The sequence below is a fragment of the Corella eumyota genome, chromosome 5 (genome assembly GCF_963082875.1).
Source record: "Corella eumyota chromosome 5, kaCorEumy4.1, whole genome shotgun sequence".
NCBI lineage: Eukaryota > Metazoa > Chordata > Ascidiacea > Phlebobranchia > Corellidae > Corella > Corella eumyota.
The window spans coordinates 9,985,240-10,245,473 of NC_137494.1; the positions used below are offsets into that span (position 1 = coordinate 9,985,240).

The 260,234-nt window shown below is 30.3% G+C and overlaps 22 protein-coding genes and 22 non-coding genes across 57 annotated transcripts; 31 read left to right on the plus strand and 13 right to left on the minus strand.

Moving 5' to 3' along the window:
- Positions 1 to 7,197: 7,197 nt before the first annotated feature.
- LOC145753467 (glycoprotein 3-alpha-L-fucosyltransferase A-like) lies at positions 7,198 to 8,610 on the plus strand. Its single transcript, XM_082569877.1, has 3 exons — positions 7,198 to 7,334; positions 7,486 to 7,674; positions 7,824 to 8,610. Exons 1-3 carry the CDS (start codon positions 7,198 to 7,200, stop codon positions 8,608 to 8,610), a joined length of 1,113 nt encoding a protein of 370 aa, XP_082426003.1.
- A 13,909-nt stretch (positions 8,611 to 22,519) lies between these two features.
- Positions 22,520 to 25,044, minus strand: LOC145752825 (FERM and PDZ domain-containing protein 2-like). The gene has a single exon (XM_082569174.1). The coding sequence runs from the start codon at positions 24,990 to 24,992 to the stop codon at positions 22,866 to 22,868; it is 2,127 nt and encodes a 708-aa protein (XP_082425300.1). The 5' UTR covers positions 24,993 to 25,044; the 3' UTR covers positions 22,520 to 22,865.
- Positions 25,045 to 26,199: 1,155 nt separating this feature from the next.
- LOC145753047 (uncharacterized) lies at positions 26,200 to 27,060 on the minus strand. The gene is made up of 2 exons (XM_082569432.1): positions 26,827 to 27,060; positions 26,200 to 26,722 (listed from the first exon to the last, which is right to left on the minus strand). Exons 1-2 carry the CDS (start codon positions 26,952 to 26,954, stop codon positions 26,545 to 26,547), a joined length of 306 nt encoding a protein of 101 aa, XP_082425558.1. The 5' UTR covers positions 26,955 to 27,060; the 3' UTR covers positions 26,200 to 26,544.
- A 1,207-nt stretch (positions 27,061 to 28,267) lies between these two features.
- On the plus strand, positions 28,268 to 33,911 carry LOC145751872 (uncharacterized). The gene is made up of 15 exons (XM_082568000.1): positions 28,268 to 28,458; positions 28,568 to 28,638; positions 28,750 to 28,856; positions 29,076 to 29,353; positions 29,547 to 29,669; positions 29,922 to 30,208; positions 30,296 to 30,701; positions 30,842 to 30,991; positions 31,178 to 31,289; positions 31,452 to 31,528; positions 31,602 to 31,777; positions 31,956 to 32,074; positions 32,180 to 32,273; positions 32,851 to 32,997; positions 33,623 to 33,911. The coding sequence occupies exons 1-15, from the start codon at positions 28,299 to 28,301 to the stop codon at positions 33,635 to 33,637; spliced, it is 2,322 nt and encodes a 773-aa protein (XP_082424126.1). The 5' UTR covers positions 28,268 to 28,298; the 3' UTR covers positions 33,638 to 33,911.
- On the minus strand, positions 33,760 to 38,697 carry LOC145751873 (inositol oxygenase-like). Of its 2 annotated transcripts, none has more exons than XM_082568001.1 (9): positions 38,632 to 38,697; positions 38,441 to 38,527; positions 36,880 to 36,960; positions 36,677 to 36,769; positions 36,546 to 36,615; positions 36,008 to 36,185; positions 35,638 to 35,705; positions 35,273 to 35,435; positions 33,760 to 34,328 (listed from the first exon to the last, which is right to left on the minus strand). In XM_082568001.1, exons 1-9 carry the CDS (start codon positions 38,635 to 38,637, stop codon positions 34,220 to 34,222), a joined length of 855 nt encoding a protein of 284 aa, XP_082424127.1. In that variant the 5' UTR covers positions 38,638 to 38,697; the 3' UTR covers positions 33,760 to 34,219. The 2 variants fall into 2 exon arrangements, with proteins under 2 accessions (XP_082424127.1, XP_082424128.1); XM_082568002.1 differs by lacking the exon at positions 38,632 to 38,697 and adding an exon at positions 37,950 to 38,094 and having other exon boundaries at positions 38,441 to 38,492.
- A 2,317-nt stretch (positions 38,698 to 41,014) lies between these two features.
- LOC145752158 (MAM and LDL-receptor class A domain-containing protein 1-like) lies at positions 41,015 to 54,518 on the minus strand. 3 transcript variants are annotated; one of them, XM_082568382.1, is made up of 23 exons: positions 53,705 to 54,518; positions 52,842 to 52,988; positions 51,892 to 52,154; positions 51,606 to 51,699; positions 51,177 to 51,407; positions 50,299 to 50,505; positions 49,657 to 49,827; positions 49,178 to 49,289; positions 48,543 to 48,705; positions 47,515 to 47,602; positions 47,047 to 47,163; positions 46,498 to 46,677; positions 46,070 to 46,265; positions 45,722 to 45,853; positions 45,083 to 45,204; positions 44,840 to 44,912; positions 43,743 to 43,900; positions 43,025 to 43,246; positions 42,763 to 42,906; positions 42,278 to 42,451; positions 41,947 to 42,126; positions 41,627 to 41,854; positions 41,015 to 41,361 (listed from the first exon to the last, which is right to left on the minus strand). In XM_082568382.1, the coding sequence occupies exons 3-23, from the start codon at positions 52,138 to 52,140 to the stop codon at positions 41,228 to 41,230; spliced, it is 3,375 nt and encodes a 1,124-aa protein (XP_082424508.1). In that variant the 5' UTR covers positions 52,141 to 52,154; positions 52,842 to 52,988; positions 53,705 to 54,518; the 3' UTR covers positions 41,015 to 41,227. The 3 variants fall into 3 exon arrangements, with proteins under 3 accessions (XP_082424508.1, XP_082424506.1, XP_082424507.1); XM_082568380.1 differs by having other exon boundaries at positions 41,015 to 41,470; XM_082568381.1 differs by lacking the exon at positions 53,705 to 54,518 and having other exon boundaries at positions 41,015 to 41,470; positions 52,842 to 53,294.
- Positions 54,519 to 61,391: 6,873 nt separating this feature from the next.
- On the minus strand, positions 61,392 to 70,420 carry LOC145752000 (armadillo repeat-containing protein 6-like). Its single transcript, XM_082568182.1, has 11 exons — positions 69,799 to 70,420; positions 69,605 to 69,719; positions 69,328 to 69,474; positions 69,064 to 69,153; positions 68,075 to 68,212; positions 67,555 to 67,704; positions 66,881 to 67,026; positions 62,492 to 62,623; positions 62,220 to 62,357; positions 61,683 to 61,800; positions 61,392 to 61,578 (listed from the first exon to the last, which is right to left on the minus strand). The coding sequence occupies exons 1-11, from the start codon at positions 69,916 to 69,918 to the stop codon at positions 61,481 to 61,483; spliced, it is 1,392 nt and encodes a 463-aa protein (XP_082424308.1). The 5' UTR covers positions 69,919 to 70,420; the 3' UTR covers positions 61,392 to 61,480.
- Positions 64,443 to 66,562, plus strand: LOC145752002 (uncharacterized). The gene is made up of 4 exons (XM_082568183.1): positions 64,443 to 64,617; positions 64,924 to 65,109; positions 65,199 to 65,297; positions 65,716 to 66,562. Exons 1-4 carry the CDS (start codon positions 64,507 to 64,509, stop codon positions 66,244 to 66,246), a joined length of 927 nt encoding a protein of 308 aa, XP_082424309.1. The 5' UTR covers positions 64,443 to 64,506; the 3' UTR covers positions 66,247 to 66,562.
- A 403-nt stretch (positions 70,421 to 70,823) lies between the features above and the next one.
- LOC145751816 (IQ domain-containing protein H-like) lies at positions 70,824 to 81,954 on the plus strand. Of its 4 annotated transcripts, XM_082567925.1 has the most exons (22): positions 70,824 to 70,964; positions 71,479 to 71,595; positions 71,999 to 72,155; positions 72,452 to 72,483; positions 72,993 to 73,112; positions 73,413 to 73,520; positions 73,593 to 73,755; positions 74,126 to 74,264; positions 74,436 to 74,556; positions 74,892 to 75,124; positions 75,505 to 75,723; positions 76,172 to 76,440; positions 76,948 to 77,123; positions 77,285 to 77,455; positions 77,828 to 78,042; positions 78,628 to 78,703; positions 78,937 to 79,056; positions 79,408 to 79,727; positions 80,184 to 80,325; positions 80,579 to 80,668; positions 80,991 to 81,088; positions 81,742 to 81,954. In XM_082567925.1, the coding sequence occupies exons 1-22, from the start codon at positions 70,914 to 70,916 to the stop codon at positions 81,914 to 81,916; spliced, it is 3,312 nt and encodes a 1,103-aa protein (XP_082424051.1). In that variant the 5' UTR covers positions 70,824 to 70,913; the 3' UTR covers positions 81,917 to 81,954. The 4 variants fall into 4 exon arrangements, 3 of the variants coding, with proteins under 3 accessions (XP_082424051.1, XP_082424053.1, XP_082424054.1); XR_014283767.1 differs by lacking the exon at positions 81,742 to 81,954 and having other exon boundaries at positions 80,543 to 80,668; positions 80,991 to 81,003; XM_082567927.1 differs by lacking the exon at positions 72,452 to 72,483 and having other exon boundaries at positions 71,999 to 72,151.
- A 1,501-nt stretch (positions 81,955 to 83,455) lies between these two features.
- LOC145753771 (stress-induced-phosphoprotein 1-like) lies at positions 83,456 to 93,639 on the minus strand. The gene is made up of 12 exons (XM_082570218.1): positions 93,446 to 93,639; positions 92,321 to 92,398; positions 91,773 to 91,904; positions 90,620 to 90,761; positions 89,982 to 90,126; positions 89,238 to 89,415; positions 88,619 to 88,848; positions 88,280 to 88,497; positions 87,696 to 87,857; positions 87,118 to 87,254; positions 86,246 to 86,385; positions 83,456 to 83,896 (listed from the first exon to the last, which is right to left on the minus strand). The coding sequence occupies exons 1-12, from the start codon at positions 93,446 to 93,448 to the stop codon at positions 83,824 to 83,826; spliced, it is 1,638 nt and encodes a 545-aa protein (XP_082426344.1). The 5' UTR covers positions 93,449 to 93,639; the 3' UTR covers positions 83,456 to 83,823.
- A 617-nt stretch (positions 93,640 to 94,256) lies between these two features.
- Positions 94,257 to 101,599, plus strand: LOC145751929 (protein-glutamine gamma-glutamyltransferase K-like). Of its 4 annotated transcripts, none has more exons than XM_082568086.1 (16): positions 94,257 to 94,463; positions 94,963 to 95,035; positions 95,629 to 95,817; positions 96,265 to 96,421; positions 96,492 to 96,598; positions 96,724 to 96,842; positions 96,998 to 97,126; positions 97,256 to 97,439; positions 98,082 to 98,202; positions 98,549 to 98,697; positions 98,800 to 98,907; positions 99,046 to 99,261; positions 99,510 to 99,704; positions 99,936 to 100,093; positions 100,166 to 100,305; positions 100,462 to 101,599. In XM_082568086.1, the coding sequence occupies exons 2-16, from the start codon at positions 94,984 to 94,986 to the stop codon at positions 100,610 to 100,612; spliced, it is 2,175 nt and encodes a 724-aa protein (XP_082424212.1). In that variant the 5' UTR covers positions 94,257 to 94,463; positions 94,963 to 94,983; the 3' UTR covers positions 100,613 to 101,599. The 4 variants fall into 4 exon arrangements, with proteins under 4 accessions (XP_082424212.1, XP_082424213.1, XP_082424211.1 ...); XM_082568087.1 differs by lacking the exon at positions 94,257 to 94,463 and adding an exon at positions 94,629 to 94,646; XM_082568085.1 differs by lacking the exons at positions 94,257 to 94,463; positions 94,963 to 95,035 and adding an exon at positions 95,175 to 95,296.
- Positions 101,569 to 108,116, minus strand: LOC145751930 (calcium/calmodulin-dependent protein kinase type IV-like). The gene is made up of 10 exons (XM_082568089.1): positions 107,995 to 108,116; positions 107,640 to 107,718; positions 107,432 to 107,494; positions 106,586 to 106,668; positions 106,385 to 106,457; positions 105,290 to 105,376; positions 104,771 to 104,922; positions 103,572 to 103,698; positions 102,717 to 102,869; positions 101,569 to 102,034 (listed from the first exon to the last, which is right to left on the minus strand). The coding sequence occupies exons 1-10, from the start codon at positions 108,075 to 108,077 to the stop codon at positions 101,948 to 101,950; spliced, it is 987 nt and encodes a 328-aa protein (XP_082424215.1). The 5' UTR covers positions 108,078 to 108,116; the 3' UTR covers positions 101,569 to 101,947.
- Positions 108,117 to 113,050: 4,934 nt separating this feature from the next.
- Positions 113,051 to 127,350, minus strand: LOC145752168 (serine/threonine-protein kinase ULK2-like). Its single transcript, XM_082568393.1, has 24 exons — positions 127,200 to 127,350; positions 127,011 to 127,103; positions 126,802 to 126,843; positions 126,604 to 126,636; positions 126,480 to 126,516; positions 126,006 to 126,176; positions 124,519 to 124,592; positions 123,502 to 123,603; positions 123,270 to 123,328; positions 121,347 to 121,480; positions 121,144 to 121,244; positions 120,901 to 121,021; positions 119,756 to 120,069; positions 119,217 to 119,619; positions 118,769 to 118,892; positions 118,426 to 118,530; positions 118,083 to 118,141; positions 117,684 to 117,827; positions 117,474 to 117,568; positions 117,035 to 117,255; positions 115,756 to 115,874; positions 115,048 to 115,187; positions 114,525 to 114,663; positions 113,051 to 113,283 (listed from the first exon to the last, which is right to left on the minus strand). The coding sequence occupies exons 1-24, from the start codon at positions 127,287 to 127,289 to the stop codon at positions 113,228 to 113,230; spliced, it is 2,976 nt and encodes a 991-aa protein (XP_082424519.1). The 5' UTR covers positions 127,290 to 127,350; the 3' UTR covers positions 113,051 to 113,227.
- Positions 127,351 to 128,443: 1,093 nt separating this feature from the next.
- On the minus strand, positions 128,444 to 133,488 carry LOC145753627 (dual specificity protein kinase CLK2-like). Of its 2 annotated transcripts, none has more exons than XM_082570036.1 (12): positions 133,282 to 133,488; positions 132,760 to 132,949; positions 132,451 to 132,622; positions 131,969 to 132,065; positions 131,581 to 131,647; positions 131,345 to 131,461; positions 130,905 to 130,995; positions 130,571 to 130,646; positions 130,021 to 130,245; positions 129,539 to 129,683; positions 129,274 to 129,382; positions 128,444 to 129,000 (listed from the first exon to the last, which is right to left on the minus strand). In XM_082570036.1, the coding sequence occupies exons 2-12, from the start codon at positions 132,933 to 132,935 to the stop codon at positions 128,746 to 128,748; spliced, it is 1,530 nt and encodes a 509-aa protein (XP_082426162.1). In that variant the 5' UTR covers positions 132,936 to 132,949; positions 133,282 to 133,488; the 3' UTR covers positions 128,444 to 128,745. The 2 variants fall into 2 exon arrangements, with proteins under 2 accessions (XP_082426162.1, XP_082426159.1); XM_082570033.1 differs by having other exon boundaries at positions 132,451 to 132,625.
- A 1,635-nt stretch (positions 133,489 to 135,123) lies between these two features.
- Positions 135,124 to 139,597, minus strand: LOC145752822 (solute carrier organic anion transporter family member 4C1-like). The gene is made up of 12 exons (XM_082569170.1): positions 139,442 to 139,597; positions 139,166 to 139,259; positions 138,764 to 138,933; positions 138,476 to 138,655; positions 138,225 to 138,321; positions 137,888 to 138,006; positions 137,483 to 137,743; positions 137,056 to 137,245; positions 136,813 to 136,981; positions 136,286 to 136,470; positions 135,839 to 136,044; positions 135,124 to 135,531 (listed from the first exon to the last, which is right to left on the minus strand). The coding sequence occupies exons 1-12, from the start codon at positions 139,566 to 139,568 to the stop codon at positions 135,374 to 135,376; spliced, it is 1,956 nt and encodes a 651-aa protein (XP_082425296.1). The 5' UTR covers positions 139,569 to 139,597; the 3' UTR covers positions 135,124 to 135,373.
- Positions 139,598 to 141,182: 1,585 nt separating this feature from the next.
- On the minus strand, positions 141,183 to 146,689 carry LOC145753038 (solute carrier organic anion transporter family member 4C1-like). The gene is made up of 12 exons (XM_082569422.1): positions 146,578 to 146,689; positions 146,029 to 146,122; positions 145,696 to 145,868; positions 145,390 to 145,569; positions 145,171 to 145,276; positions 144,950 to 145,071; positions 144,628 to 144,897; positions 143,261 to 143,450; positions 143,009 to 143,171; positions 142,163 to 142,338; positions 141,834 to 142,039; positions 141,183 to 141,464 (listed from the first exon to the last, which is right to left on the minus strand). The coding sequence occupies exons 1-12, from the start codon at positions 146,687 to 146,689 to the stop codon at positions 141,289 to 141,291; spliced, it is 1,968 nt and encodes a 655-aa protein (XP_082425548.1). The 3' UTR covers positions 141,183 to 141,288.
- A 1,746-nt stretch (positions 146,690 to 148,435) lies between these two features.
- Positions 148,436 to 162,438, minus strand: LOC145751989 (hepatocyte growth factor-regulated tyrosine kinase substrate-like). Its single transcript, XM_082568170.1, has 20 exons — positions 162,355 to 162,438; positions 160,704 to 160,867; positions 160,245 to 160,337; positions 159,950 to 160,073; positions 156,537 to 156,589; positions 156,203 to 156,271; positions 155,722 to 155,846; positions 154,997 to 155,075; positions 154,380 to 154,571; positions 152,779 to 152,868; positions 152,575 to 152,667; positions 152,102 to 152,309; positions 151,453 to 151,625; positions 150,680 to 150,826; positions 149,980 to 150,135; positions 149,795 to 149,869; positions 149,484 to 149,535; positions 149,105 to 149,160; positions 148,872 to 149,009; positions 148,436 to 148,735 (listed from the first exon to the last, which is right to left on the minus strand). Exons 1-20 carry the CDS (start codon positions 162,389 to 162,391, stop codon positions 148,670 to 148,672), a joined length of 2,190 nt encoding a protein of 729 aa, XP_082424296.1. The 5' UTR covers positions 162,392 to 162,438; the 3' UTR covers positions 148,436 to 148,669.
- A 1,552-nt stretch (positions 162,439 to 163,990) lies between these two features.
- Positions 163,991 to 169,777, plus strand: LOC145753468 (fibrinogen-like protein 1). The gene is made up of 9 exons (XM_082569878.1): positions 163,991 to 164,072; positions 166,673 to 166,686; positions 166,792 to 166,978; positions 167,103 to 167,333; positions 167,736 to 167,830; positions 168,279 to 168,493; positions 168,914 to 169,116; positions 169,440 to 169,533; positions 169,639 to 169,777. The coding sequence occupies exons 1-9, from the start codon at positions 163,991 to 163,993 to the stop codon at positions 169,775 to 169,777; spliced, it is 1,260 nt and encodes a 419-aa protein (XP_082426004.1).
- Positions 169,778 to 170,530: 753 nt separating this feature from the next.
- On the plus strand, positions 170,531 to 171,263 carry LOC145753764 (histone H3.3A). The gene has a single exon (XM_082570212.1). It carries the CDS (start codon positions 170,574 to 170,576, stop codon positions 170,982 to 170,984), a length of 411 nt encoding a protein of 136 aa, XP_082426338.1. The 5' UTR covers positions 170,531 to 170,573; the 3' UTR covers positions 170,985 to 171,263.
- A 61-nt stretch (positions 171,264 to 171,324) lies between these two features.
- LOC145753763 (rac GTPase-activating protein 1-like) lies at positions 171,325 to 183,466 on the plus strand. Of its 3 annotated transcripts, XM_082570209.1 has the most exons (18): positions 171,325 to 171,462; positions 171,566 to 171,660; positions 171,777 to 171,884; positions 172,038 to 172,141; positions 172,263 to 172,330; positions 172,608 to 172,717; positions 172,987 to 173,040; positions 173,290 to 173,364; positions 173,884 to 174,022; positions 174,386 to 174,471; positions 175,149 to 175,226; positions 175,906 to 176,043; positions 176,422 to 176,610; positions 176,958 to 177,071; positions 177,455 to 177,652; positions 178,003 to 178,159; positions 180,993 to 181,089; positions 181,366 to 182,696. In XM_082570209.1, exons 1-18 carry the CDS (start codon positions 171,351 to 171,353, stop codon positions 181,439 to 181,441), a joined length of 1,998 nt encoding a protein of 665 aa, XP_082426335.1. In that variant the 5' UTR covers positions 171,325 to 171,350; the 3' UTR covers positions 181,442 to 182,696. The 3 variants fall into 3 exon arrangements, with proteins under 3 accessions (XP_082426335.1, XP_082426336.1, XP_082426337.1); XM_082570210.1 differs by lacking the exons at positions 173,290 to 173,364; positions 181,366 to 182,696 and adding an exon at positions 182,980 to 183,466; XM_082570211.1 differs by lacking the exon at positions 173,290 to 173,364.
- Positions 183,467 to 185,915: 2,449 nt separating this feature from the next.
- Positions 185,916 to 194,102, plus strand: LOC145752865 (zinc finger and BTB domain-containing protein 41-like). 2 transcript variants are annotated; one of them, XM_082569224.1, is made up of 8 exons: positions 185,916 to 186,032; positions 191,504 to 191,593; positions 191,682 to 191,804; positions 191,881 to 191,981; positions 192,490 to 192,646; positions 192,798 to 193,040; positions 193,554 to 193,691; positions 193,767 to 194,102. In XM_082569224.1, the coding sequence occupies exons 1-8, from the start codon at positions 185,940 to 185,942 to the stop codon at positions 193,854 to 193,856; spliced, it is 1,035 nt and encodes a 344-aa protein (XP_082425350.1). In that variant the 5' UTR covers positions 185,916 to 185,939; the 3' UTR covers positions 193,857 to 194,102. The 2 variants fall into 2 exon arrangements, with proteins under 2 accessions (XP_082425350.1, XP_082425351.1); XM_082569225.1 differs by lacking the exon at positions 191,682 to 191,804.
- A 970-nt stretch (positions 194,103 to 195,072) lies between these two features.
- LOC145753469 (uncharacterized) lies at positions 195,073 to 199,101 on the minus strand. The gene is made up of 4 exons (XM_082569879.1): positions 198,889 to 199,101; positions 198,143 to 198,826; positions 197,372 to 197,980; positions 195,073 to 196,986 (listed from the first exon to the last, which is right to left on the minus strand). The coding sequence occupies exons 1-4, from the start codon at positions 199,099 to 199,101 to the stop codon at positions 195,073 to 195,075; spliced, it is 3,420 nt and encodes a 1,139-aa protein (XP_082426005.1).
- Positions 199,102 to 248,288: 49,187 nt separating this feature from the next.
- Positions 248,289 to 248,398, plus strand: LOC145754102 (U6 spliceosomal RNA). Its single transcript, XR_014284010.1, has one exon. It is a non-coding gene; the product is annotated as a U6 spliceosomal RNA (small nuclear RNA).
- A 445-nt stretch (positions 248,399 to 248,843) lies between these two features.
- LOC145754100 (U6 spliceosomal RNA) lies at positions 248,844 to 248,952 on the plus strand. The gene has a single exon (XR_014284008.1). It is a non-coding gene; the product is annotated as a U6 spliceosomal RNA (small nuclear RNA).
- Positions 248,953 to 249,392: 440 nt separating this feature from the next.
- LOC145754103 (U6 spliceosomal RNA) lies at positions 249,393 to 249,502 on the plus strand. The gene has a single exon (XR_014284011.1). It is a non-coding gene; the product is annotated as a U6 spliceosomal RNA (small nuclear RNA).
- Positions 249,503 to 249,947: 445 nt separating this feature from the next.
- On the plus strand, positions 249,948 to 250,056 carry LOC145754101 (U6 spliceosomal RNA). Its single transcript, XR_014284009.1, has one exon. It is a non-coding gene; the product is annotated as a U6 spliceosomal RNA (small nuclear RNA).
- A 440-nt stretch (positions 250,057 to 250,496) lies between these two features.
- Positions 250,497 to 250,606, plus strand: LOC145754105 (U6 spliceosomal RNA). Its single transcript, XR_014284013.1, has one exon. It is a non-coding gene; the product is annotated as a U6 spliceosomal RNA (small nuclear RNA).
- A 444-nt stretch (positions 250,607 to 251,050) lies between these two features.
- Positions 251,051 to 251,159, plus strand: LOC145753984 (U6 spliceosomal RNA). The gene has a single exon (XR_014283899.1). It is a non-coding gene; the product is annotated as a U6 spliceosomal RNA (small nuclear RNA).
- A 438-nt stretch (positions 251,160 to 251,597) lies between these two features.
- LOC145754206 (U6 spliceosomal RNA) lies at positions 251,598 to 251,706 on the plus strand. Its single transcript, XR_014284103.1, has one exon. It is a non-coding gene; the product is annotated as a U6 spliceosomal RNA (small nuclear RNA).
- A 429-nt stretch (positions 251,707 to 252,135) lies between these two features.
- Positions 252,136 to 252,244, plus strand: LOC145754042 (U6 spliceosomal RNA). Its single transcript, XR_014283952.1, has one exon. It is a non-coding gene; the product is annotated as a U6 spliceosomal RNA (small nuclear RNA).
- A 442-nt stretch (positions 252,245 to 252,686) lies between these two features.
- On the plus strand, positions 252,687 to 252,795 carry LOC145753985 (U6 spliceosomal RNA). Its single transcript, XR_014283900.1, has one exon. It is a non-coding gene; the product is annotated as a U6 spliceosomal RNA (small nuclear RNA).
- Positions 252,796 to 253,231: 436 nt separating this feature from the next.
- Positions 253,232 to 253,341, plus strand: LOC145754172 (U6 spliceosomal RNA). Its single transcript, XR_014284076.1, has one exon. It is a non-coding gene; the product is annotated as a U6 spliceosomal RNA (small nuclear RNA).
- Positions 253,342 to 253,784: 443 nt separating this feature from the next.
- Positions 253,785 to 253,893, plus strand: LOC145753986 (U6 spliceosomal RNA). The gene has a single exon (XR_014283901.1). It is a non-coding gene; the product is annotated as a U6 spliceosomal RNA (small nuclear RNA).
- Positions 253,894 to 254,329: 436 nt separating this feature from the next.
- LOC145754106 (U6 spliceosomal RNA) lies at positions 254,330 to 254,439 on the plus strand. Its single transcript, XR_014284014.1, has one exon. It is a non-coding gene; the product is annotated as a U6 spliceosomal RNA (small nuclear RNA).
- Positions 254,440 to 254,882: 443 nt separating this feature from the next.
- On the plus strand, positions 254,883 to 254,991 carry LOC145753988 (U6 spliceosomal RNA). Its single transcript, XR_014283903.1, has one exon. It is a non-coding gene; the product is annotated as a U6 spliceosomal RNA (small nuclear RNA).
- A 436-nt stretch (positions 254,992 to 255,427) lies between these two features.
- LOC145754107 (U6 spliceosomal RNA) lies at positions 255,428 to 255,537 on the plus strand. The gene has a single exon (XR_014284015.1). It is a non-coding gene; the product is annotated as a U6 spliceosomal RNA (small nuclear RNA).
- Positions 255,538 to 255,980: 443 nt separating this feature from the next.
- LOC145753989 (U6 spliceosomal RNA) lies at positions 255,981 to 256,089 on the plus strand. Its single transcript, XR_014283904.1, has one exon. It is a non-coding gene; the product is annotated as a U6 spliceosomal RNA (small nuclear RNA).
- Positions 256,090 to 256,525: 436 nt separating this feature from the next.
- LOC145754117 (U6 spliceosomal RNA) lies at positions 256,526 to 256,635 on the plus strand. The gene has a single exon (XR_014284025.1). It is a non-coding gene; the product is annotated as a U6 spliceosomal RNA (small nuclear RNA).
- Positions 256,636 to 257,078: 443 nt separating this feature from the next.
- LOC145754055 (U6 spliceosomal RNA) lies at positions 257,079 to 257,187 on the plus strand. Its single transcript, XR_014283965.1, has one exon. It is a non-coding gene; the product is annotated as a U6 spliceosomal RNA (small nuclear RNA).
- A 436-nt stretch (positions 257,188 to 257,623) lies between these two features.
- LOC145754108 (U6 spliceosomal RNA) lies at positions 257,624 to 257,733 on the plus strand. The gene has a single exon (XR_014284016.1). It is a non-coding gene; the product is annotated as a U6 spliceosomal RNA (small nuclear RNA).
- A 443-nt stretch (positions 257,734 to 258,176) lies between these two features.
- On the plus strand, positions 258,177 to 258,285 carry LOC145753990 (U6 spliceosomal RNA). The gene has a single exon (XR_014283905.1). It is a non-coding gene; the product is annotated as a U6 spliceosomal RNA (small nuclear RNA).
- Positions 258,286 to 258,721: 436 nt separating this feature from the next.
- LOC145754119 (U6 spliceosomal RNA) lies at positions 258,722 to 258,831 on the plus strand. The gene has a single exon (XR_014284026.1). It is a non-coding gene; the product is annotated as a U6 spliceosomal RNA (small nuclear RNA).
- A 443-nt stretch (positions 258,832 to 259,274) lies between these two features.
- Positions 259,275 to 259,383, plus strand: LOC145754056 (U6 spliceosomal RNA). Its single transcript, XR_014283966.1, has one exon. It is a non-coding gene; the product is annotated as a U6 spliceosomal RNA (small nuclear RNA).
- Positions 259,384 to 259,819: 436 nt separating this feature from the next.
- Positions 259,820 to 259,928, plus strand: LOC145754170 (U6 spliceosomal RNA). The gene has a single exon (XR_014284074.1). It is a non-coding gene; the product is annotated as a U6 spliceosomal RNA (small nuclear RNA).
- The last annotated feature ends 306 nt before the right edge of the window (positions 259,929 to 260,234 follow it).

Here is a 260,234-nt window from a genome sequence, read left to right on the forward strand (position 1 = left end):
GAATTAGACTTAATAAATTTAGTATCAAAGAAGAAGACTTCACCTACAGCAATCACCCATCAAATCTTCTTTATCGCCCTCTGGCGGAAAATATAAAAGCTTTTAACACTAACCAATGATCATACGTTGTATGATCATTGCACTATCCGATATTTACTAATATACAAAAAATGCTTAAATTGAATTAATAGTTAAAAACGAGAGGAACCACGTCACAATTGGGTCTTGTTGTCTTTTTTACTAAAATCTCTTAAATCATTTAATTGCGTAATACTTTATTAAATTGCACGTGAAAAAAAACATTTCAAAGAATATGTCAGACGAGGTGGCCAGACATTTAAACCCCTTTATCTGAACCCCTTCATCTGAACCCCTTACACTTAAACCCCTTACACATGAACCCCTTAAATTTGAACCCCTTCATCTGAACTCCTCACACTTAAACCCCTTACACTTGAACCCTTCACATTTGGACCCCTTACACTTAAACCCCACATACTTGAACCTCTCACACTTGAACCCCTTACATATGAACCCCTTACACTTGAACCCTTCACATTTGACCCCCTTAGATTTAAACCCCTTACACTTGAATCCCTCACACTTGAACCCCTTACACTTGAACCCCTTACATTTGAACCTCTTACATTTGAACACCCTACACATGAACCCCTTACATTTAAACCCCATACACTTGAACCCCATACATTTGAACCCCTTACACTTGAACCCCTTACATTTGAGACGCTGTTTTTAGTAAATCTGAAATTGTTAGTATCGCATTTTTTGGACTTAGTATGATGTTTTTTGTGGTTAGTGAAGTTTTAACTATTAGGTTGGTTTTACTTGTTATTTCAATATTGGTTATTAAAGGGGAACTCAACTGAAAAATACAGGTAGCTAATATATTTATTTAAACTGTACTAAGGCTGTGTTTACACATAGGCACAGAGCTTGGTTTTCGGCACCAGGAACAGAACTCAGCCCAGTGTAAACGATAAAATCGGGTTTCAAACCAGGTTTCACAACACGTAAAATGAGCGGTTTTCATGCCTGGTTTTGGGTATGAAAACCGAGTGTGAACGTTTAAGTTATGAAAACATACTAATCGTAAGTGTAAACGAAAAAATAATTTTAACGACGCCTTATTGCGGTTGTATATGTCATAACCAGTCTTTTAAATTTTATAATATTCGTAAAAAGAGTTATTAAAACCTTCATAAAATTCATTGCTGCGTTATCACGCAGCATAACTTATTTTATTAATTTATTGCAAGTTTGGCTAGACTACATTTAAAATGGCTGACAGTAGGGGAGTGCTGTGGAAAGCAGAGGAAATCTCGTTTTTAATTAAAGCCTGGGGGGCGGAGACAATTCAAAATATGATTTCATTTTTTTAGTTTTGTACACATACGCATTTTATGTTTTCCAGAAAGGTTCAGATAAAGGGGTTCAAATGTAAGGGGTTCAAATGTAAGAGGTTCAAATGTAAGGGGTTTAGATGAAGGGGTTCAAATGAAAGTGGTTTAAGTGTAAGGGGTTCAGATAAAGGGGTTCAAATGAAGGGGTTCAGATGTAACGGGTTCAGTTAAAAGGGGTTTCAATAACCAGGGTTCAAATGAAGGGGTTCAGTTGTAAGGTGTTCAAATGTAAGGGGTTTAAATGTCTTGGAACCGTCAGACGAGATTAAGTACAAAGATTTAGCGGTATTGGGCATTTTTCATTACCCTAAAAAAGCTTTTGAGTATGCCCAGCACATGGGGTTGTTGGCTTCAAGCCAAATTTGTGATAAATGTCACATCCCCATGACTCTGGGTAACTCCAGCCGTACGCTGGAAAATAAACGATGGAATTGTCCCAATCGCGTAAGTTATGTTTATACTGTAACGGTTTTGCCTGATATTCTTTTGTATAAAAAGCCGTATTTATATTTTATAGTATTTTATTGCGTAAGATTACAAACAACCGTCCACAAACTCGTAACACGAATACTATCCAATACATTACAATTCAGCAGTTAAACCAACAAGTCACGTGATACGGTACACGTGATAATGATAAGGTGTAAAGACGAGACTACAGGTGTAAACACGTGACATAGAATAGATAAGACTTAAGAGTAAACAACAATATGGTGGATTTGTTACATTCTTCCCCTTCCAATAGTAAGAAAACATGTAATAAAAAGAAATAACGAATACGCGATATATTAACAAAGTTTACGCAAACGTGATCTGCTCACAACCATCGATATGTATTGACACTTTGGTTTTCTAATACGATATGTATGTAGGAAAAGCACTTAGCATCGCAATCAATTACGCTGCAAAGGCTTTCCTAGCCTCAAAACAGCTGTGATGCTGGTTCACAAAAAACGGCAAGAAATGGCCAAAATCACCTGCATTGACAGCCGAGATGTAATTTCCGCCGCAAAACTGGGGGTATCAAAAACAAAAATATTTACAAACTTTATCAACACTATCAACCAGAACCAACCCATTATGAAGTACAAAAAAGAATATGAAAGAACCCCTTCTCAGGCAAAATAATAACTTTCGTTCTGTGAACCCAAATAACTGTGCAAACTCGCTGCCATTCTATGCGGTTAAAAGCCGTGCAAATTTATTAACAATAAGAGAATTACAAAGAAACAATATTCATATGTATTGGTTACTTAAAAGGGTATAAAAACTAAGAAATACCTTTTTATTCAAGGACAGATCTAATTACCCATAAGGTAATTAGAATTACCAAATTTATTGCGTCATTATATTGAGATAGTTAAAAATTGTATAGACGCTATGTATGTACATATCATCGCCCCAATTTTGGATTTAGGTTATATCTCGATAACATTTCCAGTTGTTGTTCAGTTTTTACTATATAGTAAAAACCTAAAAAAAAAACATTATCAATAGTGACATAGTTTTTCTATGTATGCGTCAGATTTTTACTGAATATATTTTTCCTTAATCTTGTGATAATTAATTAATTTGATATAGAATTATCATCCATTTTTAATTGACAGTGAAACGTACAGCCATGTAATGTAGTTTTGTATTATTAAACCCAGTATATTATTTATTTTCGCATCGCAGAATAATTTAGTTTGTGTCTATTATGTACCTTTTGATTAATGTGTCGCTTTACGTGGAAGGCGAAGTTGTGAGTGTGTTGTATTTTTTTGATAATTGTGATTGTGGAGAAAGAAGTTAGTGTATTTTATATAATAATGATGTTAGTTTAGAAACGATTTAGCGTAGTGTAATATTATCGCCCCTATTTTTGTATATATATTGTTACCAATAAAGTATGTTAGCCAGAATTCTATTTGAATAAGGTTTTACCTAGGAATATATTTAAGTATTTTAATACATTGCTGGACCTTTCTGTCACTTTCCTAACCCAATTCCCTACAGTAATTAAGTTTTTTTGTAATAACAAAGGCATTACAAGTATCTCTTTGTGATTGTTTAACCTCATTGACTTTGCGAAGACAAACCCTCTCTCCTGGAACTAAATGCCTTAATTCTTCATTATTTTTGTTTCTTTTTTCTTTGCAACCCATACATACATCTTTTACTGAGTTTAATGACGTCAGATTTTAAAGATATCCAATAAAAACGGCGTCTTAATATCTTAAGTGTAGACATAACACCTTTTTGGCCTTTGTGTACATCCGTTAAAATGGTTTCCTGCAAAAATGTTGGAACCACTATTTGTAAGTGGAACTTAGAACCGGAAGCTGTTTCCCATTTTTTGAACAGTATGTCATTCTCGATCACCAACGAAGACAGTTGTCCATCATATTTTGTTAAACCTACTTTAAGGTTTTGATCAGAACAAAGAAAACGTATCACCTGTACTATTTCAGGGTCTTTTAATTGAGCCTGGGCAATTTTCTCTTCAATATAAACATCGTTCTTTGACTCTGCCAACGAACAAACATGGACCATTTCTTTATCTTTAACAAGATTCTTTTTAGGAGTGATAGTTTTAGGCTGTTGAGTTGCGTTTAAATCAGCAGAAAAATTGGGTTTTGTTGGACTGGGAAAGGGAATTGGATCAAAAGCGCAAGGCAATTTAGAAAGACCTGCGCTTGAAATATCGTTCGATAACTTGTTCATGCTTATTTCCACTCGGTACAATTGTTTATAAAGTTGTCCCGTTTCCTACGCTTTTTCGATTGTTGTTGGGAGCGTGTGAAAGATTGCAGAATGCAATTCATCGTCGTATTTAATTGCATTTAGAAAAAAAATTAATTTAAGTTTTTTAAGTTCTTCAATACTAGAGTTGTAATATATTGGACATTGTCAAATCATATTGGAAATGTCGCTTGCGAGTGCTTCTAAGGACTCGCTATCTTTTCTTTTTCTGCTGTGTAGCTCCGTTAATCGGTTTAACTTTGGGGCAGAAAACCTTTTTCGCAACTTGTCTTTTAATACTACCACCGATGTACGATCGCTTCCAGATAAATTGGTTACAATGCTTGCAGCTTTACCGTACAAACTAAGTGCAAGTCTATATCCGCTTTCTCTGGCATTCCAATTATTGGCCTTGGATATAAGATCAAATTTTATAAAAAATTATAAAACATTTTTACAAGCAGTCTTGTAAAGCCACGGCGAATGTAAGGAAGGGAAGTTTTTTTTGAAAAGTTCCACTTTCCGCTGGCACAGCTACTTGAACTGATAATGTTGTGGTCCCTTTATCTCCCAAATGCAACGGTTCGTCTCATGTCAGGGATATCATTGGTTTTTCTTCAATAGAGATGTAGGTTTAACATTAAATAATGTAAAATAGTTATTATCAAATGCATTTGTTATTTGTGAATTGTTGTTTTTATTGTAGATTTGCAGCCACGTGCTGCTGTCTACTCCGCACATAATTAGTTGGCCTGGGCATGTCGCCGCCCTCGACGAAACCCCTTATTGCGAGGCGTAAGCCCGGGAACAGGCAGGGCCGCACAGTAATTTTTGGAGGCATCGAAACCACAACCAAGTATGTTACATACACGTTAAAGTAGTTTGGAAGGTCTTAATCCAATCCTACTAGATTAAGTTTACAGAAATCCTTATTTTTCTTCGTCGTTAAGCACAATTTTAACAACCTAAAACAGCTTAAACCGAACCATCTCTTTAGATAATGAACGTGTTGCGTTAAATTTACATTGATTAAATATTTTAAAGCCTAGTTATTAAATTAAACACTAATTACCACTATTTGAATTTTTATTTTAATTAGCAACCTGCAAACAAATAATAGCAACGGCATATACTAAATTTTTAAATATGTAATTAATTAGAACAAATGTTATTGTGATTTTCAAAAAATGTTTGTAATAAAACTAACGATAACGTTTCGAAATCGATATAGATTTACATTGTTACAAGTAAAATTAAAATGCAGTGGTTCTCTTTTTCTTGCTGATCTACCAACAACAGTTTAAGTTTGTTAGAAATAGCATAATGAGCAAGCACCAACTTAGTTATCACCATAAAAGTTGGTCAACCAAATTTAATTCTAGAATTTTCTTGCTGCTAATTAAAAAAAATTCTTTTAATCTTTATTAATGTCAACCCTAACTTTGTATTTTAAGGCTATTAACTACCAGAAATCAAAACTACAACAAAATCGGTTAAGTTAACTTTTTACATTTTCATCTAAAAAATTAAAATCCTTTTCATTATTATACTAAAAGTCACATTCCTTATTTGATGCTAATGAACTTTTAAATTGTGATTCGTTTTTTTAAAGCAATTTTTAGCTTCAGCACTAAAAAACGTTAGCTAAATATATAAAATCATAAATAGGATCTAATAAACTCCTACTATGGCTTAAACAGTTATGACACCCCAATAGAGTACGCTGTTAAGATGAGCATCGATAAGAAGAACATACTTGATTAAAAAACACAAGATAGTCGAGTTAATCAAACTAGCTAACTTATAACCAAAATCTGCGCAAGGATGATTTAATCTACCAAAAGTGTTCTGTACAAGCGCCCTTAATCAGAATTAAAATTTCATGAGATGCAAAATAAATGCGACACAAAATAAGATACAAAACACAAACTACAAAGTATACAGCCTAATGAAAAAAATAAGCATAAAAGCAAAAATTGTAATTCTATGTAAAATTTTATTGTAACCTTACTTCGGCCACACTTATTCATGTGTTACCATGTTGAGTTGGCGAAAGTTCTTACTGTCTATAGGAGCTTAGCGTTAGCCTATCATTAACGTCCGTAAAACGAAAATTTTCAAAAGGTAAGTTTTCCAGTCTGGCGTTCAGTTATTTTGAGTCGAATAAAACGTAGGAAGAATTGTTAAAAAAATTAATAAAATATGAATTTCAAACAGCTACCATAGTAGATTGATAGATTAAATATATTTGTTTGCCATGTATAGCATTTTGCTAACCAAATTAATTCTATAAAAAGGTATAAATAGGTTGTTAAAACATTCGATTTACTTAAACGTAAAACGATATTTTAGGCAATGGCCATTAAAATTTGTTACATTAAATGAATAAAACTGAAAGTTTAACACTTATTTTAGAAGTTATATATAACAGTGTTTTTTAAAATGAATACAAAAAAGTTTAGGGCTTTAATTCGTTTGTCAATAGTTATTTTGGCAACGATTATAATATATATGTGGTATATAGAAAAAAAGGTAGGATTTCTTAATGCTTTTTTAATACCTTTTGATTCTAAGCGATGCACATTATACAATTAAAAAAATGTCTAAATTTTACTTATAGATGGAATACAAAAGGCATTTTTTTATATATAACAAACCGACTAAAACCAAAATTCGCTCTGGTAAGTTGATTTAATATACTAGTTTTAAAATTGTTATACAATAAGGAAATCCAATAAAACAGTTATAGCACAAATCTCGAATGACTATAAGATTTTACTTTAGCAATACATTATTAGTATAAATATAAATAATAAGTAAAATTTGCTAAATTTTACGTAAATAAACGTAACGTTTTAATAACTTTATTTTATATTTATATATTGGATTAATTTTCTTTGCTGCGTACAATGAACAAACTATTTAAATCAAAGTGTATATTATCTGTATAGATTTAACGACAACACGGCCAATTAAAAAACAAATTTCAATTTTAATTTGGAACCCGTTTGTTATTCCTGGAGTAATTTCAAGCCACCCTTTATGTGGCGGGATGGCAATAACTCCAAATGGCACGATAGGACCAAGTTGCACAATCACAACTGATAGAACACACTTTAATCGGTCTGACGGCGTTGTTTTTATGATGAAAAACGCAAACATTAAAGACATTCCAAATCCAAATTGGAGGTAAAATTTTGCCAATATTACTTTATTACTAAATAATTTTAACAATGTTATTTCAATAAATAAAAAATGTTTTTATTGTTTTATCATTGCGTTATTAATACTTTTATTATAATTTATCATCTAGATTAGTTGACAAATATATCGTTTTTAGAAAACCTGATCAAGCCTACGTTTGGTGGTGCAGAGAAAGCACTTGGTCAACAAAACATATATGGAATCAAGATTTACTTCAATTTGATAATTTTTTTAACTGGACCATGACCCATAGAAGGGATGCTGATGTTAATGGAATGATGCTGCCTTTTACAGGCCGAAAATACGTAGAAGCACATTTAAAAAAGTAAATAAGACTATTCCTAACAAAACAATAGTTTTCTAGTTATATTAGGCATATTTTTTACTTTTTAAAGATTTTCTAAATAAAAGTAACATAACATAAAAGTAACAAAATTTTTTAGTATACTTTTGCTTCAAATTATTGTATTCAAGGCAAAGTAAGAAAATTGATAATTTAGTACGTGATTCAAAATTTGTTGAGCTTTCAAGGAAAGTGGATTATTTGGAAGCAAAATCTAAAAAAGAAATACTACATCATGTTGTAAATAAACTAATCCGCGGAAAATCGAAATCTGTCGCTTGGGTGGCCAGCAACTGCAACGTAATGGCCGGTTCTAAAAAAAGGAGAATGATTGCTAATTCTTTACAAAGCAAAGGTTTAAAAATAGACATTTATGGAGACTGTGGACCTCTTAAATTTCCTGAGATGAAATCAAGTATTAAATCTGTGTTTTACAGCGTGATAGCAACATATAAGTTTTATCTTGCATTTCCGAATGGATTTCGGTGCCGAGATTATACAACTGAAAAGTTTTGGTTTAATTCCTTATACTCAGGCACAGTTCCAATTGTTTGGGGAACAACTCGTCAAGACGTAGAAACAGTTGCTCCCCCGCACTCTTTTATTCATTACGATGATTACAACACTGAGGAGGAGTTGATACAATATTTAAAATACTTGGAAAACAACAATACAGCTTACACAGAATATTTTGCATGGCGCTGGGAGTCGAATGAGCATTTTCCTTTGTTGGATTTTAACGATCAAGATGAAATCGAATTTAATACGTTTAAAGCTCCTTTTTCTAATGCTTTTTGCAGTTTGTGTAAAGCTCTAAATGATAAAATAAATTTTAAATATCATAAAACTATACCGTCTTTACACAAACACTGGTTTGAAAAAGACACTAACACTTGCTGGACTTATTCTTTTCAATAGAATATCGAAATATATTATTAATCCAAAAAACAAATAAAGTTAAGCTTAATTATATTCATTTAAGTAAGTAAATTGTTTCATGTTTTATACTGTTTTTAAATAAAAATTTTGATACCGATATTAATGTTTTTACGTTATTAATGTTTTATTAGGTTTTCCCGTTAATTTGTTTTTTAAAATCCTGTACATGATAAACAGAAACAAAAACAAGTGTCAGTTTGTAAAAGAAATTTTTTTAGCCCTCTTGAAAATTATATTCTTGATAAGTTTAGCATTTATTTCAAAAGTGTACATTAAATAAGTTTTATTTCGATTTTGTAGCGTAATCGACTTTATTTTATTTATATTTGCTGCTGCAAGATTTTCTTCTACGCATTTTTTTTAAAAATACGTTGAGACAAAACAATAGAGTGTGTTTCGTCAAAATTAAATCTTTATGACAAAGGCGAAGTAAAATGGATTAATGTCTATATCGCAGTTTATTTTTAGTTGTTTGGTTACCATATGCAATTCTAACTTTATAAATTCTAAGTTTACACTTATTACAAAATTAATTCTGTAACATAAATGTTGTATTACAAATTGCTATCTTATAGTTATTTAGTGATTTTTTTTAGAGTTTCGCTTAAGAAAAGTAGGTCTGACTTGGGTGCGATAAGGTGCAGACGTGTACTTTTTAACTGTACTAATTATTTGTTCGTATGTTTTATCTAGTTTTGCATTTGTAGTTTTTAATTTTTTATTAAAGCAAGTTATCCGCCCACTGTGCATATCAACATAAATAACAAAGCTTATATGGTTTCTACGGTGAGCTGGTAAAGCAAAATACTTAGGATTTTACTAAATGAGTAAGATCGTCTCGTCTTAATAAACAATCTAAGATGAGGTTGATATACAATTAGATTCTATTTTATAAAACGATTGGCTAAATTACAAGACGATCAAACTTTTTTTTGTAATAATTTTGTATAATGAATTTTAATTAGCATTAAAAAAAAAATTAAAAACAACATACTAAAATTTCCTTTAAATCTACTAAAACATGGCATCGGACTACAGGCTAAAAGGTTTTGGGTTCGAGTCTCACCATTGCCACACTATACCGCCTTAAGCCCGGAGTTTACGAAGAGCTCAATCACGTCCCAACTAAACATTCTTCCTCAATAAAAAAGTACAGAAATCTATCGCATATGGATATTAAAAAATAAAATAAAAAATAATGAAAACATTGACAATATCAATATATTTTGAAATCTAAGATTCCAAACCATAATGATTTTTCGTTTGCGTATAACATTTTATGGCACCTACTACCTACTGATATTAAGATCAAATGTGCAGGCTTGTTGTAATAATTTTAATATTTTACCTTTTCTGTTTTTATTAACAGCCTTATCTAATAACTAGAGAGGACAAAAGTTAAGTCACTTTTTGTGATAATAACTGATTTTTTGTTTTCTTAAAAAATTTCAATAAACAAACAAGTAATAAAAAATACAAAAAATAATTTTTTGACTTGCTTTCGAATCGTTGATAAGAGAATATGCATTTAACCAAACTTAAAATGGCTAAAAATGATCTTCGATTTTTAATGAATCAACAAGCAATTAAATATGATAAACATACAAAAAAATATTATCAAATATGTTTTTTAATTATTAATATCATAAATAACATTAAAACCAATTTTAAACCCCTAACGTCAATCTTAAATTTTGAATAACTAAACAACTATTAAAATATAAGAAACACACAAAAATTCAATTTTGAACTCGTTTTTTAAGTAATTTTTATTATGATATACAATTGACCAAGATTTGAAAAATTTATAACAACCTTTAAATTTTAATAAACAAATACTTATCAATTAGTAATTAGTGATAATTAAATGCCGTAAATAGGATTTTTACGACACATTAGGATATTAACAAACATACTAAAAATTTAGAATTTTGAATTATAAAGAACAGAAGTTATCGTCTCTCAAAATTCGATCAAATAAGAATAAAAACAACTACATTTATTTAATAAAATATGGTTTGAAATTAGTTGATTATTTTTAACATAAATTTTCATAAATAAATAAAGATATGCATAAACATTAACTAAGAATATTACATATCTTTGATTTTTAATACACAAACAAGCATTTATATATATTATACAAACAAAAATTAATATTTTAACTCAGTTTTTAGATGTTAATATTATGATATACATTATACTAAATTTTAAATTCCTTAATTTGAATTTATTAAATAAACAAGCATTTAAATATAATAAATAAACGATAATTATTTTCAAATATGTTTTTTAACTTCTTATATTATAAAATACATTATACCAAACTTTTTATGCTTAATATCGAACTGTAATTTTTAATAAACAAACATGCATTTAAATATAACAAACAAACAAGAATTAATTTTTAATTCATTTTCGAGATTCAAATATTATAATATATAACTGACCAAAATTTAAAAACCTTATAACAATCTTTAAATTTCAATAAACAAACATCTATTAATAAGTAATTAGTAACAAAAATTAAAATTTTAATTTATTTTTGAGTTACTAATATTATGATATACCATTGACAAAAATTTGAAAAATTAAAAACAACCTGAGTTACTAATATCATAATATAGAATTGACAAACATTTGAAAAATTAACAACAACGTATTTGAAAAATTAACAACAACGTAAAAATTAACAACAACGTTTTGACGAAACACACTCTATTTTAATGAACAAACACCTATTAATTAGTAATTAGTGACAAAAATTAAAATTTTAATTCATTTTTGAGTTACTAATATCATGATATACAATTGGCCAAAATTTAAAAAATTAACAACAATCTTTGAATTTTAATAAACAAACACTTACTAATTAGTAATTAGTGATAAAAATTAAAATTCTATTTTATTTTTGAGTTACTAATATCATGATATACAAATGGCTAAGATTTAAAAAATAAATAACAAACTTTAAATTTTAATAAATAAACACCTATTAATTAGTAATTATTGAAAAAAATTAAAATTTAAATTCATTTTTGAGTTACTAATATTATGATATACAAATGTCCAACATTTAAAAAATAAATAACAATCTTTAAATTTTATTAAATAAACACCTATTAATTAGTAATTAGTGATAAAAATTAAAATTTTAATTCATTTTTGAGTTACCAATATCATGATATACAAATGGCCTTTCGAACCATAACTAGATTTATTTAATAAATAAAATATGGTTCGAAATTATTTAATTATTTTTAAAATTAATTTTTTCTGATAAACGAAGTTATGCATAAAATTAACTTAATGAAGAATATTAACTATCCTATTAAATCAAACATTGATATCTTAAAATTAGACTAAAAATGTATTAACTTACTGAACTAAGAAAATCAATCTGTAATTTTTCAATTAACAAACAAGTAATTTCATATACTTATCAAACAAAAATTAATTTTTTAACCCAGTTTTAAGTTGTTGATATCACAATGTACATTAGGCAAAGTTTTGAATGCCTTAAATTAAATTTTGATTTTCGATTAATAAACAACTATATATATATATATATATATAATAAACAAACAAAAATTATTTTTTAAATATGTATTTTAATTACTTTTATTATAAAATACATTATACTCAATTTTGAATGCTTAATATCGAACTTCAAATTTTAATAAATAAACAAGAATTTACTTAAAATAAACAAACAAAAATTAACTTTTTAATTCATTTTCGAGTTAATAATATTATGATATATAACTGACCCAAATTTAAAAACCCAATAACGATCTTTAAATTTTAATAAATAAACAAGCAGTTAGTAATTAGTAATAATTAAATTATAAAAAGAGGAGGATTAGAACACAATATTATTATAAACAACATACTAAAATTTCAGAACTTTTTTAAAAACACATGTTCAAAAGTTATTTTGAATCAAAATTCGGATGAGGAAGAAAAATAAAAATAACTAGATTTATTTGATAAATAAAATATGGTTCGAAATTATTTGATTATGTTTAACATAAATTTTTAAAACTAAAAAAGGTACACATAAACATTAACTAAGAATATTACATATATTTGATTTTTAATAAACAAACAAGCATTTAAATATTATATACATACAAAAATTAATATTTTAACCGAGTTTTAAGTTGTTAATATAAGGATATACATTAGACTAAATTTTAAATTCCTAAAGTTAATTTTTGATTTTTATTAAATAAACAAGCATTTACAAATGATAAATAAACAAAAATTATTTTTTAAATATGTTTTTTAACCACCTATATTATAAAATACATTATATTAAATTTTGAATATCTAATGTCAAACTTTAATTTTAAATAAATGAACAATAATTTAAATATAATAAACAAACAAAAATTAAATTTTTTATCTATTTTTGAGCTACTGCTATCATGATATACAATAGATCAAGATTTAAAAAAGTAAAAACAATCTTTAAATTTTAATAAATAAACACCCATAAATTATTAATTAGTGATAAAAATTGAAATTTTAACTCATTTTTAAGTTACTAATATTATGATATACAAATGGCCAACATTTAAAAAATAAATAACAATCTTTAAATTTTATAAAATAAACACCTTTTAATTAGTAATTAGTAAAAAAAATTAAAATTTTAATTTATTTTTAAGTTACTAATATTATGATATACAAAAGGCCAACATTTTAAAAATAAATAACAATCTTTAAATTTTATAAAATAAACACCTTTTAATTAGTAATTAGTGATAAAAATTAAAATTTTAATTCATTTTTGAGTTACCAATATCATGATATACAAATGGCTAAGATTTAAAAAATAAATAACAAACTTTAAATTTTAATAAATAAACACCTATTAATTAGTAATTTGTGAAAAAAATTAAAATTTTAATTTATTTTTGAGTTACTAATATCATGATATACAAATGGCCAAGATTTAAAAAATAAATAACAATTTTAAGATTTTATTAAATAAACACCTATTATTAGTAATTAGTAAAAAAAAATTAAAATTTTAATTCATTTTTGAGTTACTTATATTATGATATACAAATGACCAACATTTAAAAAATAAATAACAATCTTTAAATTTTATTAAATAAACACCTATTAATTAGTAATAGTGATAAAAATTAAAATTTTAATTCATTTTTGAGTTACCAATATCATGATATACAAATGGCCAACATTTAAAAAATAAATAACAAACTTTAAATTTTAATAAATAACACCTATTAATTAGTAATTAGTGAAAAAAATCAAAATTTTAATTCAATTTTGAGTTACCAATATCATGATATACAAATGGCTAGGACACCTATTAATTAGTAATTAGTGAAAAAAATCAAAATTTTAATTCAATTTTGAGTTACCAATATCATGATATACAAATGGCTAGGATTTAAAAAATAAATAACAAACTTTAAATTTTAATAAATAAACACCTATTAATCAGTAATTAGTAATAATTAAATGTTGTAAATAAGAGAATGAAAACACAATCTGATAATAAACAACATACTAAAATTTTAAAACTGTAAATGTTCACAAACAAAAGTTATTTTAACTCAAAATTTACAGCTTATAAGACACTGGAAAAGATTAACAATAATAATAATAATAACTAGATTTATTTGATAAATAAAATATAGTTCAAAATTATTTGATTATTTTTAACATAAGTTTTTAAAATTAAAAAACGTTTACATAAAAATTAACTAAAAATATTACATATATTTGATTTTTAATAAACAAACAAGCATTTATATATTGTATACATACAAAAATTAATATTTTAACCGAGTTTTAAGTTGTTTTAATATCAGGATACACATTAGACTAAATTTTAAATTCCTAAAATTGATTTTTGATTTTTAATAAATAAACAAGCATTTACCTATGATAAATAAACAAAAATTATTTTTTAAATATGTTTTTTAACTCCTTATATTATAAAATACATTATATCAAATTTTAAATACTTAATGTCGAACTTTAATTTTAAATTAATAAACAATAATTTAAATATAATAAACAAACAAAAATTAAATTTTTTATCTATTTTTGAGTTACTGCTATCATGATATACAATAGATCAAGATTTAAAAAGGCAATAACAATCTTTAAATTTTAATAAATAAACATCTATTAATAAGTAATTAGTGATAAAAATTAAAATTTTAATTCATTTTTGAGTTACTAATATCATGATATACAAATGGCCAAGATTTAAAAAATAAATAACAATCTTTAAATTTTAATAAATAAACACCTATTAATTAGTAATTAGTGATCAAAATTAAAATTTTAATTCATTTTTGAGTTACCAATATCATGATATACAAATTGGCCAAGATTTTAAAAATAAATAACAATCTTTAAATTTTAATAAATAAACACCTATTAATTAGTAATTAGTGATAAAAATCAAAATTTTATTTCATTTTTGAGTTACCGATATCATGATATACAAATGGCCAAGATTTAAAAAATTAATAACAAATTTTAAATTTTAATAAATAAACACCTATTAATTAGTAATTAGTGATAATAAAATGTTGTAAATAGGAGAATGAAAACACAATCTGATAATAAACAACATACTAAAATTTCAAAACTGTAAATGTTCACAAACAAAAGTTTTGTTAACTCAAAATTTACACGTTATAAGACACTGGAAAAGATTAATAATAATATTAATAATAATAATAATAATGACAATAACAATACGTTTCGAAATCTAAAATTTCGAACCATATCTAGATTTATTTGATAAATAAAATATGGTTCGAAATTATTTTATTATTTAACATAAATTTTTATAAATAAAAAAAGATGTGCACAAACATTAACTAAGAATAGTTCATATCTTCAATTTTTAATAAACAAACAAGCATTTATATATATTATACAAACAAAAACTAATATTTAACCCTGTTTTAAGTTGGTAATATTAGGATATAAATTGTAGTAAATTTTAAATTCCTTAAATTGATTTTTGATTTTTCTTAAATAAACAAGCATTTAAATATGATTAATAAACAAAAATTATTTTTTAAAAATGTGTTTTACCTACCTATATTATAAAATACATCATACCAAATTTTTAATGCTTAATATCGAACTTTAGTTTTTAATGAACAAACCAGCATTTAAATATAACAAACAAACAAGAATTATTTTTTAATTCATTTTTCGAATTATAAATATTATAAGATATAACCAACCAAAATTTAAAAACCTAATAACAATCTTTAAATTTGAATAAAAAAACACTTATTAATTAGTAATTAGTAACAAAAATTAAAATTTTAATTCATTTTTGAGTTACTAATATTACGATATACAATTGACAAAAATTAAAAAAATTAACAACAACTTTTGAATTTTAATAAACAAACACTTATTAATTAGTAATTAGTGATAAAAATTAAAATTATATTTTATTTTTAAGTTACTAATATCATGATATACAATTGACCAAGATTTAAAAAATTAACAACTACATTTAAATTTAAAAAAACAAACACCTATTAACTAGTAATTAGTAAAAAAATTAAAATTTTAATTCATTTTTGAGTTAGTAATATCATGATATACAATTGACCAAGATTTGAAAACTTAATAACGATCTTTAAATTTTAATAAATAAACAAGCAATTAGTAATTAGTAATAATTAAATTTTAAGAATAGGAGGATTGAAACACAATATTATTTTAAACAACATACTAAAATTTCAGAACTTTATATAAACCAGATCAAAAGTTATTTTGAACCAAAATTCGGATGAGTAAGAAAAATAAAAATAAAACTGACAATAACAATATGTTTCGAAATGTAAGATTGCGAACCATAATAACTAGATTTATTTGATAAATAAAAGATGATTCGAAATCATTTGATTAATTTTAAAATTAATTATTATTAATAAATAAAGTTATGCATAAAATAAACTTAATAAAGAATAATAATAACTTATTAAATCAAACATTAGTATTAAAATAGCGGGCTAAAAATGTATTAAATTATTGAACTAAGAAAATTTCAGAACAAAATTATTTTAAAAGTTTTAAAATATCAATCTTTAATTTTTTAATCAACAAACAAGTAATTTAATACACTTAACAAACAAAAATTGATTTTTTTACCCAGTTTTAAGTTGTTGATATCACAATATACATTAGACGAAGTTTTGAATGCCTAAAATTGAGTTTTGATTTTTATTAAATAAACAAGCATTTAAATATAATAAACAAACAAAAATTATTTTTGGATATGTATTGTAATTACTAATATTAAAAAATACATTATACTAAATTTTGAATACTTAATATCGATATTAAATTTTTAATAAACAAACAAGAATTTAAATATAATAAACAAACAAAAATTAAATTTTTAATTCATTTTCAAGTTATTAATATTATGATATATAACTGACCAAAATTTGAAAACCCAATAACGATCTTTAAATTTTAATAAATAAACAAGCAATTAGTAATTAGTAATATTTAAATTATTAAAATAGGAGGATTAAAACACAATATTATTATAAACAACATACTAAAATTTTAAAACTTTATATACAAAAAATCAAAATTTATTTTGAATCAAAATTCGGATGAGTAAGAAAAATAAAAACTAGATTTATTTGATAAATAAAATAAGGTTCGGAATTATTTGATTATTTTTAACATAAATTTTTCTAAATAAAAAAAGACATGCATAAACATTAACTAAGAATAATACATACCTTTGATTTTTAATAAACAAAAAAGGATTTATATATATTATACAAACAAAAACTAATAATTAACCTAGTTTTAAGTCTGTAATATTAGGATATAAATTATAGTAAATTTTAAATTCCTAAAATTGATTTTTGATTTTTATTAAATAAACAAGCAATTAAATATGATAAATAAACAAAAATTATTTTTGAAATATGTTTTTTAACTACCTATATTATAAAATACATCATACCAAATATTTAATGCTTAATATCAAACTTTAATTTTTAATGAACAAACCAGCATTTAAATATAACAAACAAGAATTATTTTTTAATTCATTTTCGAATTATAAATATTATAAGATATAACCGACCAAAATTTAAAAACCTAATAACAATCTTTAAATTTGAATAAACAAACACCTATTAATTAGTGATTAGTGACAAAAATTAAAATTTTAATTCATTTTTGAGTTACTATTATCATGATAGACAATTGACAAAAATTTAAAAAATTAACAACAATCTTTGAATTTTAATAAACAAACACTTACTAATTAGTAATTAGTGATAAAAATTAAAATTCTATTTTATTTTTGAGTTACTAATATCATGATATACAAATGGCTAAGATTTAAAAAATAAATAACAAACTTTAAATTTTAATAAATAAACACCTATTAATTAGTAATTAGTGATAAAAATTAAAATTTTAATTTATTTTTGAGTTACCAATATCATGATATACAAATGGCCAAGATTTAAAAAATAAATAACAATCTTTAAATTTTAATAAATAAACACCTATTAATTAGTAATTAGTGAAAAAAATTAAAATTTTAATTCATTTTTGCGTTACTAATATCATGATATACAAATGGTCAACATTTAAAAAATAAATAACAATCTTTAAATTTTATTAAATAAACACCTATTAATTAGTAATTAGTGATAAAAATCAAAATTTTAATTTATTTTTGAGTTACCAATATCATGATATACAAATGGCTAAGACTTAAAAAATAAATAACAAACTTTAAATTTTAATAAATAAACACCTATTAATTAGTAATTAGTGATAATTAAATGTTGTAAATAGAAGAATGAAAACACAATCTGATAATAAACAACATATTAAAATTTCAAAACTGTAAATATTCACAAACAAAAGTTATGTTAACTCAAAATTTACAGCTTATAAGACACTGGAAAAAATAAATAATAATAATAATGACAATAACAATATGTTTCAAAATCTAAGATTTCGAACCATAATAATAAAACTGACGATAACAATATATTTCGAAATCTAAGATTTCGTACCATAATTATAACATTTTATTAAATTAAAGGCAACTAAGAATAAATATGTGAAATGTAGTCACAGAAAAAAAAAGAAATTAAAACACGTAACTAGTAGATTCAGCCTTTAAACCTAAACTATCAATACTTTCAGGTTGGCATAGAAGTTAAGTTTACTTTTTACTTTATGGTAGTTAATTGGTTTACAATTAAACAGTTTCTTGTCGCAAACACGCAATAAATAAACCGCTTTTTGCTATACAACTCCGTTCTAGATATATGTTTTTGTACGAGTTTATCAGCAAGTTACCTTTTCAATTGTGATTTATTTTAGTTTACATTGTATAGTTTTGTTATTTACTTATCTTAAAATTAGACTTATTGTCATTTTTCTCTATAACTTTTGAAAATTTATTTTAAACTTGCAAATAAATTTTTTAAGTTCGTATTCTCTAAAATCTAAAGAAGCACAACAATTTTTACATTTGTTCTTATTTTCCTAGTTTTTGTTTTGCAAATGTAACTTAATATATAAATTAAATATATTATATGTACTGTACGGTCCTTCAAACATTTTGAAACTGTTAAAGTAAATAAAACAATAAGTATTATTTGGGTTACATCTAATAAAGGTTATATGAAATTTTAAACAAATACCGTCTTGATGGGGCAGCTGAGAATGTTGCGATAAAGTTACTTCTAAAAATATATAAAATTAGGTAAAAAAATTTAAAAATCATTGGTATAAATTTGTTTACAGAATTAAAAAAAAATGTAAGTTACAAAACAAAAAAAAAATCACTTATACCATTTTGCTTTTAAAATAAAAACTTCTTTCTAAAATTTAACAAAACCCTTTTATATATAAATACCTGTTTTAATATTTACACCCTACTGAAATTTTTATTTATAAATTAAAGTCTAGAAGATATTTAACTTTTTATTAGTGGTTAGATAAGAAAAAAAATATATTTCACATTACCTTGAGGGCAACAAAATCGTATTTCATAATCTTAACAAGTTTGTCCAATGATTTCACAAATAAAACCATTGTTTGTGTTGATATAAACTTTTTGTCCAGCACTTAAGTAAGATTGACCTGTCCCAACAACTCTTGCATCTAAAGAGATCGAAAATTCACAAATCCGCCACTCATAGTCCTCTCGGAGACTCTTTAAAGTCTCCCAATCCCCAAATCCATCTGGATCATCTCCATCAAAATAACGATTTCAATATCCTCCATAACAAATTGATTCTTTGGCTAAACAAAGAACAATTGTTTTAAATTAATAACAATATAAAAATCACATAATTAAGGTGTAAATTATATTTTATGAAAAAAATATACATTTTAATTTTTACTATTGTAACGAATCCGCCATCTTGTTGTTTACGCCAAGGTCTTATCTATTCTGCAGATCACGTGTTTACACCTATTGCCAATCTGTTACTCCTTATCTCTATCACGTGGCTTAATCACGTGATGTATTAGTTTAACTGTTTCGGATGTATTTGTATTTAGTATTCGTGGTACAAGCTTGTGAACGGTTGTATGTGTATCTTTCCGCAATAATAAACTATAAATTATAATACGGCTTTTCTTACGAAAGAATAAAAGACTCGATTGTTACACTATGAACAAACAAAAAATTTAACTGTTTAAAATTTATAAAATATTCTAAAACTAGAGTACAGCATTTAAACCAAAATAAGAAAACTCACGTTTAGGACAACAAAACCTGACTTCATAATCGAAACACCTTTGTTGTTCAATATTTAAACAAACCATGATCGAGTGAAACTGTCACCTTTTGACTAGTTGTTGTGTAATGTTCCAGTGTTGTTGAAACACGAGCGTCAACAGCAGTCAGATTTTGGCAAATTTATTCGGGAAATTAATGTCGTAAAAGTGGTAAAGTTTCACAGTCACATTCCTTGTCTGGTTGATCACAGTTCAACTAATGATTCCATTCACCATACTTGCATTCATTAAATGGCTCCAAAGTTTGTAAGATGTAGTAGGTAGCATTACTTTTTTCAAGAAGTTATGAAGTTAAAAGTAGCAAACATGAAAATGTTTAATAAAAAAGGGAAATAAATGTTATACTACTTTTTATTATATTAATAAAGAATAAAACAAATATAATATTAAAAAACTAAATGTACTTGGAGGACAGCAAAATTGAACTTCATAATATGCACAATTTTCTTCTTGAGTGTTTGGGCAAGAAAAAGCATGTTTTAAGCTTATTTCAGTTAAACCTAAATCATCAGCCTGAGCAAAATTTTGTGTATCTATCTGCCTTGCCCTAACACCTTGTGGATTTTCACAAACTTCTTCAGGGTAATCTCTAAGATAATGTTGTCTCAAAATCACCCAACTGAGTTGGATTGTCTTGTCATAATAATCTGTCCACTCACATTCTTTAATTGGTTCTAAATTTAAATATCATTATTTTCTATTTTAGAATTTTAAGGATAAAAGACCAAAAAAGGGCTTAACAAATTTTAATTTAGTAAAGTAATTTAAGAAACTTTGGCAGATTCTGCTAGCATTTTAACTTTAATCTCCTATTAATAAAAACTTTAGATATAACAACAGTTTTATTATATTTTATGTTAACAGATCGGAATAAGGTAATTATTTAAAATTTGAAAAGCATACAATAATTTCAGATTAATAAAAAAAAATGTAAATTATAAAACAAAATTGATGTACCTGAACTAATTTTACTAATGCATATATTCATACAAAACGACAATGCTAAAACCTTCTTAACTTAATTTAGCCTAAATATTAATTATACAACATAAATTTAAAAAAATTAAGGTTTTTTTAAAATTTTTTGTTAATTATATACACAGTATATATAATTAAATTTAAAAAAATTTTAAACAGATCCTTAATTAAATTATGTTGTATGAGCCTAAAAAGACTAGAGTATACATTTTTGAAAATGCATTAACAGTATTTAGGCATACGCATTTACAAAGAATGCCAGCAGTTCCTTGTAAAAGCAGGCATCAATTGTATTCCAATGATTCATATTGCAAAAATACATTTGTTTAGTATAAAAGAAACATTGTATTTAATCATCTGTTTAAATAAAATAACTGTCAAAAGGGCAAATAAAAATTAAAAAAAAACTAGATTAAAGCAATGGTGGTTTCTAATGTTAATATTCATAGAATTGTTTTTCTCTGTTAATTTACTTTAGTCTTTATTTTTTAAATATTTTACTGTGTAAAAAAAACTAGCTACTATAGCGGAACTAAACCAAAACTTAAGTAAAATAAAAAAGGGTAAAGCAAAGACAAAGATTATCCATAAAAAAGTGTAAAATTTACCTTGTATCAACAAAATATTAATCTTGTCAAGCTGTACAGTTGATGCAATGTATCTCTTACCTAACACTGTCTTACTCTAAATGTTTGATTAAATTTAGTTATGTAAAAATTAACAGTTAATCTACAACAAATCTAGGTTATATATATTTCCAATATTTTTATTTATTAAATTGTTTAGCAAAAAGCAGTAAATAGATAGTGTTATTTTTATGTAAAACTAAAAAATACCTAATTTTTTTTGATAAATAAAATTTGAATTAAAATCGTTAATTACTTTTAATGATATTTTTAAAAATGTTAAAAGTTATTATAAATAGAACTGTTAAGTCAAATATAAACATTTAAAATTACACTAACATTTAATAAACATGCATTGATTTATTTTAAACAAACATAAATTACACTTTTAATTTAATATAATTTTTATTTTAGGCTTAAGATTAATATATGTAAAACTTAATATTAATCAAAAATGTTCACTAGTCAATCAAGGATAGAATCATAATAAAAAATTAAATTTATTTTTATATATGCCTTTACTTAATACGGTATTAATATAAAAACAAAAAATTGATTAAAACTAAAAAGCAATTTTTTTAAGATTTAATTTTTGATAAACAAACAAAAATTAAATTATAAGAAACAAACCAAAACCATGCATTTGGAAATAAATAAATACAGGTAAAACTTACACAATACCTACTACCTAGAATATTGTGTAGAGAAAAAAATCATTTTTATGTATAGATAGAAAAAGTCAAAATACAGTCATTTTTATTTAATCGTTTGGGTTAACAAATGTCATGGCCATTTCATTTAACACATAGTCTATTTAATATAAATTTCTCTTTCCAAAAGCAATTTTGAAATATTACTTGAGCTTCTCAGAATTGCAACCGCCTGTTCATGACTTTTATCACATAATGAAATATGATTAATTGAAACCAAAATGTCATTCACATCAATTTTTCCATCCAACACTGCACTACCACCTTCAATTAATTCACAAATTCTTATTTTTTCTCCGTCTTTACATCCCTTTCCTCCCACAATTTTGATGCCAAAGCTCTCATCAATTTTCTTAAGTTCAACTTCAAATATTTGAGTTTTAAGGGACCTTTGGCTGTAAATTAATTTGTTATCAACATCGCTAACAGACTCATAAATAAAGGATCCCTCAGTGTTACATAAGTTTAAAGATGTTTTTACTTCTGGATAAGTATTTGGGTTCGAAATTTTCTCTGCAGAGTCTAAAGATTGTTGACTGTGATTCGATGAAACTGAAAGGTTTGTGATGTCATCAAACAAAGCTATTGGCGAGAAAATATCAGGTAAATTTCTGCGTGCATAAAACTTGTGAAGTTTTTCCACCACTGATACAATATAACTTGATTTTTGTTCATTGATTTGGTAGAATTTAAACTTAATTTTCGGATAAAGTTTTGATAAAATAACACTGTTCTTTTTGAATGAAATAGTTTTTAATTCATTCCATTTAAAAACATGTTTTCGAACTCTAATATTCTCATTACAAATATCAAATAAAGTAATTCCTCGTGGGCCAACCCCCAACCAAGTTACATCTTTAACTAAACACTCAGATTTGTGATAAAGTTTGTGAAAATGCATTCCATATTCATGCAATTGTTGACATCTTCGTAAAAACATCAATCTTGACTGAATTTGATCAATTCCTGCTAGTTGTTTATGCAACAATATAAGCTCAGAGTTAATTTTATCTAAACCAATTTCATTAATTACCCGAGTACATAAAAATTCTTCAAGATTAAAATAATCTTTTCCGAATTTTTGCTTATAATCTCCCAACTCACACTGCAAAGCTAGAGCTGATATAGAGAGGGCTTCTTGGCTTAAACAAATTAGTCGATCCTGCAAAAGATCCAGTCTTAATTGTAGGTACATTGTTCTTAATAAACTTTTTCCCAAAGTTTGTGTCCCAGGCGGAAAGAATAAAATTCTTAAATGCAACTTGGCCAAATTGTTTGGAAATCCTGGTAAGCTTTCAACTTTCTGGTTATTGTCTATAAATCGAAATTCACTATCAATCCAAGTTGCAAGTCCAAAGAAGTTGTCATCCATGTCAGTTGATACAGTTGCCACGACAACTTTTGTTATTTCTATGACCTTTAAACTTTCAATCCCCCCACAACAAACTTTAACCTTGGAAAAATTGTTCAGATAAACTAAAATGTTACAACTTTGACCTGAACATGTTGCGTTTAATGGAATGGTTTTTAAAGTTTCTGGCCCACTAAGAAGACTTTTTCGAAACAATTTAAAACTTATATTTTTTTCTTGCTTTGAGATGTTATTTAAAGTTATTTGCTGATTTGTTGGGTTTGATAATGTCTGTTTCTCTAAATAACCTGATTCCAGTTCTTGTGGTTTATTAGCTGTTTTTAAACACATATTTCCTAAAATAGAGGCACATAGGGAAGAAGCAATTAACTTTGATTGATCAGGTTTTGAATAATTTGAACAAATTAAATGCAGTTTCTCTAAGTTAAGTTTTAATTCGCTTATATCATCAAGTAAGGATTGAAGTTCACTTGAAATTGTTGGAATTTGATTTCTCTTAACACCATAATCTGCACACCATAAAATGGTTAAACTTAGACTATACAACAAAAGTTGGTCTTTTACACCATCAGGTTGGTTAATATATTGCTGAACCATATTTGGAGTGCAAAACAATATATGATTTGGATCACCCTCACCATGATTAATAACAATTATACCAGATGGTAAAATAACCACTTTATTTGGAGTTATGACATAGTAGAGTGCTGATTGAACTGGTATATTTTCTGTTGAATTTTTTTGTATTAAGAGGTTTGAAATGAGTTGTAATATTGACCATAATTGTTCTTCAGTAAGAGGATGGCCGTAAACCTCACATATTTCATTCAAGCTAGCTCCAACACTGTAACTCATTTATAATCACTTTTTTAAGGATGTTTTAATAATCATTTTGTCAAAAAGTTAAAAAAATAATTTATTATAATCATCTAAAATTTTGATAAATATGCAAATTTAATTATCAAATTATACCCTTATTTTAAACAGATGTTATTCTATGCTTGAAGTAGACATTTTTTATCTTATATCATTACAGTTAAATTCATCTATTTTAGAACTCACATTTTTTAAATTTATTGTACCAAAAATTAAAATGCATTTTTTAGAATTGGGTTTGGTCTGTTGGTGTCAGGTGCACTTCTGGTAAAAAAATAATAATAGAAATATATTTTTGTAAGTAAAATGGTTTTCAGTAATATGGTTTTCGTTAAACGTGCATTCGGTAAATTTTTTTTTTTTTTATACGGTAATAAACCCATTTAAACGTTTATTTGTCTGTTTGTCTGTTAGTTTTAATTAAAAGAACATTTGATTGTTTACAGTGACAACCGGTAGATGGAACTATATTTTTATTTTATTCTTTATGACGTAACAACAACTTTTTAAAAACTTCGCAAAAATAAAAACGTAAACAAATTTCATTTAAATTGAAATAAAAATGGTCGTTGAATTGATTTCAAGTTTGTTAAGTAGATTATTTCAATGGTTTAATATTGATATGACATATGGATTATCCGGATGCGAAGATTATGAATGTGTTAGAAATAGTTTATTCGCTAATCTTTACAAAAAACAATCAAGTATTAGGGTAATGGGAACACTATTTGAAAGTTTTGGAATTTTCGGTTCAAATTCAACTGCTTTATTTTTGAATATTTTTTTCATCTTGTTGACATCAATTATAATATTTCAAATTTTTCTAAGGTGGGTTTTTAATACATTACAAAAAACTAAACGTGAATTTATTAACTACGGGTTTTCTGTTAAGTATAAATTTAAGTTACTGATAAGCCAAAATAAACAGCATTTTACGAAATTTTAGTAACGAAACAAAGATGTACGTGTATTTGGTGATTGCTTGGCTTTTTTTCGTGTAATTCCCAAAAAAAACGAAAATACACAACGAAACTAGCCTTACCGTTTTAAAGGACCAGGAAATAGCTTGAAGCAAATAAAAATTTTTTTCCATAAAAATCTCGCTACAAAATTTACGTTGTGAGTGAAAACAACTTTTTCGAATATTTAAGCTATTTTTAACCGCGTTTTGGTTTCGTATTTTTATTTTTTATTTTGGTTTTTCACGCAATGATAAAAGTAAATAATAAATACGATATACAATTTATATTACAACAATGCAACGGGAAAAATGACAAAATCAATTTAATGATTTAAAACATAACAAAAGTAATAATGTTTATACAAAGATTTTTTAGTACATTATGGCATGGACACCAAACCCAGGATATACAATACAATACCTTAAAATTGCAACTTTCTACAACCAAAGTTTTAAAACCAATGGAGAAATTTCAAAGAATTAATACATGTTTAAATTTAAAAAGTAAAAAAAGAAATTTTAAATTTTTTTGAAACAAATAAAAAATGCAACGAAGTCGTTTATCCTCAGTTAATTGTAGCCTTTCCACGCGTAACTATTAACAACGCCCATTTGTTTAATTCGTCCAACTGCTACTCGTTTACAATCTGTAGCTTTATCCTTGGAGTCTTTTGTCAATCTGCCCACAGTTGTTAAAATTGAATTCTCGTCACCTTTTTTGTGCTTGTAGCTGTCTGTCCACCATTTTCTAAAATTTTTTTTAACTTTTACCTTTTTGCACTTAAAATTACATAAAATATATAGTCTTAAATTCTCTAACTATGAGCAATAAATCCTTATTTATTTTTTTACCTGACTTTCTTTGGTTGATTTTTAGTGAGTTTCTCGACAGATTGCTGAAGCTCAAAATTAGTCAGTCTTTGATGGCCGAGTTCAAATCGACATTTTGTAATTGTCCCCCATTTCTCAGTAGGAGCCATGAAAACTTTCCTTGTTTAAACAATTTCACAAAATTTAAAAATTCTAAACTTTTTAACGCGAAATCTTTATAAACGCGACGTAAGTGGTAATTGTCGTGCTTATTGAGTTTCAATTGTTTGTGTGGCTAACGCTATTGTAGGGTTACTGTGATTGTCTTCGGCATAACAAAGCTTTTGTGTATAGATATCACTTCATAATAAATTTTTTTATCGTGTAAATTATAAGCAACGTTATATATAAATAACTTTTTTATAACCATAATAAAAATATCACAGTTATTTTTTCGTTATTTTAATCATTGAGAACATACAAATCGCAAGGAAATGTTGATATTGTAAAAAATATAAAAAATAAACAGTAATGTAATTGGTGAAAAGTCCACTTTTGGAAAAAGTTTTTATTTTAATCCAAAACGTGATAGTTTGTAACATCAGAAAACACGACACAAAAAATTACGCGCCAGCGGCCCTGCCACGAGTGACGTCATTAGCATAATGTTCTACAAGGAAGCGTCACACTCATATACCATTTCTGCCAAAAAAAAAAAATTTGGTCCTAATAAAAATTTATAAATGTGAACCTGTAAACTACTGACTTTAATTAATAAAAACGTTAAACATTTTGCTCTTTAAATTATAAACCGAGTAAGACTAAGTGACACTTACAAAAATAACAATTTCAATAGAATTTTCGAAACAACCAGCCAAAACTGGCAAGTTTTAAATAATTATTCAACAAATTAAAATTTAATTTTCTAATTGTTATGTATTATGTAATTTATCATGTAAATTTAATTGCTGTGTAAGTGAAAAATGATATAATTAAGTCAGTCGGAAAGATATCATTAAGTTAAATTTAAAAACATTTCTTGTGTAAGTATTAATAAGATTTCTATAAAATTTTAAAATATTAACATCAGATTGTTTTAATGACTTATTTATTTATATTTCAACTATAAGAACTAAAGTTTAAACAAAATAAAAATTAAATTATCAAAATTCGGAAGCAAAGATAGCTATTTTTCAGGCCACAAAACAAATTTGTTTTTACCAAAAGTTAAGTTTAGCGCCCTCGGCATAATCTCAAGTTTATCTTAAATTTCCATCATAATAAATGCTCAAGTTAAAATTAATTTTAGCCATTTGCATAAGATTTTGCTAGAAAATAATGGGGTTTTGGTAACGAAAATAGAAAATAAATGAGTGTTTTGGTGGTTGCTAGAAAATAAAGGGGTTTTGGTAAAATGTGTCAGTGATACTACCAATTTTTATCTAGCAAAAGGACTAAAGCATTATTTATTTTTATCAAGAATTGGTATTTGAACAAAAATTGTTTAATGCAAAATGATTTTTGTTTACTTAACTTCGTTGTTATATTTTTTAACAAATTTAAATTTAAGCAGTGGTCACGTGGCTTTAACATTCCCACCTGCCCGATATTTACCCTCTGACTATTTGGTACGCGGAAGGGGAAAGGGTCCTTGTGGCTACTTACCCGAATCAGGTACTAAGTTACATTTTGATTTGCCATAAATAAATTTTGTATGTTTGGGTATTTTAATTTAAAATAAAAAAAAAGATAATCATTTTTTTTATTTTAATTTATTTTTTAGATGCACCGCGAACAACGTTTATCCAAGGAAGTACGATCGAGGTCACGTGGTTTCTTTCTTACGTGCATCAGGTCAGTGACGTCACAAACCATATCTTAAAAATAAAAAACATGCATTAAATTTACAATTATAACTTTGTCCTTATAATATAGAAAAGTAAAATAAATCTTATATATCTAAAGGGTGGAGTTCAAATTGAACTAATACGAGAAAACAAGCAAAACCCTTATAATATGCAAGTTTTGGCGAGATTAACTGGTCAAACAAGTTTGTTTAAAAATGATACCACGTAAGCTTCATAGTATTATATTTAATAACAATTATTTGCAAACATCTGTAGTTGTAAGATATTGTTTTACAATTATACTAAAATTTTTTTTAACATATTTTACAAATTTAAATTTATAAAGTTATTTTACTGAAATCAAATAAGCTAATTTTATTTTTCGACTTGCAATTCACTTTTATTAAAACTAAATATAATTTATTAACAAATTTCTTATTACAGACTACAATCGATTACTGTCTCTTTGCCACGTGACCTGACTTGTGACGATTGTGCGCTGAGACTTAAAAGGCAAGGAGCTGAATACTCGCAAACCTATTTTTTCTATAGTTGCGCTGACGTCACGATTTTGCCGATGACGTCATTACAGCCTACTTCTAGAGGTGGACGCGATGTTGGCTGTTTTCCGGGTAAATGCTTGAATGAAGGTGAGTGTGACGAGACAACCGGAGAATGTTCCTGCAGGAGGTTGTTCAGTGGATTAAGGTGTCAGAATGAAGGTAAAAAAAACGATGATAATTTGCAAAAAAAATTTTTTTTAAATCTGAAATTTATTTAGAAAAGTAATTAATTCGTACTTTTGTGATTCTCAAACTGAAATAAAACATTCCACGGTTTATGTACCGTAAGCAGGTTATGAGTACAATTTATTACAATACAGGTTATAGTAAATATAAATAACTTGATGTTCAGATCAATGTTGGAACGATGGTGACTGTTCAAACAACGGTGAATGTATTGATACAAGAAACGCTAATTATCCAAGACAAGTTTGTTACTGCAGAGTTGGTTGGTTTGGTTCACAATGTCATAAAGGTTTGTTAATTTCGTATTTTTAATATTTCTGTTGTACAGTTTGAGATCATATTGACGATATATTTAAACATAAATAGAAAATATAATTATTAAAAATGGTATTATCAAAAATGTGAGTCATCAGTTTTTCCAAAATTTTGTTGTTCATGAATAATTTCGATAAAACGTTGGTACGACTAATATCGTACAGTCATCATTTTATTACCTTGTAATTAAAAATGTTACACTAACAAACAAATTATAACGTCACAGAGTCAATGCTGACAGAGATAAGGAGCGATTATGACGAAGATTCTAGTTACGGGCGAATGAACTTATATGGTAGAGGTGACGAAGCCCGGGTTTTCTGGAAGTTTTTTGCGGACGAAATTGAGATTGTCGTCCGCGCACCAACCTCGAGTTGGCTTGGGGTTGGGTGGAGACCCTCAGGTCGAGGTACTTGTCACGATTTAGAAGATGCATCAAAAGTTGATAAAAAGATGAAGTTTAGAAGAGATGATATTTATGATATTATTGCTCCATACTTAAATGGAACTGATGTAAGATTTTGATAAAAAAGAAAAGTTTTTTTTATTTGTAAAGAGAATCCTAAAAATTGTGATTTATCTCTTTTTTGTTTATTGCAGCGAACAGTCCATCAAGACCCCGAAGCGCAAATTGAATATAACATCGGAAGTAACAACGAGAGGAGGTGTGGTGTTACCCCTCCGCCTCCTCCAAGCGGTATGGGCACACAAAGAGTTACCACCACCACTCCACCACCTATAACAACAACAGCATCTAGACGAAGAAAATATCCATATACCCTCGAGCAATGGTTTGACATTCTAGATTGGGCAGATGGCCAAGGCGGTCTAGTACAGCAACAGGTCTACGAGATTTTTTACGATGACTGGCCAGAGTATCGAGAACGTAAGAGAAGATCGGCGAAAAGTGAGGAGAATTTATCTCGCCAGAAACGAGGAGCTTCCCGAGATGGGCAATGGTATCACCCGATGGGATGTGTGGATATTATTGTTGGGTCGGTTAAAGGTAGGATTTAAGTCCTATAGAAATTCAATAAAAATACAAAACAAAAATTTAAATCTATTAAAAATTATATAACAATAATATTTTATTTTTTCCTAATTATTTGAAAATTATTTTTATTTTGTTTCGTTTTTTGTCTATAGACGACTTATACCGAGTTAATGATATGTTTTCATGGGAGGGAAGCGCTCCTCACGACGACTACATCTACGGAGGCACTGATGACATCACCGCTGCTATGGGAACGCAGGTTAACGGAATCACAACAATTGCGTTTAGGAAGAAAGTAACAGGTAACATTTAAAGGTAGAAGGTCGATAACTTGACAAATTTAAACCATTCTAAGTTTAATAAGCAATATAAAATTTAATACCTATTTAAAAAATATATATATAGATAAAAACAACAAAACTGTTTTTTGATCTTTTAAATTCTTTAAGATTTTGTCTTCTTTTAATAAAAAAGTTTTCTTGTTGCAGCTACTCATTTTTCCGACCACACAGTGGAAAGAGAGCGCATGCATTTTATTTGGGCTAAAGGTCAAGAAATTAATGCAAATATTCATTATGGTTGCAGGACTTCAGACCACAGGTGTTTGTTTGTTCAATCAAAACGTTTATTTATTTATTTTATTTCAAAATAAAAAAAATAAGATTGTTGTATAACATCATACACCTTTTATAAAAAAAAACAATAAAAAAAGTGTTATCAAGTTAATGGCAAATAGTGTAATAAAAACTCGTGACTTCACAGGTTCTACAAACACGATCAGTTGAAGTACCATGGATACGGAAGATACCAACACGGAAGATTAAACATCGACTTTTCGCGTGAGTAAATGACGTCACATTGTTAGGTAAATGACGACAATTAAAAAAAATTCAATGAGAAACATTTTTTTAGTACCAAGCCCCACTCGACCGCCAACCACCCGACCCTCAAGAACGCGTCGACCTCGACCCACCCAAAGTTGCGTAGAAAGTGCGTCATATAGTTCCCCGCAAGGATGTGTGGACAACTGTGAATATTCGGTGACAATTATAGATTCTGGCAGCAATTCAGTGTTGATTCTTGTCGAGGTTCGTGTTGGAAACTTTTTTATTTTAGAAGTAATAAAAGTCAATTTTATTAAAAAATTTATCAAACTGAAACTAAAGTAATAAAACATGTATTTTCATTACTGTATTGGTAAACATATAATTTAAAGATTTACTTTATTTGCGACTCATTAGCGAACCCTTGCGGGTTATTATTTAGGCACGAATAGAGCGAAACGATTACGCAGCTGTCGGTATTAGTAATGATCGGTTTATGCCCTCTACGGATATTTATACTATAACAATAAATGGAGCTAACGAAATCATTATTATCGACAGGTACCTTATTTTTTTAATTTTTGTGTAACAACTTTTTTTTTTCGATTTTTTAATTTAACTTAAAGAAATATTTTTGCACTAAAAGCTAAATCGAATGACTTACAGGTGGGCAGAAGGATACTTTTTACCAAACGCGGATGAGACTAACAACGTGAGTAACATTGCTGGATCTTATGAGGACGGTTATTTAAGAGTTCAAGTAAGTTGAATGTTTTTCTCCAAACTTTTTTATTTCTGATAACACAAAATTATTATCCTTATTTTATTTTGGCACACATTGTCAAAAAGGTTTAAAAATGTGATCATGCTACTACGACTTCTTAAAATACATATATTTCGACCTTATGTATACCCTTAATCTATACCTAATTTGTGATCACTATATATCTAATAATAAGCATAATTTGTAATTACGATAATTAATGCGAATTGTTTATATTTCTTTTGTGGTTCTCACATTTTATTATATTTAATGTCCCACATTTTTTATAAATGACCGTGAGGTACACATAATTAAAAAATAATATCTTATAAAAATAAATAACAATGCAGGATAGGAAAACAATTTTGTCAAAAAAATGAAATGCTCATTAAATGTTTCTTAATTAAATATAACATTTATTCAAAAAAATATAGTACGTACAAAATTAAAAAAAAATGTTTAAAAGATTTTTATTTAGGGAATTTTTATTTTATTGTCTAAAAAATAATACAAAACAACTTCATAGTTTTTAATACATATACGTAGTTATCTTAACTAATACCCCTGCATGCAGTTCAACAGACCACGTGACACGGGAAATAGCGAGGATGATTTGTCTTTGAATGAATGTCGTCACGTGTTCTATGCAACTGGACCAATCACCGGCGGAAACGGAATTGCGAAACACACGGCTAAATATGTCATCACTAACCAGCAGAAGGTATTTTTACATTTTAAACTTATTCTTAACATAAATAAAAATCTCATATAGCATAATCTGTTTTTTTTTATATTCCTTTTAAGGAAATAGAATTTTGAAATGGGTTTATATTTTTGATATTTTTAATCAGATAAGGGTGTGATATTAGGACGTATTTAAGCTATTCGTTAACGCCAGGGCTAATAGTGTGAAATTGGTGTGGCTTGAACCCAAAACCCTTTGGCATGACCGGTATACTACACTACCGGAACATAAGTTATCCTTTTTTTAACCTCCTTAAGTATATTTTATCGAATAAGACTTGCTATTGAGAAGTGTTTGAGCTATTCGTTAATGCCTGGCTTAAGGGCGGATAGTGTGGCATTGGAGCGGCTCAAACCAAAAGCCTTTTGTCTCGTTGACCGATGCCATGACCCGTATAAAGCATAGTAGACAACATCAACAAACGTTTATGATGTGTATGTAGGTCCAATGTGTGGACTTTAAAATAAAAAAAACTGCCATTTGTGGTGCCTTTCGTTGTAAGGGCAATCGTCTAGTAAAGTAAAATATTTAAAACAAATCTTTACTATAAAAAAATGAAAAGTTTACTTATAATTTTTCATTAATATTTTTTTGATTTTAGCTATGTTTATGCTAAGAAGCTCTTTAGCCTCACCTGACGGACGAATATATTTGTATATACCGGTGATTTTCAATTATTACATGGCCGATATTTCAATAAATTTTTCATTGTATAATACACACCTTCACATTGTGGTTTATACAAATTATATTTTACATATTTAACATCATTTTTTTGGCACAAATAATTTAAGCGCATTGTTAAAATTAAAGCACAAATAAAAAAAACTTTTCACAACGTAATTGCATCCCATGTACATAACAAAATTATCGAAGTATAAAAATTAATAAACTAATGAGATATCTAATTATTATTAAATACCTTTTATAAAATAGAAGAACCGGGTAGAACAAGCAATAAAACAGGCCAAAAAGTAAGTTAATGCTAACCTTGGGTTTAAATAACATTAAAACTAAATAAAATAAGTGTATAGCAGTTAAATGACATAAAATAATTAAATTGTTTATCATTTACCCATAAATAACATAAAATATTTAAAGCATATATTATTATTAAACAAAGTGCGTTTGTAATTGCCGATAACACAACGATTAATTTACACAGCAGCAAATATACAAAGCTATTTTGAAAGTTATTTTACCAATTTAATTTTCCCGGCATGTATTTATCAATGAGTGATTGATAATAAGGTTTCAAACTTTCTATGTCCGGCAAATTGGGTGACTTCGTGTAAAGATCATGCTCACTAAAAAGAGTTTAATTAAATATTATATCGGTTTGTTGCTTTGTAAGCCAAAAATGTAACATTTATTAACTTTACGGTCCTCCAAAAGTTTAGGACCGTAAAGTGAAAGGAGAATCGGCAAAACCGTAAAGTAAAAAAGGATTTGGTAAGAACTGTAATCTAAAAAAAGATATAAGGTAAGACCGTAAAGTACAAAAGTTCGTTCGACGACCTAAAAACAAGTAAACCTAAGCATGTTGCCGAAACATTTCCAATAAACAAAATAATAAATGTATTACCTACTGACCCCATTGTTTAAATACATCTTCATAAGATCAAATATTACGCCATTAAGGAAAGTTTAAGAGTCACGCATACATGACAGACAATATCTTATCAGGAAAAAGCAAAGTTCAAAATATCATAAATAAATGTTTTTCTTTGGCAAACATTGCCTTAAAGTCAAATGTTCTTAACTTGACTTGTAGCATTATACTGAATAAATTTTAATTTTATGTGGACGAAACAATTCAAAAAATATTGCATTTATTTAGGCACAGCTTTTGATTACAACACAGTATTTGTAAAAATTTAAAGTAAAAAAATTATTTTAATAGAATTAAAGATTTAACATTTTCATAAACCTAAACTTTATTAATATAAGATCAATAATAATAACTTCCATTCGGCTACTGTCATATTACCAAAGACCATTTTACAAAATTGACTTTTAATTAAACACCAAATCTAAAAAACAGTCATTTTACCAACAATAAAATATTTTTATTAACGGCTTTTTATTCCAGCCCTTTTTGGAAAAATTCAATTGACTTTACCTATTTTGGTGAAATAATGTTTTTAAAATTTTGGTTTGAGAGATTATGTCTAATTGATTAAATAGTTCTCGGTAATGTTTGCCAATACCTTCCAACGTCAACTAATTGTTTTTAAACCTAAAAACTTACTTGAACTTTTTGATCCAATCCATCATTTTTCGGTCTTTATCATTACATAAATAATCGTAATCCCCTCCTGCATGCCAGGGATAAAATGAATGATATCTAATACAATACATTCCTATCTCGGGTAGGGTGGCATTGTTGTGCTTTAACACTTGGTACATGTACTCTTAAAAAGGGTTGTTTATATTTTTTTTAGTATAAAAGTTTTCAAGTTGAAATCTTGCGACACTTTTTTCAGGGACTCGAGTATTGATGAAAAGTAAATAGAACAAAATTAAGCCAAACAAATTTGTATAAAATAAATCTTGGTTAAATCTCTTATAAGAACAATTAAAAAAAAATTAAAACGAAATTTAATAAGTGCCTACCGTCGTGCCCCCAAGACAAATGCAAATTATCCAATCCACAGTTGGGCTTGTAAATTCCATATTTTGTACTTAATATTAAAAATTTAGGTAAAATGAATTTAAACATACAATAGACCTGTGGTCTTACTTTCTACATTAAAAAAATCATAAAAAATCCAAAGAAAATGCATAAATATATATATAAATAACTATTTGATTGCAAGCCGTATACGATCTATAATATGGTTAAAACAAAAATAAGTCCGTGATTTGTTCGCCGCTACAAACAGCAATTTTTTGTCTATAAGGACATATACATACTTTTAATCTTAACGTTTTGGACGTAAAAAAAGTGTCAAAAAAATATAAATAAAACATTCTTTTAACTTACTTATATCTTGGATCGTTAATATCGGGATTCTCGTTAAAGGTGGTTTCCCTATAAACGATCGACTTTGCGAATTGAGCCCCAACTACGTAGGTGTCGCCCCCATTGCAGTAATGCTCCTCGCCCCAGACACCCATAACTTTACCCAGGTCGTGAACCAACCCACACAAATGAAGCCAATCTAAAGTAATTTTAGCATCAATTTTGTGCTTTGTTACAGCATACTTTAATTTCCATTGCTGTATTTTTATAACAGTTGAATAATTTTTCGTATAAAACGGTAAGTTAATAAACAAACAAACATGTGTGTAATTTAGGTGCTAATTCCATAACAATTTGTTTAAAAATTAAAAGGGGGTTGGTGTTAATAGAAAGTGTCTCGATATTTGTAAAATGGCGTTTTTATGCTTATCGTTATCGGCCAAAAGAAATGGTTAATTAAATGGAAAACTTTATAACAAAACTCTATACTACAAATCCTGTTATATATTAAACAATGTGTTTAAATGTAAAACAAACCACCCCAAATTAGGTTTTTTACCTTGGTCGGGGTATTGGGCACGTAAACCTTCTGCAGTTTGGAAAGCATGAAAAGAGTTTGGAAAGTCAACCTTAAAATAAAAAAGTTAATCAAGTCATGCGATTTAAGTATAATTTTTATTAAAAACTCACATCTGGGTCGGCCTCATCGACTAACTGATCCAACAAGTGAACGACTTCCATAATTGTATGTTTACCATGATTAAACTTTAACCAATATTCTTTCTGTAATAAATAAAGCAAAAAACTTTAAAATCGTTAGATATAACTACGCACGCATAAATAAAAAAAATATTTTTAAATTCAAGCTTAAGATAAGGTAAACGTTTAAAAACCTTCTTTTGGACGAAGTCAAAACCCTGGAGACTGTGCATTTTCATGTAAGTTTGATAAACCCTATCGAAATTTTTGTTTGCCTGTGACGTAATAAAAAAACGATTACAAAATAGAAAAAATACGTCAAAAAATACGCACTACGTTAATCTTAAAAAATCTATATCTATAAGCCTTTTTACATGGGCGTTTAAGCGAGCTCCGAGCTCGCTTCTAAGTTCGCTTCACGAATCGTTATAGCGATTTTTTGAAAGAATCAACGAGGCGTAACGAGCGCGTTTCGTAACGTATTTACATGGGCTTCTGTGAGCTCGCTTTATTTAGTGTCTGACAGATTTCGAGAATGTCTTGTTTTGAAGATTTACTTTTAAATAGTTTAGCGTTGCAATACAGGTTTCTCAAACGTAGTAAAAAGAGAAGATGTAAGGTGCTACTTATTGCTGCTGCTTATAAAAAAAAAAAAAAAAAAAAAGAAAGTTTAATTTTAATGCATCAGCAACATCTTTAAAAATTTGGTCATTCCTCTTTCCTCTACCATCCATCAATTCCAAAACATTCATTTCTATCATAATGTCCAGCATGCTGTCCACCATTTCAAAGCTCCACTGAGCAGGAGATTTTCTTTTTTTATTACTTTCCATATTGCTGTATTGTCTGTTTGTAAACTTGTCTTAGTATTTAAAAAATTCTGTGCAGTTAAATAATATATTATACTACAGTTGTCTGGTCTGCTGGTATATATATTTAGAGCCTTATGCTGCTTAGTTTATAATTAATAAAATTTATGCTTTCGTTTTTTTTTCTAATCCAAAAATATTATCTACAGCCATACCCTACACTTAACTAAAACAGAAAATAAGTCCTTTACAGGCAAACAGATAGCCTAATAGGAATAAGCAGCAGGCGACTGCCAGTCTGCCGCCTACCATTGCAAAACTCTACGATATTTTGACACTTTGCCAGCTTTCCCAACAGGGAGGCCATTAAAGTAATAAAATTTTATTAAAAACGACTTAGAAGTGCCGAACTTCCAAATCGACCGTTTAGTTTAGCTCGCTTCGTGGTCGCTTACCTAGCCATTACGACTGGGTTCCCCGAGCGCGCTTTAAGCGAGCTAAATTCTCTTCTCTCGCTTAGTCAGCAAAAATAGGAGAGAAGCGCATTCCGAAGCGAGCTCGGAGCTCGCTTAAACGCCCATGTAAAAAGGCTTGTCAAATCTGAGAAAAATTACGAAAAACTATTACGTTTGCAATAAATAAACCACATAGAATTTTTTCAAAAACGACTTTATACCGGAAATCGCCATTTTACTTATAATGACACATTTTTTATTAACAGCGTCTAACCCAAACGTTTTCTCAAAAATTCTCATTTATTTTTAAAAAAATTTTAAATTTATGTTGGTAAATGTCGTTTTCGAAACTTAGGTTTTCGAAAAAATGTCCATTTGGTTAAATGGTTTTTTGTCATATGAGCAAATACTCATCAAAATGCATTAAGTTTTTTGAATCAAAAGACAACTTAATTTAAAAAAAAAATTGTTTTAAAAAAGTCATATTTTACCTTCGAGAAATCTCTGAAGCCAGGTTTTTCGCAATCTTGATTGTATTCCGAAAAATCTTCATTCTGCTTTTTCTGTACTGCAGCAGCCTTAAAATAAAATATTTAAGATAAAAAAAGAACGTATATTTTTTTGAAATTAATAATAAACATTTTTTAAAAGTAAAAAAAAATTGTAGTCGATTATTACTTACCGCCATAGCTATACTCTTTTTTATGTCAAAATATTCAGCCTAAATAATTGTGTTAACTATAAATCTACAAAAGTAAACAATAACAAAACAAGACATTTTAACAGCTGGTTACGTTACAAATTATTTGGGTCATATATGCGACCATATTAAAACGATATATTTCTATATTACCATGGTTTACTTGTAACAAAATTAAATCAACGAACTTATTTTAACGGAAGCACAATTTAACTAAAGTTAGGTCCGAAAACGATTTTTAAAGATAACTTAAAAGTTAAATTTTAACAAAAATTTTAGCTTAGTTAATTAACGGTTTGGTGCCAACCTTTGTATGCCTAACAAAAATTTAGATTTTAATCAAATTAGCAAAATTACAAACATTAAAATATAAGATTAGGTTAAAAGTTAGTACACTTAAAAACCTTAAAAATATAATATATTGTTGTATTTGATTATACTTTCTTTGCCTACGAATTCGCACTTGTGTTTATAAAAAAAATGTAATACTTTATACGCTTTGTGTGCTTCAACACAGAGAGAAATATGCCAGTAAAACACTACAAGTTGACCTAAAATTAACCTTAACATTCTTTCTAAAACTAAAGTATTTTTAGTGACATATTACTAAATAAATTACAAGTTTTAGCTATCGTTTTTATTACACACTTCTATCTCAATTTTAATTTAATTTTGTTATAATAAATGGTTTTTAAAACGCCCTAACTTAAATTTGCTTAAAACTTAAATTTCGTCGAAAAAGGTCAAATTTACTGAGCCAACAAAAAATCGAAAACACCTTTTGCTGGTTGTCTCGTAACTCAAAGAAAATAAGCCCACATTTACTTGTGACGTCACAGACTAAATCATTAGACCGAAACTTGTAAACAAAGAAATAAAGTGTGCTGCGTCTTATAGTAAAAAATCTATGTTTTAAAACTATACAGTAATATTTTGCAACACATGCTATAGTAAATTTTTATTATCGATTGTTATTGTTACATAATTTAAATATGCACTTTTAGTTTTAAAAATAATTTTCAAAATTAAATGTTTTTTACTTATACGATTTCTAATCTAGCCCAAGGGCACGTTAAATTTAAAGCAGCATAGATTTACAAACTATAGTCTTAAATTGTTCTGAAAAATTTTAGGTTACCCAAAATTAGTTTTTTATTTCTAAGAGGTTTTAAATATTGTTTATTTACTTAAAATGCTATATGTATGGCTATGTCTGATTATTTCTATTTTAAATGCGAACAGTGAAGGTAAGATATGTTTTTACAATCTATTAAGCCCAGTGTCTGTTAATACATCAAAAAACGGGTTTATGTTAAAATTCTAATTTTTTATTATAATTTATTTTTTAGTTCGAACTAATTTATTTTTTAGTTCGAACACATAGCTTTACTGGATGAAGTCCTTGGTTTGATCCCCACTGTTGTTATTCTGTAACACCTATGAGTAAGGTGCTATAAAATGTTAGGCAATCTACCAAACTATAGTATAAACCAATCGGCAAGTGAATTATCACATATTCCAAAATGCTTAAGTCAACTCAAAACTGGGTAAACCAAAGTTTAATATTTTTAGATTTTAACTTCAAAGTAATGCGCGGATCGACATTTAACGGAACTAACTTGCGAAGAAGCACCTTTAGAGGAGCAGACTTCAGGGGTTCAAACTTCATTAACACAAATCTTATTCTTTGTGACTTCACGGGCGCCGACTTTCGCGGTTCAAATTTCTATGACGTCATAGGTAGAGTATCGACTTTCACCAGTGCTAAGTTCGCGGGGAGTTATTTTCAAAATGTGCAGTTGCGAAGGTCCCGATTCCAAGGCTCGGACTTTAGCGGGTCCAATTTTAACGGAAGCAATTTTGCGCGGTCCGAATTTCAAGAAAGTGATTTTTCGGGTTCTGCATTTCTGAACTCAAATTTTCGCGAATCGAATTACACAAAAGCCGATTTTACAGGCGGGCACTTTATGACGTCAGATTTTGCGCCTTCCTGTTTCACAGACGCCGACTTCGGAGGAGGGGAGTTTCGAAAGAGTAATTTTAAAGGCAAGGATTGGCAAAATATTCGTAGACCAATCCGTTTAACGTAAATTTGTATCTTACCTGCAAGTTGTTAAGCAGACATCGTAATATTTTATCATGTTTGGTGACCACCACGCCCATGTTATATTTTAAATCATATTAAAAATTTAATACATGTGGTTGTTATTTTTTTCCACCACATAAATATCAAATATGAAATTGTATATTTCTTTCTTGTTACTTTCATTAATGCACTAAAAATTTAAATAAAAAAACTTACATACTGCGATAATAAAAATATCTAATATAAATTTATTTTTTATTTAATTTCTATTATTTATTAGAACAATATGACAACAATAATAGTGAATCATAATAAATTAACCCATTTGATTCAAAACAACAATAAAAAAATCCACCAATGCTGAAAATGATATTTAACCTGAAAGTTTTATAACGTTGCTATAAAGATGACGCTTTTTTCATAAATAATATTAATAATTATCGTAAAGGATGACATCAAAAAATGTATTGAGGTCAGAAAATTACATGACGTCTACTGGATAACTGCATTAAAGTTCATAGCTGGGATTACTGTAGCCTGGTTTCGAACTTGAGGGTTTTGTTGTAATCCCGAAATCGGTTGACATGGGCAATCTTTCGGCATCATTATTCGGAACCCAGGACAATCTAAGAACAATTCCAACTATTAGAGCAACACTCACCAAAATTCCAATCACTATTCCTGCGATTGCCCCACCACTTAATTCTTCATCAGCAGAAGGCAGTTCTGCTCCAACTAAATTAAATTATTTCTTTACCATAATTTATATTATTGTTTTTGTTTAACAACGCTGAATAATTGGAAATTTAATCAAGGCTTAAGTTAAACCTAGCATACTAATTGGAATTTTTTTTAAATCTAAACCGATATTATTTTGTTTAAAAATTTTACCACTTGATGTAAAAATTGAAACTGAAGTAGTTGTAGTTTTTGTGGTTGTTTTATCTGGTGCTTTTGTTGTTTTCTCAGTCTCTGGTGTTTTGGTTGTTTTATCTGTTTCTGGTGTTTTAGTTGTTTTATCTGTAACTGGTGCCGTGGTTGTTTTTTTGGTAGTAGCTGGTGGTTGAGTGGTTATTTTAGTGGTTGGAATGGTTGTTGGTGGAGTGGTAGTCACTGGTTCTAAACAATAGTTTAGTTAAAAAAGCTCTACAGAACAATTTAAATAATTAAAGATTTAAATTAAAACAAATTAAAAAAAAATTTCTGCAAACCAATAACTGAGAATTTCATATCATCGATGGCTATATCTCCTAACAACAAAAGGGTTTGGACAACTTCATGTTCCACAATAATTCTCCAGTCATTTTTCACTGCGATGTCATAACCGAAATATAACCAATTATCCTGTTGGTCTCCTGTTTGCTCAAATATTTTTGTCTCCAATCCGTTTTCTAAAATATTTAATTTTTACCAGTAAAAACATATATGAGGTTTTATTAGCTTTGGTTGTTTTAAATAAATTTTTAGACAAAAAATATTTTTAATTAAAATTGAAACCATTCCACATAGAAAAGAAACAATATAGTACAACAAAAAATTGACCTTCCATGTAGATTCTGAAAACACCAATTCCACTTCCTGACATGTGATAATAAAGCTCAAAGTGGATGTTTGGACCAAATTGATCAAAACTGATCAGTGGAGATCGAATTCTGTAAATTTGACCATCGGTTGGATTGTGTCTATAAAGTGGCGTGTATGTGTAATATCCTTTATCTAAAATATATAATACAAGTTTGCAATTGTTGTCAGTGATGTACTAATTTTTTTCATGAGATTTTAAAACATAAAATCCTAATAGACTAGATCAGGATAACAAATTTTTACATGGGGAATAAATAAAATACCCAAAATATAAATTAAATTATTAAGTTTTTTATAAATGTGTATTGTATTTTAATTTTTAAGGATTACAAAAAAAATTAACAAAGCTTAGTCCAACTAAAATAGGGCTAAAATTATTTTCTATATATTATTAACCTAATATTTATTTAAAATCTTAATAGTTTCTTAAATTATATGTTTACCCCTATTTTGATAAGTATGGTCAGTTCGGGGTCCACTTAAAGGGTAATTCCATCCTGCCCCAGACCTTCGATCCCATGAAAACTCACTTTTAGGGTAATTTTCCCACCCACATAAACCAGTTTCAAGATCACAACTTGATGGAACTAAACATGATTTTTTTTTTTTTTTTAATAATAATTTTAAGAACAACTAAGTTTTGAACACCTAAACTTTAAAGCAATAAAAAATATCGTTATATTTATATGATCAGTTACAGCTTACGTTTTGTACAATCTTTTCCAAAATAAGGCTCTAGACAGTCGCATGTAAAATCATCAAGTCCGTCAGTGCATGAACCCCCATTTTTACAAGGTTTATCAGCACAGTCATCAGGGTTTACATCACAATATAACCCTTCATATCCAATGGGACAAGCACATTCAAACTGTGTTGAAGATGTACAAGTTGCTCCATTTAGACAAGGGTTTGATGCGCAAAAGTTGTCTAAAAAATATCTTGTCACATTGATTTTTAACTGGCTTAGACTAGATAAAGACATTTTTTCAATTTATTTATACTTGATGTAAAAGCACCTTTAGAGTTATATTTTACCATTATTGCAGTTTTATTTGTTACCCCAACCCAGTCTCGGGTTGTCCCTGGTAGTTTTGGCCATTATTGAGTAATTTACTTGATAATTGATCTGCGACTTTTTTTTGACTTGGCAGGGGTTTGTACCCATAACAAGCCTTGCTTAAGGGTTATGTTGCATAAAACAGTAAGAGTCAAACAAAGGACCTAATGTAGTAAAGCCAAGTGTTTTACCCACTAAACCATGGCGCCGGTATAAAAACCTAATCATGCACATTACCTTACAGTTTAGCACAGCAGAGGTGGTTAACATATATTTTTATTATATTTTATGTTTGGGATGTTGGTTGGGCTTTTTTACATTAAGTACAAATAAAATATATAGCACAAATTAAAGTAAAACACTTACACATTTGACAGGTATTTCCTAACCACTGAGGATCACACAGGCACTCAAAATTACCATCTCCTCCAATTACACAAACCCCATTATTTTTACAGGGGTTAGGGTCACACTGCTTGTAATGATCACAATTCCCCCCACTCCAATTTGGGGTACAAATGCAACTAAACAAATATAATTTTAAGTGACAATATGTCTATGCCAATACTTTCATTTTCAACAAAGTTTATAAAAAATATTAAATCTATTTATATAAATTTTAACTTATGTTTTAAAATTTAACTTAGGTAAGTATTGAATAACATTTATATTCTATCTATAAAATACCAACACTATTTATGAAACAAACTAATTTCTAGATATAACACATTGAAGCATAAAGTTTGTTTAGTATATAAGTACAAACAAACACTTAATTTAATTTTGCTTGCCACAAACTGGTAAAACTTTTAATTAACCTTTGAACCATTAAACTTTGTTCTCGCTTGTTTTTGGCAAATTCAGTTTTGTGTGCTTTATTGAAAAAGTATTTTTTAATGCTACATTAAAGAAATAGTTTTTTATTTTTTGTTAAAAAGAGTGTGCTGTTGTAACATAGTTTATTGCCATGACTGATATATTATATTTTAATAATTTAAAACAAAGTTTTTTTTTTTGTATATATTTTTATCCTTGATGTGGGAGTAACATAAGTTACTCCGACATAGAGTAACATAAGTAACTCCAAACATAGAGTAACATAAGTTACTCCGACCCAGTCTAGAGTTGCCGGTGGCAGTTTAGGATATTATAGAGACTATAATTGCCCGGTAATTATGCTGCTGATTAAGTGCTGGCTTAGCAGGAGTTCATACCATTTATAACGCCTTACTCAAGGGCGCTACAGCATGAGATCAGTGGTGATTGAACCCACGACCTCATGTGTGGTGTAGCAAGAGTTCTTACCACTACACCATCCTGCCGGTTTATAAATTATATAAATTAACAAATATAATTTAACAAGATTATCAAAAAAAAATATACCCAAAGAAACAATATAAATTTTTATGTTGATCAAATTAAGTTTAAAAATGAGGACACACAAAAATCCATAATCTACATACCCGTAATCAGTTTCACTTTCAGCTACACAAGTTCCTCCATTTAAACAAGGTTGTGTAAAACAAATGTCATAATCTAAATTAAAACCACTTAAGTTTAAAATTTAAAATGCAGAAATAAATATACTTTGTTCACCGTTAATCAGTAAAAAAATATACTTGATATTTGGAAAATCATTATTAAGTTTTTTTAAGTAAGAAATATTAAAATTGTGTTGCCAAATGAAAAAGCAATCAATAACTTACCACACTGTACATTAGGTGTAACAACTATATCATCGATAGCAATATCCCCCTGGTTATCAACTGTTATAATAGATTGGGCTTCCATCACTGCTTCAAATACGATTGCATAGTCCCGTGGAATGCTTAAAAGTTTTATTTATTTTTAAATTTTTTTCTAGGTTTATACAATGGGCATAACATTTATGGGACAAAAATAGAAAATAAAATTTACGATTTAAAACTTGCCATAAATGAGTGTAGTGTGTATGTATAAAGATTTTGAAGTAAATTATAGCACGAGGTGATGCATTAGTAGAAGTTTTAGAGTTAAATATTGAAACTTTATTAGAGTTAAATATTGAAACAAAGCACAAACAGTAGTTTAACAGATTTTATTTACAAAAGTATTGTTTAAATATGACCAGCAAGCATTTAGATTTACCACGTGAGAATAAACATTTTGTAAAAATAAAAACACTCAAAACTTCATAGATTGCAACAATAAAACAACAACACTTTTTACTATGTTTTTTTTTTTGTAAAAAAATAAATTAATATTTATTAATAAAAACACAATGTAAAAAAAGTTGAAAGGTGTGGTAATAATTTTAAAGTAATAATATTTTTGTCTGCTTCTTTAAACCATTAATTTAAACAAACCTTATGTTTAGAACAGCGTTAACCCATTGATTTCTTCCCCCCCTCTCATCACTCCAAACTGGGTTTGTCAAAATTTCTCCATAATCCAAATATAATGCCAGTTGACCAATTGAGTTGCCGAACATATGATACCTGCAACATTTTTACTGTTAACTAGACTTTAGGGCTGCTTTGACTACAAACAATAAAAAATAGCAAATATTTATTAATTATACAGAAAAAAAACTTTTATCATTGTCTAATGTTTATAAGCTATAATAAAAAACTGCAAAAATTGGAAATATATAAAAAAACTTATTTTTTTTGTTTGATAAAATGATTTGAACAAGTTAAGTTTGCTATTCTTACCAAAAACTTAATTGTGAGCAACTACCCCCACTTCCTAGGACAAGAGGAGATTTAACTCTTGCTTTTTGACCCTTAATAGTGTCGGTGGCTTCAGAATAGAGATAGAAACCCATTACAGTACCAGTTGTGTGGTCAAAAGTTGGACCAGTTCCAAAGGTAGGCGTGCTTCCATTTAACCTAGTCCAAGAAAAATCAGCTGTAAAAGCAAAAAACATTTGTTTTGTTTGACCTTTTTAGCTTAAATATAATAATTTATGTGATTTAAATAAATTTGAAACTATTCGGTGTTTATGTTATTTTTATTTGCTATGAAAAATTCTTTTTTCAAGATATAAAACATTAAAACAGATAAACACAAAAAATAAGCATAAATTTTTAAATAATTATCAAATTTGTAATAAAATAAGAAAGAAATAACAAAAACTAACCAGTGGGATCATTAACATATAAACACAAGGGATTTTGTAAGTCTTCGAAATCACATCCACCGGGATAATATTCACAGTAACGTCCCTGATAACCATTTACACAAGTACAAGTGAAACTTTGATATCCATCAACACATTGTCCATTGTTTTGGCATGGGTCACTTAAACATTGGTCTATGTCTAATATGTTGAAATTAAAGGTATTTATGTGTTGTGTAACTACTTGTTTATATTTAATAACAAATTGATTTCCTTTTTTAATGACATTTTTTGTAATTAAAAAAAGTTTAATTATGTAGACCAACTTTTGGTATACCAATTTATGATTTTAGTTATTATATAAATGTGGTTGTTTAATAACTTGCAAAATAGTTGTGGGCTTAACAATCAAAAGTAAACATTTTCAACAGCTTATTTGAAGATCAAACAAAATGCCAGTAGTGCAAATTAAACTTTGAACCTTCTTTTATACAAAGCCAAAATGTTCAGCAATTTTACCATGGTACGACATGCTTTAAAATATTTTACAATAAATATTAATTTTTTTACCAACAGTACAAGTGGTCCCAGTCCACTGGTCAGTACAAACACAAATAAAATTTTGCTCCTCATCCTCTACACAAAATCCACCATTTTTGCAAGGGTTAACATTGCAATGATTATATTCTAAAGAAAAAAAAAATAAACACACAACCTTACAGCATAAAAGTGGTGGTTAGATTTCCAATTTTATGTTGTAGTACTATAGAGTAAGTCAACATAAGAAAATCAAAACTCGTGGCGAGCCCAAAAATAAATTGGCAGATTAATTATTAGGAAATATTAATCAATTGCCATCACAACACCGGTACAACGATCTAATAATACTCAGTGGTAAGGCTGTGAAAACAGCTTTTTAACATCAAAAAAAAATTAAGAAACATTAACTTAATGCCAATATTTAAGAAACCAGAAAAAAAATTGTAAAAAATTTTGTTTAAAAAAATGTGTGGCTTTTAACATTAACAATTTACATACTACAAGAATCAGGGGAAACAGTGATGTCATCAACTGCTATATCTCCATTGTAGATAATAGTAGTAACAGCTGTAACTTCAAAGATCAACTAAAAATTTGTATATTAGTAAGTTGATTGCGTTATTAAGTTAAACTGGCTGCATGTCATGTTGAAAAAAAAACACTTTAATTTTTGACATAAGGGCTCTGGTTTGATCCTTTTTGCTTCCAGGTTCTAGCATCTTTTAATAAGGCAATTCTTAGATATAACCTTTAGCAAAGCCCGAAACCAATTATTAGGTTAATTGTTGGCAATAAGATCAAAAATATCCAAAACTGGAAAATGCAACTTAAGACTGAACAATGTAACATATGTAACTTTATATTTAGGTTGTGAAGATGTTCTTTCATCAACAAAAAGAAACATAACAAATCCAGTATTTTTAAAAATAATAAGGCCAGCTAAGTTCGGCAGTGTAGTGCAGTGATAAAAATACTTGACTTCATTACATAAAGTTCTGGGTTCAATCCCTACTACTCTCTTTTTGTGGCACCCTTAAGTAGGGTGCTGTAAACGATAAAAACTCCTGCTAAGCCAATAATTAATCAGCAGCTTAATTATCTTGAAATTATTATCTACAAAAATTCAAATTGTAAAAGACAACTTAAGACTGGGTGGGGTCAATTGATGTTACTTCATGTATAAAGGCCTGTACACACGACAAGGTAACGTTGCGATGCATTCGTTACGAAACTTTGTGAGTTCTAGGGATTTTTTAAAAATTTTACTAAAAAATATCTAATAAAAGTATACCGCTTACGAAATCTTGCGTAAATTTCACTTTAGCTACAAAACTTTATGAAATCTTCTGTAACTTTCGTACGTGTGAAAGACTGTGTTCATTTTAAATGGTTGTGAAATCTTACATTACATTACATTGCGTACACCATGTGAACAGGCGTTAAATTGGGAAGCCAACATTTCCACATCAACATAAATAAATATCAAAAAAATAAATAAATGCAATAAATAAAAATGTCCTATTTACTGAATATGTATCTTCTGCACTGATGTTCACTTGAGCTTGTTGCCAGCCAGTGCCTTGTGGACCTTTCTTAGACCACATTGGGATACTACCACTGTTGTGATTCCCTGTTGTACTGATGTAAAGACTCAAGGTTCCAATTGAACTATCACCTTCCATCCAATACCTAAATAATTTAATCATTAAGATTTCTTTAAAAATGGTTCAAATAGGAGTTCTTGAATTTAAAAAAAACTGGGCCTAATACTGTTGAAATTTAACTTAACATTTTTAACATTAGTTGTCAATCTGGTTACCTTTATACAAGCTGTATTTTAATTGTCATAATGTGGTTAAAACTTTAAATAATATTTTTTTCTTTAATTTATGCACACACCACAAACAACATTTTTTTTATTATAAAGCTAAAAAGACCTATATGACATAATAATACATTTTAAAATAAATGAAAGAATGTGCAAAAACAAATATAATCATAATTTTAATAAAGTCAAATTATAGTGTTGAGATATGATCTAGAATAATGTGTAAACTGCACAAACATGACACTTAGTACACCAAAAAAAATGTTTAACTCCTAAAATTAAGAAGAACTTTAAAGTTGTTTTTTAAAAAAACCTGTTTATTTTAAAACTTACCAGAATGTTACAATTGTGCAACTTTTTTGGGCTGTATCAGGTAACATTGGTGAATACATAACAGCAACCTCACCTCTAATACGGAAAATTGCATCAGCAAACATGTAGTTACCTGGATAAAAAGTTTTTGTGCTGAATAAGTTAAGTTAAAAAACATAATATTAAAAAAAATTTGGCTATACTATTTGTATTTTTTAATTTAAACCTGTTTATCTTTATTAATTCTTTATTTTTATATTTGAAAAAAGTTAAAATGTAACAAACTCCTATTTATTTTGCATATTAATATAAGAGAACAGATTACAAAAAATGGGCAACATCTTGATTTAAAATTTAAAAAATTATAATAAGATACGAAGTTAAACACCAACTTAAAACAAAAAGTACACTAACTTAAAACAAAAAGTATTTTAAGCAATTACTATTGCGCATCATTAAGGAATAAAAATAACAAAGCAAAACTCAAAATGTTTCATTACCTTCTCCAGTTGTATGATCTTGATTTGGGCCAGTATTAAAATTAGGGGTTGTCCCTGATTGTAACATCCATAAGAAATCAACGGTTTTGTCAACTACATATCCACAAACTTCATTTCCATCATCAAAATCACATCCCCCGACTACAAACTCACATTGCTTGCCAACATACTCTAAATAAAAAAATACTCGTATTTGTTTCTCCAAGGTTGGGTTAAAAAATAATAAACTTACTTAAACATAAAATCTTTATTGCTTTGGAAATAAGAAACAAGTAAATTAAATCTTTACAAAACTTTTGAAAAATCTTTTTTCATTTTATTTTTTGTAACATTTGTTGCCCCGCCCAGCCTTGATTTACCTTTGTTGTTTTTGACATTATTGACCATTTTTTCAGACAACTAATCTATTGATTGGTTTGGGGCACATAGATTTGTACTAATTTAATTGCTTTACTCAAGAGGTAGCACCATAGAAACAATGGGCTTTAAACTAATAACCTTATGTTATAAAGTCAAGTTTTCTAAACACTACATTATGTCACCTGTTATTTTTTAAATAATAAAAAATGATTACATTTAAAATTGTCAAAAAATACTTTTTTATGTATGTAAAAAAATTTTTATACATAATATTCAACTAACCTGCTGGGCAATCACATTTGAAATCATCCACAAGGTCTGAACAAACTCCGTTATTTACACAGGTGCCAGGAAGACAGTCATTAATATTAGTTTCGCAAAACTGACCACTGAATCCACTTAGACAAGTGCAGTTAAAATCATTCTCATAAGCATTACAAATTCCTCCATCTCCACATCTATCAAGGTCATTACTAACGCATTGATTTACTGCAAGAATAATTTCATAGAAAAAAATTAATTTAAAAAAGGCACCAAAAAAAATTACCAAAAAATGTTGGATTTATAAAGTTTATAGTAAACACATAATTTAATAGCAATATTTATTTGAGAATTAAATATGCCAGCAGGTATTTGGTGTTACTATTAACCATTAACTAAATAATTAAAATGTAGTGGTTTTAGATCATAAATCAAACATTTTATAAACTTATTGTTTGTTTAAATACCCAACAAATATTGACATAAATACAGTACAAGGTTTTATTACACGAAATTTTCTTGTAACAAATAAAATTGATTGGCACACTGTCATAAAGCAATAAAAACTTTTAAAACAAACATTTTATTACGAATAATCCAAAAAAAAATGTAATAAAGTTTTGCAATAAATAAAAAAGTTATGACAGTAAAATGTGCAATACTGCAAAGAAATTAAAGTCAACACATAAATTTAGTGTGGTATACCACCTTAATGACATCAGACTTATACCTAAAAAAATGCAAGAGGCAAACCAACAGCACTCTCTTTACCCTTAAGCGAAATGTTAACAGAGAGCTCAAACACGTCACAACTACATACCCTTTCCCAAAAAAATTATATAAACCCTGTCACCTCAAATTAAAAATCCAAAAAAATTCAAAAAAAATTTCAAACTTACTGAATTCACAGTTAACTCCATGATAACCAGTAAAACAGAAACACTGATAAGAGTTAAGTCCGTGCATACAACTTCCATTATTGCAAGGTGAGCTTGCACACTCATCTACATCTAACTCACAGTGAGGTCCATGCCAGCCTGGAGTGCACTCACAAATATAAGTTGAGTTGTCAGTGAAACAAAATCCACCATTTTGACACCAATTAGCTTGAGGGTCACAGTGTTGATAATCTGTGAAAAGAAATATTTTTTACAGAAACAAGTTACTTTTAAACAAAAAAAATTAATAAAATATTATTCATTAGTGTTTGGTCATCATACTCAATTATTTATTTACTTTTAAAAATATTAAGTAGTCTATAAGTGTCAATAACAAAAAAAAAATTTTGTTTTCTGTTTTGATAAAACAAAAACTAAGAATAACGGTACCACAAGTTCCCAAACTGACAGTAACGTTATCGATTCCTAAATCTCCTTTATTGTCTATTGAGATAGCAAACCTAGCTTCACCTTCAAATGTTAACTACAAAAACATTGTAAACAAAAATGTCCTCTTAAAATCCATTATAACTTATCATTAACATGCTTTTAAAATAACAATAAACAGCAAAAAATAAATTACACATCTACACTTTATCTGCATAAGCGAAAAATAACCTCATCATGTGTAATAACAAAATTATATTTAACCAACAAAGTTACACTTGAAACTTACAGTAAAATTGGTTGGAAAACTTATTTCAAATTCAGTAAATTTCCATTCTGCATCCTGGTTACCACTTAAACTCCAAATTGTATTATCAGAGTAATACGGAGCTGAAGTTTGAGTCAAGTAAACATTTATCCCTCCAATGTCCTCTCCGTACATATAATAATAAAAGCTTACAGTTGAACAGTTACCGCCTGGTAACTCTGGTGTTGTACTTCTGGCAACATCACCATTACTTGAAAAATCAGCATCCATAAACCAAAAATATCCTGCAATATTAAATTTATTTTAAAACTGTGTTTTTCATCAGCAAGAATTCATTCTAGCAGTTGCTCTTCCTTAAGTCTCCCCCCTGATTAGTCAGTTTCTCTCCCTTAAGGCTGCATTTAAAATGTAGTAATATGGCCCCAACTCACTACTTTTATACCTCTGTGATAATTTACATAGGCACCACAGTTTTTTGTATACGTTTAAATACTATAAATGTAATATTAATAAATGCTAATATAGAGCCAATACCTAAACAAAGACTCAAAGCATTGTCATACAAGTAATAATACCAATACAAGATTAAGATCTAACAATCATATTAAAATAATCTTTTGAAACAAAAACACAATTTACTGTGACTTTGCACAGCTACCATAACAAGCAATCAAATGATATATATATACAAAAATAAACGAAAAAAAATTATTAAATTAAAGGAATAAAATAAAAATTTATAATATAAGATTAAAAATAATTAAGTAAGACCAAACTGTACAAAAAAGAAACAAATTAATATCAAAATTACTAGAATTAATTTAAAGCAAATTTGACAAAAATTAGACAAAGATTTTGATTTTACTTAGAAATTTTGATCTTATTCCAGTAAATTAACCCATGTAGATTAAACAGAATTTGTTTTTTTTTAATCTGATTTTATTCATTATTTTTTAAACAAAAACTTTTACCATTTCCAGTAAGATCAGCATCAGGTCCGGTATTAAGCCCTTGTCTAGCATTTTCCCTCTCCCAATCTAATGGAACTGAATAATCGCGAACGAACCCACATTGATCAACATCAAAATCGCACGAAAATGTTGCACCATTGTTTTTTGCTGTAAAATAAAATTACTTATTTAAGTTGCTGTAATTTAATCTGACTTTTAATATTAATAATTCATAATAGATTACTTTTGTTTAACCAAAAACCATTTGACCGAAACAAACAAGCCCAAAAATACCATCCTATCGACAATAAGATTTTTTTATTAGCCCTAGCTTACCCCAACTTTTATCTGAAAAATTCAGTACAATAGTATTTTAAATATTGGTTTCTAGAGAAATATCCATTTAGTTAAATATTTTTCAAACATGTAAGCAACTCCTTTTTGAAATATTCTTTATCGCAAAAACATTGTACAATAACCTGTCAACCAGTTTTATACATAAAATATTTTTTGTATACTTATTTATTTTTGATAAAGAAAGTCTGGGCTTATTGCCTATAAAGTTATAAATTTAGCAATACACGAACACTTATAAATTTACTACAAAAAACAAAATTTAAAACAATATTGTTAAATTTAAATTGCAAAATAAAATAAAATTTTATCACCTAACAAGCTTTTCTCACAAAACAATAAATTTAAAAAAAAACATTAAATTTAATAATACTGTTTCAACATCATATTAAAAGCAAATTACACACTTGACTTACCTAATAAATGCAAAACCAATAAAATACAGAATTGAAATTTCATTTTTAACAATTATTTTAAACTTATAGAGTACAAATGACAGGTTAATACAAAATCTATGTTAAAATACTAACTAGTTGTTTGTTTTGGTGATGAGGCTTAAACATGCAAAGATGTTGCAATATTTGTGTTGGAAAATCATACAGGTTTAATATTTGTTTGGTGATGTTGATCTAATTTATGACAAATATTTCTATGCTTTGTTTTTAAGATTTTTCTGCAAACAATTCTTATGCAGTGCTGTGTTGCAAATATAAAAAAATCGAAATAATATTTGTTTTTCAATTTAAAAAAAAGACAAATATATTTTAAAATTTGACTTTCACAAATAGAAAAAAATACATAAACCATCTTAACATTTACACAAATTAAACATTGCAGTATTATTGAAACAAAAGTTTAAATTTTGTAAATAACAAACTTTACTTTCTATAGGTTGCAATCGGTTGCCAAAACACCAAACCAATGAAAATACAAAAGTGTGTTTGATGAGTTTAAATTAAGGTTTCAAAAAAATGCGTAATTTTTTAAATATGTGGTGCTATAATACTTTTATTTCATATTTTATTGATAATATACAATAAACAGATAAATTTTGAGCTAATTCATTATTAACTTGAGTTTTTATTTGATATCTTCTTTTATGTAAAATACACTTTCCAGTTATTAAAGTAAACATTGTCGAATATTTACTAATGATTTTAAATCTTTACATAAACATTAATACTTTTGGCATTAGGCATGTTTTAAGTCATGAAATTGATATTGTTATTTTTTATCGTCGCGTTAATGTATTATTTATTGTTTATTTTTGTATTTATTTTCATTAATGCGCAACAACCTAAATAAAAAATAAAAATAGATAGTCTGACAGTTCGGTTTAAGCAGTGAAAAGATACTTTGAAGGATTAAGAGTAAAAGTTTAACATACATTACTTATATATATGGTAGAAATTATAACATCACTCTGAAATGTCGAACAATAGTAACTGTTGCGTCACAATGGTAACTGTTTTGTGATGATGTCGATTATTCCGTTACAAAATTTTTTAGGCGCCAAACTGTTATAAAAAAAACCGCCAAGCTTTTCAGCGCGAAAACCGGCATCTATTTTACCTAGTCTAAAAAGTCAGACATTAGTCGCAGAAATATTGTTAGCGTTTTAAACTATAGCATAAGTCAGCATGAGATGTATAACAAAATGTGATTTTTTTAGGTTTAAGCTATTTTAAACCCCAAATATCTAAAATTAAGACTTTATCTTAATTAGTTTGTATTTAGCAAATCAAAAAGTCCTTTTCAGGGCTACTTAGACTTTGTCTTGATTGTTTGTATCCAGCAAATCAAAAAGTCCTTTTCAGGGCTACTTTATTTTCAGGGCTATCTTGAGTTATTTTTGGTATATATATTTTAATTTCTTTTTAAAAGCAGGTAATTTGTTAAAAACATTTTGTCTTGCTTTTTTATATTGTAGTTAATTAATAAGTCCTATACAAGGCTACTTTTTTCGTATATACCTTAAGTCATTCATTTCTAAATTTATTTAGAAATATAACAATTTTTCAAGAATATTTTTCAGAACGTACAATCATAGTGATCAACATTTACCAGTTTATACTGTTAGAAAAAGAGCAAAATGTACACCAATGATGCCAACCAGAATTCTAGGCCAAGGAGCATGGTACGCTGTTATAAATTTTGTTAATTTTATAAAGACCCTCAATGCAATAATATATATTGTTTCAAGTTTGTTTCAACGCTTGCTGCAGCTGCTGAAGAAGTTATTCGCTTTGAAACTTTTACGATGACAAAGTTTATAGAACGAAAAAAGGATGATCATAGATGTGTGGCTTGTTAAATATTATTTTACCTCAACTAGTAGTTATATATTGAAATATTTAACCACACTTATTAAAGTTTTAACCACTTAAATTGTGTTTTAGCGAGTGATATGGTTTATTGGGATGAAGAAAATATTCCTTTTAAGCAAATAGAAACTATTCGGAGGAAGTGTCAACATTCGAAAGATCGAAATAAAGCGAGAAACCTTCGTGCCCAACATGGTCATGTAGTTCCCCAGGTTTGTGGGTTAGAGTTTAATACAACTGTCCTTTATTTAAAATTGCTACCAATGGTTTATTAATAAGGTTAAGGCAGGCAGAATTTTGTAATGCTTAAATATAAAGTTTGGGCAAAATCGGGTGCCAGTTTATAGTTGAAGAGTCAATCAGTCAAACTGTAGTAATGTAGTATATTTCTTACTGAGTTGATTGGTAATTTTAATTTTTAGTTAGCAGATCACTTTGAAAAAAAAAGCAACTTGTGCCTTCAGGGAACAAAAAAGTTTAACTGTACTGCTAGGCTTACCATATCAAAAATAGTCAGATTTCCAGAATATCAGGTTTTATTAATAATTAAGATAAGTTAACTATTTAAAATAGTTCTGATCGCAATTTTAGAGTTTAAGATAGGGTTTATGATTTAATGTTTTTAAAGTATGTATATACTATACATTTGCCATTTTATTTATTTATTAACACTTTTTAAGATCAAATTAAGCCTTAATGAAACTGATTCTAAAAATAAAAAAAGAGCTGCCAGTGTAGATATCAGGAAAAAGTTAAAGTTACAGAATTACTTTGGCATGGTAGTTTACAAAATTAAGTTTCCACAAGACGAGGACCATAGTGGACATGTTATTGGAAAGGTTATTATTTTGTCTTAATCAATGTATTGTGTAAAACTTTTAAATTAAATATTTAAATTATATATGTATATTTATATATTATTATATTACTTAGTTTTTCCAAATTTTAATAGCACACCCATTTATAATGCCACATAATATTGTAAATAGCATAAACCCTTAGTAAATAAGTTTAATTTATAATAGTTGTATTTTCATTTAAGGCACATTCTCTTGCATTATAACTTCTAATTTTTTTACAGGACGCAGGATATATGCAAATGGTGGACAAACAAATTATTGCTAAAATTGGAAAATTGGTTGATGACGGTGTAAGCAATGTAAGAGAATTACAAAGAGCGGTTAATTTATATGTGAAGCATGACCTATTTAAAGATAAAGAAGTTCCCAATCGCCGATTTTTCCCGACCACAAGAGATTTAGCAAATCATTTTTATAAAGCATTTGTACAAAGAAAGCTCTCAAAATTTGATCAAACAAATGTAAAACTTTTAATTGATGAATGGAAAAAGTCATATGGTACTGATGACAATGTTTTGTATCGACCCTATGTCGCAGATGGAAGGGGACCAACTAGTGAAAAAAATGATGTTGAATTGGATAAAATCCCTATTATCAAAAGTAGGCAGTCACTACTATTTGTTCACCAATTTTCATGGCAAAAACGACTGCTTGAACGATATGGTCAAGAGATGTGTCTTTTAGATGCTACTTACAAAACTTCAAAATATGCTCTTCCCTTATTTTTTCTTTGTGTTAAGACTAACGTTAACTATCAGGTTGTTGGATCATTCATTATACAAAATGAAACAGCTGATGATATTCAAGAGGCTCTTAAAGTTTTGCAAAAATGGTGTCCCAAGTGGAATCCTTCTTTTTTTATGACAAATAAGTGCGATGCTGAAATAAATGCAATTGAAGCTACATTTAAAGGTGTATATTTTATAAATAATTAAAATGTTAGATACCAAGATTATTTCGTAAGTTTAAAAAAAATATTTATTTGGTTGTTAGTTTATTTATTTTTTTTCATATATATTTTTAAACAGGCTGCCGGGTTCTTATATGTGATTTTCACCGTGAACATGTTTAAGTTGTAATAACAAATTAACATGGATTTTGTTAATGACAAATATTTAACTTATGTGTATTTGTAGCGTTGGGCTTGGTTGTTCAGGAAAGGAAAGCTTCATGTTATAATTAACACCAATAATGGAGTAGAACAACAAAATAGAACTTTAAAGGAGTGTCATATTCGGTTCCGCGCTGACAAATCTTTGTCCAGTGTTATAACAGTATTACATGAGGAATTTTTGCCAGAAAATCTAAAACGGTGGAAATAGTTTTTTAATCTAGTTCTAAATTATACTTATATATTTTTTAGTCATTTTAATGTTTAATTTCATTGGAGCTAAAGTAAATTGACAAATTTTTTTTAGGGCCAATAAGACCTGTTTTTTGCTTTAAATACTAATTTAAATAAGTTAAATAAAAACAATCCTTTTTAAGGCATCTAGGACTATTTTAAATTAAAAACACAGTTTTATTTTCTTTTTATTTTAGATACAAAAACGGCAATATTGCTGCATCCAGCAACTACATGCAATACAATGATATTGTGCCAACCTATTTGCGAGACAGACCGCATGATGTTATTAGATTAAAAAGTGGATGCCCGCAGTATTATCTCTGCCACAAAGTATAATTTAGTCAATATTATATAATTAACTATGACTAAAGATAATCACGATCATTTTTTTGCTTAACTGTTAAAATCTTATGCAAGTAATTTAAACTTCTAATGTAGATATTTTACAGAGAACAAAAAAGTGCTAGCCTGGAGCCAAACAGCTCCATCCTCTCCATTAGATCAGAGAGGTTCCAGGCTAGCCAACCTCTTCGGTCGGTATCAAGGGTCTCCCTTCGTCGCGGCGGAACAATAACATCTTCCCGCGACGGAGAGAAGTCCCTGGCCGGAGAGGCAGCGGCAGAGGCGGGCATCCACCAGGAAGGCGTGCCTTCTTTTTCGACCCCAAAGCCCATTCGGACACCACCTAAAAATAACAATAAAATTATTTCGGCCCCAAATAAACTAAAGTTATACCGATAATTACGAATAAAAACGACTTTTTAACTTTGTTCAACAGTTAAATCTAGCTATTAAGGGTCTTAAAGCTTTCAGTTTTGCTTATACATCTTTTATCCATCAAAACACGCTATTTTTTTTTACGCAAATTCCATAGTAAAATTTCATCGATTTTTATTGTTACGTAACATTTTCTTGTTTACAAAACAGTTACCATTGTGACGCAACAGTTACTATTGTTCGACATTTCAGAGTGATGTTATAATTTCTACCTATATATATATGGCTTAAAGTCGTTTACGTTGTTTACACTAATCGCACATGTGAGTCAGTGGTAACCTGGTAGGATTATTTAAAAATAAAAAATTAATTTTTTGCAAATTTAAAAATCGATACGAGTAAAACAAAAAATTTTGAACTCTATCAAACAATATTAAAAAAAATCATTTGATAAAATTGTTTAAATTCTTATTCAAGTAAAATTTAGACAAATCATGTTTAATTTAACAAATCATGTTAAAAACCAATTAAATTTAAAACTATAATTTAACAAATCATGTTTAAAAAACAACTTTTGCAAAAAAGTAGGAAGTGCATAGGGACTTTCCGTATTTACAATATTTTAACTGCAAATTTCGATATCTAGAAAACTACCTGACCAAATTTTAAAATAATGGTATCCTTGTGCAAGTTGAAAAAATTACAACATAATTAAAAAAAGAACTCTTCGCCCGAACCATCTTTTTAAAGTTTATATGTTAAAACTTTTTTCAAGCAAATGTGTAACATAAATGTTTTGTCATGCGTCGGTAACTTCTAACACTTTATAGTCCGTTATGTGCCCTACGTGTACCTAAGTGTAAACAGATAACCTCATCGTGACTTGTTGCCCTAAACCTGATTGTACCTTTGAATGTTGTATGTGGCGGATGAATAAGTAGTTCTGATTTGGGTGTGATAACGTACAGTTGTATTGCTTTTATATACCATTTTGTGGTTACGGTGAGCCGTTAAAGCGGAGTACCTAGGCTTTTACTAAATTAGGGAGATCGTCTTGTTCTAATAAACAGTTCCGGGTGAGGGTAAATTAGAATTTGAACCTTTATTATATCGCCACCTAAACGTTAGGCTAAATTACGAAACGATCGAACTTTTCTTCTAACAAATTAAAAAAATGCACAGATGTTGCAATATTTATGTTGGAACATCATACCGGGTTAATATTTGTTTGGTAATGTTGATCTAATTTATGAAAAAAAAATTTATGCAGTGCTGTGTTGCAAAATATAAAACACGTTGCAAATTTAAAAAAATCGGAATAATATTTGTTTTTCAATTTAAAAAAAAGAGACAAATATATTTTTAAATTTGAATTTCACAAATAGAAAAAAATATATAAATTATCTTAACATTATACAAATTAAACATTGCAGTATTATTGAAACAACAGTTTAAATTTTGTAAAAAAACAAACCTTACTTTCTATAGGTTGCAATCGGTTGCCAATCACCAAACCAATGAAAATACAAAAGTGTGTTCGATGAGTTTAAATTAAGGTTTCAAAAAAATGCGTAGTTTTTTAAATATTTGGTGCTATAAAACTTCTATTTCATATTTTATTGATAATATACAATAAACAGATAAATTTTATGAGCTAATTTATTATTAACTTGAGTTTTTATTTGATATCTTCTTTTATGTAAAATACACTTTCCCCGTTATTAAAGTAAACATTGTCGAAATATTACTAATGATTTTAAATCTTTATATAAACATTAATACTTTTGGCATTAGGTATGTTTTAAGTCATGAAATTGATATTGTTATTTTTTATCGTCGCGTTTATGTATTATTTATTGTTTATCTTTGTATTTATTTTTATTAATGCGCAAAAACCTAAAAAAATTGAAATAGATAGTCTGACAGTTCGATTTAAGCAGTGAAAAAAAACTTTGAAGGATTAAGAGTAAAAGTTTAACGTACATTACGTATATATATATGGCTTAAAGTCGTTTACGTTGTTTACACTAATCGCACATGTAAGTCAGTGGTAACCTGGTAGGATTATTCAAAAATAAAAAATTAATTTTTTGCAAATTTAAAAATCGATACGAGTAAAACAAAAAAATTTTAAACTCTATCAAACAATATTAAAAAAATCATTTGATAAAATTGTTTAAATTCTTATTCCAGTAAAATTTAGACAAATCATGTTTAATTTAACAAATCATGTTAAAAACCAATTAATTTTAAAACTATAATTTAACAAATCATGTTTAAAAAATAACTTTTGCAAAAAAGTACAAAGTGTTAATAATTTAGTTTGCCCGGGGAGAGCTTAATTGGTATTAAAATAATGTGACATTAAACGCTTCATTTATATATTAAATATTTAAAGCGTGCTCTGCCTTTCCTTCTGTGCATTTTTATATTAAAATACGTTTAATTGTCTCCGGAACAATATGTATGTTTAAATTTGGAAAAAGGGTGTCTATAGGAAAAAATGATTTAACTGTGTGTTTAAGCAATCCGTGAACTCTTGGATCTTTGCTCAAAAGCAAATATTGTAGTAAAGGTTCAGCTTAAACCTGAAGACTTTCAGCTTGTAATCTAATGCCATGACGGCATTGCCCTCTCGGACATAAAAAGAATAAAATAATATGCTATCACATTATTGGACTTGTTTTATTATAATGAAAAATAAATTAACACTAAAAGAGTGCCAAAAACTTGTTATTACAATTTTACGGAGTTCGCGGGGAATTGACGATGACGATTTCTTAATAACTTAAAGTTAATATGTTAAAACAATATTGAAGCAAATGCAAAAATTTAATAAGTAACTTTATTAAATATTTTTATTTTGTGCATATTTTTGTGCTTAATATTATCTTATTATTGAATATTTTTATTTTGTGCTTAATATTATCTTTTTTAATGGCTTATCTAATTTAAATAAATATTTTGAATTCACGTCCAACTTTATTCACGTTACAAAACATGAAAGACCTATAAAATAAATAATCTGATAACACATTTCAAAACAAGTAATATTGATTATGACGTCACACCAAGGTTTTTGCCAAGCCATTGCTCCTTAAGTTCCACTTGGACGTCTAAATCCCTCAGAGCTGCTTTGCTTTCGTCTTCTAAAACTAAAAAATAAAAACAAGTAAATAAGGCAACACTTAAAATTAAAAAAAGGGGAATAAAATGTAAATCTAAATACAACAAAAAATGGCTTCAGCGAGATTCGAACCTGAATTATGTCGTTTTCTTGCTTCCCTAATTAACTTTTCGGCCCCGGACTCGATAAATACACCGGAATATTGCCTTGTGTGAGCCACCAAGTTTCTGATCGCCATGCACGCTTGCTTCTGTTGTGACGTCATAATAAAAGTATTGTGTATGATTAAGATTTTAAAATAGTGATACAAATAAAATAAAAGTTATATTTTTTATATTTATTTATCTTCGATGAGGGAAAGTTGACTTCACAGCCTAAATGTAGAGTAATTTGTAACCCCGACCCAGTCTTTAATTGACTTTGGGAGTTCGGAATATATTTAGTTACAATTATTCGATAATCAAACTGCTGATTGGTTTTTGGCCTAACAGAAGTTAAAACTGGCTCCTTACTCATTAGCGCTACAGCATAGAAGCGGTGGTGATCGAACCCAAGAACTAATACAGCAAAGGCAAGTGTTTTAAACACTACGCCACACCACCAGTTACGGTAAAAGCCATTTTATTGGAATTGCAAAGATTTTTAATAATGAATAATTTTTCTTTAAACCTGAACAGCTGAATTATCGGCATGAATTTCCATTGCTTTTGTCATTATGGTCGCAGACTTTTTGGCCATAATGATGTCACAGTGAGCAGGATTACGTAAGGCTAACATTGTTATTGCTCCAAAACAAACCAGACAAACCTAAAAAAAATAAAAATTTATACAAAATTGCAAAAATATTAAGATCTGGGAATAAGGGTTAAAATTTAGCATGACGTCATTATTTTAAATCTGAAATTATTATTTTTAAAAATTCCGCTGTATAAAGAGTTCACCTGTGGGCTGTCCTGGTGAAGAGTAAAGACTTCCATAATGAGATCAACAGCGCCAGCTCTGACCACGGCAACTTTGACGTCATCATTTCCACTTATTGCTTTAATCAACGAGACGCATTGGCGCATAAGTACCTAAAAAATAGTTTGAATATAAAATTATTAACATATGCTGGATCACTTAGAATCTACGGTCCTTGAGCGAACTCTTTAACTTTACGGAACTCATCAAACTTCTTGTGAATAACTTCAACTATATATACCCCCTAAATATATATTCCTTAACCCTAACTTTAAATAGTTTATTGTCATTTTATAATCGAAATATTTGAGGCATATCCTTCTTGTTACTTTAAATATTTGTTTTTAGTTTACATTAAGCTACTGCCAACAAATTAAAATGATTAACTAAACAAATTACAAAGTTGTTCTTTAAAACAAAAACATCATTCTTTTGAGCTTGCAGCAGATGAAAAAGGCAATGCATTAAAAACAAGATACCTTATTAATAATGCATCTCTATAATTTTACGGAATAAAAAGCTAGTTATATTAAGCGATCAGAAGTGTACGTGTCAGGCAAATGAATCTTAATTAAATAAAAAACTTAAAGTTTTAACAAACATTATTACGCGCCTATGACTAGAGTAGTATGTAAGTAGGTCAGTCTGTAGTATAAAATGTTTAAAATGTCGAAGTGTTGACTGACATTTAGTAGGTACATGTTAAATTTAAAGCCAGAACTTAGTTTTAACATGTAAAATTTTAAAACCAGAGTTAAGTAAATTAGGCGGTTTGTAAAAAATCAAAACTAAAATAAAATAGTTTTTGTTAAAAATTAAATTATAGAAAAATTTTAAATTTAAAATAATAATATTTTATGGCAAATTTTTACCATAAGCAAAATAGTGACTATACATGATTTTATTGTATTTCATTATGACGTAACGGTCGTAAATCTAAACAAACCATTGATCTAGAGTGTTTAAGTAGCGGTTTTTGGAATTTAAATAATGGCTTTATTGTTATACCACTGTTTATTCGCGAATGACTGAATTGAAATAAGATACAAAGCATTGTTAACAAAAAGGAGACCACAAATTAACTTTTTATTTGTATTAGAATGTATTTAAGTTTTTATCTTAGCCCACCTTTAGTTTTTGCTTTTATGCGCCTTTTAATATTGTGATAACAGTAATATAAGATAATTAAAAAAAACGTTGAGTTCTTTTTCTGTTATTCAGAAATCGAATTTTGAATTTCATTTTTCGATGAATTTTAATTTATTTCGATAACTTTAAATAGCCCGGGGGGATTAAGTTACAGAATGATAATAAGCAGATCCGAACATTCTTTAGTTATAACGTTACAAAATATATCAAAGCGTAAACGATTAACAGAAATAGTAAGTAAAACAACAAACCGACGTAGTTAGTATAATTTAAGTTAACGAAATGACAAGATTTCAGTTTTTAGAAATCGCTCAACTGAACCGAAGCATTAAAAAATAACTTGACGCCAGGAAATTGACAAATAAGCGGCGAAAATGAAATGCTGTAGTTTGCGGATTTTAAAATTGCATTTTGCGCATTGACCGTGTTTTTTTCGGTTTAAACTTTTCCCAAAAATTTAAGGTAGAATAAGTTTTAATAAGTTTGAATAGTTTTTTTTAAAGGGGAATCACGTACTTAGCAGATATACATTGAATTAACATATATAAAAAAATTAAACAGTCGTTATGTTACATATTTTGTAACAGGTGTTACGTGTTTAATTAGGTGACGTCAACATTTATAAGTGACGTCATAAACTTACTGACGAAAGACAAAGTGGGAAACCGCATGATGTTATGACGTCACATTCGAACTTAATTCTAGCATTAGTCTGTTACGTTAAAATTATAGGAAATTAAAATCATCCAAATTACATTTGATATTTTTATTCATTACAGATTAAGGAAATCACGTGACACATGTTTTACTTAAAAGCGAATTATATAGGTAAAAAATAAAAGAAAACATGAAAGAAAAAGGTTTTCGAATTCACTTGGTTGGATATAGAGATACTGTCAAAAGAATGATTGCCTCTCTTTATCTCGTTAACTCAAAACAAAAGCAGCAAATTTTGAAGGTTTGATTTTAATTTGTCGATTTTTAATAGGTGTCCAATTATATTATCAAAAGTTCATTTTCCGAAAATACATATTTCCAAATACAAAAACGACATTTTACCAAAATTTGGGTGTATCTTTTTTTAAATTTAAAAGCGTTTTTAAAAAGTGGGGTGGGTGAACGAGGTTTAACAGAAAAGGGCCCGCTGTCATTAAAATTGGGTTTTCAGCAAACGTCGTATTGGTAAAATGTCAGTAATCCAGTAATCCGTAAAATCAGCCTATTTAGTATTTTCGTTATTTTAATGTTATATATGACGTTAAAGGTTTGCATTTGTGACGATCTGCCCCACGTGATCAACCAGGTCGAAACACAACAAAGGGCATCAAAATCTCACGAGTTGCTAGAAGGGGGCTTACATCTGCAGGTCTCGCACGGGCGAAGCCTAACCGTGGCTGTCAACCTACTAAACGAGGCTGATAACCTATGTGCGGTTACTCCACAGAAAGAGGTAGGCTGGCGGTAAAATTGTCATAAATCTTTTTTTATTGCTATGAATTTTTTTTTTATTTTTTAAATCACTTTCGTTTTTTTTTTCAGGTGATTATCCCCGAACACGCAGTTTGGGAGCCGAATGCAGCGCTTGCAACCGACTTTCATCTTAGTTTAAACCGACCGCAAGAGGACGCAGCTGTGCAGGTGAAATTTATCAAATTTCCATTCTTAGCCATAAAAAAATTTCGTAGCGTATATTAAAAAATGTATCACCTTATAATGCAATATGGGCATGGTAAATTTTCAAAGGATTGATCTTATTTAAATATATATTTTTTAAACCGGCAGCGTGGTGTAGTGGTAAAAACACTTGCTACACCACACATGGGGTCGTGGGTTCAATCCCCACTGACCTCATGCTGTAGCGATCCTGCTGAGCCAGCACTTAATCAGCAGTATAATTGTCGGGCAATTACAAACTATAATATCCCAAACTGCCACAGGCAACTGAGACTGGGTCGGAGTAACTGATGTTACTCTATGTTTAAGTCGCGCATTCAACTTTCCCACATTGAAAATAAAGAAATATACATGAAGTTTAAACATTTTTTTCTATACGAAGGTTTCTATTACGTCACATGATGAACACGGAAGTGAAATCCCCCTCTCAGTTCCACCACGTGTTAGGGTGTCATGGCAACCTAGTGATGTCATTGGAGTTCAAAGAATCCGAAAAGCTTGGGAGCTAAATGAGGAAAAGATGAACTCGTTGCCACGACAACAAAACCCCAGTGTTAACAAAAAATCAAACTCCTTGCCCAGATTTCAACAACCAATGTACCAAGGGATCGAGGATGTTTTAAGGGACCGGGTCTCACCCAGGGTCAGGGGGAAAACCCTTCCTGTACAGGATAACAACTGGAACAATGTTGTGACATCACCAGTGCCAAACAAACCAAAAAACAATGAAATATACACAAGTGAAAGAGGTTTTAACCAAAAAAACAATCCCAACTATGATTATAACACCTCGGCTTATAATAGAAATCGTGAGATTAACAATGGAAACAATGAGTCGGATAATGAGGAATTACCGACATGGGCAAAAGGTTTAGGTGATGAGTTCGATTACGAAGATGTTGTTGTTGTATGAGTTTTGTGGTACCAGAAAGAACATTGAAACATAATCTGATATAGTTGTGAATTTAATTTAGACAACTAGGTTATATAATGTGGTTAAGTGGACGATGTAGGTTTAATTTAGAAGCCTACAAAAAAATTAAAACTGCTTTTTGTGGTGCGTGGGTAAATCAAGGGAAAAATTGTTGAGAAGTGAGTTCACATTACCAACTAGTAAAAAAAATTACAACTAAAATGACATCATCATGTTTTTAATAAAAAAACTTTAATAGAAAATTTAAATTATTTCTTGAGCCCATAATAAAATTCTAATTGTTTTTGTTCCCTAATTTTTGTGTAGTTGCATTTTTAACATTGATTTAGTGTTTTATAAACGTAGTAAGAGTTTTAAATCACTTGTACTTTACGATGCTCACAAACAGTTAGGACGTAAAGCATCAGAAAAAAACGACTGAAGTAAAATAGTTTGTTCGAGGACCGTAAACTACTAATGATTTAAAGTTTTTTTTAATTAAAACTTGTATATTCCTGGTCACAAATTGTTTCTTTATCAATAAAAATACTGATCATAAATAATCTAAATTATTTTTATATTTAAAAATAACAAAAAAATGAGGTAACCAAAAAATAAACCTTGAACCACTTACTTCATATTCCATATGAGTTTTCATCATGTTTAAAATAATATCTAAGCCTCCAAGATCAACAAGTTGTTGACAAAATTCATTTCTTACCATCAGTTTACTTAAGGTTAAACATAACTCACTCGACAAAGACGGGTCCCTTTCATGCTCTAAAATTTAAATGTAGTAAAAGAACTTATTTTAAAATTAGTGATAAAATACAAAATAATATGATAGACATGTTATAAGTGCAAAAAGTTTTACACTTTTTTACACAATAAGAGTTTTACACTTTTTTACACAATAAAAAGTTTTACACTTTTTTACACAATTAAAAGTTTTACACTTTTTTACACAATAAAAAGTTTTACACAATAAGATTTGCCATAACCAAAATCAAACAACAAGCCTGATAAAAAAAAGGGAAATTAAATAAAATTGCTAATACCACCTAAACCAGGATTGTGGTATTTTGGTAAGGGCACTTGGCTTTAATATATGAAATTTTGTGTTCGACCCCCCCAAGAATTACTAGAGAGCCAAATGCCGTTCACAGACGAATCAATTAAGGAGAAATTTAATCATTAAAAAATCAAAACTATTAAACTTAATATAAAACTGCTCATTAAAACAGATGTTGCTGTATGCCATGACAACAACCTTTGCACAAAAAATAAAACAAAAAATTCTAATCTTACCTTTCATAGCTTTGAAAAGTCTTTCCATTCCATTTTGAGCAACAATTAATTTTGTGTGATCATGAGCCTTACCAAAAGGAACTCTTACATCATCGTCCAAAGTTAGAGACCTTAAAGCTCCACATGCTTCTTTTATAACCAATTTGCTTTCTGTAATAAGACAATTGTTGTAAGTTAGTGGAAATAATAAAAATATCAAGTCAATTGCTAGCGTCTAACATGCATTTTAATTGTTATAATATCTTGCAACTATTATATGGCTAGGATAATTTTTCAACACACCACAACTGGCTGTTTTCTTATTGTTTTATTAGGTTTTTTTTTAAATTTAACATATAAATTAAACGTAAATTATCCAGCAAGCTTTATTATATATAAATTGTATGTAACCATTATTTTTTATTAACCAAGTATAAAATATTTGACGAAATTATTGAAGCATAAAAATATTACTAAAACTGTAGTTTATATTTGTTTTTACTTTGTAAGAAGTAAAATATTGAATTAAGATCAAAATTACCTGAAAATTGCTCCACTGATTTTAGAATAACTTCAATCCCATTAAGCTTAACAAGAAATATTCTATTTCCCTCATGTTTTGTGCAACTTTGTTTGATTATTTTTAACAGATTTGAACACTGATTTGAATCAGTAGATCCTAAAAAATAAAATTTTTTTTTTTAAATTTTATAATAATGTTAAGAAATATAATAGGTTTAAAATCTTTAATTTCGAAATATATTGTTATTGTCCCCATATTTATTTATTTTTATTCTTACTAAAAAGTAGAAAATAAAATAAAAATTTTACCCATTTTTTGTTTATTACAATTAGATTCCTAATTAATTAATAAAATTAAAGAAATGCTTTTATATAAATTTTATTTTATAGTAACATCATTGTTAGAAATACAATTAGGCAAAGGTAATATTTTATTTAGCAATTTATTTGATATTCCTAATAAGGTAAAACTTATGCTTTAATTTATTAACCATATTTCATTTATCCAATAAATCTAGTTAATATTATTATTCACTACTAGTGAAAAAAACTGCCGTTAAAGTGCACAGGTAAATTTTTCAAAATATATAATAGTTAAAAGATATTACAACAGGTATAAACCTCATATTATTTGTTGTAATATAGCTGTAACTTGCAACTAATATATGTCTATAATAATTAACTTGTGCACCACATAAAGCAGTTAACTATGTTTTAAAAGCCTTCAAATTGGACACACGAACAGTATCTATCATTTACTTAAATCTATATTAAATAGATGATAAAAATATATAAAAAAAAGTTCAATAGTGTGGTATATCAGTCATGACTGTGGACATTAAGCCGAAGGTTTAAGGTTTCAAGCAGCCTGAAGTTTACAGTTAGCTCAATCTCCCTTAACAGCATAAACTTTCTTAAAAAAATACAAACCACTAACTCTTTCACCTAAGTTGTAAGAAAAAGGTAATAAATAAAAAAATATCTATGAAAAATTTAAATAAAAGTTACCTTCTAGTAAATGCAAAAAAAAGGTGAAAGCTTCATTAGTAATCAAATCAGGTTGGCCTTCTATCATTGATGAGTACGTTTTTAAGATAACTAAAATAATTAAAAAGCCACCATATTAAAATAATTAAAAAGCCACCAACCACCATATTATCAAAAAAGTTTATAACATACCTCATTATTTAAAACAATAGCACATTTTAATTGTTAGCACAAGCATTCAGCTTGAACAAACTGAATTTAAAAAAATAAAACAATGTTTCAAACCTGAAAACAGTTCCTGATTTTCTTCATTTACTTTACAAATTTCAAACAAAATTTCATGGCCGTTTATAATCTTATTGGCTTGATAACGGTTTGCAAGATCCATTTTAAAATTTATTGATAATTCGGCTAAGATTTTTTCAACTTTTTCTAAATTGAATTAAAACAAAATTGAACTAAAAATTAAAAGTGAGTTAACTTGGGGACAAAAATTTTGGTGCTTTTTAGAGATAATTTTTTTGTATTTATACACAAAAAATTCAAAACTTAAAATACTTACCTTTATTGGGAGATTCACTGTTTGAACACAGGGTTTTTAAAGAATTCAATAAACTAATGACCCTGTGATTTCCGTCTACTTTTTCCGCTTTAATGATCATGTTTAGGTTTACCCCCTAAATTAAAGTTTTTTAATACAAAAACAACAAAACCTTAACATTTTATTAACAAATAAACTTTTATCATTTGTTATACCTGGGAAACAAATTGCTCAATAGCGTCCTCCAGTGCCTCGTTACTTTCCATTCCAAAATCCCCAACATTTTCTGCAACAACTAAATCAAAGGTTTCTTGTGTGATAGCTTTTACTGCCATTTTTTTTAAATAATCTTGATTGGAATAAAAACAAATAAAACAATATTATCAATAGCCCAAATAAAAATTTTTAGTTACAAAAAAGTAATTTTTTTCATACTCTTTTTAAAAAGGTAAATAAACTTAACCCAAATTAAAAAACATTGGTTTATTAGTAAATATTATAAAGGTAACATTTTTTTGTAAAAATTTGTAAATTAATTTTTCTTCAACCAATATTGCAACGAATACCATTATCAGACACATAAAATAAGGGCGGCAGCTCTTATATGTAATTGAAACTTATATCACTGGAGTTACAGTTACACAATGATGGTTAGCCCTTCTAACATACTAGTGCACGCTCTTCGTTTCGAGTAAGATAAAAAAGAGACAAAATTACCTCTTTGCACTTATGCTGATTGGACAAATTAGCACTATTAAAAAAGGACGCATTTAAAAAAACGACTATATGTGTATATATTATGGTTTTGTTTTAAATATAAATATGTGTTTAACTTGCTTGATTTTTTAAGATTTATCTTCTAGTTTAAGAATATCGAATTAACAAAAATTAATTTATGCATTTTTAACCCATAAACATATTATTAAAATTTACTGAACATGAAGCTATGACAAGTTAAAAAATATTTAAAAAAAATTAATAGGGGGTTTTCTTAAAAATACTTTTAAATGTAGCGGTTACTTTCGAGCTTTATTATTTTAATTATTTTGTTATAACTTCAATGCATAATAAAACAAAATATGTATTGTGATTTTAAAATTTGAATAATGTGTTTAACTGTTGCCTTGAACTTTAAAAAAGTCTATCCATTGTTTGTTTTAGCAGCTCTAAATTCTGTCGCTAGTGGAAAATTAAAAAAGATGGTTGCGTAGCGACAAAAGCTTCCTACGTAAAGCACAACAAAATGGCAAAATTAATCTTATCTTAACAAATTAGGAATTAATAATTGAACAAAATAAATAAAGGATAGTTAAGTCAGTAGACATTTAAGATGACCGAGGTCCAAAGTAACCCACAAAATGTCGGTCGAATTCTTGTTCAGGTAATTTTCTAATTTATCTGTTTATTAAACTTGTCAAAAAAGGAGTGCTTACCTCAGATTTTTTTGGGGTTTTAATTACAATAAATTACAAAAAAATAAATTACAATTACTTTTTGCTATTTCATTTATTATAATTAGTATTTTGATTGACTGTAATGTTTATATTAGTATGAAAAATTTATTATTTTTCTAAAATGCCAGGGTATGATGTGGACAAACTTTGATTCCCACTGATTTTATGTTAGAGCTGCCCAAAGTAAGGCTTATAAACAATACCACTTGCTGCTGCGACCAAAACCAATTCACAGATTAATTATTTATAATATTATTAATCGATATATCAATCTGCCCAAGGCAAAAAACTTAAGACAGTGTTGGGTTAACAAATGTAACCCTATGTTTAGTCCAAAAAGTTGGTTATGCCAAAAATAAAAAAGTAAACACTACTCCAACTCCAATATTTGGTAAATTATAAGGTGTTGTATTTTAAATAAAATCCATAAAAATAATTTAGGTCCAAGAAAACTTGCAGCAAGTCAAGGAACAAATAAGCAAACTACAAACCTCTGGAAATGAAGTTGATTTTAAGTTACTGGACGAAGCATTAAGTAGAACTGAAAAGGGAATAAAGGTTTTAATGTTTTTTTATTATTATTTTCGCTGTTTAATACAGGTTTTGCTTGGTAATAAAAGCATTTTCTGTTTAAATTTTATAAAATAATTCTGGAAGGACAATTTTTTTTCGTATGTTTATTTAAACCATATACAGTATAAAAATTTTAATTGGGGGTGCATCATCACCACAAGCAGACAATATGACTACAATAATACTCAGATCAAACTACCTTAGATTATCGTTTAAATAATATAAATGACTTACTAAACACCATAGGTTACCACAATAAAATAATATCAAAAAAGTCGACAAAACGAGAATAAAATAGACTTTTTGTTTCTTTGATGATCTTATTATTTATTTTTTACGCGATATTTGAAAAAACACTTTCTAGTAAAAAGCAATTTTTAAATTGTAGCAAAACACTGAAATGGTGGTTTCAATGGTGAACAATCAAGTAACAACTTTGCCTACAATTGACGAAAGAAAAAGTCCCCAATTTGCCCCAGTATCTGATCAGGGGAGGCCTCTTTTACACTCTTCTGTATACCATGACTCTCCTGGGGAAAATGCAAGTTAAAAAAATTAAATTTTAATGTCATGTTTTTTTTCTATGTTAAAAAAAAAACTCATTTATAATTAGATGACTTAGGGTTTATTCAGTATAAAATAATTTAAAGCTGATTTGTACTTTACGGTACTTGCAAAATTGTTAAAAACCTTCAAACAGTTTCTAATTTGTTCTTTAACAATAAAAAGTGCTAATAAAAGAAAAAGAAATTGTATGTAGAATTCAAAGATTACCAACTAATTAGTGTGTATAAAGATTCAGTTTCCAAAATTGACAAAAGTTGTGATTATTTTTAGCCAGATTCAATGTCAATGCCAATAGAATTTATTGAGGTAATTATTTAGCTTACAAAATAGGTTTATACATTTTAAGTAAGGTACAGAGGTAAAACATTCTTACAGCAACAACTAGTCATAAAATTATTTATTTAGTAATCTTAATTTAGTAATTACATATATTTAAATTATAATTTTTGATCTGTTTTTGTTTTGCAGTTTGAATTTTTAAATTGTAATTAAATAATGTGTTGGCTTTATAACATGTGGTCATTAGTTTATCCCCACTGCTTCTATGTTTGACACCTTAGATTATGGTGCTATAAATGGTACGAACTTCTGCCGGCATATTAATCATTGGTCCTGCCCGTTTATTAAACTGCCTTGAGTAACTCAAAACTGGGTCAGAGTAAAAAAAGGCACCCAATGATTAGGTTGTTAATTCAAACTTTTTACGTCCAGAGTAATAATCTACAAAAAAAAAATTTCATGTTAAATGTATATTTTTTAGGTTTTGCCTTTTCTATTTTTGGTAAATGTTTAATAAATTTTATTTTTAAATTTAGTTTCATCGAGACCTTACAATGAAGGCTTTATTAAATCCCGAAAGTATGTACAATAGAAATGCTCTCAATAAAAGTTATGGATTAGTTTTGCCTGCAATAAAAGGTTCAAGACAAGCTAAGGTAAGACTTTTTGTTATTTTTAAGTTATAATAAAATTTGTGCTGTTACATCAAAATTAAATCAAATGTTAATAAAATGTCAAAGAAAAGTAGAGCTCATTGCATTCGGCAGTTTATCTGCCCACCAAAATCGACAGTTTTTAATTTTAAAGATCTTTAAATTGGGCATACATATATATTTATCACCCACTGAACTTTATTGTTACAAGAAAACAGCATGTAGGCTGAGCACAACTAGTTTAATTAGTACAATATAATTTATTTAACAAAATTAGTTTAAAAATATTTTTAATCATTTTAGATGTTAGATCAAACTGTTTCCAAAGGTTCAACAATTATTCCCCTTTCGGTTCTTCCCCGGGCAAACAGAATTGACCCCTCCATGACCCCACCTCCTATCCAGGAAAAAGTAAGAAATAACATTTAGTTTCAATTTGCAAAAAATGTGAATTAAATTATAAAAGTATAAATATTTAACCAGGATGCACGGAAAGGGATTTTAAGTTTAATTGAACGTGGATTGATACCCCCAGCTGCCGAGTTAACCCTTGACCCCTCTCCAGTTCGCCACAAAAGGGCTTCTTTGCATCGTCCTGAGATGCAAAATCGTAAACAACTTCAATCTGAGTGTAGTTCTAGAGGAGGTAAGTTAAATGGTTTACGATGGGGCTAGGTTAGTAACTGATGGTGGACTTATTTAAAATTTGGATTAAGTTTTTAAAAAATATGAAAAATTATTTTATTTAAATTAAATGTGTGTTGCATGATGTACTATTTGGAATACATTGATTGATCACATATGGTCTTGGGCTTTATGCCCACTACACATGAAGTAGTGCTCTTGAGTTACATGTTATAAACATACTGATATAAACTTTTTAGCAGTTTAATGATGGAGCAATTATTAATATATTATCTTAGACTATCAAAGTCAACCCAAAATAGGACATGTCAATTATTGTTGCTTATCCAGGTAGTCAGCTATAAATAAATAACTCAGATTTTTTGTAACAGAAAATAGTCATCATATGGCCTCAGTTAAACTTGATCTTTCACATGAAAACCAACCTCTAGGTGCCAGTCTAACCTCCCAAAGACTTTCCGAGCCACCTTCCAGTGCCAACTATTCACTTGCCCGCTCAACTGGAACAAGGTTTTTTTAATGGAAACCTCTTTTGCTAAACTATTTTTTTATTTTAATCTATTTTTCTGCTGAACTACTTTTACTTATAAAATTTTATTTTTTTAGGCTGCTTTATATTTAACGATTTACAAATTAAAAAGTAGACAAACAAATTATTTTTAAATATCTAAATATTCACAGATCCCCCCAACTCCGCTCTGTAATGATCCAATCTCCTGTCTCACGGAAAAGGTCTGGGGCTTCTTTCACCCCCAAAACTCAGGTTTTAACCACTGTGTTTGATCCCCCACTGCAGCCTTTGGTAAGAATAAATGGTAGTTAGTATGGTAAAAAATATTTTTTTTGTATATCTTCATCTTTGATGTGGAAAGGTAGACTTCATGGCCTAAACATGAAGTAACGTGTGTTATCCCAACCCAGGCTCAAATGGTTTTTAGCAGTTTTGAATTTATTTGAGAATGTTGCAAGATATTTAACCTACCAATTGGTTTTGGATTCAACAGGAGTTCGTACCTTCTTAACAAGAGCTTTTGAGGGAATCAAACTAATTCTTCATCAAACTAAATTTTTCATGTGTTTTAAACTCGTAACATAATTCTTGGCACAAACAAAGGTTGTAACTTAATTATGTTGCAGCCTCCACCAGCAACCCCGGCACAGAAAGAAGATCAACACAATGTAATTGCTGCAAGTCAAGGATACAGTTTTTTTATTAAAAACTCAGTTTTACCTCAAGATAATGAACCTGAATATAACGCATTCCATCAACGGTATTTACTTCAGTGGGGCTCCATTGTTTCAATGTTAAGTTACTTGCAGAAACTTTTAAAGGACTATGCTGTACCAACGGCTCTTGTCAATGGAGACAGGTAAGTGCATTTTAAATTGAAAAGTTTGTGTGGCTATTAATGTGTCAATGATTCAAAAGACAGTTGCAATTTTTCTTATATTAAACGAACTAAATTTTGCAAATATATAAACTTAATACTATTTTATTTATATTAAATATCTTACTAGATATTAACCTTGTTATTAAGCAAAATTTTAGGTTTTCTTTTTTCATTTTTATTCAATGAAGAACAAATAATTAATAATTATTATTTTGTGAATAATCAGTTTGCTAATTAGTTTTGGGCTGGCAGTAATTCTGCAGTTTATGTTGGTTTACTTTCGAGCACTATGACCAATGACCTTATGTTGTGAAGTCAAGTATGCAAGTATGTCCCAACAGTATTTTATTTTATCATAGGTTGGCTGAAAGCTCATCCCATTTTGAACTTGAACAAAAACCATATTTGGAAGACTTGACTCACATTCTTGATAATGGGGGTGAGGTGCTTTCCCTAATCAAGACTCCAGGACGGAGGTACCAGGGCCAGGATGGAAGATTTGTTGCGGCAAGTAAAATTCAAGCCACTTGGAGGCGTTATATTGAAAGGAAAAAATATCTTCAATATCGCAAACAAAGGTTAAGCTTTACAATAAATGTTATGCAAAAAGGCACTTTCGATAAATCCAATAACGGTACTACACTTTACGATCTACACTGAAGTGCTAGTATAGTTAGGGTATATATTTTTCTCTTAAACGTTACCATCCGACGAATTCTTTCTTGTACTTTATGGCCCTTGTCTAGTTTTTCTTTTATATTAATTCACTTTTCAACCTTACAGTCTTTTCAGTAGTGACCTTAGGTTTAGGGTATATTTATTTATTTAAAAAGTTAGGACTTTGCATGGTTATGTCTGCATTCAAGACAATGTACATTGGTTAATAAAACGGCTATTTATACTTAACCTTTTTTAAGTATTTAATAAAAAAAAATAATCAAAAAATTATCAATTTAATTATTTTTTTGATTTACAACAAAATTTTATTTATGTTTTATCCCACTAAATAAATTTATTATTCACCAGGTGGGCTGCAGGTGTAATTGCAATCTCGTGGATTCTTCATGTACGGATGTCGCGCATGAGAAAGCAGCTGCGCGTCATTAGAAAACAACACCTTGACAACTTTCGTGCTCGAGCTAAAACACTTGCTGTTGATTGGTTGAGATTTACCCAATCACGAAGAGTGATTGTTCATGTTCCGTCACTCGGTTACCATAGTGACCTGAGATTTGGGGTTTCTGGGTTTGATCGAAAGCAAAATGCTCAAATGGCAAGACTTTGCGATTTAAGAGGTAAGATTAAAGTTTAAAAACTTTCTGGTTACAAACCAAATATCAAAATTAATTTTATATTGATTCTATTTATTGTTAAACTGTATTATATAAACTTTTTTTGTAATAAACTGTAATATAGTGACTGTATTTATTTATTGTTTATGGTTTTCTCTATCATGTTTTTATAGTTTTTGGTGAAATTTGGTTAATACTATGGTCATACTAAAATAGGCCAGGGGGGCTGGCGTAAGTCCAGTGGGCCCTGGTTCGTGCTAGGACTTAGGGCTTTGGGGGTATTTATATGTAGACTGTGATGTTTATATAGGGCTGGTGTCTTTATAAAAAGCCTGAGATGTTTATATTAAACTCTCTGTGTTTTATATAAGGTCGGGGTCTTTATATAAGGCCCGAAATGTTTATATTAAACTCAGGGTGATCTCTAGTGATTCTATTTTGAATTTGTTTGCAGTATGATATAGTTATTATAGTACTTCAATATATTATGGTTTTTAAATTAATTTATAGATCCAAATGTTGATGTAATTTATATATCTCCTGTCGAAGTATTAGACGAACTAAAGCAATATTATTGCAAATTGTTGGGATTAAGGTCAGCTGTTGATGCTGGAGATCCAGAAAATATTGGAGATTTAAGCGAAAGATTTACAATTGTTGTGCCAGAGGCTCTTAATAAGTTTCCTGTATGGATTGTTTAAAGTCAATTTAAACTCAAAATATGTTTAAAAAAAATTATGTTATTCTATTTATTATTTAAGTAAAATAATATAATAAAAAATTAAGTTTTTAATTTTAATAAAGTAATAAACATTTTTAACAGTATTAACTTTTTTTAAATATGCAGACTCATCAATTATGTTTGGCATCGTTGTTGAAATACAGTCCATGTGCTTTGGCTCGTATTCGAATGCTAATTGGTGGAAGGGATGCTGTTTATATTTCTGGAGTTATACATCGTGATGATCTGGCTGTTGCCGACTCTCTTGGAATTCCTATACTGGGATGCGAACCTGAGGTTTTTGGTTGAAGAATTTTATATAATTAAAAGTTAAAAAACTATTTTGCAGCTTAAAATTATAAATATTTAAATCCAGTTTTAAAACATATTTTATCCTTTAAAGAAACTAAATGATTTTTAAATGGCAGTATCAATTGTTATAATGTGGTTACAAATCGCAATTGATATATGACTGTGATAATTTAAATTCTATCACATAGAACAGTTTTTTTTAACTTAACTCAGATAACTGACAACAAGTCTTTTATTTTTTTTAAACAAATGATTAAGTCTATTTTGTCTTTTGTTTTACCTACAAAATATGGCTTTTTGTTACAACAGCAATAATTAATTAAACAATTTTTTTTTTAAATTGAAATACTTTTTCAGATATGCCATCTATACAGCAGCAAATCAGGTTCAAAACGGATTTTCATGGCGGCCAATATTTTGGTTCCGCCAGGTGAACATGATGTCTATTCAGCCAATCAGCTTCAAGAATCTCTTGCACGACTTATATGTGAGAACCCCCAGGTCAAGCGATGGTTGTTGAAAGTCGACTCTGGGTTCGGAGGTCGCAACATTGCTTATATTGATATCGACAAGTAGGTGGTTTATTTTTGTTATGGTTAACATCCTTAAATGATTAATAAATTTTTGGTTGAAGCAGTGTTATAGTGGTTTAAACACTTGACTTCACAACATTAAGTCATTTGTTTAATTGCCACATCCATGTCGTAGCAGACTTAAGTAAGGTGGTAAAAACAGTGCAAACTTCTGCTAAGCCCAAAACCAATTGGTAATTATTGTGTAAGAATAAAAAGCTATTATTCCAATCTGCCAAAGATAACTTAACACTGGGTCAGGGTATTAAATTGTACGAAAAAAAATGCTAGATTGTAACATAAAACTAGAATAAAGTTTATAAAAATGTATTCTTGTTACAAAAAGAAAAAAGATTGTTATAAACAATGATTATTTTAACTTAAAGTTACACAATTTAACACTTTTTAAACAAGATTTTATAACTTGATATAGAAAATGCGATATTTAATTTAAAATTGTTAATTATTTAATTGATATTTAATTTAATTTAATAGTTAATGTTAGACAAAAACTTACATATAATTAAAAAAAATATTGGTTGAAAAATTTTTAAATTAATTTAAATAAAAAGATTTGTTGTTTAGGCACCTACCCTGTTATTACTGGATGGTGAGGGAAAGTGTTCGGTATGGTGATAAATGGAAACAAAAGTGGGCCCAGGTAACAAAACAATTTATTTTAGGAAAGTATTTAATAAAAGAAATCTTTAAACTGTTTTTTGGTAATTAATAATGATGTTCTGATCACATTTTTTATAAACGAAATCTGATTTTTAAGCAAAAATCAGCGATATCAAGATATTCTATAAAATCGGCGATTTTTAATCTCACGTTGTAATTGGCACATCATCAATAATAAGTAAAGGTTGTTCTACTAACACACACAAATTTTAGGATGCATCGTATACAAAAATATTATGTGAATTACCCGATACGTTGGATAGTTTTGCTATTCCTGCAAACTTAAATGTTTTTCCAACTTGGGTGGATTTTCTTGACGCGTTTCTAAGTCAGGTTTGTTTTTTGAATTTTTTCTGTATTTCTTATTCTCAGTGTGGAACTCTTGACCTAAACAACGTGTAACATATGTAAACCTAATCTCAGGTTTCCTTAAACAGTTCAGGCTTTTATTAAAAATGTTTTTGATAATAGCGCCTTACTCCAGGTTGCAACAACGTTGAAGCAATAAAAATTGAACCAAATTTCTTACGTAGTAAAGTCAAACTACTGTAACACGGTGCCAGTCATTAAAAAGAAAATAAATAAAAAAAAATTTTATTATAAAAAAGGCAGTAATAAAAAAAGAACGTAATAAATTACGGGATAAGTAATTGACAACTTTCTTCTTAAATGATATTACTATAGGGTGGAATTATTGAAGCATGTCCACCCTCGGAAAGTGTCACCTGTGTCACGGTTGACTTGTTAATTGACCCCACCGGTGATATTCACATGACTTCATGTGGAGACCAAATACATGCAGATAATCCCTATAAATCATGGGGAACTTCTCTTCCTCAATCTTCAATCGACCCCTCACAACTTGCTGAGTCGTGCAACAGAATTGCTGAAGCGTGCAGGTCACGCGGGGTTATAGGTTACTTTACTGTCGATTTTGTGACCTTTATTGACCTTAAGTCCATGAAACAAGTTGTTTGGGCAACTGACCTAACTCTAGCCTACAGGTATTTAAAAAAATTTATTTTCTTTATAACCTAACCTGCGTTTAATTTTTTTGATTTTTGTTCCTAAACCCCCCAAAAAATTGTTTTTAAAATTTTTTCAAGCAAGTTAGATAAGAGTGTGTGTGGTTTTTTTAAGTTGTGCAAAACGTTTACAAAAAACGTCCAGGGGTAAAATATGTTTTTATAAGGGTGACTTATATTTGGTTGGTTTGCGCATTGGGGCGATATTTTCACGTTATGGGGTTGATTTCGACGTATACACAACGCAAAATTTTAGCTGCTAGGTAAAAAAATCACCGAAATGAAATTGCTGCTTCTCCCTTCCTTTTATTGTAATAATCATTAATTAAAGATTTTAATAATTTTGGGCTATTTTAAATTTTACGTTTTTTTATTAATTGGTTAACTCGAACCAAGTCATGATGTAACAGGAAAATTATATAAAATTATATTTAGTGATCAAATGGCGATGACCCAATTAATGTTGTTTGTAACTGGAGGTGATCTTGACTCTAAAAATTGTCGATTCAAAGTTCCGATAAGGGAAACCCCCAACACCCAAAGGTTTAGAAAAAGGGACGAGAATAAAAAAGTTAAGGTAAATAAATAGTTTTTCAAATGTGACAATTTTAAAGTGTCCAGTTTTTTTATTTAGTTTTTTTTTTTCAAAACCTAACTTACTTGGACCTAGTCTAAAGAATACTTTATTTTATTACGTCACCGGCCCTTCATTACAACAAGTGTCTACTGTAAAGTGTAAATTGTTTACCATAAGCAATTGTATGAAATTTTTAACATTTAAGTGTCTTATTTAGGTTATTTTTATACTAAAAACTCCAAACACTTTTTAGCCCCCTCCGAATTTAAATCGTTTCTGTGTTATGAGCACAAATTTGAAGCACTCAAACATGGCAGTTGTTCATTACAGTGTATTTTTTCAGGTAGGACTCTTATTTTATTTGTAAATTTTTTAATGTGAAAAATTAACTTAGATTTTTATTTTTAAGTTGCCCGTTCTTATTATTTTTTAACTTTTCGTCTATCCGTACTAGAAATTACGAGAATTTTACCTGGGACTTGAACTTTCTCTAAGGCCAAATTGTTTTAAAAGATTTTTCTGATATAAAAAGGTTACTTCGCAACTTGTACTTTTAAGTTGTCATTAGTTTGAAATGTTATTGAACTTATAAAATTAAAAGTTGTGTCATTTTGACAAAGTTTATGACCACACAACCTATGTTTTACTGGGGTTTTTATTTATAGATGTGTAGAGCCCACGGTATAGGATTTGATATTAAGGAACGTCAAGGAACTGTTTTCACACTGATTGATTCTTCAAAAAGAGAAGAATTCGGAATGTTGTAAGAGCTGTGTTTTATATCTTTTAGTTACCATAATGTTTTTGTTATAATACCTTGCTTTACTGCGTAAGATACTTGATTCGCCTCCGTTGTTTCCATGCAAAAATCCCCTTAAGTACGCAATATAAACAGTATAAACTTCTGATTCAAAAACCAATCGGATGATTAGTTTTGGGCAACTATATTCTATAATTTTCTAAATTTTTAAAGTGAACTTAAAAAAAAAACAGGGTCGGTGTAACAATAGTTACTCTATGTTTAGGCTGTAAAGGCGACCCCTCACGTTAAGGAAAAAAAAAATTAAAAAAACGTTATCTAATTTTTTTAACATTTGTACTTTACGGTCCTCAAATAAACTTTTGATTTACGATTGTCTTTTAAATTTTACAATTCTTTTATTTTTGGTTTGTATGGGCTTGGTTTTCTGGTTTTAATTAACAAAAAATATTAGGCCACTTTTACGGTACGGCCCTGAAACAAACTCTCGTACTTTACGTTCCTTGCTAATTCCTCTAGTACTTTACGGCCCTATTTTTTAAGGACATGAACATTCCAATGATCCAAAATATCGATTTGCAAAGGTTATTTCGACTATTTTATACTGGTAATTAATTTTGTTCCAGTATTTAAAATTAACCTTTTTTATTATAAAGAACTATTGGAGACGAGCTTCCTGGAGCCTTATCCGCATTTGCGAGAAATTTATCGATTATTCACCAGGAAATTTCTGCTCCAAATATGCAAGGAAAGACTAATTTTAAGGCAGCAATTGACGACATTGAAACAATTTTGTCAACCACGTCACAGAATGAGAACGAACAATCTTAATTTACCTTTTATGCTTTGCCATTGCTAAAAAAAAGTATTGCAACTTATTTAAAATATATTTTTTGGTAAAATAAACTAATGTCTTGTAAAACATTTTTTTATTTTAGGTAAATTAAATTGTATAGTGCAAACTTATTATTTTATTGGATAGCCGGTAAGTAAGATTCCGTTGTAATATTTTCTAAACAGGATAGGATAAATCTTTTTAAAATCTACATTATTATGGAAATAGATTTCGATAAATCATTTATGGTCCTGTTAAAAATCTAAAGAAATGTGTCCTTAAACGTATTGTCCAAAACTAACGACAATGCTGTGTAGAGTTTATATAATGGTTTTTGGGTTGCTATTCTTGTAGGGTCACCATTTATATAGTTAATTGTTATTTTAGTTTGATTGACAGAGTTTATTTTTGCTGTTGATTTATTTAAGCTACTTCGTTGAACCTTACTAATTGATTAGCTAATTTAGACTACTTGATTGTATGTTAACAGTCACACTTTTATTAGTGAAACGGCGTAAACTTGGCGATACATGATTACCAATGCGAATAATCGCAACGATAACTATAGGTTTAACACATAATCTTTATCTCACTGAATATTAAGCAAAACAAATCAAATATATATAGGCGATTCAATGACTCAAATTAGGGAAACAAGTGACGTGACACGCGATATAAAATGATAATTGATTGACAGCACATTTCGGAGTTTGTCCATAAACACATTATTCGTGTTCTCGTGAAGCTTAATGCTTCCTGGTGCTCCTTTGCTAACCCCTGATACAGCTGTATATCTTCGGGTTAATTAGGTTCTAACAGATATCGTGATTTCCGCACCAAGCATTGCAAAACAGAGTATAGTTTGTTTTCAGTTATTAGCCACGCTGGTATTTTGTTTGCAGTGGCTAGCTTCACATTGTCCACACCCATAACATAAAACGTCTTTAAATGTGCCATCTCTCATATCACCCCGTATCACGTAAAGGAAATGGTTGCACAAGCAATCAATTCCACAGCTGAAAAAGGTAAGGCATTGAAAAAAGTTTATATTAGTTACATTTTCCACACAAAATCGCGTGTTTGCTTTAACAGTTTTCGAGCAATTCTCAAAACTAAATAAAATCATTACAAATTCTTAAAGCACGACAGAAATCACTACCAAACGGTATCTTAATGCAGCGCCTGTACTATTGTTACGTCGTCTATAATTCTTGTATAGGCTTCACGCCAATCACATCACAATACAAAGTTTATTAAACGATTGACAAACATATATTATTTTAAAGGTCATGCTTACTAATACGACGCCTGATATTCTATATAGACTAACGTTGTTTAATTTTCCAAATCCGACGGTCGTAGGCTAGTTATCCTTGCAGCGTAAAGAAATTATATAAATTTGTTGAAATTTTATTAATCTTAAACTAACAAACAAGTTTTTCCTTGATATTCTATATAGGATAACGTTGTTTAATTTTCCAAATCCGACGGTCGTAGGCTAGTTATCCTTGCAGCGTAAAGAAATTATATAAGTTTGTTGAAATTTTATTAATCTTAAACTAACAAACAAGTTTTTCCTTGATATGAGTTAAATAAATCCAAAAACTATTTAAACTTAATGAAGAAACAAATGAACAATTTTAAAAAGCCAAAATAGGTTTTATATTTTAAACTTGTAAAAAAATTATTTAATTATTTATTCAGACGGAACACAGTTGAAAAAAATTAAATTAAAATTTTATTAAATTTTTAATAATATCAACAATTTCAGTGGTTCTAGAATTTGTTTAAAAAACAATTTAAATTAAATTTTGTCTTCATTGGCATTGTTGAGAATCACACGAATTGTTAACCAGCATTATTTCTTATTGTAGGATTATATACAAAGATAAAGTCATAGTAATCAACGCACGGAAAGAATTCCGACATCTAAAAGTTTTTTGATATTTTTGGCTACTTCGGGATTTTGAAGATGTCTAAAAAAAAATTAAACTGTTGAAAATTTTAAGCTTAATCGATTATTAAGCCGCAGTTTTACTATCTGGCAGTAATACTTAAAGAGATGGTTCGGTCGCAGGGTTTATTTTTCAAATATGTTGGAATTTTTCCAACTTGCAATGTTTTGCTATATTATTAAGGCTGTTTCTATTTTTAAAGTATTTTTAATTAGTTAGACTGTTTTTGAAAAATTGTAACAAAGCAAGGTTATGTTGTTAATTTTGCAAGTCTGCCTGTCAGACACGGTTGATATTGGCTTAAAAACACTTGCAAGAAACAGACAGGTTAACTAAGAGTTATTAAAGTAAAGTGGCCTGTTAAGACAGTGTTAGTTATGTCTATAACTTAATTTATCTGGTATTTGTGCTGGTTATATTATACTAAAATAGACGAATCAATATATATTACAAGTTAAGACACAATTTGACAAAATGTATATACTGAAAGAAATTGCAATTTGTTTTACACTTATGTTTCTCTATTTTACACAGTTTTCTTTATGATTGATCCAACTTACTAAAATTCAAATATTTTTTGATCTACAACTGCAGTAATTGATACCTACAGCAGAAACATGATAAGAAACGAAAGCGACAGTGAAGAGGAAATAATATTAACTGAAGTTATACCATATCAATTTGAGCCACATTATACCGAAGAAGAAATAAAAACAGCAGCCATACCTGTCGAATCACATAGTGTTGCATTTTCCAATAGGAATCAAGACAACTTAAGTTCCTGGTATTTTATTTTTTGGAGTTGTTGGTACTTTAGTTTTCTTTTTTAGTTAGTCATGTTAATACAACTATAGTATACTTGTTTTTTAACAGGTGTACTTGCGGAAAATGTCAACTGGTAGCCAACTCTCCGCTTAAATGTTGCAATGAAACATATAAAACTTGTTGCAAGAGGACCTTTCCATTTTCTTTTTTGATTGACAAATTGTGTCCATTTTGTCTTTAATTTATTATTTTTAGGAAAGTAAAAAAATTGATGTTGCTTGTTATTTTCATACTTGTGGTCACAGCCATATACACTACATAGTCTGGTTGACATATTCTTAAAGGTTTTTTAATCTATAATTTCCAACAAATTTTATTTCAGTGTACATCATACATAGGTACCTTTACCTGTACTCTTTCCAATATAAAGTAGTCTTTGCTGCATTTTCTTAACATTAGTTTGAGTTTTACACTTGTAATAATATAACCAAGTTATTTTCACAGAGTTTATACTATAAGTAAGGCTATATATATATATGCTAACTTGCACAACCTGACCATGGATAAGTTAGTAATGTTAAAGTAGTTTTATTTGAGACCAAACTAACACTGTTTTAACAGGTCACTTTGCTTTAATAACTCTTAGTTAACCTGTCTGTTTCTTGCAAGTGATTTTAAGCCAATATCAACCGTGTCTGACAGGCAGACTTGCAAAATTAACAACTTAACCTTGCTTTGTTACAATTTTTCAAAAACAGTCAAACTAATTAAAAATACTTTAAAAATAGAAACAGCCTTAATAATATAGCAAAACATTGCTTTTTATGCAAAGTTTTCTTTGTGCAAAAAAAAATTCTAAAAAACTATGACAAACGGCTCAAAAAAGGGCAAAATAGGGTTGTTTTCCTATGTCTGCCAGCATATGAACTTACGACGATGACGTAAGCGCGTCACGTGACTCGCGTGCGTAGGGATTTTCCCTATTTGGATTTTTTTAGCTTCAAAACCCGATTTCTCGAAAACTACTAGACCAATTTTTAAAATTTTGGTATCTCCAGGCAAGTTGGAAAAATTCCAACATATTTGAAAAATAAACCCTGCGACCGAACCATCTCTTTAATAATTTAACCGGCAGCGTGGTGTAGTGGTAAGAACACTTGGGTTCAATCCCAACTGATCTAATGCTGTAGCGCCCTTGAGTAAGGCGCTATAAACGATATGAACTCTTGCTGAGCCAGTACTTAAACAGCAGCATAATTATCGGGCAATTATAATCTATAATATCCCAAACTGCCACAGGCAACTGAGACTGGGTCGGAGTAACTGATGTTACTCTCAGTTTTAGTCGCGCATTCGACTTTCCCACATCAAAGATAAAGATATAAACAAAAAATATATATTTTAAACTGCATAAATCAATCTAGGATAAAGTGGTAACAAATGCGACTTTATGTTAAGCCTGAACACCTTATCTTTCCATCGAGAATAAATGAATACAAAAAAAACAATTATAAATGCCTATATATTGGACATGTAACCTATAATATACGACACTAAGCTTTATTATATATTTAATAACATCATGTGATGTTGCAACAAACTTACTCCTGGAGAGCCTTTGGATCTCTTTGTATCTGATCAAGAATCATCTTCATGGCCGGATCTCGCATGATTCTTCCAACCTCTGGATCATTCATTGCTCGTTTCTGGACTTCCTCCGGATTGTTTCGATTTTGATAATCGCTCTGGATAATTTTTTATTTATTTTGGAGAAGAAATATTTTTTTATAATAAATAAAATTAAGAGATAACAACTAAAGAATTTTAATGTTTTATGGTTATATATTTTAGGAATTTATATATTCCAACTAAACAAATTGAAATATTTAAAAGTGTCAGCTCAAATATTAACAAAAATCATTTGACAGAAAAACATTTCCCTTAAAACCTAATTTTTAAAAACACATCCACCAAAATTTGACATTTTTTTTCAGAAATTTAGGGGCATTTTTTTTAAGGAAGTTGGGTTAAGCTATAAAAAATGTCTTATTATTGGTAAAATGAAGGTTGTTGGTAATATAACAGTTATTTATTTAAAAATTTTTTTTTGTATATATCTTTATCCTCGATGTGGGAAAGTCGAATGCGCGACTTAAACATAGAGTAACATCAGTTACTCCGACCCAGTCTCGAGTTGCCTGTGGCAGTTTGGAATATTATAGAGACTATAATTGCCCGGTAATTATGCTGCTGATTAAGTGCTGGCTCAGCAGGAGTTCATACCGTTTATAGCACCTTACTCAAGGGCGCTACAGCTTGAGATCAGTGGGGATTGAACCCACGACCTCATGGTAGTGTAGCAAGAGTTCTTATCACTACACCACGCTGCCGGTTCAATTAATGCCATTTGTAACATTCAACATAAAAAATAATAGGAATATGTTAATATTTCTAATACAAAACTTATCTTAACTTACATGTAAACAACGCTTGCAACCTTCCGATGCTTCATTATTGTTTGGATCAAGGTCTAAAGCTTTTTGGTAAGCATCTAGAGCTTTGGTAAAGTCCTTCATGGCCTCTAGTGCCCCACCTTTGCGTACATGTCCTTTGACTATAAAAGAAATATAAAAAATGTCTTTTTTTTTAATTTTTTTCACTAACAATAGCTATGTAAATGTAAAAACCCACAAAATAATAACACAATATAAAATAAGGCAATAATATCATGCAAATTATATTTTTGTTAAATTTAAAACATCCCTTTAAATTTTTTTTTAACACAGACATGAAAGAAAAATTTATTAACATTTAAAAAAAATGCTGGGTAGCTTAAATTATAATAATATTTATCTTGTATGCAGTTTGTTAAAGAAAATGACATTTATCCTTGAGAATATAAAAAAAAATTAATGATATCAGAATGTGTAAAAACTACCTAAACTTTTCTTTGTGACATTTATGAACAATAACTATATATTTGATTCTAAAAACTAAATAAGTCATTACACATTGCCTTATATTTTAAGATTTTATACCAACAACTTGAACCTACTAAAAGTCGGATCCTTTTGAATACAAATCTCACAATCTTTTAAAGCCAAATTAAATTCCAACAGCTTCATGTAACAAGCAGCCTTGTTTGAGTACAGCGTTGCATTGTCTGGGTTACGATTGATCGCTTCTGTGTAATGCTTTAGTGCTTCCGGATATTTTCCTAAAAATTGAAAGAACAAAATTATGCAGAAATATTTCGAGATGCCCCAAAAAACAGTATATACATGTTTAGAAGTCAACAAAACATATTTATTTGGCTTAAGTTTTCATTTAATTTAAAATAAATAATTAAATTAGTGGTTTGGTGCAGTGGTTGAAACACTGGGTTGAAACACACACTATAGAATTATTAAGTAAAAGGCCAAAAAAAGAATTAGCAGACTAAGTTCGAAAAATATAATCAATAATATCCCAAACTGCCAAAGGTCAACTTACGATTTAATTAGGGTAACAAATGCCTCTCTATGTTTGGGCTGCCATAAAATTGCCCCACATTAAGGATAAATACAAACGAAAAAAATGTTATTACATGTCAATCTATCAAACAAAAAATATTTAATCCAATTTTAAAGTTTCTGTTACCTTCCTTGTAAGCATTATTTCCTTTTTCTTTTTCTTTAAGAGAAATCTCAGGATCAATGTAAGCCAACCTCCTGCTCTCTTCAATAGCTTTTTCACATTGCTGAAGTTTGGCGAGAACATTTTTGTTTCGATCCTCTGTTAAAGATTTGTTGAAGAAAGTTTTTGCATTTTCGTGATCTTTTTCCTTCAAATAAGAGTTTCCAATTCTTAAAAATGCTCTAAATAAAAACATTTGTTAACAACCTAAGCTTATAGATGTTTATAATAATCGAAAAAGTTATCCGATTATTGTAATTCAAGCAGTAAAATCAACCAAATTTTACCAAAAAAAAAACTTACTTTGCAATTAGTTTGTATTCGGCTTTCCTTTCTCTTCCGACTTCCACAGCTTTCAGGCAAACCTCCCTACATTTCTCCATCTCATTTTGTTCGAAGAATACAGCTGCTTTGTTTGTCAAGATTGCGATATTAGTCGGATCAAGTTCGAATGCTTGATCGTAAAAAGTCAGCGCTGATGCAAAGTCCTTTTTCTTGTAAGCAGCGTTTCCGCTTTCTTTTGCTTTTAATGACTGAAAAATAATATAGTTTAACAAAGTGCATTGTTTTAAACATAATTTTTCACTTTTTGAAATAGAAAAATTTGTATACACTGTTCATGAACTTCAACAAACTTTTTAAATTGATTTATTTTTAATGTGGAAGGGCTCACTTTACAGTCTTGTCTAAATAAACAGAGAATAACATTTGTTAAACTGACACAATCTCGAGTTGACTTAGGCAGTTTGGAAAATGATTGTTTACACTCACCCGATAATTAAACTGCCACTTGATTTGGGAGAAGTTTTCACACAACTTAATATTTTACTTAAGGGTGCTACAGCACACAAGCAGTAAAAATCCATTTGCAAACCAAAAACTTTATCTGCAGGCAACTACAACCAAAAAAAAAACTTTTAACCTCCTGAACATTACTGGAAACCTCGGGTTTAGTGGGAGTTTCTTTCGGAGTTGGTTTTAGATCAGGTTTTGTTTGCTCAGTTTCCATGGGTTCCCCATTACCCATATTATTTCCCATTTGAAGATCAATCCCTAGCATCACGCTTAAAGTATTTTGAATTCTTGGGTCCCCAATTTTACTAGAAATTTTTTTTTTTTATTTTAGGTACAGTAACTTGATTGGTATCCATTAGTAAAATTCCAATCAATTAGGTAAACATTCTTTAAAAAAACAATAAGATTTATTTAATCTAATTGTTAGTAATTTAAAATGGAATTAGAATTAAATACAGAAAAATGGCATTATTCCCTTTTATATTACCTCTAAAAAAATGATTAAATATATATAAGATGGATTATTTAGTTTTATTACCTTTGTATTATTACATAAAAATAATTTAAAAAAGTTACACAATGTAAGGCAATAAACGTTGCTATGGGAACTAAAAGAAAACATGCCCACACAAGTTGATGTTTCAAAAAAAAAAAAAAAAAGTTTATACCATGCCCCTTAAATATCTATAATTAGTTTAATAGTGCATTTATGCGTATATACAAGACTTGGTCAACTAATATCAAAAAATACTCAAAAACATAGATTAATCTTTGTCCTAAATTGCGTATGTATCAATAAAGTACTCGGACTTAGCCCAATTTATACCCATAAAATTTCAAATTATATTATGACAACACCATAAAAAACAACCTTGCCAAGGCTTTTGGGTTTGATGTTAATTCTTCAAGCAACTTGACATAACTTGGATCGTTGAAATAATCGCGAGTCTTTGGGCTTGCTTTAAGTTTTATCATCATTTCGTTCAAGTTACCAAATGGATTGGGCATTTCCCCTCCTTGAGAAAACACACCAAAATAAATTAAAAATGCAAATTAGGATAATTTGTGTTGAAGCTTAAGTTCAAAAGTATATTATAATTAATATTCTGTAACAAATTTTTTTTAAACTAAGTAAATTTTTTATATATTTGCTGTAACAGGGTCTGAACCAGGGGTTCTAAACTGGGGGTAAAATTTACCTACTGAGGGGGTAAATAGTTATGAAGGACCTTCGAGTAGACGTTATTTTACACAGAAACCCGTCAAGAACAATTGTTTTTTTGACAACTAAAAAAACTTTTTGTGATATTTGCTGTAGTAAACAAGACAAAAAAAATGTTTTACATTTTTTCTTCAAGGGCCACCAAGAGGATAGGGTAAATTTTACCTTTTTTATTTGGCAAGGGGTAAACAAGACAAAAAAGGTTAAGAACCTCTGGTCTAAACTTTGAACTACACACATGAAAATATCTGGAAAATAGTTTTATTAAAAATTTAAAAAAAATTTACCATCCAATTTTTTAGAGCACTCCATAAACCCCTTTTTAAGTTGAGGATTTTCCGGTTCAATTTTTAAACCTGCCTCGTAGGTTTCCATGGCTTCGTCAAATTTATTTAAAAACTCCAAAGCTGATCCTTTTCGTGAGTACCCCTAAAAAAATTATAAAAATGTTGTTGAAAAATGTTGAAATTATCATAAAAAAAAAAGTATTTGCATATAATAGAAAATAATATAAATATGTATGCAATTTATTGGCCTACAAAATCTTTAAAACTTTTGTTTGTGATACGTGAGTAAATTAGTAAATTAGCAGACAAAATTAGTTGCAACCATATTACAACAACTGGCAGCGTGGTGTAGTGGTAAGATTACTTGCTACACCACCGTGAGGTTGTGGGTTTAATCCCTACTGCTCTCATGCTGTAGCGCCTTTAAGTAAGGTGGATAAACGATATAAACTCCTGCTGGGCCAGCACTTAATCAGCAGCATAATTACCGGGCAATTATAATCTATAATATCCCAAATTCCTAAAGATAACTCGAGACTGGGTTGTTGTAACTGATGTTACTCTATGTTTAGGTCGCGCGTTTGACCTTTTCACATCAAGATTAAATGTATATATATATATACAAAAAAAAAAATTAAAACAGCAACCAGTGACAGGGTTTTGAGTATACAAATATCTGTAATGTGCAACTAGAATGTCAGGGATGACAGTTTAAAGTGTTAAAATATTGTTAATTAAAGAAATAGGTTAGTAAAAAAGTGTTATATTTTTTTTTAAGTTCTTACCTTGGAAAACAATGACTACAGCCTAAACCCAGAGTATCATTTGTTACCCAACTCAGTCTTTAATTGACTTTGGCAGTTTAAATATTATTAATTATAATTGATACGTTTTGCAGATTAGTTTTAGCTTTGCAGAAGTTGTAACAATAAAATCGCCTTACTGAAGAGTGCTACAGCATACAAGCAACAAAAATTAAAAAAATAACCCTATGTAGTCAAGTCCAGTGTTTTAACCACCACATTACGTTAAAAATATATAGAGTAGGTTGGCTATAATGTTTTTTCACACAGTCTATATGTGTAACGCAAATTGATTTGTCAAATAATAAATAATTTACTAGATTTTAATTAAAATATAAAAGAAAAATTACTTTAGGCCAGTCTGGTTTAATTTCGATCACTTTTTCAGCATCTTTCAGGGCTTCCATAAAACTTTCCTTTTTTGCATAAGCAGCTGAGCGATTGCTATAAAGAACGTGATTGGTCGGGGATAATTCTATTGCCTAAAATTATAAAAAAAAAATTAATTTTATTACAAAAATTCCCTTAAAAATATTTATAAAAATTAAAAAAATACTAAAATTAAAACGGTTAAGTAAATTTGGCCTTGTGAAATAAGTATCACAAGAAAGTACAGTAAATTGACCAGATGACCAGACCCATGTGGGTAAAACCTTAAAACGTATGGTGTAGTGCTTAGAACACATGGTTTGGATTGGTCTCCAATGCTTTTATCTTGTAGTGCCATAAAGTAAATGGTAAAAATTCCTGCTGATCAAAAACCAGCAGATAAAATTGTCTGCTAAATAATTTATAAAACTACCAAAGGCATCATAAGATTGGGTTGGGGTATAAAACCACTGTATTTAGGGTGTGAAGATAATCTTTCTAATTTAAACATTATTTAAAATTAAAGTACCTGGGTATAAAACTTAATTGCTTCATCCGTATTTCCAGCACTTAAAGCTTCATTTCCCTTTCTTTTTAGATCATCAGCCTAAAAAAATGTTTATTGTAGTTATGTTGGTAATAGAAAAATAGGAAAAATCATGCATATCACACACAGACATTTTTAAAACACCCCAATAAAACACAAAAACGCTTTATATAAGTATGTTTATATTACAACAGAAAGTTAAAAACCAAGATAGTGCATTTCCATGATTAATTTTTAAACATTCTAAACAGAATTTAAATTTTAAATTATTGAAATAAAAAAAATTAAACAATTTTTAAATTTTTTGTGGTTTATGGTCCTTAAACTAACTTTATAATTTTTTTATATTTATTTATCCTTGACAGGAGGAGGTCTTCTTCATGACCTTAACATTAACATCAGTTACCCCAACCCAGTTGCAAGTTGCCTTTGGCAGTTTGGGATAATATAGATTATAATTGCCCAGTACCTATTACTATAAGCTGCTAAACAAGTGTTGGCTTAGCAGGAGTTTATACCGATTGTAGCACCATACTTAAAGGCACTACAGCAAAACGACAATGGGAATTAAACCCAGGACTTTGTGTAGTGAAGCCAAGTGTTCTATTCCCTACACCACACTGACCCTCTTGCCAAATTTCTCTTCACTTTAGTGTTTCTTATATAATATATATTTATCTGTTAATTAACTCTTACTTTATATATAATCCAAAGCTATGTGCAATAAGTGCAATGTGTGCATTCAGTACAATAAGTCTAATAAGGGTAATAAATATAACTTATTATATATATTTAATTTTCTTTTTTGTAATCTGACATTTTGAGCAGAAAAAGCTGCAATGAAGATGCCAATACAAACTCTTAACAGTTAAAACTTAAGTAGCTGTCATTGCCACATGACAATGCACAAAACTTCACTAACAACCTTAATGTTTATTTTACTTTTCAGCTTTCACTTTAGATTTTTTGCATGTTTTGCATCGTTTAACTTTTACAGTCCTAAATTTTTTTGGATTGCATACCACAAGCTGACAAGCAACCCTAGTTTTGTAGATATATAAATAAACAAAAATGCAACAATATTAAAACTAGCAAAAAAAAACTTACCATTTTTTATTTTAATTTGAAACTAACAGACTAAGAAACTCGAAAATTGGTAATAACAATAAAATTCCGCTGCCAATTTAAAAATCACGGGTTCACCTTTTCCTAACTTATCACAAATTTAAAATTATTCTTTTATTTTTAATAAACGAACGAAAAATTAATATATATAAATATTATAGTGGAGTTGTAAAAGATTTTTCTAGAATTTTTTTTAAATTAAAAAAATTCCCTAGGCATGTGTTTGAGTAGACATGTTGCCTTTATGTGACGAAACAAAATTGTATTCTATGTTTGATTTAATTTATTATAACGCACCAAATAAAATATATATATATTTTAAAAAAAAATTATCACTGATTTTATATTAAAAAAAAAATATATATCCTTGATTTATATTTAAGTTTAAAAAATTATAACTGATTTTATATCTATTTACTTTGTAAGAAAAACTAATTTATTCAACTAAACACAAATTACCATCTAAAAAGTAATTTATTATCAAAAAATGATTTAATTTCCCAATGTTATAAGAAAGCGATGAACTGTAGCATATAAGTTAGTTAGGTTAATGTTTATAAACATAACACTTAGACTATGTTGTTATTTAATGCGTTAAACGTTCTGTTAATGTTGGGCCTGTTGTCAACCTAAAATTTTCTTAACTTACACTTGTTGAATTTAGAAATTCTTGCCGCGAAGCGTATCGTTCTGTGACGTCATAGTCGTATATAACCGAGGTATGCAGTTAAACGATTTACCAGACCTGAAAATCTCAAAGCGTATAGTTGCTGTTTTTTAATGTAGGCGACCTACATTTTTACGTTTTGTAAGCTACATAGATGTAAGCTACAGATCAAATTTGTATAAAAATAGATAAGGGATACAATTTTTTATCTAAAAAAGCTTTTTTTTATACGTAAAATAGAAAAGATATTAAATCACAAAAATGTTACCATATTATGTTCTTTAGATACGTCAACTTACTCATAAAAAGCCCAGTCACATTTTTGAAGTGAAGGTAGTTAAACTTAAAAATATTTATGAATTGTGAAACTTAACGATATTTATAAATTAATCAGTATATCAGTATAAAATACTTTTAGTACTTGGTTGGTCATTAGTAGTACGAACTTTATGTAAATAATATTGTTTGCTATTAACTGGACTCTTTTAACAAGACTTAAAACGGCCCAGGGCAAAGGTAAACAAAAACTTTACCTGCAAATAACCTTTACAGTAAAAAAGTTAAAATATGTTAAATGTTTAACTTTTAAAACTAAAAGGCTATAAAATTTAATTTTATTTTTTACGATTATTAAACGGTCAGTAGTCTTACACAAGCTCTTATTAATATCGTTATTACTAAAATGAGAAAATTTCTTTGCGTTAATAATTGATTTTTTTAGTATACGAGATTGCATTTTATTTAAGGCGCGTAGTTAATTCAAAATTAAGACTTTCTGAACCAAATTTACTTTTGGGCGTTTAACTTGAACTTTTATACTGTTTTATTACAGCAGATAAGCTTAATTGATAAAATGCCTTTTTGGGACAAATTTCAGTGTTTAAGAAGTGAGGAACCTAAACCAGGTAAAATTAATATTATTTTTGTTCTACTTGACCAACTTTTGTTGTGGTATAGCATTATGTTACGTAGACAATGTCCTTTGTTTCCTAACAATAGATTTGGCCTTACCAACCTAAAAGTACTTATATTTTTAAAACCTTACTTTATTGTGGAATTTAAAATGTAAAAATCTTTAGTAACAGGTAATAAAAAAATGAGTGATAAATTTATTAAAAATTCCATATTTAATTGGTCAAAATGTTGTTCAGTAACTGCAGTCAAAGGTAAAATTATTATAAATTTAGTTGAAAGTTCCTAAAAAAGGACAGTCTTTGTTTATTAATTAAAATCGCATTATTAATAAAACCATTAAAAAATTAATCAAGTTACGAAACGTGTCATGTACTGTGTGATCAGTGGGCATTACGCAAATACATAAATTCGTATCCAGCGCAGTTTTATAGGAATTTATGATCCTTTATAAATTTACGCCCTACTAGGCTACCAATTTTTATTAATAACAGGTTTGTAACAAAGCGACTTATTTTTAGTGCAAATTAATACTATACGTTTTGTAACATGATATGTAATTATTTGTATTTGTCTATCTTTTTAGTTGAGCCTCTTGTTCTTAAAAACGTGGACTGTAACTGGCTAAAATCGACCAATGGGGACGCTCACCACACCTCCGAATATGAGACTCCTAATGTTGTACTTCGCCGTGGACAAAGTTTTAATTTAAAGTTCGCGTTAAAAAGGAAACTGCATCGAACAGCCGACAAAATTGTGGTTGAATTTAATCTAGGTAATTCACCTTTTATTTATAGAAAATAGATTTAACACATGCATTGTTTTTGCTGTTGATTGACCTCCATGTTTAATATATTTATTTAATCCTTCTGATGAAATACCGTACAATAAATACGATATACTGTTTGTTAGATTTTTTTTAACATACATAAGGGTTCTTTGTGTAACTTAAGTAAATTTATAAAATCCGACTCGTTCTCGAGTTTCCTTTTAAAGTTATTATTGATTATAATTGCCTGATAATAAACCTGTATATTGGGTTTTGGCTCAGCAGAAAATGTAAAATCAAACCAACTACCTCACGCTGTAAAGCCAAGTGTCTTAGCATTACACTTTTGTTAGTGTAATCAGTCAAATTTGCCGTATTATAATTTATAATACCGTTAAAGTTTGTATTAATCGTATATATGACGCCACTATATACAATTTTGATAAATGTTAGGTGCAAATCCTCAGCTAATGAACGGGTCAAAGGTTCGATGTAAAATGTTAGCTGTATTGGACGGAAAAAAATGGGGGATGAAAATGACCGATTGTGACGACGAGAAATTCATTGTGACGTGTCAAATTAACATTCCCCCAAACGCCTTGGTGGGAAGGTAAACACTTCACTTTTAGTTTACGTTTTATTTATTTTATCCTTCAACATTTTGGGAATCTTTATTTTAGGTATAAACCAATTATTGAATTCACGAGCGAATTGCAAGATGGAAAAACGGAGGTGACACGTGACAAGGAGTCTGATATCATTATTTTGTTTAATCCTTGGTGTAAAGGTAATCCGTAAACAAAATGCCAAACTATTCTATTCATGTTGGCGTCAAATACAAATGATTTAGCATTTACATATTTTTTTGTTTCTTTACAAAAATATATTCTATAACGTCACACGTTGTTGTAGATGACGCAGTGTTTCTCGAGGATGATGCTCTGAGGCAGGAATATGTTCTCTCCGATCTCGGATCGATTTACAGAGGATCCCAGAGCCGAATTTCGCCAAAGAAGTGGAATTTCGGACAGGCAAATTATAAGGCTTTATGTTGTCAAGTGACTGTTTAACGTAACATTATTCTTGCTTGTTTAGTTAAAACTGTATTGTCAAGTGACTCATCATCATTTAGATTTATTTGGATCTTTTCTAAGTCACGTAATGTTAACTTACAGTTGTTTTTTAGTTTGAAGAAAATATTTTAAATGTTTCTCTCCTGTTGCTTGACCGAGATAAAAGAGTGGCAAAGAAAGAAGGCAAGTGGATTCAGAAAAAGGGCGATCCAGTCTGGGTCTCTCGTATTATTTCTTCAATGGTAAGTGACGTCACAAGAAAAAATTACTACATAAATTTTAAACCTTAATTATGTTTAAACGACCCTTTTTATTTTACATTAAACTTATATGATGTATTTCTGCGATAACATGACGTCATGATTACGCAGGTGAACGACGACAGCGGAGTGCTTGTTGGTAACTGGTCGGGCGAATATTCTGGCGGTGTTTCCCCGACGAAATGGAACGGAAGTGTGGAGATATTACAACAATATTTTACAACAGGAAAGCCTGTAATGTTTGGACAGTGTTGGGTATTTTCCGGACTTGTTACAACAATTTTAAGAAGTTTGGGTAAGTTTAAGGTGATATACAGTTTAACATATATATAAACACAAATAAACTATGTATGATACGTCATTTATGGCGTCATTTATCAAAATGTGTAATAACATGTTTTACAGTAGAGTTATAGGCGAATATAGGCATCCAGCCATATTCCCAAAAACAACCGACCAAATGAATATTTGCCAAAAAACTAAAATTTAACAAAACGTCATTTTACTGAAATTCGGTTTAACATCTTTTTATAAAATTAAAAGGAATTTCCCACTAAAGAGGTTAATACTTATTTTCTTATTAAAGGTAAAATGTCATTTTTGATCAAATGTCTTTTGGTTAAATTGGTTTTTGTTCAAGCAAAAGTATATTAAACACGAATATTTAGAATTACGATTTTTTTTCCTACATAAAAATCCCAAAATTTAATCGGAATTTTATTTTACTAATATTACATTTTTAGCATTTAAATCATTCGTTTTTTCCAGTCTGTAATGCATTTCCAAAGCCCCTATATATTTCTTATTTTAGTATATTTTAGGTGAACGAATTAAAATAATATTCGTTTAAATTGTTTTTAGGCTTTTTGAATAGATTTTAAAACCTAGAATACTAACAAAATTTTTCCTTACATACGCATGAATGAATATTTTTTAGGCATTCCGACGCGGAGTGTTACTAATTTTGCATCTGCGCATGACACCGAAAGCTCGATGACAATCGACAGTTTCGTCGATGAAAGTGGGGAGGAAGTTGATATCGGAGGCGATAGTGTCTGGTGATGTCACTCACAAAATTAAATAATTTGTTTTTTTTAAAGTTATATTGAAACTGACAACAATTACATAATTTAATTTAGTCCGAGTAACACTGTTTTCATTGCTGTTTTGTAGCAAGCTTGTGTACCTTTAAAAGCCATTCGGCCAATAAACACACGTATATCTTATTTACTTTTGTCGACTCAATTACACCTAAAAATATAGTACCAAGATTAAGACAAGAGTATTTAAGGCTTTATAAACAATTGCAACTTTAAATATAACTTAAAATTTTTTTTTGTCATCAGGGGGAATTAAACCATAGATTTTTAGTTAATCCTGACCGTTAAAATTTTCCGATTTCAGGAACTTTCACGTGTGGAACGAGGCTTGGATGAAGCGGGGTGACCTCCCAGAAGGTTATGATGGGTGGCAAGCTGTAGACTCGACCCCCCAAGAAGTGAGTCTTGGACTTTACCAAACTGGGCCCGCGCCCCTTACCGCAATTAAACGAGGTATGACGTCATTGTTGATTGTGCAAAATTTTTTTTTGTCAAAACCGGTGTTTTTTGGTGATTTATTAAGACGTTTCTCGTATTCTTATTATAACCTAACAGGTGAAGTGTACATGGGGTTTGAAACTGGGTTTGTGTTCGCCGAGGTCAACTCCGATCGGGTCACGTGGATCGTAAAACAAGATGAAGATGGAAATTACGCAATAACAAGTAAGCATTGTTACGTCACAACCACATTGTTTATTTAATTTTATATATAAGACTAAATTCATTCTACCCAAGTTTGTTTCCACGTTTTGTTTCCACGTTTTATATAAGTTTATGATGCCACAATGTTTTTCATAATAGGTTTGGGGGCGCGTTACCCCAAAGCGGTTGGAAAGCACATCAGCACAAAAAAAGTGGGTGTTGATGAAAGACTTGACGTCACAGATCTTTACAAACATCCGGAAGGAAGCGAGGAGGAGAGGCAGGCTTTCAAGAAAGCTTACGGCTTCGGGGAAGTTCCCGAGTATCAGAAGGGATTTTTGGATATAGAGGAAGAGGGAAAAAAGATCTCGCTAGGTTGGTGAATATGTAAACTTGCTTAAAAGATTTTGTAATAGGCTTTTTTTAATCACAAAACAACTACTATTTTATATTATATCAAGGTGTGATTTATTGAAAACAAGTGTAGTTTTGTGACGCCGAACTTTAAGTCGAATAGTATGGTATAGGGGCTTCAAACCCAAAACATTTCAGCTACTAGTCCGATACTACTACAGGTATCCCCCTTTTTTTAGCTGTGCTTTTTCAGAATGTCATTTTTTTAGAATTCACGACGTCACCCAACGACAACCTTCGAAACGGCGACGGATTTTCCATCGCGATTAAAGTAATAAATCACTCTGATGTAAACCAGAACGTCGACATATCCGCCGTTCTTCATTCTACATTGTATACCGGGGAGAAGAAAAATTTTATCAAACGTCAGCGATTTTCCGCCATTCCGACCCAAGCCAATGGAAGTAAGTTATGACGTCATAATAGGCTTGAATTGTGATGCCATAATAGCTGGTCAGATTGCGACATCATAATAGCTGATTAGACTATGACGTCATTAACTTAGTATAATTGACGTTGTTTGCAGCGTCGTTGGTTTTAGGTAAACCCAGTTGGTGCGTTTAAGTTTTTAAATGGTATTTGGAGAATTCATTTTTGTATTGTGCAAATTTTAAGTAAATTGTGACGTCACACAGGCGCTACGCGGGAGTTCGCAGTCTTGTTCAGCGACTACGACGGAAAGTTGGTGGATCTGAACTCGATGAGGTTTTGTGCAGTGGTGAGCTCCGAGGGGAAGATGGTCAGTGACCAACTCGATCTTCAACTTGACAACAAGGACGTTATTGAAATCGAGGTGACGTCATTACAGTTTACGTCAACGATAAATGTGACGTCACAAATTTAATTTTTTGAATAAATGACGCAGGTCGCTGGGACACAGTTGGTTGTTAATCAAGATTATGAAGTCACAGTCAATGTTACCAATCCTCTTCCAGTGCGAATGACAGGGGTAACTGTGACGTTAGAGGGTCCTGGGGTCAGCGAACCGATTACTAAGAAGATCGGGTATGACGTCACAATAAACACTGTTTAAAAATATCTTATGTAAAAAATTCGCTGTTGTGATAATCATAAATTACTTTGTTTTTTTTAAAAAAGGTTGTATTTTTGTTTTTGTCGAAAGCATAATGATGTATATGACGTCACAAAATTGTATTTTAGCAAACCATTATTAGCGGGCGGAGCGACAACATTAAAGTTCACGATCAAACCGAAAAAGATCGGCAAAAAAACGATCCTCGTCGATGTTGATTCTAAACAAGTTAAGGACCTCAGCTCGTACCGCGATATTGACGTCATCAAAAACAAATAACGCGCCCAATCTTTTTTAGTGATGATGTCACATGCATCATGGCGTCATGTTTAATTTTCTTCAGTTGCTAAGTTGCGTCAACATCTAAACTTAATATCTTAAACATCAACATTTAATAATAACCTTTTATACTTGAATATTCAAAGTTACAAGTTTCATTCTAATCCTTTTTATTATAGTACATATAAAATAAATAGATATCTACTATATTACCAAAAACCATCACATTAACTTGGCATTTGAGCAAAAGTGATATTTACGGCAAATTACCCTGTTTACATGAACAAATTTTGCGTTTAACACCGCTAAAATAATGACTTAGTGACATAATATATAGTTTGTTAAATATAATTTAAAAAACGAAATTCTAAGCTGTAAATGGACTCGTGCTGCAATGCTGCACTCGTGCTCTTATTACCAATTGTCATTGTTTCGTTAACCAGCTACTACTAAAAAAATTGACTATTTTAGCATGATTAAAATGTTTATGTTAACAGGAAAAATAGGACATTTTCTATTTACCCTCCTTTCACCCCAACCCTTCTGTAAGAAATTTACTTTTTAGTTTTCAAAAAAATGTCGATCGAAATGGCGAATTTTAAAATTTGGGTTTTCGGGAAAATTTGGTCGAATAATTCTTTGGTAATATGGGCAAATATCATAACATATAAAAAAAAAAACTGACAAGCCTGTATGGTTTTGCAACACATAAAAACATTAACTTCACTTATAATAATTTGCATTAATTTTAAAATGATTTTATTTTTGTATAATTTAAATAAATAAAATTCTTAACTTTTCAACTTTATTGTTTATGTTTTTTTTATAGGTTTTTCCTATTAATATTTTATCGTTTTAAAAAAGTTTTTTTAATATTGGCAAATCTAATTGATCAATTTTATATAACTAACATTTATTTATAAGTTTAACCACAAATTCGTACGCACAAATAACATGTATTGCTAATGATATTAAAATTTGAGTTAATTTAAACTTTATTGTAATTTATAGAACTTAAAATTTTGAACACTTAATATAGTGTTATTTGAGGTAAAAAATTCTGGAATCTTAAATAAAATTATAGCTTCCGTACTACAATAATTAAATAAAAATAAACAGAGTTGTTTAAACAAAAAAAAATTAACCATAATTATGTAAAAAACTAAAAATTAATTTTAAGTAATTAAAAAAAATTTAATTTGGTAAAACAAAAACGCATGCAAATAAAATATAAACATAAACAGAAAAAAAAAAAAGATAAAATCATTAAATCAAACATCTTAAAAATCCTTACAAGACAAAAATAAAGTTAACCAAAAAAACGCGGAAAAAATCTCACTCTTTTTCGTTTTCCTCTTCGTTTGATCCATTTGGTGAAGATTTACCTAATTTGGTTGACATGGAAACCATTTGAAACACAGCCTAAAACATAAATTACATTATTATGGATATAAGTTATTTATTATTAAAAAAATGAAACAATAAACATATTCCCAGACAAAAAACATTTCATTTGCCCGAAATGACCAACAAAAATATTGGCAATTTGCTTGCAACTTGTTTTACTACAGCTTATAACTTAGACAAAGGGCATACATAACGCAACGGTAGGCAAAGGCTGCCTTTTAAAAAAGTGAATTTTATGTTTTTAACTTGTCATTTATGGTAAGTATAACACGCTCCGGTACTTTTTTAGAGGCCCACGATGTCCACTAGTGTTTAAAATAAAAAAAAAACATATACAATTGGATCACTTAGACTGAGCGGTTATCGGAAAAGTTTAGGGTGGTAAAAGGCGAGAGAGAATTTGCGAGAACAGTATAACACAAGAGAAGATTGGCGAAGACCGTAAAATGCGAGAGAGAACTGGCGAGGATCGTAAAGTATGAGAGAGAATCACGGAGGATTGCAAAGTTCAATAGATTGTTTAGTTAAAAAAATAGATTAATTTTTTTTTAATTTAATACACATAAATGTATACTGTAACCCTGACTGTTGAAGTACAGGAGTTTTATTGTTGAATGTTAAAGTACAAGAGTTATATTTAGAATTGTAAAATACAAGGGATCCAAAATATTTACTTGTAAAAAAAATCACAATTTACCTTAATTTTTCTTCTTGCATTAAATGCCTTCATCTTGTCCATAGTTTTGTCCATGTGAACAAAGTTGGTGGCCATTCCCTTTACCCAGGGATGCTGTAAAGCTTGCTTGGCACTAAGTCGCTTCTTTGGGTCAAGCACCAACATTTTCCGAACCTTAAACAATTAAAACATCAAACACAATATATAGTCCTTTGTTGACTATTTTTTGTATTATTTTATTATTGATGTGAAAAGGCCGACTTTACAGCCTAAACATCTGGTAAGTTTTATTGTCTGACCATCTGACCCTGTCTTGAGTTGAAAGTTGACCTTTTTTAAATCTTAATCAAGGGCACCACAGCAATAAAGCAGTAGGGATCAAACAAATGACTTTATGCTGTGAAATCGGTTGTTTTAACTATACACTAACTATGTATATTTTAACTATGTATCAGCTAATAGGTGTGGTGTAGTAGTAAGAACACTTGCTACACCACACATGGGGAGGTGGGTTCAATCCTCACTACCTCATGCTGTAGCGCTCTTGAGTAAGGTGCTATAAACGGTACGATCTCCTGCTGAGCTAGCACTTAATCAGCAGTATAATAATCGGGCAATCATAATCTATAATATTACAAACTACCACAGGCAACTCGAAACTGGGTCGGAGTAACTGATGATACTCTATGTTTAAGTCGCGCATTCGACTTTTCCACATCGAGGATAAATTTATATACAAAAAAAAAGTATTTGGTCATAAGTGATTAAAATAAATATACCACTTAAAAAGCAAAGGTAAGCCGCAACTTGCAAGCATACTACAACATTTAAAAAATGTAGCTCATGGGGCAAGCAATTGGGTAGTTAAGTACTTACCATGTCCTTGGCATTGCTAGAGACATCATCCCAATAAGGTGAAGGAAAGTCATAATCACATTTTAGGATTTTTCGAAACATTTCTCGATCTCCCCTCTCATCATAAAAAGGCTCAAACCCACAAATTCTAAATAAAATTTTTTTTTAATTTTAAAAATAGTACATGTTTTTTTTTAAATCTTACAAGATCTTTAGTTAAAAAAATAATTCGACCGTAATGCGAAGCATACCTTGAACAATTTTATATTCAACATAATATTTTATTAGAGTAATTTTACCTTAATTAGTTTATTAAAAGTTGTGTTTATGTTATATAAAAAGGATTTTTATTAAAAACATATTTTTTAATGTCACAAATTTTCATGTATATATATAATTTGTTTAACAAACCAAATTACATTTAAAAAAATCTGCTAAGCGCTATTTTTGTTTGTTAAAAATATTGACCTGGAATCAATACAAAGTAAATTTTAAACAAAGGTTATTGATTTTTAGCTCATTATAACAAAATAAAAGTAATTTTATTGCAAATGAATATAATGTTCATAATGTTAATACTTCTGTTTCAATTTATTTAAAAGTTACTATGTAAAATTTATTTTAAACACTGACTATAAAAAATCTTTCAAATGTTTTATTTAAAATAAATCAACTACAAATAACTTAATTATTAGTTTTTTCTTTAATAATTTATGGATTGCCTTTTTAAATTGCTTCATAAATATTAACAATTTAGCAAATTTAAACTAAATTGTATTGCATAATTACATGCCATTTAAAATCGAAATCGCATTTTATTTTTTTTAAATAATGGGGTTTACATTTGCACAAATTATAATTTAGTTCTGTAAAAGCTAGAAGTTATGTTATAATTAAAAGATTAAACTAAAATATTTAATTACAGTATTTCATATATCCATCTCAAAAAAGATATGTACAAGTAAGAAATTAACATTGCTTACTGCATATGAAATAAAATTTACTACAAATAAAATGAAATTTAAAAAACTTTAAAATGTAAAACAAGCTCTTAAAATAAAACATGCAAAACATAGGTTACAATCTTTGCTCTTTTATAGTAACAAAATATAGGTTAAAATTTCTATTTAATCTCATACTTTTCAATATAGGTAACTCCTTTTAGTTAATTAAATACTTACAAATAATAGGTTAGAACATTTACACATTTAAATACTTACAAAATATAAGTTATGACTCCTACTCCCCAAATGTCAACAGATTCATCATATTCCTTGCCCTTTAAAACTTCGGGAGCAACATAACCCGGGGTTCCACAAATTGTTTTCATTGATTCTTTGTTGTTTATTCTTGATAAACCAAAGTCTGCCACCTAGTAGTAACGTTTAAAATGTTTTATAAATCGAAATTATTACAAAAATTAGCCTAGTTAAACTTTAAGTAAAAGATTTAAAATATTTTCAAAATATAGGTTCTATTAAAATTTTTAAATTAATGTTGAATCTACTTTTGTATTTTGTTTTAATTTGAATTGGTTTAAACATAATACCATGTGCCATAAGTTTATTAACTAATCAATTTACTATATACCATTAACTGCTATTTAACAGCTTGTAATCCTATTAAATTGGGTTTTTAAACAATCAATATTTTACAAAATATAAGTATAAGTAATCTAAGAAAAAGTAAGTACAAAATAAAACAATTACAATTATTCATAAACAAAGTCTTTAAAAAACCTTTAGTTTCGCAGCGTCCGAATTATCTGAATAAAGAAGATTTTCAGGTTTTAAATCCCGGTGGACGATATTTTTAGAGTGGAGGTACTAAAAAAAATAATTGTATTTTTGGTTTAACTACAACTGAAAAAAAAAGTTAAACAACTGAAAAAATATTTATTTAAAAAAATTTAACATTTAAAGCTAATAAAAATATTGCAAATTTTAGGTTTACGGATAAATAAATAACACTGAAAAATTATTAGAAATTGCTACATCCACACCATTTATTTCTAAGTATCAAAAAAATTGTATGTTTGAGAATAGAAAAAAGGTTTTCTAGAAAAAATATTCGCAAGAATTTCCCTAAAAATAGGCAAGTTTATTAAAATAGTAACAAAAAAAAAATTATCCTTTTATAAGTTTACATATATAAGCAAACTTCTATCTTTCATAGTTATCCTTTCAATGTCAATATAACATTATTCAAAGAGATGTGAACAGAAAAAGTAACAATGGAGCAATCATTAACATATATCTATGTCACAAAGCTTTAAAATTATCTTATTAAATTCCTCTTAATAATTAATGTAATGGATACTTAAATGTCCCATAACATATATTATTAATGAATGCGTTAAGATTTCTTTAACTAAAAGCCACATAAATGTTTAAAAATATATTCTAATTTTAGCAATCTGAAGAATTTACTTTAGTAATGAAATAAAAACTGCACTTTTTTTTAACATATTATAAATTAAGTTTTAAAAAGTCAGGGTAAAATGTTGGATTTCTAAGTATGAGTGTTAAAAAATAATTAAATTACTAAATAGAGAATAACAAATAAAATGTTCCCAAAAGCTTTTAAAGGTATCATTCAACATTTTGAAATCAAAGACCAAGGTTGTTATTATATACCACGCAATTTAACTCATGAAATGTCTAAAAAATTTATATTAAAAAATAACAATTATTACCCAATCAACAAAAGGAATAAAATTTAAAACAAAAACGAAAATAATGTGAACAAGTATAATTTAAAACATAAATTTTAAAAATAATTTTTAGACCTAGATATCACATGCGAAAAATTTATAATAAAACAAATTGACTTACTGCTACTGCTTCAAGAATTTGTTGAACGGCATTGGCTGCATCTCTTTCACTGTAATATCCCTTTTCAACAATTCTGTTTTAATGTATATAAAGGGAATTAGTTTAAAATATTTAAATAAATTTATTATGCTTTATTTAAGAGAGTGTTAAGAACTTTGTCTAAGGAAAATTGTCAATCCCCTGTCAAAATAGTTCACAAACCTGTCAAATAGTTCTCCCCCAGTTACAAATTCCAAAACAAGGTTAACATGGCTATCAGATTCAAAAACATCTCGCATTTTAATCTAAAAATAATGAAAAAAATATGTATGACAATAGTAGCAAAAAAAATTTTAGGTAGGATTTTTAATTTTTTTTTGAAAAAAGAAAAAAATTTGTTTGCGCCCTCTTACACAGAATGTAAATGTAAACAAAAGATTGTTTATACAGTAAGATTTAGAAATCAATATTGTTTGAACATTAAAAATTGTGTTCACCTTTTTATCAGAATATATTGTTCTAAAAACAAAAAAGCTAAATAACATAATGTTAACAAAATTTTAAATAACATAATACTTAACAAAATTTTCATTAATGTAATCTTATTAAGAAGCACTGTTTTTTTTAAATGACATGCACATATTTTGTCAGTTTTAAAATTAAGAATAATTAAACAACACAACTAAATTTTAACATACATTAGAATGGTTTGTTTTAGCTTAATTTAAATAACTGCTGCCTAATTAAAATTCGTTAGTTAATCGGTTAATTCAGGAATATATTTTTTCGAGCTAAAAAGTTGGGTAATTTAAAAAAAATATATACAGATGACTGTTCCATTAAATGAAAACTTAAGATTAACTTTTTTACCAAACTATTTAAAAAAAAATAAACAATAAAAGAAGAGTTTGGAAATTTTTAAATAGGTCATTTGTCAGTTTTTTTTTTAAATACAAAATTGGAGATGGAAAAACAAACAAAAAGACACAAATATCATCACTTAAGTTTTAATTAATTGTTAACTACTAAAAATAGGTTGATCATTACCTAAACTACAGTTTTACTTACAATATTTGGATGTTTTAAAGTCAGTAGTATTCCAATCTCTGTTTGTGCCAATTTCGATTCTCCCTGACCAATTAAAAAAACAGTTAAAGATAATTTAAAATTTTTTTTAAAAGCTTTAAAGTTTAAATTATAAATCTAATGATCTTTATCTTTTATAGTGCATTAATAAAGATATAATTGTATATATATTAAACAGAGTAAAAATTACATTTTTGCTAATAATTTTGACAGCGAATTTTTCTCCTGTTCCCTTTTTCTCAATCAATTTAACAACCGAGCTTGCTCCTCTAAAACAATTTGATTTTTAAATAAAAAAAAAATTTAAAAACTTGTAAAATGAGATTGCCTACCATAAAATAAAAGTTATTAGTCACAAAATATGTTACACAAATTTCAACTTTAGGTTTTTAGATTTTAATTTTTAATAATAATTTTTTAACACAACAAATGAAAAACACTAAAACCAAGTAAACATGATCCAAAATACTAATCGACAAAAATCACTATTTTTAATGCGATTTTTAAAAGCATAATTTTATTTTACTTAACAAATAAAAAAATACCTTCCAAGTTCTTCTTTTACTATGTATAAATCCTCCAGTGATCCTTTACTTGCATAATCAAACCAAGGTTTCACACAATTCATTATGATATTATATGATTTTACAGTTTATAAACTAAATCTAAGAAAAAGTTAAATTGGTGTTCGTGGATAAAATCAAGCAATAAAAAGAGCTTTTTCCAAGTAAAATTTGTTTAAACTCAGTAACAGTAAATAACCAATTTACCTAGATGCTGTTTCTTTTTAAGACAATAAAGTAATATATTGACAATCTGGTTATGTTATTAAAACAATTGGGCTAACAATTCAGTATATTTTATGTTATCCTTGTTAAGGGTCTTTTATGCTTTCCTTTTAACCTTTTATGTTATAATATCTTAAACTGCAATGGTAACAGTCTACAGTCTAGACTGGTTCGCAATAACAAATGTAACCCAAAGTTTATAACATAAAACCAAATTAGCTGGCCCAGATTCAAGAATTTTTTTTTAAATGATTTTTAAATTATGTTTATTTTTTTTTTAAATTAAGCTAAAATAAAATATGCTTTTTCAAATATGGAAATTTTTTTAATATAAAAAAACGTAAAACCAAAGTTCAAGTAATAATTTACTTAATATATATTGTGCACGGTTAAATTAAATTTTTGTCCACAAAAATGTATAACCTTCACATAAAATGGCTAATAAAAAACTTTACTACTTTACTATTAATCATGTATTTGAACAAACTGCAAATAGCAAATAAAAATTGAAAGCGTCAGTAGTTGTCCAGACAGCAACGAAAAAATTTTACCACTTGAGGTCATACAAGGACCCGTTTTGTCAAAATTATAAAGATAGTATAAGAAAGATCATACAATAAAAATACATAAAATATCAATAAGATAAATAATATTATTATATAACTTTCAGTTAAAAAACGTTTTGTTTATTTTACTTTAAGATAGTTTTTTATTTAATGCTATGCAAATTGAAATACTAGAATTAAAATATATGATTCATATTTAGTCAATTTAACCATTCTTATTTCTTTTTTTTGAAATCCTGCAAACGTTAAACTCTTAAAATTTTGAAATTTTGTAAATGTTAACTTTGTGTGTTTTATCAACGTTGCAATAACCGTATTTATTTTTTTTTCATCTATATCAAATACAAATTCGTTAAAATCATCATTTATAATCGATTACATCATTTTAATTTGATAAAGTCACTAACAATATATGCAAGATAATACATATACAATAAATTAACAACAGATAGCATTGTGTAGATTGGACTTGAAGGGTAAATATAATTAATATAGTGAGTGATATTATTTATATAGTTCATTTTTAACATCAATAAGTATCTCCATTCGCAATGCGATGTTGTCTTTAAAAGCTAACGGGTATATTCGAATATATCTTGCCAATATCGGTTCGGCAAAAATATTGAACTTGTAACTGGTATGATCCACGTTTCCTTCAAATACCTTTAAAAATATTTTACATTAGATAACTTGTTAAAGTTAATTGAAATAAAGTGCCTTATTAAATGCTGAACTTGTGACGTGTTGTAATGCTTAACACACCTAGCTTTAAATGATATGGTCATTGGTTTATTTTCATTGCTTACTTATTATCGTACCGCCCTTAAGAATGGCGCAATAAACGGTTCTCACGTCTGACTACAACCAAACAGCAAATTAATTGTTTTGCGAGATGTCAAATGATATTAAAAACTGCTAGGTGCTAAAGACCGGGTTTAAGTCACATTATCTTATACAAAGGTCGAAAAGTCGTCCTTCTCACATCAAAATTTAAGCCTTTATTGGTTTATTGGTTATACCAAATTTTTGATTAATTATCTTTTTGATTATGTATAAGTTTTTAATTGCATATAATACAAATTCATAAGCTATGACTTTTCATTACACAAAATCAAGAATAGTAAACTTACTACTCTTGTTTGACCCTCTTCAATAAATTGCAAACTTGTGGTCGAATTTCCGTAAGCTATTTGAAAAGTTTTAATATAATCTGTAAAAGTGGTGGATGGTCGCCCTTGACTAACAACTCCTGTTATTCTGATTGCAGAACTGAGATCAACTTGTATCCATTCCCCAAACCTATCTTCAAAAAAATAGTATCAGATATATATATATATATATAAATATATATTTATTTTTATTCATTTAGACATGTGGTGTTCATTAAATTAATCGTAATAATTTATATTTGTGTTGTTCTACATTCTTTAATTGCACGTTTCTAATTTTCCAATTAACGACGTCAAACGCACCACAGGTGCTTCAAGTAAAAAAGCGTTAATTACTAAACCAAACACATTTCTTTCATTTCTAGTTGTAGAAAACACGTGCTCTCATTCTCTGTTGTAGAACTTACAGTAAAGTTAATATTGTTTTCTTTATTTAACATTTTAACTAACTACTTATTATTTAACAATTCTATTTGAATAAGGCAATAAATTTGACAAACAAATTGTGTAATTATTGGCATCCTTTAGACACATAGAAATTTATTCAGAAAAATGATATTATAAAGAAAGCAAAAATGTTGCCAACAAAAAAGTTGGTGTTTGCCCACATTACCGAAAACCATTTGACCAAATGGACATTTTCTTAAAAACCTATATTTTAAAAATGACCTTTTACCATGAATAAATTAAAAGTTTTTTTGAAAACTAAAAAGCTTTAAAAAAATGTTATGATACGCAGGGGTTATTATAAATGAAGTTTTTGTTGGTAAAATTGTGTTTTTGGGCACATGACGTTTATTTAAAATATTTACATCTCGTAAGGCTGGGACTCAGCGATACGAACACTACTTGATGACATTAAGTTATTCGGAAGTTTGCTGTTTCTTATTCCAAAATTGCAATAATCAACTTTATTAATAAAAAAGATTGTGTTATTTATTTAAATAATAAAAACTTTTTTTTATAATTAGATAAAGTTTTAATTTATCTGTGTAGTACACTTAAAAAACAGAATTTGTACTTACGCTTTAGAGGGTTGGAAAAGAACGTTCATTGATTTTATCTAAAATGCAAAAAAATATTTAACGTAGTTCTTAATTGTTTAAAAAAATTACAAAAATGTAATTTAAAAGATAACCTAAAAATACAAAAAATATTACTATTGCCTTAAACATAAACTAAAACTGTCATACGCATATAAGAATCATAAAATTGCTAAACAATAAGCAAAAACTTGCCATTTAATTCCAAAATTTTTTTCTGTAACCCGGCGACAATTTCTTTATCACAAGAGCAATTTCCCTGAATTCCGGGTAATCCCCTGGGGCCCTCCGGGCGAATAGGCCCACGCTTATCCGGATGACCTTGCTGCCCCTTTTCCAATTGGGACTGTGTTGTATTTGTCCCCAGATTAATCGTAAAACAAACTTGGTTATCATAGGTTAAAATAATTTTAATGAAACATGTTGTAATGAACAAAATTTTTAAACTCATTTTTGCAGTTATAAAATATTAAAAAAATAAAATATTAAAAAAATAAAAAACATTTGAAAAAAAGTATTAATAAAAACAAACAAAAAACTTTAAAATAACAGTGTTTATAAAAAAAATTAGTGAAATAATATGACGATAACCACTTTTAGTTAGTTTCTATTTGTTTATAATTCTTTTTTAATTTTTTGTATTTATAGGTTTTTTTAATTAATTTTTAGGAGTAAATTAATTAATATTTTTTAATTGCATAAATTTTAGCATAGGGCCTAGGCTAATCTATTTCTTACTTGTTTAAACGTGTTTTTTTAATTTTAATGTAAGAGTCGTAGAATATATTTTTTTCTAGAAAAAGACATTTTTTAAGTTAAAATTACTAAATGTTTTCATATAATTCAAATTTGTCTTTCCACTTATTTTGTGGGCAAATTCGTCTACATTATTTTTCCTTATTTTTTTTATCAGTTTTAATTTAAAATAACCCAATATATTATGAAATATTTTTTATAATAAACAATATTAACTGTCTATGTCAACTTAAAAATATGTTGTTTTGAAAAAACAATTTTGATGATGTTTAGTTTTTTAAATGAATAACAATGTGGTATGACAGATTTCCTTTTTGGTTTGTAAAGACTGCAAGTAAGAAAAGAATTTTTATAACATCATAAAATGTTTTAAAAGAATAATCAACAAAGGGTTTTAAAATATTTTTATGATTGTCAAAAGTGCAGGACTGTTTATTTGTCAAAAAATCCAAATGTTACCAGTGCTTGTATAAGTCACTTTAACAAAATGTGTTAACATAGTGTAATGTATTTTAACGACACGTGGGTTCTTATCTAAATTTTGTGTGGTTGCGACGTGGTGTTAGTCTTGTAGCCTTGCTTTTTACTTGTGTTTTATAATTAAGTTGTTTACCATCTCCTTTTATTTAGTTAAGTACTTGATTTGACTGTGTAGACTGATTTATCACCTATTTTATTATTTATTTCCTTTTTATTATATATGTAATGTGACGATTCTATTTAAATAAGATTACAACTTTTTTAAAACTGATTAAACAAAACTCTAAGTAAAACTTAAAAATGTCTAGCAAACGGGCGCATACTTGCACTATATTAATATGCTGTTACGTTTACTAAGGTTTAACGATACAGTAAACAACTACACAACAGACAGAAAACAAAATTGTGTTTTTACACCAAATTAAAATTAATAAAAAAATTTAACACGCATAGGATTAACAAAAAGCCCAACTATTCTTAATAAAACAGAAAACCAAAATTTTTGCAATTCTGATTGCTTTATGCTAATTAGTTCTGTCCTTAAAAAAAAGGCATTTCTTAGTTTTTGATACTCTTTTGCGTAACTAATATATTCAGATTTATACATCTATCTGTATTACCGTTATTGTTAGATGCTTTTAAACTTCTACTCAAGTTTGTCCGGTTTGCCCAAAAAGGAGTTCTTACGTATTTTTTTGTCATATTTTGTTAGTCCTAATTGATGATGTTTGTTAATACTTTTTTGTTGATCGTTTTTAAACAAAATCGTTTATTTTTACAAAGGTTTTTATTTTTTTTATTGAAGAAAAATTAAGTAGGTTTACAAATGAAATGGAGAAAAATAGAAACAATACTAATAAAAACACCCTTTTTATAAAGTTTTTACAAAAGTAATGACGTCAATTTTTTTTTTTAACTTTTTTTAGTGCAAATACAAACATATATTGCACAAAGTTGAGCAGAAAAGGCAATCATACTATTTGGTCCACATTTTTTCTAAATGCTTTAAACGATGTCCAATACAATTCTTATCTAAAAATATATAAAATAATAAATGTTTACTCAAAATAATGTTTAACCTAAAGAAAACCATATGTTAAAAAATATTATTCAAAAAAAAAAATATATATATATTATTTAAAAAAAAAATTTAAATAATAATACAAATAAATTGTTTGATCTTTTTAATATTATTTGTTATAAATAAAAATGATATTCATAAACAGCAATTAATTAAAGAATATTAAATAGCTTAATAGCAAATATTAAAGTTTTTAAATATTAGACAAAACAATCATACACACTAGACAAAATTTTCAACGATTGAAATTAATCTTTAATTTTTTCAAATAAACAAACATGATTTTAAACATATTAAACAAACAAAAATATTTTTTAACCCAGTTTCGAGTTGTTGATATCAGAATTTACATTAAACTAAGTTTTAAATGCTTATATTTTTTTTAAATTTTTAATAGATAAACAAGTATTTAATTATAATTAACAAACAAAAATTAATTTTTAAATAAAATTTTACATTACTAATATCATGATATACAATAAAATAACTTTTGTAATGCTTAAAAGCATAAACAAACAAAAACTAATTTTTTAACTCATTTTCAAGTTTTGTTTAATAAACAAATACCCATTAATTAGTAATATGTGATATTTAAATGTCATAAACAGAGGACCAGGAACGCATTATGATGTGGTACAACATAATAAGGTAACAAAAGTTAATTTTTTTTCAAAATTGGGTCTAGTAAAAAAAAAAGCAGAGGGGATTTAATACCCTTTTACCGTTTGCTTAAGATAAAAATATTATAAACAAACAAATATTATTTAAAAACCGTTTTTGAGGTATTAAAATCATGATATACATTAGACTAAATTTTGAATAATTTATATCAATCATTGATTTTTAAAGAACAAACGACATTTTAAATATAAAAAACAAACAAATATGATTATTTAACCCAGTTTTAAGTTTTTAATATCATGATATTAGAGTAATTAAAATTTGAACACTTTATACAAGTATTTAAATTTTAATCAACAATAAGCATTTAAAAATAATAAACAAATAATTTGAAAAATTTTAATGTACAAGAACAATAGTTTTTGCAAATTAAAATTTTCAGATTATATAACACTGGAATATAAAAATAATACTGACTATACAATATGTTTCGAAATGGAAGATTTTAAACTTTATTTAAATAAAGTTTTAAAATTCTTTAAAAAATAAAACAAACTTTTATTTTCGTTACATTTTTGTAATCTTTTTTTATCCAGTTGGTCATGAGCAGAAAGGGAAATTCCCTGAAGTAGCACCATCGAGGTCTGGTATCTAATCACACATCGTTGCACGCTTCCTTCAAACATTTCGTTTAACGCTGCACTTTGACACTATAGGTAGATATTAAAGTTAAACATTTGCTCTAAAATAACTAGTAGATTTAAAGTCTGATGTCTGGTATGGTGGTCATGGTATCAGATTATAAGCCAAGAGTTAAAAGTTAAAAATGCACAAATGCCCCCTTTTTATCCATAAACCGCTTCTTTATAAATGCCTCAAAAGCTAATTTCCATTTAAAATTTGAAACCTATCACCCGAAGGGAATATAAAAAGTATTCTATCATCTTTTACTTAAATCAATATTTTAAAATTTTTTGTTATCCATCTTAATTCCTAATAAAAAAATTATTTTAATTAAAAAATGCAATAAATTAAAAAAAACTATAACAAAAATAAATAAAAAAATTTTAAATCCGTTAAGATTTAAATTTTACCTCTTGAACAGCATAGTAATATAGAAGCCGATCTGCGGTTTTCAAATTGAATTTTTTAAATGATTTTATGTTGTATTCTGACTTGGCTTCTTTGCATTTTTGACAACATTGTTTGTAGCAGTTGTTTAGTTCAATTACCACTAAAAAAAATTAATTACACATATTTATTTTACATTTTATCTATTTATAATGAAGCTTAATAAACAAAATGTGTGATTATTGTATGTATGTAAAAAATTTTGGCGAAAAATTAAAAAATGTCATTCGTGGTGCAAAATAAAAAAAAATGTGGTGTGAGATGATTAACTGTGAGCATATATAAATTGTGAGTTGTAACCATATTATAAGATTTAAAATACAGCCTGTAGAAAAGGGTCTACAGGCTGTACAAGGCTCTCGACAAATATGTATAATTGATGCTTAAATTTTTTTACTAATTTAAAAATTTCTTAAAATTTTTTACTAATTTAAAAATTTAAATTTTTTTAACCAATACTATAGTATAACATTTAAGTTAATATGAGTTAGTATTAACTTTATAAATTTTTATCTTTTTCATTTTCAGCAATCTTTTTTTAATTTTTTATTTTTATTAAGCTTTTTAGTTATAATTGCAAATAATGAAAACCTTAAGTTTCTACAAATATATATAATAAAATTTATATTAACAAACATTGAAAACGAACTTAAACTTACAATTAAACTTACATTTTTTCATGTTATTGTAAAGTTTAAGTTCTCCTGCATTAACTTTATTACGAACTGTGTGAAGCAAAGTGGCAAGAATTTGTAACGCTCGAACATACAATAAAATTTGTTCCGCTTTTCTACAAAAATAAATTATTAAATTTTAATTTTGGCATTTTTTTTTTTATATATTCTGCAGGTATTTACATTGTCATCTAATTAAGGGATATTATTAAAACTTAATACAAATTAAATTTAAGTTGAGAGTTAAGTAAAAAAACAAGACTTCCAAAAACAAAATAAAAAAAAATTCCACTGTTGAATTATTTAAACGTTAAATTGTTATTATTAAAAAATGGTTAATCCATTAAAAGTTATACATAAATGGCTCATTTTTTCTCCTTTTTTGTATTTTGACATAAATGGCTAATTTTTTCCCCTTTTCTGTATTTAATAAAAATAAACTGACAAGAGAAAAATATTTACCAAATAAATTTTCTAAGTACTTTATGCTGTCATATCACTGAAAACTATTGTAGCAAACAAAAATATAACAAAAAACCATTCAATTGTAGTTACCATAAAATAAACACCCCTAATACCAACCCCCTTTTTCTGGAAAATGCCCTTCAATTTCAAAAAAAGTATCACTCAAAGATTGTTTTTAAAACCTTGTTTAAGGGGAAATGTTCAGTTAGTCAAAAAGTTTATTGTGATAAAAAAAGTTACTTAAAATTTAATAAAATCAACAGCCCCAATTAAAAACAAACAATATACTAAATTTTTGGTTGCTTGAGTTTTATGGTTCTCAAAAAACCCTATAAGTCTGATAATGCTATTTTATTTTATTAACCCTAGCTTTAAAAATATATTTCTAAAAAAAATGCTGTATAAGTTTTAGGAAGATGTTGTTTTAAAACTTTAGTACTCGGGCAAATGGTAAATAAAAAAACAATAGGCATGTTTCGGTCATTCAAGCGATGCCATATTAGCTATAGAGCCAAGTTTAAGGCATATATTTATTGAGTTAAAATCATTTATTTTTAAGTCTGCTATGTAAAATATTGTACAGTTGTCCTTGCATTTAGTCCTGTACACTTCTATTTTAGAAGTAAAATGAACTTAAAAAAGTCGAACAAATTGTTATACATTGTGCGCTGGTTTTCTCTTATATTTTACAGTACTTGCTAATTCTCTTTTGTACCCTATAGTGCTCGCTAATTTTCTCTGATACTTAATGGTCCTATTCTAAGTTTTACCTAAAGTCGTAAATTACTAGTGACTTATATTTTTACTTTACCTTTGTTCACTAGAAATATTGTGGAGTGGATCATTAATAAAAGCTTCATTTTGTTTTTTAGCAACTGATTGAGTAAGATAACCAAACTGGTTGCTACCAGCAACATGGTCTTCAGCAACTAACAAGATTGCATCACATAATCGATGGTAGAACAAGAGAGCATTCTCTGTAATTTCAGGAATTTCAGGAAAACACTGGGATAATGTTGAACTTTTGTGGGACTTTAAAAATAAAGTAAAAGTTTTACAATTATTTTTTGCTTATAAAAAAGTATTTTGCAAAGGGGTTGCATCTTTATTTAAAAGGTGAAAGGTAGTATACCCATTACCTTTAACTATTACAGGAAATTTAACCAAGCCGTTAATTAGAAACAGCATTTAACCATAAAAAAATCATTAAAAATATTTGAGTTGCATAGAAACAAAAATGTTTTAGTAACCCTGTCAATTTGTGTGTAACTTTGATTTGGAATGTCAACATTTGAAGATTTTTCTTCAGGAGTGCTTCCAATACTGAAAGTAGGTTTCGTGCCAGCTAAAAAGTATTAATTTATAGTTTTTTTTAAATTTTTTTTCTTCTAATCTATATAAAGTTGTAAATTGCACTTATATTAAGACAACTAAAAAACTGCTTTTATTATTTAACTCACAAGGTGGGGAAGTTGCAAGAAACTGTTTGGCTTGCTCCATTAAAGTTGGTTTGTCAGAGTTGCCAAGTAAATTCTTGTTCATGTTGTAGATAAGAAGTTGTTTGGAATCACTGGGAGAATTAGGTGGCGTACTGTTGTTGGATCCTATATTAAATTTTTTAATTCATTTCAGTAAAAATTGGAAAAAAAAAAATTGGTCATTGACAGTAAAAAACAATTCAGTTTCAGTAAAAAACAATTCAGTAAAAATTGGTCATTGACGTCAAAAATATGGTTAAAATATAAATATTTCAACATACGGATCAAATTTTCATAATGCTTGCTTAAATTTTTTTTGCTTTAGTTTGTATTTATTTTTGATAGCTTAGCAATTTAAAAAATTCATTAACGAGGACTTACTATTTAAACTATTTTCCTTAAATGCATCAATGTCCGCTTCCGTTAAACATCGTCCAAGCCTAATGTTAATAATATTATTTTGGTATATAATTCTATTGTATAAATTTTTTGTTTCAATTAAAACTCATAGTAAAACATGTAGTATGTTACAAAACCAATACTACAGGGCAGCAGTAAAGATAATTTTTTTTAAATAATTTTAAGGTAAAGTTTTTTTAAGTCTTTTAAAGTTAAACTTAAATATTTCAAAAATGCTATATATTAACAACTGGGCCATGGTATTTTTTTTTTTTAATTTTTTGCTTAAAAAATTAATTAATAAAAAATTCAAACAAGGTCGAACCTTGTCTGTATAGTTGATTTTGCTGAAGCACCAAACAAAACATTCTGTTTGTTGTTGAACAACATTCTCATAACCTGCTCAGACAACTTTCCTGAACTATTGCGTCTATAAAAAAAATAATAATCGAAAATTAAACTTAAATTACAGCAACAAATAACATATCTTGTTAGAAAATAATACAAAAAATATTTTATTACAGTCATATTGAATTTAAGGTTTTTTGTAAAAAAAAAAATTGTAAAAATATAGAAAAAATTTTTAAAGTGTGTTAATGAAAAAAATAGAAAGTTAAAAATGTTAACATTTTAAATAAAAAACATTTATAATCAAGCTAACATTTAACCTTAACAAGGCATTGGCATTATGTAATTTTTCATACTGGACAAGATCAGGAACGGTTTGGGCCTTACTCATAACACTAGAGGGCAGGGTTGGTTCCTCCAATTTTGAGGATAAACAACTTGATTCTACAAAAACAAAACAACAAAAATTTAAAAAAACTTAAAGACAAAAAAACAAATAAAAAATTTAAAAAATATTAAATTTAAAGTAAATATATAAAATATAGTAAAAATATGGCCAATTTTTAAGTTCTAAAATGAAAAAAAAAGATTTTTAGTGCACAGGTAAATTTTTTTTGCAACCTTTTTACCAAAAGAGAATATTGATAGTAACCAACCACAAAAATAAAATTACAACCCCTAGGGCTGGCTTTTAACTTGTATGTACTAATTTAACATTTAATTTACAAAATAATAAAAACTAATTATTAAAAAAAAAATAAAACCCACCATTTTTATCATGTGGATGTTCATGAATTGTTGAAAACTCTCGACTCACTCCTGACAGCCTCCTTGTCCTCCTAGTGGTCAGATCTGCTTGTTGCCGGGGTGATATTATCGTCGCTGTTGGTTGCTGAGGAGAATTGTCTGGTTGCTTTGGTGATGATGTCATGATTTGTTGCTGTGACAATAATGATGTCACTGCTTTTTGCTTTGGTAAGGTTCTTGAGGAAAAAGTGGGTTGCTTAGAAAAATTACTTTGGGTTTTTTCTCCCTGATATCTTGAAGTTGATGGAACAAAAGTAGTTGTTGGCGAAGAAGTGGGGTTTTTAGGAGAGGGAAGATTGGGTGATGTTGTTCGGAAACTCCCTGACTGCGAATGCTGGCGCTCCATTCGGGCAAAATTTTCCACCTTTTGTATAAAAAAATATATGTGTCAAAGTTCTAAATTTTAACACTTTAAAAGTTTAAAAAAACAAGCAACAACACAAAGTTTTGCCTCTTTTCTTAAATTTGGTTTAAGGGTAAAGACTTAAACAAATGCATACCTGGGTGGGAACGGGAATAGGTTGTTGCAGAGATCGTTCATTTTTTTGTCGCAACAATTTATTCTCACTCGGGGAACTCGAATACCTTACTCTGCCCCCTTCAGATGACCTTCTTGTAGAAAAGGTCACCTGACTTAACCTTCGCAAAGTCGGCGATTCGGAAAGTGGTGGTGGTGTTGCCAGAGAGCGGCGTTGGCCATAAGACAAAACTGGGGAGTTACAAGAGGGCTTTGGACTATTTCGGCCTTTTTGGCCACTAGGGGTGCGTTGAGTCAAGTTTTTGTTGTTGTTGATTTCATTTCCACAACTTTCATCTTAATAAATTAAGTTTTATAAATAAAAATAAAGTGAAATAAAAAAATGAACTTCATATTCATTTTAATCATTTAGTTTTCTTAATTAATATTTATATATTTAACTATGATCTAGTATATATTAAAACCGGTGGATTATATATCTTATATGTATAACGTGAATGTCCAACTTAATGGCTCTTTATATAAAAAAAACTTTAGTTTGTGGTGTGGTGGTAAATAATTACAGGCGTTTATTAGTTGCAACCATATTATAAAAAGGAAAGTGCTGCCCATAGGAAGGGCAATCGAATACAAATAAAATTACATTTTCTATTTTAGTTTTAAATTTTTTTATTATTTACCTATAATGTAATTGGTGAAACATATATAAACTTAAAAAACTAACTGACTCAATTAATTCATTTCTAATTCAAGTTAACAAATAAAAACCTTAATTTACGAATAACCAAAACGGTAAGCAAAAAAAATCTTAAAATACTAAAAAAAGATAAAAAATACTTTGTTTTACAAAGTTACATCTGCAGGTTAAAAAAAAAATATATATGTGCCAATACCATAACTAACAAAACTATGTATTAGCTATCGTATCACAAAGTAATAATAACTTATCATTAGAAATATGGTGCTTATAGAGTTTGGGTATATGTTAAAAGTAAATCGAAAAAAAAATATGATTTTACAAGAAAAACCTTAATGAAAGTAAATCTTAATAAAGGACCATCCTAATTAAAAAGATAAAATACCAATTAAACATATGCCAAAAAGTTAATAACAAAAGTGACAAAAATGTAAATATTTATAACTTAAAAAAATTTTTAATTAACTTACTGGAAGAGCCAAGTGGATGCGAGACAATAACAAAATCTTCAGAATCTTTGGAGGAAGTTGGAGAACTCGTGATGCTCATTGTAAGAAGGCAACCATCAACATCTACAGATCCTCTTCCAACCTGAAAAGTTAAAATGAACAAAATAATTAATTCAAAAATAAAAACTTAAATAAATTTTCAAAAAAAGATTTAAAAACTAAAAAAAAAAATTTTTAGCCGAAAACAAAACTTTTTTATATTACCTTGGGGGAGGCGGGGATTATACTTCTGGGATCAGAGTTATTGCTCGAAATTGGGCTCAGGTCATAACTCGCATGCCGCAAAGGCACTGGCACTGGGGAGGCTGCAATAAAAAGCCCTTTTCTAGTTTTAAGGGGTCATAACTTACTTTCAATAACCGTAAAAAAATTAAAAAAAACATTATGTAATTTTATTTTTTTCTTACAAGATTTTGCTTTGGAGTTCATTTCCAGAAAAGGATGGTTAAAAAACTCCTTAAAATTAATTCTTTCTCGAATATTTTGCTTTAATAGTTTTAATAAAAGATCCCTTAATTCTGGAGATGTGCCGGATGGAATGCTGTAACAAATTTTTTCTGCTTATTTTTTTATCACTTTAAAATTTCATATTTTCTTAAAATATAAATTTTTAATTAAACAAAAAATTAACAAGGTAAAATTTTTTTTATCACGTCTAGTTGACAAATTCGGCTAATTTATACGCAAAAAGTTTTAAAATAAAATTATTAAGCCTAATTACATATGCAACTCTTGCATAAAATTATATATGATACTTTTTCTAAAAAATTAAAACAATGCCTAATTAAACAAACACAAAAAAACTTGTTGCTCTCCTTTCTTTGTCTTATATATAACTTTTTATATAAAATAAAATTAAACAAGGCAGTTACTTAAAGCCTTCACGGGGAAAGTCCCAAAATTAATTCCACCTAAAAGGTTGCAACTCAGGATATGCATGTGATCAATACATGACGAAATATTAAATAATAGTAATTTGGCAGTATGTTGCAACATTTAACTAATTTATGGCAAAATATTTCGGGTTTTAATTTAAATGAAAATGTTAAATAAGTGGCTAGATAGATGTGGATAGATAGATTATTATATAAAAAGTATATATCAAAGTTTAATTAATATACAAATGTAAGGTATAAATATGGTTTTGAGTTGATGTCTAAGAATCATTAGAGGAACTTTTAGTTGAGATTATAAAGATAACAAGACGTTTTAGAACCAAACAAGTAATTGGTAAATTTAAAACTGTTCAGTATACATGATTTAAATAAAATGCATATATGGTAATTGAGTTTAGTTTTTAAAATTTATAAGTTAAAACCATTAGAAAAAAGCTGAAATAATTCCTGATTTAAAAAAAAAATAATAAATTTAATTCTGATAAATGATGAATTGCAGACATTGAGGAAAAAACTGCAGCCATTAAATAAATTTAATAACAAAAAATAAAGCCCTTGCAGCCCTTTAGGCTATTTTTTATGAGTCTATTAACCAGTTACCAACAAGATTATTACAGAAGTTTGTAAAAAGAATTTTATTTATATAAAAATTTATATTTTGTTATTTTTTTTTTAGAAATTATTTAAACAAGATGCCTAAACAATAAATAAGTTTAACAAAAAACAAAAATACAACACTTAGAACATAGGTGACAATGGTGTTTATGATGTCATAATATTTTTTTAAGTTAATTTGACCTTGTATGGTACAGCCAACGTTTTTTTAACAAAGTTTTTTTGTTAAAAAATTTTATACATAGGTGGGCACAGTTAACCGAAAAAGTAACTTCGTTAATTGATAATTTGTAACACAATACGTTGGCTTCGTTAACAGTAGTTGGTTATATTAAATGAAATGTAACGAAATGTTAAAATTTAATTAAAACAAGCAAAGAAAATACCTCTTTTTTTAAAAAAACAATAGTTTTTATCTTAATTGATATTTTACCTGAACGAACAAAAGTTTAAAGAACGTTGTCAAAACTGGCATAATGCCCAAATAAAAATAGTAGTTACATACACCATTAAAAAATTGCAATGTTTAAACCCGATAAACGGCAAAATTAAACAAATATATCCCCATAATACTACAATTTTCTTGTAAAAATAATGAGTTAACGAACTTAATTTAACAGAAGCACAATTTAAAGAAAGTTAACATGTTCGATAATGATTTTTAAGTTAAATTTTACCTAAAAATTCAACTTCGTTAACTAACAATTAACGCATTAACGGTTTGGTGCCACCCTTTCATATATATGCAAACTAAAAAAAACTATTTATCCAATATTCAAACTGAATAGGCTATAAACTTTTAAATTTATAAAAACTTACTTTGGGATCATCTTTCTGTTTCTTTCGTACATGTTTCGTAGTTCTTGCGGTGTACTAGCCTAAAATATATATATATTTAACAAAAATGAAATACCATTTTGCAGAATAAAAAATAACAATCATTTTGCAACAATTCTAAAAAAGTTACAAAAAATATTTAATTTGCTAAGTTTTTAAACGATTTTATAATTTTATTTTAATAATCGTTAACAATATTTATGTAACAATTTACCTGATAAGGAGCTTTACCAACTAAACATTGAAACAGAATTGTTCCGATGCTCCATAGGTCAGCTTTTGCATCGTAATGCTTTGATGTTATTACTTCAGGTGCCTTGAACATAAAATTAAATATTAATTATGCAGTTTATTTTATAACAGTTTAAAAAAGTTTGTTTAATAAAAAAAATTGACTTAATTGTTGTAGGGTACCTAAAGTAATGTAGTCCTAATTTTAAAAATTACCGTAAATTGATTACCAGTATCATTTTATTTTTTTGTGTTGGTTAAAAACAGCAATATATTATAATCGTCTATTACTCAACAAAACAAAGTTTTTAAATCCGACAAAACAGATAACAAAGTCAGTAGGTTTAACTGAAAATTTATAGATCTTTAAAATCTAATCAATATCTCAGTTTGAGAGTAACCTAATTTTAAAATCTTTTAAATGTAGTTAATAATGGGTTTATAATCTTTTATTGTCTTTTATTAATTAAAAAAAAAATTACAACAATTTAAGTGCCACCAAGTTGTATTTAGAACATCTCCCAGTGTGTTTCATGAGATAATTGTTTAAATTGAACCAATAAAAACAAAAGCTATCCATTTTGGTTTGTTTATATAGTCATTTAGTTCAGTACAATAAATTTTATACTTTTATTACAAATAAGGATAACTTGTAGTTTCTAATCCTTGCCATTTTTTTTTTACTTTTAGGGCTTATTACTTTATATAATGATAGGTTATTACTATTTATAATTGCAATAATAAACACATATTATTTTTGTTAATTTTACAATTCTTGCATATAATTACTTGTCGGTCCCTACATTTTTGAAGGACCGCAAACTACAAGTGATACAAATATCTATTTAACAATTAATATTCAACAAACTTATGCTTTATCCACATGGTCTTAAATTAAAGCTTAAATCACTGAAAAAAATGATGAGTAACGGTAAAAAATAATCCCATAAATTTTAGTATGCTTAATTGATAAAAAGAATATTTGATAATATAAACATACCATGTACATGGGTGAACCACATAACGTAGCTGCCATCATATCCCCCTGCAGATGACGGGCAAAGCCAAAATCAGCTGTAAAATAAAATTGAATTACTTTTTATCAATTAAGTTTTCATGAGAAAAAATAATCTAGTGATAAAAAAAAATTTACAAGTTTTGTGTAAAAAAAATTAAGTATTTTTAATTTTGAAAATATGTGTTATCCCAGTTTATTAAATCCAAGTTATACCAAAAAAATAAATTAAATATTTACAAGTCATTGCCTATTTAAACAACAATAAACTACAACCAATTGAACAAAATTTATAGTAACATAAAAATGGGTTATATTTATTTAAAAGTATTATATACAATTTAAAATACTAGCAATTGACCTACTTATTTATAAATGCAATATTTAATAAATTAAAAGATTATTTTACATATGTATCAAAATATAATTTATAAAATAAATCAGCATTTAAATTTTTCAATTCTTTCAAATATTTTAAAATTTTTGATTGGTATTAAATGTTTTAATTATAATAGAATAAAGAGAAAAAAATGTGATGCTGGCTCAAGAATTAAGTAGTAATACTTCAACAGGATTTCCTTTAGAATGTAAGCAGAAGAAATATTGGGCAATTTCCACTTAAACAGATGTTTAAAACCTATTTATTATACTACCAAATTAAATATTTACAAAAAAATTATATAACTTAAATATTATTTAACTTTAATTAATATTAAAATATTAAATTTCAATCAACTAAAATATCATTTTTGCTTGAATTTATATAATTACACCAATATCTTATCAGCACATTCGAGAAAAAACTTTAAAACAACAACATTGATAACTAAACAAATAAAAACCATGATGTCACAACAAAATTGTTGTTTATGAATAACAGTTAATAGTCTATTTAATGCTTCGCAATCGATTATGCTATGTTATTGCTTAATAAAATAATTTTGTGCTGGTAATGATTTGCCATCATTTATCAAAAGCTTAACTAACCATTTTTTAAACAAAAAAAACAATAAATAAGACATATACTTAATTAACTAAAAAAGATTAAGAAAAAAAATACTAGATTATGACTAATACAAAATATTTTGCTAATTACCATTTAAGGAAATGGAAGTAAATAATCACAGTAATATTAATAAGTATGCTATACATAATATAAATTTTGTTTAACATATTGCCAAATCTATTAATTGAAACCCATACAAATAAAACCCATTTAAATACAATAAAAAACAGCTTAAATTAAAAAGCATATTATAAAGGATGGTAGCTTAATCAATAAATGCCCAAAACTATAAAATAAGTCCCTTAAAAAACATACATAATCCACTTACTAGACCATATCAATATAATGTTTGTCTAAATACACGAATAAAACAACACAGACCCTGCACTACAAATCAATAGTTTAAGGCACAACAATGCAATGTAGGCCTACTTAGATATAATTTAAATACAACAACAAAACTTACCAATTTTCACAATGATTTCGTGCGGTTTTGGATTCAGGTTTTTATGAGAAAGTAGCAGGTTTTGGGGTTTAAGATCTCGATGTAAAATACCCTTAGAATGTAAGATGTTCATAGCTGAACAAATCTGCTGGAGAAAACTATGAATCGTGTCTTCACTTAAGGTCCCTTTTGCTGTTAAAACAATTTTTTTTTAATTTTTTTTATACAAAAAGCTAACAAATTATAAAAATATTTTGGGGAATTTAATTTGTCTTTAAGAAAAATATTAAGCACCTGCTCTCCAAGCTGCATTTTTACTTTTTTTGCCTGCACACTAAACAGCAGTTTTTTTATTTTAAAGGGTTTTAATTAAACGTAATCTATGTTTTATTATTTAAAATTTGCTAACTTCTTGTACAAAACAAAAAAAAAAACAGTTTTTTAATAAATAACAGTAAGCCAAGTTTAACTTTAAAACAATTACAAGAAAACTACCTTGAAGATAATCTGCCAAATCTCCTCCATTACAATACTAAAAAGAAATCATATATCATTAAGATTTATTTAAAATAATAATTTAAAAATAGGATAATTAAATATGTAAAATTCAATACTTTACCTCCATCACTAAATAAACATGTTGAGCTGATTCCTAAAAAAAGAAAAATATCAAACAATTATTCTAAGTAACTAACTCAAAAGTGAATAAGCAATAGGATTTGTCATTTCTTACTTTTGTAATATCATTTTATTAAAAAGTTATGCACAAGAAAATCTAGTTCAAATTTAAATAAACATTATTATATATTGAACACACCTTGCATTCAAACAACTGAACAATATTTGGGTGGTGCAACTCCTAAAAATAGAAATAAAGTTTCGTTGTAAAACAAATCAAAAAAAATATTTTTTTATGAATATTATATTACCATGTACAAAACACAAATAATACCATCTTTTTTAAAATTCTTATAACTAAAAATTAACTTTATTAAAATAGTATAAAATAAACAATTAAAATCTTACTTTTAATATCTTGATTTCTTTCTGAAGAACAGTTTGAGCTCTTCCAACTTTCTTTTTATTGATGCACTTAACAGCAACAAATTGATCTCGGCGCTGAACAAGTAAAAACCAATATTTGAAATGTGCAATGTATAAAATTTGTCTCGACTAGCAAGTTAAAAATATATTAATTTTTTTGAAGTTACTTACTGCTTTGTGTCTTCCTTTATATACAAGTGCAAAGGCTCCATGACCAATAAGATCCGACTTGCTATATTGATAATCACCTACTGACTCCATTTTGCCCTTAGACTGGGTTTTACATCAAAAAAATAATTTATAATTCATGTAATCTCTAATATCTTTATTCTATTGAAAATAAATACTTTTTTTAATCTGACATTTGCTTTAGCAGTCTAGCACAACTGATAAATTTAACCACCTTAAAAGATAATTTAAGCAGTATACAACTAACAAACTCAGGCCTATTAAATGCTAATTAAACTATTTTGTTGTCTCACTTTCTGACATTGCTTTACTCTGCGGTTTTGTAGCAGGCCAAATCTTCTGGCGACTTTCTTAACCAGCTTATAAGTTTTCTATTGTTCGAAATTTGAACAAATCTGACTTATTATTACAGCTTTATAAGCTAGGTCACTCACTTGCTGAATGACCTCGTAACGAAACTAAACAAAAAAGAACGATTTTATGACAGCAACAAATTTTCTTTTATACCAACTAGCTACGCTCGAGTGATTATGTGCACAACAAAGACGGGACAAACAGCTGATCAATGTTGATTTTCGAGTTACTTAAGCGAATCGTTCTTTTCTTATTATTATAAAAGTTGATTTTTATAGATTCAAAAAGCAAAATATTGTATTTCTCCGAATTTTTCATGTTCTAAATAAGCTGTTGAGTGACTGGTTTAAAAATATGCTTCTCCCAAGTAGAACTTGTTTATGAACAATGAATTGAAATATTGCATCATCGAAATATACCTAACAATTTAATTTTAACCTTAGATAAATGCTTACGTAGTTGTTTGTTATTCAGATTTAGATAAACCTTATACCAAACTAATTTAGGTAAAAGGGGCTGAAATAATGCTTGCTTGTTTTATTTACACAACAATATTGTAGATATAGTCGTGTATTTAGCTTTTTTTGCTTAAGTGATATGCAATCTGTATAAATAAAAACGTTTTATTTTTTTTTAACTTTTTGTTATATGTATTTAGATTATAAGAAGGAAATAATCGACAAGACTTTTTTTATCATGTTGTTGTCTTTTTAAAGAATAACCTATGACGGGTTTGGTAAGATTTTAGTAGCATACGATTTTAACTGCAACGAACTTTATGACAAAGGGTTTAAAACTCTCTATTTCCAAAACCTGACGATTTCCATCAATGCGAAATTACTTTTGGCAATTTATATCAAATATCATTAAAACCTTAATAATAAATTTTATTAACAAGAATTAGTGGAAGTACAGAAGTTCAGGTATAAGCGTACACAAAATATAACGTGCTTATGATTGAATTTGGTGTTTATTAAAATTCAATTTTTCAGCAATTGGTAAGAAAAAAACGACTAACATGCATTAACTTGAAATACCTACCATTAAAATTTTGGACAAGAGTTAAACAATGTTAAATCTGCAGCAAAAACATACAACATAAACAAGCTAAAATTAAAAAAAACTTGTTATCTTAAGTTGAGGCAAGCGGTCACATTACAAGTGTTCACACTTGTCATCTAATCATTTGCATGGACCTTGTTACTCGTTTACATTCATAGGCAGGAGAATCAAAAACTCGACTGTTACATGAAGGTGAATAGTTGTTTTTGGGTGGCAAGAACTTTTTCTCAGGGGGAAGAAGATTAAAGAAAGGGTGATTTATCGCTTCAGCCAAGGAAACTCGCTTAGAGGGATCATATTCCAGCATTCGAGCAATTAAATCAATTAATTTTAAATGTTCTGGATGGTCTTTGCGCTGAATGTATCTCTGTTAAAATAAATATTTGTTAAAAAATAAGTATATTTTTTTTGCAAAATGTAAGTGCAACCCTTAACTATTAACACAAAGTTTACAAAAAAAAAATATATATATATATATACTAGGCAACCTTGAGTTTAAAATTTATTATTTTTTTTATTAAAATTATTTTTTATACCCTTTAACATAAAAATAATTTTAAATTAAAAAACATTAAATTTACAAATTTTTAAAATAAAGTTATGCTATTAAACAATATTAACACAAGTAACAAGAACTTACCATTAGTGGTTTACAGTTTTCTCGGACATATTTTCCAGCTGAAGAATGTTCGTCCCAATCTAACCGCCCGTGATAGAAATATTTGTGCTTTCTTGATTTCTTTATCATTCTAAAAACATTTAAATTAAACAGTGAGGCTTATTTATTATATATACACCAACAAAACATAATAAATAGAGACAAGCAAAAATAAAATATTTACTAAATAAACTTTTAATGCAAAGTGTTTATATAGCATAATCTGGCAAAGAAAAAAAATTTTTACCGGGAAGGAATAGGGCCAAGAATGCGTTCCATCATGGCAAGATGTTCCCTGTTATCGTGGGTTTGAAACATTGTTAAACCCATGTAAAACTCAAATATGATACAACCTATCGACCATACATCACATGATTGATTCCAACCCAACTCTGTCAAAACGAAAATCACTTATTTAAAAGCCAGTATGACATTATAAAAAATGTAATATAAATAACTATGTGCTCTAATGCCATTAGACCCTTGCATTTCTAATGACATTGTTATGGCATTAGGCTTTGTGCAATATAAACAACTAGATAGCAACAACAAAGCTAAAAATTTGTGGATATTTAGATAGTTAAGCACAAAAGAAATGTAATATGCCCTTAAAGAAAAAAATAGATATATTTACCTTTTTTTATATAAAGAACTTTTTGCGTGTTTTTTTTTTAAATTTTTGCACAAAATACAATTTTTTTATCTTGTAAAAAATTGCAACCAGCTTACCTAAAACGACTTCAGGAGCTCTATAATGTCTTGTTGAAACCACCGAGCTGTGATGTTCAGAATCAAAAGTAGCTGAACCGAAATCAATCAGCCGAATATCAGAGCTTAATAATGTTCGCTCATCCCTCCTCTTGTTGGGATTATATTTAATGTCACTAACACAGTTACATAAGAGAATATTTTCGGGTTTAAGGTCGGTGTGGGTAATATGGTTGTCATGTAAAACTAAACCGAAAAAGGTTACATTAGTTAAAAAAATAAATAGGCTAAAAACCATTTGTAAAAACAAAAAAGTACGACACCTGATACACAATGTTTATGAAAGTAAAAAAAAAAAATCTTTAAAAAAACAGTCATTTGTGGTGAGGGGGTAAATAATCACAGATTTGTAGTTGACACAATTAAAATTCAGCTTGCATGGGGATCAACAAGTTTAATTACTCTTAGAAATATTACAATGCACTAGAAAAATTTCATTTTAAGATAAATCAAAGTTATGTTCATGTAATTAGGTCACAAAGCAATTATAAATACGAAATAGGTCACTTACATTTGCAAGCCCAAACAAGTTGAAATGCCATGTGTCTGACTTGCTCTATTGGATAAGGAATATAGTGGTTGTCTTTCTGTTAAACAAATCAATTAAATTTAACAAAACTCTCTTTTTTTTATATATATATATAGTCTTGTGGACAATATACACATAAGTCCAATTTATATCCCACGAGTTAAAAACAACACAGTCGTTTTTGGTGCGGGATAAACTACCATGGACAAATATTAGTTAAGAATTGCACCCACATTACAAAATTCAAATTTAAACTTAAAGATGAGCAATTGACTAGAGGTGTTTAATGCTGTTTAAATAATATAAAAAAACCAACCTGAAAATCGTATGTACTACGACCAAGTAGTTCAAAAGCAATACAAACATGACCATGGTAGTTAAACCAATCCAACATGGTTACACACAAGCTAAAATTAAAAAACTTTTTTTTATTAAGTTTAGGTAGGAAAAGTGGGCTTTCCACTTAAAAAAAAAAATTTTTTTTTATCTGTATTTATGACAAATGTAAAACTTTTTTTATATGTAAAAGTTGTATTAAATATTATAACAAATAAATGATATTGGCTCATATTTCTCAATATTCCCGAAAACCAATATTTTTAAATCAGCATTTTTATAAAATTTAGGAAAAATGTTTGGAAAAATGTTTCATTGTCTAAAAATGTTTCATTGTCTGGAAAATGTTTCATTGTCTAAAATATAAAGTTTTCAAGCACATGGTTTCGGTAACATGTCAGTAGTCAAACAAAAACCTACTATTTTCCACTTTCATCCTTTTCCTGGAGTTTCTTAAGAACATTTATTTCCAGAGCTGCAGCATCGCGATACTTCTCAATATTTTTGATAACTTTTAAAGCAATCTTGTGCCCATTCCTAATAAACATCCAATAAATAACAATTTTGGTTTAACCTATCTTTGTTTTGAATTGTTAAATATTAGACCCAATTGAAATATTGCATAAGAGAAAAAAATAGCAACCATTTTAGCTTACCTTAAATGATCGATACAGAGCAAAACTTTTCCAAACGTACCCTCCCCAAGGGTCGATACAATTTCATCTAAAACAAAAAAGTAAGGTTATGAAAATTTGAGCATGTTAAAAAATGACAATACATGGCTCAAAATGAAAAAATGTTTCAAATGGGGCTTTGGTAAGAATGTAAAAGTAATCTCAGTTGAAACATGCAAAACTAATTAGTAAAAATTGGGGGGGTTCTATCCTAGTATAAAATCACCAGAAACAATTCACTTAAAACGCAGTTATTGTGCAAAATTTTACACCAAGCTCTTACTTGGATATTAAGACAAAATTTTAATTAAAAGTAAATTATTTCTGGTAGCACTGAGGGGTTACTGAAACTATAACATCTTGTTAATACATCTCGCTTGAAGCCAATCGCCATGACGATATATCAAATGCCCTTCTTCGTCGTCCTTAATTTCTTGCACCAGGTTCTTTGATCTGTGGCGCTCTCTCTGTTTGCGTAACAACATTTGTGACAGCATAGATCAATTGTGACATCATAGATCGAACCAAATTGATCAGCGGAGAGAATAATATGTGGAATAATAACCACAGTATTGTAGCGATTGTTTAGGTTACGACGGATTAAAACTACACATTTTTGTTTATGCATTAACAAAACACAACCCAGACTAATTTCCCCCATAAAAATAAATAGAAAAATTACTTACCTGAAAAATTGTCAAGATAATTAGAAGATAATAAATGATTACAGTATTTCCCAAAAATAATTTAACACGACCAACATTATTCCAAGAAAATATTCAATTTTTTAATTTCGAACCTGAGCAAAACAAACCCAACGAAAATTAGCGCCACCAAACTTTGTACACTTACCGAGCTAGACACTGTCTTAGATTTTCTTTGCCTTCGTTGCCGACGGTAGTGACGATTATTGTCAGAGTATTCACGCCTTTCTTTGGTGACATTACGACAGCTGCGACTGGAGTCTCGGCTGTAGTAACCATCATTGTTCCGACTTCGTTGAATATACTTGCCACTTTGAGTACTGCTGAAATAAACATAAATATGCCATATTTTGTATACATTTGTTGTAGATGTAATAAGGCTGGATTCACTGTTTATAATGAGAAACTTTAGTTACCCCGTCACAGTTTTGGTAAATAAATAAAATTTAAACTTTACCTGTAACTGTGTTTATCGTATGAATGAGAATTAAAACAACTTCGTTTCGATCCATGGCTGTCCTCATAATATTCTTCGTATTTATCATTTCTTTTTCGTTTGTGGTTTATTGTGTAATCTTCATTTTCCCGACTTCTGTATCTCCGGTTCGATTTACCCATCTTCGTCACAGTCATAGCCGAGAAAAAAACTAAATTTATAAATAGAAACAAAATAGTTCAGATAGATCTAAGAAGTTTGAACACAAATTATTATAAACATAAATAAAAACAACTTAAAAATTCGTGTATCAGTTTGTATGTCTGTTGAGTTGGGTAATATTGTTTTTTATCTTTCAGTCCGTCAGTCCATTAACAAGTCAAATTTATACGAATTATAACATCTAAATAGGTAAAATAACTATCCTTTAGTTCTTAAATTTGGGTTTGAACTTTTAGCGTAATACTAACGTTGTCACAAATAAAAACTGCCATATAGCAAAGTTATGAAAGTATTATGACAAAAATAAAATTTTATACAAACCTTGTTTAGCGAGTAAAAATCGTACAGTTTTTTTTAAGGTTTTCTCACACTATCAGACTAAACTAATTAAATTATAAAAAATGCGATTTTTTTGTTTGCTTGCTTTAAGAATGACTCAATCAATTTATTAATTACAATTTACCGTCCCTTATAACATTCGATTAATGCCTAAAACTTGCGAACCCATACAAAATTTCGCAACTTTTTCTTTAGACTTTTGTTATCATCAAAAGAGAGATTTTGATTGGTTCGTGAAAAAAGCCCCGGATGTTTCGCAACAATTGTGCATTATGGGTATCAATTTTCGCCGTCTATCGAACGGTTTTAGCGCGGTAAACGTTTTTTTAATCTTATGTTTTTATTTACATTTTAAAAAATATGTTAAAATTATCAAAATCAACTTTTCTCAATAAACATTACGAGTTACAATTTAAAACATTTGTTTTTTTTAGATAAATAATATCTTAACTAACTATGGTTACAGCTGCTGGTTAAGTGTTGGCTCAGCAGGAGTTTATACCGTTTAAATCGTCTTACTTAAGAACGCTACAGTATGAGACCACTGGGGATATACGAAAAAAGACCGAACGCATTAACTACAACTAAAACATTTTTTTTAAGATTGTGCAGTTACAAAGATTCTAAGGATGCCAATAATTACACAATTTGTTTGTCAAATTTATTGCCTTATTCAAATAGAATTGTTAAATATTAAGTAGTCAGTTAAAAATGTTAAATATAGAAAACAATATTAACTTTACTGTAAGTTCTACAACAGAGAATGAAAGCGTGTTTTCTACAACTAAGAAATGAAAGAAACGTGTTTGGTTTACAAATTAACGCTTTTTTTACTTGAAGCACCTGTGGTGCGTTTGACGTCATTAATTGGAAAATTAGAAACGTGAAATAAAGAATTTTAACTCAACGTTTTAGTGTATGTAAAACAACACAAATGAATATATATTATTGCGATTAATTAATGAACACCACAATTCTAAAAATTTTTTTACGGTAAGCCCGTTGACGTGGCACTTAAAACGTGTTACAAACCGTGTTGGAGTTTGGTTCTTTAGTTTTCGTTACGCGAAAAAAAGGCGAACCGTATTTGTAGTCACTTTTTGAAATGCGCTGTAAGGACTAAAGAGATGTGGTTTTGAAACTTAAATAAGGTTCTGAAATAAAAATTTGGTATTTTTTATATATTGACCATAACTTGTGATATATATTTAATATATTAAAGCTCACAAGTTCAGGTCATATCATTTTTCATAAAATATCATTTTATTTTGTTTTTTCTGCATTTGAGCGCAGAGAATTTTTGTAGCAATGTATCCGAATTTTGAATTGTGTCTGACCCAGTTAATCAACTCGACAAAATACTCACGTTTCTATATTTGCAAACAAATGTACGCACCGCTGATTTGCTTGTCACATTTTTGCACGGTTTGCTGCTCACAAATTAAAACGTAATTGGATGGTGTCAAAAGAAGACAACTTTTTATATAACTGCGATACGCCGCTATCTAAGCCAGAATAAACGGAATAAAAATAGACTTTTTTTTAATCAGCATTTACGGGACACTTTATCCGTTACCAAGGCAATTGGCCGTTTTGCTTATAATGTTTAAACTTACAAACTATTTTAAATAACACAAACCTCAAGATTTAAATTTGGTTAAATTATCGATAAACTTTGTTTTAAAGAAGTTAAATAAACAGAAATATATACTCAATTTTACACACTGACTATTATACATTTTTTATAATAACATTAAACTGAAATTCGTTTTAATAGAGAAAAATACAAATCCTGTAAACATATTAAGGCGCACACAATTTAAACCTCGCTTTAATATCTTAATCAATTCAAAAGAAATTCAATTTATGCTTGACATCGCTTTTATATTAAAATTCTGTACAAAACTTTAAGAAATACACTCGTGCAATAACAAGTAATTAGTAAATAAACATTAATAACAAGCCATCTTCGTAAAATACACAACAACAATTATAAATATAATACAAAACAAAAGTTTTTGGTTACAAGAAAACGAAAATTGTCTTTGTTAAGACTTAAAAAGAAGCCTCAAGTTTAAAGTTTTTCTTCGTTCGAATAAACGGAATTTGAATTCCCGCTTATAGTTTTAGGCTTTTGATCTTCATCTTTGTAAGTTTCTTCAAGCGTAATTGGTTTGTAAAACATTAGGCCCATAAAGTAAAGAAAAGCAGCCAAAAGGTTAAAAACAAAGGCTAAAAAATAAAAAAATATATAAAAATTAGGGGCTTAGACTTATTGACTATGCAGTTTATGTATTGATTTATTCTCGGTGAGCGGACAACAACTTAGCGGCCAAAAAGGAAGTAATGTTTGTTATCTCAAACCAATCTCGAGTTTCCTTTTGCAGTTTTTGCAGTGTTATAAATTATAAATGGCTTTTCATCGTTCGTACTAAAAGATTCTTACCATTACCCATCTTTAGGTAAGTTACATTTTAATGGTAAAACACACTGTTTTTACTAAGAAACTTTATTTAAAAATTAAAACCAGTAAACATACATGCTATCATGAAGTTTATTGCCATCTGAGCATTATCATACAACCAGCAAAACCCACGACTTCCGTCACATTGACGCTTCTGCCAAAAAGTGCAAGTTGCATCGATAAAGGCTCCGTAGATCAAAGGGCCAGGAACAGTGCCCACAATTCTGATAACCGTGAAGTTTAGGCCAATAGCAAAGGAACGTAGGTTATCCGGAACAACTCTAAAATAACAAAATTTCGTATTTGCAAACAACAGGAAAAGATAAATTATTTAATTTAACACCCAAGTAGTTAGCGGTTAATCAATCGTGGTGTTACTAATCGTTTCAAAATAAGCTGGTAGATATACTTTGTCTTTCGTTTTACATATAATAATATTTTTTCTTGTTGAAAAAATGTTCATAATAATTGATTTTTAAATAATTAAATATTCTCAATTTTTTGTAGTAGCTAAATTCAAACCTAAACATAACTACAAGAGCAGGTGTTGAAACTGAAAACGATAAAAAAATCATAAAAAATGAAATTGCCAACGCCGCGTTCAATCCACTGCAATCTGTAAAGCAAGGTTTTCCAAATGCGTCCCTCGCTGTTTCAAACGTGTACGTGTTACTAATGCAAGTGCATGCTATTGCGCCAGTGGGCACCTGAATAATTATAAAGACATTTTTCCTTTACTTTAAAGGTCTTATTTATAACGTAAAATTTTGTTAAAAAATAACACGTTAATAAAAAAAACAATACACAGTTGTTAAGCCTTAGTTGGCAATAGTGGGACATCACGACCGCAAAAAAGACGCCATATCGGATATTTTAATAATATAACGCCATATATAAATATGTTATTAATGCCATTCTTAATTATCATTATACATGCAGTGGATATTCTAAATCCTTTTTTATGTTAACTGCGATTGGATTTTAATAAATCTTATTCCGTTGCTTATTATCTTATTGATATTTTTCAAAATTTATTAATTTTAGCTTACCGGTGGTGACACTGTAAAGTTAAGAACGGGACTACATCCAGCATGACAAGGCGAAAAGTAATTTATTTCATCATTTCCACATATTGGAACATAATATTCCTCCTGACATTCACATAACGATGATTTACATAAACCTGTTAAGTTTTCTCCAACAAAAAACGAACCGTCGCTGAAAAAAATGTTGTTGTTTAGAATTAACCGCTTGCCAGTCATACCAATTGCAAATATATAAGTATTGTATACCTGTACGGGACGTTAATTCCGGCTACTTTGGCGCTGTTACATCTAAGCAAAAACTGAGGAGAGAGAAGACCAACAATAGTCAAACAAATTACATTAAACTTTAACATCGCGGGCACCTCCCACTTTAACTTTGAAATTAATATTCCCGAAACCACTATTCCTGCTACACCAGCGGGAACTAATACAACGCCTAAATAGAATAAAAAAATTAAATAAATTCAGTTTAGTGATTTACGGTTAGGTATTTTATAATCTTTTTGTACATGGAATTATGCTAAATATATAAACTTTAGGCCAATATTTAGCCACTAAAATAAATGAAATATCCTAAATCACAAATAGTTTTCAATTTTGTTTTACTTAGTCTATTAAAAAGTTGGTTAAAATATAAATACAAGAGAAAAATAATAAATAAAATTAATTAAACCTGCATAGATAGCAGACTGTCCTGCAGAAACATGAAAAGCTTGTTCAATAAACTTTGCCATGAAGGCTGAAACTCCGTTGACTAAAACAGCTAACGAAGTGCCTCCAAACATAACCAAAACGAACGTCGGGTTCCTTAACAAAGTTGAAATAACTTTCGGAAAATCTCTGATGGTTAACTCAGTTTTGTTAATTGTAAGTTGAGCTGTTGAATTTGACCGATGAACTTCAGATTTTCGGCTCTCTCGATTTTTTTGTGTTCCTAAAGTTTAGTAAACATTTTGTACATATAAGGTTTTATTAACAAATTAAATTTTATTTAATATGTTGTTACTCAGGAAAATTATCAAAAAACTATGTTATACGAAAAACAAAACTGACGTCACCATGATGTTACGTAACTCACCCGGTAAATGTTTAGGAAACCCAGCTAAAGGAATGACAGTCAGCCATGATAACCCCATGCAGATAAGAGGGCATACCCACCATGCCCCAACCCATTTAAATATGTCAAATTCAGGCGGCCTTTAAAATATAAAAGTGTGGTTTAACAGCTATTGTAACAAAAAAAACTTTTTTATGTAGACCCAATTGCCATTAAATTTAGTTAAAAAATTTTGGTAAAAGGGAAAATATTAGAAAATTTGTTAATTACAAAAAATTTTCATGGGAATATTTTACAAAAGAGTATTTTTAAAAAAAAATTATTTTACAGCAACAAAAAAACAAACAAAAATGTTTACTGTATTGAATCAAAATCGACATAAACATCTTTTAAAAAAACTCCTCCAACTGAAAACCCAATTATCGGACCCAAAATACTTGCTGCGTTCGCGATACCTGCGTCATAATATATATTTGTGACGTCACACTCGCACACAAAAACACTTTAAATTGCTTTCAAAATTAAAAAAATTAAATAAAAAACAATTGTTTACGAGTTTTACATTGCACAAAACAAAAGATTAGTGTAGTCACGATTACGTCAACTTACCTAAATAAACGCCAGAAACGTGCTTTGACACGCTGTCTTCAATGTAGGCCAGCCCAAGCGTAAATATTGGGGTCGTTCCTAGTCCCATTAATAGTTGGCCAACGAAAAATACACCCATGTACCGACTGTTGTCCCCGTTACCTTGGTTACAAGTGCCTTGCGCCCCGGGAAGACAGAGAACTAAAATTATTATTTTAACTAAATAAAAAGAATACACTAACAACAGCGATGCAAGCCTAAATCATTAAATTTTAAAATATTATTCTTTTTTAACAATTTTTTTTTTACCATTGACGTCATCACCCAGGACAAAATTCGGGGTTGTGTAATGTGGCAGTGCGTAGATAAGAGCCCCTAGCCCATAAACTGCTGCCCCAAAAGCAACAATTCGGGGTCTATTGCGATGACCCCCAAAGTAAGTGACAACCGAAGCCATAAGACCGAACGAAATATCGTAACTAAAGAGAGCAAAAACAATATTTGAACCGAAGTTCTTTTAGAGCCCTGTTTAAACTATGAACCAGTTACTACTTATATTTTATACCTACTAAAATAATCTTTATGATTTTTAATAAGCAAACAGTTCTCTAAAACGAGAAGTTTAAAAAGACAGGCTTTAGCACTTAAATAAAAGCATTCTGCCAAAGCTATAAAAATTAATAAGCCCAATATGAAGTTTAAAAAGTTTACCCGACTAAAATAACTGCAGATTGGGAGCTATCGAAGCCAAATCTTCGCTCGAGAGTGCTAACATTTATGTTACTGACCCCGGACGACATTATACCTAAAGATAAAACAACGTGACGTCATGTAACCCGAAAAGAACGACATTATTATACAATATTTTGAGACAACACTAAATGTTTCAAAGCAATCGACTTTGTTCACAATTAAATAGTTTAAACTTTCTGCAGTGGTAAATGCGTCTCGTTTTGTATTGTGAAGTCATAAAGAATAATATACTACCTGTCGTAACTGCGAAGACACAATACCATATTAAGAATCCAACAGGATTGTTGCAGCACTTTAAAAGCTTTAGTTTGTAGCCTAAGAAATTATAGTCGCCCTCTTTAATGGGCTCGGATGACCTCATTTTGTGTTTTTATTATAATTATCCCACAAAAACTCTAGAAAAAATTTAAGTTAAAATTTTTGTTATTAAAAAAATATTTTATTTTTTAACAATTCTGTTATAGGAACTCACATTATTCTTTTTTTAGATAAATATTTATATACCAAACTAATTAAATAATTACTTAAAGTATAACTTTTAAATAGTTATAATTTTTAATAACTTAAATTTAAAATAATATAAAAACAAATTCCTTTGTATAGAACAGCGCAAAAACTCTTATGTAAAAAGACCCGAAAAGACCATATTCAAACCCTAGAATTTATTTTTTTATTTTTTTTATTTACTTTTCGTTGAAGCGAACCGAAGCGTTGAATGAGCGAAAACATTTTTTCAAATATTATAACCCCACAGAAAAGTTGACTCGACGATTTTAAAATTTATTTTGTAAAGTTTGCAAGACTAGTTTTCGGTGGATCGCTTTAATTTAAATATTTTTTTTAATTATTAGCAAAATAAATCACAGTTTTAAATTACTGACTCTATGTAACCTTTTTTATCTTATTATCTCTGCTTTATCGTAGTATTTGGCACTTGAAAGTTTTACATTGTATTATTGCAATAAAGCTATAGCTAAATATACATATGTATGTCCAACTCACAGCCTTTTAAATTAAAAAAATGCTGTTTGTGGTGCTATGTTAAATTTAATATTAATACAATTAAAATAAAGCATGCAAGATGGCCAATTGACCACTTTTACAATTTAACACATCATCAGGTAATTGTTAATTCCGAAAGATGCTTTACTAAAACCTTGGTAGTCACAAATTTCAATTAAACGCTCTTAAATATAAAAATATCTTAAACTATACGATTTTTATTTTTTATTGGGATATAACTTATTTATAACATTATTAAACTAAATATTAAGATTCCACCGTGCTTAACACTCTTATTTTTTTCAAGTTTTTCTAAATTAAATCAAATTTGTTTTTTTTAACAATCTTAATTTTTTTAAATTTATAATTATTTAAATAAAAAGTCAATGTGCAATATGTTACCATCTATGGCATTACACTGCCAGCCGAAGGCCAGCCACACTGATTTACATGATTTAAAAGCATTTATAAGCACACTTTTTTTCATTGAAATACAAAAACCCACCACCTTAAATTGAAAAAATATATATATTGTCTTAAATAAAAAAAAAAGTTTTTCAACTTGTAATTGCCTATATGTAAAAAGGTTATTATTTTACCTTATACTTGATGTAATACACCCACGTTTTTTAAACTTACACTAAATGTCGTTTTTGTGATTTTTACTTAGATTCTTTGCCACTTTATTAGCTTTTTAAATTGGTGTAAGTATATACTATACTGCTGTACAGCATTTTATAGATTGTTTTATGGACATTTTTAAATAAAATATTTTACAAATCGTTTTTTTGTTTATTTTAATTTAATTATTTGATTGAGTAGTGCATAGATAAAAAAGAAGTTCAAGACAAGACAGAAAATAAAATATATCAGGTAAGTAGAAGAAAAACAAAAAAAGTTAAATAAAAAGCTTAGTAAATCAATTTTTCCAACAGTAAGGAACATTATTTTTTTACACTAAAAAAGACCTACACTAAAAATTAATTAACATAAAATGACGTAACAATTTTGCAAGGCGTCATTTACATGTTCTCTTGACTTCAAGAATATGACATCAATCGACCGCTATTATGCTATCATTAAATAAAATCTTCAGATACTTCAAAAGCAAGGTTGTTGTTGCCGGATATAGTGATGACGTCACTTGCGGCAGTAGAGGGAGGATGGGGTAAGGTTTCAACCCCCTTTGAATTGGGTTTGTAAACCAAACCTGCAAAAGCGTATAATGCTGCAGTAAGAAGACATCCCGAAATCACTAAAAAAATGAATTAAAGACTTTTGTTAATTCTCCGTCTTCTGGGATCTTAAATGTTTTTAATTGTTGTGATATAGTTGCACCTTGCAACTAATATTTGCCAATTTGCCAGCAGCAGTTTTATCTATTTTAAAAGTTTTTAAAATGAATGCACACGTCAACTAATTTCCGTTATAATATAAATGGAATCGGGTTTAAAGCAAAAATCTTTTTTTAAACTCTACATAAACAAATTTTACTAATTAAAATTCGAAAGTTAAAAAAATAATCGTTTTTAGTTAGTTTACCCAAAAACCTAATCACAATCGATCATGAAAACCCTTTTCTTTAAATAAAAATTGCGAAAATTATTTATTAGAAAGAACTCACGTAAAATCATAAAGTTAATTGACATCGTTTCATTATCGTAAACATAACAAGAACCCTGTTTATCCTCGCATTCTAGAACTTGCCAGAGTATACAAGTAACGTCAATAAACTTGCCAAACAGTAGCGGACCCGGGATTGTACCAAATCCGCGAAGAAATAACCATTCCAATCCCACAGAAAATGACCTCATCGACTCAGGTACAATTCTTATTCAAAAAGCAAAAAACAAAAAAATACTGGTTTAGAATTAAATACATTAAACAACGAACCAAAATTGTTTACATCTGCTATACTACAGAATCGAACCTTAAACCTTGAAGACAACTCACCTGAACGTTGCGGCCAGAGCCGGTGTATTTGAAACAAATATAAAAAACACAGCAAAAAATACGATAGCAAGAACAATTGGTAATCGATCACAATTTGAATCGCACAAACCTAAAGTCGCCGTTCCTGACTCCACCGCGCCACCTTGCGATGGGATGCAGCTACAATTCGAGTAAATCTAAAATCACAGCGTTGAAGTATAGAAAAAAATGATTTAAAATAAGCAAGAAATATAGTTTAACAAAAAACACATATTAAAAAAATGTAAAACGCATTTTCATTATTTGATTATTAAATTTACCTTCGAATACAAAAATGTATTTCAACTGGAAAGACTTATGCTATACGAAATAAATAAAAATTAAAAAAACGTTGCGATATATTGTATATTAAATACTATTTTAATCAGCTATGTTAATATTACCTAGATATTGTTAAAATAATTTTCTTATTAATTTTAACCTATTTTTACAGCATAACGATATGACAAAATAATCTTAAAGCCCCTAGGCTAAAATCTTATATAAAAAGTAATACAGATTGACAAGCCTAATAAAGTTTTTGCAGATTATTAAACCTAGATTAAAACAAAGATTAAATAATTTTGCGGTTAAATCTTAAGGTTTGTTTGTAAGCTATTCAATCCATAGCTGAGAATCGCAAAATTCTAAAATTTACATTGAAACGTGCAGTTTCTTTAATGTTTAATACATATGAAATCATATAAAATTTTTTTTTAATTAATTTGTATAAATAATTTTAACCTAAAAAATACAATATATTTTAATTAAAATGATTTATATATTAAAAATAATCAAATCATCCCCTTCGGAATTTAATTCACCTACCTCGGCCATTGAATTAAAGTTTTTGCAGCCTGCATGACAAGGCGAAAAGAACGTGACGTCACCACCACAGACGGGTCGGTAAAACTCCTGGTCACATGGACATCCCTCGTTGCAACTCGAAGTTAAATTTGATAACGTCACAATCGACATCGAGGTTTCCGTCCTACGTCATGGATTATATTTTTTTAATAAACATGTAAATCAAAAAGATATCATGACGTCATTAGGACAAAACATTGTTTAGTCATTTACCGGTACGGGACATTTACGCCGGCGAGGTCGATATTGTCACAATAAAGTAGAATGGAAGGTGATAGGGCTGCAGCAACAAGAAAAGCAATTGAACAGAATCTTAAAATTTTTTTCGTGTTCCATTTAAACTTTGAAACTAGAAATCCCCCCACTAGACGGCCTCCTACCGCAGGAGGAACTAAAACGGCTCCTGAAATACAGTTAAAAATTGTTCTCTGAGTTTCATTAAGCCGGAAAACAAAAAATCGGAAAACAAGCCAAAAAATTTTGTGTAAGGCGCATCAACCAAACATTTAGGTCCATCGTAGAAGTTACAAATACACACCCTTTTCCACAAAAAATATAAAATTAATTTTTGATTAAAGGAAACGTATAAAAAAACTAAATAAAAAAAAAATTTTATTGTCCTGTCTATTTATTTTTTGCAAAAGTTATTTTTGTTTTAGAAAATATTTAACAGTATTACTTAAGATATTATTTAAATCTTAATTAAAAAATATATATTAATTGTTTTAATAAACAATTTTCAAAACTAATCCAGAATAATGAAATAAATAATTTAATCAATTTACACCATATTTGCACGAAATGTTTAGTAACATATTTGCATAATAAGCCACACCTTATTACCACACGTCGTTAAAATCAAAAAACATTTTTCTTTATAACTTAAATGTTAATTAAAGTTAAACAATCCATAAATTAAATAAATTTCAAGAAATTTTAAATTAAGAAAAAAATAATAAAATAAAATGTTAAAAAAGAAGATAAAGTTCTTAAACAGTTTATGACTGCATCATAACGCAGAGCTAACGATTTTTTCGTATATTTCGCGTACAACTCAGCGACGTCATAACGAGTTTGCCGTCAAATTATCAAATCAGGCCTATTACAGAGCCAAAAATGTTTTTAATTACATTTTTTAAAACTTGTACAATTTAAAAAAATTATTTAAAAAAAAAAATTAACCTAATTCGTACTTCAAATATTTTGTGGGGTAAGGTTAGTTCGAGGTGAAGTTGTGTACTTTTTGTCTGCATTTTTTTATTGTCTCTGTGTTTTTATTGAAAAGTAGTGTAATATTAATTTTTAATGTTTGGTTAAACAAAGTTTCCGCACCCACTGTACGTATTAATATAAATAACAGAGTTAGCTTGATTTTTACGGGCGCAATCTCTAAAAAGCTGTAATTAAAACCATGCTTACTAAATCTTTATAATATAACCTTGATTGTTCTAACCTTCTAGTATAAATAGAAGTGTAAATGGTGTTAATAGAGCTAATTGATGGCAGAAATAATAAAAATGACAGGAAAGTGGTAATATGCTAATTAAGGGAGCAGTTAAAATTATGTTTACACAACTAACCTGTTAGTAAAGCTGCATCCCCAGCCGAAGTATGAAAAGCATTTTGTATAATTTTCGCCAAAAAAGACCCCGATCCGCTGATAAGCAACCCCACTGCACACCCTGCAAGGGTCATGATGGTGTAAGTGGGGTTACGTAAAAGGATCAACACAGCTTTTGGAAAGTTCCGTAGAGTGTTGTCCAGTTCCGAGTGGTCTGACGTAGTCGTGACGTCACTGGAGGCTACAACGTGGATCTCGGATCTTTTTTGATCTCGATATTTTCGGGTTCCTAAAAAAAGTTACGTAAAACAACTTTTTTTTAATAAATATTTAATTCCTACCTGGAAGATACTGAGGAAATCCCCACAAAGGAATTACTAAGAGCGTGCAAACAAAAAAGACGAATACGCCCCCAATCCACCAAGCCCCCACCCACTGGGGGGCACTAGAGTCGAACCCTATCCTATAAAAATATATTTTGCTTTTAAAGATTCACCAGAATTTGTATTTTGTCTGTAGATTGACCAATTAAAAAAAGAAGTGATTGTGTCGTCACACTAACGTGCTCTCGTCCACGTCCATAAAATCAACAAAAATCGACTTTACAAAAAATCCCCCGACTGCGAACCCAAATGCAGTCCCTAGTAAACTGGCAGCATTCGCAATTCCTAAATTATTAAATATTTTGTTAAAAAAGTATAGTCACATTTCAAATAAGTTCTATATGTAATTTACAAAAAAATGTAATTTAGAAAATACCCACGGCGGGTTTCGGACTTACCTAAATACAATGATGCAGAGTGTTTTGGAACGCTGTCCTCAACGTAAGAAAAGCCGAGAGTATACAGTGGAGTTGCACCAATTCCCATAAGCAACTGGCTAGCTAGAAACACCCATAAAGTGTAACTAAGATCACCACCATATAAAGAGCAGTCTACAGTTGATGTAGTAGTGCATAAATCTTTTAAACAAAGGAAACTTTTCGTAAGTCGTATTAAAATATGTGGTCTTATAAAATAAAGACTTAAACAATTTTTTTTAAATAATAGAAGGTAATTGTTTGTTTTTAAAAACATTAAAATAATACCAGAATTTATTTCGCCTCCGAACTGATACGCAGGGGTTATGAAATGTGGAATGGAATAAAGCAGAGCCCCAGCCCCAAACATTCCGGACCCCACCGCCAAAATCCGAGCACGGTTCCGGGTTCCCCCGAAATACGTCACAAATACAGTAAGGACACAGAACGCAATATCGTATCTGGAATTTTTTTTAAGCTTTTGTACTTATCGTCTAGTAAGAATTGAACTACACAACTCATACATTAATTTTATTTTTTATCTAATTGAAGAAATACAAGCATTAAGCAGTTTTCAGTGATTGTTAATAAACAGAGAAAATCTAAATAGTAAATAATTACCCAATAACGTAGGTAGCTGATTGCGAGCTCGTTAAACCATATCGACGTTCTAAAGTTGCTATATTAGTGTTCGTGAAGCCTCCAATCATTGCACCTGAAAAAATAACATTTTAACGTCACAAACAAAATAATACAACTAAATTATGGCGACCTAGCATAACATTTTTAAATTTATAATAAATAAATAAACCTAAGGTTTGGTAACAACGTTATAATGTACAATAAAATCATGTATAAAAATAACTATGAAGTGTACAAATCCATGATAGGATTTTTTTTGTTATTGTGTTGTATTGGTTACTCTAAATTTTGCTGTTGCGTGTGTATAAAAATACCTATTGTTATTTATGACAACTTCGCTACACAGATATTAATTTTAAATAGAATATACAAACCTATGCAACATTAAAACGAAATCTAACATTAGTTTTTTAAAACGTTTTATTTTTACCAAAAAAATTGTTTAGTGTAATTTTTAACGTTAACAAAAACAATGTATATACTTCAAAAAGTAAATCGGGTTATTACTAAAAGTATTTTTTCTCCAACCTGCCATTAAAACAAAAACGGCAAAAATTGCTAAAAATCCCTTGGCATTATTCATCCTCTGTAAACATTGTGGTTCCCAAATAAATAAACGATATTTACCCTCCAAAATCATATTGTCATTAGTTTTTTACGTCATCACAGATTAAAAATGTTTGAAAATAAGCTATTTATAATACCTAACTTGAAAATAAGCTATTTATAATATAATACTTCTATTTTTATATTTTTAAGTTTATCAAAGCACAATAACTACATATAATTAAGTAGAAAAGGTGTTTAAAAATAGTCTGTTAACAAATAAATTTAGCCAAAGCTTGTTGTACTAAAACACAAAGACTGCGTGCAACCCCAACAAATTATCTGCGTGCAACCCTGGCAAATTATCTGCGTGCAATCCTGACAAATTAAATTATTTGCAAAAATTCTTAATTAAACAAATAATTTACTAACAATAAAGTTTCTACATTCTAGCATTTAAACAAATAAAAACAATCCGTACGCTACTGCAAATAGTTTCTGATTTTATCGAGTGCCTAGGTCTCGTTTTTTCTTGTAAGCCTGATATGCTTAACTTACCAAGAAAAAAAAAATTGCGAATTCCCCGAATTTTTAGTGCTCACTTTTATTATGACGCCATACGACCACACCGTCTTTCTTTTACACTTAAAAGGTCGTTTTTTAAACTAAGATCAGTTGATTAATATGGGTTAAGTAAGTTTTTTTAACCATAACTTGTTGATAGCGTTTGTCTAAATTTTGAACATGTTGGTTTTTTAACACATTAAAGAATTTTATTCCAACCCTATGGCTGCGTGAGATTCGGAATATAATGTCACAAAATATTTACTACAACAAACAATATACACAACAAACTACTTGTCCAAATAAATTAAATGTAATTTAAATGCCGTTTCGTTGCAAATTGACATTTAAAAGTGAGTCTAAACCAGGTTATAAACACTTACTGCGCTTTAGAAAGCGTTTATTATAGTAACAGTAAATCAAAGTACGTTTGTGACTTCGGTTCTTCTTAGTTCGTAAAATTGATAGTAGAAAAAAATGAAAAACACAAATTTTCCATCCCTAAAAAACATTTTACCAATTTCTTATTATAAACAAACTCCACGTTGGTACACGATGTTTGTGTAAAAACAAACCTTTGTGATGTCACTATTATGACTCGACTAAAATGTAATAACTCATGGCTTGACTTCGACTCCTTATTTAAAAAATAATAAACTATGTAATAAATGGAAAATATAAATTCAAAATCAACCATTTACAACGTCCTTAAAAATCAGCGTTTTAAAGCATAAGTATTTTTTATAACACTGTTTATAGCTAAATAAATGCAATAGCAACAGCTACCTTACACTAATACAAAACTATGAACTAGCTAACTAGAAGTTAGTTAAAATATTTTCGACTAGTCCTTTTATAGAGCTACAGTTATCACGTTTTCTGGTTTAAGACTTACTGTTACATCCGGCGGCAAAATGCGTTTTTCTGGTCGAGCTTATGTTACCAGTATCTGCGCTATAGGCATGCAAAGTATAATATTTTTAGACGACAATTTACTCATTGCAGTTATTTAATATTAACACTTGCCTGCACTCTAAATTTTAGTCATTAACAATTTTTTTTTAATTATGGTCCTAAACATTCTAACCTTTTAATCTTAAAAGTAAAGAAATGTTCTCCATTGCGTGAATATTAGTAAAAGATAATATTAAATATGTATTATTTACTAATTTTTAAATTTTAGGCATACATGTATACTAATATTTGATATTTATATTTGAAACTTGCAAGTAGAATACCAAGTTTTAAAAAATTAATTATCAATTATAAATTATAATATTTATTTTTCACTGTTTATTTACTTGCAAAAAAGTGGCGTTATAATTTAGCGTCATGTTATATTTTCCGTTTTTGTAAATACACAAATTTAAACAATTAAAGCATACCAAAATTAATCAGAAATATATAAATTGTCTTTAGCTATGTAAAACATCAAAAAAAAAAAATTTACTAAAATATTTCTTCCTTAGAATGAAAACGCAAAAAATGATCACCAAAGTTTCACCAAAGTTTAATCAAAAGAAATTAAAAGATTTTGATTTTGCTCCGAAGAAATTTGTTGCTGATTTTGCATTTCCTAAAAAGAATATTCTTTTCACTCAAATTTTTAAACTTTAAAAACCAAAAAATAAATTAAAAATATTCTATATTCTTTTTTTTATTCTTTATTTGTATAAAAAAAATTTTTACAAACAATTACAATAATACCATACCTGCGGTGCATGTTGTTGATAATATTGCTGTTGTTGTTGCTGGTTGTATAGGTTGGGATCAATATGTTGAATGGGAGATGTTTGTTGTTGTGGGGTTGGTGTTGGTTGGGGGGTGGGAGGAGGTGCAGTGGCCATCACCTTATAAATAATAAATTTTTTTTTTAGTTTTTTTTAATTTAATTTTTAATCATTTAATGACAAAATGTTTATGGAAATAATTAAATGAGAATGACCTGTTGTGGCTGTTGTTGGGGCAAGTTGTTTGCCATTCCTCCCATGTTATAAGTATCTAAATTTAATAACACTTTTTTAAAGTCTTTAAGAAATAAAAATGCTATAGATTTTTTATTAAACAAAGATGTTGGAAAGCTAACTTAACAGGTTAAACTTAGTAAGTCCTGTCCTAACCAATGTCCTTGTTAACTTAAAACATATTAAATTAGTGATATTATTGGTCTTGTGAAGTTATTTTTTTGGCTTTTACTGCTAATGAAAATAAATTGAAGCCAATTCAAGTCTTCCAAGCCTTAATAAGTAATATACAATTATTTATCATTTAAAATAACAAAAAAGCTAACAATTTATTTTCACAACACAAGCAAGAGCGCTTACCCATATTTGATGACATCATCATCGGTTGTCCAACAGTTTGACCAGTATTACCCTAAATTTTTTTTAATTACAATTTACAATAGTTTTTACTTTATTTCAAATCTTAAGATAAAAATTAAGTCACCAAACATATTTTTAATAAAATTAAGAAAATATTAATAATTATTGAATTCAAAGATTTTAAAAATTAACCACAGATGCCATTGCAACAACAAATCTTAACATAATTTAAATTAAATTAGTATTTAACAAATTAATAAGTTTAATCCTTATTTAAATAAGTTTAAACAATATAAAATTAAAATCTTAACCTGGGAAAAATTTTGATCATATCCCTGCATTCCATAGTTACTGGGTTGGCCATAATTGTTAGGTTGTGTGTAATTCTGTTATTAATTTAATTGGTTATTTTTCTAGATTTCAAGATTGCTCAAAAGCTGACAATCAAATTAATTTTAAGCCAAATTTAGTACAATCACGTAAAAAAATGTTGCACCATATTTTGTTGTTGTGGTTGTTGTTGTGACTGTTGTTGAACTTGGGGTGGCCCCATGTTTTGTTGATAATTATATTGTTGAAACTGTTGTGGTTGTTGTTGCTGTTTTTGTTGTTGTCCCATTGTTGCATCACCAGGCTGCTGGTTTGCCATGTACTTAAACAAAAAACACATAAAAAACTTCACCATTTGTTTTCACATGCCTTTAAACCTTTAATGAATATATTAAACTACTACCATAAATATGTTATATTTTGTATCACTTTAAAGTAATAAGTTTTTTTATTTTTATCAGGGAAGGATGTGATATTGTGACGTGTTTAAAATATACGTAAACGCCAGACTCAAGGACAAATAGCAGGTTATTGGTATAGCTGTAACCAATACTTTCGGCTTGTAGCCCACTGCCATGACCGGTATATTACACTAATATGTTATTTTCATATAATCTTCCATATCAGATAAAATTAACATCTGTAATAAGCCTCCAATACAAAAAAATGTGGTTTGCTGTGCATGGGTAAATTATCAAGAGCAAATATTGCAAGCTGCGACCATTAACAACAACCAAAATGCAGCTCTTAGGGCAAGCAACTGACTAGTTCTATTAAATAAATTAAAAATTGAACAATAACTGTTTGAAAAAACAAAAACAACTGTAACAATTCGAAAATACTTTATCTTCATAAATAAAAACTACCTGGGTGTTGTAGCCAGCAATAAGCATAGAAGGTTGCATTGCACGTTGTTGAATAAATTGTTTTTGTTGTTCTAACCTTGCTTGTCGAGCTGATTCTTGCTCAGCCATTCGTTGCAATGCCATTTGTCGCTGATAAGCCAAATATTCCTACACAAGAGATATATATTGATATTCTTGATATTACTAGTTAGTTTAATTGATGAAAAAATTACAACTTTAAGCTAAGCAATGCTATTATAAGACAGCTCGGACAAAGCCGAAGGTTATTGTTTTGATAAGTGTTGGTACAATAAGCACCTTTACCAAGTCTGATGTAACATGGTAGCAGTGGGTTTCAAACTAAGGTCCAAACATATGGACATATGATGTTTAGTGCCCTTTTTAAATGTTCACCAAATGGGTTATTTATATACTACTGAAAATCATTTTGCTGAATGGACTTTTGATAAAAAACCACTTGCCTGCCTGTAAATGGCATATATCAAGAACGTTTTTTATCAACCTTAAAAAATGCTATCTAATTTCTAAAAATAATGTTGACCTAAATTTAAATAAAATGTTGATACTTTGGTTTTCCGAAAAGTGTGCAATTGACAAAATAAATTTCGAGAATATGGGCGGATACATTGGTATTTTGGTTTTCCGAAAAATCTCCAATTGACATGGATACAGAAAATGGGTAGATAAACGTGAATACAGAAAATAGGTAGATAAATAATCGTAAACACATTCAAATTTATTAGACACAAAAATATATTTGACCAAAAACAAACCTGTTTTTTCTGTCGCATGACTTCAAGTTTTTGAGCCATTTGAATTTGGCGTTGCCGTTCAGCTTCTTCTGCTTGTCGTTGAAGTTTAAGTTGATGTTCTGTTCTTAGGGCATCCAACGCAGCCCTTGCATCTTTAATTTGTGCCAGTTTATCCTGTAGAGCTTCCTGGTGCACTGTGGAAAAAAAACTATATAAATAAATTTGATTTTTTATTTTTTTATTTATTTTATATATATAGTAATTTAAACAATACCTAATCGGTTATCTTAAGATTATACATGTTATTTTTTAAACAAACTATTTTTTAAATAAACCTAAGCAGTATTTTCATTTTATATTTTTAAGTCAAGGGTATGTTAAAGAAAATAGAACCTTCGGCTTTACAACTTGATGTCATTTATTTTATCACAACTGTTTTAAAGCCCTATTAACTTTTGCTAAGTCTAAAACCAATCTGCAGTTTCATTATCCCAAACTGTCAAATTCAACTAGAGATTAGGTTGGGGAGACAAGTGTTTCTTGAAGTTCAGGCTATAAAGTCAACCTCTTACATCAAGGATTAGGATATTCAAAGTTTCATAAAATATTTATAAAATTGCCATAAATTCTTTATATATATTATTTTTGTAAGAAAAATTTTGTTGCTTACATCTTTTCTCCTCCAACTCATTCATCAACTTAATTAACTCCGGATGAGTATTATTGATGCTTTGGAACAATGACTGGACTGCAGAGTCATTTGCAATCGATCTTCCCCTCATTTGATCTGACCGCATCCGGTTTGTAAAGATCTCCACGCTGGTCCTGAGGTTCTGAAGAAGTTCCTCATGATTTGGCATGTCACTTGTTTGCAGTTGCTATAAAAATAGAAAGACTGTCTTAAAATATTGGCTTTCAACATTTTCCTCAAACTATAAGTGCAAATAAAATTTTGATACTAAAACAAATTTAAATTACCAATTTTTTGTATATAAAAACCAGTTAGCTTAATAATAATAATAAAGCATTAGGTTTTGTTAAATATTTAAAAAAAAAATTTTCAGAATAAAATATCTATCAGATCTAAACAAACAGTTTAGTTTTAAGAAAAAGATAAAATGTGATACAAATAAAATAAACTACCTCCTCTTCCTTATTATTTTCTTGAACTTGAGGATCAACTTTCTCCTGAACCTCCACTTCTTCACTATTCATCTTTTTCTTACTTGATTTCTCCTAAAAATATTAAAAATGTTATAAATATAATTTTTTTACTCCTATTTTAATTAGTAAGCAGAGAAATTTTAAAAGCAGAGAGTTGTAAATTATAAAAAAATTTTCTAAGACCTTATTAGATTGTTGATCCTGATTTTCCTTCTTTTTATCCCAATAAGATCGATTCAAATATCTCGCAAGATCGGGGTCCTGCTCAGGATCCTAAATAATATTATTAACGTAAGCAACATTTTAGACAAAAAACTAAACCCCCGAACAGAAGTAAGGGATGGGTAGGGGGGGATAAATAAGGGTAATTTTTGGCAGTTTTTTAATTTGGTGTAGGTTTTTTTTTTAATTTACCAATGTCTATTTTCTAAAAGCTTAGGGTGGTTTAACGATTACACCAGTATTATTGATAACTTGACATTAGTAATTGCCACGTTGACTACTTACCTAAAATACCCAAAACATAAAAGCTCGTAAAATCACACTAACTACAATTCAAGTCTTTAGGTTTATTAAAATATTCACTTATTATGTTTGTAACAATTTATACAAAGTTTGGGTCATATTAAAATTTAGTAAAAATAAAATGATTTAAACAATAAAATATATAATACTAATGAAAGATTCTTAAATTTAAGTCATTAAAACCTTGGAATAGTAATATTGATAATTTTGCTTTTATATTAAGTCACGTTATTTAAAACTATACAGCAAATTTAAAAAAAAATACTTTAACTTACATACATAATTATTACAAATTAAAGCTAAATTTAGTATAATATATTCAACTTACTATAATATTATTTTAACTTACAAATTAAAGCTATATTTAGTATAATATATATATATAAGCCCTATGCAAGGTAAAACCTAATATTATTCATAATTTAACTTACCTTACTTACGTTATAACATTACATTAAAATTAATATATTTTTCAGTTATAAATCCACCCTAAACTAAATTGTATATCTTTATACATATATATTTAAAATATTATTTTATCTATACAATTATATTAAAATGTACATCTACCATTTAAAACTTAAAACAAGTACTAACAAATCTTATAACTTAAACTTCAGTATAATAACTTCCAATTAGTATTTTTTTATTCACCATATGAAGGATAAGCTTCAAGGCACAAACAATCTACTTTGTTTAAACAATCACTCAAGTGTGATATCACAGCAGGGCAAAAAAACTTAACACAGGGTTAGAAATAAGAATTACATGTCTTAAAAGATATTAAATTTTTAAAATATAACTTTTAAAAAACATTTTAAAGTTTATCATTTTTATATTAATTTGGATAATTTTTCTTTTTTAACCAATTTTATTAGGTTTTAAGTGATTCAAATTATTTCTTTTTAACACATTAACTGTTAATTACTGTAATCTACATATTCTATCTATCTATAAATATATATATATGCCCAACTTCTTTAATTCTAAAATAAAAAGTGTCATCTGCAAAAAATAAGAGGCACCCATTTAACTAATTTAACTAGAATACAACTTAATGAATGATGACCAAAATAAAAAACCTTTAAAATCAAAAACTTACATTTGTAGTGGTTAAGTGAATGCAAAAGTTAGTTACAACCTTATTACAACAAGTAAATTGCAGCCACTGGGGCAACCAATCATTGAGTTGATTTTAATTTTAAAAATTCGAAAAAATCATTAAATTAATTTAATGTAAAAAATGTAAATTAACTTACAACTTCATGAACTTGTTGTTGCTGCTGCTGCTGCTGCTGTTGTTGTTGCGGCTGAACTTTAGTGACCTTGTTCACTGAAGCATACTCATTTCTAATTCGATGTTTGTTTTCCTGTTCATCCAATGAAAGTGCAAGAGCAAGTTGAAGCTCCTCCTCTTCTTTTAGTTGAGCTTCATCATGTTTTGGAGGCTCCTAGAAGAAAGATTACAAAAAAATTGGTATGTCTAAAACAATTTTTAAACATTTAAATAAGGGGCTTTGTCATTTTTAAATAGTTAAAAAACAGTATGTGCCCATATTATCAAAAAACCATTTAACCGAAAACCAAAATTTAGGTTAAAATTTTTATGAAATTTTAAGGACATTTCTTAGATAATAGGGTTATTGGTTTAATAAAAAATGTCTCATTGTACATAAAATGACGTTTCAATTAAAAGATTTTTATCAAGTGACAGTTATTAAAAAAGGTGCAATGTGCATGCAGGAAATAAAAACAATAACAAAAATTCTAAATCTTAATAACACAATTTTTTTAGAACAACAATATTTACCTTTAATTTTGACAAAATAAGTGTTTTAATATTAAATATATAATTTCACAAAAATTTTAATCCAACCTGGCTTTGTTTTGAAAGTGAACTGTTCAAATATTCAGCTGGAAGATCACTCTCTGATGATCCAGTTGTCTTGCTTTTTCTGAATATTTTTATTTATTACAACACACAAACTATACCGACAACTTAAAACAGTTGTTGAGGCAATATATTTTACTTAATGTTAAAAATCTGAGCTTCGCTCTTGACATGTTACAGCATGTCTAAGTAATAAGCCATCAGCCAATATATATTCACTGACACTTATCAAACCAAAAATTACAGACTATGTGTCAAAACTAGGTTAATAAATTTAAAAATAGCAATTTAACACTAATTGTGGGTAACAAAAGTTACTTCCATCATTGGGATGTAAAAAAAATTCTTAAAGTGGTGACATGGGTTAGTGGTTCGAATACTTGGCTTCACAATATAAGATCGTGGGTTTAATTCCCACTGCTTCCATAGCACCTTTGAGTAAAATGATATAGCTAGTACAAGCTTTTGTTAAGATAAACCCCAATCAGCAGGTTTGTTAAGGATAATTGATATTCCAAACTGTCCAAACCAACACAGGATTGGTACAGCTTGTAACCAAATCCACAGTACTAAAAATCACCAAATAAATCTGTCTATAACGTAGCTTAAAACATAAAAAACTGCTATTTGTGGTCTGCAAGTAAATTATAACAATTAAAATGCGGCCTAGAAAGTGGGCAATTAAAAAGTACAATTTAGGCAAGAATTACTTAGTAAGGTCATGATAGCAGGAATCACAAACTCTAACTTCCTTTTCGATTCCAAACTTTGGAATAATAGCTTGCTTGCTTGTGCATTTGTTACAAAATATTCCACCACAAGCTCTACAGTGATGCTGTAAAAAAAGTTAAAAATTAACTTTATTTTGTCACATTATTTTTATTTGAACAAACTTAAAAAAATTGGCCAAGGATTATAAAACAAGGGACCTGTTAAGTTAATACAACAGCACTTATAGTGTTTCATCAAACAAAAACGTTCTAAAAAACATTTAGGAAGTGGTTTGTGGTGTAAAAATAAAACCATTTTTGGCCTTATATTTTTTGCAGTTTAGTTTAGAGTTATAACTGCAATTTAATCCGCTAATATAAGTAACATAATATACAGGTAACTACACTTAACTCTGTTAAACTGTGTGTATGTTGTAAATACATTAAAAGTTTATGTCTTAAAATGTCACATGGAAAATACCTTTCTTTGCACAATACCAAACTCAGTTTTACATTTCTGACATTCGTCCCCTTCACTCCAAGTTGGTGCCTGTAACAAAAATTAATTACCTAGTAAAAATGTTTTATTAATTATTTTACAATTTGGACAAGTAAAACAAAAGTTTTAATTTTTTTTGTGGTACAAAAAGATATGGGTTTAATTCCAATTGTTGTTGCAAATTAACAAAGGTAAAAAAATATATGTAACTAGTGACAAGTAAACAAAATAATTTATTTGTTTACAACATGTAACAGTTGTTATAACAGATTGAAAATAAATTACAAACAATAAGAAATGTATAATTTATACCAACCTTCTCAGACTTAAACATATCAGGTGTATTAGATATGGCAGGAAATGAGTAACCTAAAAAAATAAAAACGCTAAATTATATAAATAAAAAGCTAAATTATATATATTGAATTGAAGATTTTTTGAGTTAGTTATACTTCTAGGAGGCAAACTTTTAAGACTAGAATAGGGCGACATCAATTACATCGTACAAGCATTTAGCTGTTTTAATTTTGACCATTATAAAACTCAGGGGCGCCGACTTCTAGGGGGGCAGAGGGGCACCGCCCCCCATGTTTTTTAGGCTAAAGGGGCTTTCCCTGACTAAAAACGGAAAATACGTAATTTAAACTACCAAAAAGCGTTAATATATTAATTCCCGTTGTTTATTATTGTTTTTAAAAATTCGTGCGTAACTTATAAATGCCATTTAAAATATCGAAAGATTAATGGAAATGCGTAATTATGCACAGCGTGAGAAGCCAAGCCGAGCAGCGGGGTTTCTGAATATAATGACCAAACGCAATTGTCCACTTTTAAAATTTAATATAAAACTTAGTCATTTTATACCAGTATTATGCAAAGAAAGCATGTCTAAAAAACAATCTAGCAAGCGTATTGATTCTTTTTTTACACCTTTGCCAAAAAAATTGAAACAAAATGTAGTAGATTCAGAAATACAAATAGACGAGTCGCAAGATTTAATAGAAGAAACTGGTAGTACTGCACCTTCGACTTCATCAAACCTCGGTAAAAGTGTTGATCATAGAAAATTTCAAAGTAGTTGGAAAAAAGATCATCCTTGGATTTTATACGACGAGCTTCTGGATGTAGCAAAATGCGAAATATGTACGTGGGCATTTCAAACTGGGAAGGTATCTCAAAATACGAAGCGAATACTTCAGGCTAAGGGTGGCATATGGATTACCGGGTACAGAAACTGGAAAAAGGGAAAATATGCATTTGACAAACATGCTACTAGTACATACCACAAAGATTGTCACACTTCAAAAATATTTAACTCAGGAAAAAGCGGCACTGATTTAATTGGCAAAATGCGTTTAATCACAAACAAAACTAATGCAGAAAATAGAAAGGCGCTTGATGCAATTTTCGATGTTATTTTAAATTTAGCACGCCAAGGACAAGCATTAAGAGGCCACACAGATGAAAGTTCAAATCTTCAAGTTTTTATGAATGTTTTAAAAGGCCACAGTTCGCATGTCAAAACCTGGCTTGATAGACATTATAGGTATAAATGGATGAGCCACGACATACAAAATGAAATTTTGGAAATGTGCGCCCATAAAGTATTGCGTGTGATAGTGCAAAGGGTTAAAAATGCAAAATTCTTTAGCCTGATTGCTGATGAAACGACCGATTTGTCGTGCAAAGAACAACTTTCTATTTGTGTTCGCTATGTGGATTCGTCCTACAACATCTACGAAGATTTTTTAGGAATGCACTGTGTCGTTAAGACCAATGCAAAATCATTGTTTATTGTAATTAAGTCCGCATTGCTCTCGTTGGGGATTGATATTCGTGATTGTAGAGGACAAGCCTATGACGGCGCAGCTAATATGAGAGGCCATTTGCGGGGTTTGCAGGCCTTGTTTAAGGAGGAAAACCCACTGGCTTCCTATGTTTATTGCGCAGGTCACCAACTTAACTTGGTAGTGCAAGATGCTTTTAACGCAAGTCATGATGGCATGAACGCATTAAATGCCTTAAATGCCACTGTAAAATTTATTAAAGGCTCGCCCAAACGACTTGCAATGTTTGAGGAATTTGTGTTGGGTAACGAAGAGCATACTTTAACACTGCGACCCCTTTGCCCAACTCGTTGGGTTTTGCGCCTTCCTGCTGTTAATGCCTTCTTGCAAAATTATGAAGGAATACTTGATTGGCTGCATGAAGTGTCAAAAACCAACGACGCTGATATATTGACAAAAAATAAGGCCAGGTCACTACTATCGTTGTTAGAAACTTTTTCTACATATTTTATGATTCGTTTATTCCAACGTTTACTAATTTCTTTTAATCTTGTACATGTCGTTATACAAAAAAGGGTATTTCGATTGGAAAATGCAAGTCGTTACTGGGGAATTTGATTGATGTTATATCTGCCGACGCTGGTTCTATCGTAAACGCAAGTGAGTTTTTTAATAGTGTCAAAGAAGCTGCAGTGTGTTTAAAAATAAATCTACCTTCTATTAGAATAAGTCGCTGCCGATCTTCCAATGATACAACCACTGTTGAAGACTATTACAAAAAAATATATGTAGACATTTTAACTTGCGCTTCTTCTTCCCTTTTAACTCGGTACGAAGCCGACAGTTTACAAACAGTAGAAACTATGGAAAATCTACTGTCGGGCAACTTACAAATTTCTAAAGAAGAAGTGGAAAAAGGATTTCCTGATTTACAATATGACGCCCTTGCTACGGAAATTACCCAATTTAAATCTTACAAAATACACAAAGGTTTGGACGATGTGGTTACACCTGAAAATTTAACAAAGTTGTTTCGTGATACTGACTCTCTTCAAGCATTTTTTCCAAGCATTGCCACTATTTTAAAACTTTATTTAACTTTGCCCTGCACATCATGTGAAGCTGAACGTTCGTTTAGTACTTTGCGTAGAGTGAAAACCTATCTACGAACAACAATGACGCAAAAACGTCTTAATCATGCATGTGTTTTATCTTCACATAAAGAAATTGTGGACAAATTAAACAAAACTGAACTAATAAATGAATTTATTTCAAAAAATGACATTCGAAAAAACGCGTTTGCATGAAGCAAACCTGCTTATCGTTAATGTGTTTTTGTTTGTTTTAAGTGTTTTTTGAGTATAAAATGTACCATTTTTTTAATTTTTTGTTGTTTTTTTAGTTTTGAAAAAATAAAAAGTAATTAGTAAAAACAGCCGAATAAAACTATATTTCTTAGCGAGTATTATACATCTGTTTTTAAAATGACGCGCATAGATTCTTGATACTTTTTTAATCTCTAATTTACACACAAGGCTTTTTATTTCGCTATAATTCCTTTTATTTATACGCTGTCTAATGACGTCATAAAAATCCCCCGCCCCCCGTAAATTTATACGAAGTCGGCGCTTATGAAAAACTAATGGTAATTTGGAAACAAAATACCAACTAAGTTATGGATATTTTTAGTTAACCTTATTATTAGTAAGAATAAAATAAATCATGTTATTTTTACAAGAACATTGATTACAGTCTGGTAGTATCAGTGTCAAATATAGTACCAGTCACAACATCATACTCAAAGTTTTTGCATCGATGCCACATTATCCACCCTCAGACCAGGCCTTTATAAATGGCTATAACAACACAACACATCCTTTCCAAAGTAAACATAAAATAAATCACCTTGGGTCGGACACAAAATAAAAAAAATATTGACTACCTTCGGCCTTCATAACATTGTAAAGGTTGACAGCAACTTTGTAGTCTGATTTGTTTTTAAATCCGACTCCCCAAGCTTGGATAATTTCTAGCAGCAAGTTTTTTACATTATCAGCTTTCGTGTTCTTTAAAGTAAAAAAATATCGAAAAGTAACTAAATGTTAGCACGCTTAATATTGAAATATTTTTTACTAAACCAAGTTTTTTTTTTTTGGGTAAATACATAAAGCTTTTAACAAAAGATTTAAATTAATTTAAAGATAACAAATAAAATTTTAAAGTGGAAAAGTACTTACCCTAACAAGATCCTTAACTTGTTCCATGAAAGATTCAGTTATTACTTCAGAGTGAATTGATTCTCCACAATTTTTCATAACTGTGTCTAAAACCTGTTACAAATTGTTATTAAAATTGTAATATTGTTAAATCTATTTATTCTAGATGTAAAAAAGGTGAGTTCTTATGTCTAAACATGAGGTAGCATTTGTTACACCTATTCATTTTGGGCTTTGCAGGGTTGACAATATTTATAGGTTGAGAGTTAACACCATTTACACCTGTGTCATTAAAAATTATATATATACTATAATTATATTATTATAATGGTATTGGAATTTTCTAGTTACTTTAAAGTTAAAAAAATAAATAAAATTAAGTATCACCATTAGGAAAAATATGACTAAAAATAGTTTGAACGAAACTAACTTATAAGTTTACTTGAATCGAAAATTTAATTTATAATATATGTAACTCACACTAATAACAAAGAATTGAACATGAGGATTTTTCTCCTCCAGGACTCTTGTTTTAATCAAGGATGCTGCCTCCCTAGGCTTCACATCTCCTCCTCTAATCATGTCACACATCTGCAACATCCCATCGAGGTCCGGCTCCAGAAGAAGATTGGAAGTCGATTTATCTTGAAATTTTGTTTTATTTTATTTAATGTTGGTGAAAAAACAATAATTTTTTGCTTTAATCTTTTAAATAAACTTCAATTATGGCAATTAGACAGTTTTCATTTCTGATAACAAACCAAATTTTGCAGTATATAAGGTTTGTTTATAAAATTTTTGATTCTTTAACAAAAACTTTCAGCAGTAACAAATTAACAAACTAGATTTATTTGACAATTAAAATATGATTTAAAATCATATGATTACTTTTAACATAAATCTTTACAGGTAAATCAGTTTAAGCATGAGCAGTGCTTAATTAAAAAAAGAAAATAAATTATTAGATTAAATATTAGGTTTTTCATTATTAGCTTAAATAGTAGGGTTTTGCCCTACTACCATTTGTCTTATTGTAACTGAACAACAAAATATACCTAAAAATTTAATAACACTATTTCTTAAATTTCACTAATCAATTAGAAATTTTATTGTTACAAACAAAAAGAAAATTGAAATTTTAACTCATTTATCCTTTATTGGTATTACATATACATTACACCAAATTTTAAATGCTGAAAATAATCTTTAATTTTAAATAAACAAACAAGTTTTTAAATGTTGATAATAAACAAAACAAATAATTATTTTTTGTCCCAGTTTTAAGTTGATATTAAAAGGATAACCATCGGATCAAATTTTATTGGCCTAAAAGTAATACCCCTATATACCTTTTATTAAATAATTAAGCATTTGAATTAATAAACAATCAAAAATTATTTTTTATTATTATATGTTTTTAAATTACAATTATCATAATAGACAGACAAAATGTTAAATAGAGATATTCATTATTGAATAAACAAACAATTACTAAATATAAGTAATAAACTAATAATAATTAATTCTTAAACCGTTCTTAAGTTATTGATACCATGATATATATTTTTTTGTATATATCTTTATCCTTAATGTGGAAAAGTCTAATGTGCGACTTAAACATAGTTTAACATTAGTTACTCTAACCCAGTCTCGAGTTGCCTATGGCAGTTTGAGATATTATAGATTATAATTGCCTGATAATTATACTGCTGATTAAGTGCTGGCTCAGCAGGAGCTTTTACCGTTTATAGTGCCTTAATCAAGGGCGCTACAGCATGAGATCAGTGGGGATTAAACCCACAACATCATGTGTGGTGTAGCAAGTGTTCTTACCACTACATCACGCTGCCGAGTATGATTGACTAAAATTTAAAAAACTTAATGATGACCTTTAAATTTTATTAAACAAACACTCATTAATTAGTAATAAATAAATTTGCAAAATAGAACAATTGTATAACAATATGATAGTCGATAGTGAATGACATACTTAAATTTTAAAGAAACAAGTAAAATTTTTATAAACAGATAAAAAAGGACTGTTTGGAGGCTTAGAAATAATTTGATTCCTTTTAAACCTTTAAATATTAAATTTTTAAATCTCAATTGAATCAATCGTATTTAAAATTACCTAAAACTTTTTCGAAGGCTGATTTCGAACGAAACATTTTCAGATTTCTTTGTTTTTGTGTTTATTTTTTAACAAAAATTAACTAAAAAACAGTTTAATGTTATAATGTAATCTATGATTTTAAATTTTAACTAAAACTTGCTATCTTAGTCAAAACTATGCGCCATTCATGTAATTAAGCTTTTTGTTTTATAACGAAGAATAAATTTCAGATTATTAATGTGATCAGCTGACTTAAAATAGGAAAGGTTACTTTTTGTGTTCTGTTTCATGCAATGATAAACACTAGATGGCTGACTTGCAAAAATTAAATTAAATTCTTAAACGGAAAACAGAAATTAAGCCCCAAAAGCCATTATCGAGAAAAAAACGCGTTTTTTTAGTTAAATGGCGATTTTTAATTAATAATTTAAAAAAAATTCAAATATTTCTTATTTACAAACACTTTAAAATTATGACATTTTGTTGTTATAAAATTAGACTTTTTTAAATTTTTTTAGACTAGAATTTTTTTGAGGCTTAACTTTTAAATCTCTAAAGTTACCAATAGACCTAAGCAACTAACTATTATTACTCTAATATGTAAATTAACTTAAAAAACGTTTATTGTAGATATCTGGCTGTCAGCTTGTAAACTTAGCAAACTTTAGCAATTTGAGTGCTCATGTCTACCAACACACATAGAAGAAAACAATTTAAATATATTTAATTTTTTTAATTGTTTACATAAACTTTTCAACTTAAAAAAAAGCTTATATATAGTTTTATATAAGATGTTTGTTTCAAGTTTGATTAATATTATGCATTGTTGTAAAATTAGATAAAAAAATTCTAATAATTTTTATGTAAAATTGCAAATTTATCTAATTAGTATTATAATGAATTTATATCATCAATATATTATAATTATTCTTTGGTTTATTTAACAATAAAAAGCTAAAATATTAACTTGTGCAGCGTCTATAATTCCAATTATCAAATAAAAAAGTGTAAAGTTAATTTTTACAATTTTTTTCTAAATAAAAAACTATTTGAAAAATGAGTCACTGCAACGAAACGAGCAAAATTGCCAAAACAATTTTTGACCAGTTGTTTAACATTTTAAATTTTAAAAATCCCCTTGGAAAGGGCTTTAAGCAACCTTTTAAACTATATAAAAAGGGCTGGAGATCTTCTCTTTTTTTGTTTACTAAGTACCCTTAAGAAAAATTAATTATAAAAAGTACAAGAAATACATTTCTTATTAGACTATTAATAGCATCGGACAGCATAAACAATTGCTGACAATATTTTAAATAGTGTACCAATTATAAATCATCGTTGTCTGTTAAAGTGCTTACGTGTTTACACCTTTACTTCTTTATTTTAAAAAAGTTGTGTTTGTTTTGTGTTGTGGCTAATTTAGAACAAAAAATTTTCTGTATATTTTTTGTGTTTTTCGATTTTATTTAAATAAGATATTGTAAAAAAATAAGCATTGGACTTTAAATTGAATATGTTATAACTGGAGGTCCTGTCAAGATATCATAGAGCTACCTGATGATAATATTCTGAAAGAAACATATATCTAAGTTCATGAAATTTAAAACGTTTTTAACACACGTTTACCAATGACTTTTCTGTGGTGAAAATTAAAATGGCTAAAGTCGTGCACCAAAAGATTTTTGAGTTAAACAACGAAGTTAACGAATCCATCAATAACGCTGTAATCGTTATGCGTAAAATATATAATAAAGTGGAGGCCACAGTAAAATCTTGTAGTTTAATAGCAACCGTTTTATTGGTAACTAGACATTTTGGCTCAATTTTTTTTTCACCCGACTAGTTAGCCATTAATCGCTTCGAAGCAGGTTAAATAATGAGCTTTGTCTGCTGGGGTATTTTTATTATTATGATTAAAAAAACTGTATATCATACCATTAACAACTTAAAAACCAACCAAAAACTTATTTTTGTTTGTTTATTAAAAATTAAAGATTAATATTAAGCTTTTAAATTATGCTAAATTTTGTATGATAATATCAATAACACAAAAAAAAGAAACAAAAAATTAATTTAAAAAAAAAATTTAATGGCTTATTTGTTTATTAAAATTTGTATAACGATAAAAGTCATTCAAAATTTAATTTAATGTTTATCATAATATAAATAATTTTAAAAATTTAATTTTGTCTAGTGTAAAATGTTACCTAATTACAAAAAGGCAAATGGAGAAAAAAGTTATATTTAACTAACTAGATGTTATTAAATAATGTTTAATGCATTTCTCTTATTTTATATATATATATTGATGTTTTTAAAATAATCGAAGGATTTTCGATAATATTTATTTATTGAGCTTTGTCTGCTGGGGTATTTTTATTAAAGCTTAAAGCAACTAATGGAGCAACCCATTAGTCGCTGCAGGTCTTTTAGGTGGTGCTTTAGTGTTTATTTTTAAATCGACAGCGTGTTGTCGTCAAAACACTACATTAGGTTCTAAAAGCACTTGATTAGCAGCTAAATTATCGAGCAATTATAATTAATACCATCCCAAACTACCAAAAAAACGTCGCCAGGAGAGATGACAGAGTAGCAGAGAAATTTGCTTGGCCGGATAATCATAAAAAATAAGAATTCCAATTATTTTAAAATACGCTTTATAAGTGACGTCACAAACTTGGGGTTTTGACGACTTACCTATCATGGCACTCCAATTTATTTTACATATTTTGTAAACAACAACGTTCCCAACAACAACATATCTTTAGAAAAGTGAAAAAAAATGTGAGAAAGTGGTCAAATGCAGGTGTAAACTTTGTATTTTCGTAATATACGCTATATAAGTGACGTCACAAATTAAGGGGTTTTGACATTTTACCTATCATGGCACTGCAATTTAATTTACATATTTTGTAAACAACAACGTATCCAACCACGACATATTATCAAAAAAGTGAACAAAATATGGGAAAGTGGTCAAATGCAGGTGTAAATTTTTTATTTTTGTAATTATACGCTATCTAAGTGACGTCACAAATTAAGGATTTTAACAATTTTTCTATCATGGCGGTTTAATTTTGTTTACATATTATGTGGATAACAAACATGCCCAATAACGACATACTTTCAAAAAAGTGAACAAAATATTAGAAAGTGATGTTAGTTTTTTTATTATATTTCAGTGTCTTACAAACCGTAATCTTTAAGTTGTAATAACTTTTGTTCTTGTAATTTAAGGTTTTCAACATTTTAGTATGTTGTTTATCATAATAAAGTGACGTGATGAAATATATTTTTTTATACTTTAATTATTACCAATACCTAATAACTAAGTGTTTGTTAATTAAAATTTAAACATTGGTATAAAGTATTTAAATTTAATAAAACTGTATATCATACCATTAACAACTTAAAAACAAACCAAAAACTTATTTTTGTTTGTTTATTAAAAATTAAAGATTAATATTAAGCTTTTAAATTATGCTAAATTTTGTATGATAATATCAATAACACAAAAAAAAGAAACAAAAAATTAATTTAAAAAAAAAATTTAATGGCTTATTTGTTTATTAAAATTTATATAACGATAAAAGTCATTCAAAATTTAATTTAATGTTTATCATAATATAAATAATTTTAAAAATTTAATTTTGTCTAGTGTAAAATGTTACCTAATTACAAAAAGGCAAATGGAGAAAAAAGTTATATTTAACTAACTAGATGTTATTAGGTAATGTTTAATGCATTTCTCTTATTTTATATATATTGATGTTTTTAAAATAATCGAAGGATTTTCGATAATATTTATTTATTAAATAAATTTAGATATAATTTTTTTATTAGAACTTTCATCGGACTGTTTTTTAAAAATTTATTATAAATTGGATATCAATAAAATCATCTAAAATTTAATTTAAATTTTATTATAAAATCAATGATTTGAAAACGGGTTAAAAACTATTTTTGTTTGTTTATTACAATTCAATTTTTGTTTGTTTTACGAATTTTTTTATATAGATTTATGTTTTTAAAAAATTCGAACGATTTTAAATCTTATATTATTTATCAAATAAACGGGGTTGTATTAAATAATCGTCGTATTGTGCAAAACAAATGCTCCATTGATAAGGTTTCTGACTTTAAGTACTTCAGTAAACAATTAGTTATGTGGTTACTGATAACTATCAAATTGTTAAACAAGGCCTGTTATAGAGTTTTTAAGTTAAGAGTGCATTTTTTTAGATAAGCAAAAGGGGTGATTATGTTAATATAATAAGAATTAAGATGCAGAAAATTATACTTTATTTTTTTCTTATTTTTTTTACAAAATTATCAGGACAACAAGATGAGGTAAAACTATTAATTTTATTTTTAATTATTTTATTATTTTATTTGAAATAAAAAAAACTCAGCTACATTAAGGGTTTTTGCTAAGCTCAGAATATTTTTATGTAGATGACATCATGTTGTCCTACGTCATGTCAAGTTGTTCACGAATTCGAAAAAGCAGAAATTAAAACGAACACGTTAATTTCTTATGTAACTGAAAATGCGACTTTAATTTGTGACATCACAAATCAACTTATACGTCGCAATCATGCATACGTTACAGCATTTGACGAAAAAATATCTGAATTAAGAAGTAACTTGTTAAGGTTTTAGTCTATTGTGTAAAACATCTCATGAGTAACTTTGATAACTTTTTTAAAATTTTTACAATACAAATTAAAAATTTACAATACAAATAAAAAATATTTAAAACTCAGGTAAAAAACAGTGGTTAAAAGATAAGGTAATACAACTAAAAAATGAAAAAAGAAATTTAAACCAAACAATGGCACGTAACCAAATCAAATACGAAACCCTTAGAATGAGTAAAGATATTAACAACAATCAAATTGCGGTGGCACGCAACAAACTGATTGCTTTAAAACAAAATTGTACAAATACAATAAAGCAACATATGCAATCTTGTCCTTATAACATCACTGGAAACGGTAAAGTTTATTTTCAGTAATTTAACCGACTGCTTGGTGTGGTGTAGTGTTTAACACACTTGGCTTCACTATCGGGTTCTGGGTTCGATCCATAGTACTACCATACCGACGATAAGCCAAGCACCATAAACAGTATAAACTTATTCTAAATCAATCACCTATCAGCAGATTAGTTTTTGTGCAATTATAGTAACATTTAAAGCTGCTACAGTCAACTTTAAGATTGGGTTAGCGTAACAAATGTTATTGTTTGGGCAAGGTCAGGGGGTCCGAGGAAAAATAAATACGAAAACTAAATAACTTTTTTTGTGTGTGTAAGTTAAGACAATAACAGACGTGTATTTAAATGTGTATTTAAAGCGACTTTTTGTTAGCAACTTAAAAAGTAGCATATGAATTTAGATTGTGCTGACATCTACTATAGAGGTGGAAACATAAGTGGAGTATACGTCATAAATATTGGAAGAATTTACAAACTAGTTTATTGTGACCAAGAGGTTGTTATGTTTTAATTCCGCGTTATGTTGTAGTGGGCAAATAATACCAGTAAATTAAAACTGACTAAGAAAACACGTGACACGGTCAGGGTAACGACTGATACTCTATGTAAAAGCTTTACACTAAATATTAAAACATAAATAATAAATAATATTTTACATCAACTATAGAGAATGAATAATAAAAAAATATGGTTTAAAATCGTTAAATTCTTTAAAATTTCCGTGATCTTTAAGTACAATTTACCACACTACATGATGTTCTGGGTTTAAATCCCACTGCTTTTATTATCAAATTAGTAGTAGGGCAACTATAATCAATAAAATTTCAAACTGCTAGCAATATTAATTCGAGACTGGGTAAAAGTATAACAAATATCACTCTATGTTTATACCGTGCATTGGACTTTCCACATAAAAAATAAATAAACAAACAATGTTAATTTAGACTGATGGTGGTGGTTGGACTTATATTCACCAGCACCACAACAACAAAGTTGACTTCAACAAGAACTGGACAGAATACCAATTGGGATTCGGCTTAGTGGATTGTAATCATTATCATGAAAATTTCTGGCTTGGCAACGAAGCAATTTACTTGCTAACTTCTGGTTCCCATTACCACATGAGGGTTGATGTAGAAGACTGGGAAAATACTAAAAGGTATAGAAATTTTTTTTTTGCCAAATAAAATCCTGTCGACAATTTGTTTGTGATATAAGTTTTTTTACATTCACTCTTAATGATGTAATCCTGTTGCGTGGGGCGCTTTGTTTAATTCATTGTTGGTTAAATAGTTTTTGGTAATATGATAAAAAGGTAATATAACAGATTACTGTCATATTACCAAAAACTATTTAACCAACAATGAATTAATTTTTAAACTTATACTTACTATACTTCTTTTCTAGAAAATTCTTTTTTATATTTCAATTTTCGACTTAAGTTGTAGTGAAAAGATGTTTTAAAAAATTTAATCATACTTTTGTAAGCAGCTTTTAGTTAGTCGGATACAATAAAATAAAACAGCATTTTAATTTTTTTTTAATAAATAAACTAAAATGCAAATTTAAATACATACAGGTATGCAAAATACACGCATTTTCGGGTTGGGTCTGCAGCGACATTTTACACTTTAACATTAAATGGGTATCATTCGGACCCATCCGGGGACATCGGAGACGGGTTTAGCGGATACAACTTTGGTGATCCGGGAGATGTTTTGATTACCAAACATAAAGGAATGCCGTTTTCGACATTTGATCAAGACAACGACAACTATCAAGGTTAAAAAAATAAAGTTATCTGTATTAAAAAAATTGACCATTTATTCTTTGTTCCTACAACAGTCTTGAGTTTCCCTTTTTTCTTTAATTTTTAAAAGTAAAACTGTTTTATCACCGAACACCGTTTTTTCAAATATACATTTAATAGAAAAAAATATTCCAAAAACGCCATTTTAACAACAATAAGACATCTAATAACCTCATTTTAACCTTAATTTCAGTAAAATGTGGTTTCAAAATTTTGGTTTATGGGTATTGTTTATTTGGTCAAAAAGTTTTCGGTAGTATGGCTTTCACAACAGTAAAACTAGCACATTTTGTAGGAAATTGTGCAAGTCACGCTGGAGGTGGTTGGTGGTATAATATTTGTTCTGCAATAAACTTGAACGGAGTAGTTTACAAGGGAGGATCATACGTGTAAGTTTTTACATTTATCCTCAATAAGTTACACTATTATAATACTTGTAAAGTTTTATATAAGAATATGTTTTTGCTACATATTAACTTAAAATACCATTTAAGGTCTGCGGATACACCACTTGGTATTGATAACGGGATGATTTGGGGCCCTTGGAAAGGTCTTTGGTACTCATTAAAAAAATCAAGCATGAAAATTCGCCCAGCTTTTTTTCTTGAGGAAAAGCGACGCCTTACTAGTTAAACTTTTAATTTTAATTTTAACGAAATTTTTTAAAGTGATTTTTTGTTTAATATATTATTTAATTAATTTGGACTAATCTGACAAAATTTGTTTGTTCATAGAAATCAAAAATATGCATTTTTTGTCTCTGACGTCACTAAAAAAGGCGCTCAAATCAATTTTTATAACGCCGACAATAAAATATAGTAAGCGCGCGCTACGTTTTTACGTGTTCGTATTTATTCGGGCATTATTGTAAAGGTTTGACAGTTTGAAGAGATTTTGTGTCGCTTTTTTTGATTATTAAAACAGTACACGTGGAGAAAAATTGTAAGTTGACGCAGCTTTAACTTAAGGTAAAAAAAATATTTTGATTTGACTAATTTTGTCGATTTTTCAGTTTATTTGTTATCAACGTCAGAAGTCTCCAAGTATTTGTAACTTTTTTAGACAGACTGACAGATGGCAATAGCCTTTTTTGGCGCCGCATCTTATCTGTCTCGTAATGAAATGCAGATGCTGAGATAAAATTTATATTATAAAGTTGTTTAGAAATATAAAAACAAGGGTTTTTGGGTTTTTACTGACAGGCTGATATTTAGACAATCATACATTTCAAACTGACAAATTGTTTGGTCTATCTGTCTGTCTGTCAGTCATGACAGTCACTACTGTTTGATTATTTTAAAGTTTGCATGCTTTTTTAAACATTTTTAAAAATTATATAATTATATTCCTTAAAAACCAACACTTTTAACTTATAACTGTCAGAAGCTGTCAAGTGTTAAGGTAAGTTTTAATTGAAGAATTTAAAAAAATGGCTCGAACAAAACAAACTGCTCGAAAATCAACTGGGGGTAAGGCTCCGAGAAAACAACTTGCCACTAAAGCAGCAAGAAAAAGTGCTCCTTCTACTGGTGGAGTAAAGAAACCTCATCGCTATCGACCTGGAACCGTTGCTCTTCGGGAAATTCGTCGTTACCAAAAATCCACTGAGCTTTTAATCAGAAAATTGCCATTTCAACGTTTGGTCAGAGAAATTGCTCAGGATTTTAAGACTGATTTACGCTTTCAAAGTGCAGCTATAGGTGCTTTGCAAGAGGCAAGTGAGGCATATTTAGTCGGGTTGTTTGAGGACACCAACTTGTGTGCTATTCATGCAAAAAGAGTCACTATCATGCCAAAAGATATTCAACTTGCTCGAAGAATACGTGGAGAACGTGCTTAAAACTTTAAAAAGTTGATTTTAAAACCAAGGTTTTATCAATTTTAGTGATTTAAATTTTGACTACCAGGCTATTGTTATTGTAAAAATGACTACGTATTGTTTAAAGATAGACTATAATACCACTCTAACCTTATTTCTTATAAATACATAAAATGAACTTTACTGAACTAAAAAATTCATTTAAAAGGCGATATTATAATAATTTTTGTAAAGTTTATATTTTATTGTTTTTAATGAAGTTTACTTTTATTTACTCCGGACTTAAGGTTTTATCTTTTTATGTTGTCGCTGATTCTATATTTCTTAAAATTTTAAACTGTACATAAATTATATATACAAATTTAGGTTTAGAAAATTTTTTTAAAAATGCCGCTGAGTGAAAATGATAAAAGATCATTTAACAAATTACCTCTAGTTACACAATTGGATGAATTGTTGAGGAGTTATAATATTCTGTTGGACACAGGCTGTGAAAAAGGTAATTTCATTTGGTTATTTTAGTTTAAATTATTTAAATTTACTTTTTCAATTACATTATACTTTTCAGTAACATTTTTAAAATTTTTTAATATTTTTTTAAGAGTTTCTGCAATTTGCAAAACATTTTGAAGATTGTCGTAAAAAGTGGAGTTTTTCGGAATCTGTATGTCGAGAATATTCTGAAAAATTAACAAAAGTAAAAGCTAACTAACATTGTTTAATTCTAAATTGGTATTAAAATAAATATGTTATATTGTTTGTTAAGCTTCTTTATTTGTAAGACTTTTTATTTTAAATTATTTTTTCGTTTAGTGTGAAGCGGAAAAGAATGCATTACTAATTAAACTAAAACATGCACGTCGGCAAATTGAAGTTGAGATGCAAGGCAGACACCAGGCCGAACAGGATCGCGATGAAATGGTAAACAATTTTATGTAACCTAACACTTTATATATACAAGTTTAAAATAAGAAATGTTATTCTTATTAGAGTGTACTATTTACAAAACTTTTTTATGGATGGTTGGTTATACATTTAAACTGTAATTTATATATATACCGTTTTTTAATTTAGGACCAGCAACTAATGTTAGTTCGTGAGCTTTTATTTAGTGACAACTCGCAGGCTGCCACACTTAGTGAGGAACAACAAAAAAAACTTGATTTTCTTAACGCAAGGTAACATTACATTTATAAAGACAAATATATATATACAATTAAAAAATCTTTTTATTATTTTAAAAATATTTGACTATTTGAGCAACAAAACAACCTTTTAATTTAAGAATTTTTTTTTTAGTCGATTTCAATCTCCAAGGCACGGAGCTCGCTGTGTACAAAGAAGATTGGATAGAATTGATGAAACAGGTTTGTTTTGGGTTATATTTTTGCAAAAAAGGCAACTTTACACTAGATGCAAACATGGCAGTTTTGCGTTTATTAATTAACTATGGCTTGGTGTATATACATCTTAATGCTGCTACAATAAAAAGCAGAATAGATTGAACTAATGACAAAATGTATTTTTAGTGTTTAGACATATACTTAAGAATAAATCGATTATATATTTAAACTGTCTGCATTAAACCAGTTGTCCGTTTATGATTTGTCTGATTGCAATAATTTTACCAATTAAACTTGCCAGGCTCAATGTTGTCTGACTACTCAGACATCTCATTTGATGTAACAGAGGATGATTTAGATGGATCGCTTCTCCGAAACGGAAAAAAGTGGAAGCGGGGAAGAGCTGCAAGGGTAAAAATGATTATGATAATCCAATATTGCGTCAAAATAGTACCTAATACTCCAAACTTATCCAAATTGACCTTTTTAAATTGCTTTCTCACTTGTGTCTACAAACAAACTCTTTTACTTTACATCTCTTTGACTTAAGGCTGAATGATTTAAAGGATTGTAAAGTACAAGTAATTCAAAATTATAAAACAGAATGTGTAAAAATAATGCAGCTTTTTATGTTTTTTGTTTAGGCCTATATAACTAATAAACTAAACTTTTATGTTTAGAGGGCATTTGGAGAACAGGATGAAATATTATCGAAACGATCAAGAAATGAAGTTGTAAGTTTTTTGCTTGCTTTTTAACATATTTTTTAATATTAAACAAGATTCCTTATTTTTAAATATCTTTGTTGTTGCTTGCGAGCTTGATTATAATTTTTAAACTACTTTTATATTATATTAACCTTTTCTATACATTTAAACAAAAACTAAAAAAAAAATTGCAATTTTTTTGGCATGCTTTAATGACATCACTACTTTATAACGTTATTGATAAATGACATCACAAACCAACACTCTTACATTTAGCCTGATGCAAGGGGGTTTCCTCATAACAGTGACAGTTACCATAATGCATTAGATGAAGATTGCAATTTTCAATTGGTTTGTTTTAAACTTTTTTATTCCAGCCACCTGGATTGCTATTCTTGCTTGTTGTTTAGTATTAACCACATTAACTTAAACTAGTTGATATTCAGTGCTACCATTTTATTTATCATAATATGACCACAGCTCTTAGCTAATATTTGCCTGCGATAATTTACATGCTTGCTACAGTTGGCACTTTTTGTTTATTTTAAAGGTCTATTAATTGAATATATATTCACATAGAATGTCCACTAAGCTTCATTATACAAATTAATAATGTAGCAATTTTCATGTTAAATCGAAAACCTATCTTTAAACTATAATAAACCTATTTAGCTTTTCCTATAAAAAAATTGTAATAAGGCTCTATAAGTCTTAATTTGGTAGTGTATTTAAAATAGTAATTTTAACTCACTTAGTAATAATTTCTATATGATAATAAAAATTCTTATAAGGTAATAAAAAAAAAAAATATATTTAAGTTGTTAAAAAATTTAAATTTTTAATACAATAAATATTTTCACATTTAAATAGGGAGCAAATGAATCGCTAAGATGCACAGTCCAAGGTCCAACAGTAATGTGCATTGAGAAATTGGATAGGAGTTTTAATCGGCCAAATCCCCATCAGGGAAGAAGAAGGCCATCCAGGGAACACAGAAGAAAGAGTGCTGGTAAGAAGAAATATTTTTTAGTTAATTTTTTTATTCTTGATATGGGAAGTCTAACTTCACTTTAAAGCAAAAAATAGATCTAGTTAGCTGTATTTTTTTCTAAATTTGGTTAAAAAAGCAGGAATTGCAGGGGTTGTAGTTCATAAGTTATTGGGGATTACATTTCTTTTTTACAAAATGGGAAGTATACCTGCATGACGTGAAAAAATTGAAAGAGCAGAATACTTTTTTCTTAGTCAAGAGCTGTTATCTAAACTAGATGAACAAAAAACAGTTTAACACAGCTTTGTTATCAGTCTATTGGCCTTTCTTTCAGTAAATTAATTTATTAGAAATGCTGACAGTTTTACAATAATTTATTAGCAACATCTGAATCTGAAAGTCAGAGTGAAGTGGAAAAATTTTGGCCACATCATCCCCCTACCTCCCAGCCACTAAAACAACCACAAGTAAGAACTATGAACATTGTTAATATATTATATTAAATTAAACATCATATTTTTCTAATGTTAAAAATAAATATGTAGTCTCACAATTTTGATTTTCCAGCTTGAGTTATAATTTGGTTTATACTTTGGCTAACTTGTAAGTAAATACCTAGTTAGTCTGTTTACGATAGTTAGTCTGTTTGATTTGTTTAGTTTTTCGAAGGGATACATATACATAGCTTATGTACCTTATTCAAATAGAATAAAAGTTAGTTATCATAAATGGTAAATAAAATGACCTAGTACACATAACTGTAAAGAAATAACACTTACCATATATACATAATGCACTTATTCTTATTACCATAAAACTTAGTTTATTGGGATCTCAAATCTATACAAAAACACTAAAAATAACTAAAAAAATCAAAAAACATAAAAAAATACAACAACATGTAATAAGCACATTCAGTACATTAAAATAAAAAAACTTTATGTTAGATTTGTTTGTAACAGATAATTTCGGTATGAATTTTATCATATTATGAATAACCATTTTGCAGAATAAGGATTTGACTAGAAAACCATATGCATAATGAAAGTTGTAGCGTAATTTATTTATTTAAATACTGACTTTAGATGGCTTACCATTCTAAATTTTATAATACTTTTATTTGTTAAATATTATTTTGTTTTAGACGCCGAATCGACCAATAGGAAAGCGACATAATTTACAGACGAAGCAATGTGTGATAATAAAAGAATATTGTAAACCTGTAAGTAAAGTATGCAAAAAATATTTTTACGAAGAATTTATTACTGTGCTTGCAAATATGTGAGAGCTATTAATAATATTTAATATTAATTATTAGTAATATCCCTAATACAAAATTTGCTAAACAGTTAATCAGGATTGGGGTATTTTTTTACCATACTAAAATATCTGGTAAACAGATTATATAGATTATAAAAGTTATGTAAATTATGAATATCGAAAAATGGAAGAATAAAATAAGGTTATATAAGTAATACTGATATTTTAGTAAACTGTTTTTATTTTAATAATCACTAGTTAATTGGCATTTTCCTTGTCATAATATGGTCACAGCTCCCAGCTAACTTTTGTCTGATGTTAATTTACCCATGTATATCTCTAAATCGACATTCAAATTTAAATATCGTTGTCAAATAGGCTTCATCATATATAAATTAATTTGGTTGTTAGGAATAGAGGTTGTTAGGTAATCATATTGGACTCGACATTGTTTGCCCCTGAGAATGGCGTTTATGATTAGCTTAAAAACATGTCACAACAACACACTGTTTTTTTCTAAATAAGATAAAAAAAACCTTACATCTTAGGGTGATACGATAAAAAATCATTAAACTAATGAACAGATGTAAAATATGACATTAACTTAAAAATTTTAACTTTAAAAACTATTTTATTTGAAGTGTGGAAAGCGAATTAATTTTGGCAAAAAAGCTTTGAAATGTCTAGATTGTGGAATTATTTTTCACCCTGAATGTGAAAATGAAGTAAAAAATTCTTCATGTGATCCTAAATCCCCATCTACTTCTAACAATGAAAAGGTTGGTTATTGCATCCATGAAATAATTTTAGTTAGTAGGGTACTTTTGATTTTTAATATTTAAGGACTCTCTAAAATTTTACTATTAGTTTGTTACTAAAAAATTGTAAAATTTAATCTAAACTATTTTTTTAATCTTTGTTAACACTTGTCTATTGCCAGCTTCACAGGCTGCATTTTAATTGTCGTAATATGGTAACATTCCAACTAATATGCTCATAATAGTTTACCAATGTTCCCCAATGGCCATTTTTTAAAAGCCTAAAAATTAGACAACCATTTTATAAATATTATTTGCTAGTATTATTAATATTTTTTACTAGGGGTTTACAGTTTATTTTTTTAAATGTTTTTATTTAAAAATTAAACTTTTTCGCAGAACACCATTCGTGATTTTCTTGCTTCGGATGAGTCACCCCAGATTCCCCCGATCATTTACCACACCGTGCAAGAGATAGAACGGAGAGGATTAAATGAGGCGGGATTATACAGGATTCCTGGAATGCTGAGAATCATAAAGGAACTGCGTGAGAAATTCAAGGGAAAAAATATCCCCAAACTGACAGAGGTGACATGGTTTAATATTTTGTTAAATCATCTATCATTTTTTAAATCTTGTTTATTTTTTGCCCAATTTTCTAAAAACTTTTATTGGCCGAATAGACATATACCTGTAAAACAACATTTGTTCAAAAATTTAACAGCATTTATCAAAGAAGAATTAAAAAAAAAAAAGGGTAGGGTTAATAAAAAGTGTCACAAAGTAAGCAAAAATTAAATTTTCAGGTATCTTTCAGTGAAACAGCCAATCTGTTAAATGGTTTTCATTCAGTTATATGTCAAAAATTACAAATCTAAGCTTAATGATTTAAACGCAATACAATTCTTTTTTTACTAATTTTATTTATTTTTAAGGTAACTGACATACATGCTTTATGTTCTCTTGTGAAAGACTTTTTAAGAGTGACTCTCACGGAACCGATTCTTACATTTAACCTCAGACCCTCCTTTATAGAAGCTGCTAAACAAGTAAAGTTTTTGCTAAATCTAATTAAAATATAAAAATTTTTGCTCTAAAAGTATGACTTACATAGCAAACTAGTCTAACTCTTAAAAATCTGTAAACACAACAAAACTTTGCAAACAAATTTGCTTACACCCTGATGAAGTCATACGGATGCAAGAACATTTTAATTACATTTTTATTTTTAATTAGTCACCCATTTAAATAGCCATACAATTTAAATAAATATACAAGAAAAAAATTTGCAGTTTTCTGGTTACACTAAGAACATTTCAAATAAATACATCAGATATCTACAAATTTTGTTGAGCTTTTTTTAAACTCAGTACAGTTAAATAAATATATTAAAAGGTCATTTTTTTAGTTCAAATAATTATTTTAAATCTAGGATGACGACTCAATGATGTACCGAGTATTGAGTGAACTGGAAGAACCCAACCGAGACACACTCATGTTTTTAATCCTTCACTTCCAGAGAGTTGTGGAGACCAAAGAGACAAGAATGACTGTAGAAGGTTTAAGTAAGGCGGTGGGGCCTTCCATTGTGGGGTTCGGGGCAATTGAGCCTTCGTTAAGTGACATGCAGGTTAGTAAAAATCGTATAAAAATTAAAAAAAAAATTTGATCACACAAAACAATAGGTGGTATTTATTGATGTTACTAAAAATAATTTCACCGAATGAACATGTTCTCAAAAATCAAAATTTTTTCAAAACATTTAACCAAAATTTATATTTATTTTTTTAAAATTAAATGGGATTTTCGAAAGGTAGGTCAGGGTATAAGGAAGTTAATAGAAATTGTGTTATCGTCAGAAAAAAATCTTTTTTATAGATCTAAATATTGCAAAATGTCAATTTAGAATAACGATTCAGTAACATAACAGTAATCTTTAAAACATCAAGAGACAAATATAAAAAAGTTTATTTTTATTAGAATGTAACTGGAGATCAGGAAATTGTTCTCACTAAACTTCTTCAACTTCCTTCCGGCTATTATGCTAAAAAGTTGACTAGTGCGACCAACAATAACCCACTGAATGTTCATTATAATGAAAATACTGCCATACCAGGGACCCCAGAATATAACCAACGTAAGTGTAAAATTTTCGTAAGTGTAAAAAGAGTTAAAAATATCTTTTGGTAAGGTGTTTAAAAAGTTTTTATTTATTTATTTTTTTTTTATCTTGACATTGCTTTGAAAATTTAAAAAATATTTAAATACAATTTGAATTAAATTATATAAGATTTAAAAAAAAAATCGATAAACCAAAAGGGAAGTTCACAACCTGTAGTCAATCATGCATTATTATGGTTCGAAATCTTAGATTTCGAAACATATTGTTATTGTCAGTATTATTTTTATTTTTCTTACTCATCCGAATTTTGATTCAAAATAACTTTTGATCTTGTGTATATAAAGTTCTGAAATTTTAGTATGTTGTTTATAAAAATATTGTGTTCTAATTCTCCTTTTTTTATAATGTAATTATTACTAATTACTAATTGCTTGTTTATTTATTAAAATTTAAAGATCGTTATTGGGTTTTCAAATTTTGGTTAGTTATATATCATAATATTATTAACTCAAAAAGGAAATAAAAATTTAATTTTTGTTTGTTTATTATAAGTAAATTCTTGTTTGTTTATGAAAAATTAAAGTTCGATATTAAGCATTCAAAATTTAGTATAATGTATTTTATAATATTAGTAATTGAAGTACATATTTAAAAGATAATTTTTGTTTGTTTATTATATTTAAATGCTTGTTTATTTATTAAAAATCAATAATCAATTTTAGGCATTCAAAACTTTGTCTAATGTATATTGTGATATCAACAACTTAAAACTGAGTTAAAAAATTACTTTTTGTTTGTTAAGTATATTTAATTACTTGTTTGTTGATTAAAAAATTAAAGATCGATATTTTAAAACTTTTAAAATAATTTTGTTATGAAATTTTCTTTTTATTAAGTTCATTTTATGCATAACTTTATTTATCACTTAAAATTTTGAAAATAATCAAATGATTTCGAACCATATTTCATTTATCAAATAAATCTAGTTGTACTTTTTTTTTATTATTGATATCTTGTTAGGGCAATTGTATTTAAAAACTCTCATCAGGGAACAAAATAACTGGTCGCTCCTTGCTGTAAACTTATTTTTTTTTAGCAAATTGATTTAACTAATATAAAACACCTGTGTATATTTATGTAATTTTTACGAACGATTGCGTGTAAGTTAACTTAACGGTTCCAAATTAATTTATTGCATCGGCATAATTCTGCATGTGTGAATGTAAGTTACCAAAGACCATAGGTGGGCACCGTTTCTTGAAAAATCAACTTCTATAATGGGTGTTCAGTTAATTAAATCGTGAACTTCTATAAAACTAAACCGTTACCTAACTATGAATGTATCGGAAGTTACCAAGAGCACTATAAGGACTATTGTCAGACTGTCGACTGTACTATCAAACTTTAAAGTTTTATTAATTAGGTATACTATTATGGCGCAATAAGAAGCAAATAAAATTAAACCAAATTGCGCCACATTCGTCACATTTTTAATTTGTTACGCCACTGTTTACGATGTAAATATACGAGTTATCTTTAAAAGGTTGTAACAATAGATACAATTTATAAAATTAACATGTCTATCTGCTTATTAAAGTCAAGTTTTAAGTAAACTTCTATATTATAACGACTAATTCGTTTTTGTAACGCATTTTTGTTCCAAAAGAAGGTTTTTTAAATCGTAAGATGTCAATGAACCACACAAAATTCGTATATTTAAGATATTTTGGTACTTACGTACTTTATCTAACGGAAGCACATCAATGTAACGAAAGTTAAAAGATCGTTTATGATTTTCAAAGTTAACTTAAAAGTTAAATTTTAACAAAAAAGTCAACTTCGGTAATCAACGATTAACGCATTAACGGTTTGTACCCACCCTTGTTACTAAAGGTGGTTTGTACCCACCTTTAATAACATTAACTTTCTATGATCGTAAACTTCATTCTCCAGTTTATTTAGTTATCGCCAATAAAGATTAGTTTAGTAAGCTTAGTATTATACTGTTTATAATGTCCCCAGTATCAGCAAAGTTATTTTCAGTTTTAAAATGAAAAAGGCAGTTTGATTTCACTTTTATTAAAACAATCATTGCGAAAAAGTAGATAAATTCAGCGTAATATAAAATGCATAAACAATCAAACCTTTCGTAGGTAGGAAAGTGATAGAGTCAAACAAAGTAGTGTGAAAAAGCATTGCAATTCCTTTTAGCACTAGGCAGCAAAGAAACTAAATACGCAATATACGTAGGGCCCTGTTGGATATTCTACTCTAATAAACTTATCACCAATAGCTAAATGATATATTTCGAAATATAACAAAAATGGAAAACTTTAAATAGCTATCAAATTTAAATGTGCATACTTTTTGGCAAAAAAGGAACTGCCCTTTAGTTTGTTTTCATCCTTATCGAACTTACACTTAGTCTTGGACTTTCTATGTTCTTTGAATAGCAAAATAGTTACTGAGATGTTACTGCAAATCTTTTTAACGAAATCCGAATTCCTAAAAATGCCATTTTACGACAGTAAGACACTCTCTATTAAGTACCTCTTGCTCTAACCTTGGGAAAAGTCCGCTTACTTCTAAAAAAAATCGTTTTTTTTTTTTGTGTTAGCATATAATTGTTCTGTTTAAAAATGCTTATTTTTCTATTTAAATTTCATAATTTGAGTATATCTAAAATAATATTTCTTATGGTTAATTCTTTTATCATAAATAGCAATTTTTTTTGACATCTACAGAAATTTTTAAAAAGTAACCTAATTTTTGCCAATGAAATATTTTTTTGTTATTTTATATAATTTTTCACATTTGTCTTTATAAAATGATCACTTTTTCATTTCAGCTTCGGATAGTTTGTTTGCACCAATTAGTTCTCCACGAAAAACTCCTTCAAGCAGTTCTTTAGCGGAACGTGCAAAGAAATATCTCGGTGGAACTCCGTAAGTTGAATTGTTTAATTTTTTAATATGATATTGCTTTTTAATCACCACTGCTCAATTGTAACGCTCATAACCTCTAAACACTTACATTGCCATAAGTAAATAATAAATAGCCCACCTGTATCTCCGAAGAGCCATAGTGCACCAAGTGGTTAATGGACACAACAAAGCGTAAATTCCGCTGGCCTTTAATAATATGTCCATATTATTTTTTAAATTGCAAAACACGAGTTAGTTATGTATTCTCATTAAACGATTTTGTTAAAAACTTGTTAGAAAGGCTGCAAGTACGAGCAAGAAGACTAAGGTTCGGCGCTCGCCAATGACAACACTTTTTGGCCCAGTTGTTTAATGTGAAATTTTATATCAAAACATGCAAAATTTTATGCCAAAAAAAATCACCAAAATTTATGATTCAAATCTTTATATTTCGTCGATAATTTAAGTTTAAAAATCAATTTTTAAAAGATTTTTTTAAACGCGAAATGACGTTACTCTAGAAGATTATGACGTAACAATTGTAAAAACGCTGCTTGAACATACGCTTTGGCAATGTTTTTTTTCGCGCTTTGTAGTTTTGTAATAAATTTATTTTGATATAAAGTTTATTTTAGTTTAATTTGAATTTTTTTTTTTGATAAAACAAATGTAAGCAGTACGTTAGAATTGCTAAAAAAGAAATCGGATTGTTAAATCTTAAGCTAGTGAGCGCATACGCGACTTTGTTTTTTTGGGTAGGCCAAGCAGTACGGATGAAAGGCAAAATTAAGCAGTAAATAAACTAAATGTATAACTTTTAAATGTTTTTTTCGTCATGTAAGTACTCTTATCAGTATTATAACTCGTAGACGGTAGTAACTTAAACTCTTGAAATGCCGGTTAGTCCGCAACCTTTCTTTGGCTATTTAAGTGAAATTGTAAAATCGTCTCAGGGAACGAAATAACGGGTCGCTATTCGCAAAAAGCGAATCGTTTTTTAAAATTAGCGAATCATTTTTCACAAATATATTAGAATTAGCGAATCAACCAAAAAAGTTCAACCGACATTAAAACTTTCGTGTATATTTGTGTATTTTTTCAATTTATTTTTACCGGTTCCACACATTTATAATTACGTCAATATAATTCTGCGTAAATGTAGGTTACTACAGGGATCTCACAATGCGTATTTTTCACTCTCGCATTTTGTTTAGTTAAGTAGTTGCCCAATTTTTTATATACATAACAGTCTTGATGTGTTGTTTTTTGTGCAAAAAATAATTAACGATTGTTTAACAATACGTTACATTTTAAAAATGCCACGCAACGCGTCAAGCTTTATTAAAAAACAAAGATTATGACTTGGACCTAACTATTGCTCTAAAAATGCGACCTTCTTTTTAGCGAATCGTTTTTTAATCGTTAATTCGTACCCTGCGTCTAATTTTACTTTAAAACAGTCAGAAACTTAACGTCATTTGGCCTATTTAGGACAATTTATGAACAATTAGATAATAGAACCCGTAAATATTTTTAAACCTTAATACTATTACTAATCTCACTTTTGATAAAATTTAAAACATTATGTAATTTGATTGTGACGTCATAATCTACTAGAGTAACGTCAATTCGCGTTTTTATGAAAATAAAGTTTCAAATAAAGATTGTAGACTGAAAATACTACTAAAATTAATAAAATTTAAAATATAATCTTACAACAACAAAATATATATATATTAATTAAAGTTTTTTTTTTCTTCTTACCTTTAATATTTTAATATTATTTTATTGCAAATTTGCAAAAAAAAGTCTTTAAACTAGAAAATGTTTTCTTAATTTTTAGATGGTGTTTACATTCTATTTTGCATGATCTAACTTTTAACTTTTACTAACACTTTATTGCATGTTTAGCTTTGGACGAGGAAAACAGAGAAAGGATTCCTATTTTGCTTCACCCAGTCTTAATTAATCTTAGTGCATAATTTTAGGTCAAAGTCATTTTTTGTTTTAAATATACATAAATAATTTATGTTTCTTATAGCTTTTTGATAATTTGTTAAATTTTTTTTGTTAAGTATAAAATTTAAAGGAAAACTACCTTAACAACTTGCATGTAATATTTTACCAAATTTTTTATTTAAAGCAAAAGCTAAATATTTTGTATCGTTTATGGTAGGTTTAAATAATCTGAAGGTAACGTAAAATATTTTTATCTTATTGTATATAATTAAATATTAACAATTCTTGTTATTTAGTTGTTGTATTTTTATTATGCTTTAATGTTAAATGTAGGTTTTTATTAGCTGCCAATAAGTGTAAGTAAAAATGTCATTTATTGTCTTAAATTGAACTTTTGGCTTTTCGTTTAAGCCAAGTTGTTTGCTTGTGTGGAAATAAAAGTGTGACCATTGCTACAAGTTTGATTTTGGTCGATTTCGTATTTTTTTGTAAATCTTAATTCTTGATGATGGAAAGGCCTACTTCTAAAGTAACATTTGTTAGCCGATTTGGGCTCAAGTTGCGATAAGAATTTTATTACTTAAATTGCCCCCTAATTGGTTTTGGGCTTGGCAAAGGTTTGTCTTATTTATATTACCTGGGACGTAACGATATAACTATAAATTAGTCCTATAAATGTAGTTCAAAATAAAATAATTTTTGTCGAATAAACCAAAATTAGACAGGTCACTTTGTAGAGATCATTAACAAAGTCTTTTTGAGAATAAACGTCCTAAAAACAACATTTTTTTTCAGAAATTTTTTTATTAACGCCCTCTCTACATCAGTTTTACTGAGTACTAAAAACAATGAGCCTTTTTTTTGTTAAATATTATTTTAGAAATTTAGTCCTGGAAGGAAATATCACTTTACGACCATGCATTAAGTAAAATAAGAACAAATGCCGTTTTATAGAGTATTTTGACGCAACTTTGTTACATTTTTGTCTAGCACTCAACTTCGGTCCTACTAAAATACGCCCGGGAGGCCCGGGCCGGGGTAGGTCCGGGAGGCCCGGGGTATGCACGGGAATCCCGGGGTGAGTCCAATAGCTTCGGTGGTATTTATTTAAGTCCCATTGTGTTTATATGGCTCGGGCTATTAATATAAGTCCAGATCGGTTTATACGAGTTTATATGAGTCCTGGGAGTGTTTAAATAAGGCCTGGGGTGTTTTATACGTGTTTTTATGTGGCCCAGGGTGTTAAAAAGTGGCGCGGGGTGTTTTATACAAGGCCCGGGGCGTTTTATCAAGTTTATATGAGGCCCGGGGTGTTTATATGAGGCCCGAAGTGTTTATGTGAGGCCCGAGGCGTTTTACCGAGTTTATATGAGGCCCGTGGTGTTTATATGAGGCCCGGGGTGTTTAAATAATGCCCGGGGTGCTTAAATAAGGCCAGGATCCCCGGGGTGTGTTACACGAGTTTTTATAAGGCCCGGGATATTTTATACGAATTTTTATGAGGCCCGGGGTGTTTTATACAAGTTTATATGAGGCCCAAGGTGTTGATATGGCGGACGGGGTTTTAATATAAGGCCCGGGGTGATTTAGATAAGTTTATATAAAGGCCCGCGTTTATATGAGGCTCTAGTTGTTGGTTTTAACATCGAAAAAAATTTCAATTTTCCACTTTTATTGAATTAAATTGACAATCGAATTTTTTTTGGTCAACAAACTTTATGCTTAAAATATATAGGCTATTAAAAGCAACAAATTACCATATTTTCAATATTGTATAAAAAAACCACAGAAAAAGAGTTAAACAATAGACCTGAAAAAACTATTTTAGCAAGATTGTCGTTTTTCCGTTGCGACAACATTTTTGTGTCGTTTTTTTTTTCTTCTAGTAACGTGTTCTGAATAAATCTCGCAATAATGCAAACCTTATATGGCACACTTTACATGTAAAAACTACAATTCTACTTTTAATTAGCTGATAATTTTATTACGTGATTTAGTGCTATACATGATTTATTTGTCCAATTTCAGAATTTGACTGTAAATTTGATTTGCAAGCCTTTAAGTTGTGCCAATAATATAAGCGATATATCACAGACATTTTGGAATCTTATTAAGATTTTTAAGTTTTTTTTACAAATAGTGCAATACTTTGTGTTATAGGATGTTCTTTTTTTATAAAGCAGGCCTCATATTAACACATCGGGCTTTATATAAAAACCCCGGGCCCCATATAAACACCCCGGGCCTCATATATACACCCAGGGCCTTATATAAACTTGTATAAAACACACCGGGCCTCATATAAACACCTCAGGCTTCATATAAACACCCCGGGCCTCATATAAGCACCCCGGGCCCCATATAAACACTCCGGGCCTCATATATACACCCAGGGCCTCATATAAACTTGTATAAAGCACCCGGGCCTCATTTAAACCTGTATAGAACACCTCGGGCCGCACATAAACACCCCTGTCCTTATTCAAACACCCGGGCCCCATATAAACTCGATAAAACGCCTCGGGCTTTGTATAAAAGACCCCGGGGCTTATTTTAACACCCCGGGCCTTATAAAAACACGTATAAATCACCATGGGCCTCATTTAATCACCCCGAGTCTCATAAAAACTTGTATAAAACACCTCGCTCCTTATTTAAACGCCCCCGGACCGCATAAAAACTCGTATAAACCGATCTGGATTTATATTAATAGCCCGGGCATTATATAAACACCCAGAGACTTAAATAAATACCACCGAAGCTCTTGGACTAACCCCTCGCCTTCAGCACATACCCCGGGCCCCCCGGGGCCTCCCGGGCGTATTTTAGTACGAGCCCTCAACTTGGTTACGTTTTTAATTTTTTTTGTGAACCACGTGTAACTTAATTTAGAGTTTCAAAACAATCAGACAATGGAATTCGTTTGTGATATTTGCGATAAAACTTTTATCAGACGTCAACATTTTAAATTACATTTTGCTAGAAATCACACTGATAAAAGCAAAGTAAGTTTTTTATGTAAAAGTTGTATCAAAACGCTTATTTGTCTTGTCTGCGTACTAAGAAAAATGGGCTGTTGGTAAAACCCGGATCCTTATGGATATTGCCGGATATTTTTTTATAGGCAATTACGCTTAAAATTAAATGTCCTGAATACTTTTAAACTGTTTATTATAGTAAAACTTTTCTATAATTTATGTTTTGGTACAAATTACTATATTAAAACCTGCAAAAAACATTTATTTTGGTAGGTCTATTAAAATATTTGCATCATGAATATTTTTGCATTGGTCTGTTGATTGTTACGTCGCAATATGTTTATCACGGATATTTTTTATATTGCCTACTATCTGACTATATAGTTTCAACTGTATCACGGATATTTTTATATTGGTTAAGGATATTTTTATATCAGTTAATATAAAGTTAAAACTGTATCATGGATATTTTTATATTGCCTACAATATAATTAAAACTGTTTCGCGGATAGTTTTATATTGCCTACTATATAGTTTAAACTGTATCACGGATATTTTTATATTGCGGTTAAGGATATTTTTATATCGGTTAATATAGCCTAGAGTTTAAACTGTATCACGATATTTTTATATTGCCTACTATATAGTTAAACTGTGCAGATATTTTTATATCGGTTAATATACAGTAAAACCTACTATTTTGTTAAGGATTTTTTGTTTGTTTTTAGTTTAAATAGATTAGGTGTTTTCGGTTTGCTTTTTGGCACCAAATTTAAAATGTAAATAAAGCTGGTATAAGCTGAATTTTTAAACTGTTCTAAATAATAAACTAAAGTTTTAAACTAGGGGTTATTAATAAACTAATGTTTATAGCTAGGGGTAATTAATAAACTATAGTTTGAATCCGGGGTTAAATATTGCTTTGTATTTTAAATCTTGGGCTGTATGTTAAAAATAATAATCTAAAAATTAACATTTATCTTAACAAACGGTTAAAACTTTTTAACTTTTGTACTTTTTGCCAAATTTTATTTTAAATACTGGTAAAACATGGTCTTGCATCAAAGGTATACGCTGGCTTTATGCCACAGACTTCCCGCAGTTAGGTAAAAAATTTCGCAGGCCGAAAGTTAGTTTTGCAGGCCAAAGCCCATGTTTTTAATTCGTTTTAAAATTTCGTTTTTGAGACAGAATTAAAAAAAAAATTCTAAAAAATAACATGTTTATTCATCGCATCAAATGATTAATATTTTTTTATGAATTGTATAGTCAATGGAGGTAATTATTGGACAGTTAAAATTTGGAGGTAATTAGTGGACACCATTTCAAATTTTTTTAGGGTTAACCCTTTTTACCTATAATTTGCCTTAATCTTGTCTATATCAAAAGGTTTAAATAAATGTCACTTTTTTTAATCTAAATTGCCTGAAAACAAAATACGCGCTTTTGAAATTTCAAAACAGAAATTTCCAAAAACAAACAGTCTATACTAAATGCATCCAATTTTTACCTCCATCCTATTATTGTAAATGGGGTTATTATTGGACGCTTATGAATACATTTTATTTGGTTTTAAATGCCCAAAAATAGGCCTTGTAGTTAATTTTAATTACAGTTATTATAAATACATAAACATATTTTAACCTCTTTGATTTTTTCAATAAAGTGTATTAATAATTTAGAGTTGAAATAAATTAAAAATAAAAATGCCAAGAAAATATATACCCCTCCCCAATAGGCTTAGAAAAAGGTGCAATGCAGGAAGTATTAAAAGAACCCAAAGGCACAAGTGTTAGAAATTTATCCAAAGAATATGACATACCAAAATCAACAGTTCAATTGTATTTTAGTAATGAAGGTACAGATTCCCCAGAACATGGTGTAAAGCCTGTATTTAACACGATTCAATGAAAACAATTAAAAGAGTGTATAGAAGATTGTGCGTCTGCTAAATTTGCTTTAACTTTAAGTTTAGTTTGCAGGTATATCTTTTGGATAATTGTAGACTAAGCTCTTTGTAGACAGTTCTTTAAAAAAAGGAAATCTTAACTAGGGTAAAGTAACTAAGCAGTTTCTTAAAGATTCTGATAGTCCTACAAAAAGTTTGCGCCTGAAGCCTAAAATTATCCAAAAGATCCCTTTTATTGCAAAGATTTTTTAAGAATGTGGCAATTGTTAACACTGTCCAATAAGAAAAAATACTATTTAAATCTCCATCTATACATGTTTGCCTAAAATTCTAGATTAAAAATGTCCAATAATTACCCACACAAATGGAGTAATTAATGGGAGGTAAAAAAATGTCGTTCAATAATTACCTCCATTGACTATACTGTTTATGGCAGCAGAAGCAAAAGCACTGTCTTTGTATAAATTTAAAGGGGGCGTATCATTTATGATGTCATATGATGTCATCAAACAGCGTATTAATAAAAAAATAAAAATAAAGATTTAAAAGTTTGTCATGATTTTGCAAATTATTTTAAAAAACACGAACCACGCAAAACAAAAATAAGCTTATAGTATTGTAACAATCAAGTCTGATTGTCTTTCGTAAGAAAAGCCGTATTATAATTTATAGTTTATTATTGCGGAAAGATACACATACAACCGTTCACAAGCTTGTACCACGAATACTAAAAACAAATACATCCGAAACAGTTAAACTAATACATCACGTGATTAAGCCACGTGATAGAGATAAGGAGTAACAGATTGGCAATAGGTGTAAACACGTGATCTGCAGAATAGATAGGACTTTGGCGTAAACAACAAGATGGCGGATACGTTACAGTATGAAATCCAAAATTGAATATTTTTTTCTCCCCTACTTAAATTTTCTATGATCCAAAACAACGCTCATGTTTGTTGTTGAAGGTACTGCATAATTACCTCTGTTAGACCTTGGATTTGGTCAGTTTGTGTTTTAAATCAGGCAGTTGTGTTCGGATATTTGTATGAAAAAACTCCGCTGCAAGCATTTGCTTTTTTCGATTTGCATAATTGTGTGCAAGTTTATTATTCTTTTGGTGTTTGTAATCGCTTGTAGAAGGTTTTAACAATTTTTTAAAAATAATTAACAATAACACACATTAATATAACAATGGTTGTTGCCAAATTTTATGTAATGTGTAAGCATAAAAACAAACTACGTTTTTTTACGATTTAATGTTTCGTCGTTGTATTAAAGTTTTTGTTTTTTTTCAAGTAGGGAAAGGCCCTTTTAGGCATAAAAACATGGGTGCAATGCCCCTTTGTATTCGCAAAGTAGGCGCTTCTGAACAAAAGTGAATGTGGTATGATAGGGCATACTTTGCAAAATAGTGTTGTTTTTTTAAAAAATATTTTAAAAAATTAATCAGAATGTAACTATTTTTTGCTACATAATAAGAAATGTTGGTAGCCTATTTATTTCCAATGTCGACTTTTTGGATTGATGTCACAAAATTCATAAAAAATACTTTAAAGAAGTGCAAAAGAAAGTAAAAAAACAACGCAAATTTTGATTCGTTATAATATTATATATATAACTTAAAAAAAGTTTAGTGCCAAATGCTATCTTTTTAACTTGATATAAAGAATCGGTCGGTATAATACCTGTTAATAGTAACGTTTTGGCAGTAAGACTTTGATGTTGTCCAAGTGAGCAAACAGTCCAATTATACCACCAAAAATAAGTCACCGAAATAAGTCTTGATTAACAGAAAAATCCGTTGTATGGAAAATAAAAATAAACAGGCCGCTTCAAAGTTCATTAATATAACTAAATTGTTGAATTTTAACACACAAATTTTAAAAGTTGACACAGGAAAAAATATCAACATTATTATTTTTAAATAATAATGAGTCCAAAAATATATAAATTTATGTTTTATTTGCTTTAAAAATTACCTTAATTTAAAAATTTTTTTCTCAAAATACTATTATTCAAATATTTCACTTTTTAAGTTTAGGTGTGTAAATAAAAAAGTTAACACAGTAACTATTAAAAAAAAATTGCTGTTTGCTTATTTTACTTAAAAAAATCGACTAACAAAAATAAATTTATTAGAACAAATGTGGGGCCAAAGAACTTGCAATTTTAAATATACATATTTAATCGATAGCAACAGATGTGTTGCTTTTGAATATCGTCAAAAATCTCAACATTTTATTAAATACTTCAATTCAAATGAAGTCCCCCTTGTACCCTTGCTCACTAAATTTAGCCAACATGATAATAATTTAATAAGACTTTGTGCATGTTGGTTCTTTAGAACCTTGTTTTTTCTGTTTAATAACTGTTTATCGGAAAAGTGGTTATCCTAATTAAAACTTTTTTTATTGCTGGTTTTGCGTTAACAGAACTCTTCCTTTTTCTTGGTAATAACTGTTTTACTATCCAAAATGTTCTGCATAAACACATTGAATATGTATATGCTTGCTTAAAATAATTTTTGCTAAAATATATACCAGGTATGTGCTGAGTCATGTTCTGAGTCGGAGTAGTCGATCCAAGTATTGCCAAATCTTAAGCATATACTTTTGAATGCTGAATCTAGAGCATATACTTTTAAATGCTGAATCTTGAGCGTATACTTATAAATGCTGAGTCTTGAGCATATACTTTTGAATGCTGAATCTTGAGCAAATACTTTTACATGCTGAATCTTGAGCACATACTTTTAAATGCTTTATTTTAAGCATATATTTTTAAATGCTTTATCTTAAGCATATACTGATAAATGCTGAGTCTTAAGCATATACTTTTGAATTCTGAATCTTGAGCATATACTGATAAATGCCGAGTCTTGAGCGTATACTGATAAATGCTGAATCTTGAGCGTATACTTTTAATTCTAAATCTTGAGCAAATACTTTTGAATGCTGAATCTTGAGTGTATACTTTTAATTGCTAAATCTTGAGCATAAACTTTTGAATGCTAAATCTTGAGCATATACTTTTAATTGCTAAATCTTGAGCAAATACTTTTGAATGCTGAATCTTGAGTGTATACTTTTAATTGCTAAATCTTGAGCATAAACTTTTGAATGCTGAATCTTGAGCGTATACTTTTAATTGCTAAATCTTGAGCAAATACTTTTGAATGCTGAATCTTGAGTGTATTTCTTGAATTTATTTTTGTACATAATTCTTGCCCGATTTTTTTCGCCTAATTGATTTGGTACAGTCTGCTGACACTCACTGTTAAATTTCAATCGGAAAATACATTCTTTGTGCTTAACCTGAAATGTTATTCAGAATAATGCTTAATTGTATTTGGATGCTGTACAAGCTTTACTTAAAAATCAAAAAAATAATCTTTAAAATTTCTAATATGCAGTAATCAGGTAGACCTAAAATAATTTCAATTTATTGAAAAGTTTTAATTTATATTTGTCTACAATCTTGTCACTGTATTTTTTATCTGTTAATAATTTTTCATAATAAAATTAACTACAACATCTATTTTTTAATTGTTTTATTTCAATATTAATTATATAAATAAATTTTACAGTGGGAACATCAATGCACAACTTGTAAAAAGACATTTGCTGCCAGGGAAATTTTGGAGCGTCATAAATTAAATCATAATAAAACTTTTCAAGTAAATTTATTTTATACATTTATCCTCAATGTCGGAAGGTTAACTTAACATAGTTTAAAAACTTGACTTTAGGCGATTTTTGCTTTAGCAGGACGTCATACCAGTTATAGGACTTTACTTAGGGCGCTGCCGCGTAAGAGCAGTGGGGATCAGACCCAAACCTTCATATAGTGAAGCCAAATGTTCTAACTTTAACATGCCATTTGAACAAGTGAATTTTTCGATTAAAAACTAATTTACCTTGATGTGTTTAACATTTATTTATTTTTTATTTTCTAAAATTTTAGTTAAATTGTGGATTTCAAGGATGTTCAAAAGTATTTCATAGTTCTTCAGCTTTAAACAAACATCGGAGAACTGTTCATATTATATCAAACAAACCAACAAAGTAAAACCTTTAGCTTTTTATATTTTTGTGTAACCTTTTTGAATTACTTGTTAATGGAAATTTTGCAATTTTTTTTATTTTAAAAGCGACATGGTGTATTGGCTAGAACACTTGACTTTACAACATGGGTGATTGGTTTAATTGCTATTTCTTTTATTTTTAGTTGCCCTAAGCTAAGGCAACCAATTGGCAGCTTAATTATTGGGCAATAAGAATTATCATTAGCCAAATCTGCTAATAGCAACTTAGGACTGGTTTGAGGTGACATAAGTTTCTCTTTTCTTTAAATATTGATGGGGGCAACTTAATTAAGATACCTAACAATAAACCTTATAAAAGTAGCCAATCATGTAAAGATTAGTGCTAGCCATAATAGCTGTAAAGTAACAACATTAAAATAGATATAATTTAATATGGTTAAAATTAAACCCATGCTTCCGAATTGAATTATAACATAAAATTTGACTTCTTCCAGAATTTTTATCATTAGTGTATTTATTTTTTTCAGACAGTATGAATGTGAAGTAATAGGTTGCAGTGCCTCATTTAATAAACATCATATCCTCAAACAACATAGTTTTATTCACACTGGTATTCCACCATTTAAATGTGAAAAATGTGACAAAAGATTTAAGACAGCAACTCATAAAACCAGGCATGAAAAGGTAACAAAAGTGAATTATTTTTCAGAAAAAAATTTAAAAAAGTAGTGTAAATGCGAAAGATTTAAATGCCATCACTCATCTAGGTTTCTTTTTTAAAATTAATTTGCAATAACAAACATTTTTAAGATGTAAACTTTATACATTGTTTAAGGTCCATGATGGTTACCCTTGTTTTAAGTGTTCAATTATTCTCAAAACTTGGTCAAAATTGCGTGAACATATGGTCACAGACCATACCAAGATACATAAATGTCTACAATGTGACAAAATTTTTCCTATGGAGTGTAGGTTAAAAGAACATATGCTGGTACATAAAAGTATAAGAAAAGTGTTCAAATGTAAGGATTGCAATGTTACCTTCGTAAAAAAAGGAAATTTTAAAGTTCATGTAAAGGTGGGTTGGAAAGTTGTCATTATGTAAACTCCAAAAAAATGTACAGATGTGCAAAACCCAAAAAATGTGGAATGTGATACTTTGTTTAAACTTAAGTATTCAAAATTCATAACAATGTCAAAAAGATTTTAAATTTGTTTTGATATCTTAAGCTTTTCTTTATCCCCAATGGGATATCTGACTTAACAACGGGATTAAGTTTTCCTTATAATTGGCAAGGGATATAAATAAGCATAACTAGGCTCGTTATCTTTAAAAACAAACTTTTACTGCCCATATGTGGTTTAATAAAACATAATAAAGACAGACAGCATAAAAGTAACGTTTCTTACTGGTTATATTTTACGGTTCTTGCTAATTTTCTCCACTTTACAGTTTTTGATAATTTTTTCCCTACCTTACAAACCCTAATAATACTTTACAAACCTTCTTATTTTACTGGCTTAAATTTTTCCCAGAACCGTAATGTAGGCTTATAAGTGATTAAAAATTATTTATCATTTTTAATTACAGACCGTTCATCTTGGAGAAAAGTCTTATAACTGCTGCCAATGCAATAAAAATTTTGCATATCAATGCAGTTTGCAAAAACATAAAGAAACCCATAACAATAATACAAAAACTCAGCCATCTACATCTAAAAAATTGAGGGTACGATTTTTTCTAATTATATATTTAGGTTTAAAACAAAGTCTTGATTTTTATTTAACAAAATTTTGTTTATAGAAACAACGTAAGGACAAATTAAGTTTAATTTCAAGAATAACTGGATTTGATCCGAACAAATCAATAATTTCATTAGCGACACTTTCTTAATTTTGTTGAAGTTTTGTTAAAGGCAACTTATTTAAGATTTTGTCGTCAAAGCTAAATTGTTAACTTTCTTTAGGTTAAAAACCTTTTTTAAATTGATTTTGTTTCATAAACAGTGTAACTAAAATGTAAATACAATAAACATAACATTTCAATGTATTTGTGGTTAAAGCAGTCTTTTTCGTCGGTTGTAACTTATTTTTTGACTTATCATGTCGCTGCAATTTATTTTTACTATTTTGTGTAAGATCGTCGTACCAAACCACGAAATATTTTTAAAAAAGTTAACAAAATATAAGTTAATAGTCAAATATAGGTGTGAACTTTATATTTTCGTCTTATGCAGTATATAAGTGAAGTCACAAATTGTAAACTTTGTATTTTCTTAATATACGCAATATAAGTTGTAGGGTTTGTCTAACTTTACCCCACGTGACCAACAATAGGTTGATCGGAGAATAAAATACGCCCCTTGATCACAGATTGATCTCAGTTAATATAAAAATAATACCGATAATGGGCCCAGAATTGCAACTGTCTAACTCGACTGATACAACAATTGAAATACTCCACAATGTATTCAATATTCAGTACACAAGAAAAACAATTAACAAAAAACAATACTGGCTTAACACTTACAAATCAATATTACTTTTAACAAAAACTAACTAAAGACCATTTATGAATTGTTAGAACAGGGCGAATCGTATTCTAAATATATGACGTACTAAAAGTAGAATTCCAAAATTATTCCAAGTTACGATACAAATAAAGACAAAAAAGGCGAAACACAAATCACGTGACTAAGAACGCTGGAAAAAAGGGAAAAACTTGAAATGACCAGGCGATAAAGCGATCCAAAAAGAAGCGCACAATAGCGGCTAATGGTGTCCAACCGAGTGTGAAATTGTATTTAAAATTAATAAGAAAATATAAATCAGTTTTCATATAAATGGACTTAACATTCCGGCCCCAAATGACCGAGTACACAACAAAATATACGAAGTCATTTCACAATAAACAAAGTACATTATATCAAAAACGAAACCAATATACACTGTAAGTGAGATAATCGTCAAAAAAGAAAACATTACATTATAATAATATACGATAATCGTACACATCAAAGGGTAAGAAAATACGAAAGTTCACACAAGTGACATGAGGTGAAATGATAACGATACATTCAATAATGAATAAAAGAAAAACGCGTTTTAAGTTATTGCTGCGCTTCGAGAAGGCACAGCTTTCTAATATCCCGCCAAAGGACCGTTGTGGCGGTTTTTACACGCACGCGTCGTACAAGTCCGTTACAGTCACTTTCACATTGTTCTATAATTCCCTTCGGCCAGTATCCTCTTTTATTTGTGTCATCCACAATCAACACTACGTCACCAACAGCAAAATTTCTCACGGGCCGAAGCCATTTTTGTCGCAATTGTAAAAGCGGCAAATATTCTTTTAGCCATCGCGTCCAGAATTGATCGACGGCTAGTTGGGTCAGGCGCCATGACTTTTTATAACCATCCGCTTTTATAAATTCTCCAGGGGGCAATGACATATCGATTGCTCCTTTTAAAACCATACTTGGAGAAAGCGTTTCCAAGTCTCGCGGATCATCACTGATAGGGGTTAAAGGTCTGTTATTCAAGATCCTTTCAACTTCAGTGAGCAACGTCATGAGACCGTAGTCGTCAAGAATTCGTTCACCGGTGATTGAACGTATAATTTTTCGAACTGTTCTTATTATACGCTCCCATACTCCGCCTTGATGGCTTGCAGCAGGGGGATTAAATCTCCAATCTATTTCATTCTGCAACATAGCATCATGCATTTGTTTTTTATTCCATTTCCTTATACCCATACGCAATTCACGTTCGGCACCGACGAAATTAGTGCCGTTGTCACTAAAAATTTGTTTCGGTGTTGGCCTTCTTGAAATGAACCTTCTGTATGCATCTATAAAGGCACTTGTTTCAAGCGACTGTGCAACCTCAATATGGACTGCTCTGGTGGCCATACAGGTAAAAACACAAGCATATCGCTTAACTTGGCTCCGTCCCAGCTTGACAGGTATGGGGCCCATATAATCGACACCAACACAGGTGAATGGTGGCCTGTTGGCAGTAACCCTTAATGAGGGTAATGCGGCCATCATTTGTTCACCGATTTTCGCGTTCCATCGTCTACATTGTCTGCAGTTTCGTAGTACCTTTCGAACAGCTGCCTGGCCACGCAAAATCCAAAAACTTTCCCGGATAGAGGCTACCACATGCAAGGTTCCGGAATGACCTTGACGTATGTGATGAGATGAAATAATGAGGGCAGTGACAGGGTGGTTTGAAGGCAAGATCATTTGATGCTTTGCATTCCTATCAACCAAAGACTTTTGTAATCTTCCTCCAACATAGATTACATTATTGACCAAAATGGGTGACAACTTTTGCAACGAGCTGAGAACTTTTGAATTGCGAAGTTCTCCTTTACTCATTACTACAGGCGACTGAAAGTTCTCATGGTTAGAAAGCAACTTAATAACCTCGGGAAAAACGTCGTGCTGAACAGCATGTACAATAGCGGTAGTGGCAGCATCTATCTCCTGACGACTAAGAAAATTGGTGTTAAACGAAGTTGAACTTGCTGCTAAATTTCGAGTTTCAGCCTTCCACCTCAGGTATTGCTTATAACGAAGAAGCCATGCCACGCAGCGTTGTGATCGGGAAAAAGATGAATAGCGAGAAAAAAGGCGCTCGATGCCAGTGCTGCTAATTTCTTTTGTGAAATTGCACTTTGCTGGTTCTTGTTTCAACTCAGGATCGTCGTTGGCAAGCGGTGGTAAAACTTGTGGGCGAGCGGGCCATTCATTAACAACTTGACCCAAAAACTGCGGGCCATTAAACCAAATTTCGGCCTTATCTACTTTGTCTGGCATAAGACCTCGAGTTGCTATGTCAGCCGGGTTACGTTTGGTGTCAACGTGTCTCCATTGACACGGCTTAGAAAGACCGTGAATAAATTCCAATCTATTGGCAACGAAAGTGTGGAATCGTGTTGATGTATTAAGAATGTATTGAAGCACCGTCGTCGAATCCGTCCAGTAGAAAATGTCGCCCAGCTTATACTCAAGCTCTTGCTGAATTAGCGTGCTTAAGTCTCGGCGTGCTTACAGGTTTCAAAGGTGAAACGCGAGACTTGCCCATAACAAAAGAACATAAAATCACATCATGCAAATCAACAACACGAAGATAACTAACGGCTCCATAGCCAATACTGCTTGCATCACAAAACGTGTGCAGCTGAATACTTTTTAACATGCTTAAACAAGACTTAAGGCATCTGGGAACGCTTATACGCTCCAAAAGGGTTAGATTACGTAACCATGCATTCCATTTAGTGATATGACTGTTGGGTAACAGATCGTCCCAACCTACTTGTGAATTGCATGCTTCCTGCAGTAATTTACGTGCAGGTAAAATGAATGGTTGGCCAAAGCCCAATGGGTCATAGACCTGACTTACCATAGAAAGAATTCCACGTCTAGTGGAAGGTTTTAATTGAACGTTTACCTTCGCCTTAAAACAATCAAGGGCGGTGTCCCAATAAACACCTAACGCACGTTCAGTTGGCAACTCATGTAAATCAAGATTTAACGTTGACGATGCCAACTCTGCAGAAGGAACAGAAGCAAGTATAGTTTTGTCATTACTAATAAACTTAGTTAAATGGAAGCCGCCGCTTTTAAGAAGCGGTTGAATATCACGTAACAAATGCGAGGCTTCATTTACACTACTACACGATTTTAACATATCATCAACATAAAAATTTTGCCTTACAGTACTCAGGGTTTGTTCGTTCGCACCGGTCAGGTTGTCGTCAGCTGTCTTACGTAATGCAAATGCAGCGCAACTCGGCGATGACGTCGCGCCAAAAATATGAACGTTCATGCGGTAATCAACCGGAGTTCGCGACAGGTCGCTTTCTGGCCACCACAAGAACCTAAAGGCATCCCGATCATTGGGATCAACGAACACCTGGTGAAACATGCCCTTTATATCTGCAACTAAAGCGATTTTTTCCTGGCGAAAGCGCAAAAGTACGCCAACCAGATTATTAGTTAAATCAGGCCCCTGTAACAAATAGTCATTAAGAGATAGGCCTAAATGTTTGGCAGCACAATCAAAAACAATACGAAATTTAGGCCCTGTAAAATGGTGAGGTATATAATATTTAAAGTTACTTAAATTCCTAATTTCACCATCTAAAATCGTTGTGGCATGGCCACTATTTACATATTCAGTAACCTTATCCCTATACCTGGAAAAAAGTTCAGGGTTAGCTTGCAATTTCTTCTTTAAGTACTGAAGCCTTCGTTCAGCCATTTTCCGATTATTCGACGGTCTTGCAAGATCGTCCTTCCACGGTAATCCAATTTGGTAATGACCGTCAACCTTTTCAACGGTCGATTTTATTATTCCCAAAGCCCTTTTATCCTTTATTGAGGCCTCATGGCGTTGAACGTCGTTTAAATCCTTAAAGTCTTGATTAAACGAGTTGACCAATATTCTACAAGAAGCGTCAATGCCATCTAGGCTATGTAGAAAATTGATTTTTCGTGCATTGTTATCTGACCTATTAGAGTAGTCAGAACCAAATAATGTCCAGCCAAGCGCTGTATGCAGGCCAAATGGCTGACCAGGTTTACCCACACGTTGCTCCTTTAACCTAAAGGCTTCATGTACATTGTTACCAAGAAGCAATTCAATTTTTGCGTTCTTAAGTCTCGGAAACGTGAGATCATTAAGATGCGCGTAGCGGTTTGCTACATCCTTAATGGGTATACTTTCACTTACATCAACCAGGTCGTTTAAAACAATAAGCTCGTCTACATTAAATGACTCGATTTCATTAATGCCTTGAATATGCATACCTCCAACAATGGTATCATATTCGGTAAGTGAATTCGCTGTAAATAGCTGTACATGGCGGTCGATTTTGTTAAGCCCCAATTGATTGGCTAACATTTTAGTACACATACTTGTGTCGGAACCGCGTTCTCATTATTTGTAGGTGCGTTTAAGTTTTCATTCGGTTGTGGTTTGTTGTAATGAAGCAAAGTGTGATGTTTTTTGCTACATGTTTTGCAGGCCATTGTTGTCGGACAATTGTTATTCATGTGGCCTTCTCTTAAGCAATTGAAACACAACCTTTTATTTTTCACGAAATTATATCGATCGATCGACGTTTTCATTTTAGAGATTTCGCAACGCCACAGCTGGTGTCCATTCCTACACAAAGGACAGCATACAAATGATAATGGCGCCGAACTTTTCTCCTTCACGTTAAAGCTCTTGCTGGCAGGCCGATTTGATTTCGATTGAAATCGCCTCCCTTTCATGTCGGAAAATTTTTTATCGCATTGCTCAAAATGAATGCGCTGGTAGTAATGCCTTGATAATCGGGCCAACTCCCTTACGAACTGTAACAAATCATCGAAGGTTGTTTTCCGACCGGTTCTTTCTTTATCTTTTGAAATTTTTATAAAATCACGCCGCACTTGTTCGGGCAATCGTCGATAGATTTTGCTTATTGTCTCACGGCTGTTTAATTCGGACTCATAGCCTCCCGCATTTAAGGTACAGCTGCAGTAGTACATGCTGTCTGCCAATTTATTCCAAGCATCGGAATCTGACTCAGAAATGGGAGGCCCAATTAGTATGGTTTCCATTGCCGCCTCCATGATAAGATCACTGGCTGACTGGCACGAAACTTTTCATCAAGTCGTGATCTCGCTTCTCTGTAAGCCTCTGTTCGGTTACGAATAACTTTGCAACCTTTAATTGCCTCAAACGCCTCGCCAGTGCAATACTTCAACAAAAACTGCAATTTGGCGCCGTCATCCGATATTTTACAATCTATAAATTCATCAAACTGCATGATGAAAGAATCATATTCTAAAATGTCGCCATTAAAATTGTCAATCGTAATTCTTGGCAAGGTGGTGTCTTGCGCTAAGTAGCTTGGCAAATATTGGCTACGGGGCACACTTTGCTGGGTTTCTTTGACAATAGGCGTGGAATCATACACCGGCCCCGTTTGGGTAACTAAGATAGGGGTCGGGTCACTCCGTTTGGGTGATAAGCTGTTAATGGTTTGATCAATCCCCAAAGCAGCTGGTGAAGCGAATTGTCGAAGCGAAATTGATGGCCTTTCTACGAATCTGTCAGACCCAAAAACGCTACCCTCTAACTCGGCTTCGGCTTCAAGAACTTTGGATTGAGCCCTGGTTACTTCCTTTTCAAGCTCAATTTGTGCGCCCATGCTTTTAAGGGCCGCAGTGCGCTTTTTCCGACGAGCCCTAGCTTCGGCCTCACGAGCCTTGGCTTCAGCTTCCTAGCTTCGGCCTCACGAGCCCTAGCTTCGGCCTCACGAGCCCTAGCTTCGGCCTCACGAGCCCTAGCTTCGGCCTCACGAGCCCTAGCTTCGGCCTCACGAGCCCTAGCTTCGGCCTCACGAGCCTTGGCTTCAGCTTTGCGGACTTTTTCTTCTGCTTCTTCTTCTTCTTGTTGCTTTTGAATTTCAAGCTGACGAAGACTTAATTCAGCTTCCTTTTTAACTTGTTCGGCTTGAACTTTAAGCGCCTCGACGCTACCTCTGCTTCTTTGCGAGCTAACAGATCCAGAATGGCGGGACCCAATTACTGAGGGAGCTCCATGTGTTGGTGAAGCAGAGGTTACACACAAAGATAGAAAACTTTGATACCTTTCGTTCATTGTCGCATATCGGCTTTTAACTTCATCAATTTTGGCCTGTGCTTTTGGCTTTTCAACTTCAGCTTGAACAGCCAAGAATTCGTTGCACGCCGATAAACATTTATCGTAGGCGGTGTCGAAAACTGCTTTGCTTCCAGTGACCAGCTTTGCATCCTTTTGAGCATTGATTTCTTTAAGGAGCTGGTTTTCAATTCGAGTAAAATTTGCCAAAGCATTTTTTCGGGCAGACTTCGGATCGACACTGGGTTCTTCGACGGGCTTCGATGTCGAAGCTTGACCGCTGGTACTTGGTTCCAAATTCATTCTTATATGTAAATCCAAAAAATCCTTTCGAAATTATATATCCCAATTTATAAATCCAAACTTGATCTTAAGTCAAACAATCTACAAATCTAACTAACTATACTAACTCAATGATATGACCAAATGTCATACAATTCATAAATAAATGTAGGGTTTGTCTAACTATACCCCACGTGACCAACAATAGGTTGATCGGAGAATAAAATACGCCCCTTGATCACAGATCGGTCCTACTAAAAACCGCCCGGTGGCGACCGGTGGCGACCGGTAAGTTTTAACTCATTTTTAGTTAAATTAATTGGCGACCGGTAAGTTTTAACTCATTTTTAGTTAAATTAATTGGCGACCGGTAAGTTTTAACTCATTTTTAGTTAAATTAATTGGCGACCGGTAAGTTTTAACTCATTTTTAGTTAAATTAATTGGCGACCGGTAAGTTTCAACTCATTTTTAGGTTATTTAATTGGCGACCGGTGTGTTTTAACTCATTTTTAGTTAAATTAATTGGCGACCGGTAAGTTTTAACTCATTTTTAGGTAAATTAATTGGCGACCGGTAAGTTTTAACTCATTTTTAGTTAATATAATTGGCATCGGGAAAGTTTTAACTCATTTTTAGTTAAATTAATTGGCGACTGGTAAGTTTTAACTTATTTTTAGGTAAATTAATTGGCGACCGGTATGTTTTAACCTATTCTTATATAAATTAATTTGGGTCGGAATGTCGGAATCGTTCTATATTTAGTTTAAATTATTGATGAACGTTATATTTAAACATTATTTTGTTAAGTTTAAAACGTTAGCAACCGGATATTTTACTCTATGTTTATCTGAAAGACAAAACCACAATCCTTTTTTGGTCATATTTTTAATAAAAGAATTTTGCATGTAGAAATAAAGAAATTATCGTAAATAAAATGGTGTTTTTTGTGTTCATTTGGTGTGAGCTCTATTAGCTCTAGGTCTTTGTCTTTGATAGGGCTTTTTTGCTGTTTTGGATTTTCTTGGAATTTTTAATTTTGCGTCACTCGAGACGACTTTTTTTTTGTTTGTGCAATATTTGAGGAGTTTGAAAAGTCTCTTTGACTTTTCTTCAGGAGAGTACTCTTGCCACATATACTTGTTTAAAACCACGCCCTTTACATGTTCAGCAATGGAAAAATCGCCTTCCCCAATAATTGCTCTTTCCATTTCGGTTATTTGAAGCTCGGCTATTCTTTGAAGCTTTTCAACTAAAGCAGGAAGTTTTAAAATTTTCCAATTGGTGACCAGTTTTAAAATGTGGTTCATCGATTCAGCAGAATTGTTTTTCCAATCTATTGGTGTTTTGTATTTAACGTGAGGTTGCCATACAAAATCTTTTAAATTCTTAACAGTTATCGTAAAATAGGAAAAAAAACAAATCCCTTTCTGCATGGTGTTCAAATATTTCCAAATACTTCTGTTGTAAACTAGCTTCTCTTAACAAAAATTCTCTTTCAGTCAATACACAGAGCAACCCATTACTACCAAAAAAGTCGTTGTTCACTTGTTTTACTACGTTCATATTTACTCCAATCTTGCTTTGTAAATATCTATTTAAATTATCTTTTAAATGTTTAGTACATAAAACTTGTTGCACCTCACTCAAACAAGCGGCTAACGCTTTTCTTAGCCCTTTTTCGTCGTCGCTTCCAAAAACAACGTTTTGAAAATAATTTCTAACGTTACCTAGCTTGCACTGCACATGGCTGTAAACAAATTATTAAAACACCTGTGTTTAGTGCGAAAGGTTTAAAGTAATTAATATATATTCGATTTACCTGAAAAATTTATGATAAGTTTCGTATGACCCATCCCAATGTAAGAACAACGGACCAATAAGAATGGGTGGCGCATTTGTTGCTGTTCTTATAAGATTTGGATGTTGATAAACCATAACGGTTACGAAAACAGGCTCGAGATTGAACGTTCTATCCACGCCAATAATTAAAGGTTTTCCTGATATTGAAGGAGACTTTATTAGGTTTTGAATGTCCACTAATTGTTCATTTTTGTATAATATTATGGAAGGAGGTTGATTTTTAGTTTGAATGATTTCCTGCATATAGTTGCTTTCATGAAAAATTGATAAAATGTGTTGCATATCGTCCGCAACATTATTTGATTTTTGGCCATCCGGTCTCGCTTGTAGGTTAATTTTATGTTTTATGTTCTGAACTTGTTTCAAATTTCTTGGGGCATGTTCTTTGTTATGCAATACCATGTCTTCGTAAATATTTCTAGGTATCTCATTTGATTCCGTCTTTTTTTTTATAAGATCCATTACATCTTTGGAAGTTCGAATAAACTTTTTTTTAGTCGATTTTTGATTACCATGTGGAGTATGGCCAGGGAATAAACCAATATATTTCACTATCGAAACTTCGTTTGCCTCTAATCCATTCGGAAATCGCTCAATATACGATATTCTTCGTTTGTAATTTGCACAATTCTTTAAACAAGAATAAATTCTGCGCAAACACAAAATTTGATTTTCTGGAGGCTGGGGATCAAGTAGTATACGTTCTCGTATTTTAACAGTATAATAGTAATTTCCCTTTTTTTCCATGTACTGGAATTGGTTACCTTTGGACAAGAAATAGTGTTTTTTATTAGAAGATTTTTTATATGCCCCACAGTCATCATAAAATCGACAAATTTTACCGAGGCGTATTCGATTTTTATTTTCTTGATTGCAAAGAAAATAAAAAACATTTTCTTTTATTCCCTTTGGAATAACGTTTAACCTGGAATTAAAAGTTTTTTTCTCCGTTAAATAACGCAGTAACTGGTCGGTTTCAAGAAATTTTTCAAATAAAAGTTTATTATTCAAATTTGCACATTTCCGAGCTGTATCAATAGAATGGGTTTCAGTTTGGTCTAAAGGAGTAAAAACATCAGATTGGTACAAAGGGATATTGGCCTGGTCTAAAGAGGGGATTTCAGCCTGGTCTAAAGAATGGATATTGGCCTGATCTAAAGAGGGGATATCGACCTGGTCTAAAGAGGGGATATCGACCTGGTCTAAAGAGGAGATATCAGCCTGGTCTAAAGAGGGGATATCAGCCTGGTCTAGAAAGGGGATATCAGCCTGGTCTAGAGAGGGGATATCGGCCTGGTCTAAAGAGGGAATATCGGCCTGGTCTGAAGAGGAAATATCAGCTTGGTCTAAATAAGGGATATCGGCTTGATCTAAAGTGGGAATACCATCTTGGTCTAAGGAAGCTGGCATAGTTTTATCCAAAGTTTTTTTAACAGTGTTGTCCATTTCAGGTACCGTAGAGTTTAATTCATCGCCCTTTTTGTCGCTAATTTCTACATTTAAAATAGGAACAAAGTGGTTTGGTGTCCATATTTTGTCTGATGCAATGGGTATTTTTCCAGCATATACTGTCCACATTATTGATATTGCCATTAAATTTCGGTTAGCATTTTTACATAAATTTGGATAGATCGTCTTGCACAATTCTTCATAAGCTAAATCATCAGATCCATTACAAGCAGGGTATATTGATTCAATAGGTAGATTTATAACTTGAGAGATCGCATTTATAGTATAAAATGATGAATAACCCCCAATCGACGCACAATTTATTAGGGATTCGCGATAATTTGGACAAACCCAAAATAATTTCGTAGATTTTTCGTGTTTTGTAAATTCTTTTTCCATTTTATACATTTTTAAACATGTACGTACTCTTAGCTCAACACTTAAAGATTCATTGCCACACAAACAAATGGATACAGCATTAAATAAACAACTTCCGTCGGGCGTGGTGTGCACCGCTTTTTTACCGACATTGTATTCATTGAGTTCAAGTAGGTGTTGGCCATAGAGATCAGTTTGTAAGTCCTCTGTGCAAAAAGTTATGTCGGGGCGAACAAATTCAAAATTTAAAAGAATTTTTTCTCGTTCAAGGCAATTAGCAAGCTCTTCCCAACCAACCATCCTTGCCTAAAATGATAAGTTACATACAAATATATACGCATATGTGTAACAAGACTTACAGTCCGCTGATAAATTTATTAATCAGGTGCCAAAAACTTATCAAATGTGTCATTAATCACATAATCTAGTCTCTTATTTAATAGTTACAGTTATTAACATTACCTGGTTAAGCCTCATTAAACTCATGCTAAAATCAAAGTTTCCATCTGTATTCATGCAACACATTCTACATATATATGGCTTAGAACCCTTTTTTGTAGACAACTTCGCGAATTCACTTGGTTTTAAATTTTCGCATTTAGCATGATACCAATTAAGGCATATTTCACACAAAATGCTTTCAGTTTTGGACTCTACTTTGCATTTTGGACAAAGCCACAATTTGCATTTCTTTTTTGTTTTCGTCATTGTAATTACGTTACTCGCGATAAAGAAAAATTAAACAAAACCTTGTCCTACGTTAATGAACTAAAATTAAATATTACTATATTAACATCGTGTAAAAAAATAAAAAAACAAGTCTTTTTATAGATCTGGGATTATGTAGTCACTAACAAAAGTATTTCAATTGATTTAACCAAAAATGAGTTTAAACTTACCGGTCGCCAATTAATTTAACTAAAAATGAGTTAAAACACACCGGTTGCCAATTAATTTAACTAAAAATGAGTTAAAACACACCGGTCGCCAATTAAATTAACTAAAAATGAGTTAAAACTTACCGGTCGCCAATTAATTTAACTAAAAATGAGTTAAAACTTACCGGTCGCCAATTAAATTAACTAAAAATGAGTTAAAACTTACCGGTCGCCAATTAAATTAACTAAAAATGAGTTAAAACACACCGGTCGCCAATTAAATTAACTAAAAATGAGTTAAAACTTACCGGTCGCCAATTAATTTAACTAAAAATGAGTTAAAACTTACCGGTCGCCAATTAATTTAACTAAAAATGAGTTAAAACACACCGGTCGCCAATTAATTTAACTAAAAATGAGTTAAAACTTACCGGTCGCCAATTAATTTAACTAAAATTGAGTTAAAACTTACCGGTCGCCAAATAATTTAACTAAAATTGAGTTGAAACTTACCGGTCGCCAATTAATTTAACTAAAATTGAGTTAAAACTTACCGGTCGCCAATTAATTTAACCAAAAATGAGTTAATACTTACCGGTCGCCAATTAATTTAACTAAAAATAAGTTAAAACTTACCGGTCGCCAATTAATTTAACTAAAAATGAATTTAATCACACCTGTCGCCAATTAATATAACTAAAAATAAGTTAAAACACACCGGTCGCCAATTAATTTAACTAAAAATGAATTTAAACACACCGGTCGCCAATTAATTTAACTAAAAATGAGTTAAAACACACCGGTCGCCAATTAATTTAACTAAAAATGAATTTAAACACACCGGTCGCCAATTAATTTAACTAAAAATGAATTTAAACACACCGGTCGCCAATTAATTTAACTAAAAATGAGTTAAAACAGACCGGTCGCCAATTAATTTAACTAAAAATGAATTTAAACACACCGGTCGCTACCGGTCGCCACCGGTCGCTACCGGTCGCCACCGGTCGCTACCGGTCGCCACCATTGATCTCAGTTAATATAAAAATAATACCGATAATGGGCCCAGAATTGCAACTGTCTAACTCGACTGATACAACAATTGAAATACTCCACAATGTATTCAATATTCAGTACACAAGAAAAACAATTAACAAAAAACAATACTGGCTTAACACTTACAAATCAATATTACTTTTAACAAAAACTAACTAAAGACCATTTATGAATTGTTAGAACAGGGCGAATCGTATTCTAAATATATGACGTACTAAAAGTAGAATTCCAAAATTATTCCAAGTTACGATACAAATAAAGACAAAAAAGGCGAAACACAAATCACGTGACTAAGAACGCTGGAAAAAAGGGAAAAACTTGAAATGACCAGGCAATAAAGCGATCCAAAAAGAAGCGCACAATAGCGGCTAATGGTGTCCAACCGAGTGTGAAATTGTATTTAAAATTAATGAGCAAATATAAATCAGTTTTCATATAAATGGACTTAACATAAGTGACGTCACAAATTGGAGATTTTGACAACTTACCCATCATGTCGCTTTAATTTATTTTTTATATTTTGTAAAAAAAAAGTACCCAACTACAACTTATTTTCAAAAAAGTAAACAAAATATTAGAAAGTGGTTAAATACAGGTGTAAACTTTGTATATTCGTAATATACGGTATATAAGTGACGTCACAAATTTAAGATTTTAACACCTTACCTATTATGTCGCTCCAATTCATTTTAGATATTTTGTGGAGAACAACGTAATCAACAACGATACACATTTCAAAAAGTAAACAAAAAATTAGAAAGTGGTCAAATACTGGTGTAAACTTTGTATTTTCGTAATATACGCTCAATAAGTGACGTCACAAATCGGGGATTTTGACAACTTACCTATCATGTCGCTCCAATTTATTTTACATATTTGGTGGAGAACAAAGTATCCAACAACGACATATCTTCAAAATTATGAACAAAATATTAGAAAGTGGTCAAATACAGGTATACACTTTGTATTTTCGTAGTGTACGCTATATAAGTGACGTCACAAATTGGCGGTTTTGACAACTTACCTATCATGTTGCTTCAATTTATTTTTAAAATTTTATAAAGAACAACGTACCAAACCACGAAACATTTTCAAAAAAGTTAACAAAATATTAGAAAGTGGTCAAATACAAGTGTTTATTTTGTATTTTCGTAATATACGCTAAATAAGTGACGTCACAAATTGGGGATTTTGACAACTTACCTATCACGTTGTCCCAATTTATTTTTTATACTTTGTAAACAACAACGTACCCAACCACAATATATTTTAAAAAAAGTAAACAAAAAATTTGAAAGTGATAAAATACAGGTGTAACATAGTATAGATGTTTTGTCTTGTGTCGGTGTCTCCTGACACCTGGCAGTCCGTTATATGCCCTAGTAGATCTAATTGATACCTTTATCGATTGTAGCGTTTAATGTTGTATGTGGCGCCTACCAAAAGTAGTTCTGACTTGGGTGCGGCTAGGTGTAGTTGTGTTGCTTTTATACTGTTTTGTTACTCTTATGTTTTTATTGCAAGTATTGTTTTAGTAGTTTTTATTGAACATTAAAAGTAAGTTTACACACCTAAAGAACATGTTAATATAAATAACCGAGTCAGCTAAATTGGTTTTTACGTTGGACCGTTAAAGCGGAGTATCCTAGGCTCTACTAAATTAGGGAGATCGTCTCGTCCTAATAAACAGTTAGGGGTGAGGGTTTAATACAATTAGAACCTTTATTATATCGCCACCTAAACGTTAGGCTAAATTACGAGACGATCAAACTTTCCTTGTAACACAGGTGTAAACTTTGTATTTTTGTATTATACGCTATATAAGTGACGTCCAAATTGGGTGTTTTGAAAACTTACCAATCATGTTGTTTCAATTTATTTTTTATATTTTGTAAACTACAACGTACCCAACCACAATATATTTTTAAAAAAGTAAACAAAAAATTGGAAAGTGATCAAATACAGGTGTAAACTTTGTATTATTGTATTACAGGGTATATAATTGACGTCAAAAATTGCAGGTTTTGACAACTTACCTATCATGTTGCTGCAATTTATTTTACATATTTTGTGAAGAACAACGTACCCAACAACGACATATTTTTTAAAAAACGATCAAAATAATAAAAAGTGGTCAAATATAGGTATAAACTTTGTATTTTTGTAATATACGCTGTATAAATGACATCACAAATTGGGGGTTTAAAAAACTTAGCTATTATGTTGCTGCAATTTATTTTACATATTTTGTAAAAAACAACGCACTTAATAACAAAATATTCTTAAAAAAGTGAACAAAATATTAGAAAGTGGTCAAATACACGTGTAAACTTTATATTTTCTTAATAAACGCAATATAAGTGACGTCACAAATTGGAGATTTTGACAACTTACCTATCATGTCGCTTTAATTTATTTTTTATATTTTGTAAAAAAAAAGTACCCAACCACGACTTATTTTCAAAAAAGTAAACAAAATATTAGAAAGTGGTTAAATACAGGTGTAAACTTTGTATTTTCGTAATATACGCTCAATAAGTGACGTCACAGATTAGGGATTTTGACAACTTACCTATCACGTCGCTCCAATTTATTTTACATATTTGGTGGAGAACAACGTAATCAACAACGATACACATTAAAAAAGTAAACAAAAAATTAGAAAGTGGTCAAATACTGGTGTAAACTTTGTATTTTCGTAATATACGCTCAATAAGTGACGTCACAGATTAGGGATTTTGACAACTTACCTATCACGTCGCTCCAATTTATTTTACATATTTGGTGGAGAACAAAGTATCCAACAACGACATATCTTCAAAATTATGAACAAAATATTAGAAAATGGTCAAATACAGGTATACACTTTGTATTTTCGTAATGTACGCTATATAAGTGACGTCACAAATTGGCGGTTTTGACAACTTACCTATCATGTTGCTTCAATTTATTTTTAAAATTTTATAAAGAACAACGTACCCAACAACGACATATTATTAAAAAAGTGAACAAAATATAAGTAATTAGTAAAATATATGTGTAAACTATGTATTTTCGTAATATACGTTTCATAAGTGACGTCACAAATTGGGGGTTTTGACAACTTACCTCTCATGTTGCTACAGTTTATTTTTATATTTTGTAAAGAACAACATACCCAACAACGACATATTTTTTAAAAAGTGAACAAAATATAAGTTAATAGTCAAATATAGGTGTGAATTTTATATTTTCGTCTTATGCAGTATATAAGTGAAGTCACAAATTGGGGATTTTGACAACTTACCTATCATGTTGCTCCAATTAATTTTTTATATTTTGTGGAAAAGAACGTACGCAACCACGACATATTTTTAAAAAGTGAACAAAATATTAGAAAGTGGTCAAATACAGGTGTTAACTATGTATTTTCGTAATATACGCTAAATAAGTGACGTCACAAATTGGAGATATTAACAACTTACTATTATGTTACTCCAATTTATTTTACAAATTTTGTGGGGAACAATGTAGTCAACAACAACATACCTTTAAAAAAGTAAACAAAATATTAAAAAGTGAACTCAAGTTGCAATTTTGTTGCATCTTGCAAGACCAGATGCACAAGAAAGGCACAAGGAGTGATCCAACCTTCATCCAACCTTGTATTTTTGTAATGTACGCTGTATAAGTGACGTCTCAAATTGGGAGTTTTGACAAATTACCTACCATTTTGCTTCAATTTTTTTTCAACCACGACATATTTAAAAAAAAAATGGTCAAAATATTGGTGTAAAATCTATATTTCGTAAAATACGAAATATAAATGATGTCAAAAATTGTGGGTTTTGACAACTTACCTCTTACGTCGGCGGTCAAATACACGTCTAAACTTTGTATGTTCGTAATATACGCTAAATAATTGACGTCACAAATTGGTGATTTTAACAACTTACCTATCATGTCGCTCCAATTTATTTTAAAAATTTTTGAATAATAACGTACCCAACAACGTGATATTCTGAAATATGGAGATGGAGATGGAGATGTTGGAGAGGAAGATGATGGAGATGGAGATGATGGAGATGGAAATAATGGAGATGGAGATGATGGAGATGGAGATGGAGATGATGGAGATGAAGATGATGGAGATGGAGATGGAGATGACGGAGATGGAGATGATGGAGATGGAGATGATGGAGATGGAGATGATGGAGATGGTGGAGATGGAGATGATGAAGATGGAGATGATGGATATGGAGATTATGGAGATGGAGTTGATGGATATGGAGATGATGGAGATGGAGATGATAGAGATAGAGATGAGGGAGATGATAGAATTGGAGATGATGCAGATGGAGATGATGGAGAAGGAGATGAAGATGATGTAGATGGAGATGATGGAGATTGAGATAATGGAGATGGAGATGATGGAGATGGAGATGATGGAGATGGAGATGATGGAGATGGAGATGATGGAGATGGAGATGATGGAGATGGAGATGATGGAGATGGAGATGGAGATGATGGAGATGGAGATGATGGATATGGAGATGATGGAGATGGAGATGATGGAGATGGAGATGGAGATGATTGAGATAGAGATAATGGAGATGGAGATGATGGAAATGGAAATGATGGAAATAGAAATAGAGATGATAGAGATGGAGATGGAGATGATGGAGAAGGAGATAATGGAGATGGAGATGATGGAAATGGAAATGATGGAGATGGAGATGATGGAAATGGAGATGATGGAGATGATGGAGAAGGAGATGATGGAGATGAAGATGATGGAGATGAAGATGGAGATGAAGATGGAGATGATGGAGATGGAGATGATGGAGATGGAGATGATGGAGATGGAGATGATGGAAATGGAGATGATGGAGATGGACATGATGGAGATGGAGATGATGGAGATGGAGATGATGGAGATGGAGATGATGGAGATGGAGATGATGTAGATGGAGATGATGGAGATGATGGAGATGGAGATGATGGAGATGGAGATGATGGAGATGGAGATGATGGAGATGGAGATGATGGAGATGGAGATGATGGAGATGGAGATGATGGAGATGGAAATGATGGAGATGGAGATGATGGAGATGGAGATGATGGAGATGAAGATGATGGAAATGGAGATGGAGATGACGGAGATGGAGATGACGGAGATGGAGATGATGGAGATGGAGATGATGGAGATGGAAATGATGGAGATGGAGATGGTGGAGATGGAGATGATGAAGATGGAGATGATGGAGATGGAGATTATGGAGATGGAGTTGATGGATATGGAGATGATGGAGATGGAGATGATAGAGATGGAGATGAGGGAGATGATAGAAATGGAGATGATGCAGATGGAGATGATGGAAAAGGAGATGAAGATGATGTAGATGGAGATGATGGAGATTGAGATAATGGAGATGGAGATGATGGAGATGATGGAGATGGAGATGATGGAGATGGAGATGATGGAGATGGAGATGATGGAGATGGAGATGATGGAGATGGAGATGATGGAGATGGAGATGATAGAGATGGAGATGATGGAGATGGAGATGATGGAGATGGAGATGATGGAGATGGAGATGATGGAGATGGAGATGATGGAGATGGAGATGATGGAGATGGAGATGATGGAGATGGAGATGATGGAGATGGAGATGATGGAGATGGAGATGATGGAGATGAAGATGATGGAGATGGAGATGGAGATGGAGATGATGGAGATGGAGATGATGGAGATGGAGATGATGGAGATGGAGATGATGGAGATGGAGATGATGGAGATGGAGATGATGGAGATGGAGATGATGGAGATGGAGATGATGGAGATGGAGATGATGGAGATGGAGATGATGGAGATGGAGATGATGGAGATGGAGATGATGGAGATGGAGATGATGGAGATGGAGATGATGGAGATGGAGATGATGGAGATGGAGATGATGGAGATGGAGATGATGGAGATGGAGATGATGGAGATGGAGATGATGGAGATGGAGATGATGGAGATGGAGATGATGGAGATGGAGATGATGGAGATGGAGATGATGGAGATGGAGATGATGGAGATGGAGATGATGGAGATGGAGATGATGGAGATGGAGATGATGGAGATGGAGATGATGGAGATGGAGATGATGGAGATGGAGATGATGGAGATGGAGATGATGGAGATGGAGATGATGGAGATGGAGATGATGGAGATGGAGATGATGGAGATGGAGATGATGGAGATGGAGATGATGGAGATGGAGATGATGGAGATGGAGATGATGGAGATGGAGATGATGGAGATGGAGATGATGGAGATGGAGATGATGGAGATGGAGATGATGGAGATGGAGATGATGGAGATGGAGATGATGGAGATGGAGATGATGGAGATGGAGATGATGGAGATGGAGATGATGGAGATGGAGATGATGGAGATGGAGATGATGGAGATGGAGATGATGGAGATGGAGATGATGGAGATGATGGAGATGGAGATGATGGAGATGGAGATGATGGAGATGGAGATGATGGAGATGGAGATGATGGAGATGGAGATGATGGAGATGGAGATGATGGAGATGGAGATGATGGAGATGGAGATGATGGAGATGGAGATGATGGAGATGGAGATGATGGAGATGGAGATGATGGAGATGGAGATGATGGAGATGGAGATGATGGAGATGGAGATGATGGAGATGGAGATGATGGAGATGGAGATGATGGAGATGGAGATGATGGAGATGGAGATGATGGAGATGGAGATGATGGAGATGGAGATGATGGAGATGGAGATGATGGAGATGGAGATGATGGAGATGGAGATGATGGAGATGGAGATGATGGAGATGGAGATGATGGAGATGGAGATGATGGAGATGATGGAGATGGAGATGATGGAGATGGAGATGATGGAGATGGAGATGATGGAGATGGAGATGATGGAGATGGAGATGATGGAAATGGAGATGATGGAGATAGAGATGATGAGGATGGAGATGATGGAGATGGAGATGATGGAGATGGAGATGATGGAGATGGAGATGATGGAGATGGAGATGATGGAGATGGAGATGATGGAGATGGAGATGATGGAGATGGAGATGATGGAGATGGAGATGATGGAGATGGAGATGATGGAGATGGAGATGATGGAGATGGAGATGATGGAGATGGAGATGATGGAGATGGAGATGATGGAGATGGAGATGATGGAGATGGAGATGATGGAGATGGAGATGATGGAGATGGAGATGATGGAGATGATGGAGATGGAGATGATAGAGATGGAGATGATGGAGATGGAGATGATGGAGATGGAGATGATGGAGATGGAGATGATGGAGATGATGGAGATGATGAAGATGATGGACCTTATCATCCTCATCATCCTCATCATCCTCAACATTTTCACCATCCTCATCATCCTCACCTCATCTTCTTCTTCATTTTCATCATTTTCATCATCCTCATCATCCTCATCATCCTTATCACCTTCATCATCCTCATCATCTTTATCATTCTCATCATCCTCATCATTCTTATCATCCTCACCATCCTCATCATCCTCATCATCCTCATCATCTTCATTATCCTTATCATCCTCATAATTTTCATCATCTTCATCAATTTTATCATCCTTATCATCCTCATCATCCTCATCATCCTCATCATCCTCATCATCCTCATCATCCCCATCATCCACATCATTCTCATCATCCTCATCATCCTCATCATTCTCATCATCTTCATCATCATCATCATCCTCATCATCTTCATCATCCTCATCATCCTCATCATCCTCATCAGCCTCATCATCTTCATCATCATCATCATCATTCTCATCATTCTCATCATCTTCAACATCCTCACTATCCTCACCATCCTCACCTCATCATCCTCATAATTTTCATTATCTTCATTATTTTCATCATCCTCATCACCTTCATCTTCTTCATCATTTTCATAATCTTTATCATCCTCATCATACCCATTATCCTCATCATCCTCATCATCCTCAGCATCCTTATAATCCTCATCATCCTCACCATATTCACCATCCTTACCATCCTCACAATCATCACCATCCTTACCATCCTAACCATCCTCATCATGCTCATCATCCTCATCATCTTCATCATCCTCATGATCTTCATCATTTTCATCATCCTCATTATCTTCATCATCCTGATTATATTCATCATCCTCATCATCGTTATCAACCTCATCATCCTCATCATCCTCTTCATCCTCATCAGCCTCATCATTCTCATCATCCTCATCATCCTTATAATCCTCATCATCCTCATCATCCTCATCAGCTTCATCAATCTCATCATCCTCATCATCCTTTTCATCCTTAACATCCTCACTTTCCCCACCTTCCTCACCATCTTCACCATCATTACTAACCTCACCATCCTAATCATCATCATCATCCTTATCATCCTCACCATTTTCATCATCCTCATCATCTTTATCATCCTCATCATCCTCATCAGCCTTTAATCCTCATCATCCTTATGATCCTCATTATCCTCATCATTCTCATCATCTTCATCATCCTCATTATTCTCATTATCCTATTCATTGTCATCATCCTTACCATCATCACCATCCTTACCATCTTCATAATCCTCACTATCCCCACCATTCTCACCATCCTCATCATTCTCATCATCCTCATTATCATCATCATCCTCATCATCCTCACTATCATCATCATCCTCATCATCCTCATCATCCTCATCATCCTCAATATTTTCATCATCATTATCATCCTCAACATTTTCACCATCCTCACCATCCTGACCTTATTATCCTCATCATTTTCATCATCTTCATCATTTTCATCATCCTCATCATCCTCATCATCATCATCATCTTCATCATCCTCATCATCCTTATCATCCTCATCACCTTCATCATCCTCACCATTCTTATCATCCTCTTTATCCTCATTATCTTCATCATCCTCATCATCCTCATCATTTTCATCATCTTCATCAATTTTATCATCCTCATCATCCATTTCATCCTCATAATCCTCATCATCCTCATCATTCTCATCATTCTCATCATCTTCATCATCCTCATCATTCTCATCTTCCTCATCATCCTTATCATCCTCATCATCATCATCATCATCTTTATCATTCTCATCATCCTCATCATCCTCATCAGCCTCATCATCCTCATCATCATAATCATCATCATCCTCATCATCCTTAACATCCTCACCTTCCTCACCTTCCTCACCATCCTTACCATCCTCATATTTCTCATCATCCTCATCATTATCATCATCCTTATCATCCTCATCATCCTCATCATCCTCATCATCCTCATCATCCTCATCATCCTCATCATCCTTATCATCATCATCATCCTCATCATTCTCATCATCCTCACGATCCTCACCATCCTCACTATCCTCACCATTCTAATCATCATCATCATCCTTATCATCGTCACCATCCTCATCATCCTCCTCATCCTCATCATCCTTATAATCCTCATCATTTTCATCATCCTCATCAGCCTTATCATCTTCATCATCCTCATCATCCTCATCATCCTCATCATCCCCATTATTCTCATCATCTTCATTATCCTCATCATCCTTATCATCCTCATCATTCTCATCATCTTCACCAGTCTCACCATCCTCACCATCTTCACCACCATCACTATCCTTACCATCCTCACCATTCTCACTATCCTCACCTTACTCACCATCCTCACGATCCTCACCATCCTCATCATCCTCATTATCATCATCATCCTCATCATCCTCACCATCATCATCATCCTCATCATCCTCATCATCCTCATCATCCTCAATAATTTCATCATCATTATCATCCTCAACATTTTCACCATCCTCACAATCCTGACCTTATTATCCTCATCATTTTCATCATCTTCATCATTTTCATCATCCTCATCATCCTCATCATCATCATCATCTTCATCATCCTCATCATCCTTATCATCCTCATCATCCTCATCATCCTCACCATTCTTATCATCCTCTTTATCCTCATTATCTTCATCATCCTCATCATCCTCATCATTTTCATCATCTTCATCAATTTTATCATCCTCATCATCCATTTCATCCTCATCATCCTCATCATCCTCATCATCCTCATCATTCTCATCATCCTCATCATCCTCATCATTCTCATCTTTCTCATCATCCTTATCATCCTCATCATCATCATCATCATCCTCATCATTCTCATCATCCTCATCATCCTTATCAGCCTCATCATCCTCATCATCATAATCATCATCATCCTCATCATCCTTAACATCCTCACCTTCCTTACCTTCTTCACCATCCTCATTTTTCTCATCATCCTCATCATTATCATCATCCTTATCATCCTCATCATCCTCATCATCCTCATCATCCTCATCATCCTCATCATCCTTATCATCATCATCATCCTCATCATTCTCATCATCCTCAATAATTTCATCATCATTATCATCCTCAACATTTTCACCATCCTCACAATCCTGACCTTATTATCCTCATCATTTTCATCATCTTCATCATTTTCATCATCCTCATCATCCTCATCATCATCATCATCTTCATCATCCTCATCATCCTTATCATCCTCATCATCCTCATCATCCTCACCATTCTTATCATCCTCTTTATCCTCATTATCTTCATCATCCTCATCATCCTCATCATTTTCATCATCTTCATCAATTTTATCATCCTCATCATCCATTTCATCCTCATCATCCTCATCATCCTCATCATCCTCATCATTCTCATCATCCTCATCATCCTCATCATTCTCATCTTTCTCATCATCCTTATCATCCTCATCATCATCATCATCATCCTCATCATTCTCATCATCCTCATCATCCTTATCAGCCTCATCATCCTCATCATCATAATCATCATCATCCTCATCATCCTTAACATCCTCACCTTCCTTACCTTCTTCACCATCCTCATTTTTCTCATCATCCTCATCATTATCATCATCCTTATCATCCTCATCATCCTCATCATCCTCATCATCCTCATCATCCTCATCATCCTTATCATCATCATCATCCTCATCATTCTCATCATCCTCACGATCCTCACCATCCTCACTATCCTCACCATTCTAATCATCATCATCATCCTTATCATCGTCACCATCCTCATCATCCTCCTCATCCTCATCATCCTTATAATCCTCATCATTTTCATCATCCTCATCAGCCTTATCATCTTCATCATCCTCATCATCCTCATCATCCTCATCATCCCCATTATTCTCATCATCTTCATTATCCTCATCATCCTTATCATCCTCATCATTCTCATTATCTTCACCAGTCTCACCATCCTCACCATCTTCACCACCATCACTATCCTTACCATCCTCACCATTCTCACTATCCTCACCTTACTCACCATCCTCACGATCCTCACCATCCTCATCATCCTTATCATCATCATCCTCATCATCTTTATCTTCCTCATCAACCTCATCATCCTCATGTTCAGCTTCATCATTCTCATTATCCTCATCATCCTCATCATTCTTATTGTTTTCATCATTCTCATCATCCTCATCATCCTCATCATCCTCATCATCCTCACCATCCTCACCATCCTCACCATCCTCACCATCCTCAATATTCTCAATATTCTCATTATCCTCACCATTCTCACCATCCTCATCATCCTCATTATCATCATCATCCTCATTATCCTCACCATCCTTATCATCCTCATCATCCTCATCATGCGTATCATCCTCATCATCCTTATCATCCATATTATTCTCATCATCCTCATCATCCTCAACATTTTCACCATCCTCATCATCCTCACTTTAATGTCCTCACCTTATCATCCTCATCATTTTCATCATTTTCATAATTTTCATCATCCTCATCATCCTCATCATCCTCATCATTCTCATCTTCCTCATCATCCTTATCATCCTCATCATCATCATCATCATCATCTTTATCATTCTCATCATCCTCATCATCCTCATCAGCCTCATCATCCTCATCATCATAATCATCATCATCCTCATCATCCTTAACATCCTCACCTTCCTCACCTTCCTCACCATCCTTACCATCCTCATATTTCTCATCATCCTCATCATTATCATCATCCTTATCATCCTCATCATCCTCATCATCCTCATCATCCTCATCATCCTCATCATCCTCATCATCCTTATCATCATCATCATCCTCATCATTCTCATCATCCTCACGATCCTCACCATCCTCACTATCCTCACCATTCTAATCATCATCATCATCCTTATCATCGTCACCATCCTCATCATCCTCCTCATCCTCATCATCCTTATAATCCTCATCATTTTCATCATCCTCATCAGCCTTATCATCTTCATCATCCTCATCATCCTCATCATCCTCATCATCCCCATTATTCTCATCATCTTCATTATCCTCATCATCCTTATCATCCTCATCATTCTCATCATCTTCACCAGTCTCACCATCCTCACCATCTTCACCACCATCACTATCCTTACCATCCTCACCATTCTCACTATCCTCACCTTACTCACCATCCTCACGATCCTCACCATCCTCATCATCCTCATTATCATCATCATCCTCATCATCCTCACCATCATCATCATCCTCATCATCCTCATCATCCTCATCATCCTCAATAATTTCATCATCATTATCATCCTCAACATTTTCACCATCCTCACAATCCTGACCTTATTATCCTCATCATTTTCATCATCTTCATCATTTTCATCATCCTCATCATCCTCATCATCATCATCATCTTCATCATCCTCATCATCCTTATCATCCTCATCATCCTCATCATCCTCACCATTCTTATCATCCTCTTTATCCTCATTATCTTCATCATCCTCATCATCCTCATCATTTTCATCATCTTCATCAATTTTATCATCCTCATCATCCATTTCATCCTCATCATCCTCATCATCCTCATCATCCTCATCATTCTCATCATCCTCATCATCCTCATCATTCTCATCTTTCTCATCATCCTTATCATCCTCATCATCATCATCATCATCCTCATCATTCTCATCATCCTCATCATCCTTATCAGCCTCATCATCCTCATCATCATAATCATCATCATCCTCATCATCCTTAACATCCTCACCTTCCTTACCTTCTTCACCATCCTCATTTTTCTCATCATCCTCATCATTATCATCATCCTTATCATCCTCATCATCCTCATCATCCTCATCATCCTCATCATCCTCATCATCCTTATCATCATCATCATCCTCATCATTCTCATCATCCTCACGATCCTCACCATCCTCACTATCCTCACCATTCTAATCATCATCATCATCCTTATCATCGTCACCATCCTCATCATCCTCCTCATCCTCATCATCCTTATAATCCTCATCATTTTCATCATCCTCATCAGCCTTATCATCTTCATCATCCTCATCATCCTCATCATCCTCATCATCCCCATTATTCTCATCATCTTCATTATCCTCATCATCCTTATCATCCTCATCATTCTCATTATCTTCACCAGTCTCACCATCCTCACCATCTTCACCACCATCACTATCCTTACCATCCTCACCATTCTCACTATCCTCACCTTACTCACCATCCTCACGATCCTCACCATCCTCATCATCCTTATCATCATCATCCTCATCATCTTTATCTTCCTCATCAACCTCATCATCCTCATGTTCAGCTTCATCATTCTCATTATCCTCATCATCCTCATCATTCTTATTGTTTTCATCATTCTCATCATCCTCATCATCCTCATCATCCTCATCATCCTCACCATCCTCACCATCCTCACCATCCTCACCATCCTCAATATTCTCAATATTCTCATTATCCTCACCATTCTCACCATCCTCATCATCCTCATTATCATCATCATCCTCATTATCCTCACCATCCTTATCATCCTCATCATCCTCATCATGCGTATCATCCTCATCATCCTTATCATCCATATTATTCTCATCATCCTCATCATCCTCAACATTTTCACCATCCTCATCATCCTCACTTTAATGTCCTCACCTTATCATCCTCATCATTTTCATCATTTTCATAATTTTCATCATCCTCATCATCCTCATCATCTTCATCATCCCCATCATCGTTATCATTCTCATCATCCTCATCATCCTTATCATCCTCACTATCCTCATCAAACTCATCACCCTTATCATCCTCATCATCTTCATCATCCTCATCATCCTTATTTTTTTCATCATCTTCATCAATTTTATCATCCTTATCATTCTCATCATCCTCATCATCCTCAACATCCTCATTATCCTCACCATCCTCATCATTCTCATCATTCTCAAAATCCTCATCAACCTCATCATCCTCATCATTCTCATCATCCTTATCATCCTCATCATCCTCATCATCCTTATCATCCTCATCATCCTCATCATCCTCATCATCCTCTACATTTTCACCATCCTCATCATCCTCATCATTTTCATCATTTTCATCATTTTCATCATCCTCATCATCCTTATCATCTTCATCATCCTCATCATCCTTATCATTCTCATCATCCTCATCATTCTTATCATCCTCACCATCCTCATAATCCTCATCATCTTCATCATCCTCATCATCCTCATAATTTTCATAATCTTCATCAATTTTTTCATCCTTATCATCCTCATCATCCTCATCATCCTCATCATCCTCGATGATGGAGATGGAGATGATGGAGATGGAGATGGAGATGATGGAGATGGAGATAATGGAGATGGAGATGATGGAGATGGAGATGATGGAAATGGAGATGATGGAGTTGGAGATGATGGAGATGGAGATGATGGAGATGGAGATGATGGAGATGGAGATGATGGAGATGGAGATGATGGAGATGGAGATGATGGAGATGGAGATGATGGAGATGGAGATGATGGAGATGGAGATGATGGAGATGGAGATGATGGAGATGATGGAGATGGAGATGATGGAGATGGAGATGATGGAGATGGAGATGATGGAGATGGAGATGATGATGATGGAGATGGAGATGATGGAGATGGAGATGATGGAGATGGAGATGATGGAGATGGAGATGATGGAGATGGAGATGATGGAGATGGAGATGATGGAGATGGAGATGATGGAGATGGAGATGATGGAGATGGAGATGATGGAGATGGAGATGATGGAGATGGAGATGATGGAGATGGAGATGATGGAGATGGAGATGATGGAGATGGAGATGATGGAGATGGAGATGATGGAGATGGATATGATGGAGATGGATATGATGGAGATGGATATGATGGAGATGGATATGATGGAGATGGATATGATGGAGATGGATATGATGGAGATGGATATGATGGAGATGGATATGATGGAGATGGATATGATGGAGATGGATATGATGGAGATGGATATGATGGAGATGGATATGATGGAGATGGATATGATGGAGATGGATATGATGGAGATGGATATGATGGAGATGGATATGATGGAGATGGATATGATGGAGATGGATATGATGGAGATGGATATGATGGAGATGGATATGATGGAGATGGATATGATGGAGATGGATATGATGGAGATGGATATGATGGAGATGGATATGATGGAGATGGATATGATGGAGATGGATATGATGGAGATGGATATGATGGAGATGGATATGATGGAGATGGATATGATGGAGATGGATATGATGGAGATGGATATGATGGAGATGGATATGATGGAGATGGATATGATGGAGATGGATATGATGGAGATGGATATGATGGAGATGGATATGATGGAGATGGATATGATGGAGATGGATATGATGGAGATGGATATGATGGAGATGGATATGATGGAGATGGATATGATGGAGATGGATATGATGGAGATGGATATGATGGAGATGGATATGATGGAGATGGATATGATGGAGATGGATATGATGGAGATGGATATGATGGAGATGGATATGATGGAGATGGATATGATGGAGATGGATATGATGGAGATGGATATGATGGAGATGGATATGATGGAGATGGATATGATGGAGATGGATATGATGGAGATGGATATGATGGAGATGGATATGATGGAGATGGATATGATGGAGATGGATATGATGGAGATGGATATGATGGATATGATGGAGATGGATATGATGGAGATGGATATGATGGAGATGGATATGATGGAGATGGATATGATGGAGATGGATATGATGGAGATGGATATGATGGAGATGGATATGATGGAGATGGATATGATGGAGATGGATATGATGGAGATGGATATGATGGAGATGGATATGATGGAGATGGATATGATGGAGATGGATATGATGGAGATGGATATGATGGAGATGGATATGATGGAGATGGATATGATGGAGATGGATATGATGGAGATGGATATGATGGAGATGGATATGATGGAGATGGATATGATGGAGATGGATATGATGGAGATGGATATGATGGAGATGGATATGATGGAGATGGATATGATGGAGATGGATATGATGGAGATGGATATGATGGAGATGGATATGATGGAGATGGATATGATGGAGATGGATATGATGGAGATGGATATGATGGAGATGGATATGATGGAGATGGATATGATGGAGATGGATATGATGGAGATGGATATGATGGAGATGGATATGATGGAGATGGATATGATGGAGATGGATATGATGGAGATGGATATGATGGAGATGGATATGATGGAGATGGATATGATGGAGATGGATATGATGGAGATGGATATGATGGAGATGGATATGATGGAGATGGATATGATGGAGATGGATATGATGGAGATGGATATGATGGAGATGGATATGATGGAGATGGATATGATGGAGATGGATATGATGGAGATGGATATGATGGAGATGGATATGATGGAGATGGATATGATGGAGATGGATATGATGGAGATGGATATGATGGAGATGGATATGATGGAGATGGATATGATGGAGATGGATATGATGGAGATGGATATGATGGAGATGGATATGATGGAGATGGATATGATGGAGATGGATATGATGGAGATGGATATGATGGAGATGGATATGATGGAGATGGATATGATGGAGATGGATATGATGGAGATGGATATGATGGAGATGGATATGATGGAGATGGATATGATGGAGATGGATATGATGGAGATGGATATGATGGAGATGGATATGATGGAGATGGATATGATGGAGATGGATATGATGGAGATGGATATGATGGAGATGGATATGATGGAGATGGATATGATGGAGATGGATATGATGGAGATGGATATGATGGAGATGGATATGATGGAGATGGATATGATGGAGATGGATATGATGGAGATGGATATGATGGAGATGGATATGATGGAGATGGATATGATGGAGATGGATATGATGGAGATGGATATGATGGAGATGGATATGATGGAGATGGATATGATGGAGATGGATATGATGGAGATGGATATGATGGAGATGGATATGATGGAGATGGATATGATGGAGATGGATATGATGGAGATGGATATGATGGAGATGGATATGATGGAGATGGATATGATGGAGATGGATATGATGGAGATGGATATGATGGAGATGGATATGATGGAGATGGATATGATGGAGATGGATATGATGGAGATGGATATGATGGAGATGGATATGATGGAGATGGATATGATGGAGATGGATATGATGGAGATGGATATGATGGAGATGGATATGATGGAGATGGATATGATGGAGATGGATATGATGGAGATGGATATGATGGAGATGGATATGATGGAGATGGATATGATGGAGATGGATATGATGGAGATGGATATGATGGAGATGGATATGATGGAGATGGATATGATGGAGATGGATATGATGGAGATGGATATGATGGAGATGGATATGATGGAGATGGATATGATGGAGATGGATATGATGGAGATGGATATGATGGAGATGGATATGATGGAGATGGATATGATGGAGATGGATATGATGGAGATGGATATGATGGAGATGGATATGATGGAGATGGATATGATGGAGATGGATATGATGGAGATGGATATGATGGAGATGGATATGATGGAGATGGATATGATGGAGATGGATATGATGGAGATGGATATGATGGAGATGGATATGATGGAGATGGATATGATGGAGATGGATATGATGGAGATGGATATGATGGAGATGGATATGATGGAGATGGATATGATGGAGATGGATATGATGGAGATGGATATGATGGAGATGGATATGATGGAGATGGATATGATGGAGATGGATATGATGGAGATGGATATGATGGAGATGGATATGATGGAGATGGATATGATGGAGATGGATATGATGGAGATGGATATGATGGAGATGGATATGATGGAGATGGATATGATGGAGATGGATATGATGGAGATGGATATGATGGAGATGGATATGATGGAGATGGATATGATGGAGATGGATATGATGGAGATGGATATGATGGAGATGGATATGATGGAGATGGATATGATGGAGATGGATATGATGGAGATGGATATGATGGAGATGGATATGATGGAGATGGATATGATGGAGATGGATATGATGGAGATGGATATGATGGAGATGGATATGATGGAGATGGATATGATGGAGATGGATATGATGGAGATGGATATGATGGAGATGGATATGATGGAGATGGATATGATGGAGATGGATATGATGGAGATGGATATGATGGAGATGGATATGATGGAGATGGATATGATGGAGATGGATATGATGGAGATGGATATGATGGAGATGGATATGATGGAGATGGATATGATGGAGATGGATATGATGGAGATGGATATGATGGAGATGGATATGATGGAGATGGATATGATGGAGATGGATATGATGGAGATGGATATGATGGAGATGGATATGATGGAGATGGATATGATGGAGATGGATATGATGGAGATGGATATGATGGAGATGGATATGATGGAGATGGATATGATGGAGATGGATATGATGGAGATGGATATGATGGAGATGGATATGATGGAGATGGATATGATGGAGATGGATATGATGGAGATGGATATGATGGAGATGGATATGATGGAGATGGATATGATGGAGATGGATATGATGGAGATGGATATGATGGAGATGGATATGATGGAGATGGATATGATGGAGATGGATATGATGGAGATGGATATGATGGAGATGGATATGATGGAGATGGATATGATGGAGATGGATATGATGGAGATGGATATGATGGAGATGGATATGATGGAGATGGATATGATGGAGATGGATATGATGGAGATGGATATGATGGAGATGGATATGATGGAGATGGATATGATGGAGATGGATATGATGGAGATGGATATGATGGAGATGGATATGATGGAGATGGATATGATGGAGATGGATATGATGGAGATGGATATGATGGAGATGGATATGATGGAGATGGATATGATGGAGATGGATATGATGGAGATGGATATGATGGAGATGGATATGATGGAGATGGATATGATGGAGATGGATATGATGGAGATGGATATGATGGAGATGGATATGATGGAGATGGATATGATGGAGATGGATATGATGGAGATGGATATGATGGAGATGGATATGATGGAGATGGATATGATGGAGATGGATATGATGGAGATGGATATGATGGAGATGGATATGATGGAGATGGATATGATGGAGATGGATATGATGGAGATGGATATGATGGAGATGGATATGATGGAGATGGATATGATGGAGATGGATATGATGGAGATGGATATGATGGAGATGGATATGATGGAGATGGATATGATGGAGATGGATATGATGGAGATGGATATGATGGAGATGGATATGATGGAGATGGATATGATGGAGATGGATATGATGGAGATGGATATGATGGAGATGGATATGATGGAGATGGATATGATGGAGATGGATATGATGGAGATGGATATGATGGAGATGGATATGATGGAGATGGATATGATGGAGATGGATATGATGGAGATGGATATGATGGAGATGGATATGATGGAGATGGATATGATGGAGATGGATATGATGGAGATGGATATGATGGAGATGGATATGATGGAGATGGATATGATGGAGATGGATATGATGGAGATGGATATGATGGAGATGGATATGATGGAGATGGATATGATGGAGATGGATATGATGGAGATGGATATGATGGAGATGGATATGATGGAGATGGATATGATGGAGATGGATATGATGGAGATGGATATGATGGAGATGGATATGATGGAGATGGATATGATGGAGATGGATATGATGGAGATGGATATGATGGAGATGGATATGATGGAGATGGATATGATGGAGATGGATATGATGGAGATGGATATGATGGAGATGGATATGATGGAGATGGATATGATGGAGATGGATATGATGGAGATGGATATGATGGAGATGGAAATAGAGATTATTGAATTGGAGATGATGGAGATGGAGATGATGTAGACGATGGAGTTGGTGGAGTTGGAAATGATAGACATGTAAATGATTGAGATAAAAATGATAGAGATAGAAATGATGGAATTAAAGATGATGGAGATGGAGATGATGGAGATGGAGATGATGGAGGTGAAAAAGATGGAGATGATAGAGATGAAGATGATGGAGATGTAGATGAAAATGATGGAGATGGATATGATGGAGATGGATGTGATGGAGATAGATATGATGGAGATGGATATGATGGAGATGGATATGATGGAGATGGATATGATGGAGATGGATATGATGGAGATGGATATGATGGAGATTGATATGATGAAGATGGATATGATGGAGATGGATATGATGGAGATGGATATAATGGAAATGGATATGTTGGAGATGGAGATGATGGAGATGATGGAGATGATGGAGATGATGGAGATGGAGATGATGGAGATGGAGATGATGGAGATGGAGATGATGGAGATGGAGATGATGGAGATGGAGATGATGGATATGGAGATGATGGAGATGGAAATGATGAAGATGGAGATGATGGAGATGATAGAGATGGAGATGACGAAGATGGAGATGATGGAGATATAGATTATGGAGATGGAGATGATGGAGATGAAGATGATTGAAATGGAGATGGAGATAGAGATGGGGATGATGGAAATAATGGAGATGGTAGGGATGGAGATAATGGAAAATGAGATAATGGAGATGGAGATGAAGATGGAGATGATGGAGATGATGGAGATGATGGAGATGATGGAGATGATGGAGATGATGGAGATGATGGAGATGATGGAGATGATGGAGATGATGGAGATGGAAATGATGGAAATGGAAATAATGGAGATGATGGAGATGGAGATAATGGAGATGGAGATGATGGACATGGAGTTGGAGATAATGAAGATGGAGATAATTAAGATGGAGATTATGGAGATGAAGATGATGGAGATGAAGATGATGGAGATGAAGATGATGGAGATGAAGATGATGGAGATGAAGATGATGGAGATGAAGATGATGGAGATGAAGATGATGGAGATGAAGATGATGGAGATGAAGATGATGGAGATGAAGATGATATAGATGGAGATGATGGAGATGATGGAGATAATGGAGATGGAGATAATGGAGATGGAGATAATGGAGATGGAGATAATGGAGATGGAGATAATGGAGATGGAGATAATGGAGATGGAGATAATGGAGCTGGAGATAATGGATATGAAGATGGAGATAATGGATATGGAGATGGAGATAATGGAAACTGAGATAATGGAGATGGAGATGAAGATGGAGATGATGGAGATGGAGATAATGGAGATTGAGATGATGGAGATAGAGATAATGGAGATGGAGAATATGGAGATGGAGATAATGAAGGTGGAGATGATTGAGATGGAGTTGGAGATGATGGAGATGGAGATGATGGAGATGAAGATGATGGAGATGGAGATGATTGAGATGATTGAGATGATTGAGATGATTGAGATGATTGAGATGATTGAGATGATTGAGATGATTGAGATGATTGAGATGATTGAGATGATTGAGATGATTGAGATGATGGAGATGGAGATGATGGAAATGGAGATGATGGAGATGGAGATGGAGATGATGGAGATAATGAAGATAGAGATGGTGAAGATGATGGAGATGGTGGAGATGATGGAGATGATGGAGATGATGGAGATGATGGAGATGATGGAGATGATGGAGATGATGGAGATGATGGAGATGATGGAAATGATAGAGATAGAGATGAAAGAGATGGAGATGATGAAGATGAATATGATAAAGATGAAGATGATGGAGATGGAGATGATGAAGAGATGGAGATGATGGAGATGGAGATGATGGATATGGAGATAGAGTTGATGGACGTGATGGAGATGAAAATGATTAGGATGGAGATTATGGAAATAGAGATGATGAAGATGGAGAAGGAGTGGATGGAGATTGAGATGGGGATGATAAAGATGATGGATATGGAAATGATGGAGATAATGGAGATGGAGATAATGGAGATGGAAATTATGGAGATGATATAGATGATATAGATGATGGAGATGATGGAGATGGAGTTGATGGAGATAGAGATGATAAAGATGGAGATGGAGATGGAGATGATAAAGATAGAGATGATGGAGATGATGAAGATGGAGAAGATGGAGATGATGAAGTTGGAGATTATGGATATAGAGATGATGGAGATGATGGAGGTGGAGATAATGGAGATGGAGATGATGGAGATGGAGATGATGGATATGGAGATGATGGAGATGGAGATGGAGATGGAGATGGAGATGGAGATGGAGATGGAGATGGAGATGGAGATGATAGAGATGGAAATAATGGAGATGGAGATGGAGATGATGAAGATGGAGATGATGGAGATGATGGAGATTATGGAGATGATGGAGATGGAGATTATGGATATGGAGATGATGGAGATGAAGTTGGAGATGATGGAGGTGGAAATAATAGAGATGATGGAGATGCAGATGATGGAGATGGAGATGTTGGAGTTGGAGATGATGAAGACGGAGATGAAGATGGAAATGATGGAGGTGATGGAGATGGATATGATGGAGATGGATATGATGCAGATGGATATGATGGAGATGGATATGATGGAGATGGATATGATGGAGATGGATATGATGAAAATGGATATGGTGGAGATGGATATGATGGAGATGGATATGATGGAGATGGATATGATGGAGATGGATATGATGGAGTTGGATATGATGGAGATGGATATGATGGAGATGGATATGATGGAGATGGATATGATGGAGATGGATATGATAGAGATGGATATGATGGAGATGGATATGATGGAGATGGATATGATGGAGATGGATATGATGGAGATGGATATGATGGAAATGGATATGATGGAGATGGATATGATGGAGATGGATATGATGGAGATGGATATGATGGAGATATCATTTACATGTCCATCATTTCCATCTCAATCATCTCAATCGTCTACATCATCTCCATCTCCATCATCCCCATTTCCATCATCTCCATTTCCATAATCTCCATCTCTATCATATCCATTTCCATCATCTCCATCTCCAACTCCATCATCACCATCTCCATCTAATCCATCTCCAATATATACATCTCCATCATATCCATCTCCATCATATCCATCTCCATCATATCCATCTCCATCATATTCATATCCATCATATTCATCTCCATTTTATCCATCTCCATCATATCTATCTCCATCATATCCTTCTTCATAAGATCCATCTCCATCATATCCATCTTCATCATATCTATCTCCATCATATCCATCTCCATCATATCCATCTCCATCATATACATCTCCATCACATCCATATCCATCATATCCATCTCTATCATATCTATCTCCATCATGTCCATCTCCATCATATCCATCTCCATCATATCCATCTCCATCATATCCATCTTCATCATATCTATCTCCATCATTTCAATCTCTATCATTTCCTTCTCCATCATTTACATGTCCATCATTTTCATCTCCATCATCTTAATCGTCTACATCATCCCCATCTCCATTATCTCCATTTCCATCATCTCCATCATCTCCATTTCCATAATCTCCATCACCATCATATCCATCATATTCATTTCCATCATATCCATCTCCATCATCTCCATCTCCATCATCTCCATCTCCATCATCACCATCTCCATCTTATCCATCTCCAATATATCCATCTCCATCATATCCATCTCCATCATATCCATCTCCATCATATTCATCTCCATCATATTCATCTCCATTATATCCATCTCCATCATATCCATCTCTATCATATCCATCTCCATCATATCCATCTCCATCATATCCATCTCCATCATATCCATCTTCATCATATCTATCTCCATCATAACCATTTCCATCATATCCATCTCAATCATATCCATCTCCATCATATCCATCTCCATCATATCCATCTCCATCACATCCATCTCCATCATATCCATCTCTATCATATCTATCTCCATCATATCCATCTCCATTATATCCATCTGCATCATATCCATCTCTATCAACTCCATCATCTCCATCATCTCTATTTTCATCTTCATTTCTATCATCTTCATTGCCAACATCTCCATCTCTATCATTTCTATCATCTCCAACGCCATCGCATCCATCTCCATCATCTCAATTTCCATCATATACATATCCATCATCTTCATCTCCATCATCTCCATTATCTCCATCTCCATCATTCCTATCTCCATCATCTTTATATCTATTATCTTTATCTCTATCATCTTCATTTTCATCATCTTCATCATCTCCATCTTCATCTCTAGCTACATCTCCATATCCATCATATCCATCTCTATCATATCAATCTATATAATATCCAATTCCATCATATCCATCTCCATCATATCCATCTCCATCATATCTATCTCCATCATATCCATTTCCATCATATCCATCTCAATCATATCCATCTCCATCATATCCATCTCCATCATATCCATCTCCATCATATCCATCTCCATCATATCCATCTCCATCATATCCATCTCCATCACATCCATATCCATCATATCCATCTCCATCATATCTATCTCCATCATATCCATTTCCTTCATATCCAGCTGCATCATATCCATCTCTATCATCTTCATCATCTTAATTTCCAACTTTATTTCTATCATCTTCATCTTTAACATCCACATCTCTATCATTTCTATCATCTTCAACTCCATCGCCTCCATCTCCATCATCTCAATTTCCATCATATTCATATCCATTATCTTCAACTCCATCATCTCCATCTCCATCATCCCCATCTCCATCATCTTTATATCTATTATCTTTATCTCTATCATCTCCATTTCCATCATCTTTATCATCTCCATCTTCATCTCTAGCTCCATCTCTATCTCCATCATCTCCTTCACTTCTATCTCTATCTCCATCTCCATCTCCATCTCCATCTCCATCTCCATCTCCATATCCATCTCTATCTTTATCTACTTCTTTATCATTATATTCATCTCTATCTACATCTCCATTTTTATCTCCATTTTCATCTCCAACTTCTTCTCTATCCCCATCTTCATCTCTATCATCTCCATTTCTATCATCTTCATCTCTATCATCTCCATTTTCATTATTTGCATCTCCATCATCTCCATCTCTATCATCTCCATTTCCATCATTTCCATCTCTATCATTTCCATCTCCATCATCTCCATCTTCATCATCTCCACCTCCATAATTTCCATCTCCATCATTTCAATCACCATCATCTCTATCATCATCATCTCAATCTCTATCATCTACATTATCTCCGTATACATCATTTCCATTTTCATCATCTCCATTTCTATCATCTCCATCTCCATCATCTCCATCTCCATCTCCATCTTTATCAACTTTATCATCTCCATCTCCATCATCTCCATCATCCTCATATTCATCATCTTCATCTCCATCATCTCCAACTCCATTATCTCCGTCTTTATGATTTCCATCTCCATCATATCCATCTCTATCATATTCATCTCCATCATATCCATCTCCATCATATTCATCTCCATCATATCCAACTCCATCATATCAATCTCCATCAAATCCATCTCCATTATATCCATCTCCATCATATCCATCTCCATCATATCCATCTCCATCTTATCCATCTCCATCATATCCATCTCCTTCATATCCATCTTCATTATATCCATCTCCATCATATCCATCTCTATCATTTCCATCTCCATCATATCCATCTCCATCATATCCATCTGCATCATATCCATCTCCATCATCTCCATCTTCATCATCTCCATCATCTCCATCTCCATTATCTCCATCTCCATCATCTCCATACCCATCATCTCCATATCCTTAATCTCCATTTCCATCATCTCCTTCTCCATCATCTCCAACTCCATCATCTCCAACTCCATATCCATCATCTCCATCTCCTTCTTTTCTATCTCCATCATCTTCATCTCCATCATCTCCATATCCATCAGCTCTATCTCCATCATTTCCATCAGCTCTATCTCCATCATCTCCATCATTTCCATCTCCATCATCTTCATCTCCATTATCTCCATTTCCATCTTCTTTATCTCCATCATCTTCATCTCCATCATCTCCATATCCATCATCTCCACATCCATCATCTCCAGCTCCATCGTCTCCAACTTCATCATTTCCATCTCCATCATTTCCATCATTTCCATCTCCATCATCTCCATTTCCATCATCTCTATTTTCATCATCTCTATTTCCATCATCTCCATCTCCATCATCTCCATCATCTCCATCTCCATAATCTCCATCTCCATCATCTCCATCTCCATCATTTTTATCTACATCTTCATCATCTCCATCTCTATCATCTCCATCACTTCCACCTCCATCATCTCCACCTCCATCTCCATCATCTCCAACTTCATCATTTCCATCTCAATTATATCTATTTCCATCATCTCCATCTTCATCATCTCCATTTCCATCATCTCCATCTCCATCATCTCCATCTCTATCATTTCCATCTACATCTCCATCATCTCCATCTATATCATCTCCATCATTTCCACCTCAATCATCTCCATCTGCATCATCTCCATCTCCATCTCCATCAAACAATCTCTATCATTTCCTTCTATATCATTTACATGTATATCATTTCCATCTCCATCATCTCAATCGTCTACATCATCTCCATCTCCATCATCTCCATTTCCATCATCTCCATCATCTCCATTTCCATAATCTCCATCTCCATCATATCCATCTCCATCATATTCATTTCTATCATCTCCATCTCCATCATCTCCATCTCCATCTCCATCATATCCATCTCCATCATATCCATCTCCATCATATCCATCTCCATCATATCCATCTCCATCATATTCATATCCATCATATTCATCTCCATTATATCCATCTCCATCATATCTATCTCCATCATATCCTTCTCCATAATATCCATCTCCATCATCTCCATCTTCATCATCTCCACATCCATAATTTCCATCTCCATCATTTCAATCACCATCATCTCTATCATCATCATCTCAATCTCTATCATCATCATCTCAATCTCTATCATCTACATTATCTCCGTATACATCATTTCCATTTTCATTATCTCCATTTCTATCATCTCCATCTCCATCATCTCCATCTCCATCTTTATCAACTCTATCATCTCCATCTCCATCATCTCCATCATCTTCATATTCATCATCTTCATCTCCTTCATCTCCATCTCCATTATCTCCGTCTTTATGATTTCCATCTCCATCATATCCATCTCTATCATATTCATCTTCATCATATCCATCTCCATCATATTCATCTCCATCATATCCAACTCCATCATATCAATCTCCATCAAATCCATCTCCATTATATCCATCTCCATCATATCCATCTCCATCATATCCATCTCCATCTTATCCATCTCCATCATATCTATCTCCATCATATCCATCTTCATTATATCCATCTCCATCATATCCATCTCTATCATTTCCATCTCCATCATATCCATCTCCATCATATCCATCTGCATCATATCCATCTCCATCATCTCCATCTTCATCATCTCCATCATCTCCATCTCCATTATCTCCATCTCCATCATCTCCATATCCATCATCTCCATATCCTTAATATCCATTTCCATCATCTCCTTCTCTCCATCATCTCCAACTCCATATCCATCATCTCCATCTCCTTCTTTTCTATCTCCATCATCTTCATCTCCATCATCTCCATATCCATCAGCTCTATCTCCATCATTTCCATTAGCTCTATCTCCATCATCTCCATCATTTCTATCTCCATCATCTCCATCTCCATCATCTCCATTTCCATCTTCTCTATCTCCATCATCTTCATCCCCAACATCTCCATCATCTCCATATCCATCATCTCCACATCCATCATCTCCATCTCCATCATCTCCAACTTCATCATTTCCATCTCCATCATTTCCATCATTTCCATTTCCATCATCTCCATCTCCATCATCTCCATTTTCATCAGCTCTATTTTCATCATCTTCATCTCCATCATCTCCATCATCTCCATCATCTCCATCTCCATAATCTCCATCTCCATCATCTCCATCTCCATCATTTTTATCTACATCTTCATCATCTCCATCTCTATCATCTCCATCACTTCCACCTCCATCATTTCCACCTCCGTCTCCATCATCTCCAACTTCATCATTTCTATCTCCATCATTTCCATCATTTCCATCTCCATCATATCTATTTCCATCATCTCCATCTTCATCATCTCCATTTCCATCATTTCCATCTCCATCATCTCCATCTCCATCATCTCCATCTCCATCATTTCCATCTACATCTCCATCATCTCCATCTTTATCATCTCCATCATTTCCACCTCAATCATCTCCATCTCCATCATCTCCATCTCCACCTCCATAAAACAATCTCTATCATTTCCTTCTCCATCATTTACATGTATATCATTTCCATCTCCATCATCTCAATCGTCTACATCATCTCCATCTCCATCATCTCCATTTCCATCATCTCCATCATCTCCATTTCCATAATCTCCATCTCCATCATATCCATCTCCATCATATTCATTTCTATCATATCCATCTCCATCATCTCCATCTCCATCTCCATCTCCATCATCACCATCTCCATCTTATCCATCTCCAAAATATACATCTCCATCATATCCATCTCCATCATATCCATCTCCATCATATCCATCTCCATCATATTCATATCCATCATATTCATCTCCATTATATCCATCTCCATCATATCTATCTCCATCATATCCTTCTCCATAATATCCATCTCCATCATATCCATCTTCATCATATCTATCTCCATCATAACCATTTCTATCATATCCATCTCAATCATATCTATCTCCATCATATCCATCTCCATCATATCCATCTCCATCATATCCATTTCCATCACATCCATCTCCATCATATCCATCTCTATCATATCTATCTCCATCATATCCATCTCCATCATATCCATCTGCATCATATCCATTTCTATCATCTCCATCATCTCTATTTCCATCTTCATTTCTATCATCTCCATCATCTCTATCTCCATCATCTCCGTCTCCATCATCTTCATCTCCAACATCTCCATCTCTATCATTTCTATCATCTCCAACGCCATCGCCTCCATCTCCATCATCTCAATTTCCATCATATTCATATCCATCATCATCATCTCCATTATCTCCATCTCCATCATACCTATCTCCGTCATCCTTATATCTATTATCTTTATCACTATCATCTTCATTTCCATCATCTTCATCATCTCCATCTTCATCTCTAGCTCCATCTCCATCTCCATCATATCCATCTCTATCATATCCATCTCCATAATATCCAATTACATCATATCCATCTCCATCATATCCATCTCCATCATATCTATCTCCATCATATCCATTTCCATCATATCCATCTCAATCATATCTATCTCCATCATATTCATCTCCATCATATCCATCTCCATCATATACATCTCCATCACATCCATATCCTTTTCTATCATATCTATCTCCATCATATCCATCTCCATCATATCCATCTCCATCATATCCATCTCCATCATATCCATCTTCATCATATCTATCTCCATCATTTCAATCTCTATCAGTTCCTTTTCCATCATTTACATGTCCATCATTTCCATCTCCATCATCTTAATCGTCTACATCATCTCCATCTCCATCATCTCCATTTCCATCATCTCCATCATCTCCATTTCCATAATCTCCATCTCCATCATATTCATCATATTCATTTCCATCATATCCATCTCCATCATCTCCATCTCCATCATCTCCATCTCCATCATCACCATCTCCATCTTATCCATCTCCAATATATCCATCTCTATCATATCCATCTCCATCATATCCATCTCCATCATATTCATCTCCATCATATTCATCTCCATTATATCCATCTCCATCATATCCATCTCTATCATATCCATCTCCATCATATCCATCTCCATCATATCCATCTTCATCATATCTATCTCCATCATAACCATTTCCATCATATTCATCTCAATCATATCCATCTCCATCATATCCATCTCCATCATATCCATCTCCATCATATCCATCTCCATCATATCCATCTCCATCACATCCATCTCCATCATATCCATCATATCCATCTCTATCATATCTATCTCTATCATATCCATCTCCATCATATCCATCTGCATCATCTCCATCTCTATCATCTCCATCATCTCTATTTCCATCTTCATTTCTATCATCTTCATCGCCAACATCTCCATCTCTATCATTTCTATCATCTCCAACGCCTCCATCTCCATCATCTCAATTTCCATCATATACGTATCCATCATTTTCATCTCCATCATCTCCATTATCTCCATCTCCATCATTCCTATCTCCATCATCTTTATATCTATTATCTTTATCTCTATCATCTTCATTTTCATCATCTTCATCATCTCCATCTTCATCTCTAGCTCCATCTCCATCTCCATCATATCCATCTCCATCATATCCATCTTCATTATATCCATCTCCATCATATCTATCTCTATCATTTCCATCTCCATCATATCCATCTCCATCATATCCATCTGCATCATATCCATCTCCATCATCTCCATCTTCATCATCTCCATCTCCATTATCTCCATCTCCATCATCTCCATATCCATCATCTCCATATCCTTAATCTCCATTTCCATCATCTCCTTTTCCATCATCTCCAACTCCATCATCTCCAACTCCATATCCATCATCTCCATCTCCTTCTTTTCTATCTCCATCATCTTCATCTCCATCATCTCCATATCCATCAGCTCTATCTCCATCATTTCCATCAGCTCTATCTCCATCATCTCCATCATTTCCATCTCCATCATCTCCATCTCCATCATCTTCATTTCCATCTTCTCTATCTCCATCATCTCCATCATCTCCATATCCATCATCTCCACATCCATCTTCTCCATTTCCATCATCTCCAACTTCATCATTTCCATCTCCATCATTTCCATCATTTCCATCACCATCATCTACATCTCCATCATCTCCATATTCATCATCTCTATTTCCATCATCTCCATCTCTATCATCTCCATCATTTCCATCTCTATAATCTCCATCTCCATCATTTTTATCTACATCTTCATCATCTCCATCTCTATCATCTCCATCACTTCCACCTCCATCATCTCCACCTCCATCTCCATCATCTCCAACTTCATCATTTCCATCTCCATCATTTCCATCTCCATCATATCTATTTCCATCATCTCCATCTACTTCATCTCCATTACCATCATCTCCATCATCTCCACCTCCGTCATTTCCATCTACATCTCCATCATCTCCATCTATATCATTTCCATCATTTCCACCTCCATCATCTCCATCTCCATCATCTCCATCTCCATCATCTCCATCTCCATCATCTCCATCTCCATCATCTCCATCTCCATCATTTCAATCTCTATCATTTCCTTCTTCATCATTTACATGTCCATCATTTCCATCTCCATCATCTCAATCGTCTACATCATCTCCATCTCCATCATCTCCATTTCCATCATCTCCATTTCCATAATCTCTATCTCCATCATATCTGTCTCTATCATATCCATTTCCATCATATCCATCTCCATCATCTCCATCTCCATCATCTCCATCTCCATCATCTCCATCTCCATCATCTCCATCTCCATCATCACCATCTCCATCTTATCCATCTCCAATATATCCATCTCCATCATATCCAACTCCATCATATCCATCTCCATCATATCCATCTCCATCATATTCATCTCCATCATATTCATCTCCATCATATTCATCTCCATCATATCCATCTCCATCATATCCAACTCTATCATATCCATCTCCATCATATCCATCTTTATCATATCTATCTCCATCATAACCATTTCATTCATATCCATCTCAATCATATCCATCTCCATCATATCTATCTCCATCATATCCATCTCCATCATATCCATCTGCATCATATCCATCTTTATCATCTCCATCATCTCCATCATCTCCATTTCCAACTTCATTTCTATCATCTTCATCTCCATCATCTCTATCTCCATCATCTCCGTCTCCATCATCTTCATCTCCAACATCTCCATCTCTATCATTTCTATTATCTCCAACTCCATCGCCTCCATCTCCATCATCTCAATTTCCATCATATTCATATCCATGATCTCAATTTCCATCATATTCATATCCATCATCTTCATCTCCATCATTCCTATCTCCGTCATCTTTATATCTATTATCTTTATCTCTATCATCTTCATTTCCATCATCTTTATCATCTCCATCTTCATCTCTAGCTCCATCTCCATCTCGATCATATCCATCTCTATCATATCCATCTCCATAATATCCAATTCCATCATATCCATCTCCATCATATCCATCTCCATCATATCCATCTCCATCATATCTATCTCCATCATATCCATTTCCATCATATCCATCTCAATCATATCCATCTCCATCATATTCATCTCCTTCATATCCATCTCCATCACATCCATATCCATCATATCCATCTCTATCATATCTATCTCCATCATATCAATCTCCATCATATCCATCTGCATCATATCCATCTCTATCATCTCCATCATCTTCATCATCTCCATTTCCAACTTCATTTCCATCATCTTCATTTCCATCATCTCTATCTCCATCATCTTCGTCTCCATCATCTTCATCTCCAACATCTCCATCTCTATCATTTCTATCATCTTTAACTCCATCGCCTCCATCTCCATCATCTCAATTTCCATCATCTCCATTTCCATCATCTTCATCATCTCCATCTTCATCTCTAGCTCCATCTCCATCTCCATCATCTCCTTCACTTCTATCTCCATCTCCATCTCCATCCCCATCCCCATCCCCATCCCATATCCATCTATATCATATCTATCTCCATCATAACCATTTCATTCATATCCATCTCAATCATATCCATCTCCATCATATCTATCTCCATCATATCCATCTCCATCATATCCATCTGCATCATATCCATCTCTATCATCTCCATCATCTCCATCATCTCCATTTCCAACTTCATTTCTATCATCTTCATCTCCATCATCTCTATCTCCATCATCTCCGTCTTCATCATCTTCATCTCCAACATCTCCATCTCTATCATTTCTATTATCTCCAACTCCATCGCCTCCATCTCCATCATCTCAATTTCCATCATATTCATATCCATGATCTCAATTTCCATCATATTCATATCCATCATCTTCATCTCCATTATCTTCATCTCCATCATTCCTATCTCCTTCATCTTTATATCTATTATCTTTATCTCTATCATCTTCATTTCCATCATCTTTATCATCTCCATCTTCATCTCTAGCTCCATCTCCATCTCGATCATATCCATCTCTATCATATCCATCTCCATAATATCCAATTCCATCATATCCATCTCCATCATATCCATCTCCATCATATCCATCTCCATCATATCTATCTCCATCATATCCATTTCCATCATATCCATCTCAATCATATCCATCTCCATCATATTCATCTCCTTCATATCCATCTCCATCACATCCATATCCATCATATCCATCTCTATCATATCTATCTCCATCATATCCATCTCCATCATATCCATCTCCATCATATTCATTTCTATCATCTCCACCTCCATCATCTCCATCTCCATCTCCATCATATCCATCTCCATCATATCCATCTCCATCATATCCATCTCCATCATATCCATCTCCATCATATCCATCTCCATCATATTCATATCCATCATATTCATCTCCATTATATCCATCTCCATCATATCTATCTCCATCATTTCCTTCTCCATAATATCCATCTCCATCATCTCCATCTTCATCATCTCCACATCCATAATTTCCATCTCCATCATTTCAATCACCATCATCTCTATCATCATCATCTCAATCTCTATCATCATCATCTCAATCTCTATCATCTACATTATCTCCGTATACATCATTTCCATTTTCATTATCTCCATTTCTATCATCTCCATCTCCATCATCTCCATCTCCATCTTTATCAACTCTATCATCTCCATCTCCATCATCTCCATCATCTTCATATTCATCATCTTCATCTCCTTCATCTCCATCTCCATTATCTCCGTCTTTATGATTTCCATCTCCATCATATCCATCTCTATCATATTCATCTCCATCATATCCATCTCCATCATATTCATCTCCATCATATCCAACTCCATCATATCAATCTCCATCAAATCCATCTCCATTATATCCATCTCCATCATATCCATCTCCATCATATCCATGTCCATCTTATCCATCTCCATCATATCTATCTCCATCATATCCATCTTCATTATATCCATCTCCATCATATCCATCTCTATCATTTCCATCTCCATCATATCCATCTCCATCATATCCATCTGCATCATATCCATCTCCATCATCTCCATCTTCATCATCTCCATCATCTCCATCTCCATTATCTCCATCTCCATCATCTCCATATCCATCATCTCCATATCCTTAATATCCATTTCCATCATCTCCTTCTCTCCATCATCTCCAACTCCATATCCATCATCTCCATCTCCTTCTTTTCTATCTCCATCATCTTCATCTCCATCATCTCCATATCCATCAGCTCTATCTCCATCATTTCCATCAGCTCTATCTCCATCATCTCCATCATTTCTATCTCCATCATCTCCATCTCCATCATCTCCATTTCCATCTTCTCTATCTCCATCATCTTCATCCCCAACATCTCCATCATCTCCATATCCATCATCTCCACATCTATCATCTCCATCTCCATCATCTCCAACTTCATCATTTCCATCTCCATCATTTCCATCATTTCCATCTCCATCATCTCCATCTCCATCATCTCCATTTTCATCATCTCTATTTCCATCATCTTCATCTCCATCATCTCCATCATCTCCATCATCTCCATCTCCATAATCTCCATCTCCATCATCTCCATCTCCATCATTTTTATCTACATCTTCATCATCTCCATCTCTATCATCTCCATCACTTCCACCTCCATCATTTCCACCTCCGTCTCCATCATCTCCAACTTCATCATTTCTATCTCCATCATTTCCATCATTTCCATCTCCATCATATCTATTTCCATCATCTCCATCTTCATCATCTCCATTTCCATCATTTCCATCTCCATCATCTCCATCTCCATCATTTCCATCTACATCTCCATCATCTCCATCTTTATCATCTCCATCATTTCCACCTCAATCATCTCCATCTCCATCATCTCCATCTCCACCTCCATAAAACAATCTCTATCATTTCCTTCTCCATCATTTACATGTATATCATTTCCATCTCCATCATCTCAATCGTCTACATCATCTCCATCTCCATCATCTCCATTTCCATCATCTCCATCATCTCCATTTCCATAATCTCCATCTCCATCATATCCATCTCCATCATATTCATTTCTATCATATCCATCTCCATCATCTCCATCTCCATCTCCATCTCCATCATCACCATCTCCATCTTATCCATCTCCAAAATATACATCTCCATCATATCCATCTCCATCATATCCATCTCCATCATATCCATCTCCATCATATTCATATCCATCATATTCATCTCCATTATATCCATCTCCATCATATCTATCTCCATCATATCCTTCTCCATAATATCCATCTCCATCATATCCATCTTCATCATATCTATCTCCATCATAACCATTTCTATCATATCCATCTCAATCATATCTATCTCCATCATATCCATCTCCATCATATCCATCTCCATCATATCCATTTCCATCACATCCATCTCCATCATATCCATCTCTATCATATCTATCTCCATCATATCCATCTCCATCATATCCATCTGCATCATATCCATTTCTATCATCTCCATCATCTCTATTTCCATCTTCATTTCTATCATCTCCATCATCTCTATCTCCATCATCTCCGTCTCCATCATCTTCATCTCCAACATCTCCATCTCTATCATTTCTATCATCTCCAACGCCATCGCCTCCATCTCCATCATCTCAATTTCCATCATATTCATATCCATCATCATCATCTCCATTATCTCCATCTCCATCATACCTATCTCCGTCATCCTTATATCTATTATCTTTATCACTATCATCTTCATTTCCATCATCTTCATCATCTCCATCTTCATCTCTAGCTCCATCTCCATCTCCATCATATCCATCTCTATCATATCCATCTCCATAATATCCAATTACATCATATCCATCTCCATCATATCCATCTCCATCATATCTATCTCCATCATATCCATTTCCATCATATCCATCTCAATCATATCTATCTCCATCATATTCATCTCCATCATATCCATCTCCATCATATACATCTCCATCACATCCATATCCTTTTCTATCATATCTATCTCCATCATATCCATCTCCATCATATCCATCTCCATCATATCCATCTCCATCATATCCATCTTCATCATATCTATCTCCATCATTTCAATCTCTATCAGTTCCTTTTCCATCATTTACATGTCCATCATTTCCATCTCCATCATCTTAATCGTCTACATCATCTCCATCTCCATCATCTCCATTTCCATCATCTCCATCATCTCCATTTCCATAATCTCCATCTCCATCATATTCATCATATTCATTTCCATCATATCCATCTCCATCATCTCCATCTCCATCATCTCCATCTCCATCATCACCATCTCCATCTTATCCATCTCCAATATATCCATCTCTATCATATCCATCTCCATCATATCCATCTCCATCATATTCATCTCCATCATATTCATCTCCATTATATCCATCTCCATCATATTCATCTCTATCATATCCATCTCCATCATATCCATCTCCATCATATCCATCTTCATCATATCTATCTCCATCATAACCATTTCCATCATATTCATCTCAATCATATCCATCTCCATCATATCCATCTCCATCATATCCATCTCCATCATATCCATCTCCATCATATCCATCTCCATCACATCCATCTCCATCATATCCATCATATCCATCTCTATCATATCTATCTCTATCATATCCATCTCCATCATATCCATCTGCATCATATCCATCTCTATCATCTCCATCATCTCTATTTCCATCTTCATTTCTATCATCTTCATCGCCAACATCTCCATCTCTATCATTTCTATCATCTCCAACGCCTCCATCTCCATCATCTCAATTTCCATCATATACGTATCCATCATTTTCATCTCCATCATCTCCATTATCTCCATCTCCATCATTCCTATCTCCATCATCTTTATATCTATTATCTTTATCTCTATCATCTTCATTTTCATCATCTTCATCATCTCCATCTTCATCTCTAGCTCCATCTCCATCTCCATCATATCCATCTCCATCATATCCATCTTCATTATATCCATATCCATCATATCTATCTCTATCATTTCCATCTCCATCATATCCATCTCCATCATATCCATCTGCATCATATCCATCTCCATCATCTCCATCTTCATCATCTCCATCTCCATTATCTCCATCTCCATCATCTCCATATCCATCATCTCCATATCCTTAATCTCCATTTCCATCATCTCCTTTTCCATCATCTCCAACTCCATCATCTCCAACTCCATATCCATCATCTCCATCTCCTTCTTTTCTATCTCCATCATCTTCATCTCCATCATCTCCATATCCATCAGCTCTATCTCCATCATTTCCATCAGCTCTATCTCCATCATCTTCATCATTTCCATCTCCATCATCTCCATCTCCATCATCTTCATTTCCATCTTCTCTATCTCCATCATCTCCATCATCTCCATATCCATCATCTCCACATCCATCTTCTCCATTTCCATCATCTCCAACTTCATCATTTCCATCTCCATCATTTCCATCATTTCCATCACCATCATCTACATCTCCATCATCTCCATATTCATCATCTCTATTTCCATCATCTCCATCTCTATCATCTCCATCATTTCCATCTCTATAATCTCCATCTCCATCATTTTTATCTACATCTTCATCATCTCCATCTCTATCATCTCCATCACTTCCACCTCCATCATCTCCACCTCCATCTCCATCATCTCCAACTTCATCATTTCCATCTCCATCATTTCCATCTCCATCATATCTATTTTCATCATCTCCATCTACTTCATCTCCATTACCATCATCTCCATCATCTCCACCTCCGTCATTTCCATCTACATCTCCATCATCTCCATCTATATCATTTCCATCATTTCCACCTCCATCATCTCCATCTCCATCATCTCCATCTCCATCATCTCCATCTCCATCATCTCCATCTCCATCATTTCAATCTCTATCATTTCCTTCTTCATCATTTACATGTCCATCATTTCCATCTCCATCATCTCAATCGTCTACATCATCTCCATCTCCATCATCTCCATTTCCATCATCTCCATTTCCATAATCTCTATCTCCATCATATCTGTCTCTATCATATCCATTTCCATCATATCCATCTCCATCATCTCCATCTCCATCATCTCCATCTCCATCATCTCCATCTCCATCATCTCCATCTCCATCATCACCATCTCCATCTTATCCATCTCCAATATATCCATCTCCATCATATCCAACTCCATCATATCCATCTCCATCATATCCATCTCCATCATATTCATCTCCATCATATTCATCTCCATCATATTCATCTCCATCATATCCATCTCCATCATATCCAACTCCATCATATCCATCTCCATCATATCCATCTTTATCATATCTATCTCCATCATAACCATTTCATTCATATCCATCTCAATCATATCCATCTCCATCATATCTATCTCCATCATATCCATCTCCATCATATCCATCTGCATCATATCCATCTTTATCATCTCCATCATCTCCATCATCTCCATTTCCAACTTCATTTCTATCATCTTCATCTCCATCATCTCTATCTCCATCATCTCCGTCTCCATCATCTTCATCTCCAACATCTCCATCTCTATCATTTCTATTATCTCCAACTCCATCGCCTCCATCTCCATCATCTCAATTTCCATCATATTCATATCCATGATCTCAATTTCCATCATATTCATATCCATCATCTTCATCTCCATCATTCCTATCTCCGTCATCTTTATATCTATTATCTTTATCTCTATCATCTTCATTTCCATCATCTTTATCATCTCCATCTTCATCTCTAGCTCCATCTCCATCTCGATCATATCCATCTCTATCATATCCATCTCCATAATATCCAATTCCATCATATCCATCTCCATCATATCCATCTCCATCATATCCATCTCCATCATATCTATCTCCATCATATCCATTTCCATCATATCCATCTCAATCATATCCATCTCCATCATATTCATCTCCTTCATATCCATCTCCATCACATCCATATCCATCATATCCATCTCTATCATATCTATCTCCATCATATCCATCTCCATCATATCCATCTGCATCATATCCATCTCTATCATCTCCATCATCTTCATCATCTCCATTTCCAACTTCATTTCCATCATCTTCATCTCCATCATCTCTATCTCCATCATCTTCGTCTCCATCATCTTCATCTCCAACATCTCCATCTCTATCATTTCTATCATCTTTAACTCCATCGCCTCCATCTCCATCATCTCAATTTCCATCATCTCCATTTCCATCATCTTCATCATCTCCATCTTCATCTCTAGCTCCATCTCCATCTCCATCATCTCCTTCACTTCTATCTCCATCTCCATCTCCATCCCCATCCCCATCCCCATCCCCATCCCATATCCATCTATATCATATCTATCTCCATCATAACCATTTCATTCATATCCATCTCAATCATATCCATCTCCATCATATCTATCTCCATCATATCCATCTCCATCATATCCATCTGCATCATATCCATCTCTATCATCTCCATCATCTCCATCATCTCCATTTCCAACTTCATTTCTATCATCTTCATCTCCATCATCTCTATCTCCATCATCTCCGTCTTCATCATCTTCATCTCCAGCATCTCCATCTCTATCATTTCTATTATCTCCAACTCCATCGCCTCCATCTCCATCATCTCAATTTCCATCATATTCATATCCATGATCTCAATTTCCATCATATTCATATCCATCATCTTCATCTCCATTATCTTCATCTCCATCATTCCTATCTCCTTCATCTTTATATCTATTATCTTTATCTCTATCATCTTCATTTCCATCATCTTTATCATCTCCATCTTCATCTCTAGCTCCATCTCCATCTCGATCATATCCATCTCTATCATATCCATCTCCATAATATCCAATTCCATCATATCCATCTCCATCATATCCATCTCCATCATATCCATCTCCATCATATCTATCTCCATCATATCCATTTCCATCATATCCATCTCAATCATATCCATCTCCATCATATTCATCTCCTTCATATCCATCTCCATCACATCCATATCCATCATATCCATCTCTATCATATCTATCTCCATCATATCCATCTCCATCATATCCATCTGCATCATATCCATCTCTATCATCTCCATCATCTTCATCATCTCCATTTCCAACTTCATTTCCATCATCTTCATCTCCATCATCTCTATCTCCATCATCTTCGTCTCCATCATCTTCATCTCCAACATCTCCATCTCTATCATTTCTATCATCTTTAACTCCATCGCCTCCATCTCCATCATCTCAATTTCCATCATCTCCATTTCCATCATCTTCATCATCTCCATCTTCATCTCTAGCTCCATCTCCATCTCCATCATCTCCTTCACTTCTATCTCCATCTCCATCTCCATCCCCATCCCCATCCCCATCCCCATCATCGCAGATACTAAGACAATAACAATTTTATTGACATCACATGATAAAGAAAAAAATGAGTTTTAATAATAAAAACAATAAAATTCCTCCAAACATTTGTGATGGTCGCAAGTATAGAACTTTCGTGTGTAACAAAGCGAAGATATTAAAAGTGCTTTTGATTAAATGTGACTTTATTTACCAAGGTAAACGTACTTGCTTAATAGCGGTACATATACTAAAATTGGAACGATACAGAGAAGATTAGCATGGCCCCTGCTGCAAGGATGACACGCAAAATCATGAAGCGTTCTATATTTTTATTACCGTTGAAAAAGAATTTTTTTAATTTGAAAAAACAAATCTGTGATTTCTAAATGAAAATTTAACTTAGATTAGGCGATAATCGTTACAGCATAATATAAAAAAAAAAAAACTAGATTTATTTGATAAATAAAATATGGTTTAAAATTCTTTGATAATAAATAAGTTAAAAAAAAATTTAAACAAAAATGTATTATTAAAATTGTACAAAAAAAGCTATAAGTAAAAAAATTGAAAAAATTTATATAAAACAAAACAGATACTAAGACAATAACAATTTTATTGACATCACATGATAAAGAAAAAAATGAGTATTAATAATAAACACAATAAAATTCTTCCAAACACTTGTGATGGTCGCAAGTATAGAATTTTCGTCTGTAACAAACCGAAGATATTAAAAGTGCTTTTGATTAAATGTGACTTTATTTACCAAGGTAAACGTACTTGCTTAATAGCGGTACATATACTAAAATTGGAACGATACAGAGAAGATTAGCTTGGCCCCTGCGCAAAGATGACACGCAAATTCGTGAAGCGTTCCATATTTTTATTACCGTTGAAAAAGAGTTTTTTTAATTTAAAAAACAAATCTGTGATTTCTAAAGAAAAATTTAACCAAGTTTAGGCGATAATCGGTACAGCATAATATAAAAGCAAACTACATTTATTTGATAAATAAAATATGGTTTAAAATTATTTGATATTAAATAAGTTAAAAAAAAATTTAAACAAAAATGTATTATTAAAATTGTACAAAAAAAGCTATAAGTAAAAAAATTTAAAAAATTTATATAAAACAAAACAGATACTAAGACAATAACAATTTTATTGACATCACATAATAAAGAAAAAAATGAGTTTTAATAATAAAAACAATAAAATTCCTCCAAACATTTGTGATGGTCGCAAGTATAGAATTTTCGTGTGTAACAAAGCGAAGATATTAAAAGTGCTTTTGATTAAATGTGACTTTATTTACCAAGGTAAACGTACTTGCTTAATAGCGGTACATATACTAAAATTGGAACGATACAGAGAAGATTAGCATGGCCCCTGCTGCAAGGATGACACGCAAAATCATGAAGCGTTCTATATTTTTATTACCGTTGAAAAAGAATTTTTTTAATTTGAAAAAACAAATCTGTGATTTCTAAATGAAAATTTAACTTAGATTAGGCGATAATCGTTACAGCATAATATAAAAAAAAAAAAACTAGATTTATTTGATAAATAAAATATGGTTTAAAATTCTTTGATAATAAATAAGTTAAAAAAAAATTTAAACAAAAATGTATTATTAAAATTGTACAAAAAAAGCTATAAGTAAAAAAATTGAAAAAATTTATATAAAACAAAACAGATACTAAGACAATAACAATTTTATTGACATCACATGATAAAGAAAAAAATGAGTATTAATAATAAACACAATAAAATTCTTCCAAACACTTGTGATGGTCGCAAGTATAGAATTTTCGTCTGTAACAAACCGAAGATATTAAAAGTGCTTTTGATTAAATGTGACTTTATTTACCAAGGTAAACGTACTTGCTTAATAGCGGTACATATACTAAAATTGGAACGATACAGAGAAGATTAGCTTGGCCCCTGCGCAAAGATGACACGCAAATTCGTGAAGCGTTCCATATTTTTATTACTGTTGAAAAAGAGTTTTTTTAATTTAAAAAACAAATCTGTGATTTCTAAAGAAAAATTTAACCAAGTTTAGGCGATAATCGGTACAGCATAATATAAAAGCAAACTACATTTATTTGATAAATAAAATATGGTTTAAAATTATTTGATATTAAATAAGTTAAAAAAAAATTTAAACAAAAATGTATTATTAAAATTGTACAAAAAAAGCTATAAGTAAAAAAATTTAAAAAATTTATATAAAACAAAACAGATACTAAGACAATAACAATTTTATTGACATCACATAATAAAGAAAAAAATGAGTTTTAATAATAAAAACAATAAAATTCCTCCAAACATTTGTGATGGTCGCAAGTATAGAATTTTCGTGTGTAACAAAGCGAAGATATTAAAAGTGCTTTTGATTAAATGTGACTTTATTTACCAAGGTAAACGTACTTGCTTAATAGCGGTACATATACTAAAATTGGAACGATACAGAGAAGATTAGCATGGCCCCTGCTGCAAGGATGACACGCAAAATCATGAAGCGTTCTATATTTTTATTACCGTTGAAAAAGAATTTTTTTAATTTGAAAAAACAAATCTGTGATTTCTAAATAAAAATTTAACTAAGATTAGGCGATAATCGTTACAGCATAATATAAAAAAAAAAACTAGATTTATTTGAAAAATAAAATATGGTTTAAAATTCTTTGATAATAAATAAGTTAAAAAAAAATTTTAAACAAAAATGTATTATTAAAATTGTACAAAAAAAGCTATAAGTAAAAAAATTGAAAAAATTTATATAAAACAAAACAGATACTAAGACAATAACAAATTTCTTGACATTACATGATAAAGAAAAAAATGAGTTTTAATAATAAAAACAATAAAATTCCTCCAAACATTTGTGATGGTCGCAAGTATAGAATTTTCGTGTGTAACAAAGCGAAGATATTAAAAGTGCTTTTGATTAAATGTGACTTTATTTACCAAAGAAAACGTACTTGCTTAATAGCGGTACATATACTAAAATTGGAACGATACAGAGAAGATTAGCATGGCCCCTGCGCAAGGATGACACGCAAAATCGTGAAGCGTTCCATATATTTATTACCGTTGAAAAAGAGTTTTTTTAATTTAAAAAACAAATCTGTGATTTCTAAATGAAAATTTAACTAGTTTAGGCGATACTCGATACAGCATAATATAAAAGCAAACTAGATTTATTTGATAAATAAATTATGGTTTAAATTTATTTGATATTAAATAAGTTAAAAAAAAATTTAAACAAAAATTTATTATTAAAATTGTACAAAAAAGCTATAAGTAAAAATATTGAAAAAAATTATATCAAACAAAACAGATACTAAGACAATAACAATTTTATTGACATCACATGATAAAGAAAAAAATGAGTTTTAATAATAAAAACAATAAAATTCCTCCAAACATTTGTGATAGTCGCAAGTATAGAATTTTCGTCTGTAACAAACCGAAGATATTAAAAGTGCTTTTGATTAAATGTGACTTTATTTACCAAGGTAAACGTACTTGCTTAATAGCGGTACATATACTAAAATTAGAGCGATACAGAGAAGATTAGCTTGGCCCCTGCGCAAAGATGACACGCAAATTCGTGAAGCGTTCTATATTTTTATTACCGTTGAAAAAGAGTTTTTTTAATTTAAAAAACAAATCTGTGATTTCTAAATGAAAATTTAACTAGTTTAGGCGATAATCGTAACAGCATAATATAAAAGCACACTACATTTATTTGATAAATAAAATATGGTTTAAAATTCTTTGATAATAAATAAGTTAAAAAAAAATTTAAACAAAAATGTATTATTAAAGTTGTACAAAAAAAGCTATAAGTAAAAAAATTATATAAAACAAAACAGATACTAAGACAATAACAATTTTATTGACATCACATGATAAAGAAAAAAATGAGTTTTAATAATAAAAACAATAAAATTCCTCCAAACACTTGTGATGGTCGCAAGTATAGAATTTGTGTCTGTAACAAAGCGAAGATTTTAAAAGTGCTTTTGATTAAATGTGACTTTATTTACCAAGGTAAACGTACTTGCTTAATAGCGGTACATATACTTAAATTGGATCGATACAGAGAAGATTAGCATGGCCCCTGCGCAAGGATGACACGCAAAATCGTGAAGCGTTCCATATTTTTATTACCGTTGAAAAAGAGTTTTTTTAATTTAAAAAACAAATCTGTGATTTCTAAATGAAAATTTAACTAAGATTAGGCGATAATTGTTACAGCATAATATAAAAAAACAAACTAGATTTATTTGATAAATAAAATATGGTTTAAAATTCTTTGATAATAAATAAGTTTAAAAAAAATTTAAACAAAAATGTATTATTAAAATTGTACAAAAAAAGCTATAAGTAAAAAAATTGAAAAAATTTATATAAAACAAAACAGATACTAAGACAATAACAATTTTATTAACATCACATGATAAAGAAAAAAATGAGTTTTAATAATAAAAACAATAAAATTCCTCCAAACATTTGTGATGGTTGCAAGTATAGAATTTTCGTGTGTAACAAACCGAAGATATTAAAAGTGCTTTTGATTAAATGTGACTTTATTTACCAAAGAAAACGTACTTGCTTAATAGCGGTACATATACTAAAATTGGAACGATACAGAGAAGATTAGCATGGCCCCTGCGCAAGGATGACACGCAAAATCGTGAAGCGTTCCATATATTTATTACCGTTGAAAAAGAGTTTTTTTAATTTAAAAAACAAATCTGTGATTTCTAAATAAAAATTTAACTAGTTTAGGCGATACTCGATACAGCATAATATAAAAGCAAACTAGATTTATTTGATAAATAAATTATGGTTTAAAATTATTTGATATTAAATAAGTTAAAAAAAAATTTAAACAAAAATGTATTATTAAAATTGTACAAAAAAGCTATAAGTAAAAATATTAAAAAATTATATCAAACAAAACAGATACTAAGACAATAACAATTTTATTGACATCACATGATAAAAAAAAAATTGAGTTTTAATAATAAAAACAATAAAATTCCTCCAAACATTTGTGATGGTCGCAAGTATAGAATTTTCGTGTGTAACAAAGCGAAGATATTAAAAGTGCTTTTGATTAAATGTGACTTTATTTACTAAGGTAAACGTACTTGCTTAATAGCGGTACATATACTAAAATTGGAACGATACCGAGAAGATTAGCATGGCCCCTGCTGCAAGGATGACACGCAAAATCATGAAGCGTTCTATATTTTTATTACCGTTGAAAAAGAATTTTTTTAATTTGAAAAAACAAATCTGTGATTTCTAAATGAAAATTTAACTAAGATTAGGCGATAATCGTTACAGCATAATATATAAAAACAAACTAGATTTATTTGATAAATAAAATATGGTTTAAAATTCTTTGATAATAAATAAGTTAAAAAAAAATTTAAACAAAAATGTACTATTAAAATTGTACAAAAAAAGCTATAAGTAAAAAAATTGAAAAAATTTATATAAAACAAAACAGATACTAAGACAATAACAATTTTATTGACATCACATGATAAAGAAAAAAATGAGTTTTAATAATAAAAACAATAAAATTCCTCCAAACATTTGTGATGGTCGCAAGTATAGAATTTTCGTGTGTAACAAACCGAAGATATTAAAAGTGCTTTTGATTAAATGTGACTTTATTTACCAAAGAAAACGTACTTGCTTAATAGCGGTACATATACTAAAATTGGAACGATACAGAGAAGATTAGCATGGCCCCTGCGCAAGGATGACACGCAAAATCGTGAAGCGTTCCATATATTTATTACCGTTGAAAAAGAGTTTTTTTAATTTAAAAAACAAATCTGTGATTTCTAAATGAAAATTTAACTAGTTTAGGCGATACTCGATACAGCATAATATAAAAGCAAACTAGATTTATTTGATAAATAAATTATGGTTTAAAATTATTTGATATTAAATAAGTTAAAAAAAAATTTAAACAAAAATGTATTATTAAAATTGTACAAAAAAGCTATAAGTAAAAATATTAAAATATTATATCAAACAAAACAGATACTAAGACAATAACAATTTTATTGACATCACATGATAAAGAAAAAAATGAGTTTTAATAATAAAAACAATAAAATTCCTCCAAACATTTGTGATGGTCGCAAATATAGAATTTTCGTGTGTAACAAACCGAAGATATTAAAAGTGCTTTTGATTAAATGTGACTTTATTTACCAAGGTAAACGTACTTGCTTAATAGCGGTACATATACTAAAATTGGAACGATACAGAGAAGATTAGCATGGCCCCTGCTGCAAGGATGACACGCAAAATCATGAAGCGTTCTATATTTTTATTACCATTGAAAAAGAATTTTTTTAATTTGAAAAAACAAATCTGTAATTTCTAAATGAAAATTTAACTAAGATTAGGCGATAATCGTTACAGCATAATATAAAAAAACAAACTAGATTTATTTGATAAATAAAATATGGTTTAAAATTCTTTGATAATAAATAAGTTAAAAAAAAATTTAAACAAAAATGTATTATTAAAATTGTACAAAAAAAGCTATAAGTAAAAAAATTGAAAAAATTTATATAAAACAAAACAGATACTAAGACAATAACAATTTTATTGACATCACATGATAAAGAAAAAAATGAGTTTTAATAATAAAAACAATAAAATTCCTCCAAACATTTGTGATGGTCGCAAGTATAGAATTTTCGTGTGTAACAAACCGAAGATATTAAAAGTGCTTTTGATTAAATGTGACTTTATTTACCAAAGAAAACGTACTTGCTTAATAGCGGTACATATACTAAAATTGGAACGATACAGAGAAGATTAGCATGGCCCCTGCGCAAGGATGACACGCAAAATCGTGAAGCGTTCCATATATTTATTACCGTTGAAAAAGAGTTTTTTTAATTTAAAAAACAAATCTGTGATTTCTAAATGAAAATTTAACTAGTTTAGGCGATACTCGATACAGCATAATATAAAAGCAAACTAGATTTATTTGATAAATAAATTATGGTTTAAAATTATTTGATATTAAATAAGTTAAAAAAAAATTTAAACAAAAATGTATTATTAAAATTGTACAAAAAAGCTATAAGTAAAAATATTAAAAAATTATATCAAACAAAACAGATACTAAGACAATAACAATTTTATTGACATCACATGATAAAGAAAAAAATGAGTTTTAATAATAAAAACAATAAAATTCCTCCAAACATTTGTGATGGTCGCAAGTATAGAATTTTCGTGTGTAACAAAGCGAAGATATTAAAAGTGCTTTTGATTAAATGTGACTTTATTTACCAAGGTAAACGTACTTGCTTAATAGCGGTACATATACTAAAATTGGAACGATACAGAGAAGATTAGCATGGCCCCTGCTGCAAGGATGACACGCAAAATCATGAAGCGTTCTATATTTTTATTACCATTGAAAAAGAATTTTTTTAATTTGAAAAAACAAATCTGTAATTTCTAAATGAAAATTTAACTAAGATTAGGCGATAATCGTTACAGCATAATATAAAAAAACAAACTAGATTTATTTGATAAATAAAATATGGTTTAAAATTCTTTGATAATAAATAAGTTAAAAAAAAATTTAAACAAAAATGTATTATTAAAATTGTACAAAAAAAGCTATAAGTAAAAAAATTGAAAAAATTTATATAAAACAAAACAGATACTAAGACAATAACAATTTTATTGACATCACATGATAAAGAAAAAAATGAGTTTTAATAATAAAAACAATAAAATTCCTCCAAACATTTGTGATGGTCGCAAGTATAGAATTTTCGTGTGTAACAAACCGAAGATATTAAAAGTGCTTTTGATTAAATGTGACTTTATTTACCAAAGAAAACGTACTTGCTTAATAGCGGTACATATACTAAAATTGGAACGATACAGAGAAGATTAGCATGGCCCCTGCGCAAGGATGACACGCAAAATCGTGAAGCGTTCCATATATTTATTACCGTTGAAAAAGAGTTTTTTTAATTTAAAAAACAAATCTGTGATTTCTAAATGAAAATTTAACTAGTTTAGGCGATACTCGATACAGCATAATATAAAAGCAAACTAGATTTATTTGATAAATAAATTATGGTTTAAAATTATTTGATATTAAATAAGTTAAAAAAAAATTTAAACAAAAATGTATTATTAAAATTGTACAAAAAAGCTATAAGTAAAAATATTAAAAAATTATATCAAACAAAACAGATACTAAGACAATAACAATTTTATTGACATCACATCATAAAGAAAAAAATGAGTTTTAATAATAAAAACAATAAAATTCCTCCAAACATTTGTGATGGTCGCAAGTATAGAATTTTCGTGTGTAACAAAGCGAAGATATTAAAAGTGCTTTTGATTAAATGTGACTTTATTTACCAAGGTAAACGTACTTGCTTAATAGCGGTACATATACTAAAATTGGAACGATACAGAGAAGATTAGCATGGCCCCTGCTGCAAGGATGACACGCAAAATCATGAAGCGTTCTTTATTTTTATTACCATTGAAAAAGAATTTTTTTAATTTGAAAAAACAAATCTGTAATTTCTAAATGAAAATTTAACTAAGATTAGGCGATAATCGTTACAGCATAATATAAAAAAACAAACTAGATTTATTTGATAAATAAAATATGGTTTAAAATTCTTTGATAATAAATAAGTTAAAAAAAAATTTAAACAAAAATGTATTATTAAAATTGTACAAAAAAAGCTATAAGTAAAAAAATTGAAAAAATTTATATAAAACAAAACAGATACTAAGACAATAACAATTTTATTGACATCACATGATAAAGAAAAAAATGAGTTTTAATAATAAAAACAATAAAATTCCTCCAAACATTTGTGATGGTCGCAAGTATAGAATTTTCGTGTGTAACAAACCGAAGATATTAAAAGTGCTTTTGATTAAATGTGACTTTATTTACCAAAGAAAACGTACTTGCTTAATAGCGGTACATATACTAAAATTGGAACGATACAGAGAAAATTAGCATGGCCCCTGCGCAAGGATGACACGCAAAATCGTGAAGCGTTCCATATATTTATTACCGTTGAAAAAGAGTTTTTTTAATTTAAAAAACAAATCTGTGATTTCTAAATGAAAATTTAACTAGTTTAGGCGATACTCGATACAGCATAATATAAAAGCAAACTAGATTTATTTGATAAATAAATTATGGTTTAAAATTATTTGATATTAAATAAGTTAAAAAAAAATTTAAACAAAAATGTATTATTAAAATTGTACAAAAAAGCTATAAGTAAAAATATTAAAAAATTATATCAAACAAAACAGATACTAAGACAATAACAATTTTATTGACATCACATGATAAAGAAAAAAATGAGTTTTAATAATAAAAACAATAAAATTCCTCCAAACATTTGTGATGGTCGCAAGTATAGAATTTTCGTGTGTAACAAAGCGAAGATATTAAAAGTGCTTTTGATTAAATGTGACTTTATTTACCAAGGTAAACGTACTTGCTTAATAGCGGTACATATACTAAAATTGGAACGATACAGAGAAGATTAGCATGGCCCCTGCTGCAAGGATGACACGCAAAATCATGAAGCGTTCTATATTTTTATTACCATTGAAAAAGAATTTTTTTAATTTGAAAAAACAAATCTGTAATTTCTAAATGAAAATTTAACTAAGATTAGGCGATAATCGTTACAGCATAATATAAAAAAACAAACTAGATTTATTTGATAAATAAAATATGGTTTAAAATTCTTTGATAATAAATAAGTTAAAAAAAAATTTAAACAAAAATGTATTATTAAAATTGTACAAAAAAAGCTATAAGTAAAAAAATTGAAAAAATTTATATAAAACAAAACAGATACTAAGACAATAACAATTTTATTGACATCACATGATAAAGAAAAAAATGAGTTTTAATAATAAAAACAATAAAATTCCTCCAAACATTTGTGATGGTCGCAAGTATAGAATTTTCGTGTGTAACAAACCGAAGATATTAAAAGTGCTTTTGATTAAATGTGACTTTATTTACCAAAGAAAACGTACTTGCTTAATAGCGGTACATATACTAAAATTGGAACGATACAGAGAAGATTAGCATGGCCCCTGCGCAAGGATGACACGCAAAATCGTGAAGCGTTCCATATATTTATTACCGTTGAAAAAGAGTTTTTTTAATTTAAAAAACAAATCTGTGATTTCTAAATGAAAATTTAACTAGTTTAGGCGATACTCGATACAGCATAATATAAAAGCAAACTAGATTTATTTGATAAATAAATTATGGTTTAAAATTATTTGATATTAAATAAGTTAAAAAAAAATTTAAACAAAAATGTATTATTAAAATTGTACAAAAAAGCTATAAGTAAAAATATTAAAAAATTATATCAAACAAAACAGATACTAAGACAATAACAATTTTATTGACATCACATCATAAAGAAAAAAATGAGTTTTAATAATAAAAACAATAAAATTCCTCCAAACATTTGTGATGGTCGCAAGTATAGAATTTTCGTGTGTAACAAAGCGAAGATATTAAAAGTGCTTTTGATTAAATGTGACTTTATTTACCAAGGTAAACGTACTTGCTTAATAGCGGTACATATACTAAAATTGGAACGATACAGAGAAGATTAGCATGGCCCCTGCTGCAAGGATGACACGCAAAATCATGAAGCGTTCTTTATTTTTATTACCATTGAAAAAGAATTTTTTTAATTTGAAAAAACAAATCTGTAATTTCTAAATGAAAATTTAACTAAGATTAGGCGATAATCGTTACAGCATAATATAAAAAAACAAACTAGATTTATTTGATAAATAAAATATGGTTTAAAATTCTTTGATAATAAATAAGTTAAAAAAAAATTTAAACAAAAATGTATTATTAAAATTGTACAAAAAAAGCTATAAGTAAAAAAATTGAAAAAATTTATATAAAACAAAACAGATACTAAGACAATAACAATTTTATTGACATCACATGATAAAGAAAAAAATGAGTTTTAATAATAAAAACAATAAAATTCCTCCAAACATTTGTGATGGTCGCAAGTATAGAATTTTCGTGTGTAACAAACCGAAGATATTAAAAGTGCTTTTGATTAAATGTGACTTTATTTACCAAAGAAAACGTACTTGCTTAATAGCGGTACATATACTAAAATTGGAACGATACAGAGAAAATTAGCATGGCCCCTGCGCAAGGATGACACGCAAAATCGTGAAGCGTTCCATATATTTATTACCGTTGAAAAAGAGTTTTTTTAATTTAAAAAACAAATCTGTGATTTCTAAATGAAAATTTAACTAGTTTAGGCGATACTCGATACAGCATAATATAAAAGCAAACTAGATTTATTTGATAAATAAATTATGGTTTAAAATTATTTGATATTAAATAAGTTAAAAAAAAATTTAAACAAAAATGTATTATTAAAATTGTACAAAAAAGCTATAAGTAAAAATATTAAAAAATTATATCAAACAAAACAGATACTAAGACAATAACAATTTTATTGACATCACATGATAAAGAAAAAAATGAGTTTTAATAATAAAAACAATAAAATTCCTCCAAACATTTGTGATGGTCGCAAGTATAGAATTTTCGTCTGTAACAAACCGAAGATATTAAAAGTGCTTTTGATTAAATGTGACTTTATTTACCAAGGTAAACGTACTTGCTTAATAGCGGTACATATACTAAAATTGGAGCGATACAGAGAAGATTAGCTTGGCCCCTGCGCAAAGATGACACGCAAATTCGTGAAGCGTTCTATATTTTTATTACCGTTGAAAAAGAATTTTTTTAATTTAAAAAACAAATCTGTGATTTCTAAATGAAAATTTAACTAGTTTAGGCGATAATCGTTACAGCATAATATAAAAGCACACTACATTTATTTGATAAATAAAATATGGTTTAAAATTCTTTGATATTAAATAAGTTAAAAAAAAATTTAAACAAAAATGTATTATTAAAGTTGTACAAAAAAAGCTATAAGTAAAAAAATTATATAAAACAAAACAGATACTAAGACAATAACAATTTTATTGACATCACATGATAAAGAAAAAAATGAGTTTTAATA

Bases quoted from the DNA above. Each gene is read 5' to 3' on its own strand.
- LOC145753467 (XM_082569877.1), top strand. From the start codon at position 7,198: ATGGCAATAACTCCAAATGGCACGATAGGACCAAGTTGCACAATCACA. The intron at 7,335-7,485 runs GTAAAATTTTGC...TATCGTTTTTAG, and splicing joins ATTCCAAATCCAAATTGGAG to AAAACCTGATCAAGCCTACG. The intron at 7,675-7,823 runs GTAAATAAGACT...ATTGTATTCAAG, and splicing joins GTAGAAGCACATTTAAAAAA to GCAAAGTAAGAAAATTGATA.
- LOC145752825 (XM_082569174.1), bottom strand. From the start codon at position 24,992: ATGAGTTACAGTGTTGGAGCTAGCTTGAATGAAATATGTGAGGTTTAC.
- LOC145753047 (XM_082569432.1), bottom strand. From the start codon at position 26,954: ATGGCTCCTACTGAGAAATGGGGGACAATTACAAAATGTCGATTTGAA. The intron at 26,723-26,826 runs GTAAAAAAATAA...AAAAAATTTTAG, and splicing joins AATCAACCAAAGAAAGTCAG to AAAATGGTGGACAGACAGCT.
- LOC145751872 (XM_082568000.1), top strand. From the start codon at position 28,299: ATGATTTTTGTTTACTTAACTTCGTTGTTATATTTTTTAACAAATTTA. The intron at 31,529-31,601 runs GTGAGTAAATGA...ACATTTTTTTAG, and splicing joins ATTAAACATCGACTTTTCGC to TACCAAGCCCCACTCGACCG. The intron at 32,274-32,850 runs GTAAGTTGAATG...CCCTGCATGCAG, and splicing joins ACGGTTATTTAAGAGTTCAA to TTCAACAGACCACGTGACAC.
- LOC145751873 (XM_082568001.1), bottom strand. The intron at 36,770-36,879 runs GTTTTTAAACGT...TATTTATTACAG, and splicing joins TTGACTTCGTCCAAAAGAAG to AAAGAATATTGGTTAAAGTT. The intron at 34,329-35,272 runs GTAAGTTTTTAG...AACTCTTTTTAG, and splicing joins GATTGGATCAAAAAGTTCAA to TGAGCATGATCTTTACACGA.
- LOC145752158 (XM_082568380.1), bottom strand. From the start codon at position 52,140: ATGGATGCTGATTTTTCAAGTAATGGTGATGTTGCCAGAAGTACAACA. The intron at 48,706-49,177 runs GTAAGTTTTAAA...TAAATTATTTAG, and splicing joins TGCACAATTGTAACATTCTG to GTATTGGATGGAAGGTGATA. The intron at 42,127-42,277 runs GTCAATTTTTTG...TAAATATTTTAG, and splicing joins TTTCAGAATCTACATGGAAG to AAAACGGATTGGAGACAAAA.
- LOC145752002 (XM_082568183.1), top strand. From the start codon at position 64,507: ATGAAAGAAAAAGGTTTTCGAATTCACTTGGTTGGATATAGAGATACT. The intron at 65,110-65,198 runs GTAGGCTGGCGG...TTTTTTTTTCAG, and splicing joins CGGTTACTCCACAGAAAGAG to GTGATTATCCCCGAACACGC. The intron at 65,298-65,715 runs GTGAAATTTATC...TTCTATACGAAG, and splicing joins AAGAGGACGCAGCTGTGCAG to GTTTCTATTACGTCACATGA.
- LOC145752000 (XM_082568182.1), bottom strand. From the start codon at position 69,918: ATGGCAGTAAAAGCTATCACACAAGAAACCTTTGATTTAGTTGTTGCA. The intron at 67,705-68,074 runs GTAATTTTGATC...GTCTTATTACAG, and splicing joins ATCAGTGGAGCAATTTTCAG to AAAGCAAATTGGTTATAAAA. The intron at 67,027-67,554 runs GTAAGATTAGAA...TTTAAATTTTAG, and splicing joins ACTTTTCAAAGCTATGAAAG to AGCATGAAAGGGACCCGTCT.
- LOC145751816 (XM_082567925.1), top strand. From the start codon at position 70,914: ATGACCGAGGTCCAAAGTAACCCACAAAATGTCGGTCGAATTCTTGTT. The intron at 74,557-74,891 runs GTAAGAATAAAT...ATTATGTTGCAG, and splicing joins ATCCCCCACTGCAGCCTTTG to CCTCCACCAGCAACCCCGGC. The intron at 77,124-77,284 runs GTATGGATTGTT...TTAAATATGCAG, and splicing joins AGGCTCTTAATAAGTTTCCT to ACTCATCAATTATGTTTGGC.
- LOC145753771 (XM_082570218.1), bottom strand. The intron at 90,127-90,619 runs GTAAATTTTTTT...TGTTTTCTCAAG, and splicing joins GTGCTCTAAAAAATTGGATG to GAGGGGAAATGCCCAATCCA. The intron at 86,386-87,117 runs GTAAGTTAAGAT...AAAATTATCCAG, and splicing joins GTTGCAAGCGTTGTTTACAT to AGCGATTATCAAAATCGAAA.
- LOC145751929 (XM_082568085.1), top strand. From the start codon at position 95,227: ATGAGTGATAAATTTATTAAAAATTCCATATTTAATTGGTCAAAATGT. The intron at 98,203-98,548 runs GTGATGTCACTC...TTCCGATTTCAG, and splicing joins ATCGGAGGCGATAGTGTCTG to GAACTTTCACGTGTGGAACG. The intron at 98,698-98,799 runs GTATGACGTCAT...ATAACCTAACAG, and splicing joins CCTTACCGCAATTAAACGAG to GTGAAGTGTACATGGGGTTT.
- LOC145751930 (XM_082568089.1), bottom strand. From the start codon at position 108,077: ATGAATTGTGTGAAACCTTGGTTTGATTATGCAAGTAAAGGATCACTG. The intron at 107,719-107,994 runs GTATTTTTTTAT...AAATTGTTTTAG, and splicing joins GTAAAAGAAGAACTTGGAAG to AGGAGCAAGCTCGGTTGTTA. The intron at 104,923-105,289 runs GTTTTTTAAAGA...CGTTACTACTAG, and splicing joins CGGACGCTGCGAAACTAAAG to GTGGCAGACTTTGGTTTATC.
- LOC145752168 (XM_082568393.1), bottom strand. From the start codon at position 127,289: ATGGAGTCAGTAGGTGATTATCAATATAGCAAGTCGGATCTTATTGGT. The intron at 126,844-127,010 runs GTAAGATTTTAA...TTCTATTTTTAG, and splicing joins AAGAAATCAAGATATTAAAA to GAGTTGCACCACCCAAATAT. The intron at 121,245-121,346 runs GTAAGAAAAAAA...TTTTTATTGCAG, and splicing joins GAACTCCAAAGCAAAATCTT to CCTCCCCAGTGCCAGTGCCT.
- LOC145753627 (XM_082570033.1), bottom strand. From the start codon at position 132,935: ATGACTGTGACGAAGATGGGTAAATCGAACCGGAGATACAGAAGTCGG. The intron at 129,383-129,538 runs GTAAAAATTTTT...AAATGTTTTTAG, and splicing joins CTTGGCCCTATTCCTTCCCG to AATGATAAAGAAATCAAGAA. The intron at 129,001-129,273 runs GTAAGTTCTTGT...TTATTTTAACAG, and splicing joins AAAACTGTAAACCACTAATG to AGATACATTCAGCGCAAAGA.
- LOC145752822 (XM_082569170.1), bottom strand. From the start codon at position 139,568: ATGAGGTCATCCGAGCCCATTAAAGAGGGCGACTATAATTTCTTAGGC. The intron at 139,260-139,441 runs GTAGTATATTAT...TTTTATCTTTAG, and splicing joins TGTCTTCGCAGTTACGACAG to GTATAATGTCGTCCGGGGTC. The intron at 136,471-136,812 runs GTAAGCTAAAAT...ATAATTATTCAG, and splicing joins ACTTTACAGTGTCACCACCG to GTGCCCACTGGCGCAATAGC.
- LOC145753038 (XM_082569422.1), bottom strand. From the start codon at position 146,689: ATGATTTTGGAGGGTAAATATCGTTTATTTATTTGGGAACCACAATGT. The intron at 143,172-143,260 runs GTAAATGACTAA...TCCATGACGTAG, and splicing joins GGCGTAAATGTCCCGTACCG to GACGGAAACCTCGATGTCGA. The intron at 142,339-143,008 runs GTAGGTGAATTA...CTGTGATTTTAG, and splicing joins ACTTTAATTCAATGGCCGAG to ATTTACTCGAATTGTAGCTG.
- LOC145751989 (XM_082568170.1), bottom strand. From the start codon at position 162,391: ATGTTTCGTTCGAAATCAGCCTTCGAAAAAGTTTTAG. The intron at 155,076-155,721 runs GTAATTCTTGCC...AAAAATATTCAG, and splicing joins TGCTATCATGACCTTACTAA to AAAAAGCAAGACAACTGGAT. The intron at 148,736-148,871 runs GTATGGTATTAT...TATTCTTTTTAG, and splicing joins ATCAACAACATGCACCGCAG to GAAATGCAAAATCAGCAACA.
- LOC145753468 (XM_082569878.1), top strand. From the start codon at position 163,991: ATGGCTAAAGTCGTGCACCAAAAGATTTTTGAGTTAAACAACGAAGTT. The intron at 167,831-168,278 runs GTTGTTATGTTT...ATGTTAATTTAG, and splicing joins TAGTTTATTGTGACCAAGAG to ACTGATGGTGGTGGTTGGAC. The intron at 169,534-169,638 runs GTAAGTTTTTAC...ATACCATTTAAG, and splicing joins TACAAGGGAGGATCATACGT to GTCTGCGGATACACCACTTG.
- LOC145753764 (XM_082570212.1), top strand. From the start codon at position 170,574: ATGGCTCGAACAAAACAAACTGCTCGAAAATCAACTGGGGGTAAGGCT.
- LOC145753763 (XM_082570209.1), top strand. From the start codon at position 171,351: ATGCCGCTGAGTGAAAATGATAAAAGATCATTTAACAAATTACCTCTA. The intron at 171,661-171,776 runs GTAAAAGCTAAC...TTTTTCGTTTAG, and splicing joins ATTCTGAAAAATTAACAAAA to TGTGAAGCGGAAAAGAATGC. The intron at 175,227-175,905 runs GTAAGTAAAGTA...TTTTATTTGAAG, and splicing joins TAAAAGAATATTGTAAACCT to TGTGGAAAGCGAATTAATTT.
- LOC145752865 (XM_082569224.1), top strand. From the start codon at position 185,940: ATGGAATTCGTTTGTGATATTTGCGATAAAACTTTTATCAGACGTCAA. The intron at 186,033-191,503 runs GTAAGTTTTTTA...TAAATTTTACAG, and splicing joins ATCACACTGATAAAAGCAAA to TGGGAACATCAATGCACAAC. The intron at 191,982-192,489 runs GTAAAACCTTTA...TATTTTTTTCAG, and splicing joins ATATCAAACAAACCAACAAA to ACAGTATGAATGTGAAGTAA.
- LOC145753469 (XM_082569879.1), bottom strand. From the start codon at position 199,101: ATGAAAACGTCGATCGATCGATATAATTTCGTGAAAAATAAAAGGTTG. The intron at 197,981-198,142 runs GTAAATAGTGGC...TATTTGTTACAG, and splicing joins GGGATAAGGTTACTGAATAT to GGGCCTGATTTAACTAATAA. The intron at 196,987-197,371 runs GTAAGTCAGGTC...ACGCTAATTCAG, and splicing joins GACGTGGAATTCTTTCTATG to CAAGAGCTTGAGTATAAGCT.